The following is a 243,769-nucleotide window of genomic DNA, read 5'->3' as shown; positions in this document are numbered from 1 at the left end:
TGGTCGTTGCAGCCTGCGCATGCGCCGGTGATGCCTGCCTTAAAGCCTGGCCTCCACGGTCCCTCGACCTAAACCCCATTGATTTGTTTCAATGGGAATACTAAAAAGACCTCGGCTACTTGAGAAAATGCCACAATTTGGACGAAATAACCCGGAAATTCATAGTAGCAGAAGAAACCATTAAAAATGATAAAAGGGCATTCAGACATTTAAAAGACAACTTTTTACGGTGATGTCGCACTTGCATTGAGCAACAGCGGGGTTATTTTAAAAATTTCTGGTAATTAAACACCTATTTATTGGTTTTAATGATCATCAAGTTAATTCAATTTTTGCACTTACCACATTTAGGTTTAAATTTTTCGATTGAAGCCTTCTGAATAATTAAATGAAATTTTCAGGGTAGCTATCTGATAGATAGAGCAAGTTTTTAAAAGACAAACGGAAAACTTTTTTTATGTGATTTTATTTTTTTACGGGCCCTTGAAGTGGTGAACATATTGGGTAATTTTATCTTTCTTGCCATTTAATTCTTTTTTTTATTCCATTCAAAGATCTAACGATAGTAAATGTTACCATACTGAATTGGCCTATCTTTCAGCTTAGCACACAAAAAAAATCAAGCATCTTCCGCAATCATTGACGTCAGCATGAGTGAAAATATCATCGTACTCGGCGATAGGTGAAAAATTGAAAAAAACCTCATAACTCCGAAAATACGAAAAATCGCATAACATACATGGGGGTGATTCGGATAGCCCTTTAGGTCCTCTACCTCTCAGCTTCCGTTCATCACTACTTTTTGGTACACCCTGTATAACATCTAATAAGGCTAGCCTTGCGTAAATATGCGTTATTACGTCAGCAATACATAACAATGTATTGTCAATTATCACTTCATATGTATTCTGATATCGTTCATTTGACACGACCGTTGTCTTTGGTCATTAAATGTCATAATTTGAATTTTTGGCGCGATTTTTCAATGACAGTTCCTTGTTGAAACGTCTATTGTCTATGCTAGAATCAATTAACGTGCTGAAAGAAAAAAAATCGTCGATAAAATGTAGGTAAATAAAATGATACACACATCTTTCAAAATGGTTTCCCGTCGGAGCACCAATATCTGACTTTGTATGGTAACAAGAGTTGAAATTATTAAAATAAATATGAATGAAAGTCTATTTTTGTAACGCACAACGTGTAGCAAGGTCATGTTTTCAAATACCCGAGAATGTTTTCATTGTACCGTCGTTTATTTTGAAAACAATATTTTTGAAGTGCAAATACTTGAATACTTATTTTGTTGAAATTTCTTCTGGTTTATTGGAATAAAGTAATCTTCCGTGACTTTCGCATTGATTCAGATTGAATAAAACTAATTTAATTTACCTACTTAAAGTACCTAGCATACTATCTACTTGTAGTCTAATAAAAATAAATTCACCCGTTTCGTAGGTTTATCACTGACAGCATTTGGCTTTATCGTTATTCGGACTTTTAGAATGCGTTACTGTTAGTATAATGAATAATCAATACTTAAATTATTAATACTAATTTTCATATTTGTTAAACTTTAACGCCCAAATCGAACGGATTTTAAACTCGATAAAAAAGTTGTTTTTGAAATTTTGAAGTTAAAATGTGGGTACCACGTCTTTCATGCGATGATTTAAAATATACGCAAACTAGCGACCCGCCCCGGCTTCGCACGGGTGCAATGCTGATACTAAATACACTACAGAAAAACTGTGAACGTTGTATATAAAAACATAGCGTCCCGCTCCGGCTTCGCACGGGTATAAAATAGATAGCCGGGCGGCCGGCCTGTAGCGCTGCAAACGCTACGTCCCGCAATTTTTAAATCTGTAATATCTTCGAAAATATTCACTTAAATCATACGGTGTAAAGGGCCATATAGATCTATATTAAATGAACAATGTATTCAAGGTATTTAATTGGTTAAGGATTAATGCTGTATTGGTTAAAATCGCATCGAAAGTTAGCCATTATTTGTCGTAAAAAGTAAATGACAAAAAAAAGTTATTGTGGGTTATCCATAAGAGATAGACATATACCATCGCGGACTTTTCTGTAGACCTTTTCAATGTGTATAATACTTAGTACATTATTTTGATAAAACTCGTAGGATTCAGCCTGCGTTTGCAATTTAAGCGGAAAAAATGTAATTTTTTACGACATCACATTAGAAACCTCAAAAATAACAGTACTTCTCCACTATTTAATGGATGTTATTATACATATAAACCTTCCTCTTGAATCACTCTATCTGTTAAAAAAAACCGCATCAAAATCCGTTGCGTAGTTTCAAAGATTTAAGCGTACAAAGGGACATAGGGACATAGGGACAGGGAAAGCGACTTTGTTTTATACTATGTAGTGATAAAATCGTTACTTATTTACTTAATGAGACGATGTAGACCTTAATTATATCGTGTGATACATTCTAACATGACTCAACGCTGCATTTAAGTACTTGACTTGTTAATAATCTGTATTCGTCAATAAATATACATTTACAAACAAGCGTGATTAAAAGTGCAAAAATGTACTTTGATGTTTTGCCTGAGAGTACTTTTATTTTAGAACGGAATGTGATTTTTTATCTGTGCAATTTTGGCGCGAAAGCTCGACCGTCAAAAGAGGATGTTACAAATTTTATTGTTCGTCTCGTCCAATAGATTGTATAGATCTTGGAAATACTATGTGTATCTTTCGAAACATCAAACCTTGAAAACCATTGCTAAGATTGCGTATTCCTACTGCACTTAAGCACAAGGTCTCTTACGAAAAACCCACAATTTACAATGGCTTTTTAATCATTTTGGCGGGAAAGGTGACATTTCAGCGTTTTTTAGGGTTCCGTAGCCAAAATGGCAAAAACGGAACCCTTATAGTTTCGTCATGTCCGTCTGTCCGTCTGTCCGTCTGTCCGTCTGTCACAGCCGATTTACTCGGAAACTATAAGTACTACAGTGATGAAATTTGATGGGAATATGTGTTGTATGAACCGCTACAAAAATATGACACTAAATAGTAAAAAAAAGAATTGGGGGTGGGGCCCCCCATACATGTAACTGAGGGATGAAATTTTTTTTTTCGATGTACATACCCGTGTGGGGTATCAATGGAAAGGTCTTTTAAAATGATATAAAGTTTTCTAAAAAACATTTTTCTTAAAGTGAACGGTTTTTGAGATATCAGCTCTCAAAGTCGTAAAAAGTATGTCCCCCCCCCTCTATTTTTATAACTACGGGGTATAAAATTCTAAAAAAAATAGAGGTGATGCATGCTAATTAACTCTTTCAACGATTTTTGGTTTGATCAAAGTATCTCTTATAGTTTTTGAGATAGGTTGATTTAACTGTAATTTATTATATTTGCTGCTACGGAACCCTTTGTGCGCGAGCCCGACTCGCACTTGGCCGGTTTTATTTTTTATAAAGGCAAAGGTTCATATATGTACATCTTAATTGCGACAGTGAAAGAGGTTTTACGGTGATTAATTAACAGATAAAATATGTTCATTATTTTTTTTTGTAAACGTTTTTTTGTATGACGTCAAATAAACGTCAGTTATTATCAGTTTATCTCGAAAGTTACACTTGGAAAGCAAGATTTATAATTGTTTTTATCCTTAATTATTATTTTTATATCTAGCAGGAACGTGTAAAATGACTTGAACATAAAATGACAATATAAAGTTTATGACAAAAGCATTAAGATAATTTAAATTAATGTTGCCAATGCGTGACTTGGTGGTAAAATTTATGGCAATTTATGACGTTAAAAGTTTTCACGGTGAAGGTTATAACCTTTCTAGATATTTAATGTTAAAAACAAATCATAAGTTTCAAAAATCTAAAACTAATTGTATCGTTACCGACCCTTGATGACAAAGTTTGAATTTCAACAAAATTCTGTACATTTAGAAATTAAAGACTTTTTAACGGATTTTAAACGCGATTTATTCATTCTATTATTTTCCCGACGTTTCGAACACTTTACAGCGAGCGTGGTCACGGGGAGACAGAATAGAATGAATAAATCGCGTTTAAAATCCGTTAAAAAGTCTTTAATTTCTAAATGTATAATACTCGCGTAAAATCAAACATCAGAAAATACTAAAATTCTGTACGTTTAAAGTCAAAATCTTAAATCCAAAATTCTACAAAAAGACGGTCTTGAGCCGACGAAGCCCCACGAAGTGGCGCTCCTATTTCTGTGTAGTTTTAAAAAACACGAACCTAACCTAACCCACCCCTTTATCCAAACCAAAAATTTCTGATTACGAATTTTCGGCATATTATAAAATGCCGACCGTTTGTAAACGGCGAGATTATACAATTTGCCTGTGACAGATACATACAAACCTACAGGTGGAGCTATAAAATGCGTCTTTTAAACTTCTACCAGTGTTCAGAAAGCTACATTCTTGTTGATGTTGAAGCTATAAATAATGATCTGACTAAGGATGCGTGAACCGTAAATAACAATTATTTTTGTTTATGGTATTCATTATTTATACGTTTCGTATACCGAAGTAATGAATAAGGAAATTGTTTTTTTATAGGAAATGGGTAGGCTTGAAGTATTTGAGGACAGATTGAAAAGTATTTTTATATGGATGAGATTCGTAAAAAAGGCGGCAAATTTTTTGTAAGTTATTTAAATTACAGATAAGTATGTACCTTAAAAAAGTAATAAATAATAATTATGAAGTGAAATTTCATTCATAATGTTATATTTTAAACTACATGTAATTTTATCTGCCGCCTTTTTTTAAACACACATTTAGGAGGCGCAGAAAAAAAACTATGTACTTATATCTAAAACACCATTCATAATAGGTTCATTGACCTTGACACTTGACATGTGAACCAAACGATTTGACATAAGTTTGACATTGAACTTTTGACATTCTGTAAAATCATAAACGTCAACTGACAAAGGAGGTTTTAAATGTATAATAAAATTAATTTTGTATCTATATGCAGCTGGCCAATATGTTTAAAAAGGTTGCGTATTTTGTTTCTAAATTTAAATTTATTTGTATGTGGTAACCTTAGATTACAAAATAAAATACAGATGGAGCATGACAACCGCCCGTCGCCCTTGTCAAAGAAAATACGAAATCAAAAGCAAATACGTCGCTGCTCCAGTGCTATAGCGCATATAGTGTCATGCAATACGTCAAAAAGGGTTTGCAATTTTAGTAAAAAAATGCTGTCTTGTGATAATAAAACGCTGTAAAATTTGTTCCCGAAAACAAAAAAAAAAGATAAAACATCGTTTCACAGGTTTTCTGTAGATTATTTGGCTGATTTATTTCTTTATACGAATAATAATTTTACAGATATGAAGGAATACAAAACTTCAACGTATGTTGCCAGTATTTTAAAAATGAATTTGCCATTTTTATTGGTAAAACGGTAAAACGGTTAAAAGATCTTCAGGGTAATGCTGTTGGATTTTTCGATCGTGAAAGTGATTATTTGTAAAGTGCACTAAAGGTTCATGATCATTATTAGATTATTTTAATAAGCATAATACATTATTTTGTTACTTTTATAAAGCTTAAAAACGCCATAGTCGTTTTCGCTAGCGATTTAATTTATGTGAACTCTATGATGGTTATAATGAAAATAAAATGTCCCGTATTCTCGACTAAAAACTACCGCTATTTGCATTCATATATTTTGAAAAATAAAAAATAATATAATTATTATAGTTAATATTGAAAATTTTTGAAGTGAAACTTCTTTATCGGGGTTGGAAAAAAATTTAGTGTAACATTTTTTCGTTTCGTTACGTGCCATCTTTTTCTTGTCCCTACCACGCGTGATTCGACCGACGTATTTCTGTAAAGTTGCAAAGGATTTTTTGAAAAATAAGGTCATAAAGAAGTTCACTTCTTACGTGTGTACACTAGTATACGCACACATTTTTTTATGTAATTTATTTAATTAAAAATTGAATACAATTATTTTGTCCATATATAACTTTAGTAGGCAGGTACTTTATATTATAATAAAAGAATTTTTACTATATTATAAAAAAAAATATCAACAAACCCGAAATAATATTAAAATAAAAATTAAAACTTGACTGCTAATTTATAAATAGCCTACGTTACTACCGCCACTAACATAATAATTCAGATGATTGCAATGAAACCTCACAACTCAAAATCGGTCCAACGGTTTATACTGCAGGGCGTAAAAGAAAATATATTATACATACATACATAAACTCGAAAAACATAACCCTCTTTTTTCCGTAGTCGGGGAAAAATTTGGGAAATTTTTCAATATCTGGTAACATTACACGCACACAGAAGCACCGTGTACGTACAGTGCAGCGGCGAAATGACAGCACACATAGCTTTATTGAAAATGACGATAAATCATTCGGTTTAGTTCGGCAACGCTCCATCTGTCTTTTATTTTGTAATCTAAGGTGGTAACATAGATTTCTGTATGAATTATGTACTAGCTGGTTTTTCTGGCTTCACCTGCGTTGACCTGATATAAAAAAATGTTTTATTGAAATTGTAAAAAAGATCCAATAGATTTCATGTTATATTCTTGACATTGTTACCAAAATCAAATGCTCACCAATTAAAGGATTTTTTAGAAAAACTAGCGGTCCGCCCCGGCTTCGCCCGTGGTACATATTTACGTTTTCTCTACACAAAAACCATCCTCGTACTTCAAGGAATATAATAAAAAAAGAATTATCGAAATCGGTTCAGCCGTTCTCGAGTTATGCGCTTACCAACACATTTTGCGATTCATTTTTATATATAAGAAGAAGAAGAAGATAACGATACTTTTAATTCTATGTTAATAACATCACATTCTCGGGTTTTAGACCAAATTAATTAACTTTTTCTTTCCATATTTTTATAGAGCGTAAAGTTAATTTAAATAAATTATACTATTAATAAATATAAAGAAAGCAAATGATTTTTACGCGAATGAAAATTCGCAAATGTTGAATGAAATGAGGTCACAAGTTATTTTAGACTAAGAGCGTATACGCACTATGCGGGTAGCCGCATTGCGGGTAGCCGTCCGGCTGACCGCAAGCACAATTATGTACGTAATATTCATTTCTATGCGCACTGTGCGGTCTGCGGTAGCCGCATCGCAGTGCGCATAGTGCGTATACGCTCCAAGCTGTCAACATATTTTATTGTATAAATTAAAAATGCAAGTTTATGAATAAGTAGTTAATACCGTCTGTTAATTTTGTTTATGTATAAAATGTTTAAAATGTGGAAAGTTGCATTTTTTTAAATAAAATAAGGTGAAATTTATGTAAAAAAAAATGTAGGTAATTATTATGTTTTTTTGTCTTTTCTCTAAAGTTTTTTGAAGTGAAACTTCTTTATCGGGGTTGGAAAAAAATGTAGTGCAACATTTTTTCGTTACGCGTGACATTTTCCCGTTACGCGCCATCATTTTCTTATCCCTATCACGCGTGATTCGACATATTTCTGTAAAGTTGCATAATGCATATAGTAAATTATTTTTTGAAAAATAAGGTCATAAAGAAGTTTCACTTTTTACGTGTGTACACTAGTAAACGCACACATTTTTTTTGTATACCACAGCATGCCTAATTCCCACTTTCTAGATAAAAAACTAGATATTATTTTTACTTGAAGCTAGTTTAATTTTTTTGTATTATGTACAACGAATAAATCTAAGCCCTTTTTATGAATTTTGAAACTAAGATGGGAAAAAATCTGTTAAAGGGAAACTAAAAAATGTATAGCATTTAGAAATGTTTGTTTGAAAATTAGTGTTTTGGGATAATTTTGAAGTAGTTTATGGTTTTTTAATGAATAAGAAGACTTTCTTAAAATTAAAAATATATATACGTAATGTTAACAAGAAAATTTAGTTAAGTTAATTTTTGAAAAATTAATAATATCGAAATTTGCCCTAAACACTAAAAATGTTTTAAAATTTAAACAATGTAGACTGATATGTTTTAGATAAAGCTATTTTAAGATTATATCACAGACTAATAATAATATACTACGTATACAACAGACGGTGCACTCCATACAAAAAAAGTTGCACTATGAATTTACGCAATTAAAGCGCCAGTGGGGAAATAACGTACTACGTGTTCGATTATATCTCTTAGTCTTTTGCTTTTAACACACTAGATGGCACGTTAAACACAGACTTGATGTTCTTTTCCTTCCAGAGCCACTAGATGGCACTAATGTAAATATATGTACACGTACCTTTTATTTTCAAGTCTTTGGCGTCAAGTGTCAACGTCAACTGTCAACATAATATTTTGTACCTACTCGGATTTTTAAATGTAAATACGATTCTCCACAAAAACATTGTAGACACAAGAAAGGGATTTCTACATTTGCTACTAAGAAGGATATGGGATCATGAAGGATTTCATCTGTTTTAATACCAGTAAAATGGAATGAGCGCCGTGGCCGTGACTGTGTTTGGTACATAAAGAATGACAAACATTCAACTTAAAATTATTATGAGTGCATTACGGGCAAGGGCACAATAAGTTGTCCTTTGACTAAGATGTACTTAATTTTAAGGAACACTAAAATGGATGGCTAGAATAGCTGGTATAATCGCATACATAGTATTTATTTCTAGTCTGTTGTATAAATAATCAAAGACTACAAAATATATAGTGAACTATGTCTTTAATATTAATTCTACAGTTTACAGTGTAGTGTGTAATCTATTGTATGTGTGCGTCTAGAATATATAGTCCTGTTGTTCTACAGTTTAAGCAGTTCAATACAAGCTTACAGTCGAGTCAAGTGTTTCATTAACCACCAACCATTGCATGGCAACCCTGCCAGTTTTGTAAATTGTAGTCTACCTAACCTGACTGTTGGTTTTGATTTGTATCACACAAAGAATACTATACCAAATTTCAAGAAATAAGAATTAAATATTTGATTAACTTTTACTAATATACAGGAGCTTATACATCAAACAAGACCAAAGCAGGGCTTTGGAGAAAGTGTGTATGGACAAAGACCACAATACATATGGTGCGGACAACTGCATGAAAAGCATGCAGTAAGGGACATTAAATAAATAAATAAATAAAACACATTTATTGTCAAGATCACAACACGAGATACATTTATAAACGAAGGAAAAACAAAAAGAAATAAAAAGAAAAATAATTAAATAAAAATAATCTTATTCCTAAGAACTGTAATGTGGCAGTGAGTGACCTGACAAATGGAGCCAACTCAGTATATGATGGCAAGGTGATTAATACCTCACCACCACTGATTTTCAGTGACCCCAAGTGACTATTGGAGTTTCAGTCTAGAATTGTATATAATGATAATTTAACATGAGTATATTATGTGAAAGATATATTTCTATTAATATGATAAATACTAATAAATAAATACATCAGTTAAAACATGATATACATATATATACATATATATATTATGTATAGGTAGATATAATATCAGTATGTAATTATGTATATACTTAATGTAAATAAATAAAATGAAATTATGTATATGTTACCGGAAATGTATGAAATCAAGGAATTGTATACAAATCCTAGTGGTCTAAGATCCGAATATAAGTCGAAATGCAACGGCGTGATAATAGAATGAGACCAATTTTATAATAAATTAAGTGTATTAAAAATGGTTTGACTGGAAAAATCCTGGACAGGATATTTTTTATTAATTATTAAAAAAAAAGTATTTTCATTTTTTATTAATTGCAGTTTCGAGATAATAAAACAAACGTTATTTGAAGACTTTTTAACGAATGGGTCTCAAACTAATAGGAAATGTGTACAATGCCGATGCCACTTAGGAAATGTATAAAATATTGTTTAATAAACTATTTAATGCATACATATCCTAGTAAATGTATAATCTTCCTTGGAATTATATATAATTCCAATATCGTATTAGGAAATGTATATAAAGTAAATGATTTCTGTAATAAAACACGTTGTTATTTTTTTTATTATAGCACTTATTGAGACAATCGGGTAACAGTCTTACCGTAAAATAATAATAATATGTTCATATTATCTTACTAATTAACATTTCTTAAATCAACTTATATTCAATCAAATCAAATTTTCATTTAAGTATTTAAGGGTGCTATTACCGATTTTTAACAAAAAACGCTATTTTACGGTACCATTTTAACTCAAAGCAATTACACGTGAGAACAAAGTAATATCTTAATTTAAAGATAATATATTCAGATCTACGATCATCTTATAAAAATTGTACGACGTCATACAAAATTGTCGCTGAAATACGATTTTCCCAGCACAATGATCGCATAAAATGCAAAAAAATGGGGTCTAAAACGGTACAATTTTAAGAAAATTAAAAGCCTAATCTATCTTCTTACCTATAAATTATTGAGGGATATACAATATACATATAGTCCTTTATAGATTCTGATAATTTTTTTGTATCTAAATCAAAATTTTATTTCAATTATTTAGACTAGAGTAGATAATTTTTGAAACAAAAAAAAATCGCAGTCGGATGAAACCCATTAGAAAAGAAGGGGAATATGATAAAAATGTAAGGAAAAATAAATTACGGTCAATCCGAGTTCGGGAAGCGGGAGGGGGGAGCTTTTAAGAGAAAAAAATGGTTTCTCTCAATTTCCGACAAAACTATAAGTCCTATAGAAAAAAGTTCAATGGCAAAAGTGTAGGTAATTAAAAGTTCTACAACTTTTGTATTCACAATTTTTTCACATAACCTAAAAATTTAGGTGAAAAATTCAAAAAACCAAGTTTTTGGTCTTTTATTTCTATCTACTTCAAAATTTATTTTTTTTTGTAAGAAATTTGGTGGAAACTTACTTCATTATGTCCCAAATACACTGTAATTTATTTGATTGAAAATATTTATTTTTTCGCCTTATTTTGAATTAATACCAAAAAAACAACCTAATTTTCAATCGAAAAGTCACCCGTCAAAATATCAGCTTTTTTCAAAAACTTGGGGTGCCTTTTATTCATTGAAATCTCTACTTTCATATGGTGTAAAAAAAATAAACACCACCATAGTAAATGTTCTCAGGAAATGCATACAAACAGTCTGAAAATTAGCTTTTACTAAATCAGGCACACTTCTCGAACTACCTGAAATGTTTTTATCGACATCATTTTGCTTTTGAATATGCTGTAAAATATTAAACTTAGAACAGATAATTATTTTTCTTTTGAAATATTACCGAAAAGCCGATACAAGAGAAGATATAGAGTTCAAGAAGTGTGCCTGATTTAGTAAAAGCTCATTATCACACTGTTTGTATGCATTTCCTGAGAACATTTACTATAGTGGTGTTTATTTTTTTTACACCATATGAAAGTAGAGATTTCAATAAATAAAAGGCACCCCAAGTTTTTGAAAAAAACTAATATTTTGACGGGTGACTTTTCGATTGAAAATTAGGTTGTTTTTTTGGTATTAATTCAAAATAAGGCGAAAAAATAAATATTTTCAATCAAATAAATTACAGTGTATTTGGGACATAATAAAGTAAGTTTCCACCAAATTTTGTAGAAAAAAAATAAATTTTGAAGTAGATAGAAATAAAAGACCAAAAACTTGGTTTTTTGAATTTTTCACCTAAATTTTTAGGTTATGTGAAAAAATTGTGAATCCAAAGTTGTAGAACTTTTAATTACCTACAACTTTGCCATTGAACTTTTTTTTATAGGACTTGTAGTTTTGTCGGAAATCGAGAGAAACTATTTTTTTCTCTTAAAAGCTCCCCCCTCCCGCTTCCCGAACTCGGATTGACCGTAATTTATTTTTCCTTACATTTTTATCATATTCCCCTCCTTTTCTAATGGGTTTCATCCGACTGCGATTTTTTTTATCTTTTCATCATTTTCAAAGGCTTCTACCCCAGTCTAATTAGCTAAATTAAAAATACTTGTCGATTTCTTCATACATTTTGCTCTCGCGGGTCGTCAGACCGCGCTCAGAAGCGCTCTTGGAAGGACGGGTGTATCGCTCCTCGTCCCAAAAATAAAACGAATTAGAAAAAGATTACTGTGCGTGCACTGTCGTTTTCGCGATTTGAAATATTTGATACTTTATAAGAGTAAACTGTTTATCTTTCATATTCCAATTATTTGTAATTTTAAATTATGTTTTAAAAATGACCTTGCCTGAGATGCTCTTTTTTATGGGTTGTTGAATAGATTGGTGGGGTGAAACAATTCAAGATGGCGTCGACGAAAATTTGACTTTTTTTTCGTGATGGGTGTCATTTTCAAAGTTTTTGGGGTAGCTATTAACGAATATGAGGTCAAAACTGAAATCCAAGATGGCGCTGACGAAAATTGTACATCTTTTCGTCATGGGTGTCATGTCATTTTAATGGTTTTTGGGGTAGCTATTAACCAATATGAGGTCAAAACTAAAATCCAAGATGGCGCCGACGAAAATTGTACATCTTTTCGTCATGGGTGTCATTTTCATGGTTTTTGGGGTAGCTATTAACCAACATGAGGTCAAAACTAAAATCCAAGATGGCGCCGACGAAAACTTTTACATATTTTCGTCATGGGTGTCATTTTCATGATTTTTGGGGTAGCTATTAACGAATATGAGGTCAAAACTAAAATCCAAGATGGCGCCGACGAAAATTGTACATCTTTTCGTCATGGGTGTCATTTTCATGGTTTTTGGGGTAGCTATTAACCAACATGAGGTCAAAACTAAAATCCAAGATGGCGCCGACGAAAAATTTACATATTTTCGTCATGGGTGTCATTTTCATGGTTTTTGGGGTAGCTATTAACGAATATGAGGTCAAAACTAAAATCCAAGATGGCGCCGACGAAAATTGTACATCTTTTCGTCATGGGTGTCATTTTCATGGTTTTTGGGGTAGCTATTAACCAACATGAGGTCAAAACTAAAATCCAAGATGGCGCCGACGAAAACTTTTACATATTTTCGTTATGGGTGTCATTTTCATGGTTTTTGGGGTAGCTATTAACCCGTTTGAGGTCAAAACTAAAATCCAAGAAGGCACCGACGAAAAGTTTGACATCTTTTCATCATGGGTGTCATATTTTCATGGTTTTTGGAGAAGCTATTAACGAATATAAGGTCAAAACTATAATCCAAGATGGCGCTGACGAAAATTAGACTTTTTTCGTGACGGGTGTCATTTTCATGGTTTTTGGGGTAGCTATTAACGAATATGAGGCCAAACCTAAAATCCAAGATGGTCATCGAATTTCAAGATCGCATCATGGTAATACTGTCGCGTTATGGAGCAAGGCGGCGATTTTGGTATCTATGAATCTCGCCAAAGAAAATTCACTCCTGCCACTTTTTTCGGCACAGACGTTCTTTTTTATTTTATTCTCTTCGTTTAAATGTTTTAGATAAACTATATTTTAAATATAGTTTAGCGAATATATTTAAAGTTAATAATATCTGTCAGAATATAAACACAGATGATGATTGCCACAGAGTTGCGTTTTATATTACATTTCTAAATTCTAAATATGCATTTCAATGTTCTTTAAATTTGTTTTTTTAAGACTTTCTACAAAACTGTAGTTGTTTACGTTTTTGTTATTTTATTTAAGTTTACTTTAAAGGAGTAAGAAAAATATACCTATTTATCGACGGTTACATTGGGGATTTGATAATACCTACATAGCTACCCCAAAAACCATGAAAATGTCACCCGTGTCTAAAAGATGTAAAATTTTCGTCGGCGCCATCTTGGATTTTAGTTTTGACCTCACATTGGTTAATAGCTACCCCAAAAACCATGAAAATGACACCCGTGTCGAAAAGATGTAAAATTTTCGTCGGCACCATCTTAGATTTTAGTTTTGACCTCATATTGGTTAATAGATACCCTAATAACCGGGAAAATGACACCCATGACGAAAATATGTAACATTTTCGTCCGCGCCATCTTGGATTTTAGTTTTGACCTCATATATTGGTTAATAGCTACCCCAAAAACCATTAAAATGACACCCATGACGAAATGATGTCAAATTTTCGTCGGCGCCATTTTGGATTTTAAATTTGACCTCATATTGATTAATAGATACCCCAATTACCATGAAAATGACACCCATGACGAAAAGATGTAAAATTTTCGTCGGCGCCATCTTAGATTTTAGTTTTGACCTCATATTGGTTAATAGATACCCTAATAACCGTGAAAATGACACCCATGACGAAAATATGTAAAATTTTCGTCCGCGCCATCTTGGATTTTAGTTTTGACCTCACATTCGTTAATAGCTACCCCAAAAACCATGAAAATGACACCCATGACGAAAATATGTAAAATTTTCGTCCGCGCCATCTTGGATTTTAGTTTTGACCTCATATTGGTTAATAGCTACCCCAAAAACCATGAAAATGACACCCGTGTCGAAAAGATGTAAAATTTTCGTCGGCGCCATCTTGGATTTTAGTTTTGACCTCATATTGGTTAATAGATACCCCAATTACCATGAAAATGACACCCATGACGAAAAGATGTAAAATTTTCGTCGGCGCCATCTTAGATTTTAGTTTTGACCTCATATTGGTTAATAGATACCCTAATAACCGTGAAAATGACACCCATGACGAAAAGATGTACAATTTTCGTCAGCGCCATCTTGGATTTCAGTTTTGACCTCATATTCGTTAATAGCTACCCCAAAAACTTTGAAAATGACACCCATGACGAAATGATGTCAAATTTTCGTCGGCGCCATTTTGGATTTTAAATTTGACCTCATATTGTTTAATAGCTACTCCAACTCCTTGAAAATGACACCCATGACGAAAAGATTTCAAATTTTCGTCGGCGCCATCTTGGATTTTAGTTTTGACCTCATATTGGTTAATAGCTACCCCAAAAACCACCCAAATTTGCAAATGTGTTTGCTACTTAGGAAAAGTTCAGATTTAAAGATATAGTTAATGTGACGAATTTAATTTATTGCATTCCGACTGTTTCTCGGAATAACATACATTTACTAAGAATTGCATACAAATACAATGCCGGGTTTAATATATTGCCGGTAACATAATATTATGTATGATAATAATTCTTAAAGTATTTTATAGATACATTTCTTAAAAAGCTTCGATATATGAATAATATGTACACAATATACAATAATACAATTCATATTCAAATTGTTGTAAAATAGTCACACTTTTTTAAGTTGGTTGAATTCACTAAAATACACATAAGGATCGTACCTACTAATAAAAGTAACAAAATGAATTTTTAAAGTTCCCAGTAATCTTCTGGAATCAATTTCAATAAAAATATAAAAAAAATAATATCAAGTATGAATATGGTCTATAAAATGGAATGCGCTATGTTTACGTGAGCGTGATGTCCCGCGAACCACGTTGCGACGTTAAATACCTAAATTTGAGTAGCGCAGATTTGTGACAGCGTCCTTAAAAAAGTATTTTATACATTTCTTAAAAAACTTCGATATTGTATACAATTATACAATTCATATTCAAATTTTTGTAAAATAGTCCCACTTTTTTAAGTTGGTTGAATACACTAAAATACTTATTAGGATCGTACCTACTAATAAAAGTAACAAAATGAATTTTTTAAAGTTCCCAGTAATCTTCTGGAATCAATTTCAATAAAAATATAAAAAAAAAAATATCAAGTATGAAGATGGTCTTTAAAATGGATTGCGCTATGTTTACGTGAGCGTGATGTCCCGCGAACCACGTTGCGACGTTAAATATACCTAAATTTGAGTAATAGTCCGGGATACATCGTCCATTTTTGCAAGTGATTACTATCAAGCTAATTTTTCGTGAGTAGCTTTATTTTGATGAGATGCCCAATAATTTCATGTACGAAACTCTCGATTGTGGTAGCTTACAGAGGTAACAAGGATAAAAATTTTTGATTTGACGGTACCCAAATATTTATTACGCAATTTGTAGGACAATATGTCTGTTGAATTATACAAGTATTAAATAAGTGAAAATAAAAAAATCAGCTGGTTAGTAATCATTTATGATGACTTCGTTATCGATACACATTGGAAAGGGGGACTCTTTGATCAAACCATAGATTTTGTAGGACAAATATTTTTTCGAATAATTTAGATAATAATCTTGAGATTGAACAAAAAAAAACATTCAGTTGGTAATTAATATTTGAGAACCATCAAATCAAAATATTTTATCCTTGTTTCCTCTGGTAGCTACGACAAACGAGAGTTTCGTACATGAAATTATTGGGCATCTCATCAAAATAAAGCTACTCACGAAAAATTAGCTTGATAGTAATCACTTGCAAAAATGGACGATGTATCCCGGACTATAACGCAGATTTGTGACAGCGTCCTTAAGGTAATCAGTCCCCTCGTCCTGCTGTCCCCGTGTACATGTCGCAGTTGGATTGTATAATCCGCCGTATTACAAACGGCCGGCATTTTGTAATATGCCGAAATTCGTCTTTTTCAAACATTCTACAAAAAGACGGTCGCGAGCCGACGGAGCCCCACTTCGTGGGGCTCCTATTTCTGTATAGTTCTAAAAAACACGAACCTAACCTAACCCACCCCCTTATCCAAACCAAAAATTTCTGATTACGAATTTTCGACATATTACAAAATGTCGGCCGTTTGTAATTCGGCGGATTATACAATCCGATTGCGACATACATACCCCTCGTCCCGCGTACCTTCCAATATCTTAGATGTTTTACATTTCCGACTGTTAGTTAGGTAATATATGGATTTCCTAGGAAATGTGTACTATAAAATAATTTATTTCACACATTTCCATGCGATTTTAGGAATTACATACATTTCCTGGGAATTTTATACAATGACGGATTACATACATTTCCGTTAACATATACTTACAATGTTTATAATTATAATGATAAATAGGCAGAAAATAACGGTCTATATAATGTTATGTTATATTATAACCAGTAAATAAAATAAATATTTAATTAAAGTTTATGTGTAAACTGTAATTCGATACAAATGCAGGGTTAGAACAGGATTTTAAAATATGTCTCCGGTATTGGAAACGAAAATTATTAATATTTGTCAAACTGGTTAAATGGTGGTGGAATGTTGTTCCAACACTTATGGCTCTTTCAATTTATGCGTTTCGTATCGGACCGCTAGTCGCTACAGTGCCGAAGCTGTGCGTTTGTCGTACGGCGCACGGCCGGTCGTTTGTTTTCATACAAAATGCACAGTGCGGCAACAGCGCGGCGTCCGTACCGCGAACGCTCGACAGCAGGACGGCAATCTACAGATCACCCATATTTGGCAATCTCGCTTCACCTAATGGCCTTGTCTGTTCAAGCCGAAATGAATTAATTACCTACTGCAAAAATTAAATAATTTAGATTACCTGGAAAAGACAAGGAAAATAAACTTTAAACAAGTGTTCGACCGATTATTACCAAGTAGGTAAATAAATTAATGACAAGACAAGGTAATTAATGCTAATAATTTCCTAAAGAAAACATTTTTTTCAAAATTTTCACATAATAGGTACTAGTACCTAACTAGACTCAAAAGTTTATGATAAGTCAATGAATGATAAATAGAATATGTTTAAGTAAAATGAAGTAGTTTATTTTACAATAAATTAATCTTATAAATTACCAACTTTCATTCTACGGCTTCAACCGTGTGCCTTATTCAATCCCTGTTCCTACACCTTGAATCCTATTTATGCAACAAAATTGAGATGTCCTTTTTCAACGTAGGTATGTACCGTGTATGTATATCGAAATTTCCGTCAAAATCGGTTCAGACGCGTGCGGGAATACCTATTTTCTTGTGGTCCCACTATTTTCTATTTTGTCCTACTATGACGGAGTAACTTTCGTATTTATCTACAAAACAGAAATGATTTGATTGTTTGTTTGTTTGTATTGGATAGGATCCGAAACTACTGGATTGATTTGAAAAATTATTTCACCATTCGAAGCAAAAATTATACCTACCTGATGAACATAGGCTACTTTTTATAACGGGAAAATACTTCATTCTTATGGGAATCGATGTCGAAATATTTCAGTTTAGGCGCATAAAGAAAAAAAACGCAAAGGATCATTCAAAACCTTTTCTACGGTTTAAATCTCAAAACTTTTTGGTTCATACTTCATATAAATTATAAAGGTAATCTGATAGGATTATTTAGAAAATAAAACAAGATGACGTAGGTAGGTATTTAACTTTAGTTTCGATTTATTATCATTATGAATTCTTGATATTCTTAACGACGCGGTTGGCGCAGAGGTAAAGTAACTGCCTACTGAGCTGACGGTCCCGGGTTCGATCCCCGGTCAGGGCAAATATTTGTGTGATGAACTTGATTATTTGTTTTTGGGTCTGGGTGTTATCTATATATGTATTTATAAAATATTAAATTATATTTATCGTCGTCTAGTACCCACAACATAAGCCTTAATTGAGATTACTGTGGGACTAGGTCGATTTGTGTAATATTGTCCTTTAATATTTATTTAATTTGTATACTTATAATTAAATGTGACTAGAAATAATATACTTACTACGGTTTAAGTATAGGTTGTATTATGTATATTATTTTGTAATGAGATCTTGCAATCAAATATTCACACAATCTCGCAAGTTTTCCGACAATTCATTTTTCGTATGAAAACGATCAATACACTAGGTACCTACCAAATATAAGCCGCTACAGGAACGCAGTTAGTAATAATTAATAACGGCTTTAACCCATTTACAATATTTTTTATAGGTACTGCAAAGGCAATGAGGTTATGTATTAAAAACGTAGTATATTATTATTAGTCTGTGGTCTGTGATATTATTATTAGTCTGTGTTAAAAACGTGAAAAGTAACGTAAAAACGTCTGTAGTGCCATCTAGTATTCGTTTAGCATCGCCAAATCGGAGGAGAATAACTTGTTTATAGTAGTTTCATGAGATGGCGTTGTTTTGAATATAAACTTTTCTGTAAAATTAGTTAAAATCGAGTGAAAATTAAATTAAATAGGTAGGTTCCATTTACAAAAGTATGTAAAAAATTATAAAAAGCAATGAAATTGCAATTAAATCTAATTTTATTTTTTGCTGGTTAAAATGATACACTTAGCGGCATCTATTGGTAGACGGATGGCATTAATCGTCTTTTGTATGTAGTGCACCAGACATGATTATATGGTTGTTGTAATTTATTTTATTGTATCCTTGTGTAACGGGTGAGGCAGTCATTAAACTTAAATTATTATAATAAAAATTATTTTAATAATTTGTCTTTTATTTGCATGAAAACCATTTATTTATTACTAGCTGCTCCGCGTGGTTTCACCCCCGTGGCTCCTCTCCTGTTGATGATATTATAGCCTATAGCCTTTCTCGATAAATGAGCTATCTAACACCGAAAGAATTTTTCAAATCGGACCAGTAGTTCCCGAGATTAGCGCGTTCAAACAAACAAACAAACTCTCCATTCCACTCATCCATTCTATAATACCGTAGAACATTTTTTTGTTCTATCTTCAATAGATTCCGCAGCGCACGCGATGACAGAAGTTTTATTGCGGAATTTTTTACACCTTGGGTTACATTATTGCATTTTTGGTAAGGATCTCTATTTTTTTTGAAAATGCAATATAGCCTATGTTGCTCAGTAAAGAATAGTAAAGATGCAGCTTTCTAATGGTGAAAGAATTTTTGAAATCGGTCCAGTAGTTTAAGCGTGAAAACCATACATTCATGCATACAAACCTTTCCTCTTTATAATATTAGTAGATATAGATATTAGATAAAAAGTTAAAAGATAGATAATTTAGTACCTATATAAATCAACTATCGTAATCGCATTTACACCATCTTTTACTCAAGAACGGCTGAACTGGTTTTCGCGATATTTGTTTCATTTATATACCTTGATTAGCATAATAACTAATTAAAACAATTATTAACAATTGAATAATTTAAAATTATTAATCGTGTATATTTAAATAACTTCTGTAATTAACTAATTCAATTGTTTTACTTTTCTATACAGAATACATTAATTAATAGAATATATAAAAAAAATGTGTACGTGTAGTTACTAGTGTAGGTACACACGTAAGAAGTGAAACTTTTTAATGGCCTTATTTTTAAAAAAAAATACTATAATTATGCAATTATTTGAGCAATCAGAATTTCGTAAACGGCTGCAACGATTTTCATGAAATTAAGAATTTGGTTTCAGGGACGCTAAATCAGTCAGTCTTAAAGAGAGCATTAAAATTTAGCTAAAATCATGTTTAGAAAATATCATGAAACAACGACCAATGGCCAATGCTCTTGCAAATTAAAAAAAATATTTGGTAAAGCTACATTTTTTACAATGAATATTAAATTTTCATTGAAATAAATAGGTAGGTAATGGGAAAATAATTATACGTCGTCTTTTCTGTGCAATAAATACTGAACCAGAAGTTAAAATCGTGTTAACAATTATTATTAAATCAATAAATAATAAAGAAAATTATAATTATGTACCTATATATAAGAAAATAATAATTGATAGATGTCGTTCTTACAGCAAATTTAAATAATTTGGAAAATCCAAAAGTGCACGCCTCATAATTTTTTTTTAATAAATAATTATTAATTATTATTTTTGTTTATTTAATAACAATTAAACCACATCGAATCAGACCCTGAAAAATGAAAGGGTTCTATTCCTGAGCATACTCAAGCGTAAGAGAAAAAAAAAAGACTCGATTAGTAAAGTATTTCGGTCGCTATCGTGTTAACAAGAAAAAGGATTCGCACATACAGGACACACGGACGTCCAAGACAGAACTTTTTAAAACTGTTTTTTAACTAGTTTAAATAACAAAAATGACATCAAAAATATCATGAACGTTAAAAATAGTGTTTTTTCTTAATATGTGTGTGTATGTATTATCTTACAAGTGCAATGTATGATACATAAAGACATTTTAAGTTTGAAAAATCAGATGTTTTGCGCGAAGTGACAGTAGTACCCACCTCAACGCTTCGCTTATGAGGCGTGCAATAATACAGAATATTATCTTTCTTAAACTATCTCTTTCTTGGAAAAGGCTTTTTTCATATAAAATTGTGTTAACATTTTAATTGTCATGTAGATTGCATAGATAGATATAGTTAAATGTTTTTTAAACATAAAAATGTACTTAATGTCATTTTTACGTGCGTAAGTGCAAAAAACTTAACTTATGGTAAGTACGGAGTAGGTACATTATGTAATATTACTTGAACTATTATTGAAAATTAATACTATAATATTAAATGTAATTTATACTAATATTATAAACCTGAAGAGTTTGTTTGTTTGTTTGAACGCGCTAATCTCAGGAACTACTGGTCCGATTTGAAAAATTCATTCGGTTAGATAGCCCATTCACCGAGGAATGCGACCAACAGGAACGGAGCAGCGCGGGTGAAACCGCCGAGCGCAGCTAGTTCTTCTATAAAATCCTATTGTCTATGTGCGTAGTGGGTGGCGGCAAATCGATCGTAGCGCAGTAGGGTACGACGTCGCAGAAATTGTCAAATTGCTTTTTTTTCATAACTTCCTTTATAATTTTAAGTAAAAACGTAAAAATTTGCGAGATGGGCACAGAGCAATGTAATATGTATAGGATACTAGCTTTCCACCCGCGGCTTCGCCCGCGTTTTCAAAGAAAAACCCGCATAGTTCCCGTTCCCGTGGGATTTCCGGGATAAAACCTATCCTATGTGTTATTCTGATGTATAAGCTATATTGTGGTAAAGTTTCATTCAAATCCATTCAGTAGTTTTTACGTGAAAGAGTAACAAACATCCATACATCCATACTTACAAACTTTCGCCTTTATAATAGTAGTAGGATGGGTCATAGTACATGCTGTGTCGCAAATTGTAAAAACACTGGGAAAAACATTTCGTGCAAATTTTATTCGTTTCCAACATCAAAGTGGACAATACAGCAAAGACAAAAATGGATAGCTGCTGTGAAGAGAAAAAAGTAAGTAACCTATAGGTAATAATAATATAAGCGTTCCAAAATTACAGTCCTTTTTTATTTGTTTCAGTGCTGATGGGTCCCCATGGCACCCAAAACGACATGATACAATATGCAGTGAACATTTTATTGGAGGCAAAAAGTCAGACGCAGAGGCGAGCCCTAGCTACTAGCTATATTCCAACAATATTCCCGTCAATGTATCGTTGTAAGAAAATTGACCATTCTCAGCTGCTAGATATAATTGTTTTATGACACGAAGATATCCGGATCAACAATTTATTGGAAAATACGAACAGAATCAGTTACCAATCGAAACAGTTACTAAATTAAATGAAAGGGAATTTACTATGGCCGATAAAGGATGCCAAGCAGATATTTATAATCAGTTCAAGTTGAAAGAAACAACATTTATTTGTAATAGGTACATTCAAAATAATAACTGTGATGCTGAGAATCTGAGATCCAAGTAGAAATACCAACTACCAAAATTGTCACCACAAATACTCCAAAAACTAAAGATAGTTTGGAAAATCCAAAAGTGCACGCCTCATAATTTTTTTTTTAATAATTATTTTATTATTTATTAATTATTATTTTTGTTTATTTAATAACAATTAAACACATCGAATCAGACCCTGAAAAATGAAAGGGTTCTATTCCTGAGCATACTCAAGCGTAAGAGAAAAAAAAAGACTCGATTAGTAAAGTATTTCGGTCGCTATCGTGTTAACAAGAAAATCCTCCGCACATACAGACACACGGACGTCCAAGTCAGAACTTTTTTAAACTGTTTTTTAACTAGTTTAAATAACAAAAATGACATCAAAAATATCATGAATGTTAAAAATAGTGTTTTTTCTTAATATGTGTGTGTATGTATTATCTTACAAGTGCAATGTATGATACATAAAGACATTTTAAGTTTGAAAAATCAGATGTTTTGCGCGAAGTGACAGTAGTACCCACCTCAACGCTTCGCTTATGAGGCGTGCAATATAGGTTGTTGCACTAGGTACTAAAGTAACATATAGTACCCAATCAACATCTACAAGTAGTCAAGATTTTGTTGGTATTTCATCATTTTCATCAATTAAGAATGACCAACAACTACCTACTTGATCTCGCTGGTGTGTCATTCAACATTTTTGATATTTTATTAAGAAGAATGACAATTGGGAAATATGCAGTTTCCAAAAAGGACCGGCTTTTAATTTTTTTGATGAAATTCATATCCTATGTGTTAATCCAAGTTACTCTCTATATGCTAAATTTCATTGTAATCGGTTCAGTAGTATTTGCGTGAAAGAGTAACAAATACACACATACACATCCTCACAAACTTTCGCATTTATAATATTATTAAGTACTAGAGGTCCGCCCCGGCTTCGCCCGTGGTACATATTTCGCAATAAAAGGTAGCCTATGTCCTTTCTCGGGTATCAAAATATCTCCATACCAAATTTCATGCAAATTGGTTCAGTAGTTTAGGCGTGATTGAGTAACAGACAGACAGACAGAGTTACTTTCGCATTTATAATATTAGTATGGATTAGTAGGATAGGATAGGATACTAGTAGAATAGTAGGATAAGACTATGACAAAAAATTATTATAACTTCTGGTAGTGGAATTTGGAAAATATTAGAACGTTAAATGTTGCTTCAATTTAGTATTTTGATAGCAAATTTCATAAAAATCGGTGCTATGGTTGTCTTGAAAGAATAACAATAGGTAGGTAACAGATATTTTGATATAAGTAATATTATATTAATTAAAGGCTATATTTTAGGAACTTAATCAGGGTAATATTTTCAGGTTTACAATTATTATTATAATTGACTGAAAGTAAAGTCAGAACTTAAATTTTAATATGCTTGTGGTAACATTAACAGCGCCTCCTCCATCAGTTCTCCGTTGTAGCGCGTACTCTACGTGGAGGTTTCAATAAAATAACAATTTCCCCACCTCTTGGGGCATTTTAATGAATTTATATTTGCAGCATCATTTTAGGTGCAAAAATTTGCCAATAAAGAAGTCCCATGATAGGATCTACGGGACTTCTTTGGTGGCAAATTTTTCAGCAATTGCCAGAATAAAAATATGTATATTGTAAAATCCGCCGCTCGTTTTATTTTTTTTTTGCCTATGTATTTAAATAATAATAAAATATATTTATGAATTTTCAAATCATGTAACTAAAAGATTAGTTGTCTAGTAAATCGATTTAAATTTTAATATGCTTGTGGTTACATTAACAGCGCCTCCTCCATCGGTTCTCCGTTGTGGCGCGTACAGCGTACTCTACGTGGAGGTTTCAATAAAATAACAATTTCCCCAACTGGGGGGGCATTTTAATGAATTTATATTTGCAGCATCATTTTATGTGCAAAAATTTGCCACTAAAGAAGTCCCGTCATAGGGTCTACGGGACTTCTTTGGTGGCAAATTTTTCACTAATTGCCAGAATAAAAAAATATTGTAAAATCCGCCGCTTGTTTTATTTATTGCCTATGTATTTAAACTTTAAATAATGAAAAGATATAGTTATAAATTCTCAAATCATTTATAGGTAAATAAAAGATTAATGACGATTTGATGAGAAATTAAGACGCGTTTCCACTAGGCAGGCATTTCACCGCTCTAGCTAGCGGGAAACGTGACAGCCCAGTCTTAAATATAATGTACTCTGTGGTGACAGCATAGTCAAAACAAATGAACAGACTTCGCGCTAGCTTTTCACATAAAGCCGGGTATCCACTTAGGTTCGCCGTGGTTTGCGAACGCGCCCGCTCCGCAAACCAAACATAATGGATACGTCGTGATCGCGGAGCGCGACTGGAGCACGATCGGAGCGCTCCGGAAGCGGTTTTTTGCGCGAACTCAAAGGGGAGCGCAGTTTGTTCGTGGACGCGAGCGTGTGTTTGTTAAGTTCGCGAACATGGAGTGGTCCGATGAAATGATGAATATATGCATTATTTCTTCTTCCCTTATTCATATTACCTTGCCAAAATTGAGGAGGTTCTTTGTATTCCATCACAATATAATGTATCAAAATATAAGCTGCACTTCCTACTAATTCTGGAGGCGGCATGTTTGCACCGACCGTTTGTCGTGTGTCTACTGGAGACCGGAGCGCGGAATTTAGCGCTCCGACAGGAGCACTGATGTTGCAGCCTAAGTGTGTACACTATACACGTTCACGTTCGCGGAGCACACATTGTTCGCAATCCACGGCGAACCTAAGTGGATACCCGGCTTAATATAATGCAAAATAAATCTGCTTATTGTTGCAATCAAATCGGTTCAGTAAATTTCGAATTCAAGCAGTAACTGCAAACTTGTTTATTTATTTTAACTGCTATCTATAAATGGATTTTAATGAAATTTAGCTCAGATACATAGGTTATATTATAATAATCTTATTAATCTATTATTAATCTATTAATATTAATCTAATTTAATATCAACTAGCAAACCGGGCGAACTCCGTTTCGCCACCAGAGACACCTTTTCTTTGCTATAAACCTCACGGAGCCCGAGACCTTTCCAACGAATGCAAAACCGTGGAAATCGGTTCGTGCATTCTGGAATTATAGAAGGAAAACCGGACTTGAAGTACTGTACAATACTACAATTGAAGCAGCTGCCTAAGCAATAAAAAAAAAAAGATTCATTAACCTTTTGAACGCCAATGACATCTATAGATGTCATGCGCAATCGTGCCCTGTGCGCCAACGACACCTATACATGCCAAGAAACAGATCATAGATAAATACAAAATAAACATATTAAACCTTTACTTTTACGTGTTTTATTTATACAGTTTATGAACTGAATCCCCAGTTATTACATAATTGTACACAGTAAACAAAATTGCCAAGTAGTTATTCAAATATTTGATGACAAAAAATAACTTAATTAATGGCTAAAAAAGCATGTTCTCTCGCGCCAATGACATGTATACGTGCCTACTAGTGATGTAGTGTAATATTCAAGTAACTTCATTAAAATTTCAGCGAAATTACTCTAATTCGCTTAATTTTTGTAATAACTACAAAAAAAATATATAAGCTTAGTCACTGAGAAAAAAGGTAAATACTACATTCTTTGGTATAATACCATATTGTCTATATTGTGGATATTGTTGATTTGAATATTTTCCTTTTCGCCAATCATGCGCATCCCTAGCACAGTATCGATATGCAATCCCTTCTGCGCCATTGACATGAATAGATGTCGGACTGGTGACGTCGTAAGCGCGTGCCGTGTTGTTAAGTGCGGAAAGTAAAAATATTTTATCGAGTAGCGGGCGAGTGAGCGAGCAGTTTTCAAAATTTATTACCTAATAAGTCTAATCAGTGCCTTTATTAGAATATTCTTATGATACAAATTGTCGCTATGTCATATCAAAATATGGTAATTGACCTAAATAGGTACCTACATATAATTAGTATTTGTAATAACTCAAGTATTAAACTAAATGATTGGAAAATAAATATGTAGTTTTAATGCAATTCCCTTTATTTAAAGGTAATAGTTGTTTTGATATTTACAAATAAACACTCCACAATAATACCTATAGTTCATATAAACTTAATAAATAAACTCGATAAGTTATAATAATATATAGCTACACATCCCTAATCAGAAGCGAGAGATTATAAAAAAAAGGATGGTTGCCCGCGCCATTGGCATGTATACATGCCAATGGGGCGTAACTGATAGAGAATAGTGCTGTAACTTGCTGCAATTTTATATGTATTTTTGTATCTCAAAAGGTTGATTTTTTTTGTTGATAGTTGCTATAAATGTGGTCTTAAGTTTTTACAGTAGGAGATGAGGTTAAATAAATATTATTTTTGTGTTATAAGCTGTTTATTCAAATATTCAGACGTGAATTATTATGTTTATCGATAACATTTTGGACTCCCTACTATTTTCAAGGTTATCTCATTGAATTTGTGGCTTGGCGTGGAGGGCACGGCGATGCGTTTTTGCTCTGGCGGTCAAAAGGTTAAACCTTATTATATATTTGTGCAACATTATACGTTTATGTTTATACAACGGAAATAAAAAACACACCAGCCAAAACGTTTTATTATAAAACTTTCTTATAAACTCTAGTGTAATAATCTATGCCATTTTCGGATTGTTTTTCATTATCGACGCCATCTTCTTGTATTTGCTTGAATTGCTTCTTGTCGAAGGCGGGAAAAAACGTGTCGCAGATAAAAGATTTCTGTATTTCTGTCAAATATATCTTGTCACAGTTCGGATGCTCTATGGCGGCCTGAAAAAAATAAGAAATTGTTTATGTTATAAAAATATTTATCTATAATTTTTTGGCAATCTATATTCTACTAGCGGTCCGCCCCGGCTTCGCCCGTGGTACCTACATGTTTAAACTATCCTATCTCTCAAGTTGGATCGAACTGCACATGGTGTGCGAATTTTATTATAATCGGTTAAGTGGTTTAGGAGTCCATTGAGGACAAACATTGTGACACACGATTTATACAGGGTGGAAGGTTAAGATGGGGCATGAAGGGCAGGTACCTTAACCGTTGTAGCTACATGAAAACGTTCTTAGGAGACTATCCTTAAATTCTTGAGAAATTTTAATCTGCATTCACAGAATTTTGAAAAAATGTACGGTCAGCAAGGAAATCGGCAGTTTTCAAAAAAAAATTTTTTGATGCCAATCGATCCAGTTTCTCATGGGGATCAAAACACTCTAAAAGACCAACTGAGGTATGAGTACTAGAAAAGTCAGAAATCGCGAAAAACTATTTCCACACATTCACTAAGAAAATAAGTGATTCAACAAAAGATGCGCTAATAGAAAACTCCAAAGCGATTTTCAGGCTTCAAAATTGTTTGTTTCTGATTATTAAAACACATACTGATAATAAGAAGAAACATTAATTTAATTAAACGGTTGTCAAAGAAAATAAAAATAACAAAAAACAACATTTAAGGGCCGGTGCCCACTGCCGGCACGGCACGGCATGGCACGGCAGAGCATCCCGCGGCGTGCAGTGGCATCCCGCGGCATTCAGTGGCATGCCGTGGCATCCTGCTAAAAGCCCAGCCACTCTGGCATCCATCAGTTTTGCTCCGCGCTAATGCTGAATAAGTTTCAACCTTATTTCAACTAGCTAGTAATCATAATTCCTCGACCCCAAAGTGACGCATACGCCTCGTGGGATACAATGGCGCGCCGCGGCATCCCTTGGATTGAAACAGCAGGACACGTCATGCCGCCGCATCCTGCGGCGTGCCGCGTCATGCTGCAGCATCCTGCGACACGTCGAGGCATCGTGGCATCGAAATAAAGTAACTTGAATTCTAAACTGATTGAAATAAGATTCAAAATAAATTCATTAGTAATAAAAACCTCTGCCCTGCCATGCCATGCCGTGCCGGCAGTGGGTGCCGGCCCTAAAGTGGTGATGGCCGCCCCGTAGCCCCGACTTGACACCTCTAGATTTTTTCATCTGGGGTTATGTAAAGAATGAAATTTATAAAAGATCATACAACAATGCTCAAGAACTAAAAGATTCACTTTCTGCAATACCTACTTTACGGAATTCACCCAAATAAGTTGTCGGCTGCTACGCGCTCAGTAGTAAAACGAACAAACCTATGTTTACGTCAAAACGGTGACCACTTTGAGCATCTCATATCATAAGTTTTATGTAAATTATTTCAGAAATTCTGGAATTATCACCACTTTAAATGTTGTTTTTTGTTATTACATATTTTGTTATTTTTTATTTTCTTTGACAACCGTTTAATTAAATTAATGTTTCTTCTTATTATCAGTATGTGTTTTAATAATCAGAAACAAAAAATTTTGAAGCCTGAAAATCTCTTTGGAGTTTTCTATTAGCGCATCTTTTGTTGAATCACTTATTTTCTTAGTGAATGTGTGGAAATAGTTTTTCACGATTTCTGACTTTTCTAGTACTCATACCTCAGTTGGTCTTTTAGAGTGTTTTGATCCCCATGAGAAACTGGATCGATTGGCATCAAAAAAATTTTTTTTGAAAACTGCCGATTTCCTTGCTGACCGTACATTTTTTCAAAAATCTGTGAATGCAGATTAAAATTTCTCAAGAATTTAAGGATAGTCTCCTAAGAACGTTTTCATGTAGCTACAACGGTTAAGGTACCTGCCCTTCATGCCCCATCTTAACCTTCCACCCTGTATATATAAAGATTAAGATAAGATCAAGATAAACAAGTTAATGAGATGAAATTCAAATTCTCAGAAATTATTAATATTTTTTTTTATAAATTAGCATTGATGTACCAGGTACATCAATGCTAATTTATACATTGTACCTACATAATTAAACAAATTCTATGGAATAAATTATTATCAGATACAGCGCCATCTTGTTTTTGTACCTGATAACTAATAAAAATACAAAAAGCAAATACATTTTATACATAACATTTTATATACAGAAATGAAGCTGTAACATGTTTAAGAATGTACAGAAATTAAAACTAAAAATGTATAAGTGCCTATGTACAAAAATTAAATCTATAATATGTATGTATGACAAAAATATAATATTGTCAATAAATCTTATCTCTCATACATTAGTTTGTAATATTAGCTGTTACGAACTTTATTTGTTTGAAAAAAAGTGGGTTCGATTCCCGCCTAGTGATCGTTTTTAAAACTCTAAAAAAATTCTCATTTATAAAGCATTTGAATACCAAATAATATATTAAATAATGGCTGCGCTCCTTTTGGTCTTAGCGTGATGATATATAGCTTATAGCCTTCCTCGATAAATGGGCTATCTAACACCGAAATAATTTTTCAAATCGGACCAGTATTCCTGAGATTAGCGCGTTCAAACAAACAAACAAACTTCAGCTTTATAATATTAGTATAGATAAGCTGTTTTGTCTATGGTAACGTAACTAGTTTTTGCATGCGGCTTCACTCATATTGGCAAAGTAAATTTTCCTTGGAAATGAGTTGTTTCAACGCGGTAAAAAGTAGCCTATGTCACTCTCTAGCTTGCTAACTATCTCCAGACACAAAATTCATACCATAAAATCACTCCGTTGCGACGTGAAAGACAAACATACACATAATGTTAGTAACATTAAATTGTTGTAAGGCTAGTTATTAAGTTAAAAATTATTGTGTTTTGGTATACTTATATATTAAATGTGATTTAGGTACTTATGCTATATAACTGCCAAGTCATCAAAATCTGTTCAGTAGTTTTCGCGTAAGAAAGTAAACATACATTCATAAATCTTTACAATCTTTCTCACAAATACTCAACTAGAAATACAATCATGCTCAAAAACTGTCCGAAACAAAACTCTGCTTATTGGTGTATTAGGTAGAGTTTAATAATATAAACGGTACAATGGATTTTAAACATTACTTCAATGCAATAATTAACATTTCAATGAAGGAATGGTTTAAAAACATCGCTCATTATATTTGATTTTTCGGTATAAAACCTATCCTTCTTAGATGTCAAACTATCTTTGTACCAAATTGGTTCAGTAGTTTAGGCGTGAAGAAAAGTCAGAGTGACTTTTGTATTTATTAATACATATGTGTTTACTAAAAATGGATTCTATGGACATATTAAAAATGGTTATTAATATACTATTACCTTATATATAGAAGAGCCGCCTATAACCCAGGCTGATTCAATATCTGATCGACTCTCAATAAGTTCGATCGCTTTATCGAGATTTCTTACTACTTCAACACCATCTGGGACCTGGAAGAAGATAGATTTTGGTTTTCAAAGGAAAACCCGCATAGTTCCCGTTCCCGTGGGATTTCCGGGATAAAACCTACCCTATGTGTTAATCCAAGTTACCTTCTATATGTGTGCTAAATTTCATTGTAATCGGTTCAGTAGTTTTTACGTGAAAGAGTAACAAACATCCATACATCCATACAAACTTTCGCCTTTATAATATTAATAGGATTCTAATCTATTCAAACCGCCTCCTTGGTACAGTGGTTGACGCGTGAGTGTAGCATCGAGGGGTCCTGGGTTCGATTCCCGGTGGAGACGAAGAAAAAAAATTGTCTCAGTCTGGTAGGACACAGAAGGCTGATCACCTACTTGTCCCTAAAGAAAATCGATCAGTGAAACAGATGTATAATGCATCTGCCCCTTACCCCACTAAGGGACATGGGACTTCACTATTAAAAGCTTTTTAAAATAATCAAACTGACTTTTTCTTTCCTTTTCCTTAGTTTTAATATGAAAGTGATTATTTTCTTATTAACTAGCTGTGTGTTTATAAAATGTTACGACGATTCAAAAGTGCTTATAAGAAGTCGAATTGAATAAATAAATGTTTAAGTTTGAGTTTGAGACCAACAGGAGCAGAGCCACCGGGTGAAACCGCGGGGCACAGCTAGTATTTCTATAAAGTGAAATCTAGCTTCTAAAAGAGAAAACAAAGTACTAGATATATAATTTGTGCAAAATACAAACATTTATGATTATTCTGAATTCAAAATTACTAGATATTATGTTCTTTACTTAGGTGTCCGTTAAATTTAGGTGATTCAAATGCACAAAAAATTATGTCTGCTTTTAAAATAAAATAATGTACAAAAACAGGGTTCAAGTGGTGATATCACCCATTATGTCTTGCATTCAAAATCTGTCATTGCTTTAATAACATCGATTAAACATATAATTATAATTACAATACAAAAATATTTTGAAGCAAGGGGGCGTTCAAGTATTATGTAGTGCAATTTTGGTTTCGTAAAATGTTACAATGTCTGTGCAACAGAAAAATGCGTTACAAGGGGGGGGAGGGATCATAAATCTTCAAAAATTATGTTATGTGATACTTGAACGCTCCCTAATTACTATCTAAAGGATTAGCTATTAGGATATGAGCACTGTGGATATTCTAAATAGTGTTTTAATTAACTAAATATTCTAAACTAAATAAGAATATTATGTATAGTGTATGAATGTGCATATATAATAACAATATGTTAAATAGTGTATTACATATTGTTATTACTAAATATTCTCAACTAAATTAAAAAAAAACTATACACAAACTTTCCTTTTCAATTTAACAATAAAGCCCTTATGAAGATTGGTAATTTTAAGTCCATTAAAGTCACACAAAATAAACATTACTTGCGTTTTCAATTTATCCACATTGCTTGTAAGCACAATATTGATTCTGCCAACCAGAGGCCTGTATTTCAGAGGTATGCAATCCCATGTCACTCGACCCATGATAACTGCGTTCTTTTTAGAATTGTCTTTAACATTTGAAGTCATGGACGTGAAGTAGGCCATTTCTTTTCTGGAATGAGTAATTTTAGAGTTTTAGTTATGGTATACTAAGTTTCCGCCCGCGGCTTCGCCCGCGTTTTCAAAGAAAAACCTGATAAATTCCCGTTCCTGTGGGATTTCCAAGATAAAACCTATCCTATGTGTTAATCCAAGTAACCTTCTTTATGTGTACTAAATTTAATTTAAATTGGTTTGGTAGTATTTACGTGAAAGCGTAGCAAACACACACACACACACAAACTTTCGAATTTATAATATTACGGTATATTAGTTAGTGTGATTCAAGCAATCTGCCTGGCTTCACCATGAGACATACAGTGGTGGACGTTTAATTAGAAACAGGTAACACGATGAAGTAGTCATCAAGTTTATTTAACATTTGTGTATTAAAGTATTAGAGATTAAGCATTATTTCATATGTAATAGAACACCCGTTTATCTAGTTTTATAATAAATTGCTTAATTTTAATCAAACGTTAGCTTAAATTAATAAAATCAAACAACTTTAGGTGAAGTCTGATTTCCGCGTATTTTCAGTATGGACAACAAATTAGAAACAGCATGTTTCGAGTGTTCTAAAGTCAAAACCTATTAAAATGCCGTCAATATTTTTTTCATCTATAAATATTTGCACCGTTTTTTAAACATTATATCTAAAAGTTTCTGAAAATTAATTTACTTTGCAGCAAAAATGGGTAAAAGTAAGATTCGTGACCCATCAACAAGAAAAATAATTTTAAGTTTACAATTTGACAAAAGCTGGAGTTACAGGAAAATTGCAAATCATTTAGAGTGTTCGATAAAAAGATATTCAATGTTACAGTCTATTTCAATAAGCGTGGTAGTTCTGATCAAGTGTCTAGAAAAGCTGGACCTTGAAAAATCACTGCTCGCGAGGATAGGCAAATGATTCTTTTTGCAAAAATGGATCCATTTAAAAGCTCAAATTCTATTATAAAATTAGTTTTTTCCGAAGATGAACCACGCCATGTGTCGATGAGATCGGTTTTCGGGTGGTAAGTCGAGGCAAAATTGTTTGTGAGAGACGCCAGGAAAGTACAGCTTCTTATTAGGCAGGGAACGACGATTTGCATTTACTAAGAAATATTGTTTGAGAACAGTCCGCCAGTGAAAAAGTTTTATTTTGGGACGAAACAAATTAATTTAATCAATTCTGATGGCAAAAGATACGCGCGTCGTCCAGTTAACCATACCTTAGATAATAAATTAAAAACAGTTAAGCAAGGCGGAGGAAACATTATAGTATGGGGTTGTTTTTAGATTGTTATAATCTTTATAGACAACAACGGCTTTACAACGTCGTGGCTCAGATTGTAAGAGATTTTCACACGTTTGCAAAAACATATTTCCTAATAGAATTGGAACCTTTAAATGGATCTATCTTTGCGAAAAGAATAATTTACCTATCCTCGCGAGCAGTAGTTTTTCATGGTCAAGCTTTTCTAGGCACTTAATCAGAAGTACCATGCTCTTTGAAATAAACTATAGCATTGAATATCTTTTTATCGAACACTCTAAATGATTTGCAATTTTCCTGTAACTCCAGTTTTTGTCAAAATGTAAACTTAAAATTATTTTTCTTGTTGATGGGTCACGAATCTTACTTTTACCCATTTTTGCTGCAAAGTAAATTAATTTTTAGAAACTTTTAGATAGAATGTTTAAAAAACGGTGCAAATATTTATAGATGAAAAAAATATTGACGGCATTTTAATAGGTTTTGACTTTAGAACACTCGAAACATGCTGTTTCTAATTTGTTGTCCAGACTGAAAATACGCGGAAATCAGACTTCACCTAAAGTTGTTTGATTTTATTAATTTAAGCTAACGTTTGATTAAAATTAAGCAATTTATTATAAAACTAGATAAACGGGTGTTCTATTACATATGAAATAATGCTTAATCTCTAATACTTTAATACACAAATGTTAAATAAACTTGATGACTACTTCATCGTGTTACCTGTTTCTAATTAAACGTCCACCACTGTATATAGCCTGCTAAGAGCCCCGGTATGTGCTTCACTAATTTTAAAGTGAAATATTTAAAATACATGTGATAAATGAACTACTCTACCGATTTTGTACAAACTTAATATAATTATAAACTATTTACAAAATATTCCAAACAAAGCCATACATTAACTTTTATCATTCTATTCGAATTCATGAAAAAAATAAAATAAAATATAAATAAAATTAATTAATTAAATAATTTAATTTAAATAAAATTTATTTATTTTTTTGATAAATTCCCGTTCCCGTGGGATTTCCAGGATAAAACCTATCCTATGTGTTATTCTGATGTATAAGCTATATTGTGGTAAAGTTTCATTCAAATCAATTCAGTAGTTTTTACGTGAAAGAGTAACAAACATCCATACTTACAAACTTTCGCCTTTATAATAGTAGTAGGACTAAGCACCCTGTATGCACTTCGCTACTTATAAAGTAAAATATTTAAAAAACATGTGATAAATGAAGTACTCTACCGATTTTGTACAAACTTCACATAAACCATCTACTAAGTATTCCTAACAAAGCATTCTGTTTGGATAGGTGAGCCCCTTCTTGAGTTATAAAATAACAACGGAAAGTGGCATTGATTTTAATTTGAGTACATATAAAGATAACACTCAGGGATCATGTAAATATCGAATGATGAAATAATTTTTGAAATCCTGGATGGATTATTTTATGTCTTAGAATGGTCAAACAAACACTCTATATCTTCATATTATTATATAGTATAGACACATATTCATCGTATTATTAGCTACTACTCGACCAAGCCAACTAGACGCTCGGGTGGAATGCGGCCTCCCCGCCCGCTTACCGCCTCAGGTACCGCGTTTGCCTTAGTACGGTTCGCAGCATCGACGCATTCGTACGTTTCGCATCGCTAGTTATTTCTGTACTTTTTATTATTAATCGTTAAAGCTTGTTGTTGACTGTTAAGTTTTTCGTTGTTATTTGTTTAAGTTTTTACTGTGTTGTTATTCATAGACAGCCCTCGAAATGGGGAAAAATAAGACTATTCATAGCGGAGAGCGAACAGTGATATTATTAATATATTTTTTTTGCTATCTGTACCCGAGACATGGGCGGGTGACGTCACAGTTGAAAAGGGTCTAGTTGGCTTGGTCGAGTAGTACTAATAAGTATTCTGTGACTTAATTATATTAATTAACGATAAATGTACAAAACTTAGGAATTTGTTAAGATTTTTTTATTTTTTTTTAAAGCCTGCAGTTCTTATTTTAAACTTTTCGTTCACGTTGTCCTGAATCCTGATTAGAAAATAGAAACACATTAGAAAGTTGTTCAATTCCAAGTACGCATAATTAGTTTCGCTGGACGGAAAAACGGAAAAAATCCTTAAAAATATTAATAAAGTGTAAAAATTGTTTAATTTTAATATTCATACATGTGGGTACCTACTTTAATCTCCAAGGAAGGGTCCCGTTTACTCCAATCCCCATATTATCGCAGGCGGCAGCAGCTATTAAGTTCAATTTAACCTTTGACATCGTAACAATAAACTTATAAGCAAATAATACTACAAAATATTCCGTTCTTAACTAGTTTACAATGACGTTTAATCACTTTACATTATTTATTAGTTACTATAACTGTAATTAGCGAAAACGCAATGATTATCGCAACTTGAAACTTTCCCGGCAAAACATGCAACTTGATAAAAATTAAAAAAAAAATTGCATTGGTTGCTGTCAATCTGACACTCTGACAATGACAATTTAAAAATGTTGCTAGCACGCTTATTTATACTCATTCGTCGCAAAATGATAACGAATTACACATATTTATTAAATATTACGCTTATCTAGGTATGATAATTATTCTTTAGAATATAATTATTATGTTTATAAATATGTTTATTTGTCGTATGTTCTATTATTGTGTTGTGATGTATGTATTTGCCCATAATATTTTTATGTAGAAAAATTGTATTTTCTGTGTAAATGACTATTTATTACTTTACTTTCGATAAATTTAATTATATTTAACCAGTTGGATGCTATAATATGCCCTTAATATGCCTTATAGGCCTGTGCACAGGGCCTGTGTATATTATTATTATAAATTTTACTTTTATTAGACAGTAAAAAATGACTTACTTGACTATTGAACGCTGTTTCTTTAAAGCATCTACAGACGCTCCGATTTGGTTGGTGCCAACCATATCGGAACCGACAAGGCAACCATTCCAACATTGCTACAGATTGTCCGACGGTTGGCCTTCCAGCTGTCAGTTGACCATAGAGTAATATGTCAGTTGACCATAGTACGAAGAGAATGGGCTAAATTCTACTATAGAAATAGAGAAAATTACAGTCATATGCGGCTCTTACAACTTATTTTTTAAGGTTTTTAATGTAGCCGCACTGTCAATTTTTTTTAATACTTCTAACATAATAAAATACGCTTGATTTCTGGCATCTCTATTTGCGTAATCTTTGTTACTTAAGTCCCACAAACAGGGAAAGTCTTTATATAGTTCCAGCAATTTTATTAATATGTCACGTTCGGTGACCGTAACTCCCTCGGCGTTCATGTTGACGTCCTACACCGGCGGCGTTGCGAATGTGAATGAGCCAATTACCTATATTACTCTATGGAATGAGCCGATTTGGTCGGAACAAAGCTTCCAGACGTTCCAATTTGGTTGGATCGGATAGGAAGTTGGTTTGGTCGGTACCGCCGGCGCATCCGACCACGTCAAACCAATATTAATAATAATTATGTCGGACCGACCGCTCTCTACACTTTCCGATTTGGTCGTGGTCGGATGGTTGGCACCAACCAAATCGGAGCGTCTGTAGATGCATTTAGTCATAGCATATTATATTAGTCCATGGTCATAGCATAGACAAATATATATATTTAATATTTATATTAGTCCATTAGTCCATGGTCATAGTAAGTCATTATTATCTGAACACAATAATCTTTTTTACCGATGCACTGTATAATACAAGAATAACTTTTTATAGGTTTTTTGTTACATGATAAAAAACAAAAGTCCTACACCGCGAAAAACTCAAAAACTACAGCATTGAATTTTATTCTGTCTTCAATAATAAGAGTGTTTACTGCATAATTTATTAAATAAAAAAGCGGGTGAAGCCGCGGACGGGAAGCTTGTTTATATATTATATAGATATAACAGTAGAATAAACTTAAAAGGTCTCAAGGGCTTTGATAAGGTAGGTCAAAGGTCGTTCGTTTGATACGAATAAAATAATCATATTCCACTCAATTTATAAAAATGGGAACTTTAACTGTTAAAAAGATATTTCATATAAAAGCACTCTAATCTAATTGCCATTAGAATTATTTCCATGGGGAGTTTGTGGTATAAAAGAGAAATTTATGTGTTTTATTATTGCCATATTGGTAACATAATAAAAATAACAACTTATAAAATTGTTCACTCTATGAAGATTGGTAAAGGGTTAATGGAGTTAGATTGCGAATGTGTACCCGCATCCCGTCTAAAGCAGCGCACTGGTACACGGTGGGGTTTTAGTCGGTAGGAATCCGACATAACCCACGGCTCCTTCCCCGGGAGCCGTGGGTATCTTAGGCAAGATTTCCCCACTTGAAAAAAAAAAAGGGTTAATGGAGTTACAGTTAATTCCATGGCACGCATATGTATGAATTAACTGTACATACATATGTATAGGTAAAAGATTGGATATAATCTATCCATACTAATATTACACATGCGAAAGTAACTCTGTCTGTCTGTCTGTTACTCAATCACGCTTAAACTACTGAACCAATTTGCATGAAATTTGGTATAGAGATATTTTGATACCCGAGAAAGGACATAGGATAGGTTGTATCCCGGAAATCCTACGGGAACGGGTATTTCTTTGAAAACGCGGGCGAAGCCGCGGGCGGAAAGCTAGTAACCTATAAATACTGTACATACATATGTATAGGTAAAAGATTGGATATAATTTATAACCAAATATAAAATTTGGAGTGTCTGGTTTTAATATTGAAATAACAGACTTTTATGAAATGCATAATATTATGGATGTATGCACTGTACATACAATGTACATATATATACGTACCTACCAAAATAGTAATTTTTACAATTTTTGTCTGTCTGTCTGTTTGTTCTGGCTAATCTCAGGAATGGCTGAACCGATTTTTTGACGGGATTTTAAGTTTATTCTACTGTACTATCTATTTTAGGACCTTGTACTTGACTTGACTAAAACTTAAAAGAGCAAAAAATCTGTATCGAAATATTTTTAATATTGTTACGTCTTACTTTCTAAATAGGTAATAACTAATAAGTTTTATAATAATAATTATTGTCAAGCTATACTAATGTTATAAAGCTGAAGAATTTGATTGTTTGCTTGAACACGCTAATCATAGTAACTACGGGTCCGATTTTAAAAATTAACTATTTCGCTATTAGATAGTCTATTTATCGAGGAAAGCTATAGCCTTTAATCTTTAAAATATCACCACTAAGACCAAAAAGAACAGAATAATGTGGGAAAAAAAACAGAAAAATCACGGGGCATAGCTAATAGATGTACATGCTGTGTGTACAAAAAAAAAGTACCTGAAAATCACCATAAAAGTCTATTAATTAGATTAAATCTCTTACGTAGTATTAAAATAATATCTTTCAAGTGAATAAAAAATCCATTGCATTAATAAAATAAGTGGAAAAATTATTAATTACGTCCTTTCTCTCACAGCAAATAAAAAATTACGCCTATCAAATTTTAATAGCAAAAACGATTAAAAAAGTATAATTGTTTCCTTGTAAGGCGCTCAGCATTGAGAAGTTGTATAAATGCTATTATTCTGAGTTCCCAAGAATTATAATTACAAAAGTTCCTTATCTATCACTTGATCAAATTCATCTGAGTTGTTGAACTGATTATAAAATACGGAGAGTTATTGTTTCTTTAATACTGATAAATTACAATTGTATTGTATCGTAGCTTTGTCTTTGTTGTGTAATTTACGAGAACAACAGAATTTGAATATTCTCTGTGAGAGTTTATAACATTTTGTGTAATAACAAAAAATATCAAATAAATTATTTTTTTACTAACATTCGTTTGAATACGCTTTCTTTAATTTATAATACATGCTTATGATAACAGTAAAATAAATGTACCAATATTAATCTGTTAAAGGGAATGATAAAAAATAAACAGTCATACGAAAAATATAATTATGCTCGACAACAACTATCTATTTAAAAAATCGCATCAAAATCCATTGCGTAGTTGCAAAGATGGTACGTTGGTTTAAAGTTTTTTAAACATATACATACGAAGAGCGGGAAATGACTTTGTTTTATGATATCTAGTGACTAGTAAAACGCATCATTTGTGAAGTCGGTTAAATCAATAATCCACTAGTAAATCTATGTTCAAGTTGATGTCTCCTTCGGGCACAATAAAAGGTTTTATTAACCCCCACCGTATGTAAGATCTCTAATACAATGTTCTCGTAAATTTTGTTAATGACCCACGAAGCTGGTCCCGTCATTAACCCATAAAGTAGCCATATGGTGTACGTGTTTGTATGTCTGTCTGAAAATACTACTAATATTATAAATGCGAAAGTTTATGGAGATGGATGTTACTCTTTCACGCAAATATTTCTGAAATTGAAAGAATGCAATGAAATTTGGTAGCTGAAGACCCAGAATAATTCACAGGCTACTTTTTATCCCGGAAATCGCGCAGGAACAGGAACTATATGCGGGTTTTTCTGTGAAAACTGTTAACAAGCGGGCGAAGCCGCGGGCGGATATTATTATTATTTCTTAGGTGTAGGCTGTGGTGTAGTTATAGATTTTTGCAAGTCATCAATTGTTTCTGTTATGTTTGTTATTGTTTTCTTTTAGTTTTTTCGGGGCTATTACTATAAATGGACTTATTAATATACATAATATAATGTGGTAAGACTACATGTACATTTATTATTTACGATCCTATGCGATTCTACTAAGAATAGGATCGAATCACCACCATTTTGTGATGTCATAGGTGTTAATTCAAACGTATATTAATAATTTAAACGATAATGTTTGCAACCGTTAGTTATTTGCAAAAATAATTTTTATTCAATTTTATTTTTAGGTTTCCGTACCGAAACGGTAAAACGGGACCTTATATTACTGAGACTTCGTTGTCTGTATCTCGAAAACCGTGATAGCTAGAATGCTGAAATTTTCAAATATAATATATTACCGCTGCCGATACAATGACAAATACTATAAATTAACAAATCGTGTTTGGCCGCTTTTTTAAGTATTGCGGTACCTACTGCGTTGTTAGAATTGTGCCAATGTCTCGTATTATATAGTCAAATCGTTTTTTAAATCAAATTTGACGCGATTTGATGTAATTGACGTATGTATTAAATGACACTGACGTCCCTATTCTTAGTTGGATTGCATATTCAACTTATCATCATTCTAATAATCCTACTAATCCTATCCTACTTCCTACTAATATGTATTATAATAATTATGCGAAAGTTTGTGAGAATGGGTGTGTATAATTGTATGTTTGTTAGAGCTAGCGCGCACGAGCAACTTTGTCTCCGCAACTATTTTGTCTCTCCCACCTATGGGCTAGTATGAATGTCATCACGTAGCGACGCAACTCCCCATACAAATTGATGGGAGAGACAAAATAGTTGCGGAGACAAAGTTGCTCGTGCGCGCTAGCTCTTACTCTTTCACGCAAGTACTACTGAACCGATAACAATGAAATTGAGCACACATATAGAGGGTAACTTAGATTAACAAATAGGACGTTTTATCCCAGAAATCCCACGTAAATGAGAACTGTGCGGGTTTTTTTGAAAACGCGGGCGAAGCCGCGGGCGGAAAGCTAGTTAACGTTACCTAAAGTTCATTGACGTTCCTATTCGTAATTGGATTGCATATTCGTAACAGATTATCACTACATAGTATAAAACAAAGTCACTTTTCGCTGTCTGTCTGTCTCTATGTAGGTATGCTTATGATCTTTAAAACAATACAATTAATATTGATGAATTTAAAATAGAATGGCTTCCAAGAAGCTTTTACTACATAGTTTGGACTAGGGATGTAACGATACATGATTTTGCCGATACGATACCGATATTTGTAGTAATGTATCGGCGATACCGATACCGATACCGATATCGATGGCTTGGTAGAAAAATAAATAGTGAATTATGCTATTATGTTAATCGTATTCTTTTAAATAAAAATGCCAAATCAAAATCAACAAAACCATTTATTTTAGTATTATTATTTTACAAAGTCAGTTAAACTTTAAGTAATACACATACAATCAGTACCTAATAAAAGTTTACTATTGGTAGAGTTTTTTCAGAAAACAAAGTGCGCACGCGCGGGCGGCCTCCCGCATCGTTCATTGGGCAATGGGCGCGGTTTTTTGAATTGTTTGATATCGGTATCGGTTGTTTTATTATCGGCGATACCGATATATCGGCTTGCCGATTATATCGGCCGATATATCGGTATCGGTATCGGTATCGTTACATCCCTAGTTTGGACGAAGCGGGCGAAGCCGTAGGCAGAAAGCTAGTAATAGGTACCTAGTAGTAGAATTTACTTTGACACAATCAACAAAGTATCATCTTAACTTGTTGACCTGTTCTTATCACTTATAAATTCCTTAGATTCATAAAGCACAAATTTAGTAGGTAAAATATTTGTGAGATAAGACAAAATGGCTGAGACACATTACATTGTGTACATATTTTTTTAGGAATATAAATGTACGAGTACAATTTCTTTGTTCTTCACCTTATATCAAACAAATAGTTTAAAATAATAGCTTAAATGTTACTTAGTGTAGTTTCGTCTTTAAAATGGTAGAGAATTTTGAAAATCGTTCGAGTAGATTTTGATTTGAATTTGTATCGAATTAAATATGTTTAGGTAAGTAAGTACCTAGTTAGTTACTTATATTTAATTTTTGCTTTTGTTTTAGACAAAAGAAAAATAAAAATCACATTCCACTCACCTTACATTTTCATAGAAAACCAAAAGAAAATGCGACATCAGGCGACATCAAAAGTTTGAAACAATTATTTTATAAAGATCACGCAAACCGCGGGATTTCGCTTGTGTATCATAATAATGTAGCCAATAACGCACTGAATGCCACCTTATCAAAATAAACCGCAATTAAACTGATATTACACAATATTTACGTTTGCACTGACAATATGGCAGTTCCCGCCAAAATTAGCGTCAAAAACAAAACGTCATGCTGAAAAATATGCGTTCCATTTCACTTAATGGCAGCGTAATTTGATATTATTTTTTATTTTTTTTATTTCGTTTGCAAGTGGCCAGGATAACGAATCGAGCGAGACGGGACGCTCCTGCAGGAACATGTGCGAGTGAGACAGCAACACCGTGTACTTTCTCTTATAGATTTGTTGAAACGATAGGGTCCGTTCAGCTTCAGCTTTCAGCTTTCAGTAACATTCCGGCTTCGGGAGGGAGAGCACGTCTCTCGCTCCTCGTCCCCGTAAAATTTCCGTGTATACCCCATGTGATGTTTTTCGCTCGTTAGGTTCGACGGGAGTGACTTATGTGTTGATATCCGCGATGACTCGTTACACCCGAGCCGTTAAAAGGGAAAAACATTGAATAAATCTCATTACTGTGGACGTAAAAATAACAAAATCGTTGTGTTTAAATTGAGATCGTGTTTTCGTAAAATAATTACATGGACTGTTTTGACATTTAAGTAATTAGTGTGCGAAGGAAGGATAGATGTGTGCGTTATTCGAAATTTGATTTTTTTTTAATTCGGTGAGTTACGAATGTTGTTATTTAATATTTCTGTTTGTTTAATTATTATTCATATTTATTATTTGGTGCAAGTATTTAATACTGTAGCGCTTATAATATTAGTTTGAAGGTTAAGCGATAAGAAATAATAAACATACCTAGTTGTTGAAAACCTATTTATTTTATGAGTGTACGCACTTTATTGTTGCAAAAGAATTTATTTTCATCTTCTATTTGTTTTTTCGAGGTATTCTTTATTTGTTTTTATTATTAGAATATATAATTTGGTTACCGTATGTTTGGAAAAATATTGCTTTGTGCTAATTTTAATTTATATTCAGTATTCTTCAACAGGAAAATAATATGGTGTGACACATTTTTTTATTGATGTAAAGAAGCATCAAGCAACTATAGCGAAATTATAGATTAAATTATAATATTGAACAATAAAGGTACTTAAACTGAAATATATTATATAATCTACAATCAAACACTTCAGCTTTATTATAATATTAGCAGGTATGTATTATTGTTGTCTAGTTATTGTCGGTATGTAGGTTATTGCGCATACGCCCTAACCTCTGTGCAAAAACGCTTAGTTGGTAGCTGTATCTCCTTGTACTTGTTGGAAATTACCTTCCTCATTTTGTGCTTCCAAGATACATTTTATTATATTTATCTTTAACCTTGGCTTTAATCTTTGAGGCACCCTTTTAAAATCGTCAACCAATGACAACATAAATTGTCGATCAGAATCTTCTTCATCAATCTTTCGTTGCAACGTAGATTTTAAAACGTTCAAAAGTTCACTACCAATTTTATCTGTTGGGTCACTGTTTTTGGTTTTCTTTGGTTTCGGTGGAATTATTTTACTACATTGTTCCTCTTCAACTGGTTCATTGTTTTCTTGTTTTACCGTACTGTTGTGCGTTTTATTCATTGATACTACTGGTAAGAGAAACAAGAGTTGGTCATAATATTTGTATTTTTTATGCGTAGCAGCTGATCCGCTTTTGGTAGTAGCTAATTCCCGCTGTTCTTTAACAAAAGCATCACGAAGCGTTCTCCACCTTTTTTGAAGTAATATTCCTAAAACAAAATAAAAAAAAGCTCTTCATCTTAATACTATTATAAAGGCGAAAGTTTGTATGGATGTATGGATGTATGGATGTTTGTTACTCTTTCACGTAAAAACTACTGAACCGATTACAATGAAATTTAGCACACATATGTATAGAGGGTAACTTGGATTAACACATAGGATAGGTTTTATCCCGGAAATCCCACGGGAACGGGAACTATGCGGGTTTTCCTTTGAAAAATAGGATTATCAATCATCAGAAAAATCGTGGAAGAAGTTTGCATTTTTGTAATTGCAAGTTTGTTTGCCATTTGGGACTTCATGAGAGCAGAATGTTTTCCTGAGCTCACGATTGATGCGTGGTTAAGCATAGCTGAAGGTTTCCAACAACGGGCAAATTTTCCTCATGTGATTGGCTATTGATGGAAAACATGTCAGAGTTTACAAACCATCCTTAACAGGATCATTGTATTACAATTAAGAAAGAAAGAAAGATCATTTATTTGACTCCACAATAATAACAAACACAATTGACACAGAATACAATAATTAAAATTAAAGCAACACAACATGAAACAAAACAAACAATTACAAACATTTTTTTTCAATATTGTTATTAGCCATTTGTGATTCTAATTATAAATTCATTTTCATCGATGTTGGTGCGTATGGTAAATGTAGCGGTAGTACTGTTTTTCAGAATTCAATGTTTTACAAAAAACTTAGGGAATTTAATCAAAGAATCGAATATTCCGGGCGTTCCCAATGATCTGCCATATTTTTTCATAGGCGATGAAGCTTTTAGCATTTCTGAACACATATTAAGGCCATATCCGAGGACGAACTTGAATTTTACTAAAATAATATTTAACTATCGTTTGAGCCGAGCGCATATAATGTGCATTTGGAATTTTAACTCACAAATGGCGAATATTTCAACGACCATTAGATATTAACGTAAATTTAGCAATAAAAATTATCAAAGCGTGCTGTTTGCTCCACAATTTCGTAAGAGAAAGGTATGGTGTTAATTTCAACGAAATAGTATTCAATGGTGATACAGAGGGTATGTGCGAAATTCCGAGGGCTAGAGTTCTATCATCTGTGTATCAGATACACGAGGAAATGTCGCAAGGAATAATTTAGCTGATTTTTTTGTTAATATTGACCCTTTGCCGTGGCAAAACAAATATGCTTAAACTAGCTGCAGCGTTCATAATTGTAATTTACCTATCATTAACTTGTAGTAAATAAAAAAATTAAAATAAATGAATAAATATTTCGGGACAATTTTCACACACGGCACGATCTGATCCCATACTATAAACTTTCGCTTGTGTTATGGAAACGAGATGGCTGATATAATGTATACATATATATAATATTAAATAAATACTAATATAGATAATTAACACCCAGACACAGAGCAAACATCTATGTTCATCACACAAATATTTGCCCCGGGTGGGGATCGAACCCACGACCTCTGGCTTTGAAGTTTGAAGGCAGGGCCACTACCAACCAAGCCAACCGGCCAGTAAAACAACTTACCGTTCTTTTTTTTTTCTTCAACCGATGCATTATTATCAGTAAACATATTTGTTACTTCCTCCCATTGTTTCACCTTCTGCACTCTGTCACTGTATTCATCACATTTCGTATTCCAGATAGCTGGGTGGTTTTCGATTTCGAATATAAATCGATCGATATCGAGATCCATTTTCAAACACATACGTCACGCGCATTCAAAATCACGCGCGGCACTGCGGGATTCGGTGTGCGGTGTGCCATACCTTGCGTCTCGCCCCGCACCTACGCGCGGGTGTGCATGTTTCTCCGCGTGTATGCGCGTGATCCGCATGAACGCGCGTGGTTGCTTTTTTACACGCTTTATATTAGCTTCACCAATTATATTGACCGACCCGCGAAGGCGCAAAAAAAACCGAAATTTACTTATTAATAATTTATTGTAAAAAAATTACATTATAAATTATTCCTAACTTAAACTACGTCCCTCCCGGTTCAATGTTGGAACCAAGAGTGCTCTTCGTCCACGGCGGAGCAGCTACAGCGTCGCGGTGGCGATGATTGCCGCAACACTCTCTGGAATCGCAGGTGTGCGCGATGTCGCAATTGCTAACAGGTGCAAGTCCTTCTTGGGTGGCCCCATGCATCCTCTAATAGTTAAGGCGTGTTATATGTTGGTACATAACACACCTGTTTGTTTGTTTGTTTGTAACCGACTTGTTTGGGCGCGATTTTGACCCACTTTAAACGGCCAGATTTCGTTCAAACTTTGTAGATTAATTGAGGACCGATGACAATACGTACACTAATTTGATAAAATTTTCTATTTTTTAGTTCGGTTTTCTATAAAAAGCGTGTTTTTCTAGTTTTATTAAACTATTATTATTAGTGTGTTGGACTGTGCGTGTTTTCTATACAAACGGAGATACTTACAAGTAACGTTAAACACGCAGTCACGCAACATGCAGCATGATGCGAGGCAGTGTGAAGATCGCATGTATATTGCACGCCTCATAAGCGAAGCGTTGAGGTGGGTACTACTGTCACTTCACGCAAAACATCTGATTTTTCAAACTTAAAATGTCTTTATGTATCATACATTGCACTTGTAAGATAATACATACACACACATATTAAGAAAAAACACTATTTTTAACGTTCATGATATTTTTGGTGTCATTTTTGTTATTTAAACTAGTTAAAAAACAGTTTAAAAAAGTTCTGTCTTGGACGTCCGTGTGTCTGTATGTGCGGATCCTTTTTCTTGTTAACACGATAGCGACCGAAATACTTTACTAATCGAGTCTTTTTTTTTCTCTTACGCTTGAGTATGCTCAGGAATAGAACCCTTTCATTTTTCAGGGTCTGATTCGATGTGGTTTAATTGTTATTAAATAAACAAAAATAATAATTAATAAATATTTATTAAAAAAAAATTATGAGGCGTGCACTTTTGGATTTTCCAAATTATTTTTAAATGCATTGTGAAAATAATAATAGTTTGTGTCTGTCTTGTGCAAAACGTTGAGACATTTGTTTTTAATTTTATAAGTATTTTACCTAGTTATAATGAATATCTAAATAAGAAAGGCAATTTTATAAATTGAAAACTTGTGTAGTGAAACTGCGAATAAAAGTATCTACTTGATAAAATGATAAAATAGCGTGTGTTCGGCACACGGCCACGGTTTAGAAGTGAAACTTTTTGGCAGGATTCAAAGATACGAAAATCGTCACTTTACTCCATGATGTGACGGTATTGCCATCGGTATTGCAATCGTAAATTTTGAAGTTTCAAAATTAACGATTTTCAACATTATTGTACCAGCAGAACACTGTTTTCCAAATGACATGACGTTATATTTTATTTTTGTTCCGGGCGGAACCGGGGCGTGTACATATAAACGGTATAGCCAATGTACAAAGTAATGACTTAGTTGCAAAGTGGTATATTGCAAAATATTTACTCTGTAAACACACGGGCTATAAATAGGAACGGGGACGATGCGTGAATTTTTTAACCCTATATTTTTAGAATAGAACCTTTTGATTGTAATGTCGTCTTTCCACTGTTTTGCACATTACGATTTCCCGTCAGTACACTGTGATACAATGTATGTATGTATGTACGAGATGTATATGTATAGATTTCTCATAGATTTGATGATGATGCGATGATATTTATTTAGGGTAATCCTGAAAAAATATGTACTTATTATTGATATTAATATGTTATTTGAATATGCGTTGAACAATGCTTTAATAGATTTTCTTTAACCACTGCTTTGCTTATAAAACCGTCAATTATTTCGTCAGTCCACTGCCACTTAACTCATATAAAAATATTTCTTTATGTAATCATAGAACCTAAAACCTTTAGATTTCAATACAATTTATTTAATACTTTTTCAATAAATTGTAAAATATTTCTTCATTCCGCCGGAAAATTCTGAACACAATATCCTGTGCATTGAACCCGGTAAGTCATAATGCACCGTCGTTAATCACTCTAACAAAAGTGGTCAGACATTCCATCAGTCCCCTGCCAAATGATCCGCCAGTCCTCATTAGCATTCACTGCGCGTTATCAATACGTTTGACTTGCTGAATTCAATTACTGGAAACGAAAATATAAATTAGAATATTAACAGTACAGTGTAACGCGTTAGAATCGAGATGTGGCCGTGGGTTCGATTTTTGTGAGAGAATGAGGTTTCGGTTTGATGTTTCATTGATGTTTCAAAAATTGTTGTTTCTGTACGCATGTAGGTATATTGTGTTTTCATATGTTTGTTCCTATATGTCTCCAATCTACGAAACCTATTGGAAATTGATATGTCCATACGGCTAATAAAAGCGAAATTAACTTAATAAATTGAAAATTCATTGTCATTTAGAAAATATGTACATAATCGAAACCGTGGACATTTCCTAAATGTATAAATTTCATGAAGATTTTCATGATCGGACTTCTACTCCTTCCCTTTAATATCACCTATAAAATAAAAGTAATTAGTAAGCTAGTCAAGTTAGTATACCTCTTTATAATAATATCGGTACATAGTTTATCAGTCCCCTGCCCAAATGCGTCACTCTCGAGTCTCGTATACAATTAGATGACACAACACAGTTCATCAAGATGCCCCTGTAATTACTAGATTTATTTGAATGCTGGACCTAGATATTATTTAAGCTAGGCTATCACTACATATTATAAAACAAAGTCGCTGTCTGTCTGTCCCTGAATTTTGAAGCGGTTTTTTAAATAGATAGAGTGATTCAAGAAACAAAACGGACGTAGCAGTTGGAAAGCGGAAAACTCGAGAATGGCTTGACCAATTCGGCTAGATTTTTAACGTTTTTTATTTAGGCAAAAGGAAGGTTCTTATGGAGATAAAAGTTAAACTTAAAGAAGTTTAGTTACGGCATAAATTAAAATTTGGAACCCCTTAAGCAAGTATGTTGATGAATAAATACGGTACAGGTAATAATATACGAATTATGGTATTTTTTACCGCTCTATTTATTTATTTATTCACACAGGCCTGTAGACAGACATTAATTATTATAACATTATGAATATAAGCAGATTTTCTAAACGCTTTTTCCTTGTAGTTACAATAATAGATTTATTTATAACTTAGCATTGACAAAGACACCGTTTGTTGAGCAAGTACGAAAACAACAGGAATGTTATTGTATGTTGTGTATTTGTTACTTCAAAACGGATGAATAGATTTGGATGAATTGGTTAGTTTCAAGTATGGACAGATAATATCATTCTATACTAGTTTCAAGTTATTGAATAATGTAAGCATCTGAATAATTGCTATACTTTCTTTCTTTATTGTAGAGTACTAGCTTTCCGCCCGCGGCTTCGCCCACGTTTTCAAAGAAAAACCCGCATAGTTCCCGTTCCCGTGGGATTTCCGGGATAAAACCTATTCTCTGTGTTAATCCAAGTTACCCTCTATATGTGTGCTTAATTTCATTGTAATCGGTTCAATAGTATTTGCATGAAAGAGTAACAAACACACACACACACATCCTCACAAACTTTCGCATTTATAATTTAAGTATGATTCTTTATGTCAATACAGTCGAACAAAACCAGGTGAAATAGCTTGTTAAACTATAACCCCTCTACTTCCTATAATCTATCACGTCCCTAAAACTGGTTAATAAAAGCTCAGCTATTTATAGTATACGATGTTCAGACAATTTAAAATACATTTGGATATTTTCGTAACTAACATCTGTTTATGAATCAGACGGTCAGTTTTTCTGTTTGTTACATTTTTTTTACACGCTTTATATTAGCTTCACCTGTATGTTTGTATGTTTGTAACCGACTTCTTTGGGCGCGATTTTGACCCACTTTAAACGGTCAGATTTCGTTCAAACTTTGTAGATTTATTGAGGACCGATGACAATACACTAATTTGATAAAATTTTCTATTTTTTAGTTTTTATATGTACATTCTTATACAATTTTCCTATTATAAAATAACACAGTAAACTTCAACAAGCGAAAATAAATCATTCGCAAAGTCATAAAAACATAGGAATTTTTATTCTTTTATTCTTTGAGAAAATTTTATTTCTTTTTAATTACTTAATCAGAGTTACAATTGAGATTGCAATAAAACGGAACAATAAAACTCATTTTAACGAGCAAACTAGCGAATTATTACTAGTCTAAGAAGCAATTCTGTTTATTTACTAGCTAGTACTTGTGCTCTGACAATGCTTGGATTTTTATATTACTAGATTTCCGCCTGCGGCTTCGCCCGCGTTTTCAAAGAAAAATCCGCATAGTTCCCGTTCCCGTTGCATTTCCCGGATAAAACCTATCCTATGTGTTAATCCAAGTTACCCACTATATGTTTGCTAAATTTCATTGTAATCGGTTCAGTAGTATTTGCGTGAAAGAGTAACAAACATACGTCCATACTCACAAACTTTCGCATTTATAATATAGGTAGGTACTAGCTTACCGCCCGCGACTTCGCCCGCTTTGTCTAAAACCTAATAAATTATATACTAAAACCTTCCTCTTGAATCATTCTATCTATTTAATAAAACCGCATCAAAATCCGTTGCGTAGTTTTAAAGTTTTAACTTTTAAGCATACAAAGGGACAGAGAAAGCGACTTTGTTTTATACTATGTAGTGATGATGATAGTGATGATGAAGTAGGACAGGATACCGGATAGGATATCGTAAAATGTTCCAATAGAAAATGGTTTTGAATTCGAACTTGTAAATTGTATGAGTATTTGTCAAAAATATCGGTTTGAAACTTAATTTACTTTGTGGGGACTTATAATTATGTAGGTACATAATATATTAACTAACTATGATAAGAGTATCTTGTTTGATACGAGATTTAAATAAGTACCATCTAAACGGGTTTATTCTTTTGGCAATATTGCGTCGACCAGACACTTAGAAACACATAAATTTAAATTTATAACACACTAGAAGCTTATAAAAGCTTCAAGAGAGACATCTATTGATACAATGTAAAATAAAATTATTAAAAAATATATATTATCATAGGTACAAGTTTACCACATAATACAATATAATGTATAATATAATAGTATACGGAACTCATATTCTAAATACAACTCGCACTTGGCCCATTATCAAAGACAAAAAAAAATAATAACGAATCAAAATAGATATAAAACCTTCTTTGAAATCTGAAAATGAAAAATCATTGACAATATTTTATACTTGTAGACGGCACGCGCACGCCCACTGTCTTCTGATGTTAGGGTTGTCAACTGCTAATTAAATATGAATATTTTTTATGGCACGAAAATAATCTATACCAATCTTGAAGAGTTTTTTTGTTTGAACGCGCTAATCTCAAGGACTTCTGGTGCGATTAGAAAAATTCTTTCGGTGTTGGATAGCCCATTTATCGAGTAAGGCTATAGGCTATATATCATCACGCTTAGACCAACAGAAGCGAAGCCACGCGGGTGAAACCGTGGAGCGCAGGTAGTAATGATGTAAATTGTTTCCTTTTGATTGAACTGCATTTTATAGATTAGATTTTTTAAAGCATACAATTCACTTGTTCACTTTTATTGACTTTTGCTAGACCTGACGTTGATTTAACGAAACCGGTCATAGTTTTTGTAATAAAAATTTAATTCAAAAGTAAATAAAATAAAATTGGTAGAAAACAATTGTGCATTCATTTAAACAATCTAATCAGTAGTTAGTAATGATAATTATAGTCGATTATTCTACAATATATGGAAAGGCTTCGAAATATCGAAGTGAAATATATAGAATCACATCTACGATTTGCCCCGGTAGTATCCTAAACTGTTACTTTAACTATGTGTGCCAATCAAGCAAGTTTTTGAAAATTATTCATCCCATTGTATAAGTACATATTTTTAATAATACCTACGAGTTTTTTTAAATATTAGTAGCAACTGGCAACCCTATAAAGTCTTGCTCTGGCAATATACTTTCTAATAAGCGATTTTTATAAATACGCCTCGTATTTTCTCCGAATACTTTCTTACACGTGTGCTTACAAAGCTTACAAATTACAAAGTACTGGACTATTTCTAAAATGCCTACTTTGTAAACCCTAGCAAAGATTTATTGTTGTTAAGGAAATAGTTTTACATTAAGATCTAGGTTTGCTATAACTCCTTACAAAAACATGTTTATGGTATAGATATGTATCTGTATACTAGGTGAACGCCCCGGTTCCGCTCGGGTTACATTATTGAAGTGAAACTTCTTTATCGGGGTTGGAAAAAAATTGAGTGTAACGTTTTTTCGTTACGCGGGACATTTTTCCGTTACGCGCCATATTTTTCTTATCCTTACCACGCCTGATTCGACGTATTTCTGTAAAGTTGCATATAGTAAATTATTTTTTGAAAAATAAGGTCATAAAGAAGTTTCACTTCTTACGTGTGTACACTAGTACACGCACACATTTTTTTAGGATTTTCGAGTAATGTCATGTATGTCATGTCATGAATATATAAATAAAGAAAATACCTATTAAAGAAAATACCTATTTTTCTAATTCGGTCGAAGAAAAATCCAACAAACGAAAAATTATTAAAATATCGCACGCTGAGAACGAAAGTGACCTAACTCAAAATTTTGCAAAAATGAGTTATACTCATAAAATGACTCAGAATAAGGAATTCTATCATCTAATAAATCAAAAACTATCCTATGTCACCTAGAAACCGAAAAACACGTATGTTGCGTCTCTTTATAATTTGCGTATTTTAAACGTCCCTCCGCTAAAATAGTGACCGTTTTAGTATTATGTCGGCACGGTGATTACATTTCTTAGTTTTAAAGTGATTTAATCCTGATTGCGGCGTTTATTTACCGAAAGGTAAGTAAATATTTTGTCAATGTTCTAATCCTAACAAGACCGTTATTCGTATTAGGTCACTTTTGTACTAAAATGCAGTTTTTGTATTGTGACTTAAATCATATTAAGTCATTTTTGTATTATCAACTATTCTAAAGGTAACGACATATTTCTCGTTATGCCTGTACTTTATTAAATGCTTTCTTTGTTTAAGTGTATTATGTATAAATAGGCCGTTTTAATAATATTTTGATAAGTTAATTTTATGGCGTATTAAAGTTTATGTCGTTGTTTCAATAATAATTTGTTTAAATATTTATGTTTAGGTCATTATATGAAGAGATTAAAGATGATTTTATATTACAAATGGTTCAAGAAAATGAAAAAGAAAACGAAAAATTCATACCCAAAAAGTTATCATGAAATACAAGAGTTTCCTCGCTGAGTGATCATCATCATCTGAGGCTCTACAACTGCTAGTGGGCCTTGGCCTGGTCCAGTATTTTCTTCCAGATCTCTCGGTCCTTTGTCTGAGTTCTCCAGATTTTCACAGCAATCATTAGATGCCATCCAACCATCGGAGCTTCGGCCCATCTGGTTTTCCATAGAGAAGCCGCAGAGGTGCCTTCTTGTCGTCCATACGTGCCTCGTATCCGGCCCAGCGTAAACGGCCTAGTTTTATGGTCTATAAGACTATGAAATGTACGAGGAGCCGAATGCTCCTCGTACATTTCATAAAGCTCATGGTTATACCGCGTTCTCCAATGTCTATTTTCCAGCACAGCACCGAAAATCCGTCTAAGGATTTTTCGCTCGAACACCGCAGGCAATCCTCATTTTTTTGCTCAGGACCCAACTTTCGGACCCGTATGTTAGTACTGGTCTTAGTAGGGTCTTTTATAGCAGTACCTTTATGTTTCGGGATAGCAGTTTCGATCAAAAATATCTTAGAAGGCCGAATCAGCCATAATTCGTTTACATATTTCTGCAGATATTTCGTTCTGGTTTGTTATTAATTATGCCAGGTACACAAAGTCACGTACAGCCACGAACTTGACTTGTAGACCGAGCTTTTGGGCAGTTTTGTCTATAGCAAAATATGCGTTAACAGCAGTAGAGGATCACTGCTGGTAGCGTCCTCCCGATCCAGGTCTATATCATCCGCGTATCTCAGTATTTGTATCTATTCGAAAAATAAAGTGCCCGATGTCTCAATTTCTGGAATCTCGGATGCATTTTTCTAAGGCTATGTTAATCAGAAGGCTGGAGAGCGCATCACCCTGCCTAAGGCCTTCCATTGCCCTAAAAGGTTGCAAGATACTGAATGGATCCGAACGACGTTTTTTTATTTTTTTAACGTCATTGCTGTAAGTGACACCAATTGTGGTGGAATGCCGATCTCAGTCAACGCTTGGTACAGGAAATTTCGGTGAACATTGTCGTATGCAGCCTTAAAATTCACGAAAATAATATGGTGTGTTATGACATTGAACTCAAGTGTTTCAAAATCTGATCAGTAGTCGAACGGTTAGGGCCCCAAGCGTACTGGTAGTCGCCTAGTTTGTCTTCTGTGTATGGAGATATTCTATTGAAAAGGACATAGGCGAAGATTTTATATGCCGTGCTTAAAAGAGATATACCGTGATAATTCTGGCAATCAAATATGTCACCTTTCTTGTGCTGTACACACCGCTGTAATATATACCCTATGTTACTGCGATGTTCCACTCATCGGGCGTATTAGATTATATTAGAAAAACTTAACTATAATTTTTCTTATGTCATTGTTGTGGCAACCCTGTACTTAGTCTGTGGTTCATGTACCTATGCAATGTGTAAGGCAATGTGCTTTTAGAAAGAATAAAGAAAAGTTAACAGGGCGTCGTTTCAGACTTCCACACCTGGACTATCAGCTTATAAAATTTCTCCTTAAAGCTAGTTTCAGCATATTTAAGCAATTCCACAGAGATGTAATCAGTTCCTGGTGGCTTATGATTTTTGAGTTTCCTAATGGCCAATCTAACTTCGTCTATTTGTAGGCAGCGAGATATCTGGGATGTTAGTATAATTTTGTATGGCAGAAGGTGTTTCAGCAGTTTCTGTGCTATTTAGCAGTTCTTGGAAGTACTAATTCCATCTTTTAATAATATCGTTCTTACTATTTAGTAGCTCACCATCTTTACTTTTACAAGCTGAGGTTCTAGGTTTGAAATCTTTCCTACCTCTATTAGTTTGGCTGTAAAAGTTTCTCGAGTCCTTCGTTGAGAAACTTTTAGCAATCTCTTCAAGTTAGTTGACATCAACACATTTCTTCTTCTTTCTCTTGTGTAGTTATTTTTTTTCCTTCGTCGCGCTTTATGCTCTCTCTCGTCTGCAAGTGTAGGTCTGCTGTAACGATAGGTATGCTTCATTCTTTTCGTTAGTAACCTTTTGGCATTCGGCCACTTGTTTCTGCATCGTATCTCATTACCTAGATTTTCACTCGCAGCTGTTAGTAGAATTTTACTTAGTACTTTCCAGGATCTTACTTGCGTTTTGTTCGCTATTTATCTATCTGCTCTGAGCCAAAATTTTTAGATAAACTTTCACTTTAAGAGGTGCGAAATAAATCTATACTACATAGTATAAAACAAAGTCGCTTTTTCTGTTCCTATGTCCCTTTGTATGCTTAAATCTTTAAAACTACGGAACGGATTTTGATGCGGTTTTTTTTAATTCATAGAGTGATTAAATAGGAAGGTTTTAGTGTATAATTTATTAGGTTTGAAACAAAGTAGGCGAAGCCGCGGGCGATAAGCTAGTAATATTATAAAGAGGAAAGGTTTGTATGTATGTATGGTTTTCACGCATAAACTACTGAACCGATTTTGATGAAATTTGGCACAGATAATCTTTATACATTGAAAAAGAACATAGACTACCTTTTATTGCGAAATATGTACCACGGGCGGAGCCGGGGCGGACCGCTAGTTCCTAACTAAAACTGCACTTTTGTATTACTTTTTTTAATTAATTATACTGAAGTATAATTTTTTGTTGATTAATAATACCAATATTAGAGTTGATTGCCCATAGGTATTAAGTAAATAGTAAAAATGAGTCTTGAAACAAACAATAAATATAATTTCTTAGTTAACATTTGGTTTCATTAGACTACTTCCCATTAATATTTTAATACTAAGTTGACATAATTCAGGTTACGTCCAAATGCATGCATAGAACAAAAATACTAAAGTGACTCATTCCCAAACTAGTCAAAGATGATTTACAAGCTTTCAGTACTAAAGTGACGCAATATCTAATGGTAATTTTTAAAAAAAGATAAAAAATATTTAAATTTAATTTAATTTTTTTTTTATGGATTGTATGGGTGGACAATATCCTCGTAAATGATATCAGACTTTAATATCTTATATAACTTTGCATGCGAACAAATTATGACATGATTTGTAAATAGTTCTGTAAATTACGAACACTTTTTTGATGATTACCAAAAAACACGAATTTCGTATTAGGTCACTTTCGTTCTCAGCGTGCGATATGTTCAGCTGTTCTTGTGTCAAATAAGTATGTTTTCAGGGACATTATCAGCTAGGTAAAGTTTAAAATTGACATTAAATACAATAAATCTAGTTGGCTGTGATATATTGTGCTTATATGTATATTTATTTGCCAATGTGTGCGTTCGTTTGCGTATGTTAATGTGAATCATCCTACTAATATTATCAATGCAAAAGTTTGTACGTCTGTTTGTTATTCCTTCATGCAAAAACTGCTGAACCGATTTTAATGAAATTTGACAAACACATGGAGGGTAACTTAAATTAATACATAGGATAGTTTTATCCCGAAAATCCCACGGGAACGGGAACTATGTGTGTTTTCCTTTGAAATTTAATTTCATTCATGAATAATTTTTGTTCAATTAACATCTGTTTTCTTAATAAATTTATCTAATTTGTGAATATTTCTAAAGCAAATGTAGGTACTCAACGTTCGCCTTTTTGTGGTTGTATACTACCCTCCTTATATTACAAAATAATAGCTGCATATTTCCAACTACCCTCAAAAATCGTTAAATAGCATAACTATTAAATCCAAAGCAATTGAATATACAATTATCAGTTCAACTGTTTCGCCCACGTCAATCTCAGGTATTTTGACAACCTTAATCTCTGATTAATACCACACATTAAACTTTGATGTGTGTGTTGGCGCATATCCAAGTGTGAGATAGTAAATAGTATTTGATTATTCTTATTCTTATAGTTATAAATCACTAGCAGCCGTACAAATAAAAACTTGCTTATTCAAACCTTATGCAATGCATAGATATGATAAGAATAAATAAAGAATAAGGATGTCATAATTTCTTACAAATAAATTTGGAATAACGTCGATGTATCTATGCTCACGCTATGCAATAGGCGCGAAGCGGCAACGTCGCAATTCATTCATAAAATTATGAAAAACATTGAAATTGTCTACGGTTAAGCCTTGGTGCTGTCATTTTGACTTCGTCGAATTTGTTGTGAAGTTTCATCATACGATGTTCCGTTTATTTATTTTTTAAATATTTATTGGAAATAATTTAAATATATCATTAAATATGCAAGCAAATGATAGATAACGCTATCAAATATCTGGAGAACAGAAGATAAACCCACCTTGAGATAGAGAGTTGCCAAATAACTGGTACTCAAAACATACAACTCCAGGCTTAGAAGATTTATATTTTCAACGAAAGTGTAGTTATATTATTGTGATAAGTTTAGAAATAAGTTTTATGTATGTATGGTTTGGCGCATGTTGTAAATAAATAAATCATTATAAATATCAAAAGGGTTTTTCATAATTTCTTATATTTTGACATTTCATACAAAATTTTCCATTTCAATAGGTACGTAATGGAATTATTAATTTGCTCAACTTTTTCTACTTCTCGTATTACTCTCATTGCTATTATCTCAAATTTAGATTGAAAATTGCTTCTAAAACTTGTAAAACACAGCATAATGTACTAAAAGATATGTTATAACTCGGTTATGTCAGACTTATACTAGGGTGGTAGCCGTAATAAGGACGGAATAGCATTAGTATGAATACTTATTACGAAGTTATACTAGGTTACATTTATTTCGTGTTTATTTGTATGATTTTTCCTTATTCTTAGTTTATTCTTTGCATAAAATGTTATAACTCGTTTATTTGTACGGCTGTAGATATTTAGCACATCTTTAGGCTGTTTCACTTTGGTTGGGGTTTGCAATAAATAAATAATTTGGAAAATCCAAAAGTGCACGCCTCATAATTTTTTTTAATAAATATTTATTAATTATTATTTTTGTTTATTTAATAACAATTAAACCACATCGAATCAGACCCTGAAAAATGAAAGGGTTCTATTCCTGAGCATACTCAAGCGTAAGAGAAAAAAAAAGACTCGATTAGTAAAGTATTTCGGTCGCTATCGTGTTAACAAGAAAAAGGATCCGCACATACAGACACACGGACGTCCAAGACAGAACTTTTTTAAACTGTTTTTTAAGGTGATGAATTAATTTTTCTAACATTTACGGCCCTTTTCAAACCTTCGTAATTTTTATATTATTAAAGTTGTCGTGATGAAAATTCTTGACAAGAAAGTTCAATAGTAACACAATACGTCTACCGTTTTAGAAACATGATTCCATGATATTTTCTCGATAGAAAAAAAATACAAAGTTATCATTGTTATTTTTTTTAATCTCTGGCATCTTCAAAATAACAAACGTAAAGTTACGACTTTTTGGATATTAACTATAAAATATACAACCTATACGTCTACCGTGTTAGAATTTTGAAATATGCGATGGTTTTGAAATAAACAAGAAATACTTTTAATTAGCGCGCGACCAGCCAATATATCGAGAGCCGCCCTGTACCTTCCTACCCCGATCGCTGCACGAGTCATTCCCGCTACGGCCGTCACACGGGGAACTTGTGTCGCTCGCGCAATCGTAAAAAAGGGTGACAACACGATAAGACAAAATGAGACAAATGGGGACAATAAAGAAAATAAGAAGAAGAAACATAAAGGTTGGAGGGAAAAGAATGCTTACAATTGGAACAAATTAATGAAGTAAGTTGGTTTTATTTTAAATTTGATGATAATTGTATTTTAGACGATGTTTGATATGTACCCGTGTTTTAAGTACATAACGAATGTGTAAGATTTTTTCATTTATAGCATAAATAATCTGTTCAGAAATCCGGAATCCAGAAGGAAAAAAAACCCACTGATTGTTCACAATGTGAATCCACTCCTTCGTAAGTACCTTTATTCAGTCAAAAATGTATGTTATCAAAGCTCTACTGGTTTTATCGCATGATTCCATTTTTAGCAAAAAGCAACAAAGTGCAAAGAAGTAAAAAATCATGGTGAACTTAGTGGAAGTATGGCGGACATAATATGGAACAGGAGCTCATTGGAGTAGTATTATATTTAAAAAAAATACGAAATAATTTCAAGAATTACATTTCTTAGAAGGTGGTAGATAAGTATGTTGTATAAAGAATTTGATGTTGATATTTAACTATTTCATTTATACTTACTACACCTGTGCGGGAAATTGCTTAGTAATAAAACAGGTTTATATTCATATTTACATAGTAATGTGAGTTTTCATTTCAAAAAATTTTGTGTAAGTATATTAAATTGAGTTCCTGGGTGATCTGGAAACACAATTGGGCCCGGAAGATGGCGCTGCAGTCACTCCTCCTAATCACATGAACCGATTTGGATGAATATCTGTGTGCACATTTCATTTTTGTGGGATGATTGGTTGATTCGCTTTCACATTAGCTATAGGTAAACCAGAATCTGATGGCAATTAGGGAAATCAAAATTTTGAGTGTGCAACCCTAGGGAAAATGGACTGAACGATCTTGATACTGCTTATTTTTTAGTTTGTTTGAGAACAAACTAAAAAATAAGCAGTATCATTAGTCACATTACATAAGTGGACAATACTGTACTTAATAATGAGATATCCACTTAATATTATGTAGGTACATACTTACATGTATAATATACATATTACTTTTATACAGGTAATACATATTATTATTTACACATACCTATATTTGTATGTTCATTATCATTATGCCATGTGAAAATATCGATGTTATATCGATAGAAAACTAGACTGCTTATAATTTTTTATAAAATAAAATAAAAATAAAATGAAACTATGTTTATTTTCGTAAGTATTAACAGATACACACATTATAAAATTGACTTGGACAGCTTGGACTTGACGAATAGCCGTATTGGAAACTCCTGTAATAAGTTTTCATAAAATTATATTCCAATCAGCAAACAATATTATAGTTACCTACATATAATATTTTTAGTATCAAAGTATCAAAGTATCAAAGCGGGTAAGTCCAATTTACCAATAAAATCTTCTAAATTGAAAATTGTGATGTGTTTGACCCTTCTTCATCAAATATTTTTCTATACACATTATAAACAACACCTCTTGCTTGTGATCACAGCGGCTTTTTCGACATTTTCGAAGATTTTTTAGACAAAATCCTAAAAATTATTTATCAACTGCAAAAAAGACAAATAATTTGACAACCAATTTGATAGTTGTCAAATAAGTTGCCACATGAAAATCTTTTATTTCTTAAATATAAATATGCCATCAGATTCTGGTAGACCTATAATATTATGTATTTTTGTTGTTAGAAAGTAAACTTAATTTAATGTTTATAATACATTATTATTGGTATATAAATAAGCCAGTGTTCGTCTCACATTGCTGTACCTGCCTACCTACCCTACCAGGGCCTAACTTTGTTCTGGCTATTTTATTTTGATTATTTGTAATGAATAATTACAATTATAATAGAGTGCAAAAAATAAATACATGCGTCAATATATTTTGTGTTTTTTTTAAACAATTTTTTTATTTAAAAAAATATCATTCCGACCGCGGCTTTGCCCGCGTGGAATTAGATTATATCGTGAATCCTGTCTTATCCCACAGAAGTGTTCAGTTCGGATAAAAAGTATCCTATGTGTAAATCCAGGCAATTAGCTATATTTTATCAAAATTGGTAATGTAGTCTTGACGTGATTAAGTAACAACTAACAAAAAAATATACAAATTAACATCCAAAGTTTCGCATCAGTTTTACTGTATTAGTGACTAGATTTCCGCCCGCGGCTTCGCCCGCGTTTGCAAAGGAAAACCCGCATAGTTCCCGTTCCCGTGGGATTTCCGGGATAAAAACTATCCTATGTGTTAATCCAAGTTACCCTCTATATGTGTGCTAAATTTCATTGTAATCGGTTCAGTAGTTTTTACGTGAAAGAGTAACAAACATCCATACATCCATACATCCTTACAAACTTTCGCCTTTATAATATATTAGATTAGATTAGATTAGATATCTTCCACTCTTGACTTAATAATGTCTAAGTAGTTGTTAAAAAGAAGATTATTTGTTTATAAGCAAGAAAATAAAACCAATAAATCAACAATTAAATATATGTATAAGAATATTATAACTGTATGACGACTCCATACATGTTTGTCCCGAGTCGGCCAGCGCCAGCGCGGCGAGTTTGCAAGAATGACTTCGCGCACACCCGCGTTCGCGATAGCGAGCTATTAGACTCCGCCCGCCAAGCAGTAGATTTTTTTTGTGTATCGTCTTAACTAGTTTTAATAACAAAAATGACATCAAAAATATCATGAACGTTAAAAATAGTGTTTTTTCTTAATATGTGTGTGTATGTATTATCTTACAAGTGCAATGTATGATACATAAAGACATTTTAAGTTTGAAAAATCAGATGTTTTGCGCGAAGTGACAGTAGTACCCACCTCAACGCTTCGCTTATGAGGCGTGCAAAATTTAAACAGAAAAGAATGGAAGGTTTTTTTTAACAAAAAACTAAACCGCCTTCAATTTTGTTTATATCTTTTTAACGAGCTTAATCACAATACGTTAAACTGTAATTATTGTAATTATATTTATATGTATAAATATGGATGTTGTGTCTGAAATAAAGATCTATTTATTTACTAGCTGGCTCCGCTTTTGTTGGTCTTAGCGTGATGATATTATATAGCCTATAACCTTCCTCGATAAATGGGCTATCTTCACCGAAAGAATTTTTCAAATCGGACCAGTAGTTCCCGAGATAAGCGCGTTCAAACTCTTCAGCTAATATTTGTAGGTATAGATTATTATTTAAACTATGTTTTATTATATACCTAAGCTACTAGCTTTCCGCACACGGATTCACCCACTTTAAAACCTAATTATAGGTAAATTATATACTAAAAACCTATCTCTTGAATCACTCTATAAATAAATAAAAAAACGCATCAAAATCCGTTGCGTAGTTCCGATGTTTTATACTACACTAGCTGCTCCGCGCGGTTTCACCCCCGTGGCTCCACTCCTGTTGCCCGTAGCGTGATGAAATATAGCCTATAACCTTCCTCGATAAATGGGCTATCTAACACCGAAAGAATTTTTCAAATCGGACCAGTAGTTCCCGAGATTAGTGCTTTCAAACAAACAAACAAACAAACTCTTCAGCTTTATAATATTAGTATACAGGGTGTCACACTTTCGGTATACTAAGCGCGAAGGGACTTGTAGTTTTGCATACACTGATCACGTAAAAAATACTCAAATAACAAAATTACGTGAAAAATTTTTTGCAAAATTTTTCCTTAAAATCCATGTATTCTTCTCTAGCTTCGCGCAGCCGGCATATATCGCTTTGCTAATGTGAGCATTTTGTCTATGAAAACATAATCTTAAACGATAGCTCACGTGCGGGTGGCCAAATTGGGCGGGTTGCTTTTTAGGGGTGTACACATGGAATTTTAAGAACTCCTCTATTTGAAAAAAAAATGCGTCTGGAATTTTATAAGTATTTTTTACGTACTCAGCGTATGCAAAACTACAAGTCCCTTTGCGCTTAGTATACCGAAAGTGGGACACCCTGTAGATATTGAAGCTATGTAGGAGTGACATGGCTATTTATTATCTCGACGAAGCCGGGGCAAGCGGCTAATGTGACGGGAAACATGATTTCATAATGAAATCGTAGTGTGGTCCATGTTGAAAAGGACAGCTAATTTGCAGCATTTTGAGAAACTGTATGCTATATTCCATGAATAGGAAATAACCTGTAAAAGTTTTTGAAAATGTGATCAAAATGTTGATAGATAAATTTACTTTTACCGTAGATAATAAAAATTAATAATTATCCGCCTTTGCTAATCGTATTTTACACACGCAACCAGATGTAAGTACAATGTGTAAGTGACTTACATCTAACTTAACTTAACCAAGTTAATTACTAATTTTACTTGCCTATAGGCACACATACAACAGGACAGTTAATTAGAGAGTATTTAATCAAGTCTGTCCAATTTTAGTTTTTAGTTAATTTTCCTTGTATTTGTCGCAATTTTACGAACATACTTACCACAGTACTTACCTTGTATACGATCACGCCAAAACATTACACAACACGCGTGTTTGTTGTACGTCATTCCCTACTGACACCTGTCAATTTTCGCGCCCTTTTCGACGTTCGGATACACGCACTTGAATGTATTTTCGTAAACACATTTTAACTTTCATGATGGTCCCAAGATACCGGATAAAAGATTCATAAGTGTAAACGTTTATCCCTTTTGGGTACGTCATGATACTTTTAGGGGTTCTCAAGTACAAAAGAAACTATAGATAGTTTCTTTGCATACATTATTTGTATTTTGCACATCTTTACTTTGAAGTGAAGTGAATTACAATTGTCTAGCTGTGCTGTTTGGTTTTACCCGCATTGCTCCGCTCCTATTGGTCTTAGCGTGATGATATAATATAGCCTCTAGCCTTCCTCGATACATGCACTTTCTAACAGTGTACCTAATATTATTAGGCTAATAGTAATAATCATAGATTATTTAATGTATTAATAGATACCTAATAATTATAGATTATGTATTTAATAATTTTTCAAATCAGACCAGTGGTTCCTAATATTAGCGCGTTCAAGCAAGCAAACAAACAAATAAACTCCAGATTTATAATATTACTATACTTATAATATAACAGGCCCTAAAAAGTTAATTAAATGCATTTAATTAAATGTGTAAGTAATAAACAGAGTTGACAAAGACAATAGTAATTCTAAATGGCACAAAATGAGGGTAGAATATTTTAATCCATACTAATATTATAAATGCGAAAGTAACTCTGTCTGTCTGTCCGTTACTCAATCACGCCTAAACTACTCAAACAATTTGCATGAAATTTGGTATGGAGATATTTTGATACCCGAGAAAGGACATAGGCTACCTTTTATTGCGAAATATGTACCACGGGCGAAGCCGGGGCGGACCTCTAGTCACATATAAAAGGAAATACGTCAAGAATTTTTCCATTGCAGCATGTGCAATGCAATAACCTTACAAAGAGTATGTCTTGAACTTTAACGTGAAATGAAACGTGGTTTTCAGATTTTCATTTTATACGATTTAAAAGTTGTTGGGAAATCTTGTGATGTTGCAATTTTTCAGAAAAATGAGATAACTATCATATTATTGTATACTAATGTGAATTTTTAACCAACTTCATAAAAGGTGGAGGTTCTCAATTTTGGCCTGAAAGCTGGGAACTGTTTGAGCTGAAAAAATATTTTTGTGATGAAATGCTATTGAGGAAGGAAATGCTATATTATAACACACTACGACCTATAGGAGCAAAATAACAATGAATTCAAAATTTTTATAAAGTACTAGCGGTCCGCCCCGGCTTCGCTCGTGGTGCATATTTCGCAATAAAAGGTAGCCTATGTTCTTTCTCAGGGTCTAAAGAGTGTCTGTGCCAAATTTCATCAAAATCGGTTGAGAGGTTTAAGCGGGAAAGCGTAACAGACAGAGTTACTTTCGCATTTATAATATTAGTAGGGAAGTAGGGATTTCTTTAAAAAGCAGACAAAGTAGCATCGATCAGCGAGTGTCATCTTTCGAATTACTTGCTTTGTCTATCTTTTAGTTCCTCAGATGTAAGGCATGAACTATTTAATTAAATTTTTATATCATTGTATATTTGGAAAATGTATAAGGTTTGAAAAAGGTACGTGCTTACGTCGCAAAAACAAAGTCGATATCTCTATACAGGATGTTCCACTATCGGTATACTAAGCGCGAAGGGACTTGTAGTTTTGCATACACTGATCACGTAAAAAATACTTAAACAAAAAAATTACGCCAACATTTTTTTTGCTAAATTTTTCCTTAATATTCATGTTTTCTTCACTAGCTTCGCGCAGCCGGCATATTATAACGCTTCGCTAATGTTAAGCATTTTGTCTATGAAAACATAATCTTAAACGATAGCTCACGTGCGGCTGGCAAAGTTGGACGGGTTGCTTGTTAGGGGTTAAAGAGTTAAATGCATCTGGAATTTTATAAGTATTTTTTACGTACTCAGCGTATGTTAAACTATAACTTCCATTGAGCCTAGAATACTGACGGTGGGACACCCTGTATAGAGGAAGATTGAGAGGACATGGTTCGAAGAATCTAGATTTCGAGCTAGCTTCAGGCTATATCATGTTACTATTTTCAAACCACTCTTGAGGATAAAATTTCATACTTGTATCTATTATCTAGAAGATATTTACTTGTTATAGTAACAAGCATATGGATTACTATTTTTAACACGATTTTATAAGCTTCACCTGTATTTTTGTATGTAACCGACACCTAGGTCCTAGACTAGATTTTGACTTTAAACGGACAGATTTAATTCAAACTTTGTACACTTATCATGGTTCGGTTTCAATACAGTCAAGTCAAAAAATAATTAAAAAAAAGACGTGTGGCACTCGGGGACTGCCGCGGTAAAGCTATTGCATGCTATGCCTTCAAGCCACACCTCCGCGCCCGTCGGAGTGGGGAGCGTGAGGTTTTTTCGTTACGGAATTTCTGGATTCGGTCCCCGAGCTCAAGGCCCGCGATAGAAGCTATGCAATAGCTTAAAAAAAAAGAATGTGTGAGACGAGCACGCGTGTCAGAAGTGAAACTTCTTTGGCAAGATACAAAGATACCAAAATCATCGCCTTACTCCATGACATGACGGTATTGCTATGACGCGACCTTGAAATTTTACTCTCAACGCGCCTAAAGAATTCAAATCATATATTTGTTAGAATTGTGATACAGAAGTTTCTCTTACAAAATAAGCGTGTATTTTGTAGCTCTATTTTAACTACATTTATATCTCAGACACTTTACTAAAAAAAGCATGTGAAATTTGAATTTTCTAATCCCAGTAGACTGACTGCGTTGATATATCAATCACTCAGTGAAGATAAAAGAAAGCTGTACAATTAGGCAACCACGCGATAAAAACAATAGTGATTGATCATGTTATAAATCGGATTAGCTTCTTCAATGAGTTATTTTTGTCGTCCCATTCATGTTTTTACCCTACAACACAAAACACATACCTACATTGCTGTTCCACACCTCTCTCTAATACAAACTACAGTACACACCGATCAATGTATTGCACACATCGATACTACTATTGCATGTAGGTACATCCGTTGTTATAAACAGAAATTTACGAGCAATCAAACCACTGTGCAAACATAGGTATATAACATCAAACGATAGTTACGTCAACCGTCAGCCAGCGAACAAAGATTGTTTTGTTCTACGATTGATTTACGTGTCGTTCTGGAAGGACAGACAGATAGAGTAACTATTGTTTTGTAAGAAGGCGTTTTCGCTAAGGATCGACCAAGATTTAGGAATACCTAAGTCCTATAAACAATCCTACTAATATTATAAATGCGAAAGTTTATAAGGATGGATGGATGTATGTTATTCTTTCACGTAAAAACTATTGAACCGATTACAATGAATTTTGGTATGTGCCAGCTGAAGACCATACATGTAGGTACGGAATCAAGTGTTAATACGCGAGAGTGACGCGAGCATTAGCCCCCCCCAAAAAAATATTCATGCAATCTCTGCCAGGCAGCCTGGTGTTATGTAAAAAGACAACAAACGATACCAAAGTACAAAAAGGTATATAAGGGAGTAGTTACCAAGATAGTTTTTACGATAGACCACAATAAAGTTTTGTTGGCAGTAAATAAGAATGCGACATAAACTGTTGTCCTTTATCCTTTGCTATATAAAAGGAAGGGATAAATCTAAACCCTGATATAGAGCTTTAAATCTAAATAATAATAAATAATAGTTAAAAAAAAACTAAAAAACACGCTTTTAGTTCGGTTTTCTATAAAAAGCGTGTTTTTAATATTTTTTTAAACTATTATTTATTTTATCAAATTAGTGTATTGTCATCGGTCCTCAATAAATCTACAAAGTTTGAACGAAAACTCGCCGTTTAAAGTGGGTCAAAATTGCGCCCAAAAAAGTCGGTTACAAACATACAGGTGAAGCTAATAAAAAGCGTGTAAAAAAGCGCGTGTGTGCTGAGCACACTTTTCAGCAGTGACACTTCTTTGGCAAGATTCAAAGATACCAAAATCATCGCCTTACTTCATGCCGTACAAAAATTATGGAGACAAGGGGAAAAAATCTCTATTTGTACTTTCGAATTCATCTGCACTCAGGTGGACAGCTTACAAGTGACGGCATAGTGCTGAATCTTATTATTTTATGCTCTTATATCGTTCTAAATAGGTCACCTGGTGGTTCAAATCACTTTTTTAACATGGGCCTGTAGTCTATTAAGATGACATCAAAACAGCCGCCAAGAATTATTCAAGGAGTTAATTTATACCTTGGATTTGAAAACAATTCATGTTTCGAATGAATATTAAACCTCACAAAGGTTCGAATCTTACTTCCCTTGTAATGACAAGCATTATCAACCCTTTGAATCCCTTAATCCCTAATCGCGGTATAGCTATTGCATAGCATCGCATCGCTGTGCCGGTTGGAGTGGGGGGTGTTAGGTTTTTTCGTTACGGAATTTTACATTCGGTCGCCGCGTTCAAAGTCTGAGATAAAAGCTATGCAATAGCTTAATAAAATCTTTCCTATTTGTAGATTGACATTTCTATTCAGAAACTTTGCCCTTTTTAATAGAAAAGCGGAACTCGATCAAAAATCGGTCACAAAAACAAGGAAGTCATAGAGATGATGTTGTTTTCCTTTCGTTATTTATTGCGTAAGTTTTATTCGTGTGATGAGATCCAGTTGAAAGTTTTTCGTTATGGTAATTTGCTTATTGGCTTTATTTATAAGCTGGTTTGTACTTTGTTTGATTGACTGCGCTAATCTCAGGAACTACTGGTCGGATTTGAATAATTCTTTCGGTGTTAGATAGCCCATTTATCGAGAAAGGCTATAGGCTATATATCATCATGCTAAGACCAACAGGAGCGAAGCAATGTGGGTAAGACCGCGAGGCACAGAAATAAAAATGAAATATATGTTTATCTATTCAATTCGTGTACGTTGTCCTAAGTTGTTACTAAACATTTTTTTAAACTTTTCTTAAATTAAAAATTCTGTCAAAATCGGTGTAACAATTTCAAAGATTAGCCGAAATAGATAGGTACATTGTTTCTTTGTTTTTTATTTAGGTAGATGTTAATTAATCAGAATTCCAATTATTTTTGATCAAATAATATTTCTGCCCTTGTTATTCTTATCATTATGATACCATCAAATCAATTTTATTTCTGTTTCTGAAAACATTCGTCCACTAAATAATGAGCTTGAATTGAATGTTACGGAACTCTAAAAATAAAATACATGTCAAAGGAATAATTTCTTTGATCAATAAAATAAATGGGCTGTGAAAAATACAATGGAAACGTGTAAAAATTATCCAGTGAAAAATATGACAGAATCATTAAATAGAATTTAATTATGTTTTTATAATATTTTTTTGAAGTGAAACTTCTTTAAAATTTCAAGGTCGCGACATGGCAATACCGTCACGTCATGGAGTAAGGCGACGATTTTGGTATCTTTGAATCTTGTTATGGAAGTTTCATTTCTGACACGTGTGCTCGGCACAGATTTTAATGAAATTTGGTACCTACTTTATGAGATACAGCCTAAAGACAGACAGAAAGCGGAAGCGTAGTAATAGGGTCCCGTTTTACCCATTGGGTTCGGATTAAAAATATCAATGTATAGATATGAACTTCCTACGATTTTATTATATGTAGGTAAGTATATAGATTACAAGCTTTCTGCCCGCGGCTTCACCCACGTTTTCAAAGAAAAACCCACATAGTTTCCGTTCCCGTGAGATTTCCGGGATAAAACCTAACATATGTGTTAATAATCCAAGTTACCCTCTATATGTGTGCTAAATTGCATTGTAATCGGTTCAGTAGTATTTGCGCGAAAGAGTAACAAACATACATACACACATCCATCCTCACAGACTTTCGCATTTATAATATTAGTAGGATAGGCTAGGATATATTATTCATATGTTATGCTTAAATATTGGCGTGGGATCATTGGCCGGACAAAAATAGCAGACCCAAATATACAATAGGGCAGGTGTTTATCGGGCGGGAGTAAAAATGGAGCTTCTGTACGGAATTCGATTACTTGGCGTTACTCAAACTCAACATATAAATAACTGACCGGTTGGCTTGGTTGGTAGTGGCCCTGCCTTCCAAGCCAGAGGTCGTGGGTTCGATTCCCACCCGGGGCATATATTTATGTGATGATCATAGATCTTTGTCTGGGTGTGAATTATCTATATAAGTATTATTTTATTTAAAAATTATATATGTATGTTTATCAGGCATCTGGTTTCCATATCACAAGCGAAAGTTTAGTATGGGATCAGATCGTGTCGTGTGTGAAAATTGTCGCGAAATATTTATTTACATATTTATTTTATGCTTTAAAAAGTTTTATATTGTAAGTTAATTTAAAGTAATCTTATCGTTTCCAAGCTTAAACTAATAATGTTAAGATTAAATACGGAAACCCACGCGGAGTATCCTGAATCTATCCGAGCAATTTTCTTTTATGGTCTCTTAGCGGAGATATGAAATTCCTTTAGATTTGGTCCAAGTTATAAGATATATATAACATAATATAGACTGCAAAAGGAACAGAGGAAGACAACTTACAAGGTGGGAAGATGGTATTCGGAAAATAGCAGGTCCAATGTGGACTCGAAAGGCTAGGGACAGAACAGAATGACGATCTTTAGAGGAGGCCTTTGTCGGAAGACAAGTTGAGGAGTAACTACCGTTTGCCGAACTAAAATCACTTAAATATAAATTAATTTGTTGAGTTTATAAAGTATAATTAGTTAAATGTTAAATGTTAGTAGTAATTAGTTCTGAGGCATACTTAGAAAAGTTTTGTAATTTAAATTAAGATCAACAATAAAGGCTTTTATTTATTTATTTATTTTATTTATTTTATAAGATATATGAACGTTTAGAAAAAGGTAAGGATCTAGACTAATATTATAAAGCTGAAGAGTTTGTTTGAACGCGCTAAACAGGAACTGCTGGTCCGATTTGAAAAATTCTTTCGGTGTTAGATAGCCCATTTATCGAGGAAGGCTATAGGCTATGCATCATCACGCTAAGACCAACAGGAGCGGAGCAATGCGGGTAAAACCGCGAAGCACAGCTAGTAGTTCAAAATACGGCTCCAGTCAATATACAGTACCTAGTTATTTTTTTACGGAGAAAATCGCTATCCGCTCATACTTTAAACAATATTATTAGAGACGACGTCAACTGTGCTTATACATAAACCATTGCTTATTGCTTGTAATTCACTTTCGCTATTTTTAGATGGAATATTATTGCTTTATGGATTTGTTCGATGATTTATTTCCTTTTTCTTGTTGCTAATAAAAAAGAAACATATAAGGACAATGTAATACGTTGTAACTATTTAGTTATTTGTGATGTAAGGTAATCACCCGATTTTGATAAAACTTTAATGTATTCCCTATCAGTAAAAACTTATAGACCCTTCAGATTTTGACTTCTACACTTTTTAACGTGTTAAGTATATTTTATTCAGTAACTAGCTGTGCTCCGCGGTTTTACCTGCATTACTCTGCTCCTGTTGGCCTTAGCGTGATGATAAAAAGTGCGCGTTTAAAGTGGGTCTATAGCCTTCCTCGATAAATGGGCTATCTAACACCGTAAGAATTTTTCAAATCGGACCAGTACCTAGTTCCTGAGATTAGCGCGTTCAAACAAAAAAACTCTTCAGCTTAATAATATAATACGAGTATGTACCTAAGTATAGATAATGTTCTGTCTGTAAAACTTCTTCACAGATTTTCATTCGATTTTCACCAATGGATAGCTATTTATCATAAAAAAAACATCAACACCGCGATCTATAATAACAAAAGCTACCAAAGCTCATAATCCAAAGATTCACTGGATATCCGATATTTTCCTCTCACTACATCAGTGTCAAGGAAGGCTATCTATCTTTGTTGACAATATCGAGCGTTTTTAAGTTATATTACTCGCCGTGTTAGTAAACCACTTGAATTTTATTTATTACTAGCGGTCCGCCCCGGCTTCGCCCGTGGTACATATTTACGTTTTCTCTACATAAAAACCATCCTCGTACTTCAAGGAATATAATAAAAAAAGAATTATAGAAATCGGTTCAGCCGTTCTCGAGTTATGCGCTTACCAACACATTTTGCGATTCATTTTTATATATAAGAATAAGAATATTTTATGATTAACTAGCTTTCGCAAACCCGCATAGTTCCCGTTCCCGTGGGTTTTCCGGGATAAAACCTAACATATGTGTTAATCCAAGTTACCCTATGTCTGTGTGCTAAATTACATTGTAATCGGTTAAGTAGTATTTGCGTGAAAGAGTAACAAACATACACATACACATTCATCCTCACAAACTTTCGCATTTATTTTATTATATTAGTAGGATATTAACTTCAATCTTTGACTTTTATGAGGAAGGAAACCCGGGAAATAATATACTTATTCCTAATATTATATATTGAAATATTATATATTATGTACCATGATTTTTCCTTATTATTGTAGGTAATGGTTCAAGTATTTGTTTACCATGTTTTGAACAATAACTTTTTGCTTTGAAAGCGATATTTTAGTAAATAAAGAAAGTCGTGTTATTAATATACATAATAAACATGTACAGTATAAAACTAAACAAGAACTAAATTGATTTGAAATAATTTTTACTATAGTTACGTTGCACTATTAAATATTCTGTGCTATAGTCTCCACTTGTATATATTACCATAAGCAGCGAGCAACTAGTCTTGATATTAGTCTTAATTATTAGATTTACATAAAAAAATATTTTTTTTTGAAAAAATCACAAAAAATCTTCCCACCAATAGTCGCAGCGACAAACTAGTCAATATCATAAGTGCTTTGGTTACAGGTCATGCCGAACGAAGCAGACAGCGTGTTCCAATGGGATAAGTTGTCGCCAGCCGAGTTCCAGCAACTGCAAGAACTTACTTCTTGTAAGTATTACCTATAACATTAATATTTTTTATACTTATTTAGTTTTTTGAAGTGAAAACTTCTTTAGCAGCGTTGAGCACTTTTTTTGTAATGGGTATAAAATCTTAAACTCGCGTCAGGACACGTGACCTGATCGAAAAAGCGTAAGACGGATACCATTCCAAAATATCAAACCTGCCGGCACTCCCCCAGTGCAACCCGTCTTTTTTTTTAAAGTGAATCTTCTTTGGGTGCGTTGAGAGTAAAATTTCATGGTCGCGTTATAGCAATACCATCACGTCATCGAGAAAGGCGACGATTTTGGTGTCTTTGAATATTGCCAAAGAAGTTTCACTTCTGTCACGCTCTTTTGTTATTTCTCAAACTATATTTATTTAGTTACTAAATTGATTTGTTAAAATATCATGATAAGTGAAAAGCTAGTTAATTAAAAAATCAATTAACAACTAAAATAAACAAATAAAAAGACGTGTGGCACTCGGGGACTGCCGCGGTAAAGCTATTGCATAGCAAGCCTTCAAGCCACACCTCCGTGTCCGTCGGAGTGGGGAGCGTGAGGTTTTTTCGTTACGGAATTTCTCGATTCGGTCCCCGCGCTCAAGGCCCGCGATAGAAGCTATGCAATAGCTTAAAAATAATCAAATTAATACAATTAGTATTGGATAAAAACAACATGTGCGGAATTAAGGACAATAAAAAGCAATTAGGGATATTGGGAACTTGATTGTATTGGTTCTGGAAATAGATTGCGTAAAGGTTATATAGTAGTTTGATACCCTGGTTTTGTTCGGGTTAAAATTAAACAAATTATAAAATATACAGGAGTAATGTAACTTTCTGTGTTGAAAGAATTCTGTTTGACTTAGAGATTGATTATTTTAAATAAATAAATAAATATTTCAGGACAATTTTCACACAAGGCAAGATCTGATCCCATACTAAGCTTTCGCTTGTGTTATGGAAACCAGATGGCTGATAAACATACATATATAATTTTAAATAAATACTTATATATAGATAATTAACACCCAGACACAGAGCAATCTTCTACGTTCATCACACAAATATTTGCCCCGAGTGGGAATCGAACCCACGACCTCTGGCTTGGAAGGCAGGGCCACTACCAACCAATCCAACCGGTCAGTCAATAATAATATTTTAAAATAATTATTTAAATCAAAAAATGTTTAAATGTTTGTAATAATAGCAATGAAGAAATAATGATGTCATGGCTATGCTTGGAACTCAACTTATTTTTTACTAGCTTACCGCCCGCGGCTTCGCCCGCTTTGTCTAAAACCTAATAAATTATATACTAAAACCTTCCTCTTGAATCACTCTATCTATTAAAAAAAAACCGCATCAAAATCCGTTGCGTAGTTTGAAAGATGCATACAAAGGAACATTGGGACAGAGAAAGCGACTTTGTTTTATACTATGTAGTGATTTAAACAATGAATAGATTAATTATTTTGTTACAGATTCAAACAGAAAGCTTCAAGATGTACTCAACGAGCTATGCGATGTTAGAAAACAGAATCCTGATGGGGTAAGTTGTTTTAATTATATTTTTCTCGCTTCGCTCGCGTGTATACCTATCGCTATCCCACGCGAGAGAATCAAACAAATTATATATGTATATAGCCTATTCCTTTAATTAATATTGTAATTAAAATTACTGATAATAATTCTTATGATTAGGTAAAATAAATACATGACTTAAAAAATAGATACGAAATAAATCATGTATTTCTATAACCCATGTGTTATTCTGATGTACATAACCTTCCTGTAAAGTTTCATCCTCGCCTATTTTACCTATTTTGGCTTACCTGTTTACACCTGCTTGTCAGGTAGTTAAACACTGAAATGAGTAAGCATACCTAGGCATATTCTGTGTATCAAAAACTATCAGTCAAATAAACATTTGGTTATCAAAAGTATGAAGGGGATGAAAAAAAAATCGATAAAAGTTAATTTAATTAAAAATTGCCATGACCACTTTTCGATAGGCAAGCAATTATAGGCATATAATTTGTTTATAAAAAATATTTAATAAAAAATACGTCTCATCTGGTTATCAGATCGGTGAAGGACGATCTCCCACGGGCTCACCATATAGCCGCGGGCGTTAGCTAATTTTATATACCACATATTTACATCGATTTTCATTTAAAAGTACTTAATTAAAATAATTTCACATGTAAAAGGGTTTATTGAAAATTAATTAACTTTTCAATTATGCTGGCGTACTAATTTTCAAGTTTTTTTATTCTCCAATTAAAAAGTTTAAAGGGTAGAGAGGACAATTTCGGAAACTTTGGTAAATTGAATTCCAACCTTATTTATTACTAGCTGTGCTCCGCGGTTTTACCCGTAGTGCTGCGCTCCTGTTGGTCTTAGCGTGATGATATATAGCCCATAGCCTTCATGCTAAATGGACTATCTAACAGTGAAATAATTTTTCAAATCGGACCCTTGGCTTCTGAGATAAGCCATTCTGAGATAAGATATTCAAAAAAACAAATTCTTCGCTTTAGAATATTACTTATTAGTATAGATTAGGTACATATAGAAGACACGCCCTGGCTTTTACCGTTAATATATCCTTACTATCCTTGCTTTTTATATTATAAATGCGAAAGTGTTTGTCTGTCTTCCTTTCGCGTCACAACGGAGCGATTATATGTTATGATTTTTATGTCTATAGATAGTTAAGCTAGAGAATAACATAGACTACTTTTTACCGCATTTTCCATTCCCACGAGAATTTTCTTTGCAAACGTGGGCGAAGCCGCGGGCGGAAAGCTAGTTAGTCTATTTATGAGCTTATACGATTAGATTTTCTATTCTAACGGTATAAAATATTGATTAATTGCCCCATACCCCACTGGGGACGGAAAGTGGGACGAATAGAGATTAAACTAGCTTCGTATTGCAAATTATTTGTTTGAAATATGACGTCATTGTGTGGTGTGTCCCTGGGGTATGGGGTACGTATTTTGTAAAAATGTAGTTCTAAAGTATATATTTTAATCTATACTAATATTATAAAGCTGAAGAGTTTGTTTGTTTGAACGCGCTAATCTCGGGAACTACTGGTCCGATTTGAAAAAATTTTTCGGTGTTGGATAGCCCATCCGATTGAGATATCCAAGATTTAATATATATGTTCTATCGTTCTGTTGGATTTCTTTAGTTTAAAAAAAAATGTTTGATTCCTTTTTATAAATACCATTTATCCAATTATTAGCAGAAAGTTTCAATATTCCGAATTTTGCAATATATTCTACACTAGACGAAGCTGGGGTGAATAGCTAGTTTTATAGAACTTATAACAAACGCTTTATTTCCAAGTATAAGTGTTAAGTTACAATATCCCGGAAATCTGCTGATATATAGGAAACCTGTAAGTTCTGGGTAAGTTATCTCTTCCTTTCAACTTAGCTTAAGTAATCAAATAATCTAGTAGGAATATTGCGTTAATATCGAAATACTTTTCCATATTATATAGCTGAAGAGTTTGTTTGTTTGAACGCGCTAATCTCAGAAACTACTGATCCGATTTGAAAAATTCTTTAGTTGTTATCTAACACTTATTAAGGAAGGCTATGTAGGCAATACATATATTATCATCACTAAGACCAATAGGAGCGGAGTAGTAATGAATAAATCGCGTTTAAAATTCGTTAAAGTTTTTAATTTCTAAACATAGGCTACCTATAATCTTCATTATATCCGTATAATCACTAGCCCTAGAACTAAAAATGTTTTAACAATAATTAATGAAGTCAAATCCATTCTTCAGCTTTTAAAAACATCCATAAAAATACGAAAAAATATATAAATTCAAACATTTTCGTCCCGAACCGGCCATAATATTTCAACCATATTACTATTATAGGGTGACGAGGGTTAAATATTTGGGATGTATCTGTAAAGTTCATGGGACAAAGGTTTATTGAATTTTCGTTATATGTCCTGTGTTATGAGAAAGTTTTCTTTTAAATGTACGAGAAAGTTTATTTGACGCCATACGTTTTAAAATACTACATGAAATTGAAAAAAAGACGGGTTGCACTGGGGGAGTGCCGGCAGAAGTGAAAACTTGATTATTAACGTTCAGCATGTTTGATATTTTGGAATGGTATCCGAGAACGCATGGAATATAAGGGCTAAAAAGAATATCCGTTTACGCTTTTTCGATCAGGCCACGTGTCCTGACGCGAGTTTAAGATTTTATATCCAACGCCGCTAAAGAAGTTTTTACTTCAAAACATTGCATAGCATGCCTTCAAGCCACACCTCCGCGCTCCGTGCCCGTCGGAGTGGGGAGCGTGAGGTTTTTTCGTTACGGAATTTCTCGATTCGATCCCCGCGCTCCCCGCGATAGAAGCTATGCAATAGCTTAATATTTAATCTAGATAATTCAATTCAATTTATCTCATAGATATTCACGATTAGTTCGGAAAAAGTATCTAAAGATAGAAGAAAAGCAATATAGTTGCTCTTTTCAGATCTTGCTAATTTTACATTTTTTCATACACATAAAATTTATGTTTAATACATTTTGATAAATGTAACGGTAACGGTACCTACTTACTATAAAATTTCAAAAAATATCTCTATTATAACCCATACACATAATTACACTAAACATTAATGACAAATAACAATAATTTTGAATTACCCGCAAACATTTTCACATCAACTCGTTATTTGCTTAGAGATAATATTAGATAGTGCATTATCTTCCCATTTATGCCATTAAGGGCTTATCAGTACAAACACTAATACGTCATAAGCCCTCCCTGACACAAATATATGTGACGTCACTAGCCACGCGAAATTAAACCTTATCCCAACAGTAGAAAATCGAAAATCAAACCATGCATTCAGGTCAGCAAATGACGTCATAGCTTGTGACACGGAATTTTATACCCTATAGCTATGTGTGTAAAGTCGATTATGGATTACAGGTCAAGCTATGACGTCAATAGAAAGAGACGGGAGATGTGACGTCATTGATTGCATAGGGTTGGGATTTATATTTAGTCTAGTGTTACATCTCATGTTATTTTGTGTAATATTACGCGATATTTAAAAACTTTATAAAATACTAGTGGTCCGCCCCGGCTTCGCCCGTGGTACCTACATGTTTAAACTATCCTATCTCTCAAGTTGGATCGAACTGCACATGGTGTGCGAATTTTATTATAATCGGTAAAGTGGTTTAGGAGTCCATTGAGGACAAACATTGTGACACGAGATTTATATATAAGTATATATGTATTAAGATATTGATTATTATATTTATGTAGGTTGCTATTATTTACCGTCACGTCATGGAGTAAGGCGGCGATTTTGGTATTTACATAATATTATTCCATTTTTGTTTTCACTGATAGTTAACGACTTTTCCGCCCCCGGCATCGCCCACGTAGTGAAATGAAATTTCAGAAATTACTTATTTATACTGTTTTGGTTTTATATTCTCGTACTATGATGATTATATGTACAGGGTGTCCCACAATGGGTATACTAAGCACGAAGGGACTTGTAGTTTTGCGTACACTGATCACGTAAAAAATACGTAACAACAAAATTACATCAAAAAATTTTTGCTAAATTGTTCCTGAAAATCCATGTTTTCTTCTCTAGCTTCGCGTAGCAGGCATATTATACCGCTTCGCTAATGTGATCATTTTGTCTATGAAAACATAATCTTAAACGATAGCTCACGTGCGAGTGGAAAAGTTGGGCGGGTTGCTTGTTATGGGTGTACACATAGAGTTTTAAGAATTCTTCTATTTGAAAAAAAAAATGCATCTGGAATTTTTTAAGTATTTTTTACGTGTACTTAGCGTATGCAAAACTATAAACTCCTTTGAGCTTAGTATACCAACGGTGGGACACCCTGTATAGCAGTATTATTTCCAGAGTGGAAAAATGACAGAGTGAATGAAAGAGATAGAGAGACTATAGCGATTGTCTGCCGCCATTACTTTTCTACACTGCTATAAGACATTACGAAAACTGAAAGTAAACTATACTTGTTTGTTTCTTTGAACGCGATAATCTCAGGAACTACTGGTCCAATTTGAAAAATAATTTGGAAAATCCAAAAGTGCACGCCTCATATTTTTTTTTAATAAATATTTATTAATTATTATTTTTGTTTATTTCATAACAATTAAACCACATCGAATCAGACCCTGAAAAATGAAAGGGTTCTATTCCTGAGCATACTCAAGCGTAAGAGAAAAAAAAGACTCGATTAGTAAAGTATTTCGGTCGCTATCGTGTTAACAAGAAAAAGGATCCGCACATACAGACACACGGACGTCCAAGACAGAACTTTTTTAAACTGTTTTTTAACTAGTTTAAATAACAAAAATGACATCAAAAATATCATGAACGTTAAAAATAGTGTTTTTTCTTAATATGTGTGTGTATGTATTATCTTACAAGTGCAATGTATGATACATAAAGACATTTTAAGTTTGAAAAATCAGATGTTTTGCGCGAAGTGATAGTAGTACCCACCTCAACGCTTCGCTTATGAGGCGTGCAATTATTTCGGTGTTAGATAGCCCATTTATTGAGGAAGGCTATAGGCTATATATCATCATTCATCACGCTAAGACCAACAGGATAGGAGCAATGCGGGTAAAACCGCGGGGTACAGCTAGTACTAAAATAAATTATACAATTTCTGTAAATTTTAAGTTGTTTTTTTACCCTCAAAATAAGGAACTTAACACAACAAGTAATGAAATAAAATTCAATAGTCTAAGTAATTGAGCAAGGTTTATTTTATGGCGAAATAGTTAAGACATAAAATCCAATAGCTGGTAACAAATGGTGGCCATTATTGCTGTGGGGAACCGGGACAACGGTCCGACATTTTGGTGTAGGGTGACCATGTTTCATAAAAAGAAAGGATTAGTTGTTTTCTACTTGTTTAGAAGATACAAAGAGATTTCTGAAATATAAAAAAAATATCTGGGCTATAGATGTAGCACTATATCATAAAGCTGGGTAAAAACCTTTTCTGAATACAGCACTTTCAGAAAATATTTACAAAATATAAATATTTGTTTTAATTATATCGTGTTTAAACTTGTCTGTAATTATTTTTTTTATATTGTGAACTTTTTCCTGTTTAATGAAAGTTGGATTTATCTATCTATTTAATTGATGAGTCACAGTCATATTTAATAGGATATGAGATAAACATAATTAAGACGTCTGGGGGTTCGAGACCAGGCGAGCGCGCAGGAAATAAATTGATTTTTCAATTTATCTGCGCATGTTGTAACATCACCACTGCTCGAACGGTGAAGGAAAACATCGTGAGGAAACCGACATGTCGAAGAATCAAAAGTTCGACGACATGTGTCATCCGCCAACCCGCACTTGGCCAGCGTGGTGGATTATGGCCTGTACCCTCATAGGAGGCCCGTGTCCCAGCAGTGGGGACGTATATGGGCTGATGATGATGATGATGAAGACGTCTGGTCTCTTACTTGCTTTATTACTTGTAATCAAACGTCCTGGAATACCACAGTTAATGTCTTTACTTGTATCTTATCTTAGTACTTAATGGTATGGATAAAAAATTAACTCGACAGAGCGAATTGATTTGAAAAATTATTTAATAACATATAGTTAAATACTACATTATTACTGATTAACATTACCTTTATTTTATTTGAGGGGTTGGTAAATTTTTAATTCAAAAATACTTCACTCTTTACCTGTACAGAAATTATTATATACGGATTTTAATTTATTTTGTTTGTATGAATCGCATTGGATAAACTGTAATGATAGAAACGGTTCTGTTGAATAAATAAATAATGTATTTGGGAATTGTCCCAAACTCTATATAAATTATACACACCCTACAAATCACAAGTTACAAGAAGCCCTTATCGTTATCGTAAAGCGGAAGGCCAAAGGAGTCAGATAAGGGCGGACCCGCTCTAGTGATTTCCTAAGTTTTGGTAAAGAAAATGTACGAAAAAGGAGCGTGTGTGCCGAGCACACGTGTCAGAAGTGAAACTTCTTTGGCAAGATTCAAGGATACTCAATGACGTGACGGTTTGGCCATGACGTGACCTTGAAATTTAACTCTCAACGCGCCGATGTTTCACTTCAATAAATATAGGCCATTATTTAGATTTCTTAGCTACAACTTTTATTGTTTTACAAGTATATTGCACGCCTCATAAGCGAAGCGTTGAGGTGGGTACTACTGTCACTTCGCGCAAAACATCTGATTTTTCAAACTTAAAATGTCTTTATGTATCATACATTGCACTTGTAAGATAATACATACACACACATATTAAGAAAAAACACTATTTTTAACATTCATGATATTTTTGATGTCATTTTTGTTATTTAAACTAGTTAAAAAACAGTTTAAAAAAGTTCTGTCTTGGACGTCCGTGTGTCTGTATGTGCGGATCCTTTTTCTTGTTAACACGATAGCGACCGAAATACTTTACTAATCGAGTCTTTTGCACGCCTCATAAGCGAAGCGTTGAGGTGGGTACTACTGTCACTTCGCGCAAAACATCTGATTTTTCAAACTTAAAATGTCTTTATGTATCATACATTGCACTTGTAAGATAATACATACACACACATATTAAGAAAAAACACTATTTTTAACGTTCATGATATTTTTGATGTCATTTTTGTTATTTAAACTAGTTAAAAAACAGTTTAAAAAAGTTCTGTCTTGGACGTCCGTGTGTCTGTATGTGCGGATCCTTTTTCTTGTTAACACGATAGCGACCGAAATACTTTACTAATCGAGTCTTTTTTTTTCTCTTACGCTTGAGTATGCTCAGGAATAGAACCCTTTCATTTTTCAGGGTCTGATTCGATGTGGTTTAATTGTTATTAAATAAACAAAAATAATAATTAATAAATATTTATTAAAAAAAATTATGAGGCGTGCACTTTTGGATTTTCCAAATTATTTTTTTTCTCTTACGCTTGAGTATGCTCAGGAATAGAACCCTTTCATTTTTCAGGGTCTGATTCGATGTGGTTTAATTGTTATTAAATAAACAAAAATAATAATTAATAAATAATTATTAAAAAAAATTATGAGGCGTGCACTTTTGGATTTTCCAAATTATTTTCTCTTACGCTTGAGTATGCTCAGGAATAGAACCCTTTCATTTTTCAGGGTCTGATTCGATGTGGTTTAATTGTTATTAAATAAACAAAAATAATAATTAATAAATAATTATTAAAAAATAAAAAATAAATTATGAGGCGTGCACTTTTGGATTTTCCAAATTATTTTTTTATCTATGTCTCTGTGATTTCCAATAATGAAAAATAAAATAAATATTTTCCAAAATCCTGCCACTTATAACAAAGAGAGATCTTTGAATCACTAACGTAACTAAAGTCCACAAAAACCTTCCCATTTAAGAAAATCCTACCAAAATCTCACAATCCCTTTGTTGTTGTTTATTCTACAGATAAAAGAAAATACGTTAAGAAAATTGCCTTTATTCTTATTCCATAGATACACAAACTCATAACACCCCTCGATTCTGAAGTTTATAGCAAACTAGCGGTCCGCCCCGGCTTCGCCCGTGGTACATATGAAAAATAGATGTTGGCCGATTCTCAGACTTACCCGATATGCACAGAAAATTTCATGAGAATCGGTCCACCCGTTTCGGAGGAGTATGCAGACTAACATTGTGACACGAGAATTTTATATATAAGATTAGCTTTCGGCAAACGGTTTCGTCCTTTTTTTCAAAAAAAAACACGCATAGTTCCCTTTCCTGTTAGATTTCCGGGATAAAAGTATTTATTATGAATCCAAGTTAGCCTCTATGTGTAAGCCAAATTTCATTGTAATCGGTTCTGTAGTATTTGCGTGATAGGGTAACGAACAAACAGAAACAGAGTGTACCTAACCAACATCCATACACACTCACAAAATTTTCGTGATTATAATAAAAGTATGATGAATATGAATGATGAATTAAAAAATCTAAAATACAAGCATGAACTCATGCAAAATCTGTTCGTTTTAAGTCGGTCAAAATCGAGTCTAAAAGAGTCGCTTACATACTAACATACAAGCATACAGGTGAAGCTAATAAAAGCGTGTTAAAAATATCCTTTATTTGTTGACGGTACAGTTTATTCATTCGTCTGTAAAGTCATCAATGTATTTTGTATCATCTTTTTCCGCCCCATTAAAGGCTACTCATTGTGTGTGCGTACATAATATGTACCATCAACAAAAAAACTATATTATTTTAGAAAAAACTCGCTTTAATAAGATATACTCATGAAATTGTAGTGTCAGCGATCGTTGGTTTATTTTGACACTAGATTTCCACGCTTTCAAAGAAAACCCCGCATAGTTCCCGTTCTTGTAGAATTTCCGGGATAAGAATTAGCCTACGTCTTAGTCTGGGTCTTCAGCTACCTACATACCAAATTTCATTGCAATCGGTTCAGAAGTTTTTACGTAAAATAATAACAAACATCCATCCTCACAAACTTTCGCATTTACGATTATAAGTCAAAAACAACTATAAAGCACGTTTTAAACATAAAATTGCACCGATCCTTGATAATTTGTGTTTTGAATTAAATCAGACAAAATCGAGTGTTAACGGAGTCGTTGCATACAAACATACAGATGAAGCTTATAAAAGCGTGTAAAAATGGCATACAATTAATTTCCATATTAAATTGTAAGTTGTGACAGTAAAGATGGCATTTAAAATCACCTTAATAATAACTACAGTAATAAGTTTTTAATTACATTCTATTTATAAGTTGCCTCGTCAAGGCTTTGCCCGGGTTTTCCGGGATGAAAAGTAATATTATATCTCTGTCAGTTAGGAATCGAATTTTTCTTTAATAAATTATATATACAGGCGACATTTTGTAAAGAAATTGTTTTAAGTTTTACAAAACATTCTTCAAGGTTCTTGCTAACTCAAAAATAACGAAAATTACATTCATTATTAATGAGAAAGACGGTTGAATCATCTGCCTAGTCAGATAATATTATAATAACAAAAAAAGAGCGTGTATGCCGAGCACACGCGTCAGAAGTGAAACTTCTTTGGCAAGATTCAAAGAAACCAAAATCGTCGCCTCTCCACGTGACGGTATTGCCATGACGCGACCTTGTTTCTCAATTCACTTAAAATACAGCATTAAATTCAAATGACGTAGGTATCTAAACACAAATAAAAAAATATTTGACTTTCAGTACCGCTTTCAAATACTCATTTAAACTCATTCGTTGCAGACCGTACTATCAATGCAATTTGAACCTTAGTACTAGGAGATAAAGTTGATTTTCTAACAGTTTTGTGCTGACCTAGTGATATTTACATGGCCTGCAAAATAATTATTTAATGAAGCCTCCGTTGGAAGGATCGATCGAAGTTTATTATTTGCGATGAATGTATGGATATTGCTTACTAATAACATGCAAATGAATGCTTTTTTTAAATGGGTAAATGGTGTTTAGAGCTCTTATCAAAATTTGTTTAGTAATTTAAAAGCTATAATAGATTATAACATACCTACTTTACACAAATAGGTATCTATAAAGATATCAAGTCTTTTTATTAGACCTAGCTAGCTACTGGTTATTATTCTGTGCCTTCACTGGGGTTCGAACCCAGTACCACCTCTAAATGTACAAACCACTGTACCAAAGAATAAATTAATTAGACCTAGCTAGCTACTGGTTATTATTCTGTGCCTTCACTGGGGTTCGAACCCAGTACCACCTCTAAATGTACAAACCACTGTACCAAAGAATAAATTAATACAAAACCGAAACCGATACATCAACACAAAAACATAATCCTCCTTTGTAAAGTCGGGTAAATTTATATTCCTCCCTAACAGCTAATACATAAACATATTCCATGAATACAAATTAGGTTTTACCAAGATCAATATCGGTGTTTTTGATGTTTTTTTGAACACACATACATTGGCGAAGCGTTTGTAGCAAATTGCTATGGATTAGATAAATTATTTCGTTTTTTGTGAGAAAGTACGAGTTTTTTGGTATTTTTAGGTGTTCTGAGAAATTTTCGTTCAAGTACAAAGGACTTTTTGTACTTACTTAAAAAAAACTTTATTAATGGACGTCTAAAATTTTAGTGTTATGTGGCATTCGTATTACAAGTTCATCTCAGATAACTTGAAGTTAATCAAAATCCTATTATAAATGCTACATTCGTTTTGTTAGGACACGAAAAAAAATTGTCATGTCAATCATGATGGAATCGCATTTGAAATTCGTAAATCTTTAATTTTTAAAACAATACTAGTTATTATTCTGTGATAATGTACCAAATCAGCAAATTTAGAAACAACTTACATGTTAGTGAACTTAGCAGATCATTTTTAGCAGATCAAACAAAAAATGTGAGTTCTTATCGCGTGCAGTTGAGTTCTACAGTTCCTGATACTTTTTAGAAATACTCGCGTAAAATGAAACACTAGAAAATTTATTTATGTCATATTTCATCACGCCGTAGCACCATGCCGTAGCATCACGCCGTAGCATCACGCCGTAGTATCATGCCGTAGTATCATGCCGTAGCATCATGCTGTAGCTTCATGCCGTAGCATTATGCCGTAGCATCATGCCGTAGCATCATGCCGTAGCATCATGCCGTAGCATCATTCCGTAGCATCATGCCGTAGCATCGCGCCGTAGCATCACGCCGTAGCATCACTCCGTAGCATCACGCCGTAGCATCACGCCGTAGCATCATGCCGTAGCATCATGCCGTAGCATCACGCCGTAGCATCATGCCGTAGCATCACGCCGTAGCATCACGCCGTAGCATCACGCCGTAACACATGCCGTAGCATTACGCCGTAGCATCACGCCGTAGCATCACAGCGTAGCATCACGTCTTAGCATCACGTCGTAGCATCACGTCGTAGCATTACGTCTTAGCATCACGTTAAGCCGGGTCCAGGTCGGGTTTTTTCAAATGTCGTTTGTTAAGGTAAAAACGCCAGAACTATTTCTAAAAAGTATCAGGAACTGTAGAACTCAACTGCACGCGATAAGAACTCACATTTTTTTTTGATCTGCTAAAAATGATCTGCTACGGGAAGTTGGCAGATCATTTTTTCAAATGTCGTTTTTTAAGGTAAAAACGCCAGAACTATTTCTAAAAAGTATCAGGAACTGTAGAACTCAACTGCACGCGATAAGAACTCACATTTTTTTTTGATCTGCTAAATATGATCTGCTAAGTTCACTAACATACAACTTACAGCAACTTACTAAGTATTTAATTATAATATCACCTACTTACATATTGTAAGCAAAGAAAATCGATTAATTATACACATATGATAATTCATCGTCTCCACACCCCACTAGCGGGAATCTCGCTTATGACTTATAATTTAAATTCAAATTCAAATTATTATATTTATTTGCAAGAATGTAGTTACAAATTATAGATGTTTTAATTACAATATTATGTGGCTGTTACATTCTACCCATCGATTGGGTGTGCAAACATTGAAAAAGAAAGTTTATTAGTCTAATTATGAGTGATTTCCCCTTTTAATGGCATCATGCTTCACAGACTACACACTTCAATGTGTATTTTTAAGTATTGTAGTAGTATTGTAGCATATAAGTATTGTATAAATTGTTTTTCATTATGTACGTGTGAGGCTATGTGTCATTAAATAAACGTTTTTTCTTTCTTTCTTTCTTTCTTTCCAATTATTTAAATGTATGGTTCAAATGCTGTTTATAATCTACTAGCTTTCCACCCGCGGCTTCGCCCGCGCAGTCCCGTGGGATTTCCGGGATAAAACCTATCCTATGTCCCGGGGTAAAAAGTAGCCTATATCCTTTATCGTCCTTTATCAAAATATCTCTATACCTACCAAATTGATTCAGTAGTTTAGGCGTGATTGAGTAACAGACAGACAGACAGAGTTACTTTCGCATTTATAATATTACTAGCGGTCCGCCCCGGCTTCGCCCGTGGTACATATTTCGCAATAAAAAGTGGCCTATGTCCTTTCTCGGGTATCAAAATATCTCTATACCAAATTTCATGCAAATTGGTTCAGTAGTTAAGGCGTGATTGAGTAACAGACAGACAGACAGAGTTACTTTCGCATTTATAATATTAGTATGGATGTGCTATTGCACGCCTCATAAGCGAAGCGTTGAGGTGGGTACTACTGTCACTTCGCGCAAAACATCTGATTTTTCAAACTTAAAATGTCTTTATGTATCATACATTGCACTTGTAAGATAATACATACACACACATATTAAGAAAAAACACGATTTTTAACGTTCATGATATTTTTGATGTCATTTTTGTTATTTAAACTAGTTAAAAAACAGTTTAAAAAAGTTCTGTCTTGGACGTCCGTGTGTCTGTATGTGCGGATCCTTTTTCTTGTTAACACGATAGCGACCGAAATACTTTACTAATCGAGTCTTTTTTTTTCTCTTACGCTTGAGTATGCTCAGGAATAGAACCCTTTCATTTTTCAGGGTCTGATTCGATGTGGTTTAATTGTTATTAAATAAACAAAAATAATAATTAATAAATATTTATTAAAAAAAAATTATGAGGCGTGCACTTTTGGATTTTCCAAATTATTTATTAAATAGGTTTGAAGTTGGTGCCGAACATTAAGCACTTAGTATTAAGCCCGTGCACCGACATCAAACCTTTTTAATAAATAGCACATATAAATTATAATTATGTAGTAAATAATAATGTCAAATCTTTTTTATTTCTTACTTTTCCGTATTTGAAGTCGGTTGTTTCTAACGCACTCTTTATAAGTGAATATTAAGCTTTCCGTGCGATTAGAGCTTTTTATGAAAATTAAGCTCTCCATGTGATTAGAGCTTCTTGTGAAAATTAAGCTCTCCGTGCGATAAGAGCCTTTAATGAAAATTAAGCTCTGCGTGCGATTACAGCTTTTTTGAAAATTAAGCCTCCGTGCGATAAGAGCTTTTTGTGAAAATTAAGCTCTCCATGCGATAAGAGCTTTTTGTGAAAATTAAGCTCTCCATGCGATTAGAGCTTTTTGTGAAAATTAAGCTCTCCATGCGATTAGAGCTTTTTGTGAAAATTAAGCTCTCCGTGCGATTAGAGCTTTTGTGAAAATTAAACTCTCCGTGCGATTAGAGCTTTTTGTGAAAATTAAGCACTCCGTGCGATTAAGAGCTTTTTTGTGAAAATTTAGCTTTCCGTGCGAATAGAGCTTTTTGTGAAAATTAAGCTCTCCGTGCGATTAGAGATTTTTGTGAAAATTAAGTTCTCCGTGCGATAACAGCTTTTTGTGAAAATTAAGTTTTCCGTGCGATTAGAGCTTTTTATGAAAATTAAGCTCTCCGTGTGATTAGAGCTTCTTGTGAAAATTAAGCTCTCTGTGTGATTAGAGCTTCTTGTGAAAATTAAGCTTTCCGTGCGATTATAGCTTTTTTGAAAATTAAGCCTCCGTGCGATAAGAGCTTTTTGTGAAAATGAAGCTCTCCATGCGATTAGAGCTTTTTGTGAAAATTAAGCTCTCAATGGGATTAGAGCTCTTTGTGAAAATAAAGCTCTCCGTGTGATTAGAGCTTTTTATGAAAATTAAGCTTTCCGTGCGATATGAGCTTTTGGTGAAAACTAAGCTCTCCATGCGATTAGAGCTTTTTGTGAAAATTAAGCTCTCCGTGCGATTAGAGCTTTTTGTGAAAATTAAGCTCTCCGTGCGATTAGAGCTTTTTGTGAAAATTAAGCTCTCCATGCGATTAGAGCTTTTTGTGAAAATTAAGCTCTCCGTGCGAATAGAGCTTTTTGTGAAAATTAAGCTCTCAATGGGATTAGAGCTCTTTGTGAAAATAAAGCTCTCCGTGTGATTAGAGCTTTTTATGAAAATTAAGCTTTCCGTGCGATATGAGCTTTTGGTGAAAACTAAGCTCTCCATGCGATTAGAGCTTTTTGTGAAAATTAAGCTCTCCGTGCGATTAGAGCTTTTTGTGAAAATTAAGCTTTCCGTGCGATTAGAGCTTTTTGCGAAAATTAAGCTCTCCGTGCGATTAGAGCTTTTTGTGAAAATTAAGCTTTTCGTGCGATTAAAGCTTTTTGTGAAAATTAAGCTTTTCGTGCGATTAAAGCTTTTTGTGAAAATTAAGCTCTCCGTGCGATGAGAGTTTTTTGTGAAAATTAAGCTCTCCGTGCGATTAGAGCTTTTTTGTGAAAATTTAGCTTTCCGTGCGATTAGAGCCTTTAATGAAAATTAAGCTCTCCATGCGATTTTATGCGGTTATCAATTCGGCCGGTATATTTTTTTTTTATGTATGTACACCGATTACTCCGAGGTTTCTGAACCGATTTACGTGATTCTTTTTTTGTTCGATGCGGGATGGTGTCGAATTGGTAAATTTTTTTTCGGATAGGGAATATTCGGATAGGGAAACTACTGGGAGTTTTTATTTTATGAGCATTTTTGTCTGTACTCGATGACTAAGTTGATATGTAGCAAGTAACTTTGATTCACTTCCCGGTAACCGATTGAGCTGAAATTTTGTATACGTATGTAAATTTGATAGCGATGAAACATTATCATGACATGAAGCTGATTTGATGATGGAATCGGAAGGTGGCCATAGGAACTCAGTAATATATTGACTCAACTTTATCGAGTTTGGGCTCGTTTGATTCGTGTTAAAAAGTACACTAAAAAGTATTAAATAAAAATAACTGCGATAAAAACAACCGACTTCAAAAACGGAAAAGTAAGAAATAAAAAAGATTTGATATTATTAACTACTACATAATATTATTGTAAATATTTCGCAATAAAAAGTGGCCTATGTCCTTTCTCGGGTATCAAAATATCTCTATACCAAATTTCATGCAAATTGGTTCAGTAGTTAAGGCGTGATTGAGTAACAGACAGACAGAGTTACTTTCGCATTTATAATATTAGTATGGAAATATCATATTGAAAAGTCTACGCCCGGGTTGATCCGGTAAAAACACGCATCTATACCTACTAATATTATAAAACTGAAGAGATTGTTTGTTTGAACGCTCTAATCTTAGGAACTACTGGTTCCAACGCGGGTAAAACCGCGGGGCACAGCTAGTAATAAGATAAATTCATAAAAGTATGTTTTGTCAACGATCCTTGATATGTGTATAAAGTTCGAATTAAATATGTTTTTATTAAATATTAAATATCTATACTAATATTATAAAGAGGAAAGGTTTGTATGTATGTATGTATGGTTTTCACGTATAAACTACTGGACCGATTTTGATGAAATTTGGCATAGATAATCTTTAGACCCTGAGAAAGAACATAGGCTACCTTTTATTGCCAAATATGTACCACGGGCGAAGCCGGGGCGGACCGCTAGTTATATATAAATTAAATATGTTGAAGCTTATTAAAAACGAATCTAAATGAGTCGGTCTATATATCCCTGTAAAGATAGCTTTCTAATAGAAAAAAAAATAAGTAGTTACTTAAATCATGTCAAACAAAAGTGACTGAAACTTTTCTCCTGTGTGACATATTGTGTTAACATGTATTGTAGGCGAAAAATCTCACAATATTCAGATTATTGAAGTGAAACTTCTTTATTATTTGGAAAAAAATTTCGTGTAACATTTTTCCGTTACGCGCCATCTTTTTCTTATCCCTACCACGCGTGATTCGACGTATTTATGTAAAGTTGCATATAGTAAATTATTTTTGAAAAATAAGGTCATAAAGAAGTTTCACTTCTTACGTGTGTACAGTGTACACTAGTACACGCACACATTTTTTTTAACAAAAACATCAATACAACGTGTCTACATAAATTCCCTAGAATTTAGCGTGTTTTTACCCAAGCCTCCAAATTACTAAAAAAAGATCGCGAATTACGGCCGTCGTTAGGCGGCGGTTGCTAGGCAACCGGGGATCGTTGCTATGGGTTGCCATAAGCGTTCCCTCCCACGCTTAGAGCAAAATATTTTTACTCGACCTTCTGTGTAAGTAGGTTGAGGTCCTTTGGAGGCTTTGTATTTTATGCTTTTGTTTGTTGATTCGATGTTTATTTTATCTGTTAATTGTTAAATGGTTTAAATCATCTTTGAATAATCTAATTGAGCAGCTTTGTACTTTTGTAGCAATTTATTAGTTATCAAAAAGAAGATTACAATCCCTACTAATATTATAAATGCGAAAGTAACTCTGTCTGTCTGCCTGTTACGCTTTCCCGCTTAAACCTCTCAACCGATTTTGATTACATTTGGCACAGAAAATCTTTAGATCCTGAGAAAGAACACAGGCTACCTTTTATCAAAACACCACGCGGGCGAAGTCGCGGGCGGAAGCTAGTAAAATATTAAAAAATTAAGTTAAAAAGTGTTACTTTAACGTATTTTTCTAATAATTATGTTTATAATAGATACTGACATCATAATACTGCAAAATTAATAAAAGTTGTTTGTTTGTTACAGGACATCGACTATGAGGGATTCAAGTGGTTTTTGGACACGTTTCTCGAAGTTTCCACGCCTGATGAACTGTCAAGGTGGGTTTTATTGACGTGACAACGTCTTATAATTCGATAGAGCCGGCTGCACGAACGAAAAAACATGACTCATGCGGCGTTACCTAGCTCTGAGGCGTTCCATGGGCTTGAAGTGCAAGCGAGAGCGCGGAACGAGCGACAAAGAAGCACAATCGGACGTTGTCACGTTCAACTATCGTCAGTAAACCAACTTTACAGACAACAATTTTTTTTTAAATAGAGTTTTTTGTATGAAAATCTTTGATTTATTTCTATACACTTAAATAGCTACTTTAAAATAAGGTGATTTACCAAATACAATGTTAATAATAAATCATGGTATTACGGCAAGGTAACAATTCTAAGTACAGTCAGCAAAGAAGGCAAAGAAATTTCATCGCAAAGAATTCTCAAGTCGCGTTTGGGCCGTACTTTTTCCCACTTTTAAAACATTGTCTACATTTACAAATAAATCATTTATTGCACGTTTTTGGGCAATAAATGATTTATTTATTTAGTAGTTATCTGTTACTACTACTAACTACTAAGTAGTAAACATTTGAGCCAATTCAATGTTCTAAAATAAATCAACGAAATATCAATGTTTGCGCAATGAAATATGGCAGTGCAAAGCAAATAAAATCAAATTGTTTATTTGCATGAAGTCTATTTAAATATTGTTTTGAAACTATTCATTCAGAACAGAGTCAAATGTATTGTTTTATTTTAATTTGCAAATATTGTTATTTTGTTAATATGGTTTTTAAATATGAATGATCATTGGGCATTTCGAACTTTTACCATCACACACTCGGTTAATCTTAAGAATTACCATAAAGGTATTAGGTAAGATGTGAAAAGAAAAAAAGGGCTTTGAAACAGAAAAGCTTTCAATGTGTTACCATCGGGTATGCTACTTTTAAAGAAAACTAGCTTTCCACCCGCGGCTTCGCCCGCTTTGTCTAAAACATAATAAATTATATACTTAAACCTTCCTCTTGAATCACTCTATCTATTAAAAAAACCGCATCAAAATCCGTTGCGTAGTTTTAAATATTTAAGCATACATAGGGACATAGGGACAGAGAAAGCGACTTTGTTTACTATGTAGTGAAGATACGTATCTAATGAAGACTATGTAAGAAGCTTGTGATATTGACAGTAAGCACATTATTGATACCAACATTACCTGCCCCCGATAATCCATACTAATATTATAAATGCGAAAGTACTCTATCTGTCTGTCTGTTACTCAATCACGCCTAAACTACTAAACCAATTTTCATGAAATTTGGTATGGAGATATTTTGATACCCGAGAAAGGACTTAGGCTACTTTTTATGCGGGTTTTTCTATGACTGCGCGGGCGAAGCCGCGGGCGGAAACCTAGTGACAAATAAGATACCAATAATAATGGAGATGGTGATGATATTAATTATTGTAATGATTTATAATTGGTAATAATCGAGAAACTGATGGTAATATCAATTCTCATAGTAATTGCCTTAATAATACTAGATAAATGATTAATGAAATATGCAGTAATAAATATTTAAAGACTCTATAAGAACCAAAAGATAAACACAGAAGACCCCAAAGCTACATCATCAGAACATGTTTTTCTCTTTATTTAAAACAAAATGTTTTTTCCAGGCATTTATTCCTGTCATTCGTTCGGCGGGACAAAAGGCCGGCGTTACGAGAAATGGCGGCCGCTAGTTCGACTGCCGCCTGCGCAGCTGTCACCGCGCATGGTGATCATTCGGTATATAATGTTTTTTATTTTATACTAGCTGTGCCCTGCGGTTTCACCCGCGTGGCTTTGCTCCTTTTGGTCTTAGCGTGATGATATAAAGCCTATAGCCTTCCTCGATAAATGGGCTATCTAACACTGAAAGAATTTTCATGAACGAGAACGCGCTAATCTCAGGAATTACTGGTCCGATTTGAAAAATTCTTTCGGTGTTAGATAGCCTATTTATCGAGGAAGGCTATAGGCTACATATCATCATGCTAAGACCAACAGAAGCGGAGCAATGCGGGTGAAACTGCGGGGCACAGCTAGTATTATAGATAAAGAATGCCAAAAAACTACTAAGAGACAAAGACGATTGAGTCATCGAAAATCATATCGAGTGTATGAAGGAAAGCAGTTTATGACCATTATCAAAATACGATATTCATTCAGCTAAGGGAAATCTTCCTCAAATGTAGCAAAGAACATTGCACATTTAGTGCAAAGTGCAAACTAGATTTCAGCCTTCGCCCGCGTTTTCAAAGGAAACCCCGCATAGTTCCCATTCCCGTGGGATTCCGGGATAAAACCTATCCTATGTGTATATGCAAGGTAACCTCTATATGTGTGCTAAATTTCATTGTAATCGGTTCAGTTGTTTATTCGTAAAAACCGTACATACATACATACATACATACCTACATACAAACCTTTCCTCTTAATAATATTAGTATAGAAGTATAGATAACATCTGTTATCGCGTAAATGTTTATCCACACACAAATTTTCATCTTATCGTATCTTACGACCTTTGCAAGGCTGCATCTCTGTACAAAATATTAACAATTTCGGTAAAATGGTTTGGTCATAAAAGCATATTTAAATAATGAAAATATCTACAGAATTACGTTATGTTCGATTGTTACAGGGTAAACTAAGTCTGGCCTCAAAGATCCACGGTCTGGCGGAACGTCTGCAACAGCTGGGTAAAAGTTCTGGAGATTCCCTCGATGGAGACAAAGGTTCAAGAAGCAGGACTGGTGAGATTTTAACTTATCTATTCTTCAGCTATATATTCGTCTGCTCTCATAATGAATATTCTTTCCTTCATTTTTGTAACTCTTATTATTGATGATTTCTATGTTTCCTGGTCGTTTTTTCAATACGAACCAAAAGTTTTAGATTAATTCATTCAAATAAACGAACATACTCCGTAAAATTGATGAGAATTGTTTTGCTTAAATATTTACGTATTTTATCACAGTGCAGTGCCTTCCACATCACTACATAACTACATAGTATAAAACAAAGTAGCTTTCTCTGCAACATTTAAAACTACGCATCGGATTTTGATGCGGTTTTTTAATAGATAGAGTGATTGTCGACGAAGGTTTTAATATGTAATTTATTAGGTTTTGGACAAAGCGGGCGAAGTCGCAGGCGGAAAGCTAGTAATAAATAAATATAGATTTAATAATGTATCTGTCGTGGTCATATCGTAGATTTGATCATTTCATGATATGAGTGGCCATTTCACGAAATGGTCGCATATCGTGAAATGGCCAACATAGTTTGATCAGATCGTTAAATCGTCAACGTTTCACGATTTGGTCATCCACATTTGGCCAGATCGTATAAAATATAAAGAGTCCATAAAATATTAAAAAAATTCAGAATAACTATATTCTAAAAACTTGTTTAATGTCATTAAAGTTAGTGCCGCGGCAGCGGCCGGCGAATACCAGAAGCGAATCGTTTTTGCAATAGAAAACAGTTAGGTTAGGTTAGACTTTGATAAACAACGCACGAGCCGAGCGAGCAAAGCGAGCGTGCCGCGGCAGCGGCCGGCGAGTGCCAGAAGCGGATCGCTTTTTAAAAAACAAACAATTATAATAATATAGTAGTAGTTTCTTAAATTATTTTATTTAAGTCGCATTTTTTCTTAAATACATATAAGATATCCACATTTTCCATAGTACTCGTACCTCTTCGTCGTAAATTCTTTGCTATGACTTTCTTCATAATATTGTTATTAAACGAATTATGAAGTTTTTAACTGCGAATAATTTAATTTTCGCCAGCGGCCGCCATCTTATCACATAAACACAGAGCTTGCAGCGCCTCTACCAACGATTAATGTAACTATTTTACGATATGATCAAATAATTTTGATCATTTCATGAAAAAACCGTGCGTTAATTGGCCATATCGTGAAACGATTTCTTATCATTGATCTGCCCAAACCACATCATGATGTGGCCAAACTAAATTGGCCATTTCACGATATGCGACCATTTCGTGAAATGGCCACTCATATCATGAAATGATCAAATCTACGATATGACCACGACATATCTATCACGTCTACGGAATAATTATAAATAATAGGTAAACATATTTTTCCAGGGAGCGTCCACCCCATGTTCTCAGTGACAACTCACCCATCTTATTCCTCCCATGAGCTTGGAGTTGGAAGGAATGAAACCAGCCCCTCACATAGCCAGATGTCCAGGAATTCCAGTAGGAAAAGTAGCAACTCGCTGCGAGTGAACCAGTCTACTAAAATTGAGGGTTAGTAACTAAAATTACATTTTTCTACCATTGTATAGTAGGAACTAGGAGCTGTAATTCTGTGTCTGAAAAATTATGAATGTTAGACTTATAGGTCTATTTAGATAGGTTTCTAGCTAAAGTTGGACATTATTTAGGTAATATTCAAGTTTAGGTTCATCTAGTAAGAGTATTTTTCGCTTAATGTGCAATAAAACCAGCAAATCTTATAGCCAGATGTCCAGGAATTCCAGTAGGAAAAGTAGCAACTAATTGCGGGTTAACCAGTCTACTAAGATTGATTTGTAGCTACAATTATAATTTTTTACCTTAAAATCAGGTTTTCTTTATTTATACGTACGAGTTGTAGTAAAGTTACTACTGCTCAGTAACTTTAGTAGCAAAAATAATACAGTTGTAGGACTTTAAGGATTTCAAGGAAATCAGCCAACTTTTATAGTGTTTATATTTTATTTAGACAAAATAATATTCAATTTATAATGTGGTGGTATAATGGGGTACTTAGTTATTTATTTGAAAAAATATAAAAATCAGGGAAAAGTGATGACAAAGCAGAATTTGAACCATCTTTCTACTTGGTTTGTATATGTAAGTGTGTATGATATCTTTCAAATCTATTGGACATAGATTTCATCATGATATTCTTCTCCAATTAGTAAATTTATCACAAGATCAATAATTGGAACCCAAACTTAATTTTTAACTAGATATCTCAGATAGGTATTAATAATTATCTAAATTAATAAAATCTTCCAATTACCCATAGTTACTAAATTAACCAAATTCCCAAAAATTTTCAGATTACAAGCACCTAATGCGTCGTTCATCAACTCTAGAGGTTCACACAGCTAGAGTATCCCTGAAAGACATAGTCTGCTACCTGTCTTTGCTTGAAGCTGGCCGGCCGGAGGATAAACTTGAGTGTAAGTATCATCATTATGAAAATTAATTTGTATAATAAAAAAATTGCCATCGCTCGTGAAATTCGTGAAAATTTATAGCTTGTAGGATTCCTTCGTATTTCTTCTCATCTTGACGAATAATCTATTATAGGCTGTACCAATTTATTTATTTTATTTATAATACTTTTTTGTACAAAACAATGTAAGGAAATCTAGTAGTTACAATCTAATAAGGTACACCGTACAAATATATTGTACAATAGGCGGCCTTATTGCTACACAGCAATCTCTGCCAGGCAATCTGGTAGGAAAGGAAATGTAAGAAGAATAAACCTATTTATTATGTCAAAGAATTTTTTAATATTTTATTATCATTCTCTAAATTTTCTTTTCTTTTTAATGAAAGTATCTATACTTAATATTATAAAGCTGAAGAGTTTGTTTATTTGAACGCGCTAAGCTCAAGTACTACTGGTCCGATTTGAAAAATTCTTTCGGTGTTAGATAGCCCATTTATCGAGGAAGGCTATAGGCTATATATGATCACGCTAAGACCAACAAGAGGGGAGCACTGCGGGTAAAACCGCGGGGCATAGCTAGTGTATTATAAAAGTGTTAAATAATATAAAAGACGTGTGGCACTCGGGGACTGCCGCGGTAAAGCTATTGCATGCTATGCCTTCAAGCCACACCTCCGTGTCCGTCGGAGTGGGGAGCTTGAGGTTTTTTCGTTACGGAATTTCTGGATTCGGTCCCCGCGCTCAAGGCCCGCGATAGATACTATGCAATAGCTTAATAAATTGTTAAACTATTGATTTAAAATGTTATTTTCCAGTCATGTTCCGTCTCTACGACACGGACGGTAATGGCGTGTTGGACACCAATGAAATGGACTGCATTGTGAATCAAATGATGACAGTCGCGGAGTATCTTGGCTGGGAGACTTCTGAGTTGAGACCTGTAAGTATTTTTGGTTTTGTGTGTATTTTATGTTATTTCCTGCCTTCCAATCCAGAGGTCGTGGGTTCGATTCCCACCCGTATATATTTGTGTGATGAACATACATGTTTGCTCTGTGTCTGGGTGATAATTATCTATATAAATATTTATTTAAAATTATATAATATGTATGTTTATCAGCCATCTGGTTTCCATAACACAAGCGAAAGCTTAGTATGGGATCATCGTGCCGTGTGTGAAATTATCCTGATATATTTATTTAGTCTGATTACCTTTGTTAATAAATTGTGTGTTATTATTATTGTTATTGTTAATACGTTTATTTCTCACAGATTCTTCAAGACATGATGGTAGAAATTGACTATGACGCGGATGGAACTGTGTCCTTAGATGAATGGAAAAGAGGAGGGTAAGTTAAAAAATTATATTAGTACTAGCGGTCCGCCCCGGTTTCGCCCGTGGTACACATTTACGTTTTCTCTACATAAGAACCATCCTCGTACTTCAAGGAATATAATAAAAAAAGAATTATCGAAATCGGTCCACCCGTTCACACGTGATGCCGTGACAACGCGAGACGCGTTTCATCTTTTATATAAAAATGAATCGCAAAATGTGTTGGTAAGCGCATAACTCGAGAACGGCTGAACCGATTTCGATAATTCTTTTTTTATTATATTCCTTGAAGTACGAGGATGGTTTTTATGTAGAGAAAACGTAAACATGTACCACGGGCGAAGCCGGGGCGGACCGCTAGTTTATATATATATATAGATGTACGAATGTTACAAAAATATGTAAATCGATAAAAAATAAAAGCAAAAAATACGTAAAAAGGTTATTAGCGCTCTGCAAGCGAAGTCAAGATGTGGCAAATTAGCCACATTTTACTTGAGTTGTCTCTTTTTCGCTTACATAGTTGAATCATGCCATCAAAACATTAGATCGATAGAGAATCATGCCGTTATATTTCAAATTGCAGTCATTTTGTTTTATACAAATGATAATTATAGTATTTTCTTCTGTTATTAAGAATTTAAAACCCCGTGTCAACCATAACAAAAGACTAGGAGACGCGATAAGCCAATACTGCCAACATCATATTATATCATGAAATAAATGAAGGTAGTTAGCAATTGTTGAATGACCGTCAAAACGTATCCACGCTCGAGTCCCTCGATAATAATAATATAATAAATAAATCGCGTTTAAAATCCGTTATTTAAAATCTTTAATTTCTAAATGATAAAATTATTATAGTATTTTCGAGTGTTTGATTTTACGCGAGAATTAAACATTTAGAAAAAGAAGATTTTTAACGGATTTTAAACGCGATTCATTCAATTATTTTCCCGACGTTTCGAACACTTTACAGCGAGCGTGAAATTGTTCCAAACGTCGGGAGAGTAAAATAATGAATAAATCGCGTTTAAAATCCGTTAAAAAGTCTTTTAATTTCTAAAATTATTATATTCCAGTATGACAACAATACCTCTGCTCGTACTACTGGGTTTGGACACAAACGTGAAAGAAGATGGCGAACACGCGTGGCGTTTGAAGCATTTCAACCGACCGGCGTATTGCAATCTGTGTTTGAACTTGCTGGTCGGTTTGGGGAAAAAAGGACTTTGTTGTATATGTAAGTAGGTTTATATTTGCTTGCAGTTTCGATGTGAGTTATGACGTTTTTCGTGTGACGTATGACAATTATGAGTGCTTATTGCTAGGCAAAAAAGAACTTTGTTGTATATGTAAATAGGTTTAAAATTGGTTTTAATTTTCATGTGACTAATGTAAACGATGATTAGTGCTCATTTCTATGGGAAAATGAGCTTTGTTTTATATGTAAGTAGGTTTATATTTGCTTACACTTTTAAAGGGACTTAAGACGATTTATTAGTGCTCATTGATATAGAATAATGAGCTTTGTTTTGTGTGAAAGTACGTTTATATTTGCTTGCACTTTTAAAGGGACTTAAGACGATTTTGTGCTTGTGCTAGTGCTCATTGATATGGAAAAATGATCTTTGTAGGTGTATGCTTGCGGTTTAAAAGGACGTATCTCACATATCATTTTTAACCAAATTTCCTCAACTTTAAACACAACCAATTCCTCTTTGGAAACCAAAGTTTATTTTTCATAAATTTTCACCTTATTTTTCATACATTTCTACCTCATATAAGTGTTTGAAATGAAATGAAATGAATTTATTCGCAAGAAAAGTGGTAATACATTGGTGTTATGAGAGAACATGTTCTACACAATTCGCCAGTCTCAGCTGGCATGCGAATGGTAACATTAACTAAATTTTACAGTGCATGTTTAATTTTAAATTTTAATATAAAAAAAGACGTGTGGCACTCGGGGACTGCCGCGGAAAAGCTATTGCATGCTATGCCTTCAAGCCACACCTCCGTGTCCGTTGGAGTGGGGAGCGTGAGGTTTTTTCGTTACTAAATTTCTGGATTCGGTCCCCGCGCTCAAGGCCCGCGATAGAAGCTATGCAATAGCTTAAATAAAATAAATAAAAATTAACAATGATTATTTTTTATTTCCAGTCTGCAAGTTCACAGTCCACGAGCGTTGTGTACAGCGCGCGCCGGCGTCCTGCATCGCGACATACTGCAAGTCGAGACGTGCTCCAACCACGCTGTCGCATCATTGGGTTGAAGGTAATCACTACATAGTATAAAAAATTGGTTGTTTGTAAAGTAGGTTTACGATCGAGATGTTTACGTGATAACATAATGCAGTGGCAGCGCTCGAGATGAGACGGGAGATCGGTCCGTCTCTCTCGTTATACCTGCGATCGCGCTCGTGAGGTTTTGGTGTGACACAAGTTTCTGAACATGTCACCCGACTAAAACGATTTTAAAAACGTTATCACGTTAACAAGGGCTTTTTCTCTGTCCCTATATCCCTATGTCCCTATGTATGATTAGCTCTTTAAAACTACGCAAATATGGCTTCATATGGAAACCGGAGCCCCACAATATGGCGACCGAGCACTTACCGATGGGCTGGATTTAAATAAATAAAGTAAATAAAAATAAATATATAAAATATTTATTGATAACAAACGAAAAAAAATATAAGCCACACAGAATCAAAAACTAAAGATTACTAGCTATACGACGTACGTAGAAAATTTCATTTCTGACATGTTTCTGACACATGCGCTTGGCACACATGTTCATCATCATCATCATCATCATGTGGTACAGGCTACACCTACCACGCTGGCCAAGTAGAGGATCGGCACATGTAATAAAATATTTTTAATAATTAACATTTAATTTCAGGAAATTGCCACGGTAAATGCGCTCGGTGTCGGAAGAAGATTAAAGGCTATAACGGAATCACTGGATTGCACTGCCGATGGTGTCATATTACAGTAAGTTGTTATTTCATTGATAATTGTTAATTTATGTGTGTATTTATAGTTTATATGTAACTAAATGTAACAAAATACACTGATTTTCAGTGGTTGCCTTAGGATGGCAATTGACAGTGGATGTATTTTTTGCTCAAACTGCAGTATAAGGTTAATAAAAAAAAGAAAATATAATATTTAAAAATATTAAAATATATACATACTTGATAATAATTATACTTACTTAGTAAATAAATAATATTACACATTACTTAACTATATGCACAGTTTATAAATTTATTATTAATTCACTGAAAAGTGTTTCATTTTGGTTGAGATGGTTGTTAATCATCTCAATAGATGGCGCGCGGTGTGTCCCTTAGACACATAAAACTGAAAGAATAGAATAAATTCGATCGCTCTGGCGGGTCACGAGTGGCTGAATTGGTCAAGCATCCGCAACGGATTGGCGCGGAAGGATGCGGGTTCGAGTCCCGCCTCGTGATCGATTTTTTTCTATTCTTTATAAATTTATATTTATAAAGCATTTGAATGCCATTAAACCAAAAAATATTAATTTGAATATATCTGCAGTTGCACAACCGTTGCGTGGGCAGCGCGGGCGGGGCGTGCTCCCTCGGGCGGCACGCGGCGCACATCGTGCCGCCGCCCGCCATCCGCCCGCTCGTGCTCGACCGACAGCGCTCGCTGCCGCACAGGCAGCAGCAGGAACAGGTATATACACGTGCTCGCTCGGGCGGCACGCGGCGCACATCGTGCCGCCGCCCGCCATCCGCCCGCTCGTGCTCGACCGACAGCGCTCGCTGCCGCACAGGCAGCAGCAGGAACAGGTATATACACGTGCTCGCTCGGGCGGCACGCGGCGCACATCGTGCCGCCGCCCGCCATCCGCCCGCTCGTGCTCGACCGACAGCGCTCGCTGCCGCACAGGCAGCAGCAGGAACAGGTATATACACGTGCTCGCTCGGGCGGCACGCGGCGCACATCGTGCCGCCGCCCGCCATCCGCCCGCTCGTGCTCGACCGACAGCGCTCGCTGCCGCACAGGCAGCAGCAGGAACAGGTATATACACGTGCTCGCTCGGGCGGCACGCGGCGCACATCGTGCCGCCGCCCGCCATCCGCCCGCTCGTGCTCGACCGACAGCGCTCGCTGCCGCACAGGCAGCAGCAGGAACAGGTATATACACGTGCTCGCTCGGGCGGCACGCGGCGCACATCGTGCCGCCGCCCGCCATCCGCCCGCTCGTGCTCGACCGACAGCGCTCGCTGCCGCACAGGCAGCAGCAGGAACAGGTATATACACGTGCTCGCTCGGGCGGCACGCGGCGCACATCGTGCCGCCGCCCGCCATCCGCCCGCTCGTGCTCGACCGACAGCGCTCGCTGCCGCACAGGCAGCAGCAGGAACAGGTATATACACGTGCTCGCTCGGGCGGCACGCGGCGCACATCGTGCCGCCGCCCGCCATCCGCCCGCTCGTGCTCGACCGACAGCGCTCGCTGCCGCACAGGCAGCAGCAGGAACAGGTATACAGACACACATACACACTGACTCACTGCCACACTAACTGTGATACATATATACACTCACTCACTGCCACACTAACTGTGATACATATATATATACACTCACTCACTGCCACACTAACTGTGATACATATATATATACACTCACTCACTGCCACACTAACTGTGATACATATATACACTCACTCACTGCCACACTAACTGTGATACATATATATATACACTCACTCACTGCCACACTAACTGTGATACATATATATATACACTCACTCACTGCCACACTAACTGTGATACATATATACACGTAGCCACTTATTCACAAAATCGCATTCAAATTTACTAAGTCACACACTGACTTACTCATACACTAACTTAGTCTCACACACGAGAACTCACATAACACGCAACACGAACAGCCTGCTTCATTTGTCACGCTAACTCACTCATACACTAACTCACTGACCACTCACACACTAACTCACTCAAATACTAACTTACTGATCCACTCACACAAGTTCGCAAGCGACGGACAGGTTAGTAGGCGGTACAACGTTTGAATTTCACTTGTCTGATGAATTTTCGAAAAAACCATCGTCCATGCGTTGTTTTGTTAATTATATCACAATTTTTCCACAGTTTACAATATCACAAAAAACGCTTATTCAGTAATAGTTACATATCTACTTATTATTAAAAAATCAATTGCGTTTGTCTCGCTAAAACTAGAGAATGACTGAACTGATTTTATCTAATACCAGCGGTCCGCCGCGGCTTCGCCCGTGGTACATATTTCGTAATAAAAGGTAGCCTACATAGGCTACCTTTTAGAAAGAACATTCTTTCTCAGGGTCTAAAGATTATCTGTGCCAAATTTCACACATACATACATACAAACCTTTATAGTATTATATTAGTATAGATCGATCTTGAAATATTGGCTTAACTTCAAACAGTCAGAAACATACAATATTTTTCACAAAAACATATAACAATTAAATAAAACAAAATTATCATTTCAGCAACTCCTCCCCGTCTCAATATCCCTTCCCACTTCCATAGCTGCGGAAGACAAGAAGAAAGAACACCGCGCCCCCCCCATATCCTTTCAAATCACCCCCCCTCCCGGTTCGTGTCCGTTACTCGTGTTCATCAACCCCAAGAGTGGGGGGAGGCAAGGGGCGAGGGTGTTAAGGAAACTACAGTATATACTGAATCCGAGACAAGTACATGATATTACCAAGGGTGGGCCTATGCAGGGTGAGATTTTAAAATTTTTAACACACTATTATTAGCTTCACCTGTATGTTTGTATGATTTAATTTTTTTTTTGCCGTGGAGCAATAACGTAACATAATATTAACAATAACTGTTCTCAGATGCATTTTTCAAAATTATAATCGAAAGCTTTTGCTTTCGAAACAACCAAAATGCACAAACGCATTTCTCAAGTTTGTTTATCAAAATTGTAGTCGAAAGCAACAACTTATAACTATTTTATAAAGCAGCTTGAAATTGATATTGTTGGTTTTATGGCATTCAAATGCTTTATAAATATAAATTTATAAAGAGTAGAAAAAATTCGATCACTCAGCGGGACTCGAACCCGCATCCTTTCGCGCCATTCCGGGGCGGATGCCTGACCAACTCAGCCACTCGTGACCCGCCAGAGCAATCGAATTTAGATGATTAACAACCATCTCAACCATGAAACACTTTTCAGTGAATATATTGTAACGATGGAACACGACCTTCATTTGTTATTAATTATAGAGGTATCTTTACCAAATTAGATTTATATTTTTATCAAATTATTGATTTTTGCAGGTCTCCAAATGTTCAAAGACGTAAAGAGCTACCGTGTGATTTGCTGCGGTGGTGATGGTACTGTAGGCTGGGTACTTGAAACTATGGGTAAGTGCCTGTTATTCCTGTTACTGTCTCCCAAATCTTACCTATTTTTAGTCCAATTTTAACTTAAACCTGTTATTTTGTTTCTATGAATTGCTCTTCTATAACTACTCCTGTCCTTTTAATTTTGGATATGATAAAATGAATAATGCCAAAACAGTTTTCTGACCTTCATTCGCTTTTTAGTTTTTTGTTGTTCTTCGAAAAATTGCGTACATACCTTTACCTAATTCTTGTCCAAATGATCGTTATCTATTTTCGTTGCCTATGGTGAAGCTATAAAGTTACAAATTCAAGCCTTTACATTTTAAAGTACTCGATTTTTAAACAACATAGGTACTTCTAAATTCACAGTTGCATATGAATGTCTTTGTAAAGCCGGCTACTCACACCTGCAGCAGGCGCAATATTTGAATTGCGCCTTTAATTGGCTCCTTGTAATGTGTATAGTCAAGCAGAAGGAGCAATTTAGAGAATAGCTGAAATTGCTCCGACGCCGATCCGTGATTGTTATTTGTCCAATATTGCTCCTACGGCATGTACGTGAGTAGCCGGCTGTACTATACAAACCTCGTCGTTTTATTAATTTCTCCATACATTTTCAGACTTACTTAAATGTAAAAATGTTGACTTTACTTTTTACTGAATATTACAGTACCAGTCTTCTTACATCATTAATTCTTATAATACTTTCAGATAAAATCCAAATGGAAACGCAGCCAGCGGTTGGTGTTATACCGCTTGGCACTGGGAATGATCTGGCCAGGTGTTTGAGATGGGGTGGAGGGTGAGATATATTTATAAATAAATAAATATTTCAGGACAATTTTCACACACGGCACGATCTGATCCCATACTAAGCTTTCGCTTGTGTTATGGAAACCAGATGGCTGATAAACATACATATATAATTTTAAATACTTACTTACATAGATAATCAACCCCCAGACACAGAGCAAACATCTATGTTCATCACACAAATATTTCCACCGGATGGGAATCAAACCCACGACCAGTGGCTTGGAAGGCAGGGTCACTACCAACCAAGCCAACCGGTCAGTCAAAGTTATTTATTTATACATTAGCAAGATCATGTAGTTAAAAAAAATGTTTGTCGGTAAAGTCGGTTTACTGACAATAGTTGAACGTGACAACGTCCGATTGTGCTTCTTTGTCGCTCGTTCCGCGCTCTCGCTCGCTCTTCAAGCCTTACATGGAACGCCTCAGAGCGATGTAACGCCGCATGAGTCATGTTTTTTCGTGCGTTCAATCGAATTATAAGACGTTGTCACGTCAATAAATTGTTAAATTGTTCTAATTCTAGATACGAAGGCGAGTCGATACACAAAATATTGGACAAAATAGCCAAAGCCAGTACTGTTATGATGGACAGATGGCAGATCGACATTGAGAATATCACTCATGATGTATGTATTACTAACTTTAGCTTATAACCGCGGCTTTACCTGTGTTTACATGCAAAAATAAATAATTTATTATGTAGGTAGTTAAAGAAATTGCGTATGTGCCGTACACACGTGTCAGAAGTGAAACTGTTTTGGCAAGATACCAAAATCATCACGATAATTTTATACTAAAGGATACTATAGACTTTTTTATAGTTTTTTGCAGTAAAACGTTGAGATTGAAATTTCAAGGTCATGAAAATACCGTCACGTCATATAATAAGGTGATGATTAGTATCTTGAATCTTGCTAAAAAAGTTTCACTTCTAACAAATGTGCTCGGCACACAAGCTTTTTTTTATATGCCGATAATTATGATATAACTGTCCTATTTTAATATGTACATACTAGCAAACTCCGTTTCGCCACCAGAGACACCTTTTCTTTGCTATAAACCTCACTGAGCCCGAGACCTTTCCAACGAATGCAAAACCGTGGAAATCGGTTCGTGCGTTCTGGAGTTATAGCGTCAGGAAGGAAAACCCGACTTATTATTCAAACTCAAACTCAAACTCAAACATTTATTTATTCAATTAGACTTCTTCCAGAAGCACTTTTGAATCGTCATTACATTCTTTAAATTTACCACCGATTCGGAAAGCAGTATCTATGGAGAAGAACCGGCAAGAAACTCCATAGTTGCTCTTTTAAAGTCATGTCCATATACAATATAATTTTACATTACATGTTACTTACGTCTAAGTAACTACATAATATTATCACAGACTAATAATAATATACTGATATTATATATTATCATAATATGCCAAAGAACTGTCCTGTTATTCTTACGCGACAACCCTCCATGGATTTTCATCTTCCATATATTCCTTAATGCTGTAGTAGGCTCTCTGAACTAATACATTTTTTAAATAAGTTTTAAATTTAACACTACTAAACTCTTTAATACTATGAGGAATTCTATTGTAAAAACGTATACCTTGGCCCATAAATGAATTTTTAACTTTAGCTAACCTATAAAATGGCATTTCAATTTTATTTCTATTCCTTGTGCCATAACAGTGTCTATCTCCTACTTTTGTGTGTAAGTCCGCGTTTTTGTGTACATGTAAAACATTATTAAATATATACTGTGATGGTACAGTGAGGATACCAATATTCTTAAAGAGATCTCTTAGTGAGTCCCGAGCACGTAAATTATATATAGAGCGTATGGCTCTTTTCTGTAATATAAATATAGTTTCTATATCTGCAGCCCTGCCCCATAGTAGAATTCCATAGGACATAATGCTATGAAAGTAACTAAAATAAACCAATCTAGCCGTATCTTCATCGGTGAGATGCCTTATTCTTCGAACTGCATATGCAGCTGAGCTGAGCTTAGCAGCGGTGGTGGCAACATGGGTCCCCCATTGTAGCTTCTCATCTAGTGTCAAACCAAGAAAAACAGTAGACTCGACAGGGTATAATACCTCCCCGTTTAAAATGATATCCCTTTTGACCTTTTTTACATTTGGAAGGATAAACTCTACACAATTTGTTTTTTTTGCATTCAATAATAAATTATTAGCATTAAACCAATTAGATATGCGTAAAAGAGCAGAGTTTACTTCGTCAACATTTGTGTCATATCTATCCACATTAAATATTAATGAGGTATCATCTGCAAACAGTACTATTTCACACATATCCTGCAAATAATAAGGTAGGTCATTAATATACACTAAGAACAAAAACGGTCCTAAGATAGATCCCTGCGGAACACCAATGTTAATCGGCGCACCGCAAGATTTCTCTCCATTAACAACAACGGTCTGTACCCTGTTCTGAAGATATGAAGCTATGAGGTCCTGAGATAAACCTTTGATACCATAAAAATTTAGTTTCCGTAATAGAGTGGAATGTTCTACACAGTCGAAAGCCTTAGAAAGGTCGCAGAATATCCCCAAAGCATTCTTTGAATTTTCCCATGCTTTATATATATGTGACAAAAGAGCTATTCCAGCATCAGTGGTAGAGCGCCCCCTTGTAAAACCAAACTGTTTGGCGTGCAGTAAACCATTTGAAACAAAATGACTACATAATTGGTTTAAAATCAATTTCTCGAAGACTTTGCTCAAAGTTGGTAAAATAGAAATAGGCCTATAGTTATTACAGTCTTCTTGGTCACCGCTTTTGAATAAAGGAATAACTTTACTAAACTTTAATAAATCAGGGAATATACCACAGTCACAACATTGATTAAATATAAACGCTAAATGGTTGGCAATGTTTTCTATAATATTATTTACTAAATTCACAGACATTCCCCAGAGATCACATGTTTTTTTTAAGTTTAATGTTTTAAAAGTTTTAACAATTTCATCTGCAGTCACATGTCGTAATTCAAATAATACATTACACTCCGCAACATGGTCCCTCAAATAGGACTCCGCAAGCACTGATGATGAATTTAATTTTTTAGTAATACTAACAGGGACACTACTAAAGAAATCTTCAAAAGCAAGCGCAACATCAGCACTTTTGTCAATTACCCTGCCAGCATTTACAAGTTTTATGGTACTATTTGTCCGGCTTTTGCCCATTTCACCATTAATAATTGTCCAAACAGTTTTAACTTTGTTATCAGAGTTGCGTATTTTATCTCTGACATATAGACACTTGGCAGTGAAACAAACTTTTTTAAAAGTTTTTGAATAATTTCTAACATAATTATGGAATGACAAGTCTTTGTTATATTGCTTCATGCCATATAACTCATATAGAATGTTCCTGCATCTGTGTATACTAGGTGTTGCCCATTGACTAAATGGTAAATCCTTGGTGATACTTAAAGATTTAACTTTAAATATTTTTTTAAACTCATTATGAACTAAATTAAAAAGATTTGTAAACATTTCACAAGGATTATTATAAAAGGATTGATCATTCAGGTTAGGCAGTTTATTATTAATATTATCTCTAAATTTATCAATGCCTTTTTTAGTTATAGGCCTAACATTAATTCTTTTAAACTTAGGTATGCAATCCCATTCCAAAACTACTTTCTGGCCACAGTGATCTGAAGTCAGTATATTGAGGATATTTTTTTCTAGACAGTTGCAATCACAGTATATATTATCAATACAAGTTGCAGAAGTAGGTGTAATTCGTGTGGGTTCATCAAAAACTTTATACAGATTAAATGAGTGAAACAAATTAACTATTCTTGTTGCCGTCTGTGTGTGTGAAAGTAAATCAATATTAAAATCACCACATACTATTACCTTCTTTTTACTCCTGCCTAAACGCTTTAATGTTTCTTCCATGACTGTCTCAAACATATTATAGTCACTGGAAGGAGGTCTGTATACGCAAACAATAATATAACGCTCAAGCTCAACACAGGACAGTTCAATGGTGCGTTCTACAGAAAGACTTACAATGTCAGTTCGTTCTTTGCATTTAACACTATTGTGAACAAAAATAAGAGAACCTCCATGAATAGCATGTGCCCTATAGTATATACTTTTTAATTTATAATTATCAATATTTAATAACAACTGACATTGTTTAAGCCAATGTTCTGTTACACAAAATATTTTTATACTATTATGATTTAAAAATAATTCTATTTCTAATAATTTGCTAGCCTATTTTTATATTAATACATATTATTTATATTCTATTTCAGTGTGAACTAGTACAGATGCCCGACTCCGCTCCACATCCTACATCTGTACCATATAATATCATCAATAATTATTTTTCTATTGGTGTGGTAAGTATTGAACGAAATGTTTATTGAAAAAATTTTTAGTTTTAAAGTTAACAGTATTCCAACATTTATCTATTTAGAAAATTTTGGAATTTTAATTTAAGGTCATTTAAATTCATTGTTGTTTGTCGACCGATTTACTTAATACATTTTGTAAACACTTCACTGTATCTTTGATCTAGGAAGATGTTTGACAGATCTAAAATTGGCATATAGCATAACGTTGCATAATTTCCTTAAAAAATATTAAAAAAAACACACATACAGACTTTAAAACTAACAAAAAGTTTGTTAAAAATATCAGAATAAAGGTTACCCTCAAAAAAACAAGATTCTTAATTAACAATTAAAAATATTCCAGGACGCAGCAATATGCGTAAAATTCCATACAGAACGTGAAAGAAATCCTGATAAATTCAGTTCGCGAATGAAGAACAAGTTGTGGTACTTCGAGTTCGCGACGTCGGAACAGTTCGCTGCCAGCTGCAAGAATTTACACGAAAATATTGATATTGTGGTGAGATTTTAGGGAAAAAGAAGCTTTTAGTAGAAAAAAAAATGTTTGAAAAAAAAATGGAATAATTTATTTCGTGACGTCAGAGCAGTTCGCTTTATATATTTTGTTAAATTAAATATTACCAAATTATAAAAAATACAATATACCATCTCTTTTAACTCATATCATATACTAGCTTTTCACCCGCAGCTTCGCCCGCGCAGTCAAAGAAAAACCCGCATAGTTCCCGTTCCCGTGGGATTTCCGGGATAAAAAGTAGCCTATGTCCTTTCTCGGGTATCAAAATATCTCTATACCAAATTTCATGCAAATTGGTTCAGTAGTTAAGGCGTGATTGAGTAACAGACAGACAGACAGAGTTACTTTCGCATTTATAATATTAGTATGGATTTTCTATATCTCATGCAAGTCGAACCAATGTCGAAATAATATTATTATGTTTGTGTGAGTGAGCTGTTTCGAATGTTTTATAACGAGTAATGCTATTTGTTAGTACTTCGTATCTATTTATCATTTATTAATTTTTAAATTTATTATTTCTGTGTTTCTGTATAGTGAAATAAATAATTATTTCAACAGTGTGACGGTACAGCCCTACCACTACGTCGTGGTGGTGCGTTACAGGGTGTAGCACTTCTGAACATACCGTATGCACATGGTGGTTCTAATTTGTGGGGAGCTGGGCCTAGACCGCATTTACCGGATAAACAACAGGGTAATATAGTACATTTAAATTTAAATATAAATACATAGACACTATACACATAATACACTCACACTATTATGGTACTACACACACTTAACTTGCACTAAAAGCAACATAGTAACGCACTATTCCTATTATACACTCACACTATACTGTAGTGTTTGAGTTTAATGTCACTATAGTGACACTAAACTCACACTACACCTGATGGTATATCAATACATACCGTATACTCATGGTGGTTCTAATTTGTGGGGAGCCAGGCCTAGACCGCATTTACCGGATAAACAGCAGGGTAATGTATTAATTGTAATTAATTTTAATGTACATTTAAATATAAACAAACATATACACACAACACTCACTTTAATGGCACTAAAGGCAACTGGATAAGGCACTATTCCTACTATACAATCACACTATACTGGCAGCACACCCCGGACACTCCATACAAAATTATCGTTTTGACAGTCACACTGTAGAGACTGCAAATGTGTGTGTTAACGCTTTATGGTTGGCACATTTGTGACTAGCGTAAAAAAAAATTCGCGTTTTTCTGATGAAATACATCCGTAAACAGCACAATATCTAACCATTTTTTACGAAAAACGATAATCACAAATCCAAAATAATATAATTACTTTAAGTCAATTTGATTAATGTTGTCAATCTTCGTTGCGTATCGTCCCTGTAGATAAATATGGACCATTTTTAGTCTGATCGTGCGGGGGAGGTAAGTGTTTAATTTAAGCGGAAGGCGGAGAGTGTCCGTTCTGTAGCGTTTAGCTACTATGTATTATGTATTCTGTGCTGGCAGTATACTCACACTACGACATTGCGGAATACACTGGTAACATTAACATTACACTTGCACTATATTTGTACTTCACTCACACTATATACGCTACATACAGTTATTGACAAAACTACTATGTACATTTAAGCAAGTCAACATTTTTTTAACATCTTGTTAAAAAATTATCTTCAAACAACACTTTGACTAACTCTAACTCTCTGTAATGCCACTAAGTTCAAATTTAAATATTTTAAGATAAAAGCATAATCTATTTCATTATTTTTCAGATATCGGTGATAAATTAATAGAAGTTATTGGTCTGGAGAACTGTTTACACATGGGACAAGTAAGAACTGGTAAGTATTTACACGCCTCTTATGTATATAAATACTAGCGGTCCGCCCCGGCTTCGCCCGTGGTACATATGAAAAATAGATGTTGGCCGATTCTTAGACTTACCTGATATGCACAGAAAATTTCATGAGAATCGGTCCACCCGTTTCGGAGGAGTATGCAGACTAACATTGTGACACGAGAATTTTATATATAAGATAATATTTAGGAATACTAGCTATCCCAAAAAACGTTATTCTGCCTGCTTATTACTAATGCGGGCTACTCACGTACCTGCCTCAGGGGCAATATTGGAACAAGCTCGGTTGCACGGCGGTCGGAGCAATTTCAGCTACTCACCTACCTGCCGCAATATTGAAATTGCTTCCTTAATTGTGATGTGTATAGGCAAGCAGAGGCAATTTAGAGAACAACTGAAATTGCTCCGACCGCCGTGCAATCGATATTGTCCCTGCGGCAGGTTCGTGAGTAGCCACCCTTAGGGGGGTGAAAAATGTTGACCAATTCACAGAGCTACCTGATAGGCACACAAAATATCATGAGAATCGGCCAAGCCATTTCGTAGAAGTACGCGAATGAACATTGTGACACGAGAATTTTATAAATTAGAATAAGTAAGTGAAGTCCCATGTCCCCTAATGGGGTAAGGGGCAGATGCATTGTACTATGTACATCTGTTTCACTGATCGATTTTCTTTAGGGACAAGTAGGTGATCAGCCTTCTGTGTCTTGCCAGACCGAGACATTTTCTTTTAAGTCTCCACCGGGAATCGAACCCAGAACCCTTCGGTTCTACTCTCACGCGTCAACCACTGTACCAAGGAGGCGTATATTAGATGGAGATAAATTTATTTTATGACCTATTTCCAATTTTAGGTCTCCGAGCATCAGGGCGTCGTCTAGCGCAATGCAGTTCAGTGACAATAACAACGAAGCGAACATTCCCCATGCAGATAGATGGCGAACCGTGGATGCAGACACCTTGCAAGGTATTACAGTTACTTTTTATTTATTGACTAGCTGCGCTCTGCGGTTTCACCCGCGTTGCTCCGCTTCTGTTTGTCGTAGCATGATGATATATATAGCCTGTCTTGATAAATGGGCTATCTAACACCGAAATAATTTTTCAAATCGGACGAGTAGTTCCCGAGATTAGCGCGTTCAAACAAACAATTAGCTTTATAATATTATCATAGATTTGATTCACAGATAATGTCAATTGTACATTTTTTAACCTTAACTAAAAACTTGACTCCTTCATTTGTTTGCAACGAACCTATCGGAAAATACCCGATAATTTTGAAGCTCTTGTGGTATTATAAGTGAATATTCTTACTTACATATTTTTATCCATATATGCAAAGTTTTTTAGGTGTACGAAATATTATTTAAATTTTAAATCAATTCCCACACATAAAAACATAATATTAAATCTTATATGCAAAGATTATTTTTTTCAGATTTTCATATATTTATTCGTTTATTCCAGATAACGATCACACACAAAAACCAAGTTCCTATGCTAATGGGGCCAGCGCCCGAAAAAGGCCGAGGATTTTTCAAGCTGTTCACACAATGCTAGCCGTCCCGCTCACTCATTCCGTAATTAATGATATTAGAAGTAAAAATCTAAAAAAGCCGGCCAAGTGCGAGTCGGACTCGCGCACGAAGGGTTCCGTACTATGGGGGGGTCCTTAATATTTTACTTTTTTTTATTTTTAGTATTTGTTGTTATAGCGGCAATGGAAATACATCATTTGTGAACTTGCTTTCTAGCTATCTCGGTTTATGAGATAGACAGACATACAGACAGACAACGAAGTCTCAGTAATAGGGTCCCGTTTTACCCTTCGGTAGGGAACCCTAAAAATACGCTTAAACTCATGAAATTATTGTATTGTCACCGATCCTTGATAAGTGTACAAAGTTTGAAAATCTGTCCGTTTAAAGTCAAAATCGAGTGTAGAGGAGTCGGTTACTTACAAACATACAGGTGAAGCTAATATAAGATACAGACCATATATAGGCTAATGATGATAAGCGAAAGAGACAACAATGTGGCTAATTAGCCACATTTCAACGTTACCGTAGTGCGCTAATAAGCTATCTACACCTTTTTACTTATAATATCGTTACGTGTAAAAAAGAGACGCATATATGTCTCAATGTTGTTTATGTCCAAATGTTTAGAATTTATTTTTATTTATTTATTTATTCAAATTAAATACACACAACAGGCTACGATCTTGCCGGGTCCATAGGCGCCACATCAATTTTACGAGCAGATCGCAACCCAACAAAATGTGTACAATTACAATACTACAATGGGATACAGCTTAAAGTTATCTAAAGCGTATTACAATAAATTCATATTTAAAAATTCGATAATTCAATATTACATATAAAAGAAAGACAATAAAAATAATGGTTACATTATACAATACATTAACAACAAAACTAGGACATCATTTCAAGATTCGACAGACATGTTCTTTGAATATGTTTATTCGATGATCAAATATATCAAAATCGGGGAATCTTGTGGATAAATCATTGTACAAACGGCAGAAACGAGATATGGGGTTATAAAAGGAGGTATTATTCCTGGTTAAAGAATAAATGTTATAAGCCTAAGGGATATATAGATATTTCTTTTAATTAAAAACTGCTGATCCACAACTGATTAGACTTTTCTAACGTAATTTTAACGTACACTGCTTCTCGCATTTATATTTGAAAGTTGTTTTCAAACATTTTTCGCTTTTTGTGAGGGTAGTTGTAATATTGGAAAAATTTTAGTGAAATATCAAACTACCGTCATTAAATTATTATATTATATGATATTAAGCTTATACTCTTGCTTGAAGAATTGTACCAAAATATGTAGACGTCCATTTTGCTAAATATTAAAGAATTGTTTTTTGTAGTTATACTTAACCTTATAATCCCATATTATGGTTCCCATATTAAAGTTTTTCATAAAATACGATATTTTTTTATATTTTTTGTAACATTTTTTTATAAAAAAAATATACTTATTGTTGAGCTACTATACATAGCTAAATTTACATTTTTGTGGTTTATTTCGTAAATTATATTTTTTTATAACTTTAAAAAAAAACTACTTACGTAAGATCTAAAAAACATACCTATTTCATTTTAATCGTATCGTATTTTATGAAAAACTTGTATAAGTGAAATTGTTACTTATATACAGGGTGTCCCAAGAAGTATCTTCTACCTGAAGCCAGGAGGTAGAGGATCTAGAGATGAAGTTGTGAATTTACTGGGTGATTTTATCTTTCTTGGCATTTAATTCTTTTTTTTTATTCCATTCAAAGATCTTAAGATAGTAAATGTTACCATACTGAATTGGCCTTATCTTTCAGCTTAGCACACAACAAATATCAAGCATCTACCGCAATAATTGACGTCACCATAAATAAAAATCTCTTCGTACTCGGCGATAAGTGAAAAATTGAAAAAAAGTCATAACTCCATACATGGGGGTGATTCGGATAGCCATCTAGGTCCTCTACCTCCTGGCTTCGGTTCATCCATACTTCTTGGGACAACCTGTATATAACTTAGTTATTTTCAAGCTTTTTGTATATAATGTGCCAATTATATAAACGTCCCTGTAGAGTTTTGAAATATTTATATAGTGTATCCGAATTAATAAAATTTTTCAAAATACCGGCCAATCTCGGTAGTAGCCAACTCAGAATAGTGTACATATTTACGTTGTTTTTTTTTATTTTTTTTTGTGTTTTTTCTCGGTGCAGTGATTTTTTGTTGTATTATTGAGGTTGTCACAAAAAATAATAATAATTGAACTAGTTTATGTGACGTAATTGAAAAGTACCCTCATTTCATAAGATGTTTTTCAAAAAAAATTACATAATTAATAGTTTTATAAAATGAGAAAAGATTGTTCAAACTAAAATCTTTTGTTTATTTATTTATATGTTGAGAATAGGGATTTTTTTTATTCTTGCTTGAAAAATCACTGCATCGAGAAAAGTTAATGTTTTATAAAATATTTAGCTAAGTTTGTTGTTATTTACGTTAATATGTGGATAGGTTATACAATTTAGTGTTCAGATAAATATTACAAAAAATAATATTGCCATAGACAAGTATATAATATGTAATTACTAAGTACTTTTTATTATATTTCTTGTATATTTTTCTTATGTAAATTCATTAAAATAAAATATTTCTAACTTATCTTGTAGGTACACTATAAATGAATTTTAAATACATTTTTTTAAGGAATTATATATTTTTTGTTCTATTTATCTGAACAATAATTTTATTTATTAATTATTATATTTTTAATAACATAAACGGGTTTACTGTTAAGTTTTGTATTTAATATAATAATTTTAATATTATTAAATTAATTGATATTCTACGTTGCTTGTTATCTAGTTTCCAATTCGCTGTGACACGTCTGCACTCGACGAGAGGTGATCAAGTAATGGCGTTTTTTGTGTCATTAATTACTGAAAATATTTTAATGTATTATGGTATAACAATAATAGACTTTACCTGAATTGAATTGGGATATAAGTTACCATTTATTCATGTTTTTTTAATATAAAAATTATTGTTTGTTTTATTTCTTTAATTTATAAGTTTGTTAACAGTTAAAATAAATTGTTTAAATAATGTGTTTTTTCCTGCTAAATAAAATATTGTGTTGTATGTGCCAAAATTGCCAAATTCACCAAAAAACGTTAAATTTTTGTGTAAATTTCTAATTTTTATTTATTTTAAGCTATTGCATAGCTTCTATCGTTGGACTTGAGCGCGGGGACCCAGAAATCCAGAAATTTCGTAACGAAAAAACCTCACGCTCCCCACTCCGACGGGCACGGAGGTGTGGCTTGAAGGCATAGCATGCAATAGCTTTACCGCGGCAGTCCTCGAGTGCCAACGTCTTTTTTTTATTTAGTAACTATCAAAAAACGCCATTTTTATACAAATGATCGTGCACAGCTTGTAAATGATATTTTAATGTTTACAAAACATCGAAAAATGTTTTCGAATCACAAACGCGTTGTTTAATAAATGTTTAAAATATATAAGTGTTCTGTGTGGTTGTTATTTATGTGTATTCTAGATTCGGTTTGTTGGTTAAAGCGCTAAGCTGGAAATGATGAGATTTTTGAGTTTATTTTATGCAAATGAAATCTGATAGTTCGATTACCAACAAAGAATTCTTCTCCGCACATAGATACATAAACTTTTTAGAAACTTAACATTTTTGGTAACAAAACCCGAACCAAAAAATACCCAACCAAAGGGTTTTTTTGTAAATTTATAAAAATTTTAAAGAGACATTAGGTTTATAGCTTACTGTATCCGAATTATCGGATTCCTATCATAACTTTTTCTATAAATTAAAAATTTATTACATTAATATACGCTATCAGAGTTTCAACCAACAAACCAAAAGCCGGCTACTCACGTACCTACCGTAGGGGCAATATTGAAATTATCTCGATTCCACGGTGGTGGGAGCAATTTCAGCTGTTCTCTAAATTGCCTGCTTAACTCAAACTCAAATATTTATTCAATAAGACTTCTTGTAGAAGCACTTTCGAAGCGTCATTACATATTTTTAACATTTACCACCGATTCGGAAAGCAGTATCTATGGAGAAGAACCGGCAAGAAACTCCACTCTTTTAAAATCATGTCAATATTACAATTTAATTTTACATAATATGTTACTTTTATCTAACTACATGATATATATCATAATATGCCAAAGAACTGTCCTGTGGTTCTTACGCGACAACCCTCCATGGATTTTCATCTTCCATGTATTTACTTATTTTATTTATTTATAATCTTTATTGCATACAACACAAATACAAATTTCACACACACAGACAGGACATTTGATGCAAAGGGCGGCTTTATTGCTTCAAGCAATTTCTTCCAAGCAACCCGAGCAGCCAATGTATTGGAAAAAAAAAGAAAATTAAGGTAGATTATGTACACAATAGAAATAAAAAAGGACATCACTCATGTACTAAGCACATCACAATTAAGCCTATTTCCAATATTACCCCTGCTGCGGGTACATGAGTAGCCGGCTTTAACATAGATTCGATGTAAAATACTTGAATAGAAGAATTTAGTGTCATGCGGTGAAACCCAACAAAATCTGCGCCAGCTTTAATAGTTTTAAGTATATTATTATATAAATTATTATAATTGTAACAAATATATGTGCACTGAGAATTTTTGGTTGTTTTATTTTTCTTAAACCTTCTAGTTACTTATTTCTATGGGACAAATGTATATATTATACAAATACAATTACAAAACAGCCCCCCTAGTCAAGTGGCTTTCTGTTAGCGTAGCGTTCTATAGAATAGACTACGAATGTATGAGATTGACGAAGGCTGTAGATACGTTTATCTACAGCTTACGTCAATCTCATACATTCGTAGTCTATTCTATTGAACGCTACGCTAACAGAAAGCCACTTGACTAGGGGGGCTGGCTTGCATTGTGGCTGCAAAAAGGCCCTAGCTCCGCATAATGTTGCAGAGGCAAACTCCACAACGCTGAAAATTCTGCCAGATACCCACATGACTAGTTTGCGCCTTTAAGATGAAAGGATTCATTATTTGAAATCATTTGATATTTGAAATCATTTTAAACCCCCGACGAAAAAGAGCGTGTGTCTGTTTGTGTGTGTGTATATGTCTGTGACACTGTAGCTCGCAAACGCGTTATCCGAATTTAATGCGTGTTTTTTTGTTAGGCAGTAAAGTTTTAACGCGCTAATCTGGGGAACTACTGGTCCGATTTGAAAAATTCTTTCAGTGTTAGATATCCTATTTATCGAGGAAGGCTATAGGCTATATATCATCACGCGAAGACCAACAGGAGTGGAGCAATGCGGGTAAAACCGCGGGGTACAGCCAGTTATAATATGATAAAGCTGAATCTAGAATCACATCTCATCTATACTAATATTATAAAGCTGAAGAGTTTGTTTGTTTGTTTGTTTGTTTGAACGCGCTAATCTCGGGAACTACTGGTTCGATTTGAAAAATTGCGGTGTTAGATAGCCCATTTATCGAGGAAGGCTATATATATATCATCACGCTACGACCAACAGGGGTGGAGCCACGGGGGTGAAACCGCGCGGAGCAGCTAGTTAGAAATAAATACTTCACAGTTAATTACTAAAGGCAATTACAGAGAAATTGCGCATTCCATAATAAACGATATGGATATTACTAAAATCGTTATAATGAACTATATTAAACTTGGCTTATAACTAGTTGGTTCACTCAACTTCGTCTGCTTTTAACAGCAATATTTTGTTACTTTTTTACAATTTTTTTTCATTGTTTCTTTCCTTCTTTTGGTGCGTGATGTTCTATAGCCTATAGCCCAATCTATACTAGATAATATTATAAAGCTGAAGAGTTTGTTTGTTTAATCGCGCTAATCACAGGAACTACTGTTCCGATTTTAAAAATTATTTTGGTGTTAGATAGCTCATTAATGGACGAAGGCTAGGCCGTATATAATATCATCACACTAAGACCAACAAGAGCGGAGCAATGCTGGTAAAACCACGGGGCACAGCTAGTAACCAAATAATCTCAACTCTGTCATTAAAAATTATACTAAAATCGTACCATCCACAAGGACTATGCCCATATGGAGCATACATCCATCATCCATCCATCCGCATAAACTTTCGTAGAATAGCATAGGATAGGAAGTTTGTACTTTAACTAGGTGATCCCACGGCGTCGTCTGTCTAATCTGAACTTCTCTCATAGGATAAGTGATAGAAGAATTTATAAAATCCATACTAATATTATAAATGCGAAAGTAACTCTGTCTGTCTGTCTGGTACTCAATCACGCCTAAAATACTGAACCAATTTTCATGAAATTTGGTATGCAGATATTTTGATACCCGAGAAAGGACATAGGATAGGTTTTATCCCGGAAATCCCACGGGAACGGAAACTATGCGGGTTTTTCTTTGACTGCGCGGGCGATGCCGCGGGTGGAAACCTATATATTTCATATCTTTAACAACGCAAATATATTGACGTGATTCTAAATCTATTCTAATAATACCACCAATCGTTTATTTTTAAATGCACGTGCAAAATTCTCGTTGAAAAATTAAAAATACTTTATCAACAGTGATTTGCACGGTTTACGGCCAATTACGTTACAATATGGCTCATTTGTTGTGGAAATACTCATTTAGGGTACACTACTATTCCTTTAATTAATGATTTTTATTCGTAACTAGCGGACCGCCCCGGCTTCGCCCATGGTACATATTTACGTTTTCTCTCCATAAGAACCATCCTCGTATTTCAAGAAATATTATAAAAAAATAATTAACGAAATCGGTTCAGTTTAATAATTAACGAAATCGGTTCATTTTTTTTATTATAAACTAGCTATGCACCTCGACTTTGCTTGTAGTACACGAATATTTGGTCGTACTAACTCAAATGCTTAGTTTACGATTTTATAAAGAACATACAGAACATTTATCTATCATACTAATATTATAAATGCGAAAGTTTGTGAGGATGTGTGTGTGTGTGTTTGTTACTCTTTCACGTAAATACTACCTACTGAACCGATTACAATGAAATTAAGCACACATATAGAGGGTAACTTGGATTAACACATAGGATAAGTTTTATGCCGGAAATCCGACGGGAACGGGAACTTTAGGGGTTTTTCTTTGAAAACGCGGGCGAAGCCGCGGGCGGAATGCTGCAGTCTTCCATACATACAAAAACCGAGTGGACCGATTTCGATAATTCTTTTTTTATTATATTCCTTGAAGTACGAAGTACGAGGATGGTTCTTATGTAGAGAAAACGTAAATATGTACCACGGGCGATGCCGGGGCGGACCGCTAGTACTTTATTAATATAGAAAATAGTTACTTGAACATATAAAAATAATCGGTATGAAGCCTATCTAAACTAAATTATGCTCTACCTTAGCATTGATTCATTTTTTATGACATTGATTTTCATGTATAAATATTATGATATTTTATATCTTCTTATATATAAAATTCTCGTGTCACAATGTTAGTCTGCATACTCCTCCGAAACGGGTGGACCGATTCTCATGAAATTTTCTGTGCATATCGGGTAAGTCTGAGAATCGGCCAATATCTATTTTTCATATGTACCACGGGCGAAGCCGGGGCGGACCGCTAGTTATATATAATAAAATAAATAAATAAATAATTCAGGACAATTTTCACACACGGCACGATCTGATCCCATACTAAGCTTTCGCTTGTATTATGGTAACCAGATGGCTGATAAACATACATATATTATAATCTATACTAATATTATAAAGCTGAAGAGTTTGTTTGTTTGAACGCGCTAATCTCAGGAAGTCAGGAACTACTGGTCCGATTGAAAAATTATTTCAGTGTTAGATAGCCCATTTATCGAGGAATGCTATAGGCTATATAATATCATCACGCTAAGACCAACAGAAGCGGAGCAATGCGGGTGAAACCGCGCGAAGCTACAGACTAATCGTATTACAAATCAAATTACATATTATAATTATTTTATCCGAGTTGAAAATAGCAAATTTTAATCTTCGAGAACCAATTTTTCTAAGTTTCATTGCACTAAAAATAAGTATATGCATAAATAAATTAATATCTAATTAAGTCATTACAATAACAAGACTTGGAAAATCGGATGAAAAATAAAATTAACATCGACACTTATTATTGGCATTCATTTATTTTTATTGCTTGTTAATTCTACGCTTGATTCAATACGGTTTATAATAATTATAGTATATAAGACGTTTGGATCAAAATAAAATTATATTTCTCTTTAAACGAAGAAAAATAAACAACAATGAAAAACATTTTTGTGGTGAGTCGACGTTATTTTTACATAAGTAGGAGATTTTCTTTTTTAGTAGTAACTACTTATTTTGAGTTATTTATTTATTTATGTTTATTTTCTCATTTATATTTTACCAAAATGCGAAAAAAGAAATCCATACTAATATTATAAATGCGAAAGTAGGTAACTGTCTGTCTGTCTGTTACTCAATCACGCCTAAACTACTGAACCAATTTGCATGAAATTTGGTATGGAGATATTTTGACAAACGAGAAAGGACATAGGCTACCTTTTATTGCGAAATATGTACCACGGGCGAAGCCGGGGCGGACCACTAGTTCGTAATAAAAACACATTGATGTAAACGTCACTGTAAAAGTTACTGTTACTGGTATTGTTAAATTTGACAATAACGTAAATATGGCGCAAGCAAGCCCAAGAATTCCTACATCAAATTATTATATTTTTTAGTAGATCCCAAATAAATTTATAAAATACTAGCGGTCCGCCCCGGCTTCGCCCGTGGTACAAATTACTACATAAGAACCATCCTCGTACTTGAAGGAATATAATAAAAAAAGAATTATCGAAATCGGTTCAGCCGTTCTCGAGTTATGCGCTTACCGACACATTTTGCGATCCATTTTTATATATAAGAAGATAACCATACCTTGACTCGAAAAATAACAATCTTCTCTAGTCTCTACATACATTTAAAAATAACGTGTAAACGACAATATTGATAATATATGAAACTGTATCTTTAGTGCCAAATAAAGTTTGTAAGTAGTTTTAGCCAATTTTGTAAGAATGAGGACTTTGAGGTGGTTTTAATGTTTTCTAGATAGGTACTTCAGATTTTTTTTGCACGCCTCATAAGCGAAGCGTTGAGGTGGGTACTACTGTCACTTCGCGCAAAACATCTGATTTTTCAAACTTAAAATGTCTTTATGTATCATACATTGCACTTGTAAGATAATACATACACACACATATTAAGAAAAAACACTATTTTTAACATTCATGATATTTTTGATGCCATTTTTGTTATTTAAACTAGTTAAAAAACAGTTTAAAAAAGTTCTGTTATGGACGTCCGTGTGTCTGTATGTGCGGAGGATTTTCTTGTTAACACGATAGCGACCGAAATACTTTACTAATCGAGTCTTTTTTTTTCTCTTACGCTTGAGTATGCTCAGGAATAGAACCCTTTCATTTTTCAGGGTCTGATTCGATGTGGTTTAATTGTTATTAAATAAACAAAAATAATAATTAATAAATAATTATTTAAAAAAAATTATGAGGCGTGCACTTTTGGATTTTCCAAACTTTTTTTTTATATTTCAGGTAGCCATGGTAGTCATCATGACGGTAGTCGCGGTTGCTATGGGCCAATGCCCCAACTGCCATCCGCGTGAAGAAGTCCCATCACCTTGAGTTCATACGTTTTCGTGATATGTAACAGTTTAACATTTGAATAAACTGAAATTGAATAATTATTGTTGTTTTTTTTGGTCCTGTTTTAGTTTTTCAAGTAACAGATACCTATGGTTAAATTTCTGAGTCGATATTTATTAACATTTCACTAATAACTTTCCGCCCGCGGCTTCGCCCGCTTTGTCTAAAACCAAATAAATGTACTAAAACCTTCCTCTCGAATATCTATGTCTATTAAAAAAACTGTATCAAAATCCGTTGCGTAGTTTTTAAGATTTAAGCATACATAGAGACAGAGAAAACGACTTTGTTTTATACTATGTAGTGATATACAAGTATACATAGGTACAAACAATGCATATAATATAATATATGGCAAATTTTTAAGTTGGCCATTTGTTAAATTTAAACTATATATTTTTGTCTGCATGTGAACTTTTAAAGAAGCTTACCTAAATAGTATTTTTTCTACCACTGCTATTGATAAAAGCAAGTCTTCACATATTACATACAAAAGAATTCAAAACAAAAAAATCCCATCAAACATTAAACCTTAAACTTTAATTACAATATATACAAGACAAGTGACATTACAATCTGTCCGTGTGTCACTCATTAGAATACAATTAACATTGCTTAGCATACGCTTATACTAAGTTATTTGTTTTACAGGCCCGTATTGCATTCAAAATACAAAAAGCTGAAAATTAGACTACCTACATATATCTATCTTACCCCAAAAAACTTTAGGCAGGGTTTAACTTTAAGCGCGGGTTCTCTTTAATCTGGTTTTGTCATATTTCACATAGACAACTATTAAAGTGACAGATCCCTTGTTTAAACTTAGACTGTGTTTAAATTGTTTTGTGGTAAGACCATAAGTTTTATTAGAACGAAATTCCTTATCGCGCGCTGCGAAAAGGTGCTTGACGGAAAAATTAAGACGAATAGTTGTAACGACACTTTTTGCTATAGTTGTAAGATTTATTTATTTGTTTATTTATTTATAACACTTCATTGTACAAGCAATATAGGAAATGTGGTAGATACAAATTAATGAGGTACAAAAATTTTGCACAATAGGCGGCCTTATTGCTACACAGAAATCTCTGCCAGGCAACCTGGTGCGGTGTGCGCATGTTTCTCTGTCTCAATTTTTTTTTGTTTACTTATTTCTACGCGTTTTTAAAAACATGAAAATAACTTTTAGAGCGAGCGTAGTTCTTGTTCTAATATAACCATATCATCTAATCATAAACAGTAAAATAATCTCTACGCTACGTCAACATATTTTATTTAGATGTATTGCAAAAAAATAGTTAATCTACGTAGGAATATGTAATAAATAATAGGCTAAATTGGGGATTAAATATCAACATCAATAAACTAAAGGTAAGGTACGAATTAAGTAGGTATCTATTTGGAAAACAAGTGTTCTTTTAATAGGGAAATCGTGCATAAGCTTGCTTTTTGTGCAGTTGGGCAACAACACTATTTTTTGACATCCTACACTTTTGCACTAAAACAACTTGAGCTAATTTGAAATCGCATTCAAGCTACACAATTACTGATTGCGATTAGCTACATTTTTGTATTTATCTCGAGTCAACGTAGGTAGAGCCGAAACGAGAGGATAGGCAGTTTATAAAAATAATCGTTCAATTCCGACCCTGTACATTCTTTCTCTTCAATAATAATTGCTTCCGACAGTTGCGTTGCTTTATAATTTTAGATTTTTGATAACATTCTTATGTTTATTTTGTTGAAAATTAGTTTTTCTTGTAAGCGGTTATAATCGAATTATTATTATTAGGCATCATATTATTCAGGAAAGCAGCAGCAATGGACATCGAAAGGCTGATGATGATGATGATGATGATCATATTATTCTAATTATTATTTTAATAAATTATAAAGTAAATAAAGACCCGAGACCGACCGTATACCGTCTTAGTATAATATTTTTGCTATTTTGAATATCAATTAGTGAATTTTAGAGATATGATAAAGTCATATTATTATTTCAAAGTTATTATTATTAAATATGTATTATGTATCACTACATAGTATAAAACAAAGTCGCTTTCTCTGACCCTATTCCCTATGTCCCTATGTATGCTTAAATCTTTAAAACTACGCAACGGATTTTGATGCGGTTTTTTTTAATTGATAGAGTGATTCAAGAGGAAGGTTTTAGTATATAATTTATGCCGTTTTTTATAAAGCGGGCGGAGCCGCGGGCGGAAAGCTAGTTCTAAATAAAAAGCAATCTCAAATTCCGAAATACTATAAGATAACTATAGATTGAAACTAACTAAAATCGTATACATAGCAGCTACATTAAATTTTATAAAACTATTCATTGCAATAATATGTAACAATAAAAGAAAAAATGACACAACATTTATAAATATAAATCATCCAAATTCATACGCGAAAACATCGTAAATCCATCTACATCCGATATACAAAGAAAATTCATGATATTTTATGACTTATTTCAAAACAGATTCATAGGATGCGTTTAATTAAGTATAACATGCCTGCATTTCGTCAATAATAATTGGATGATAACAAACACTTGCAAAATTGATTGCGTGACAATCAAATGCGGCGTTTTCACTCGTTGTTGCTAAAATTGTGTAGGTATATCCTTGAGTTAATAGTGTATGTGGGGGCTGGCGTACCCCAAGGATCTGCTCTAGGTCCAGAATACTTGTAGAAATTAATTTGTTACCAAGATGTATAAGTTAGCGAATATAATATACATACATATAACTCTTTTATGATGACACTAGCTTTCCACCCGCGGCTTCGCCCGCGCAGTCAAAAAAAAACCCGCATAATTCCCGTTCCCGTTGGATTTCCGGGATAAACCCTATCCCATGTCCCGAGGTAAAAAGTAGCCTATGTCCTTTCGCGGGTATCAATATATCAGTCTGTAAACCAAATTTCATGCGAATTGGTTCAGTAGTTAAGGCGTGATTGAGTAACAGACAGACAGACAGAGTTACTTTCGCATTTATAATATTAAGTATAGATTGTTATTACTGCCAAACCATACGTCTATGTAGAACAGTTAGCACAAGTTACTAAAATCGAGGAAATTAATTCAATGGATAAATATTAAAAAAGCTAGCATAATTTAAAGTTTCAACAAGCATATTTATACAATAAGACGTAGTGATAAAAGCAAAAATACATTTTCATCTCAATGCTATTAAAGTATAAATAACTCGTTTAATCTAGTGCACACGAAATAAAAACAGAATAAATAAATCAAGATGCAGGCGGCAGAAGTTTTTGTTTCTTCAAGACTTCCTCGTTGTAGTCAATAACGAGAGATTGTCCTTTTAAGGGTTCCGTACCAAAAGGGTAAAACGGGACCCTATTACTGAGACTTCGTTGTCTGTCTGTCTGTCTCCAGGTTGTATCTGTGATAGCTAGAAAGCTGAAATTTTCACAAATTATGTATTACCATTGCTTGCTTGCTTGCATGCTATAACAACAAATACTAAAAATAAAAAAAAATATTAAGGGTCCGGGTACGGAACCCTTCGTGCGCGAGTCTAATTCGCACTTGGCCCGTTTTTTACTTGAATTATTTACACAAATAATTTATATGTGATATTGCGACATATATTACAGTTTTTATCTTATTTATCTGCACATTGGCACCAAAGAGAACATCGTAAGGAATTGGTCAATGGTCGAATCAGCTTTTTTCTTTAATTTTAATGCAGTATAGCAAACGAGCTGTGGTCGCCTGGTGGAAAATGATTAACACAACCTATGCACATTTGTAAAGGCATGGAATGATTATATTATGATATACAGGGTGTAATCGTTAAGTGTGCACAGGCGATTATTCCGTTGCTTTTGCAGATATCAAAAAACTTTAAACTGATATCGAAAGTACTTAACCTAATCAGTAAAATCTTCTTCTTCTTTGTCGATTCACTCTTGGCAGAGTGGTCGTGGTCACGTTGAGTCGTCCACATCGGTGGTAGAGGCGGACACGGCTTTCCGCACGATCTCCCGCCATCTCTTCCTGTTACTAGACTGTCTGGCGCAGTCTGATACGCGAATTCCTACAGCAGATTTCACTTGGTCGGTCCAGCGCATTGGTGACCTGCCGCGCGATCTGATTCCTTCCACCTTTCCTTGTACTACTAGCTGCTCAATGGAGTTGTCTCGCCTAGACACGTGTCCAAAGTATTGCAGTATGCGCGACTGTACTACGGTCGATAAACGCTGTTTGATGCCGAGCTCTTGGAGTATGGACTCGTTGGTATCAGTAAAATAGCCATAACAAATTTTTAAAAATAAAACGAGGAATATCCAAAAATTTTACATTAAACGCTCCCATACATTTTATTTCCCATACATTTTGTATCCATAGCGGATTTTCGAAGTGACGTCCTCATTGTTCAATACAATGAGGAGCTCTATTTACAGTGAACTTTCCTTCGCGAAGCAATTGAAGCAAAAAACCAAACAAAGTAAGAAAAAGCTATAATCTTTCATATTAAATGTAGTACATGTTAATTTTTTAGATAATTCTCGTTTTATTTTTAAAAATTTACTATGGCCATTTTACTCATTAGGTTAAGTACTTTCGATATCAGTTTAAAGTTTTTTGATATCTACCCCCCTAGTCAAGTGGCTTTCTGTTAGCGTAGCGTTCAATAGAATAGACTACGAATGTATGAGATTGACGTAACCTGTAGATACGTTTATCTACAGCCTACGTCAATCTCATACATCTCTCATAGTTACATGGTGGCAAATAAAATGCTTTCTATTCTATTTCTATTTCTATTTCATACATTCGTAGTCTATTCTATTGAACGCTACGCTAACAGAAAGCCACTTGACTAAGGGGGCTGCAATAGTTACGGAATAATCGCCTGTGCACACTTAACGATTACACCCTGTATATGTATCTACATAAGTTACATGTTATGTAAAATTAAATTGTATATTGAAATGATTTTAAAGGAGCAACTATGGAGATTCTTGCCGGTTCTTCTCCATAGATACTGCTTTCCGAATCGGTGGTAAATGTTAAAAATATGTAATGACGATTCAAAAGTGCTTCTAGAAGAAGTCTAAATTAATAAATAAATGTTTTAGTTTGAGTTTGGAATATTCAATAAATGGTCATTAACTTCACGTAATCATATGTACCATATGTAACAGGATGCCGGAAAATTCATGAATAATACAAATAATCTTAATATATTATATATAAATCTCGTGTCACAATGTTTGTCCTCAATGGACTCCTAAACCACTTAACCGATTATAGTAAAATTCGCACACCCTGTGCAGTTCGATCCAACTTGAGAGATAGGATAGTTTAAACATGTAGGTACCACGGGCGAAGCCGGGGCGGAACACTAGTCTTATCTATAATATAAAAATGAATCCCAAAATGTGTTGGTAAGCGCATAACTTGTGAACGGCTGAACCGATTTCGTTAATTCTTTTTTTATTATATTCCTTGAAGTACGAGGATGGTTCTTACGTAGAGAAAACTTAAATATGTACCACGGGCGAAGCCGGGGCGGACCGCTAGTATAAGATAGATTCAACATCAACCAATCTATTTTCCAACCCGGTTGGCAGATGTGACATATCATAGAACTTTTAAACTTTATCAAATTTAATTGACTTAAGTTTCATAAAAATCACTCATATTACAAAACGAGCGAACTATTCATAGTACAAAACGAGCTGCGCTTCGCGGTTTCACCCGCGTGGCTCCACTTCTGTTGGTCTAAGCGTAATGATGTATAGTCTATAGCCTTCCTCGATAAATGGGCTATCTTAGACTACAAGCCCGCATAGGACAAAAATATGGGTCAAATGAACCACCAGGGGACATATCTAGAACGATAGCAGAGCAAAAAATAATAAGATTCATCACTATGCCGTCACTTGTAAGCTGTCCAACTGAGTGCAGATGAGAATTGAAAAGTACAGGTAGACTCGGTAAATTTTGGTCATATATTTTTGTACGGCATTCTTAACCATCGATAGATCCATTAAAAATAATAAGAAACCGCTCAGTGCCGTACAAAAATGGTGGTCCACCAAGTCGGAATTTTTATTTAATTTCCGAGAGTTACCGGGGGTAAATTTGGTCATTTGACCATGTACGGCATCTGTGTCATACTATTGCTATACTGCTTTTAATCCATTATTCCGCAACGCCGTACAAAAATCATGGGGACAAGGGGAAAAAATCGAGAGTTGTAATCCCCTCTCTTTCCCCACTCCAGGGGGTCATTTGACACAACACGAAATAAATTTATTTTTAAAGTATTTTATGCATAGATAATATTTTTTCATGTGCCGTACATTTTCGTTGGTTCAAAGGGGAAAAATCTGAAAAAGAAAAAAATCCATATAACGAAATGTTTGCTTTATATTTTTATGATAAAATATAAATATACATTAATATTAAGAAGCTCGAGGTGGTTAATTATCACCTTGGAAAGTCGGAGTCAGGTGGAATGGACTCCGTTAAATTGATGAACTAATAAAAAAGCTATGAACGAAAAGATGTGAATTATATGCAATCAGTCCATGAATACAGGTAAAGTCACAAGCAAATGCTAGTAATATATATATATATTCAAAATGTACAAGTAAAGCGCTTTCAAATGATACCAAACACTGCATATTTATCTTAACTTTATTTTTTTACTCTGTATGTTTTGCCCGCTAGAGGGCGCCACATTAGATTTTGTGAAACCCCATATAGCCTTTAGCTAGCTGGTCGTTGGTTATCCAGTGAACAATTCAGACGCCTCTAATGATATGTCATTTGTCGAATTCTGATAAGTAGTTTAGAAGTTACGAGGGAATAGATGAACATACATACATGACCTGTAAACAACCATAACCCTCCTTTTGCTTTGCCGTAGTTGGGTAAAAATATGTTAATGCCGTACTGTATCAAATGGCCATAAAGCACTCTTAAAATTGTAGCTTTCGTCGCTTTCATCAGCCTAAAAGAAGTGGTCTGCACAAAAATGTACGGCATCGTTTTTTCCTAATTTATCTATGTTAATACTATTTAAAACAACGGATAAAGCGTAGAAAACTATTATATTTCATTAATCTACGATGTTTAAACTTTAACAAAATTTCTGGTTTTGCATTTCTCTATAACTTTTTTTAGAACGGTTTCTTTTGAACGGCAATACTATACAACAATTGAATTTTACAATATCATGTTAAAAAAAAAGTTCCCGTACAGGGTCAAATGACCTTACAGCTCTTTATATCAAGAATTCGATGAAATTAAGATGATTATTGGTATACATTTAAAAGAACAATTATTTTTTGACGGCATTGCTTTTAATAGTACTTTTGAGTGCTAGATGATGTTTTGGAACCGAAGCCGTACTTAGTCAAATGACCCCCTGGAGTGGGGAAAGAGAGGGGATTGCATCTCTCGATTTTTTCCCCTTGTCCCCATGATTTTTGTACGGCGTTGCGGAATAATGGATTAAAAGCAGTATAGCAATAGTATGACACAGATGCCGTACATGGTCAAATGACCAAATTTACCCCCGGTAACTCTCGGAAATTAAATAAAAATTCCGACTTGGTGGACCACCATTTTTGTACGGCACTGAGCGGTTTCTTATTATTTTTAATGGATCTATCGATGGTTAAGAATGCCGTACAAAAATATATGCCCAAAATTTACCGAGTCTACCTGTACTTTTCAATTCTCATCTGCACTCAGTTGGACAGCTTACAAGTGACGGCATAGTGATGAATCTTATTATTTTTTGCTCTGCTATCGTTCTAGATATGTCCCGTGGTGGTTCATTTGACCCATATTTTTGTCCTATGCGGGCTTGTAGTCTATCTAACATCGAAATAACTTTTCAAATCGGACCAGTAGTTCCTGAGATTAGCGCGTTCAAACATAGAAACCAAAAAACAAACTCTTCAGCTTTACGAACAAACTGACATCCATCATATTAATAAATAGTCTTAAATAAATCGGTTGCATGACGTTCAGTGATCGTTCAGGAATGCACAAAAACATGTCGGTAATTTGGTTTCGTTAATATGGGGAGGGTGACTATGGTTTTGGGTAAATTGGGACTTAATTAATGTAATTTTTCCTATAATAAATAAAGTGTTAAGTGGATTAAGGATAATTATAATAACTAGAATATCAGCTATAAATGTTCTAAAATCAAAATTTTAATTGAAAAATATTAAATGGATAAAATCTTAATACTATTATAAAGTCGAAAGTTTGTATGGATGTTTGTTACTCTTTCACGTAAAAACTACTGAACCGATTACAATGAAATTTAGCACACATATAGATTGGATTAACACATAGGATAGGTTTTATCCCGGAAATCCCACGGGAACGGGAACTATGTGGGTTTTCCTTTGAAAACGCGGGCGAAGCCGCGGGCGGAAATCTTGTAACTTATAATATAACCGAATTTAAAATAAAATAAAGAGCGTGAGGGCCGAGGACAGGTGTCAGAAGTGAAACTTCTTTGGCAAGATTTAAAGATACCAAAATTGTCGCCGTTCTCCATTACGTGAAGTTTCAATACAACTGCACTTAGCACTTAAGTAAACACATTATTTTAATATTTAATATCCATTAAAATAGTTATTTAAAACAGTACAAATAAATCCATAATTAACTAAATTCATGTGCACTGAACAAAAACAGCCACCAACCACTTTTTAATGTCATACAAATAAGTCCGACGAAATCAGAAATCATATTCACCACTAAAGTATAAGCACAATTGGTATAAGTGCAAACAGCCTTGCTCCACCTTGACATTAAATGCACATTGCGGTAAGTACAACTGGTTTGACCACACGTTATGTGAAAGGGAGACAATATAAATAATTATTATAGATTAATTTATTTTGATTGAAGATTTGATAGTTTATACCTATTATGACTGTATGATATGGCCTACCAGGTAATAAATCACTACGTAGCAAAAAACAAAGTCGCTTTTTCTGTACCTATGTCCCTTTGTATGCTTAAACCTTTAAAACTACGCAACGGATTTTGATGCGCTTTTTTTAATAGATAGAGTGAATCAAGAGAAAGGTTTTAATATATAATTTATTAGGTATTAGACAAAGCGGGCGAAGCCGCGGGTGGTAAGCTAGTATATTATATCATGTAACAAACGATCTTTACTAAATGGAAATCCATGAGATGTTACTGTTTGCTGATGATTTGTGATGCCGAGTGACCAAATGATTCCTTTTGTTTCCTTCTCCTACGGTTTTTTTAATCCCGTCATTATGAAAATGAATAATATGCATTTAATATTTTTATGTTTTTAACGATAGAAATAAATTATTTGACGTGTCATTATTACTTTCTTTTATTCCTTTTTAAAAATACATCAATCCATTGAAGGCTTTGGAAACCTACAATTCTATATTATTTTTCTATTTAATGGTTTATCACGGAAGTTATAAAAGAAAACAAAAATACATGCAGATTCGTACCCACCTTATTTAAGAAAACAATCATTTTTCAATTAATATAATACTAGCGGTCCGCCCCGGCTTCGCCCGTGGTACATAATATTTACGATTTATCTACATAAGAACCATCTTCGTACATCAAGGAATATAATAAAAAAAGAATTATCGAAATCGGTTCAGCCGTTCTCGAGTTATGCGCTTACCAACACATTTTGCGATTCATTTTTATATTTATACTAGCGACCCGCCCCGGCTTCGCACGGGTGCAATGCTGATACTAAATACACTACAGAAAAATTGTGAACGTTGTATAGGTATAAAAATATAGCGGCCCGCTCCGGCCTCCGGCATCGCACGGGTATAAAATACATAGCCGGGCGGCCGCAAACGCTACGTCCTGCAATTTTTAAATCTGTAATATCTTCGAAAATATTCACTTAAATCATACGGTGTAAAGGGCCATATAGATCTATATTAAATGAACAATGTATCCATGGTATTTAATTGGTTAAGGATTAATGCTGTATTGGTTAAAATCGCTTCGAAAATTAGCCATTATTTGTCGTAAAAAGTAAATGACAAAAAAAAGTTATTGTGGGTTATCCATAAGAGATAGACATATACCATCGCGGACTTTTCTGTAGACCTTTTCAATGTGTATAATACTTAGTACATTATTTTGATAAAACTCGTAGGGTTCAGCCTGCGTTTGCAATGTAAGCGGAGAAAATGTAATTTTTTTTACGACATCACATTAGAAACCTCAAAAATAACAGTACTTCTCCACTACTTAATGGATCTTATTATACATATAAACCTTCCTCTTGAATCACTCTATCTATTAAAAAAAACCGCATCAAAATCCGTTGCATAGTTTCAAAGATTTAAGCGTACAAAGGGACATAGGGACATAGGGACAGGGAAAGCGACTTTGTTTTATACTATGTAGTGTTTAATTGGTTAAGGATTAATGCTGTATTGGTTAAAATCGCTTCGAAAATTAGCCATTATTTGTCGTAAAAAGTAAATGACAAAAAAAAGTTATTGTGGGTTATCCATAAGAGATAGACATATACCATCGCGGACTTTTCTGTAGACCTTTTCAATGTGTATAATACTTAGTACATTATTTTGATAAAACTCGTAGGGTTCAGCCTGCGTTTGCAATGTAAGCGGAGAAAATGTAATTTTTTTTACGACATCACATTAGAAACCTCAAAAATAACAGTACTTCTCCACTACTTAATGGATCTTATTATACATATAAACCTTCCTCTTGAATCACTCTATCTATTAAAAAAAACCGCATCAAAATCCGTTGCATAGTTTCAAAGATTTAAGCGTACAAAGGGACATAGGGACATAGGGACAGGGAAAGCGACTTTGTTTTATACTATGTAGTGAAGATTACCAAAGAAAGAAAAAGTTAAATCCACTATTGCATAAACACGACCAATTAATTATACTATCGGCTCTACGCCTTTATAGTCCAGGAGTTGACCAATAAAATTAAAATTGTAATACGATTTATTAAAAAATACGCATTTATGCAAATATCTGGATAAACATTTCATTTTCCTTATTAATTTAGTGATTTGTATTAAATTTACGAGTCTAGAATACAAACAATATTGTGTATGTATTGATTATTTATTAAAATGGCGGCGTCAAGGATTTAACGGTTAAATAAATTAAATATGAGTACAACTTTATACGGGTTATTGTTTTTTTATGTGGTAATAATTTGTTTTTATAATTTTAAATCGTCTGCGTGGGCTTTTTATTAAATATTTAGTGTTTAAAAATGGCTACCTTTTCCTTATATTGCTAAGGGTAATAAAATAATGTAAGAATTCTATTTTTACTCGATTACGGGGAAGATAATGAGGATGTGATTGAAATCAGCATTTATGTTTATTTGTTCCTGCAGAATAACGTTTACAAAATGCTTAATAATAATGTATATTTCAATTTGCAGAACCTATACTTATAATATCATAAAGCTGAAGAGTTTTTTTGTTTGAACGCGCTTATCTCAAGAACTGCTGTCCGATTTGAAAAATTCTTTCGGTGCTGGATAGCCCATTTATTGGGGAAGGCTATAGGTAGGCTATATATCATCACGCTAAGATCAACAGAAGCGGAGCCACGCGGGTGAAACTGCGGGGCGCACCGCGCAGATAGTATGTATTTGTTATACTTTAAACAACACACAACTTATGACCTAAGTAGCTATCACATCTCTAGCCAAAATACATCAAAGTATTACAGTAGGCTACAAAACCAAGAACGTACATATTTCTTAAAAACTTAAACATAAATAAATATTCTTAAAACATAACCCGCTTTGACGCGGTCGGATAGTTACAATAAATATGCTTTATGATAATTATTTACATACTAGCTTTCCGCCTGCGGCTTCGCCCGCGTTTTCAAAAAAAACCCGCATAGTTCCCGTTCCCGTGGGATTTCCGGGATAAAACCTAGCCTATGTCACTCAGAAATGATGTAGCTTTCCAACAGTGAAAGAATTTTTCAAATCTGCCAAGTAGTTTCGGAGCCTATTCAATTCATACAAACAAACAAACAAACAAAAAATCAAACCTTTCCTCTTTATAATATTTGTATAGAAAAATTACCACCAACTCTTAGTCGATGTGAAACATCGTTAGTGAACAACCGACATTTTCCATATACAGTAGCACCTCTATAAGTCGAATATCAAGGGAGACGCCAAAAAATTCGAGTTATAGAGTTTTCAACTTATGGAGGATTTCGACTTAGGCGGATTTTGATTCGACATAAAGAGTTTGAGGTTTATTCTTATAAATTTTGAGTTACAGAGGTAAAATAAATAAAAATTCAACTTGCAGAGGTCACAAACATGTTTTTATTTATTAGAAATCAACATTATTTCAAATCATTTTAAAATAAAAAATATGGCATTAAAAAAGTCAGTATTTTTTTTGCTTTAGATAATTTGGTTGTTCTCTAGCATTATCTATAAAGAGCAGAAAATTCTTCTTTTTCAAAGATACTGGTTTGCTTTATAAAATTTCGTAAGTATTCAATGCGGTTCTTGCCTCTTTGATGGAAACCCATGGAGCGCATGTACTATTCACGTCTTCTATGTCATCTTAATCATTAGTATCGGTTTTCTGAGCTACTGAATCGATAATTTCGTCATCAGATACCTACTTAATGCAAACACGTGTTTACGTGAGTCATAAATTTATTATCGCATACTCCTAAGATGTTTTCTAAGAAACAATTATAGTGTACTGCACTGTCGGCAAGTTGTTAAATTCCAAATGATCAAGTTATAAAGATTGTAAAATAAAATGTTGCCATGTTCGAGATACAGAGGTCAAATCTAATTTTTCGAGTTATAGAGTGAAAATATGTACCAAAATGGCTTGGAGGGACTCGGTGATTATTTCGACTAACAGAGGGCCAAGATTTCAAGTTACGGAGGTTTTCGGGTTTGAAGGGAAGGGAACAAGACATTTTTTCGAGATTTGGAGGTTTTTGACTTATCGAGGTTCGACTTAACGAGGTGCTACTGTACCTCATTAAATCTCTTTAAATATAGTTACTATTTTTTCTAGAACATTTTAACGAAGTTGTAAGAATACCCGAAAGATCTAAGTATAAAACATTGTTTGTTTGTTTATTACGGGAACAATAGCTAAAAACAAGTTTTTATTAATTTTCTTTTTTTTATGTACTTAAAAAATAAACTGGTTTAACGTTTTTGCATGCTGTGTTTGCCAGTAAGTGTTTGTTACATTAACCATGTTTGTTTATTTTGTGTATCTAAACTTTTGTAAAAATGTAAAAATGTAAACAAACGTTGGTAAACCAATAAATAAATAAATAAATAAATAAATAAATAAATAAATAAAACAAGTTGACCAATTTTTATATTCTTTTATGTATTAGAAAGCCCACTACATCAAATATTTTCAGTTGAAAACAGAGTACCTACGGATTTATTTAGATCCATAAAATTTATGCTCTATATTCTTGTAGAGTCCAACTTATGTTAACAGTTGCGAAAATATGTTTGCGTGTCACACATGTGTGTATATTTATTATTTATCGTTCTTTCAACAGCAAATTCTTTTGATATTATATTTATATCTGCCCCCCTATTCGAGTGGCTTTCTGTTAGCGTAGCGTTCAATAGAATAGACTACGAATGTATGAGATTGACGTAAGCTTTAGATACGTTTATCTTCAGCTTACGTCAATCTCATACATTCGTAGTCTATTCTATTGAACGCTACGCTAACAGAAAGCCACTTGACTAGGGGGGCTGGATATATATAGTAAGGAGGCTAGAAAGTTATGTGGACCAATTTTTAACACAGTTAAACATCTCAGTCATATAGGAATTTTCTTCGATCACGCGGGCGAATCTTCGAGCAGCAAGCTAGTTATTACAAACTAGCTGTGCTCCGCGGTTTTACCCGCTGTGCTCCTGTTGGTCTTAGCGTGATGATATAAAGCCTATAGCCTTCTTTGATTAATGGACTATCTATCACCGAGAGAATTTTAAAATCAGACCTGTAGTTCCTGTGATTAGCGCGTTCAAACAAACTCTTCAGCTTTATAATATTAGTATTATGTTTACCTACTCATACATGCACCAGAAAACATAACCCTCTTTCGTACAGTCGGTTAAAGAACTACAAAGTGGCATTTTAAGAAATGTCAAAAGAATACACATTATAATAGGAATGTAATATAAGTGCTTGCTAAGTGAACTAATAAGTTATTAAGCAGAAGAATGTAGGCGTAACTTATTTACATACATAAACATTAATGCTAAAATATCTCAGTTATTTATATGGAGTGCAAAAATGCGTTTAGTATGTTGGTATGCGTATTTTAATTTATATGTGCAAGTTCAAATATTTAGGATATTGTGCATTTTATTTAAAAACAGGAGACTACCTCATGACTCATGAGACATCATCAAAGGCATGATTTTTATTCTTTTTCGTCATCACTACATAGTATAAAACAAAGTCGCTTTCTCTGTCCCTATGTCTCTATGTATGCTTAAATCTTTAAAACTACGCAACGGATTGGGATGCGGTTTTTTTAATAGATAGAGTGATTCAAGAGGAACGTTTGAGTATATAATTTATTAGGTTTTAGACAAAGCGGGAGAAGCCGCGGGCGGTAAGCTAGTACTATTATAATGAGTAATTTGTAGACCCAATTTTAGACTGACAGATTTAATTTCAACCTTGCAAGTTTAATAATTGATGATACAATGATTTCATGAGCTCTTTGAAAGGCTGTGTTTTTAGTTATTTTTAAAATACTTTTATTATTTTACTAGCGGTCCGCCCCGGCTTCGCCCGTGGTACATGTTTACGTTTTCTCTCCATAAGAACCATCCTCGTACTTCAAGGAATATAATAAAAAAAGAATTATCGAAATCGGTTCAGCCGTTCTCGAGTTATGCGCTTACCAACACATTTTGCGATTCATTTTTATATATAAGAAGAAGATTATTAAATTTAGGTATAACGAAATTGTTCATAGACGTTGTCACTTTTCTTGTTTTTGTGAACAGAAAAAAAACAATCTTTGAGTTGTAAGTATATCAGATTTTTACAAAAACATGTAATGAAGTAACGCCCTAAAGATAGTAATGTTAATTTACATGTAATTAATAAGTAGGATATCCACAGATAACATATACGGTGAAACCAGAAATGTAAATAATATACTAATTTAGTTAAAAAGACTTACTACAATATCAACGCCCCGGGAATGCGGAAGGAGCATGTTCATTTGTACGAAAAGTGGATGTGTTATTTATATTCATTATTTAATTAATTAGCTTGATTTGTTCATTACATCGTAATAAAATGCCATGTCACCTATCTGTACTAGGTACTTATATTATAAGTGAATTAGTTTGATTGGATATTAGGATGAATGGATGTTTATACACACATTTGATGTAAGATAGAGAAAAAGATTGTAGAAGAATAAAATATATACTATCTGATTCACACAACTTCTTCTGCTCTCAATGTTTTTTCTGAAAAATTGCACCATCGTTCCCTTTCCCCGAAGCATAATTTCATACAACTTATATCCTGTTCGATACTAGACTATCCAACACTAAGATTGAATATTTCTTGAAATTAGCGAGTGCAACCAAACTTATCCATAAAAGTATGTTAAGGACTAGCTTAAAGAAAAAGCCGTATAGTTCCCGATAACGTGGGATTTCCGAGATAAAACCTATCCTATGTGTTAATCCAAATAACCCTCTATATGTGTGCTTAATTTCATTGTAATCGGTTCAGTAGTATTTGGGTGAAAGAGTAACAGACACACACATACACACCCTCACAAACTTTCACATTTATAATATTATATAGTAGGATTATCTCTTATATTAAACAAATGAATAAGATTATATTTTTCATACAATTACAGATAGCACATCCAACTATTTCTCACAACAATGTACTCATTAAAACTTTCAATAGCAACTCTGATGCGCTAAAAACATGGGGATTAAACTTATTTGTACTAAATGTCAACTTGATCTCATATCTGGTACAGCCCAATTAAATTTAAACATCTACAAAATAAAATAAACTTCATTATTTGTAGTATAGTTATTTTTATATCTTCGTTTGTTTATATCGAGTATCGACAAAGCTCATTTTGGAAGTGAAACTTCTTTAGGCGCGAGTAAAATTTCAAGGTAGCGTCATGGCAATTCGTCGCGTCATGGCGTAGTAAGGCGACGATTTTTCATGAAAAAAGGGAAACTTCTTTAGCTTGTATCTTGTATCTTACAAAGATATCTTAATCAGAGCGCTTGCAGCTAGTATTTGGAACAACACACAGTATGAATTAAAAACTTTTCAAAATTAGCTTTCAATTTGTTAAAAAAATTTTCAAATTCTAATCCATAACTTTGACAAGCATAAATTGATGAGTATCTTTTCCTTAGAAACTTAAACCGAAAATAATCTGCTCTTTACTCTGTACAAACATAGGCAATATTACAATTAACAATTTATGCACCTACTAACAAACTCCTTAATCTAAAAACACACAGCAAACAGCATTTTACAATAAAAGGATAGGTTTTCATTGCTGAACTGATTTCCTGCGACACCCTATACAGGATGTCCCACTATTGATATACTAAGCGCGATGGGTCTTGTAGTCATGGTTACATAAACAATACTTAAACAACAAAATTACACCAAAAAATTGTTGCTAATTTTTTCCTTAAAATTCAGCCCCCCTAGTCAAGTGGCTTTCTGTTAGCGTAGCGTTCAATAGAATAGACTATATGAGATTGACGTAAGCTGATAGATCATACGTTTATCTACAGCTTACGTCAATCTCATACATTCGTAGTCTATTCTATTGAACGCTTCGCTAACAGAAAACCACTTGACTAGGGCTGGTTTTCTTCTCTAGCTTCGCGCAGCCGGCATATAACGCTTCGTTAATTACATTTTGTCTATGAAAACATAATCGATAGCTCACGTGCGGGTGGCAAAGTTGGGCGGGATGCTTGTTAGGGGTGTACACAAAGAGTTTTAAGAAAAAAAATGCATCTGGAATTTTTTAAGTATTTTTTACGTACTCAGCGTATGCAAAACTATAACCTTCATTGAGCTTAGAATACCAACGGTGGGGCACCCTGTATACATAGCAAAAACTATTAATCAGCGCTTCAGTTTTCAATCAGACTCTTAGTAACCAAGTTTTACCTAAACCCATATTGATCTGGTTTATTAATATTTAATAGATATATGTAATTGTGTAATTATAAGACCTTGGAAATGAATCACGGTGGAACTATTCGATATATATACTTGTTACAGATAATGTGTTAAGAATTGGCAATTTGCAATTTGACTAGTTTAGATTATACTAAAAACGTAACGCTTACTCTCACTTGCACATTGAACTAGCCTTTCGCAGCAAGTAGCTTGAACTAAAACAATTAAAAATTATTAAATTATAATAATTATAGTCGTGACTCGTGATAAATGATAGTATAACATACGTAGTATATTATTATTAGTCTGTGGTATAACTCTTAATTATCTCATTTTATGGTTATAGGTTCTATAAATTTAAAGAAGGCACACAGTGTGACATGTATGTTTATTATAAAAACTAAAAAGCATCAAAATATGTTTGCATTTTTCACTTGTTATTACTATGGCTTAATCCAAAATTCTATTCAAGAGGAATAAAAAACTTCATGGAGATTAACATGATGACATGACAAACCATTTATTATATACACTGGCCTACCTAAATTCCTACAAGAATGCAGATTTTTTTTATTAAAATTGAGAAGGTTATGGACTTTGGATGGACTTTTACGTATCTGTATATCCTGGACATTTATATTTCGGTTTATCTATACTAATAACTAGCTGTGCCCTGCAGTTTTACCCGCATAGCTCCGTTCGTATAAGTGTTAGCGTGATGATATATAGCCTTCCTAAATAAATAGGCTCGTTCCTGATAAAAGCGCGTTCAAGCTGGTCATCTTTATAAGACATTTGTTAAAATGTCGGCACTGCCACTTGAACTACAACATGTTTTTGTGTGTGCGGTGACACTCAATAGGTTCGTTATAGTATAATTAACAAGAGGCACAGGTAATTAATATACATCGGCATAATTTGTGTTATGTATATGTAATATTATTAATAAAACATTTACGTCTGTACATAACAACATTGTTACAAATAAACAAGATCATTAATTCTGTATGTTTGTATTCTGTAATGTGCATAAACTACTTATCGATTTTGAATATTTTCACAATTAGAAAGCTCCATTATTTATCCTACTGCTATAATATCTATATATATCATATATAGAGTAGGTACTAGAGGTCCGCCCCGGCTTCGCCCGTGGTACATATTTCTCAATAAAAGGTAGCCTATGTCCTTTCTCGGGTATCAAAATATCTCCCTACCAAATTTCATGCAAATTGGTTCAGTAGTTTAGGCGTGATTGAGTAACAGACAGACAGACAGAGTTACTTTCGCATTTATAATATTAGTATGGATAGCATATACATATATTAATATCTGTGATATAGATAAAAAAAAGAAAAAAGAAAAATCTTTAAACCAACCCAAAAAATAAGTACATGGAAGAAAAAACTTAAATCTTTCCAACACATAAGTAAAACATTAATTCATTGTATTCCTGGAAACAATAAAAACCCATATACAATTTGCAGATACACCGATTACCTTTATATTTAATTAAGATGTCTTTAAGAACCGTAAGTATGTATTTTTAATTACGTATATACAGGGTTACTTGTAAAACACCAGCAACCTCGCAGGACAAGGTAGCTAACATCATAAGTAATAACATTTGTTCTACGACTATTGGCATAACGCTATAAATTATTTTTAAATGATTTTTTAAGCTTTTATTGTACTCTCCTAACATTTATAAGTCTATGTTCTATTCATTATCGAAAGGACGACGCGACGCCCCCTCCCCCCTCTCGTTCGCTTCTTTTTTACGTAATTTTTGGGATGCGCGTAGAGTTTATAATATTTAAACGGAAAATTAAATGAATATGAAAATAAAATCGAACAAATTATCAAAACTATCTTGTCCTGCGAGGTTGCTGGTGTTTTACAAGTAACCCTGTAGGTATATTTTCTTTAATTTCACTACCTTGAACTTCAAGTCGATTAAATATTTCATTCAAGCCACGTAATTATTAATAACAAAGATTAAGCGAAACACATACGGTAATCATTAATAAAAAGGTATCCTTTTGTACCTAACTAGCTTTCCGCCCGCGGCTTCACTCGCGTAGTCTAAGAAAAACCCGCATTGTTCCCGTTTCTGCGAGATTTCCGGGATAAAACCTATCCTATGTCTCCTTCCCACGCTTCCTCAGGTCTCAAGCTTAGCCCGGACATACTTACAGACAAACACACGAAAATTCTAAAGACTATGTTTTTGGCTTCGCTTCGGTATAAAAAAATATTCAATGTACAGTTTTGACTATCCTACGATTTTATTATATGTATAAATTATACATAATTATCAAGAAAATATGTAGCGATATTTTTCACATTTTAAAAAATGTAGCGAGTGCCCTCAACCTCTTTTAAAGAGATTTATACGAAAATATCAAGGAATTCCAACTTAAGAGATAATTTTAATGCATCCATACAATGGACGTGTTATTATAAAATATTATCAACGCATCCGTCAATGTGAAATTACGATGATGTTCTCGTCGGAAGTGCAAGGACGACTATCCGAACGCGCTTGTTTGCGCGCGAAAGTAGTGACATATTAGTATGCGAGTAATTATGTAAAAATTATTTAATTTTTAAAAAATAATTAATGCAGTATTTTGTCATTGTAATTTGAATTAAAAGTATATTCTGATACTATTTTTTTTTAATTCATGTTACGTTTATTAATTTGTCATTGAAATAAATTGAAAGCGATCAAAGATGAGTTGGAATAAAAATTGAATTAAAATAGATACTTATAAAAATACAATGTAAAAATATAATAGAAATAATATCAGAACATACTTAAACATTGTAACTATCTATTTCAGTATATTTTCTACAGATAAAGTTGGAAAGGTGCATATTTTGTGTATCATTTTACGTGACCTATAGAGTTACAAGCCTCTCACCCCGGTTCTACCCGGGTTTACGGGTGTCACATGAACATTCTAGATTGACTGTGAACTATGTAACGTAATATATTTTTTAGCAAAATGAGCGTTTGTTAGTAACACCACATATGACATAATATAGGTACCTACTAACTACACTACACCAAAAGGCAAAACTCGGGAATACAAGGCTGAACGGATTTTAATTGTTTTTGTTTTGTTAGATTTCTCACCTTAAGGATTAAGATAATAATTGTTTAAAAATTTGTAAAATTGCTACCTCATTAATTTTAGCTAGTTTAATATTATACGTATTCGAATTGAGATAATAACTTATTACTTATTATAAAAATACAAAGACAACAAACATTATTTATTAAAGTCCCTGATTTAAGTATTCAAGCCAGAAAACTTATCACTACATAGTATAAAACAAAGTCGCTTTCTCTGTCCCTATTTCCCTATGTCCCTTTGTATGCTTAAATCTTTAAAACTACGCAACGGATTTTGATGCGGTTTTTTTAATAGATAGAGTGATTCAAGAGGAAGGTTTTAGTATATAATTTATTATTAGGTTTTAGACAAAGCGGGCGAAGCCGCGGGTGGCAAGCTGGTATTTGCATAAATTTAAATTCAACCGTAGAGTTTAAATTCGTTAAAAGTATTTAATTACTTGCTTGCGTAAATGAGGAAGTTACTACTGATTGTTTTTAATCACATATCAATCATTTTTTATGAATATAAATAAAATACTAAGTAATAATATGTCAACGCACAGCATAAATTACCAGAATTAGAAACTCGAAATTTTTCACCATGCTTCCTTGTCACTACATAGTAAACAAAGTCACTATCGCTGTCTGTCTGACTCTATGTATGCTTAAATCTTTAAAACATCACAACCGATTTTGATGAGGTTTTTTCAAAAGATAAAGCGGTTCTCGAGGACTTTTTAACACTCATCTTAGATACTAATATTATAAAGCTGAAGAGTTTGTTTGTTTGTTTGAACGCGCTAATCTCAGGAACTACTGGTGCGATATGCATTCGATGCGTTAGATAGCCCATTTATCTCTCTCTGTCTCTCCTTTTTCATCTTTTTGTCTATCATGGTACTTCCCGGTTCCAAAACAGACAGAATCTGCTAAAATATAATTACTGACCTACACTGCGAAGAATTTATCAAAAACATCTAATAAACTTCCCAATTGCACATAGGTATAATATAACTGTTCAAAAATATTGTTTTCACGTTATTAATTGACTGCAAAGGTAAACACTAAATAGTTTTATTAATTTATTGAAAAATATGACTTACTGAACTCAACATATAGCTAAATTTACCACATAGTCCATAATAAAATACCAAGTTAAGAAAAAAAAACCATCCGTTTAGAAACTTGGATAGAATAGGCTCATCAAACAATCGTAAGATGAAATCGACACCGTATACTTAACATTCCAATGTACATTTAAAATCATACCAAAGATTCTTTATCTATAAAAGTAATTAAATTAAAACATTCAACCTATAATTATTCCGATCCATTTACGCGTATATATCTATAGAAAAATTCAAAAAATATTAACATTGAAGAGATTTACCCCTAAATGTAGAAACAGGCTACGTTCAAAAATCGACGCACACGCATAGTATAAAATAGCTGACAACACAGACCAATGCATCAGTCTCACTTGATAGTTGAGAGGATACACATCTACATTCAACATGTACGCTAAACTGGTGAGATATTTATTTATTTTCATTAATAATTAATTAATACTAGATTTTGTTAAGAGCTAGAGCTTAAATTTTAGTAGAGCTGCCTTGTTAAAAATTCATTTTGTACTTATAAAACATTTCTTATGCTCAAGATTGTCTATCGATATATAAAATAAATTAATTTACAACAAAAATAGTATATTAGGTTTATATATTTTATATTTCACTTATAAATTTATAAATTTTTAAATAATGTCTCAAACCTATTTTTCGCTTCTATGATATTAAGTGCACGCATGTAGGAGAAAACCTAACTTATTTATTTACTTATGTATTTACAAAAGGAAATAAATACTTATATGACTGTAGTACTAAAATGGAAAATACGTTACTTAATTCTATACGATCCAAAAAAATCATTAATTAGTCTAACATTGGTTCATTTGCATCCACATCAACGTGTAAAAAAAACATGTCCTATGTGAAGAATTTAATACAAAACAAACCATAATAATATTTCAAAAGTATTTATCCACAAAATATTATACAAACAATTTTTTATTTAATTTTCAACAAATTTTCTTCCGCACTTAAAGTATTCCGCGCGCCGCGCCTTTATGTCTGTTCGCGATCACCTCTAAAACTGCATCACCATTTTTCCTTCCATTTTCTGTAATGGATAGCGAGGAAAGTAATTCGTATTTAATTTACTTTATTTATATATGTATCTATATTTTGTAGGCATTAAACTGCAAAGCTTGTAAAATGTGTTATACATAATGTAACTTCATAATATTAATTTCTCTCATAAAAAATAAGAATACCAAAATTAATTTCGCAGTAACAACTTAAAAATAACAATAGTATGTATTAAAAACCAAAATTAATTAGAGTACTTAGACAACTTAAGGGCTTGGTCTAGTAGTGCAAACAAATGCATCCTGTCATCCTATATGTAAATAATACAAATGTACTAAGGGAAAGTTGCTCCACTTAATTTTTAAAAATTAAATCATTCGTATAATTTAATATTCGTAATAAGTACAAAAAATGACAATTTGAAACAATTTTCGTGAAAATTACACCGGGTGTATTTTTTTTATCAGTACACAAAATTTGCGAATACTTTCTATTGATATCTTCAACTTCATGTTTATATAACTGATCAACTTTTACAAAGAAATTTGGACGAAATATAAAAAAAAATAAGCTTTCCATACAAAATGCATAACTCTATACATTTTTTTCGACCTAAGTTTCTTAGTGAAAGTTGTTCAGTTTAACTAATAAAACGGATAAACAAATTTTGTATATAATAAAAAAAATGTAATGTTTGTGTTAAAAAATTATAAAATAGAAAAATACGCAAATGAAAACAAAAGATATTTATTTCTGACTAGATTCCGCCCGCGACTCCGTCCGCGCGGATGTCAGTCTTCGCGTCTTCTACAGATTTATTATATTATGTATAATATATAGATTTATATTTATAAACTTAATAAATCTTTTGCTAGCATTCTGATGCTTTATCGGTTGCACTGGATTTATCTCTTTTTTTTCAATCGCTTGAATGATATAGGATGGGTCCTTGATGGGCATCGAATGCTGAAGTCTCGAATCAATCAATTCTGACAGTAGGCAATTTATGTAAAATCTTGATAATGGTCCATCATTTTATTTTGCCTAAACGTTACATACTTTTTTATATATTCTATTTTTAACGAATGATTCACTCCAGTCCAAACAGCAAATAAGCAGACTTCTGCTTCTGCAACGTTTAGTTGTCCCTGAATTTGGAAAAAATAGTCATGATTCTTATCTATGACAAAAGTGTTATTTTTTGCATTGTATTTCAAATATTAATTTTTTTTTAACCGCATCTTCCGCATTCATGTCTTTTGCCGGAATTAGACATTTAACTTCTACTAGTCCCATTTTCCCTTTTTGATATGGGAGTGTATAAAGTAAATTTTTTAGATATTTCTCGTTATACTTTTAAAAAGTTATTATTGTCATTTTGCTCATTAGGTAAAGTAATTTCGATATCAGTTTTAAGTTTTTTGATACCTGCAATAATAACGTCATAATCGCCTGCACATACTTATCGATTACACCCTGTATACAATCCACCATCCACATTCATAATGTTTTCCTGTCCTCCTCTCCTTTACGCTGTTCACCGATACATTTTAAATGAGTAAATCTGCTACCACTGAAGGATGTTTCATTGTGATCAGCAAATTTTCACCACTGTTGTTGATTATTTGTTTTTCATTTTTAATCAGCAATTGGGAATCATCAGTTTTGTTTTTTGCAGATTGGTGATGTACCCTAACAATACGTCGAAAAGGGAAAGCATCAACGAATTATCGTTTTCGTCCTCTTTTTTTATTCTTCGCGTCTCTGTTACTTCTGTTTGTTTAGTTCTCAACACCCACTGAATTTTCTATGTTATTGTGATCTTCCATTACATCTGAGTTTTGATGATGTGATGATAATCCATTCGTTTTAATATTGGTACTTAGAGTTGGTAGACTAAACTAGAAATGGCGGACTAAATTTGTCAGCGCGTCTGTAAGATCAGAATATAAAACCAACATTCTGTATTTAAGTTACAAAATTAATAATCAAACAACATGCCGCTACGTTGAAAATGACTAGAAGAAAAAATTAAAACACCTCGGATCAATTTTGGAGTAAACAAATCATTTTCCCCGTATGGGGATTTCCCCGGATGAACTTGGGAAGTTCAAGTTCTCAATACAAGTTTATATTATATTTCGTATTTCTCAAACGAAAAATAAACATTTTTGGAACTTCAAAAAAATTATATTATAAGAAAATTTATGAGCTTACTTTAGTTTTAAAGAAATGTACATCCCTTTACTGACACCGATGGTTCGAAGATAATTTTTTTTCTAGTAGTTACACGCGTATTTTTTTCGTTTATTTTCCATATCGAAATCAAATGTTTAAAAATACGAATATTTGCACAAAACTAAGATAAAAATAATCAATTAACAAAAATATTAAATTTAATGAAGTAGAGCAACTTTCACTTCGGTATGAAGGAAAATCGAGCGTAGAGCACACGTCAGAACGCTCCGGCCCAAGGAGCGCGACTAAAGAAATTCGCTAGGATTTTTCTTAATTATTTTAAATATTTTTTTAATATTTAAAGAATTATCAAAATTCAAAAAAAAATTTTTTTAAAGGATTAATACTCATTGGTCTTCAACCAACTCGAATAAATTAATGAAAAAAATAACTTTTAGCAGTATTTATCAATAGATTTTGTAAGGCAAAAAATGGGAAATTTAATGAATTTATAACGTTCTAATTAAGAAAATCATAAGTTTTTCGGCAATTGTATTCAGCAGTTTTTAATAACGACTATATAAGGATAATAATGCGCTGAGCAGATTGTGTAAATTGTAATCGGTTGCAACGTAGTGAGTGCACAAACTTAGCTCGAAATGTCTTTGGGGGAAAGAGACTTATCTTGAAGGCCTGATTAAGGTAAAATAAAGTAACTTTATAAATGTGAAAAAATTCACGAGCATTGCGTATATAACACTAATTGATAAACAAGAAAAAAAAATTCACTTTATCATTTCATTAGCCGGGAAAAAATTGTCAAATAACTTGTTGAAAACGCAATTTTGCTAGACTGCAGCCTTAATAACAATAATAGACGCCACATTAATTCAGAAAAAGATAAAATCAAATTACTGTCAACATGTCAAATATAATCTATGGTACGTAATGAAAAAAAAACAAAATAATGTCACTACTGTAACCACAATAATTATCGAATTGTGGGCGCAAGGTTGCACAGGTGTGAGAAGAATTTTTAATTAATAATGTATCACAATTACCATGCCATTTGTCATAACTCGATTGATTAGGAATTCCATGAATAAATTTGAGGTTACATTCTTTTCATGTGTATTTGACAGATGATTTCGCGCCATTACCTTAACCATAGAAGAATTAGAATTTGATGCATGCAATGATGTTCTTCTTTCTTATAAAACACTAATTGAAACGCAATCCATCTCAATTACTTGAAATAAGTTCAAGCATAGACTTTTCCGGGTTTTCCTTTTTCACAACAATATTCAGACTTATAAACATTTAAATTTTAAAAGATTCTAAATGTTTTTTTTTTATCTGTTTATAGAGCCTTACTCTTTATACAGATAAAAAAAATGTCTTACTTTAGTAAGCGTTTACGCTAATCCAATTAAAATTAATTAATAAACATGTTCAGTGCCGCCTAAAAGCAAGCAATTAAAACTATTATCTGTCAATGTCAATTTGTATCCAAATTGCGAACACTATCGTGCAACACTGAAATAAATGTTGAAATCTTGTTGAAATGCTTTCAAAATTAATTGTTACACTGTAAGTACTGTAACAGTTTGTTTCCGCCCCATTTAGTCTGCATACAATAGATTTATTATCATAAAATATTACAATTTTGGAGCTGGTATGTCAAGACAGCATTCCTATCGCAATTACGAGAAACTATGCCCCGTGGTTTTGCCCGCATTGCTGCGCTCGTATTGGTCTTAGCGTGATGATATAATATAGCCTATAGCCTTCCTCGATAAATGGGCTATCTAACACTGAAATAATGTTTCAAATCGGACAAGTAGTTCCTGAAAATATAATACAAATCTATACGTAATTCTAATACATATATAACTAGCTTACCGCCCGCGGCTTCGACCGCTTTGTCTAAAACCCAATAAATTATATACTAAAACCTTCCTCTTGAATCACTCTATCTATTTAAAAAAACCGCATCCAAATCCGTTGCATAGTTTTAAAGATTTATGCATACAAAGGCACATAGGGACAGAGAAAGCGACTTTGTTTTATACTATGTAGTGATTTTACAATTTAGTACCTATTGTCTGATACTAAAAATAGATATATTATAATATTCATTATTGAATCAATTCCCATACTATCAATTATTAAGATAACATATTTCAACGTATTATACAGTCAAATTAACTGCATTCTTCGATACGTGTAGGCGTCGATATTTGAACATTTGATTGTTACAAGTCAATGAATAATTAATAATTATAACTAGCTTATGTCGCCGACTTTGTCCATATTTATTTCCTTAATAATATAAATGACTGCTCGTAGGACCTCTTTCTATCTTATTACAACACGGACTTACTAATAACCGGGTTTAAAATATATTAAAACCTCGGTTTAAAAGTCTTATTATAAAAATTGTTTAACATTGAACCATATTATAATAGGCACAGAATAATAACTAGTAGCTAGCTACCATAGGCAAGAACAAGGGCAATAGAAGTTTAAACCTTACTAAAGTTAAACCATGACTTTAATCTGGGTTTAAACGAGGACTATTTAAGTTTTTGTTTATCTTTAAAATTGTAAGAAATATTTGTGTAAAAAGAATTTAAAAGGGAATCCCATTAAAATCAGTTCAGCCATAACCGATGTTACCCGGAAGAAAATATTCGATTCTAGAAAATTAATAATTAATAATTGCAAATTACTCGTTTAAATCTATAAATAATCAAAATGAAACATGAACCAATTAAAATATTTTTGTTCAGACATTATGTAGAGACAGACAAAAAAGTCGATTCTACTTTTTTAGGCGCGATAGTACGGAAGGCATGATTCATGAATGAACTATTTAAAACTAGTTAGTCAAGTTGTATTTATAATATTTACGAGTAGTATTATTGCTAAAAAATAGTAGAGTCAAGTGGCTAGGTTTATTTCGCTTCCATAATGTTTTTTCTTTTTTTATGTCACTTTGACAGAATCAATTACCTACCCGCCAGTTTTGTAACTAGAACATTAATTATTGTTTTCTTTTGACTTAATGCTATAAGCTTAAAAGTTTGTTTGTATGATCGCGCTAATCTCAGGAACAGCGGGACCGATTTGAAAAATTATTTCATTGTTAGATAGCCCATTTATCGAGGAACACCACTATATATCATCACGCTAAGACCAATAGGAGCGAAGCAATGCGATTGAAACGCGAGGCACAACTAGTCTTATACTAAATAATAATTCTTGTTAAATTTTTCTCTTGTTTTAAATCAACAAAATATATTTTTCCAAGGTGGCAAATAAACAGTATTTCTATTCTTCAACTACGGCAAATAAACAGTATTTCTCTTTCTTCTACAGTTCATTGTTTCCGTCCTGGCTGTGGTAGCGCTGGCCCGCGAGTACCCCGCAGGAGTCCACCCCGCAATCTGCCCCAACTACCCCTTCTGTGAGCAGGGCATCCTCGCCCGGTTCACCCCAGACGGCCAGCCGATACCCGAGTGGGTGTACAACCCATCCATCCTGCCTGTCGCCCCAGCTGAGTAAGTATTTTCTATATTATGTTAAAAAATGCAAAAGGTAGGCATTAAAAAGAAGGCTCGTCACCCAGAAGGCTCGCCACACAGACTCAACTACAGGGTTTAAAAACTTTAGTTTGTTTGAACGCGCTAATCTCAGAAACTACTGGTCCGATTTGCAAAATTATTTCGGTGTTAGATAGCCCATTTATCGAGAAAGGCTATATATAGGCTATATAGGCTATCATCACGCTAACAAATAGGTAGGAGCGGAGCAATGCAGGTAAAACCGCGGGGCTCAGATCGTGTTTAAATGGAAAAGTATTAAAAAGTTTGTGCAAGGATTTTTTTAAATAGGCTTTATAATATGAAGATTAAGAGCTAGCGCGCACGAGCAACTTTGTCTCCGCAACTATTTTGTCTCTCCCATCAATTTGTATGGGGAGTTGCGTCGCTACGTGCGCGCACTTTTATACTAGCCCATAGGTGGGAGAGACAAAGTAGTTGCGGAGACAAAATAGTTGCGGAGACAAAGTTGCTCGTGCGCGCTCGCTCTAAAGCCATAATCCACCTGACAACTGAGTGCAGATTTAGAATATTATCACTAGGAGATCTAGATATGTCAATTTCATCATGATGTTACTTAAGCTTGAAATACTGAATACATGTTACATTTACTTGATATTTTGATTAACATAAGCCTTTAAGTATTCTTCCACCAAGTAATCAGCATAAAGAGTCCCTTAATAATAAAGTATCAAAAAGATTTGCCATATTAAACGATTATTTCTTTTCAGCCCTCACGCCGCCGCCCGTGAATACCCTGCTGGAGTGAACCCCGCGTCTTGCCCCAACTACCCTTACTGCTATTGAACAGTTGACATTTGGCCCCCCCTCATCCCAGATTGTTAATACCAGATTTTCAAACGAAACGTCACTTATTTTTTTTATCGGCACATGACATACGTCCATACAGCCACGTCAAATGTCACCTTGACAATGTCACTTTGACAGCTCCGAACTCAAGTCACTTTTCCACTTGAAAAAAGAAGAAGAAGTCACTTTTCGTTGAAAATCTCCGTCTATTGACAATGCCACTGCCATAATAATTCTAAATTGTAAATACGCGTCTACGCAAATAAGTCTGTAAATGCTACGCATTTGGTTTTTTTTTATAAAATTTGTAAAAAGTGTAAATAAACACATTTACTTTTACTTCGTTGTTTTGTTACCAACCTACTCTGCAGCCTATATCGATTAATAATTATTAATCTTATGAAAGAGAATTGTTCATATTTAGAAACAATCTACCTACTTTACCTATAGAAATAAATATTTTATTAGAATAACAATAAACAGCTGAAGCTAATCTTTAGAATTATCGAATCAAATTCAGAGTTCAGATAACTTGAATAACTAGGTATTTGACTCAATAGCCTAATATTATATTAGCAGAAGAATATTATTAGCACATTTCACATACATTTAATATTTGACTATCTTTAAACCTACATTAAGTAACACAATTTCTAAATTTTATCCATAAAGTTGAGTAAAAAAACATTTAAAGGAAGATGCTTTTTTGCTTATAGCATATATTGTATGGCTAGGTAATTTGGACAACTATCAAACTGTCTATTGTTTTGGTGTGTGACAAAATAATTTATTTCTCCGTATTTATTAAATACTAGATTTCCGCCTGCGGCATCGCCCGCGTTTTCAAAGGAAAACCCGCATAGTTCAAGTTACCCTCTATATGTGTGCTAAATTTCATTGTAATCGGTTCAGTAGTTTATGCGTGGAAACCATACATATGTACATACATAATTACAAACCTTTCCTCTCTAAAATATGTATTAGTAGGTATAGACAAGCATTTAGCTTCGCTCACATGCTCTCTATATATAAACATCCTTAACTCTAGAATTTTCATACTTATTTGCATGTAAAATGTAATACTCTTGCTGTAAAAACACGTCTAGTTAACTAATTGTTTAAAAAGTAAAATATTAAAAAAAAATACGAAGTTTTAAGGTTTGAATCCACTGTTCTTTAAAATATTATGAGCAAATCAATCAGTAAGTGAGTAACTCTATAATTTATCGAAATAATAGAAAATTGCGTACAAATGAGATGTAGAAAAAGAAAACAGAAGTTGTGTGCAAACCTTATTAATTTGATACTTCAAAATTACGATACTTTGTACACCTTCGGAGAAAATCAAAGAGAACTTTAAAAACATTAATTACGCAGATGTATATAAAATAATTGGTTCCTCATAACCTCTCAGCTGTTATAGCTTTATCGTTAAGACAATATCAAGTACTTTGTACATTCATCACGGCTTTAAATGGTCCGTGCGTGTCATTATACAATTATTATAGTCGCATCCATCATTGTGAAATTGCTATCATATTTGGAAGTGCAAGGGCGAGTATCCGAACGCATGTAGTTGCTTAATTATGGCGGCAAAATTAATATTGATTGTTTTTTGACATTGATGTTACTTTTATGATAAGGAAACCGGTCAGAGGTGTATCTTATTGAGCATTGAGGATTTTTATTTTTAAATTTATGGTGTAGGTATTTCATTATAATTTATAAGTTACCTATCTACTAAAAAAAATGCTTAGACGGTAAATTTCTATCAACTAATTTGTTGAGTGTTGAGAGAATTTACGTTATGATGGTTACATTAATAGCATTATTTTTAAAACAAAAATGAATTAAAGAGTCATTTTTTTACCAAACAATATAAGTATCCTATTTCCTTTTTTAATTATTTGCAAAATGAAATCGAAAAATTAAAGACGAGTATCCATCGATGTATTATCGAGAAATTATTTCAATCCGTATCGCAAAATGCATTCAAATAGGTATGCGCGCAAAGGATTGAAATAATTTCTCGATAATAAAAAATATGTGTGCGTGTACTAGTGTACACACGTAAGAAGTGAATCTTCTTTATGACCTTATTATTCAAAAAATAATTTACTTTAAGCAACTTCACAGAAATACGTCAATCACGCGTGGTAGGGATAAAAACAAAATGACGCGTAACGGAAAAATGTCACGCGTAACGAAAAAATGTTACACTAAATTTTTTTCCAACCCCGATAAAGGATTTTCACTTCAATTATATCGATGGTTAATCGTCAGTTGCATATAACTATGGCGGGAAAATAACTAATTAGACATTGACATTGATTTTACTTAGAAGATTATGGAAACCTGCCAAGAATATATCTTACCATCTTATATATAAAATTCTCGTGTCACAATGTTAGTCTGCATGCTCCTCCGAAACGGGTGGACCGATTCTCATGAAATTTTCTGTGCATATCGGGTAAGTCTGAGAATCGGCCAACATCTATTTTTCATATGTACCACGGGCGAAGCCGGGGCGGACCGCTAGTCTTACCATATTATTATGTAATGATAGATATGTAGCAACTAATTGAGCCTATTATAGATCTTAACTACTAATTAATATTATAAATCGTTAATATCTTTAATTTCTAATATTATCAATACGAAAGAAACTTTTTATTTCTGTATGTCTCCTTCTTTACGCCTCAACCTCTGTACCGATTTGGATAAAATTGGACACAGAGATAGCTTGAGACCTGAGAAAGGCCATAGGTACTATGTGGAGTTTTCTTTGACTACGCGGGCGAAGTCACGAGAAGGAAGCTAGTATTAATATAAAACAGGAAAGACTGTAGTCGCAAGAATGTAAGAAACCTGAAATTTTTCTTGAGGAACTATTAACTATCACATAATGTTTTAAAGTCTTAGGGACACAATCTATGCTACGAGCAATGATATTTTAAGTAATAAGCACTCCGGGAGTTGCAGTAATGTGGCTAATTAGCAACATTTACTTCAGTTATCTCCTTTCGTTCCGGATAATTGAATCATGCCCACTCACTTTAACGTCGAATCGTTATGCCGTTTGAATTCGAATATTCGAATATTTCATTAGTAACCTAACTACACCTTTTTACCTATTAGGTACTCCAACCACAGATCAAACAAATGCACTTGTGACCCAAATATAGTTAAACCGAATATCGTAATCAATATTGAAACACTAAGCTAGCCACCGTAACGTGTAACCCAATCATTATGTGTTGCAACCACACGCCACACGCGCTTGTTAATTATAATCTGACATGTCATGTCATTGTCAAGTTTTTTTTTTAATGGACGAGAGAGATGTGGCTAAGGGTCGATGTATCTTGGCCTCTACCTATACAAATGGCAGAAAGCTAAAGAATAGTATCCGCTATCCGCTAAATACCTTAGGCTTATAAATTATAATGTTTAGCTAATCGTTCGGTCACACTACTAATGACGACAACGACCACGACTATTATCTCTATTTAAATAGTTATATTATCTCAATATAATTTTTTATATCTAAAAACAAATGAACGTATGGAGTACATTTTATAAATACATATTGAATTAATAACACAAATAAATGCAAATACTTATACCGATTATACATTAATAAAAGCAATACTAGCTCTTCTCTTCTCAAGACTCGCTTTTTTCTTCTTTCCGACTAAATTCAAAAGAAGAATAGTCTGTTGTTCTTCTAGAAGCTTCTCGAACAATTTTATGACGTCACTCACGGTCGTTTTGGCGCCATCTGTCAGTGTGTCAAGTTTGACAGCTATGGCGGCGCAACTCTCTGGAGGTAGCTTAAAAATAAATAAAAAGGAATTAAAAAAAGTAAATTATTCACACTCAACCCAAAATGAATTTAATCCAATGCATTTTAAAAGAAATTTAAATTAAAATTATTACACGCTCAGTTCTTATTTTTAATGTAAAATAAGTTTATAAATAATCTGATCCACATTTTTCATTGATGCTTTTCAGTTATTGGTCATAAAACAAAGCAAGCCTAAGTACGTCGAAAAACTGACCATACAAAACATTTATTTATCATAGTATATTCCGAAATAGTAGTTTATATTTCACGCATTCAACAACACTACAATAATTATTATAATATTACAAAGTATAAAAACAAATTTCTCACTTTGTAAACAACATTTTCATATTTATCAAACTCGGTGCCTTCACTCATACTCAAATGTCTTGATCTCAACCAAGCGTAATTGGAACTCATTCCCTCTACCTCAATTTGTGCCTTCTTAATTAAGGATCTCACCTAGAACAAGCAACCTAACATTAATACCACCTTTCTTCGATTTCGCTCGAAAAAAAGCCTATACTCGGGAACTATAGCTTTCTGGAATTTTACCACCAGAAAATGTTCTGCTAGGTCGTTCATTTAGCTATTTAATTGGTGTGTAACACCGTGTTATTGTTACCTAGTTAACTATTATTTGCTTTATTCCACTTGTTTCATATAATAATTAAAAATACCTATATTATTATTGGTCAAAATGATATTCGACACCCGCATTGTGCGGGAACACGGTATCACACGGTATAATATGTAGCCACAATATAGAGATACAACCAGTAGGGAAACTTCATATAACACGTTCGAAATGGTTCATGCACACAAGCAAGCGTGTTTACGAGAATCAAGGATATTGGAATACCCCTAGGATTAGTAGGTATCTGTATATTGTAATTTAGCCGTGAAATACGGGGACACCATACTCTAATATTCATACGAGAATAACATTGCTTAATTTTAAATCAATCATCATTATCATTCCATATTTCTTCTCACTGCAAGAGCATAGGCCTTCTGTGAAATGAACTATGTAATATATTATTATGTACAAATACTACTATTAAATATACAGGGTGTCCCACTATTGGTATACTAAGCTCAAAGGAGGTTATAGTTTTGCATATGCTGAGTACGAAAAATACTTATATGACTTAAATTACAGACGAATTTTTTTTCAAATAGATGAATTCTTAAAACTTTATGTGTTATACAAGCAACCCGCCCAACTTTGCCACCAGCACGTGAGCTATCGTTTAAGATTATGTTTTCATATACAAAATGCTCACATTAGAGAAGCGGTATATGCCGTAATTTTGTTATTTAAGTATTTTTTTCCCCTATGCATAACTACTTAAACTACTTAAAAGTCACACACACAGACACCATGTATACAAGCCTGTATAAGTTTTCTCCTAAGTCGTTCAGTTCGTCTTTTACCAATTAAGCAGAAATAACGAACCATTTAATTGCTTTTATAGATTTAATTTAGAAATAAGAAAGGTAGCGGAAGGCCTTTATTTTATGTAAATGGAGCAGTGTGCGTAAGTCGTTATTTTATATGTGTGGTTCCGTATTTATGGGGAATGGGGCAAATATCATATCTGTTTCAGTGATCAATTTTATTTACGGAATTGTAGTTATTGCGGCCTAATACTTCTTTGATAGTGATTGAACCTTGGACTTTTGGTTTGAAATACGAATCTAGCCACTACTCTATTAGACTGGGGTAGAAGCCTTTAAAAATAATGAAAAGTTAAAAAAAATCGCAGTCGGATGAAACCCATTAGAAAAGGAGGGGAACACGATGAAAATAAAAGGAAAAATAAATTACGGTCAATCCGAGTTCGGGAAGTGGGAGGGGGGAGCTTTTAAGAGAAAAAAATGGTTTCTCTCGATTTCCGACAAAACTACAAGTCCTACAGAAAAAAGTTCAATAGCAAAGTTGTAGGTAATTAAAAGTTCTACAACTTTTGTATTCACAATTTTTTCACATAACCTCAAAATTTAGGTGAAAAATTCAAAAAACCAAGTTTTTGGTCTTTTCTTTTTATCTACTTCAAAATTTATTGTTTTTCTACGAAATTTGGTAGAAACTTACTTTATTATGTCCCAAATACACTGTAATTTATTTGATTGAAAATATTTATTTTTTCGCCTTATTTTGAATTAATACCAAAAAAACAACCTAATTTTCAATCGAAAAGTCACCCGTCAAAATATCAGCTTTTTTCAAAAACTGGGAGTGCCTTTTATTCATTGAAATCTCTACTTTCATATGACTTACTTGACTTATGTTCCTGTGTCCCCTAGCTGGGGCAGAGGGCATCCACAGTGCTCCGCCAGGCGTTTCTATCGAGAGCTTCCCTTTTGATTTCGCTCCAGGTTTTCCCGATTTTCTTGGCTTCGTCTATGATTGTCCGCCGCCAGGTTTGTTTGTATGCATTTCCTGAGAACATTTACTATGGTGGTGTTTATTTTTTTTTACACCATATGAAAGTAGAGATTTCAATGATTAAAAGGCACCCCAAGTTTTTGAAAAAAGCTGATATTTTGACGGGTGACTTTTCGATTGAAAATTAGGTTGTTTTTTGGTATTAATTCAAAATAAGGCGAAAAAATAAATATTTTCAATCAAATAAATTACAGTGTATTTGGGACATAATAAAGTAAGTTTCCACCAAATTTCGTAGAAAAACAATAAATTTTGAAGTAGACAAAAAGAAAAGACCAAAAACTTGGTTTTTTGAATTTTTCACCTAAATTTTGAGGTTATGTGAAAAAATTGTGAATACAAAAGTTGTAGAACTTTTAATTACCTACAACTTTGCCATTGAACTTTTTTCCGTAGGACTTGTAGTTTTGTCGGAAATCGAGAGAGACCATTTTTTTCTCTTAAAAGCTCCCCCCTCCCACTTCCCGAATTCGGATTGACCGTAATTTATTTTTCCTTACATTTTTATCATATTCCCCTCCTTTTCTAATGGGTTTCATCCGACTGCGATTTTTTTTTGTTTCAAAAATTATCTACTCTAGTCTAGTATATTATAACAAGCGGATTAATTTTATAGAATATACAAACAAAAATATAGTGTTAAGTACTTTAATTCCTTGAACATTTCAACTGCGTATAATATATTTGAAACATGGTGCTTTTCCATCAGAGACGTGTGTGGATGCGTATTGCGTAGCGAGGGATGTTTTTGTAATGAACCAATAGTATCGTTTCAAACGCTAAATGAAGCGATATGCATGTCGTGGTCATATCGTAGATTTGATCATTTCATGATATGAGTGGCCATTTCACGAAATGGTCGCATATCGTGAAATGGCCAATTTAGTTTGGCCACATCATGATGTGGTTTGGGCAGATCAATGATAAGAAATCGTTTCACGATATGGCCAATTAACGCACGGTTTTTTCATGAAATGAACAAAATTATTTGATCATATCGTAAAATAGTTACATTAATCGTTGGTAGAGGCGCTGCAAGCTCTGTGTTTATGTGATAAGATGGCGGCCGCTGGCGAAAATTAAATTATTCGCAGTTAAAAACTTCATAATTCGTTTAATAACAATATTATGAAGAAAGTCATAGCAAAGAATTTACGACGAAGAGGTACGAGTACTATGGAAAATGTGGATATCTTATGTATGTATTTAAGAAAAAATGCGACTTAAATAAAATAATTTAAGAAACTACTACTATATTATTATAATTGTTTGTTTTTTAAAAAGCGATCCGCTTCTGGCACTCGCCGGCCGCTGCCGCGGCACGCTCGCTTTGCTCGCTCGGCTCGTGCGTTGTTTATCAAAGTCTAACCTAACCTAACCTAACTGTTTTCTATTGCAAAAACGATTCGCTTCTGGCATTCGCCGGCCGCTGCCGCGGCACTAACTTTAATGACATTAAACAAGTTTTTAGAATATAGTTATTCTGATTTTTTTTAATATTTTATGGACTCTTTATATTTTATACGATCTGGCCAAATGTGGATGACCAAATCGTGAAACGTTGACGATTTAACGATCTGATCAAACTATGTTGGCCATTTCACGATATGCGACCATTTCGTGAAATGGCCACTCATATCATGAAATGATCAAATCTACGATATGACCACGACATGCACATGTGGAAACGTACCTTATGAATGCGAAATTCGTTTTTTTAAAACGTACATTTTTTATACAATTGAGATATTAAATCGAACGATAGCACACACAAAGCCTGTTAAAAGTTATAGCTCTGTTTATATTGACACTATAAAAACACACAAACTCCTATTAGGTACATACCTACATATTATACACATACACACAAGTATTACATTTTAAGTTTAACAAAACTTAGTCACATTAAAATATTTTTAAAAAGTTTTGCGGAACCCCAATAGCATGCAACTTGTCTAATATATTAAAAAAATGATAAAATCTGCTCTATAAAGCTTAAGGTTAGGTCCGCATTAGGTCTAGTATTTGCATATGAGACCTAAAACGTAAATAATCTATACATGTCTGAATTAATTGAATACGTAATAAATATACCTACATGAAAGATTGTAAGAAGAATGACTCATCAATTACCAGATTTTATTATTAAATACTAGCGGTCCGCCCCGGCTTCGCCCGTGGTACATATGAAAAATAGATGTTGGCCGATTCTCAGACTTACCCGATATGCACAGAAAATTTCATGAGAATCGGTCCACCCGTTTCGGAGGAGTATGCAGACTAACATTGTGACACGAGAATTTTATATACCTATATAAGATTTCGGGACAATTTTCACACACGACACGATCTGATCCCTGCCCATACTAAGCTTTCGCTTGTGTTATGGAAACCAGATAGCTGATAAACATACATATTATATAATTAATTTAAATTAATACTTAGGTAAAGCTTAGGTATATAGATAATAATTAACACCCAGGCACAGAGGAAACATCTGCGTTCATCAAATAAATATTTGCCATGGGTGCAGGGAATCGAACCCAATTTATAGATAAACTAAAATTATTGCTACTATCAAGGAAATAAGTAACTGTGATAAATCTGGTAATCATAATTCTGCTCTTTTAAATTCATGTGATCCCCAAAAAAGCGCCAATGACGTTAACCAATATTTTTCTCGCGTAGGCGAAAATTTAGCAAAACAAATTATCGACTTAAATCATAATGCGTTTCCACAGCAGCCACCTAACCACCTTCCTGTTTTGTCCCCACCTGTAAATTCCTTCGTTTTACTTCCTACAGACAATGACGAAATCTCTCATGTTATAAATGGTTTAAAGAGCGACTCTGTAGCTGGTAGTGACCTAATTTCAGGAAGAATTTTAAAGAAGTACAGTAAACTTTTGACACAACCTATCCTACATATCTGTAATCTTGCCATGGATTCGGGCACATTTCCGAGAGCATTTAAATCAGCCCTTATTACTCCCATTCACAAAGGAGGCGATAGAGACTGTGTCAGCAACTACCGACCTATATCCATTTTGCCAACTCTTTCCAAAATTTTAGAGCGACTAATCAATAAAAGACTAATTAATTTTCTAGAAGTAAACCACCTACTATCATCCAACCAGTTCGGTTTCAGGCGCTGCAAAGCTACTGGCGATGCTGTGCATGAATTAGTTGACTCAATTATCACAAATTTAGACTCTAAAAAGAAATGTTTAACAGTATTCCTAGATCTAGCTAAAGCATTTGACACGGTCTCTATCTCTCACTTGTTGTATAAATTGGAACGATTGGGTATAAGAGATAACTCCCTAAAACTATTGACTGACTACCTATCTGATAGACGACAACGCGTGAAGCTCAATCATGACGTGGTTAGTGGGGAATTGTCGGTAAATTATGGCGTTCCTCAGGGCAGTGTCATCGGCCCCACCCTTTTCTTGGCGTACATAAATGATTTGTGTAACCTACCTCTTTTTAATGGGAAGATCGTATCATTTGCCGACGATACCGCGCTATTTTTTGTTGGTGATACTTGGGACAATGTGTTTAAATATGCTCAGGATGGATTTAATAAGGTCGGGCATTGGCTACGCCAAAATATCCTAACGCTAAACATTTCCAAAACTAAATATATGGTCTTCGCTCATAAGGTCAATCTACTACCACCTCCTACACTCGTCATCTCAGCTCATACTTGTCCCCCAAATCACGTGAACTGTAACTGTCCTGTACTAGAGAGGACTGAAATACCTCGGTACCACTATCGACCAACTTTTATCTTTTAAACCCCATGTAGACACTCTAGTCTCCAGACTGCGAAAATTGATTTATGTTTTCAAAAGTCTTACACATGTTGCTGACAGAGAGGTGATAAAAATAGTATATTTTGCACTTTGTAATTCACTGATAGATTATTGTGTTACATCTTGGGGCGGTTGTGCAAAGTCACACCTTATTGAAGTTGAAAGAGCTCAACGTGCTATCCTTAAAGTGAGTGCTGGACTTCCATATCGTTACCCCACGTTAGAGCTCTATAGAATGTGGGGTGTGCTTTCGGTCAGACAAACATTCATACTTCACACCATTATGAAGCAACATTCAAAGCTGGTATTTGACCCCACTTTACTCAAAAATAAGCGCCGTAATAACACAATTTGTTCATCTGCCACCTATTCATCAACTCATTCACATCATTTCTTTTGCTTTTTGGGACCCTTTCTTTATAATAAAATAAATAAGAAATTAAACATTTATCCCTTGAACAATTACAACTGCAAAAAGACAGTTTCTACTTTTTTAAAATCACTGGATTACCAACAAACCGAAGACCTTCTTAAACAACTCATTTAAAATTGCTGTGGGCTTATCTTTCTACTGCAAATTAATAACGCTTTATGTAAACTGATATAAACATATAATCACACCTACACATACGATTAATCACACAAACACATACACTTGCGCACACACTTACTTACACACACACACACACACATGCGCTCACACACACTAGCATACTAGCACTAACACACTCACATTCATACCTTTTAGATTTGGTAGGATTAAAATTAAATATATATATACATATATATATATATATTATTTTTTTTTTCTCTTTACTTTTTTGTATTAGTGTTTTTAAGGTAAAGTTGTCTTCTTATAAAATTTGTAAAACTCTATGCATTTTGTAGGTACGTAAACTTGTGTATTCTCGTATGATATCCGCGAGAGGGGCTGGTGACCTGTACCTCAGACTTCTATGTAGTCTATTTCAGGCACCAGTTTCTCACAACGTTATCTTCTACAGTACATTGTGTAGTATTAATAAGTTTTTGTAACCTTTCTAATGTTGTGAGAAACAAATAAAGATCATTTTATTATTACAAATAAAGATCATTTTATTATTATTATGTTTCTCTGTTCCATAATACTCGGGTACCACCAGAAGGACGGTACCCGGATCTTTGGAAGGCTTACGTGGGGACACGGATCCAACACGCAGAGGCCCTTTCGAGAATTTTAATGTGTTGTGGGACACCAGCCGCAGCCTGCCCATGACTGCACTATAGAGATACAGCCCTGGGCAGTCCGCGGCCGATGTAGGACTATTGCAAGATAAGGGAATAAAATAAACTGGGCTATGGAATGGGATGTTAATGGACCGGAATTAAGGACTATGGAAGACTATGGCACCTGCCTTTCTACTAAGATATAGCAAAAAATTGTTGGCAGGTGGTGACTCGCCCTCTCACTGTATGGGCCCCCGAAATAAGTCGCTGCAATAGTGCGACAAGGGGGCAACATATTGTGAGCAGCTAAGGGTGGAGAGGCGTCCCTGGACTTTAAACTACGATCACGCGCTCCCTGAGGGTCCAGCATCACGTGCCCACTCGCCACTTACGCTTCGCATCCACCCTTCGAGCTAAAAGCTCTCGCGACTCCACTCTGGCCGGCCGGTTAAGGCAAGCCAGAGGTGGGGGTCCTGTCCTCGTCAGGCTTCACTCCGACCGGCCGGTGAAGGCGAGCCGGAGATGAAGACAGGGGCCTCCCCCGGGAGCACTCGGTTCCCGCGGGGTCGCTACTCCCCGACACCCCGCCACAAGGTGTCCTGCGGGTTGACTGATTGCACGGGTGGAATATCTATTGTCACGTAGACAATAGATATTCCAACCGTGGGCGATGGGGTCGTCACATCCCTACGCCCTTATTATTATTATTCTCATTTCCATAATACTCGGGTACCACCAGAAGGACAGTACCCGGATCTTTGGAAGGCTTACGTGGGGACACGGATCCAACACGCAGAGGCCCTTTCGAGAATTTTAATGTGTTGTGGGACACCAGCCGCAGCCTGCCCATGACTGCACTATAGAGATACAGCCCTGGGCAGTCCGCGGCCGATGTAGGACTATTGCAAGATAAGGGAATAAAATAAACTGGGCTATGGAATGGGATGTTAATGGACCGGAATTAAGGACTATGGAAGACTATGGCACCTGCCTTTCTACTAAGATATAGCAAAAAATTGTTGGCAGGTGGTGACTCGCCCTCTCACTGTATGGGCCCCCGAAATAAGTCGCTGCAATAGTGCGACAAGGGGGCAACATATTGTGAGCAGCTAAGGGTGGAGAGGCGTCCCTGGACTTTAAACTACGATCACGCGCTCCCTGAGGGTCCAGCATCACGTGCCCACTCGCCACTTACGCTTCGCATCCACCCTTCGAGCTAAAAGCTCTCGCGACTCCACTCTGGCCGGCCGGTTAAGGCAAGCCAGAGGTGGGGGTCCTGTCCTCGTCAGGCTTCACTCCGACCGGCCGGTGAAGGCGAGCCGGAGATGAAGACAGGGTCCTCCCCCGGGAGCACTCGGTTCCCGCGGGGTCGCTACTCCCCGACACCCCGCCACAAGGTGTCCTGCGGGTTGACTGATTGCACGGGTGGAATATCTGTTGTCACGTAGACAATAGATATTCCAACCGCGGGCGATGGGGTCGTCACATCCCTACGCCCTTATTATTATTATTATTGGTTTCATTATTTCAAACCTACGGATTAGTTCAACTGTTTTTGCTTATAAGAATAAGGGTATCTAACAAACATCCCTCCATTCTCACAAACTTTCTCATCTTCTTTATATATAAATATGAATCGCAAAATGTGTTGGTAAGCGCATAACTCGAGAACGGCTGAACTGATCGGGGCGGACCGCTAGTTTATAATATTAGTAGATAGGTTTATATAATACTAGCGGTCCGCCCCGGCTTCGCCCGTGGTACATGTTTACGTTTTCCCTATATAAAAACCACCCTCGTACTTCAAGGAATATAATAAAAAAAGAATTATCGAAATCGGTTCAGCCGTTCTCGAGTTATGCGCTTACCAACACATTTTGCGATTCATTTTTATATATAAGAAGAAGAAGATATAAAACATACCAATATATGCTAGTATTTAATAAAAATAATTACTTACCTACATGATTTAATAAGTCTTCAGGTGTAAAACGTATGCCTTTATTTTTCTCTCCGACGAACATTTTGGATAAAAGATGGAAAAATAATAATTTATATGAGTTTTGGCAATGATACAGTTAGATACCTATTGATATAATAGAATCAATATACAGGGTGTCCCACTGTTGGTATACTAAGCTCAAAGGAGGTTATAGTTTTGCATACGCTGAGTACGTAAAAAATAATTTAAAAAATCCAGACGCATTTTTTTTTCAAATAGATGAATTTTAAAAACTCTATGTGTACACTCATAACAAGCAACCTGCCCAACTTTGCCACCAGCACGTGAGCTATCGTTTAAGATTATGTTTTCATAGACAAAATGCTCATATTAGAGAAGCAGTATATGCCGGCTGCGCGAAGCTAGAGAAGAAAACATGGATTTTCATGAAAAATTTAGCAAAAAATTTTGGACCCAATTTTTTTTTAAAGTATTTTTTACGTGATCAGTGTATGCAAAACTACAAGTTCCTTCGCGCTTAGTATACCAATAGTGGGACACCCTGTATATATATATATATTATAGACTACCGCTATCTATAATATATATATCTGCCCCGGCTTCGCCCGTGGTACATATGAAAAATAGATGTTGGCCGATTCTCAGACTTACCCGATATGCACAGAAAATTTCATGAGAATCGGTCCACCCGTTTCGGAGGAGTAACTATGCAGACTAACATTGTGACACGAGAATTTTATATATAAGATATACTTTGTTTTTTTTATCTGTCTGTGTATTGATAGTTAGAAATGAAATTTTTACAGACCGCAGTTTCTGGCTTTTCTTTATAGACGGAGTTCGAAAGAATAATATGCAATATTATGGCGGTTCAAAACACAGAACTATATCGAGTTCAAAAGCATAAAAAAACTCGATCCGAAGAATTTGGAAATCCCTTTAGTAGACTTTGATGAGTTGTTAACATTTTTATTTAGTAGCTACATAAATAACTAACTATTGAATTTTTAACTTTTTGGAAATATTTCAAATAAAAAAAATATACGAAGTCGGGTGTACTGCTTGTGTTGAATCGAAATAAAACAGATAAGATATATTGAGTGCCACTCAATCTATCGCAAATTAATTAAAACTTATTGAATTTCATTACCCATTGCTACTGTAAGTGTAGTGCTTGAACATTACGTTGCTTGATAGCAAAAACATTGGAACTTCGTTAAAAAAATGGGTGCAAAACAAAAATTGCTCTGTAAATTTTGTTTAAAAACAGATTGGAATTTCGTTAAGCAATTTTTAGGTTAAATCTAATCATAACCACAGACTAATAATAATATACTACGTCGTAACAAAAATCTTACCCTCTTTATAATATCGTACGCTCGTGAAATTGGACTCATTCTAAGGCCGTATTCAGAAAGCTTGAAACTTATAAGCGCTTGCCGGCGCTTGACAGCGCTGGTTCGTTCTACACAAAGGAAGCAGGTTGAAGCTTATCGGCGCGTGTTCATATATTTGAAGTGAAACTTCTTTATCGGGGTTGGACAAAAATTTTGTGTAACATTTTTGCGTTACGCCGTACGCGTGACATTTTTGCGTTACGCCCAAGGTTACGCCTTACGCGTGAAATTTTTGCGTTACGCCATACTCGTGACATATTTAAGGTTATAAAGAAGTTTCACTTCTTACGTGTGTACTCTAGTACACGTATACATTTTTTTTCTGCGCGGGTCAGCTCTGACAAGCGCCGGTAAGCGCTTATAAGTTTCCAGCTTTCTTTCTGCATACGCCCTAAGGTTTGTTTGAAAGTTCGAATCTTTTAAAAAAGGGATGAAAAAAAAGGTTTTTTTATTTTGAAATAAACTTTATTAATATCATCATTTTATGTGCGGAACTGTAAACATCACAATTGTATAAATAAAAAATATTGTTTATTAACATAAAATATAATAAAGCTATTACACTGGTATCACAAAACTGAGAATGTACGCAAACCCGTATTAAAATCATATATTTTATATAATTAGTAATTACATATTTGTAACAAAAAACTAATGGTTTACCACAAAACAATTTAAACACAGTCTAACTTTAAACCAGGGATCTGTCACTTTAATTGTTGTCTGTGAAATACGACAAAACCATATTAAAGAGAACCCGCGCTTAAAGTTATACCCTGTCTAAAGTTTTTTGTGGTAAGACAGTAAATATTTGGTAAAATAAATACTTGTAGGTGCCGAGGTATAATTGTAAAATAAAAAATAAAGTAACAACAATACATATCAAAAATAATTCGTGTTATCCCATATAGATAACCAGTTACGGCCCTGCCTTCATACGAAACTGCTGAATACATTCGCACGGGAATAGAATGTTAGTCCGATTTCCCTGAGTTAGCATCCAAGCTTACGTCTTTATAATTATTAAAATGTATAAATTCATTCTTTAACTCCGGTCTGCATCGTGCAGACATGGGTGTAAAAGTCTCATTTTAGCTATTAAATGTAGTTTTTAAGTATATCTGAGTTTCTTTTGGGGCCTCCGGCTGTGGGAAATGTAATTAACCCATAAACAATATAAAAAAACATAGAGACAAGCTTTATAAAAGAGACAAATATTATAAATTTTAGTAACTACTCAAACTGGTAAATTGACTCAAAACTGAACTAGCAGTTCTTTCGATACACAAAAAAACAGACAAACATACTAACATTAGTGTTTTTCCTAAAATTTTTAGTAGGCACACGTCCAAATAATTATTAAAACATATACATTTCATCTATTTAACTATTTTTTTATCATATGCTATCTCTTTCCAACCCATTGTCAAAGCTTTCCCAAAGAAAATCTGTCCCTTTCACACAAATGTCAAATCAAAATTAAATCTATTATAATTGCACTAATATATTTCCCAATTATACTATTAACACGCTTTTAGCTTCACCTGTATGTTTGTTTGTAACCGACTCCTTTAGACTCGATTTTGACTTTAAACGGACAGATCAAACTTTGTACACTTATCAAGGATCGGTGACAATACAATAATTTCTCGAATTTATGATATTAAAGCGTGTTTTTTTGAAGTGAAACTTCTTTATCGAGGTTGGAAAAAAATTTATTGTAACATTTTTTCGTTACGCGCCATCTTTTTCTTATCCCTACCACGCGTGATTCGACGTATTTCTATAAAGTTGCATATAGTAAATTATTTTTTGAAAAACAAGGTCATAAAGAAGTTTCACTTCTTATGTGTGTACAATAGTACACGCACACTTTTTTTTTTCTATTTTTATTATTTTCTAGATAGTTACCACATTTAAAATGTGCCACGCTTTTATAGATTTTGCTTTGAAAAGAAAATCTTTTTGTCATGTTCCAAGTAATCCTAATTTAAAAAAATAACAAATTCAAACTAAAACCTTGATTATCTAGACTACCCTACTACGATTTTTTCCTAAGTTGAGAAGAGCACACGTGTCAGAAGTGAAACTTCTTTGGCAAGAATTAATAATACCAAAATCGTCGCCTTACTCCGTGACGTGACGGTATTGCCATGACGCGACCAAGAAATTTCACTCTCAACGCGCATAAGAAGTTTCACTTCATAATTATTTATTGTCTAGCTAAATTTATATCTATCGAGTTGTTAAAATTGTTTTTTTTTTATCATACAAAAAATTAAAACGCGAAGCGAAGGCGTGGCGAAGCGAATTTTGAACTATTTATTATCTCTAAACGGCCACAAGGACAATTCCGGTACTAAACGGAGGTAAAACAGCGGTTTAACTGCGTTTAAAACGAAGTTTAGTGCGTAGAACTTAAACACGGAATCTCTTGGTATTTCTCCTTCTAAATAATGTAGTGAATACGTTATAACGATTGTTGTAAATGCGGCTATTATAAAAGATCTCTTGTAGGTGTCATGGCGGAATCTGTAAAATATAAAGAACAATATTTAATAAAACTATATTTAAAATAATTATCTACTGCTAGTTATCGGCTTCGCTCGCCTTTTCAAAGAAAAACCCGCATAGTTCCCGTTCCCGTGGGATTTCCGGGATTAAACCTATCCTATGTGTTAATCCAAGTTTCCCTCTATATGTGTGCTAAATTTCATTGTAATCGGTTCAGTAGTATTTGCGTGAAAGAGTAACAAACATACATACATACACATACATACATCCATGCAAAAACCTTTCGCATTTATAATATTAGTAAGATATGATATCCTGTAATATATAAAAATATACAAAATCCTGTGTCCCCTATATAAAGCCTAGCCTAGATATGGGCTATCTAACACCGAAAGAATTTTTCAAATCGGACCAGTAGTTCCTGAGATTAGCGCGGTCAAACAAACGACAACCGACAAACTCTTCAGCTTTATAATATTAGTACAGATTATAAGATAATAATGTAAGTTTCTACTGATGAAAGAAAATTAAAAATCGGTTTAAATATATTTAAAATAGTGACTTTTTTTTTAAATTGAGTAGAAGTTTTATATGAAATACAATAATTAGTAAGTTTATCTAATTACATTATTTAAATATGAGTTTATCTTATTACAATGATGTTTTTAATTTAATTTAATTGAAAAAAATATTTAAGTACATTCGTATTTATATAAAAAAGGAGAATGGGCAAATTGGGCCTGAAACATGGGCTAGGACCAATACACACGAAATATTGTTTTTGTGATAGATCACGAACATCACACATACCTTACGAAATAAATAAAATAAAAAAATAAATCAACCGGGTTCTTGTACAGTCAAGGCAAAAAGTTTTATTTATTTGGCTATTATTTTGCGCACAATAACGGTGTCTTTAATTCGAGTGAAGTAAATATGAATCAAAATGTCACTCGAGTGACTGAGTTTAACCACAAAAAACGTCTAACTACATTGAATTATAATAAACACGGTATAGCTGCCTGTTACAAAACATAATATAAGTGTATTTCGTTTATTAGAAGGCATAAGATTAGTACGTATTTGTAAGTGAAAGTGAATTGGAATAACATAAAGATATTGTCATTGTCTTATAACAGTTATTTATTTCAAGAAATATTATACACAAAGAAATAAAACTTGATGTGACTGTACAAAAACCCGGTTGATTATTTTTTTTATATATATTTTCCCGTTATGTATGTGTTATGATCTATTATAAAAACAATATCTCATGTGTATTGGTCCAACTCAAGGGTTCAGGCCCAACTTCCATAGTAAAATGCCCATTCTCCTTTGTTTAAAATTATATATGTATTATTTTTTAGCAAATTGACATAAGCATAACTTAAATGTAATGTTGTATTTTGGAAAAACATAAATAAATAATTATTTAATAATCACCTGGCAACACTAGGCGTAACAAATAAGGCCCAGCCGAGCAATGTCCCCGTACATTGCACTAACGCAAACATTGGTGTCGTCGATACATGAATGTAATCTGGGTTTTCACACCATTTGAATGCCTGAAAATATATTTAATTATTTATATGGCTTGTTGCTGGCCATGGAATAAGTAAAATTGAATTCAGTGTTAATTCATCGATTATAACAAAATACACAGCATAATTTATAAAGAATTGTATCTACCAATCTATCTGTACGTAACGCGTGCCACTTTATGGCACGTCGCATTTTTTACATATAATATGGATCTGACACGTATAAACTACACTCGGTGGAAATTTTCTATAGGCCATTGAGATAGCTTAGGCCTAGGTTATGTTTTCAATTTTATCGATTCCCTGTCGGGCAAAGTGAATTTTTGAAAATACTCAAATGCTCTTCTATTTTTATTTAAAAATAACAAAATTTGTTATCTATAGTATTTCAAGTATTTTCCCTATTGAAAACTTAATATAAAAACTCACCAATTTAACTGTAAAATGTGGATCGACATTACACAGCACGAGGCTATAATACGTGACGACACTAATCGCTATGGCAACCAGCGATCCAAAAACGTGCCACTTTATGGCACGTTCCGTCGTGTAATTCACGTACGGGCCGTACTGCCAGATGTAAGGGTCTGACACGTATATACATAGTGCTGGCGCTATAAATGCCCCTGGATGGGAGTAAAATATAACATTAATATTGTATCATTTATGGATTGTCTTCGAAAACTTAATAAATTTATTAAATCGCATTTAATACGAAATTTATAAATTTAACTCATTTAGTAAGTAGATCATGTTGTTCACATTTAAGGAAAACTATAACAAGTAACTTTAGCGTATCGAAACAATTGTCAAACACTATATTACAGATAACACAACAACAAATCTCACTACAACGATTTGATATTTAAAACATGTTTGTCACCAAAATTAAATGGCATCAAGTATAATTTTATATAAATAACTCCCTTTACTTGAATAATTTTTACCGTTCCATTTCCAATCTATGTAATTTTAATAACACCATACCATTGCAATATCAACTCTATACATCACTCAACTAACAATTCAAAATTCTAAAATCAAATTAAAAACTACCCGCATTCCCTTAAAACTTAGCAAAAATGTTTATTCGCTCACCGACCGCTGCGCCGAGCAGACATGCGTGATGTGCGTCGCTATGTACATGCGTGATGTCTCATATTATAACTATATACGAAAGTTTGTCTGTCTTTACGGCTACACAACTAAATTGATTTAGATGAAATTTTGTATAGAGATAGTTAGACACCTGACAAAAAGATATAGGATAGTTTTTATCCCAAAAATGCACGTGAACTACTACTAACGGAAAATAATATTTAACAGAAACAGCACCATACCATTTTAATACAAACACTATAGTTACTTGAACAACTAAACTACTATACTATACTATAATAATAATGCAAAGTAATTTTCCACAAACCATCCCACTAATTACCCGCTCTCGCTTAAAACGTGTCAACGACAATGTCAAAAACTGTGCGGGTAGTTATGTAAAACTTAAAACTCGCTACAAAATGCTCATTCGCTCACCGACCGCCGCGCCGAGCAGACACTGGTGCGGGAAATGCGTCGCTATGTACATACGGGATAGCATCACACTGAACAATTGACTCGCAAACACTGGGTATATTGTCCATTTCCAGAGGGAGGTGTTCCATTTTCTGGCGGGAAATTTAAAAAAATGCAATTAATTCCGTCACAGACATTAATTTAAAAAAAATGTGACGGTATATTAAATAAATCGCGTTTAGAATCCGTTCAAAAGTCATCTGATAAAATAAATAAATAATTTACGTTCAAACCCGTTTAAGCCTGTAATTTTAAAATCTAATTACTATATTTCATCTGAACATCAACATCAACATCGATACACATTGCGAGTTTAATAAAGCATGTAAAATTGGTGTATGTTCGAAAAATAACAACAAGATTTCTATAGAAGCAAACAATGAAATTGTTTTCAGATTAGGTAAAGGTGGCAATTTTATAGTGGACGTCATAATTTTAACACTAACTATAACCGCTCGTGTTTCACCGGTTAAAGCTATCGTTAACGTTAAATAACAGTCAGAAGCGTCAAATACATAATGAAATGTCATTTGACTTGCGACTCTGAAAACTTTAACTAACTATACATATAAATTTATAAAGAACTAGCGGTCCGCCCCGGCTTCGCCCGTGGTACATAATATTTACGTTTTCTCTACATAAGAACCATCCTCGTACTTCAAGGAATATAATAAAAAAAGAATTATCGAAATCGGTTCAGCCGTTCTCGAGTTATGCGCTTACCAACACATTTTGCGATTCATTTTTATATATAAGAAGAAGAAGATAGAAAAAATACGATCACGAGGCGGGACTCGAACCCGCGGTGTGTCCCTTAGGGCTCTTTCAATTTATGCGTTTCGTATCGGACCGCTACAGTGCCGAAGCGGTGCGTTTGTCGTACGGCGCACGGCCGGTCGTTTGTTTTCATACAAAATGCACGGTGCGGCAACAGTGCGGCGTCCGTACCGCGAACGCTCGACAGCAGGACGGCAACGTCGCAAGTCCCATAGGGATGTCGGAAATGCAATAAAGTATCGATATATATCGTATCGATGTTTTTTGAAAATATATCAATATCGATATTGATATTTTTATTACAAAATATCGATATATTGGTATGATTTGTCATTTGACAGAGAATATTCGTGCTCTAAAAATTAATTTTTTGGTCTCATCTAATTCAATCATCTTACATTTCTACGGGTACTCAAGTACAGAAATACGCGCGTTTTGAGGTTATAATGTATAAGTCAGTCGTGACTCGTGGTAATTATACGGACGGGCAGTTGAAATTGAAATTGACTAACAGAGTTGCCAACTTAAAAACCAAACTATAAATTTAAAACAGCACTAGCATACAAACGCACGGCAGTCAGATACGCTTTCAATTTAAGCGTTTGGTAACGGACTGCTACCGTACTGCAACGGCACGGCAGCGGGTTATAACTAGCGGCACGGAAAACGTGCGGCAGCGGTCCGATACGAAACGCATAAATTGAAAGAGCCCTAAATTCGATTGCTCTGGCGGGTCACGAGTGGCTGAGTTGGTCAGGCATCCGCCCCGGATTGGCGCGAAAGGATGCGGGTTTGAGTCCCGTCTCGTGATCGAATTTTTTCTATTCTTTATAAATTTTAGTATAATATAATTTATTAGGTTTTAAACAAAGCGGGCGAAGCCGCGGGCGGTAAGCTAGTTAATACTATTTTAGAAATTTTACTCTCAATGCGCTTAAATAAGTTACTTTATTATTATCACATCAATAATTTAAAAAATACTAGCTTACCGCCCGCGGCTTCGCCCGCTTTAGCTAAACCTAATAAATTATAATATACTAAAACCTCCCTGTTGAATCACTCTATGTAATAAAAAAACCGCATCAAAATCCGTTGCGTTTCAAAGATTTAAGCATACAAAGGGACATAGGGACATAGGGAAATAGGGACAGAGAAAGCGACTTTGTTTTATACTATGTAGTGATATCTCAGGAACAACTGGTCCGATTTGAAAAATTCTTTCGGTGTTAGATAGCCCATTTATCGAGGAAGGTTATAGGCTATATATCATCACGCTAAGACCAACAGGAGCGGAGCAATGCGGGTTTGAAACCGCGCGGCACAGCTAGTTACAAATAAATAACATTGTTAACACTTAAAATACCACTTAAATCCCCCTAAAAATAAAATAAAAGACATTTTAAACTCACCTATCATTAAAAACATGCGACATCCACATAACACCCAACACAAGCACAGACGCAGCCATAGACGTATGCCCCGATGGACTCCCCGGCCCAGTTTCACATGTTTGTATTGTTTGTGTCAATTTTGGTCGGATTGTTCCATTGTAATAGTCCGTTTCTCTAACCCACCAGTAGGGACGGTCTTCGAGGAGCCACCTGAAAATTTATAATAGTTATGTTAAATTTTTAAAAAGGGAGTATTTATACATCTGTCGGAAGTGAAACTTATTTAGCAAGTTTACGAAAGATACCAAAATCGCCTTACTCCATGAAAAGGCGGTATTGCTATGACGAGAACTTGAAATTTTACCCTCAACACGACTAAAGAAGTTTCTCATCAATAATCTGCTCCTGAGTACTCGAGTACTCACAGGAAAATCGCATAAATGAATGTATACGAGGGTAAAAAGTACTAATAAGAACATTTATATGAAGAAACAGCAATATTTCAAAAATAACATAAAATATTGAAATTTGATATAAAAAAATACATACTTTTTTTTATAAATTACTAATATCCAAAACCGTTTTCATAATTGGGGCAATCCTTATAAGACAATAATTAATTCCTTACTAGAAAATAACACTACTTTTTTTAAACAGTCAAAACACATGCAATTAGAATTTTAACAGATTTAAAATACAATGGAATTTATTTTCATACCTACCAATTTTTTTTATACCCTTACGTGGTAATTTATTTTGTAGAAATATATAGGTATTTATAATGATAAATATTTGTTTAGAACATTTCAAACACGAATTTCATCTTTTCTATTTAGACTTTACATTATTTATCATCCATTTTATACATTACTAGCTTTCCGCCTGCGGCTTCGCAAGCGTTTTCAAAGAAAAACCCGCATAGTTCCCGTTCCCGTGGGATTTCCGGGATAAAACCTAGCCTATGTTACTCGTGGATAATGTAGCTTTCGAATGGTGAAAGAATTTTTAAAATCGGTCCAGTAGTTTATGAGCCTATTCATTACAATCAAACAAACAAACAAAGTTTTCCTCTTTATAATATTAGTGTAGATAGTGTAGACTACTAACCAAAGTCTAACAGTTAATATGTTCTTTGCACACCTAAATAGTGGGTAGAATGCATTGAGATATACATATGGAGACGACACCGCCTACATCACTTATGTTCCGCTCAACATACGCCATATGGCGTAACTGCACGCTCATTTTTTATTTGTTTTAAAGTGAAACGCATCAAATATGCCTTCGTGTGTGTTACGATATTGCACAAATAATACGGAAAAGTGCAAAGGAATAACTTTCATCGGTAAGTACCAAACTAGATAATAATTTTTAAAACTTAGTTAGAGCAAAAAAATGGCACACAGATTTTGTTTGTGGTGTCTCCTCCATACGTATAGTAATATTATCTCAATGGTAGAATGTAATAGTACTTTAACATTGTAATAATATCACCTATTTTTGTAATTACATTCTTACAAATAAATGTAATTTAAATTTGTACTAATTTTATTTACATAAAACAAATTTAACTCACCATTTCATAACACAGTTCAACCAGCCACCAAAACTCGTCACCAATAGCAGTTGAGATGCGAACACAGAGTCAATAAATGATACAACAGGAAACAGTATGTCCAGAACATTATTGGGATTGTAAAAGTTGTTCACTTGTTCAAAGAACGGAGCCCAGTCTGTGCACCTGGAATATTTAGGAAAGATGTGTTAATTAAAATATAAATAAAATAAAATAAATATTTCAGGACAATTTTCACACACAGCACGATCTGATCCCATACTAATCTTTCGATTGTGCTATGGAAACCAGATGGCTGATGAACATACATATATAATTTTAAATAAATACTTATATAGATAATTAACACACAGACACAGAGCAAACATCTATGTTCATCACACAAATATTTGCCCCGGGTGGGGATCGAACCCACGACCTCTGGCTTGGAAGGCAGGGCCACTACCCACCCAGCCAACCGGCCAGTCCAATTGGTAAGTTAATACATATATACTTAATATTATAAAGCTGAAGAGTTGGTTTGTTTGAAAGTGCTAATCTCGGGAACTACTGGTCCGATATGAAAAATTCATTTGGTGTTAGATAGCCCTTTCATTGAGGAGTTTTAGTAAAGTTTTCTGTAATCAAAATCTAAATAAAAGTGGAACTAGTGAATTGTTTCTTTAAAAAAATATATTGTAAAATGCAGTTCCATCAACGGTAACAATACAAAGTATAAATTATATAAAATTTATAGTATTAACTATTAATATATGCATTATAAATTGATGATTCCTTCCTATTATGTAACTTTAAACATCTAAAACAACTTCTTGTAACCAGGATGATAACCCAATAGATAAAATAAAATAATTTTAAACTATGATAAAACAACCTTGAAAGTCAATAAATGGGTTTCTAATACATGTAACAGTTAAAAACGCTCATGTTTGAGTCATTTTAATAACAATACAAATAACAATGATCAATAATATTACCAATACTGAATTAGTTCTATACAAGACACCCCAAGCGCGTATAGATGTTCCCTCATTGTTGTTGTTTGTGTCACAACATTGCACAATAATTTATAGTGTTATTAATTTTGGAAAACGCAAAAATTGCGATTTTCCTGCTTTCAAATTCCGGAAAGTGAAACCAAAACAAAGGTTCGTTTTTTTAATTAAATTGTCATATGTCAGATTTTAACGGTTGTCATTTTACGCATCTAAGGTTTAAATATTATGAGATATTATGAATAAATTACTCTTGTAAAAGATTTAAAGAAATTAATAAATATTGCGAGGAAATTTTTAATTATATTTATACGCGAATTTAACTCAAAATTGTATGTTTCCTATTAATAAGTCGCCATCTATTATCAAGTAGGTGAACTTGTAATTATTTCGTGTTTCGATAACTTTTCAACACTAGATGGCGCTAGAAGTACAATCACAAATCTTCAAATGTATTTTTTATAATCTGGTTCTAATTAAGTAATTCTAATTATCTAAGTTCTAATTATCTTTTATTAAATTTCGCCACTGAAAATCAGTGTTGCAACAGCTGCGTTGCAATTTATGCTGAGTGGCTACCATTTTGGCTCCACTTCTTAATTTTATATCTTTTAATTTAGTTATATATATTTTAATTTTACTGTGTTTGAATTGTATTGTCTTAATCTAATTGTATTGTGTGCGTGTTATTTTTTTTGTGGAGTCAAATAAATGATCTTTCTTTCTTTCTAAATCTATTAAATAGCCCGCATCAAAATCCTTTGCGTAGTTATAAAAATGGCATACAGCATACAGTAGGCGGTGAATTTGAATATGATACTTAGTGATATTTAGTGGTAGACTATGAAGTTCATTAAAAAATTCTGGGTTAGGACAATCTAAATACGTGCTAGAAGCGAAAATGTTTATCTAATTGAAACAAATTTGCCCAAAAAATAATATTATCATATCCTAATAATTATTATGCATTAGGTAACAGAGTAGTTACACGTTAATACTTAATTTTATTTAAATAACAAAAGTATATTTCCCTGCCTGTTTGTTACGTCTTTACGACTACATATATTCCACAGAATTTGGATGAAATTTTTGAAGTGAAACTTCTTATCAGGGTTGGAAAAAAATTTAGTGTAACATTTTTTCGTTACGCGTGACATTTTTCCGTTACGCGCCATCTTTTTCTTATCCCTACCATTTCTGTAAAGTTACATATAATAAATTATTTTTTGAAAAATAATTTTCACTTCTTACGTGTGTACCTACACTAGTACACGCACACATTTTTTTATGAAGTATTTTAGTTTATGACTTATATACCTAGTTAAGGCTATTTTGTTTTTCAAACATCAGCTCCTAATAACTTCACGGCTGAAATCGTAAAGCAGTAATTAAATAAGAACAATAATAATAAAAGATCATGAAGCAATTTAATTCAGAAATAACAGTAGCAAAAGTTGCCAAGTAGGTAAACTGTAAGCCGGGTCTTGATAGAATTTTCCCCGCCGTTTTGATGATCAAAATGAAAAGACACGCAAATTTTACTATAACTACATACCTACATGGATTTTGTATTTACCTTATTAACTTCTTGTAGGTAAATCATACATGAACATAATAGAATTATTTACTAAGTAAAAAATAACCTTCGAATTATCATATTATTTTTACTCATTTTACTTTAAATCATCCCTAACTACTTAGCTACAAGTAACAAGGTGCTACAATTGTAAACAAAAACTACATAACTATAAATAAAGCAAAACATAGTAAACAACAAAATTACAACGCGATAATTTCGCAAAATAGCTGGTTACTCTCATCACTAGATGGCGCTGATCCCGCGGGGCGAGTAAAGCGGATTATTGCTTTAATAATTGAGTATTATACTATGGTTAGTGTACGGTGGGCTATATAGGTACTGATTTTATATAATTAAAAAGTTTTCCTCAATTTTAATGCTAGTATGTATAGAAATTAAAGTATAAAAGAGGTTTTGAAGGTATAGGATTAGAGCTCGAGCCGCCACAGTTAGCAAATATACAATTTTGAAAGTTATGATTTTATTATTTTCATAAAATAATTTATCAAAACGTTTAAGTATAACTGAATTCCAGCTCTTTTAAGTATGTGACGTATTCAAAGTATTATTTTTATATTATGACGCCAAATTATTTATTTGAACTTGTTTGAAAAAAAAAAGATCATTTAAACATTCAAATTTATTAAACACGTTTATTCTTTTAGATGCTGTTTTATATTATAATTCATGGACACATTTAAACATCCACAGTATTATATGATAGGTATTATATATTTGTAATCATCATAATTATTATAATAATAAGGTTGATACTTTATTTTGCATCTATAAAAATCTGTAGGTACAACAAATTAAAATTAAACTTCTTAAAAAATACTTAAGTAATTTAATCGTAAAAAATTAATTTTCTTTAGCCATATTTTTATTTGGTTTAGCCATATAATTTTAATTCATATAATTAGTATTAAAAACACTACTTGTGTGGCGGGTTGTACGCGAGGCGTGAACGAAGCCGCTTTCAGCAAATTTAATCTTTGAACTCCACTGAAATATTGTAAACGAGATGATGGTAAGTGAATATATCTGAAGATATTTGTTATTATTTTTTTTAGTATCTATCGCTTATGGTTTTTTTTTTACTAAAACAAGGTAATAATTATGGAATAAACATATTATTATCTACATAAACATGCCTAGGTACAAGAACATAATAATATTTAGAAAGAAAGAAAGAACCAATATAAAATGAAATGCTGTATATTGTATACTAGCTGTTGCCCGCAGCTTCGCCTGCGTGGAAAAGAAAAATTTTCATGGTAATAATTTTCATCCCCTATTTTATCCCCTTGGGGGTAGAATTGATCAAAATCCTTTCTTAGGACGCCTACGTTATGACATCTACCTGCATGCCAAATTTCAGCCCGATACGTCCAGTGGTTTGGGCTGTGCGTTGATAGATCACTATATATCAGTCACCTTTGAGTTTTATATACTTATTATATAGATTGCATGTTGCTCTTTCACGGAATACATTAGCAAATTCCTGAAAAATATAGAACTAACACTTTTATGGTGGGCGAAAGGAACTGGGTGAAAGGAAAAAAGTAATACCTACTTGAATATAAAACTATTAATGTTTTGCTTCTAAAAAACTATGTAGGCCTAATATGGTTCACATGTAACTCTTTTATCCTGATGACTTTTAATAATTGTTATAATATTATACTCGCAGTGCTCCGTTCCTGTTGGTTTTAGCGTAATGATATAAATTATAATAGCCTTTAGCCTTCCTCGACAAATGGGCTGGCTATCTAACACCGAGAATTTTTCAAATCGAACCAGTAATTCCGGATATTAGCGTGTTCAAACAAACAAACAAATAAACACTTCAGATAATATTATGATAGCCAAGCGATAAAGGCGTACTATGATGTATAAGGCCTATTTATATCATATTATGATCAACCCATACTAAAACGCGAATACTCGACCGGTCTCCGATATCTTGAGACATATTTCACTAATATTTATTCACTTTCACCTGCCTGAAATCTCATAAACGCCGTATGATCACGTAGAAGTATAGTATTAAAATATAATCTTCCCTCTTTCAGAGGGGGGAGCTAGCTGTCTCTTTCGCACATATAGCCATCTCGCTCTGGTTTGGTGAAATTGCTTAGTTCAACAAAACTGATTTTTAAATAATAATTTAAAAATCAGTCGACGACGCGGTTGGCGCAGTGGTAGAGTAACTGCCTACTGAGCCGACGCGACGGTCCCGGGTTCGATCCCCGGTCAGGGCAAATATTTGTGTGATGAACTCAATTATTTGTTCTTGGGTCTGGGTGTTATTATCTATAATATATGTATTTATTAAATATTATATTTATCGTCGCCTAGTACCCACAACACAAGCCTTAATTGAGCTTACTGTGGGACTAGGTCGATTTGTGTAATAATGTCCTATAATATTTATTTATTTATTTATTTATTTATTTATTTATTTGCGCTATTTTGTTATTATCCTGTAGTTACCATAATTTATTATAGATCGATGATTTCAAATTTAAGAAATACCTGTTAATAGATATTAGGGAGCATGCATGCTCCCTGCATGTGTATAATTCTCTTAAAAACAATAATAATCGTAGGCTGTCTACTATATTAATTAAATATAACAGACTAGGTTTCTTCCCGCGGCTTCGCCCGCGTTTTCAAAGGAAAACCAGCATAATTCCCGTTCCCGTGGGATTTCCGGGATTGCGTCATTTTCCCGGGATAAAAAGTAGCCTATGTCCTTTCTCGGGTATCAAAATATCTCCATACCAAATTTCATGAAAATTGTTTCAGTAGTTTAGGCGTGATTGAGTAACAGACAGACAGACAGAGTTACTTTCGCATTTATAATTAGTATGGATTAAGTTTTCATCTTGGCCTTGGCTCTAGATGCCAAGCATTAGTACCTAGATTATCGATAAAATTGTTGGCAAATGTTAATTATCATCACTACATAGTATAAAACAAAGTCGCTTTCTCTGGTCCTATGTCCCTATGCCCCTAATCCCTATGTAGGTATGCTTAAATCTTTAAAACTACGCAACGGATTTTGCTGCGGTTTTTTTTAATAGTTGTTTTTTTTTCAAGAGGAAGGTTTTGGTATATAATTTATGTATTAGGTTTTAGACAAAGCGGGCGAAGCCGCGGGCGGAAAGCTAGTTGTAGTATAATTAGGAACTGGTCTCGGCTTCGGTATATAAACATTAACAATATTATTGATGTCTATAATAAAAGCCTTATTTAATGTGACTCACGGATAATGTAGAAGTTTAAGGGCGGAAAAAATAATTACTTAACTAGTTATTTAATTTTATAGTTACAAACATAAAAAAATCAAATCTCATACATTTTTATTTAGATTATGGTAATTAAATAACTCTACCTACATCACCCATAAACTAAAATTTCCCTCCCTTACAACTCGATTACAATAAAAACATTTGAGAATAATTCCCAAACCAATGCGGTAAAACATTAACCACAGATCAAACAAAAATACTCATAAAAATTAGCCAAATTCAAGGACAGGAGACAATACAATATTTCTTTTCCTTACAATTACCGTGACAAATCGGGGTTCGAAAATGTCGCCGACTTAGAGAAATTATTTTATTATCGTATTCATTTTCACTTTACAGTAGTGAATTATTGTTATATTGTGACGGTAAGGTAGTTTAGATATTACCGCAATTGGCGGCAATAAAAATTTGTTTTGTCTGTGCCCCCTTTGTTTTGGCGGCGTAGAGTGAGAATGAACCATAGAGGAGGCACTAAAATGACAAGTAATGCGTGAGAGAAATACACTTATGACTATAAAGCTAAGAGCAAGCGAGACAGAAACATTGTTTTTTGTTTCTCTCATGTTATGCGATTTCTTTTGTTGGGGACAAAGGCAGTTTGTCCCAAACAAGCGGCTACAGTCCATTGTTTTGCTAGTTTTCTGTTTTTTCTCGCTGTTAAGTGACTTCAAAGTTTAATAAACGTTGACAGTGATCTGTTTTAATCCGACTTTAAGTGAAAATATGGTGCGTTGTAGTGTGATTGGTTGTAAAAATCGGCCGGAACGAAGATTACCAAATATTACCTTTCACACGTAAGTAAACTTATTTGAAGTATATTGTTTTATAGAACTGGATATAGTTGATACATTTTCATTAACTCTAATGTGAAATTATCTACAAATATATAATATTTTCATCGAAATAGACGTAAACATTTTTTTGTGTTATCCGACTAAATTACGAAGTGTTCTTGTTGTTCAGGACGCCATTTGTTTTTACGTAGTTTCAAATTTATGGTATAATCATGTGATTAACATTAGGGATACCAGTACAGGGTAAAATTTTCCCCAAAATCGTGAAATGTTTTTTTAATATTAAATATGTTTTTTAGGTTTCCAAAAGAAACAAGTACATTAAACAGATGGATTCGAGCTACCGGAAGGAAGAACTGGTTACCAGGAAAAAGTCACAGAATATGTTCTATACATTTTGAGTCGCGTTATTTTCGAAAAACGAAAAAAAAAACCTATTTGATGCCCAATGCAATTCCAACACTTTTTACAACAGTGAGTAATTTTTGTGATGCATTTAGTTTGGATTTAAATGTTGTAGTTTAAATATTCATAGACCGATTTTGTTGCTACGTCTACATAATAAACAAAACAAGTTATTAATTTATTTTTATAGGGGTATATTTTCTATTTATACTAAATCAAATTTTATTTTTTTAGGATATTATTGTTGAGCGACTGAGTACTGCCCAACAATCAAAAGTCCATGGACCAGGTCTTAAGGTAAATTAATAATTCCATTGCACTTTCCCACGAGCAACAACACTGCACTATTTTAGAACTGCACGACATACCGTGGAGAGGAAGTTTATGAGGTGTTGTTGTGTATGTACACGGCTCATATGAATGTGTGAAGCCTGGATTAGTCACCGGTTTTTTTACACCTTTTATTTTGTACATGGATGTTCTTAGTATTATCTGATTCAACTAACTTAATCTTTTCAGGATGTTGTTGAGCTACCTAATACAAGAGAACAGGCGAAAACCCCTGAACCAAGTCTTGAGGTAAATTGATTATATTATAAAATTATGGTGAAATATATATCTATACTAATATTATAAAGCTGAAGAGTTTGTTTGTTTGTTTCAACGCACTAATCTCAGGAACTACTGGTCCAATTTGAGAATTTCTTTCGGTGTTAGATAGCCCATTTATCGAGGAAGGCTTTAGGCTATATATTATCTCAACAGACCAACAGGAGCGGAGCAATGCGGGTGAAACCGCGGGACATAGCTAGTTAGTAATAATTTCATTTGGGTACATTTTGTACATTTATGTTATTTGAATTTTCTGGTTTACCGAAGTTAAACTTTATCTTTACAGGATATTATTGAGCTACCTAGTACTAGCAAACAGTCGAAAGCCCCTGAACCAAGTTTTGAGGTATATCATTATTTCATATACAACAATAAATTAATGAATGAATACATTTATTTCTGAAACAATGAAGTAGAGTATAGTAATAATTTCATCACGCCGGTGCCAGCGCATGGTGACAGCGCTTGTGGCCGATCACGGGGCCAGGAGCAGGAGCCGCCGTTGTGAAACTATATAGTGCTCGCGCAATAACTAAAACCGTAGCAAATGTTAAAGAACAGCCGAAGTGATATCTTTAATGGCGTATAGGAAATGTTGCCACAGCGTGGTTTTATAGCGTGACCAAAAAATATATTTTGAAGAGTTACCGTGGGAGCACTGTAACTGTTTAGAGTTATTTGTATAAGTAGTATATTTTGTCTTATTTAGGTACATCTGTGTGGTCTTATATTTTTTAAAATTGTAAAATTATTTAAGTTGGAAAAGGAATCAAATCTACTATAATTGTGAGGGGAATCTAAAGCCTGTAACATAGTTTTGAAGTTTGAACTAATACATGCTTTAATTTCCCCAAATATATAAACTGTATTATTTTAATACTTTTTAATTAAAGATTTTTTTTCTATTATATATTTCTGTTTCAAGTTTGCAAAAAATAACTTAATATTTTTTTTTCCAGGTGGAAACACCGAGAAAAATCAAATTAAGAAAAAAATTAATAAATAAAGAACGTGTAGCCGAGCAAAGAAAAAAGAAAATTGCAGTATTGAGGACAAGGGCGTGGCGGTTAAAGAAAAAGAATGCAGAACTGTGCAGCATATTAGAAGATTTAAAAGCCCGATGTTTAATAAATCAAGAATCTGCTGATGTTTTGTCATCTATAGAAACGGCAAATAAGGACTTTTTAAAAAGATATATTTGTAAAGAATCCGCACCTAGGAAGTATTCTGTAGAGTTAAGAAAATTTGCATTAACTCTCCACTTTATAAGTCCAAGAGCCTACGATCATGCCGCTATGTTTTTATATACAACGTTCATAATTTTTCTGTAGTGTATTTAGTATCAGCATTGCACCCGTGCGAAGCCGGGGCGGGTCGCTAGTTAAGTTAATAAATAACAAAATCTTTTCAAATCTGTCTTTTTCTTCATAAACCTATCTTACAAAAAAATACCCAAACATTTATAGATATTTTGCCAGTTTTTCGGATAAAAAGTTTTTGTAATAGTTGGCAACATTGACGTAAGGATTCGCCATCTCGTTCGGGTATACGCCGATGTGATCTCTAGTACATTCTCCCTCTACGTTTGGCGGCAACTTTGACGTTTGAAATGTCATATTTTATTGACGAAATTTTTAAAACCACGTTCGGTAATGGTGATGTTTGTGAAATTATTGCTTTTGGTTTGACGTCGTTATTTTGTTATTGCCTAGTATATAAAATGTGGCAAAAAGTTATAGGTTTTTTTGTTAATTACTTTATAACTCAGAGTACCGTTGGGCGATTGGTGTAAGCTTAAGCTCAATTTATTGTTGTTAGTGCCCTAATTAAACTTCTTATTGTACATTGATAACAGTAAGTAGTATATACCTTATTTGTATTTGTTTCTTATGTAAGTACATTATCTTCCATAAATTATTGTATAACAAATAAGGATACCTAACATATTTTTGCGATGATTTTTTTTGTTTTACATTTTTTATAAAAATAAAAGCAATAGTTTTCTCGATTGACCGAGTGTATGATACGTACCTACCTACGCAGTAATTTCTCGTACTACATATTTTTATCAGTTGCTTTTTTTAATTGACAAAAACATTACCTATGACTTATTATGATCGTAGTTCGATTCACAATTTTCTTACAATAAAATTTCGCTAATTAGTAAGTCTAGAGACCAACGATTTAAAAAAAACCGTTTCATTAATACAATAAATTTAAATTATCTAAACATTTACAACGTATTTTTACTTTGAAATAACCTAAACTAACAACAATAATGAAAACATTACTATAATTACCAAACCAACAATAACCAAAATCAAAAGCAAATCAAAATGTCCGCTGACGCGCTAAACTGCTTTTATCCGGTTAAATCCAGCATAATCCAGTTTAATCCGGCCAAGAGAATTGATAGTCTGTCAAGCAAGGGGGATCATACCGCACCTGAGAGCTCCACAGAGTATATAATGGCATAATCGTTGCGTCGTTTATTATTTTTAATCTGTTTTGATTGTTGCGCAAGTGTTGCCAGATGATGATTGAATTAATGGCTTATTGTTAGAGTTGTTGGGAGTTGAATATTTTTGTGTTTATGAACTCAGTAGTTGTTTATACATAACTATAGGTTACCGCCCGCGGCTTCGCCCGCGCAGTCAAAGAAAAACCCGCTTAGTTCCCGTTCCCGTGGGATTTCCAGGATCGCATCATTTTCCCGGGATAAAAAGTAGCCTATGTCCTTTCTCGGGTATCAAAATATCTCCATACCAAATTTCATGTAAAGTGGTTCAGTAGTTTAGGCGTGATTGAGTAACAGACAGACAGACAGAGTTACTTTCGCATTTATAATATTAGTATGGATATAATTCATTAAATTAAACAACAAGCATTGTACATTTTAATTGGCTGTTTTTAATGACCTAGGTAGCTTTCTACCCGTGTTGTAGTAAACTTAATCAAAAATACTAAAAAACATTCCTCGTGAACCGAGCTCCCTATAAAGTGAAAACATTATGAAAATCGGTGCAGTAGTTTCTCGGTGCGGCGTTTATCGCAATCAAACAGACAAACGCGGCGGCGGACTTTGTATAATTATACTTTGTATAATATTATGTCAGTAGTGATAAATCTTACCTATATTGCTTGAATTTGTGAATTTAAACCAAAATTCGTGTGTGTTAAGAATAATAATAACAACAATAAACTGAACAATAAAAGCGAAATGCCATATTATTTAAAATCGTAAAAATATAATCACTGCAACATAGATCAATAAAGTGCGTTGAGTGCATTCACTAAAAACTCACTTCCGGATGTTAAAATACCCGCCATTTTGTGACGTCACAATGTGTTTTAGTACCCAGTCGTATAACGCGCTAAGCTACAAAGCTGTTAAATATTATGATGCTAGATACAATCAGTCTACGAATTTTAGATTGATATCATTTACTCATTATTACGTGGGTGTTTATTACGCATAGTAAAGTAAACCTACAATATTATAGTAATTTACGTATTTTTATTTGTTAATTACTACTTCTGGGATACATTACAAGGAGGAAGATTTTCTATGAAAGAATTTCCGAAACAAATAAACGATGGCATCGAATCCAATCAAAATTCTTCAACCAGCTACAATCTTGATTGATTAGGCTATATTTAACCCACTATAAATGTTCAATAACAGTAAGTATTCAAATATCATTTAATTAGCGGTTAGCTACCGCCCGCGGCTTCGCCCGCTTTGTCTAAAACCTAATAAATTATATACTAAACCCTTCCTCTTGAATCAATCTATCTATTAAAAAAAACCGCATCAAAATCCGTTGCGTAAGTTTAAAGATTTAAGCATACAAAGGGACATAGGGACAAAGAAAGCGACTTTGTTTTATACTATGTAGTGATTTTATAGCTTACAAAACTTGCTTTTATAGCATACAAATGCTTTGTTACACGCTTTATATTAGCTTCACCTGTATGTTTGTAACCGACTTCTTTGGGCGCGATTTTGACCCACTTTAAACGGCCAGATTTCGTTCAAACTTTGTAGATTTATTTAGGACCGATGACAATACACTAATTTGATAAAATAAATAATAGTTAAAAAAAAAATAAAAAAACACGCGTTTTATAGAAAACCGAACTAAAAGCGTGTTTTTTAGTTTTTTTAAACTATTATAATTATATATTAAACGAAAAGTGTCTTAGAAACAAATAATCGACCAACCCCAATTTTTTCTATCCTCATAAACTTTTTCAGTCTTATTTATAGCATAGCATAGCACATTCTTAGCACACTATCTAACCGCAGATTGAAATCTATTTACATCGCTCCCAATATGTCACAACTACATCAATAAAGCTACAATTAGCCGTGTTTTGGGGGACGATAATGCGATACTCCTGTTTGTTTGAAGATTAATTAAGTGTTTTATGAGTGCTTTTTAAAGCTTGAGAGACTAGTTACAGCCCGCGACTTCGTACGAGTATTTATGGAAAAATGGTTATATTTTGTAAACGTAATTAGATAATGTAGATTTTAGATTTAATTATCTGCGAAAAAATATGATAGAATGGCGTTCTAATAATTATAAACGAGGAAAATAAAAATATTAAATAACTAAGGTACATAATACATAAGGTAAGTATAGACTACTAACTAATCACTTTAACCCTTTTAATTTTTGATCAAACAGATATAAAAGGTAACTATTTAATTCAACTGCATAACTGTTACTTAGTTATACTTATAAATTGTACTATGTAATGTAATTCTCTTAATTTTAACCAATTATTATAATATAAAATAAAATATCCCGCCCAAACATACCTTATATAAAATTTAGCACTGGCAAACCCGGCCGTCAACGCGTTCGCCATCCGTCGTAATAAAAAAAGAAAAAAAGGATTGTCGTTTGGCGCCAATTTTGAATTCAATCTACGCGGGTCGGGCCATGATTTTATTTTCATAGCCGCCGAGGGACCGAGGTACTAGTTTTCTCGAGGATTATTAATAATAAATTAGATTCTATTATTGTTTGAAGGGAGAATTGATGACTGATTTGATTAAGGTGGATAGTTTTGCAAGCTTGTCTGTTTTATGAATATTATACTAGATAATATTTTTAGTATTCATTTAACAACATTTCTGAGCACTTAAAATTTTATCTTTTTAAAGATAGATAGAGATAGATAGAGAGATATTAGAATTTAAATTTAAGCTGGACTGATCGTATGACGTATTTTAATTTTTTGCCCTTTCACACAGAACTATATAGTATATAGGTACCTTACTGATGTTTCTACAATTCGAGAAGTAAATAGTACATAGATAGTTTATAAAAAAAAAATGATTTTCAACTCATTCGTTAAAAAAAAACAATCTGTCAAAAATAGTATTGTCACATTCCAAAAACGAATCTTCAATAATTATAACCATTTATCCAGTCTGTTCTGACCTTTACCCGGTTACTTTTTAATCCGGGTGGGTCGTAAACACCCGGACCCGAATCAAGGATATACCCGGGCAATCATCCGAGCATCTACACTATTTTTTCTCGTGAAAATGTTGCCAGACCCAAGGGCGTATCTTTTATTAAATGAGGGTGAATTCGGGTAGGTAGGGAAAATAAAATTTTGGATAGGTGTAGGTATGTAATAATATGGAATCAAAAAAATATATTACAAATATTATTACTTACGAAACGTGTGTTATCAAAAAAATAAGTAAGTATCCCACCCAATTTCTTTCAAATATAATATGTACCTAACTATAATATATTTATGGCTATAAACTTAGACAAATCAACAGAAAACAATATAAATATAACCCAATAAAATAAATATAGAACAACAATAAAATATTAGCATATTTAATACAGTAGTGCCCACAAAGCGATCATTGTATTCATCGAAAACTATTATCCCAACCGATGACAGCACATTTTTACAACCAATTTTACAACTTAACCAGAATGAAATTGTAACAATTTTATCCGTTGCAAATCATTTACCGACGAAAGCATACCCTGCGCATAACAAAGCGCACTGAAAAAAAAACAATATTTGGAGGGAAACATTTTGACGTTTCGTGACAAAGTGACATTTATGGTTGCGTTCGGGAATAGCCTTCAATTGTTCAAAAGAGGTCCTAAATTCAATAATGGATGTACCCCGCTGTGTGTATGCTGTTAATGTAGCTACCAGTAGCAAATGATTAGTTTCGGTGAGCATTTTAAGTGTAAATAATCTTGTTGTCTATTGTTTCGTGTTTATGGTGTAGGTGAACGATGACTAAACGTTTTAAATGGAGAAATCTATTGTGGAAGAACGCAATGGGCGATGTGAAAAAAGTTCTTTTGATTTGCTGATAATTTTTAAATAACACATTTCGTGTTCGATTATATGCAGTTATACAAAAAAAAATATTCATTAACTTGACCTTATTATGTTTTAGCTAAGCTAACAAATCGAAATTATTTTATATGGTTTCTAAAAGGTAAGTAATATTGCTTGAAATCGGTACAGTACTTACTGAGGTTAGCTGGTTCAAACAAACAAACTTTTCAGCTTTATACTATCAGTATAGTGTCTACTTATTGTATATATACGAATGTTACTTTGTAAGAGAAGTATTGGTTGAAAATTTACATTATTAGATACTTACAAACGTTGCCAATTTTAAATAAACAGAGAACCATACCCTACTTCATTTCATTCCTTATAACTTTAATGATATAAATATGTTTGCTTATAAAGTTTAGGTAATCTTAAAAATAGTAAAAACACGTTTTAAAACTTTGATTTGATTGAATAGCTTCAACTCACAATTTCCTTATTAAAATAATTACTTTTAAAAATTACGTGAATTATTGTAGATACAAATATTCATATTATACTTCCTTCATTCCATTTTTGTTTTATGTACTTGTATTATAAAATTTTAATTCTTAGATATAACTATATGTAGGTACATAGATGCATGTGTTATTATTCCATGCTAAAAAACTTATAGCACATGCATATATCGAACATAACTATGTAACAAAACACACAACTCCGTTAAAACAATAATCGCAATCAGAATATCCAATCAAACAATTCACAGCGCAATTAATTGACAGCAATAAGCCCGCCATTTTGGAAAACGGTCGCACCGTTTCCCGCCTAAATTAACGTCATTTAGAATCGTTCCCGCGCTCCCGTATAAACGGGTATTATTATTCTGTACATGGCTGCTGTATTTCCACAGCTTTAATTTAGATTGTGTGTGGATTTGATTTTTGTTTTAATTCAGTTTTTTGTTGCAGATGATTCTTCAATTGTTTTGAATATACACATTCAAGGAAGAAGAAATTAAGAAGAACGTTTGTTGTAGTATAAAATGTGTATAAAATATAATAACTAGTAGAACAGAATTTGCTTTGAGTTTAGAATTTACCTACATGAAATTATAATATTAATAATAGGCCCCAAATATACTTAATAGTAGCTAACATAGGTAACATTTGGCATCTGTGCCAAAGCTTTTATAGGTGCCATCGTTCATAAAGTTTTTTGTATCTGTGTTTTTATTGTTCCAAATAAAGAATTTTGAATTTATTGAATTTTGAATAGGTATCATTCAATGTACGTCGTACGGCTCTTACAAGCAAATATAAAATATCGTTCATCTTTTCTTTGAAATTTATAGTGTAAAAATTTATAATTTCAAAATGTTTTCAAAGATACCTGTTTATCCAATGGATATCAAAACGTAAATGTTGTCATTAAACTATGTAAAATTATCTTATATATAAAATTCCCGTGTCACAATGTTAGTCTGCATACTCCTCCGAAACGGGTGGACCGATTCTCATGAAATTTTCTGTGCATATCGGGTAAGCCTGAGAATCGGCCAACATCTATTTTTCATATGTACCACGGGCGAAGCCGGGGCGGACCGCTAGTATTATATAAAACTGTGATATTATTTACGTTATTAAAAATGAAACATATTTCGGAAAAATCAAGAATACAAGACCATTACTCACAAGTCACAATCCTCATTCATCGGTCATCGTCGATTATTTTTATAGTAATAACAATCTAGTACATCGTATGTTTAACCATTTTACATACTAATGTTATGCCTCTGAATAAATGCCGGAAAATTGCTTTTAACCCTACCAAATTGAAAAGGTCGTAAGTGCCAGGTAATTGCGTCTCGCTCGCGCTTGTGGAGTGGTGTATTACTCTCTCTGTCGCACTCGTGTGTTTGTGGAAGCGGGCAAAGCTGTTTTGTTTGTCGGTTTCGTTCGTTCGCATTTCATGATAGCTGATTATACAATTTCATGTGGTCGGGAAAGCTAGGGTTGGTAAGTTAGGGAAATTGTATTTTTTTATAATTTAAAATTATGACGATGAAGATCTTGTAAAAAGTATCAAGTATATTTATTTGCTTGAGGTCAACTCAAGAATTATAATTTGTTTTTGAAGTGAAACTTCTTTATCGGGGTTGGAAAAAATTTAGTGTAACCATTTTTTCGTTACGCGTGACATTTTTCCGTTACGCGGACAGTTACGCGCCATCTTTTTCATATCCCTACCACGCGTGTTTCGACGTATTTCTGTAAAGTTGCATATAGCAAATTATTTTTTGAAAATTAAGGTCATAAAGAAGTTTCACTTCTTACGTGTGTACACTAGTACACGCACACATTTTTAAAGTGAAACTTTTATTACATCGTCTCAAACTTTTTGGTCTGTGTAGCGCATGTCGCGTGTATCGCGGCTGCCGAGTAGGTATACCTACTCGGCAGCCGACCGTCACGCGACATGCGCTACACAAAGCAGTGTTCGGAACCGTTCGAACAGTTTCACTTTTACCGTGGTTTCATAAAACCACACAACATTTTTTTGTTGAACGCGCTAATCTCAGGAACAGCGTTGAATTGATTTATTTTATTTTGTAGGTACCTACTATCTTTTTATTGACGAAGACAGGCCATATAAACTTCGATGAATAGGAGCGGAACAGTTATGAACAAGTGATAACTGCGTTAAAAACAACCGACTTCAAACTTGCACGTTTGCAACATTTACAAATACAGACAAAAATGCTCATAAAATAAAAACTACTGGGCCTATCCGAATAAATTTTTTATGGGACCAATTCGACACCATCCCGCATCGAACAAAAAAAGAATCACGTAAATCGGTTCAGAAACCTCGGAGTAATCGGTGTACATACATAAAAAAAAAAAAACATACCGGCCGAATTGATAACCTCCTCCTTTTTTTAAAGTCGGTTAAAAATGTAGCACATACTGCCAATGTGTATCTTGGTAAAACCTTCCACATTGACTAGACTGTATCTTATATGCTGACACAAAAATAGTACGACACAATAATGCATTATTTTATAGCAAAGACATCCTAACAATCCTAATTAATATTATAAATGCAAAAGTTTCTGAGGATGTGTTTGTTACTCTTTCACGCAAATACTACTGTACCGATTACAATGACATTTAGCAAACATATAGAGGGTAACTTGGATTAACACATAGGATAAGTTTTATCCCGAAAATCCCAAAGGAACGGGGACTATGCGGGGTTTTCTTTTAATACGCGGGCGAAGCCGCGGGCGGAAAGCTAGTCTTTATATTAGGTATAATTATCTTTTCACAGTTAGATTTGACCCTAATAGGAGACTTATCCATGTAATTAAAGAAGACAGCAATTCACAAACGGCACTTATGTACCTTCTGTGAAACAAAATAAACAGTTTTAATTGATAACAGCTTATTGGCAGCCCTATAACAAAGCGCTAGCGAGTTTCGTTATATTAAAACGCTTAGGGTTTGCGGCGTAGTCTATTATTTAGTTCGCTATTGGACGTTTCGAAAAAGGAAACGTACGCGATTGGCCCGTTTTGATAAGATTAATCTAGTATTATAAAGCTGAGTTTGTTTGTTTGCACGCGCTAAGCTCAGGAAGTACAAAAAAATTGTTTCAATGTTCAATGTTCGATAGTCGTTCGATAGATTTATCGAGAAAAGGTATAATATTACTATCACGATTCGTAAAATTCGATTAATGTGTTTATAGGCTTAGGAATTACTGTATCGATTTTGATAGAATTTCGCTTGACTATAGTTGAAAATGGGAAAAAAGGCGCGTTGAGAGAAACATTTCAAGCCGCTTCATGGAAATACCGTCACGTCATGGAGTAAGGCGACGATTTTGTTATCTTTGAATCTTTCCAAAGAAGTTTCACTTCTGACACATGTGCTCGGCACACACGCTCTTTTATTCTGTAGATATCAGTTAAAATTCGAACACACGATATCTAGGTTTGGCTATACCACTTGTACCAAGGCATTATACACAAAACGAATAGATCCATATTCATGTCGTTTTGTCAGAACGGTAGCTAGCAATTCGTTACGGTCATTGGTCTATTATATTAATCGTCATTTATGGTTTATGGGAATTCGTGAAAGGACCATTATGTACGTGTTTATTTGTTTTCTCTTACTTTTGTTTAACTGTCGATTGTTTATTCTTTTTTGGTGACATTTGACAAATATTTTAGGCGGTGGGTTTTATGGTTAGATGACATTTACATAGCTGTTTGGTTAAGGGCTGATTTTTCAATCTTTGGTTAAACCTAGGTTTAAACTTAAATTGAATAACGTATTAAACTGCCATTTCCAAAATGTATTCCAATTACCTGCATTTGACAGTCTAAAAGTGACATTAATATTATCGTGTAACTTTATTGGACGGATAAGTTTTAACCAAGGATTGAAAAATTGTCCCTAATGCGTGTAATCGTAATACATCCTACACTAATATTATAAATGCGAAAGTTTGTGAGGATGTGTGTGTGTGTAGGTGTGTATGTTTGTTACTCTTAAACGCAAATACTTCTGAACCGATTACAATGAAATTTAGCACACATACCTATAAGGCTATAGAGAATACCTAACTTGGATTAACACATAGGATAGGTCTTATTCCGGAAATCCCACGGGTTTTTTTTGAAAACGCGGGCGAAAAGCTAGTAATACCTACTTATAATATTATGTACACATAATCACTACATAGTAAAAAACAAAGTCGCTTCCTCTGTCCCTACTCCCTATGTCCCTATGTATGCTTAAATCTTTAAAACTACGCAACGGATTTTGATGCGGTTTTTTTTTAATAGATAGCACTCTATCTGTATAAATTTGAATCACTATTCAAGAGGAAGGTTTATATAATTTATTATGTTTTAGACAAAGCGGGCGAAGCTGCGGGCGGAAAGCTAGTATTAATATGAATTATAATATTATAATATTTTTTACTTTATAAGAGATAAACATGCAAGATAGGTGTAATTTTAATACACATGGTGTAATTACAAAACATGTAAGTACAGAAAATTATACATCTTTTTTTCAACTGTCATTTAGTAGTAAGTACCTACCTAGTGCTTAGAAGTAGTAGTAAGTAGTAATCTATACTTAACGATATCGATACTTAATCTTCTTATATATAAAATTCTCGTGTCACAATGTTAGTCTGCATACTCCTCCGAAACGGGTGGACCGATTCTCATGAAATTTTCTGTGCATATCGGGTAAGTCTGAGAATCGGCCAACATCTATTTTTCATATGTACCACGGTCGAAGCCGGGGCGGACCGCTAGTAATATCTAATAATAACGCAGTGTTTAATAAATAGATGATTTACCATATATCCTGTTACATTAAAAAAAACATTATCCAGGCAACCTGAGTACATAAGAAAGTGTGAAAAAAAATGTAGAAAAATATATTTCAGAACAATTTCAGGACAATTTTCACTCACGGCACGATCTGATCCCATAAAGCTTTCGCTTGTGTTATGGAAACCAGATGGCTGATAAACATACATATATAATTTTAAATAAATACTTATACATATAGATTATTAACACCCAGACACAGAACAAACATCTATGTTCATCACACAAATATTTGCCCCGGTTGGAAATCAAACCCACGGCCTCTGGCTTGGAAGGCAGGGCCACTACCAACCTAGCCAACCGGTCAGTCGATAAAAAAATAGTTGTCCTAAAATAACTATCAACATGGTCACCCTACACATTTTATCATTTATTACTCTATCTAAGCTCCATACATCACAACGTTATAGCCGTTCCACACATCCAAGCAATTTGGACAAACAAACTGACATTCTGCTGATCTCTCCCATTATTTTATGACTGGTCACTAATTATATTGTATATTATAATAAGCTTTTCACCCGACAGTGCTTGGAAAAGGTCTTAGGTTCTATTTCTGGTAAAAAAAAAGAAATCTATTTAAAATAAAAAATATTATCACATTCTTCGTACGAGTGAATGGGTTCAGTTCGATTCAAACTTCATGGCGATTCGTTTACGTTCTGGTAATATCAAAAATTGTTTTTTTGCGCATCAGATCGTTTGATGTTCCGAGCCGCCATTAAGTTTGAATCGTACTGTTTCTACTAGGGAAGTGCGTACCATCGACCACATCTTAGCTTTCCACCAGGCGAGATTGTGGTCAAGCGCTTTCCATTACATGGAAGCTACTATTCTATTCTATTATGTAATGACCCACAAAATTTCGGGTCATTTGTAACAGGATGGCGGTTCTACAGGGGTCTTAGTACGCAATGACAAAAAGAAAAATGATGGTCAGAACGCTGATACCGGATACCTTAAGATACTGTAATATAAAATATATCAGTATCTTAAGATAAAATATTATAGTACCTATCTTCACCGTGTGTGACGCGCTTTAGTAGCTTAACCCGATTATATACTTTAATCTATACTAATATTATTAAGCTGAAGAGTTTGTTTGTTTGAACGCGCTAATCTCAGGAACTACTGGTCTGATTTGAAATATTATTTCGGTGTTAGATAGCCCATTTGTCGAGGAAGGCTATAGGCTCTATACCATCACGCTAAGACCTACAGAAACGGAGCAATGTGGGTAAAACCGCAGGGCACACCTAGTTATTCATAATAGAGTTATTTCAAGTAAAATATTTCAACAATTTATTTACAAGAAGGTTTTAAGTACGTACTAGGTATTTTTTTTATATATTATAAATTTTTAAAGAATAGCTTTGAGGCATATTACCCGGATTCGAATCCCGCCTCGTGATCGAATTTTTTCTATTCTTTAAAAATTTATATCTATACTAATATTATCTATACTATGTAGGTAATATTTTAAAGAGGAAAGGTTTGTATGTATGGTTTTCACGCATAAACTTCTGGACCGATTTTGATGAAATTTGGCACAGATTATTAGACCCTGAGAAAGAACATAGGCTACCTTTTATTGTGAAATATGTACCACGGGCGAAGCCGGGGCGGACCGCTAGTATTTTATAAAGCATTTGAATGCTGTAAAACGAAAACATCTACTTTTATTTTTTAGTCTCTTAGTCGTAACTATTGCATATATTTAGGTACCTACATAATTAATTTAAATATAGGTTTTAATTTACCTAAAGAATTACAAGTAATTGAATCAAGAACCGATAGTCGTAACACTATCGCAAACAATCTCAATAAAATTAAAATAAAATGTTTCTCTCTTTATGATCGGACCCATTAACCCAATCATATTTATGACACAATTAAAAAATATATCGAAAAAAACTTATCCCAAGGTTTTCCAACGTGTGTACACCCTAACACCCTAAAATTCCTTCCCCTACGCTTATCATTTATTATTCCTCCATCCCAGCTGATATAAATGCTGTCTATTTGTTATAACTGTATTATTCCAGATCAATATTAAGATAAACTTTAGATAATATAAGTTTTTTACGGACGCCATTCTAGGAATAATGGTGTATATGATTTTCATTTTTGGCGGATAAAAATTGAAGGTATGTTTTTGGAATGTTTCGTATTGTTAAATACATGAAATTTTTAATAAATTGAAATAAGTTTACAACAAAATTGTGTAGTTTTATTTATTATCCTACCTTTTGCTATTATCTCTACATAGTATAAAACAAAGTCGCTTCTCTGTCCTTATGTCCTTGTGTATGCTTAAATCTTTGAAACTCCGCAACGGACTTTGATGCGGTTTCTTTTAATAGATAGAGTGATTCAAGAGGAAGGTTTTTTATTAGGTTTCAGACAAAGCGGGCGAAGCCGCGGGCGGAAAGCTAGTAATATTATAAGGCTACTAGTGGTCCTCCCCGGCTTCGCCCGTGGTACCTACATGTTTAAACTATCCTATCTCTCAAGTTGGATCGAACTGCACATGGTGTGCGAATTTTATTATAATCGGTTAAGGGCCGATTTTTCAATGCTTGGATAAAACTTATCCGTCCAAGAAAGTATTACACGATAATAAGTATTAAAATGTCACGTAAACTGTCCAAGGGGCAATTAGAATACGTTTTTAAAATGGTAGTTTTATACATTATAGACTACAGGCCCATGTTGAAAAAATTATGGGTCATTTGACCCAGCACCTGAACTATCTAGAATGATATAAGAGCATAAAATAATAAGATTCAGCACTATGACGACACTCGTAAGCTGTCCACCTGAGTGCAGATGAGAATTCGAAAGTTCAGGTAGAGATTTTCTCCCCTTGTCTCCATGATTTTTGTACGGCGTTACGGAATAATGGCTTAAAAGCAGTATAGAAATAGTATGACACAGATGCCGTACAAAAATGGTGGTCCACAAAGTCGGAATTTATTTTTATTTTTCGACAGTTGCCGGGGTAAATTTGGTCATTTGATTTTGTACGGCATCTGTGTCATACTATTTCTATACTGCTTTTAATCAATTATCCCGCAACGCCGTACAAAAATCATGGAGACAAGGGGAGAAAATCTCTACCTGAACCTTCGAATTCTCATCTGCACTCAGGTGGACAGCTTACAAGTGACGTCATAGTGCTGAATCTTATTATTTTATGCTCTTATATCGTTCTAGATAGGTCACCTGGTGGGTCAAATGACCCATAATTTTTTCAACACGGGCCTGTAGTCTATTATTCGATGAATAAGTTTTATCTATGTTTTATCCGAGAATTGAAAAATCAGCCCTAAGTGGTTTAGGAGTCCATTGAGGACAAACATTGTGACACGAGATTTATATATATCTATTATGAAGATAGGCTATAATATCATCAGGCTAAGACCAAAAGGAGCAAAGCAATGCGGGTAAAACCGTGGGGCACAGCTAGTACATAATATATACGTGTAAATGTATGGGTGCACGTTCATTACACAGGACGGGCGACGTTAATTAAGGTGTTTGTACATTAGGGACGTTGACGAATTGCTACCCTAATATATTAGTTGCTAAGCCTTTACCGACTTGATGAAATGGGAGGTTGTGTGTTATTTACTAGTGGTAGAGTTTTTATATGGTTATATTTTATAGAAGATAGATTTCCTAATAATCAATTTTATTAGGTACTTATACAAGTACTACAACTAACTAAAAACTTCCAAAACGGCTTCACCGATATTTATTAAATTATTATGTTTGTATAGGACAGTTAATTAGGTCGTAAAAAAATTTTAAACTTTAGAGATATTAGGGTCCCTTCCTCTCCTTTTTTTAATTAGCGTATAATAAATTCGAAGTCTATATAGAATCGTAATAAATTATCAAAATTCTAAGATTTGTATTTTTTATTCTGTAGGTTTGTTACTATATAATATCTAGAAAAGGCTAGTTAATACTCTTGTAGGCATCCAATTCTATTATACCTAAGTAAAAGGACAAATGACCGCCTCCTCGGTACAGTGGTTGACGCGTGAGCGTTGAACCGAGGGGTCCTGGGTTCGATTCCCGGTGGAGACGAAAAAAAAAATGTCTCGGTCTGGCAGGACACAGAAGGCTGATCACCTACTTGTCCCTAAAGAAAAATCGATCAGTGAAACAGATGTATGAATAATGCATCTGCCCCCTACCCCACTACGGGGACACGGGACTTCACTTAAAAGGACCAAGTTGTAGATACTAGAAAGGTAACCAAGCACAACATTCAAACACAGCACACTATATTTTAGGTTTTAGCGAATCTAATAATTTCAATCCTATTTTCATTCATATCGATCTAGTAGCTAACACTCTAGCAGACAGACTGACTGACTTTCATAATAAACTAGCGTTCCGCCCCAGCTTCGCCCGTGGTACATATTTCGCAATAAAAGGTAGCCTATGTTCTTTCTCAGGGTCTAAAGATTGTCTGTGCCAAATTTCATCAAAATCGGTTGAGAGGTTTAAGCGGAAAGCGTAACAGACAGACAGACAGAGTTACTTTCGCATTTATAATATTAGTAGGGATTTATCGGTGCATTTACGACATAGAGCATAGACATCTAACGAACATAGAGCTCTAGAGCTAGAGCAAGAGCATTCTTTCGTGATCTTTTATTGTACACGAAAACTCGTATTCAGTGTTGTTCAGTATTAGAACATTGCATAGAATCTTTTCGAACGCACTGAACAACAGAAGAATTCTCTACGACGGTTTACACTAAAAGAATTCGACATATTATAAATGTACCTATGTATGTTATATTATAATTGTTAAATGTATTTTCTTTCTTTCTTTCTTTCTTTCATATTATGCTCGTGTGATGAAAATGCACCGTAAGATACTACTTTCCACCCGCTTTTTTTATAACTAAAATTATTTTTAAAACCTTCTTAAAGAGACTTTATCTTTAAAAAAACGCATCAAAATCAGTGGCGTAGTTTTAAAGATTTAAGCATAGATACTTAGGGACTGACGGACAGCGACAGCGACTTTGTTTAATACAATACTAGAGGTCGCTCCGGCTTCGCCCGTGGTACATATTTCGCAATAAAAGGTAGCCTATGTCCTTTCTCGGGTATCAAAATATCTCCATACCAAATTTCATGCAAATTGGTTCAGTAGTTTAGGCGTGATTGAGTAACAGACAGACAGACAGACAGAGTTACTTTCGCATTTATAATATTAGTATGGATAGTGATGTATGATTTAGGAAGAATTAAGTAATTATTGCCTGCGGATGTGGTTCTACCAAATACCCGCGGCTCCGTCAATACAGCGGCACGGCGCGGCGCGGCGGAACACAGTAGAGTTTAGTCGGTAGGTCCCATTGAGATAATATTAATATGGAGACGACACCGCCTACATCACTTATGTTCAGCGGTTTTTTTAATGGTTTTAAAGTGAAACGCATCAAATATGCCTTCGTGTGTGTTACGATATTGCACAAATAATACAAATAATACGGAAAAGTGCAAAGGAATAACTTTCATCGGTAAGTACCTAACTAGATAATAATTTTTAAAACTTAGTTAGAGCAAAAAAATGGCGCACAGATTTTGTTCGTGGTGTCTCCTCCATACGTAGTAATATTATCTCAATGGTAGGTCCCTGCACTCTGCAGGGTGAGTCCGACATAACCCAGGGCCCTTTCCCCGAGCGCTCTAGGTATGCCTAAATGCATTCTCCACTATAAAAAAAGGCGGAAATGTAATTGAAATAAAACAAGAAAATTTATATATAACTTCTTATAATTGTCTTTCATAATTATTTATACATCTTATTCTAAAGGATAATAAGCTATGAACACTTAATAAAAATTTAAATGTACATATATTTTTACAGTTATAGATTAAATTACATTTAAAAAACTTGCATTTTTAAAACATATGTAACAAATTAATTTAGGCATTATTATATCAATTGAAAAAATCTAATATAATTTACTCGATAAATTATCAGAAAAATACATTAAAACGGAAAAAAATGTGAAACCAGATGACTATTTAAAATGAATACAGATACTCAAGTCATTTTTTTAGCAATATTGATTTTACAGTGAAAATGCAAGTTTTTATTTAATTAAACAATGTACATCTAAATAATATTAATTTTATTGAGATATGAGTTAAAGTTATTTTTAATCTATCCATTACCATACCACAGATAATTATACCTAATAAGACTACAGATAAAAAATATATTGCACTTATCGAATAATAACGCTTTGGTATTTATACAAGAAAACTGTTTTTTACATAGCTATGAATTAAAAAACCTACTCTTAAAACTTTTGTACAAACTGGAATGAATAACTTGTCTTTTAAAATTAAATATTAGAGATTACACTGGGATATAATTATATCAATAAATTACGTAACTATTTATATTTACATACATACAATCCGATATTATCTTAATAATATCATGCATTACAATAACATTCATATCGTCTTAAATACCTACTCTTAAGTAGTTTTTTATAATAATAATATGAGCGATCGGCTTAATCTTAAAAAATTCAAGTAGAGAAATCTTGTTCTCACCATAAGTATTAAAACGTCAAAAAATTAATTGACAGTATCGAAAAAAAGACATTTTAAATTATAGAATCCTTTGACCGCGAACAGCGTCAAAATTAAAAAGTTATTTGACACTGACACTGGCCATAAACAAAAAAAAGTTTATTTGTCAACATTCAAATTGAAATTCGGATACGCGGGCCGTATTGTTTCGGGGTTCACGGGCGACGGCGGTGTAGGCGGAATGTACGGATATCTCGGATACGGGTACGGGTAAGGATATCCTGTGGGTAGGAGTTGAGGGTTGTGGAAAGGAGGTAGCATGGGGGAGGGATAGCTATAGGGTAGGCCAACAGAAGAAGCCGCTGCTTGAAGAATAGACGCTGCGAACGCTGGGTCACTGTATACAGCTGCGTACGGCCAAGCTACAGCTATGCGTTGGCGTTTATCTTTCATTCTTCGATTTTGGAACCATACCTGTAAAGAAATTAACTATTAGTCTCGATATTTAAGTACATATTACTGTAGCACATAGCGTAGTTAGTTTATAATCATATAACTGTACATCCTACTAATATTATAAATGCGAAAGTTTGTGAGGATGGATGTATGTATGTTTGTTACTCTTTCACGCAAATACGCAACCGATTCAATTAAACAAACAGAGGATAGCGTAAATTAACACATAGGATAGGTTTTATCCCGGAAGTCCCATGGGAATGGGAACTATGATAGTACATATACTAAAACGCGGGTGAAGCCGCGGTCGAGAAGCTTGTACTTATTATTTTTAAATAATGTTACTAAAAACGACGGAGCTTCTCAATACGTATTTTTTCTAATTTTAATTAAATAGTCTAATGCCGTCATAAATACCAATCAAAAACGTTAAACCAATAAAACTGAATACCGGTTCGTATTCATTATATAGGAACGTTAATAAATATGTAATACATAATTACTTCGTCTTAATTACATCATACTAAATTAAACTCTTCACATATATTCGCTAATTAATTTCACACAGTTTCAAACCGTTATTTGCAGAAAATTATTATTCGATCAGTCATTTTGGAAACGCGCAAAAATATTTATATTTATTGAATTGACTATTATTTAAATCAAGTAAACTAATGATATTATAGTCATATAGAGGTACAGCTATCTTGTAGAAGTTAAGTTATGTGAGTAATTCATAGTTAAAAAATAAGTCATCTTATATTAAGGTAAATTTAGTTAAAACGCAAAGTTACAACTTTGTTGCAAAATTAAGAACGTATTTTGTGAGAGTATCTTAAAATTACATCATTAAGTCTTAAACCGTAATAAAATGTACAAACAAAACCCTTTAAGATGTTAAGGTTTGAAAGCTAAATGCGTCAATTAGCAGCCATCTTGCAGTTTGCGCGCGCAAAATGGCGCGCTTTTTGCATCATAGACAAGATTATTGCTTTCTACGGGAGGCGAAGGTAATAAAATATTCAGCCAAGTATTTCTCTGAACAAATTTTGTTTTACATTAATATTCTCTCTTGCGTTGAAACAAAGAATTTGCAGACGCAATTAAAATGTTAAATAACATTGAATTATAAACATGTATATCTATATTACGACGCAAGAATTTAATTAACGTTCCATATTGATACAAAAAAGCACAAAGAAGCTTTCAAACACCGTGTTGATAGTTTGATAATCGTACATTTTGTGGTCATTAAAAACAAAAATTTGTTTAGCCCGACCTTAGTTTATAGACCGCCATAAAGGTCCATCACAATAAACAAATACTTTACACATCAAATAGTAGCCGCTGTTTATAAGTTTTTAATTTTTTAATTGGCGCAATAGTCATAAAGCCGGCCATAATATTTGAAATGTGTTCATAATGATTTGACTTTATACCAGTTTCTTTCAAATTAATGTTTATTAACATTGTATAGCTACTGAATAATTCGGTCGGTTTTTTAACAAATTAGCGGGAGTGTAAAATTCGAATGGAGTTATAAAAACACGTGTATTTTATTTCGGTTTTCTTTTGGACGTGATAATTATGATTATGACTGCGTCATTTGCGAGAACACTTCGAATGAAATTTAAATGAGCGTACAGCTTTAGTTATTTGAATATGGAACTGTGTTTAAATTTGGAATGACCGTTATTCTTGTCTATGGTTTCGAATAACAGTTGTTTCGAATTGAAATAATTTGTAAATCGTGTAATCGTGTGTAATCGTGTGTTACTATGTAACACAATGGCTATTAGGCTCAAATAATGGGCACATGATGAAAACGTTTTAAAGTATGATACGTCAATTAGAGCTACAATAATTTTCCATCAAGAACACTTTATGAACGGACGCTAATTCGCAGAAATCACGTTACAAATGTGTGAATTCGAAACGAAACTCAATTTACATTGCGATGTTTAAACGGGTACCTACTTATTGTTTTAAAATAGTATTCCTTTGTTGTACACTTTCGCTTTTACTGTATCTCTTTATGTTTCAGTAGGTACTGTATATTTTAGTGTTTTAGTTACTGTAATAGCTCAAATGTGTTAATAGAATTCCGCCTACATTAAACTATCCCAATTTTTATTAATTATCTGTGACATGTTATGTTATGTCACTGTTACGAAAAGTCACTAGAACGTTATAATTGAAGTGAGGTCGGTTATATTCAGGTCACAATGTGGGCGATGTTTCAAAAGTCATTAAGTTGGAAATTGTGACTGATTATCACATTACATGTCGGTTATTGCAAATTTCATGACTCAGTGTATGAAATACACACTGCAAGATCATTCAATATACTGGCAATAAATTTAATACGTTCTGAGTTAAATAATTATTTTTAAACGAAAACTTATACGTCTTCAAATTGTCAGAAATAGACCAAATTTCAATGGGATATGCTCATCATAGAATCATCGAAATCGTTTCACCCATTAAGTCAACAAAACTACAGATAACAATCGCTGAAAAAATAACTGTTGAATTGAGAACCTCCCTTTTTGAATTTGCTCAAAAAGTTGACCATAGACAAATTTTCTTTTTTTTTTACAACAATGATAATTAAATTATCAATTTACCTTAATAGTAGATTCTGGCAGTTGCAATTGTGCAGCCAATTCGCATCTCCTAGGCCTTGAAACGTAGTTCTCTTTCATGAATTCTTTCTCCAGTCTTGCTAGCTGCTCTCTTGTGAATGCTGTACGGTATCTCCTGTTGACAAAAGCATAAAAAATCATTAATATGTTATTTTTATATGAGAATTGTTATATATAATAACTGCATAAAAGGAATTAAAATATTTTCAACAAGCTCAGAAGAAGAAATAATTTTTATTCAGGCGAAAATTATCCAAAACAATTGGTTAAATAAAATGTATGTAAATAACTTATAGATGTTTAGTAAGTTAGTTGTAATTTGTAAATGTCCTTAAATTAGTAGATAACAATTACCTGATATTTGGATCTGGTGCAGATGAAGAGTTTGTGATTTGTTCTGATTGAGGGCTCAGTGATTCTGTAACAAAGAGAATACACATTAATAATACAATCAATTTACAGTAAAACGAGAGAAGTACCTTATATTTTAAAAGCTTTGTCTTTAATTTCGTGCGTTAAAATAAACAAGTGAAATCTGAAAATTTAAACACCAGAAGCGCTAAAAGTAAACAGCATCTCCAAAGAAAAATAATTTAACATAGATGCTTGTAGAGATAAGTCGGCATAGACAAAACCCTCTACAAAAACTCGTACTTGTACCTATTCAAAAACAGTTTAATCACATCTAAAAATATAACAGCAATTAATAATAATAATGCGTAAAGAACACTCAAAAGGGTTATAAGTAGTACTTAAGTCGGCGCTTTTAATACAGCTTGTGTATTATCTAAATTACTGTTGTCTAGACATTAGGCTTCTGCGTTAAATGGAGCGTATCTGTATTAGCGGCTGATTTAATTTACGCGGATGTGTATTGAATAGTTTGTTATCTATGGTTGAAAGTAATTAGTTTCTTTGGTAGTATAAAACAAAGTCGCTTCCCGCTCTCTCTATGTATGCTTAGATCTTTACTACGCAATATAAAATAATGTATTTTATACGGTTTTTTAATGGACGGTGATAGATGGTTCTCGAGCAAGGTTTTAGTATAATAATTTGTAAGTAATTGACAAATCGAAACGCAGACGGAAAGTTAACATATTACAGATGAATCAATAAAGTTTATGTTTTAATTATGTTTGATAGTGCTTTATGTGTGTTAATTAATAAAGTAACGGTGACAATTTGTTAATCTTCATACCATAAACAAAGCCAGGTGTATAGCACACATCAATACAAACGAATAACCGAATTCACAATTGACTTATCATAAAACGTGGCTTTCAACAGTAGCCGGTAGGTGTTAATTGCACGCCAGCCTTTCAAAAGGAATACATTAACACAAAACAAACACAAATAAGCTATTGTCTAATTAAATATTTTCCCATGGACACAAAGAGCGCCGATTCGGCCAAAAGCGATCGACTTTACAAATCTGATTAGTTGAAGTGGTTCTAAATTTGAAAAGGGCGCGCTATTGACACAGCGCTAAAATGTAATGCTTTCAACTCTATTGTCTATGCTCGTGATGGCCGCGTGATTGAGACGTTTTACCGCCAGTTATTGAAAGCGATTTTTAATTTTCGAAAATGTAACAGCATAAAAAAGCTTAATAAGATTCCTAAAATTTTGTATTGTCACAGATCCTTGATAAGTGTACAAAGCTTGAATTTAATCTGTCAGCTTAAAATGGGTCAAAATTGAGTCTGAAGAAGTCGATTACATACAAACATACAGGTGAATCTAATAAAAGTGTGTGAAAAACTGACTTTATACTAGGTATCATTTGCAGCTTGTAGGCATGATTATCATAATAAAAATAGCATTGAAAACCGCAAATAAATGGATGTGATTATGAAATATTTATTGCATGTCAAGTGTTTGCAACTGAGTGTTATTTTTTTAAACGCCGACACTCGAGTCGTTCCCATGCTGGGTGGCGACAGCACTCAAAAGTCAATTTGCAACAGTCTAGCCGGGCTTCCTTTCAAATACTTTTTCTACAACTTCCTCGCTCCAGCTGTCATGGCGTGTGTCTATGGATCGAGCTTCCGTATTCGATTTTCAAATGTGACATTCGAAATTGGTTTTTAAATAGACGTCGCGACGGTTTTTAAGCTGCACTAATGCACCACTTATATCGGGATGTTTTGAGTGTATCATTGACTAATTTAGCTGTAGTTTTTTCGTTCAAATTAAAACGTTCACATATTTTCTCTTCCGATTGCTTTTTAACTGTTGCTATAATGAATACTGAAATAAATGTTCTTTCTTTCTGTCGGTGTATTTTTACTAAATGGTGCACTGATGCACTTAAGTTTAATCAAGTGACTTCAACGTCGGTACATTGTTTCAAAACTCGATAATTGTCAAACAAACTGAGTGAGGCATAAATATAAATGACACACAGTTTCGTAACGCACGAAACGGTAATTCTTAGTTCTTGTGTGTGTGTATGTCTGCCAAATACGAAAAAGTTTATATAATTTACAGCTTTGTCGAAATCATGCGAAACAAAACAAATTGATTAACAGCAATATTATCACCTGTGACGTTTCCCGCTAATGAATCAATAATTTAAAAAGAATAGTGTTCTAAAAATATTTTATTGTACAACACTGTATATATAAGGCAATGGAACACTTATGGAGTGCTAATAAATACGTAATAAAGACCATACTTATAAAAAGTACCATATTTTGTCTATGCATATTATATCCATGATGTGTGAAATAACTTTTTTTTATTTTTTTTATTGGGAATAGGGACGCGCTTGACCACAATCTCGCCTGATGTACTACAACAATTGTTTAGAAAAGAAATTGTTATATATCTTAAAGATTTCGATTCAAATTAAAACATCATTGAATATTATTTAGTAACTATTAATTCTCAACCATACCTATTACTATTATTTACGTACCTATTACCACGATATTACTGAAAACAATTCAGAATATCCGGTAAAGAAAATCGTTAACACCCGTTACAATCTAGATACTATAACTATTAATCTATACTATACCTAATCTTAATTAACTACAAACCAAGCCATTAAACAGAACAATCAGTTTATCGCAATCCCATAACAAAACCGAATCAATCATTCGTAAACACATTATCTTAAACGTTCAATTAATAACCGATTCGCAACGTAATAGCCCTTGTAATAGTAAACCGATATCGATGCATCAATTACAATCGGTATTCGGTACCCTCGCCACGTGCCGCTAATTGTGTTGCCATTTCATGTTTATTGTCTATGATACGCTTTTGAATTTGGAACGTATGAATTCGAATTTGGAATTCGTTTCTTTTTCCTTTGCAGTTTGGAATTTAGAATAACAAATTTGGATTGAGAATGTTGGAATGTAGTTTGTATAAGGAATTCTTGAATGGTATAGCTCTATTTTAGCTATTGTTTGAAATATAACTTAGACAAAATAGAGATCTAGGTTTGATAATGATAAGGAAACTACTGTAAATCTAATCATTATAAAAATAACATTGCTAAATCTACTTAGAACATAAGCTCTCCAACTCAACTGCATTATTTATTCAAAGAAAGTTAATTTAAAAAATCAACCCCCGGCGGAATTAAAACAATTTAGACGCACGATAGCTCGAACAATTATCCAATACACAGCCAATTATACGGTGTCATCCCCCGGCACGCTCCCCTAAGCCAATTTTCATAATAAAATCCGTATCTAGTAGTCAGCAACAATGTAATGAAGATAAATATCTCCGTAGGGAGCGGGCCCATAAAAACGGAATCAGTTTAAGCCCAATTGACAAGACCATAGACAACTGACGTGTAATTAAAAATAAAATAGCGCGCTGTCAAATGTTGGTGGCAAGCTTGACCAGAGACAATAGTTTATGGTCGATTTGATTTTGGAACAGCTGCGTGTTTAACATTTTATTGGACGATTTACGCATTAATTGTCGGACGTGTGTAATTTACAGAAACAGGGATTAATGGAATTTTTTCATTATGCTACAATAGTTTACTCTCTAATTGACACGAAATTAGCAATGATTGATGTAACCAATCTGTCGCTTTCTTTCAAAGTTTAAAACAATGCTGTTTATGTGATTTTATCCTAAACTAGCTGTGCCGCGCGGTTTCACCCGCGTGGCTTCGCTCCTGTTGGCCTTAGTGTGATGATAATTATATAATAGCCTTCCTCGATAAATAGGCTATCTAACACCGGAAGAATTTTGCAAATCGGACCAGTAGTTCCCGAGATTAGCGCGTTCAAACAAACAAACTCTTCAGCTATACATATATTAGTAGTTAGGTACAGATATGGTTTCAAAGAAAATTCGAAAATTTCGGTCCCTTTAAAAAGGTTACCGCCATAATCTCATAAACATTAACGATCCTAACGGTAAGCAATAAAACAATTGGGCACAGATAATGCAAATATTTGACAAAAAGGCGGCAAATGTCAAACGTCACCTCATAATTATCATATTGACATCGATTTTAAGATGCACCGTATTGTAAAGCAATAAGGTTTAAAATCGCCCAGATATTTTCAATAGTTTTACCTGACATGTCGGCTTCTTTTCAAAATAACTGTTTTAAAATAATCATTATGGTTTGTAATTAGTGCTGTTAAGCAATTTAGATAACGCAGCTTTGTCAAAGTGTTTTGGGTGAAAATGTCATGTAATAAAAGCAATACCGTTATTTGAATGAAATGGATGCCGACATATTTAAAAGAAGTATCCTTGACATAACTTCTCTTTAACTACTACTTAATGAAGATAATCGTTAAAATTTTAAAATACAGTTTGCACAAACTTCAATACTTATTTGGTTAGTAATTAACCCCTAATAATTAATAAGAGTTATTAGAAGTTATGTGTAGATAAACATATTGTAATGAGTAGATAATGTAAAAACAATAACAAGATTGAAATCTATAACTTATCAATCATGAAATGCAATGAAATAATTCAATTCATCTGGAAAAGATCATTAAAAACAAATAATAGGTATATGAATCGACTTTGAGATGGTAATTAAACAGTAATCATATTGATAATTGAAAGCTGAATTTAAAGTACCTAAATCCATATGATTATAGTTAGCTACATACATAGTAACAAACTTGTTACCAACAAATAAATAAAACATACCTTTACTCTTAGGTGACGACGGCGGCGTATTCTGTATGTCACTATACATTTGCGTTTTCGACATAATATCAACGGACAATTCCCTCATTTTATGTTCAACCGCGTAATTCCTGAACGATTCCATTAAAAAAAAAACTAAAAGCGCGCTAACTGTCAATGTCAAAACGTAATTAACACATACGTTTAAACTTTTTAAACCAGAGACAAAGCGAGGCGCGCGCGGAAAAAGTGAACTGTCAATGTCAACGTTTTATCGATATTTGAATGTGGAACGCCTCGTACTAAAAATCCATAATGCGCCAACCAATAAGGTTGAGCGTTTTTCTCCCCACCAATCAGGGCGGGGCGCTGTTTTGTCTCTTTCCCGCAAGCTTCTAAAGCTTATTTAACTGGTAACTGCTTTGTTAGGGTTGTGATACAATGAGCTTTTTGTTTTATATTCTTTTATTATGCGTAATAATTGTATGGAATGATAGTTATAAAATACGGTTGTTTAAAGTGAATAATATGCTATAAATGACTTACCAAGCACCTAAATCGTTAAGTTAGATTGATTGGTTTTCTTTCTATAAAAAAATAAACCTAGATATTAAGTTGCATAAATAGATAAGATTTTAGTTAATTTCTCGTAAGCTATAATCATTTGTTAACTGTGCTGCTTATTAGAAATATAAATTACCTCTTATGGTATTGTTTATGGTTTTCCCAACAGATTTATAGAGGGCATCAAAAATGACCCGTTTTAGCGTAAAACCGATCTATCGAAAAAAAATTAACGTTACACGTCAACATAGTCATGAGAAAAATTAAGGTTAAGTATAAGTAAAATGTATCCAGTGTACCCAAAACCTAACAATTTAATCACACCCGCGTTCAGCATCATGGAGCCTTATTGCCTGGTAACTTTATTAATACGATAACACCTTTACTGATAAAACCCTGAATACGGTGTAATTACAGTTACAGTATACAGTTTACGGCACAAAAGTCTAAAATTAATTTATGGAGTAGGTAGACTTTACTAGAATCTATATTTTTTTATTTTGTAAGTTTCCGTAAGTAATTTTTTTTTGGTAGAGTTGTCAGTAGTGTTGTACTGGTAAATAACAGTTTACTACAGAAGCTGGCGTAATAAAGTCCAAAATTAATTTATAAAGTAGGTAGCTACTACCTTGATTGGTATAAGTACCTAAATCTTAATGTCTTTATTTTTTAAGTTTCCACAAATAAGTTTTTTAAGTTTCCGTAAGTAAGTTTTTTTGATAGAGTTGCAGTTTTTGCATGCAGTACCTATAGGTAATCCAGAATCTGATGGCAATTAGGGAAATCAAAAAGTCAACATAATAATATTTAAGGTTACCTACATATTTTTATCGTGCGCATTATTCGGTTAAATATTGTTATCTATAGATATATGTAGGTACCTACATGTTTGTTTGAACGTGCTAACACAGTGCTAATCTCAGGAACGACTGGTTCGATTTGAAAAATTCTTTCGGTGTTAGATAGCCCATTCTTCGAAGTAGGCTATATGTTTTTTTTATATATTTTATGTATATATTATCATCTCGCTAAGACCAACAGGAGCAGAGCCACGCGGGTGAAACCGCGGAGCACAGCTAGTGATAGATAATATTGCGTTCTAGTTGCAAGATTATCTATCAGTTATCATACTGTAAAAATAACTTTGGAACGGAATGATTTCAATTTTAATCTAATAACACCAAGTAAAATGTCAAGAAATACCTAATTATGATTGATGTTTGTTGTTATTAAATACCTATACTATAATCCAATAATTTATTTTTGATCTCTTGTACCTACCCATATTCATGAATAAAAATATTTGAATTTGAATTTGAACTTTTCTTTCTTTTCTTACAGATGGCGTGAGTTGAGTTATTATATTAGTGTAATAAGATATCTTACATTACTTATAAATACCTACTTCAACATCTACCATATTCTCTTACTACAGAAAATCACTAAAATTCTAGACACAAAGAGTCAAAAATGAAGCGTAAAACAATAAACAATTCCCCGTACCTATCCACAACATGGAAGCAATAAAACCAAAATATTTACCAAAAACTAAACGGTTATAAAAGAGAAATTTCCACCACAATGCACCAGTCTATAATTGAGCAAACAATTGTTGAACGTTAAAAGAAAACTATTGTCTATGCCCCATTGTTTTGGCGGCAAAATTGACAAATGTCACGCTGCGACAAAATGGCGGGTTTCCAAACTTTGTATTATGATAAAACAATAGATTTGAAAAGGATAGCTACCGTTCGCGGTAGGTTTTCGGGATAATTTGTCAAAATTATAGCGTGAAGTATTTAGAAGTTGGTTTTTACGCGAACAATCTTTTATTATGACGATTCACTTTAAATTCAAGAACTTATACCGGTTTTTTAATATTATGGCTTCCTTATACGCAAATTAGCCTTATTAAAATATATTATATCCAAGGCAAAGCTAACTATATTATTATGTAATTTACGTATATTTTATTGAAAAACAAATTTACGGGTAACTATACACGGTGTCCCACTATCGGTATACTAAGCGCGAAACTAAAGAAGTGCTTAGAATACCGACGGTGGGACACTCTGTATAGTGTCAACAATTTTCCTATGTAGGTACCTACTTATTTGAAAGCTGTATAACTAAAAAGAACTATACATAGATCATTTTGGTACCTATAAGAAGGTATGATTAGTACCTAGTATAATAGCTGAAACAACAAGTTTACGCCTATTCCAAAAACAACTGTATCACTACATCACTACATAGTATAAAACAAAGTCGCTTTCTCTGTCCCTATGTTATACATATTTAAATATCAGATTTAAATGCGGTTTTTTAAATAGATAGACTCATTCAAGAGGAAGGTTTTGGTATATAATTTATGAGGCTTTAGACAAAGCGGGCGAAGCCGCGGGCAGAAAGCTAGTACCTAGGTACCTATAGAATAATTCTAAAGAAAAGTAACATCTCTATCTCAATTAAAGTTTACCATTCACACTTGTCAAAACATTGAATACTAAAACGTATTGACTTTGAATAAAATAAAACCATATCAAGGGTGTCACCCCAATAATACAATTATGACACAAATATTTTGCAAACATAAACACATTAATAGACAACAGGGTCGCACCCTTTTTATTGTGCATTCTGTTATCAACCTGTTAATCTGTATTGAATTGATGCGTGAATGGGAAGCTTTTTGTCATTTTTTTTTATGTGTCGATTTTATCGTGACCATTTTATTTTATCTTTGTGCTATGTTTTTAATTTGATTGTGATGCAGAGAAAAAGCATGGATATGGTTTTTGATGTATCTCCTTGTTAACTGATTTTTTTTAGATTATTGTCATAGATGTGTAGATATTCATATTGTATAGGTAGGATTCAGGTATCATAATAATTTGTACTTTGTAAATTTAAAATTAAATAAATACCTAATTCTTAATAACATCAATTAATGTTATAAACGAATACGAATCATAAAGGTATGTAGTAACCAATTCTTTGTAGGTACTTAACTGTATTTCTTTTTCGTTTTTTTCATTTCAATCGACTCCTAGTACAATTATATAAATATCAAAATTAATACAATGGCGAAAGAAATTAGTTACTCGTCGTAAAAACAAATATTTTTGTTTGTTTGTGCGCGGCCGTCGCGTCGCTACAAAGGTGCCGACGGTACCGCTAAGTTCTAAACAAATAAACAGTCTTTAGGATTTTATTGCACATTATTATATTTTAGGGCACTAAAATTAAATTGGAGTCCGTTAGGATATTTTATTTTTATTTCTAGCCCCTTTTATTATTTGCTCAACTCCAATTTTCGAAAAATTACTCATTAAGATAATTTTATGCGATTTTTTGTTCTTTTTCCACTATTTTGGTTCTTATATTATATTATATCTTTTTCATCTCTATTATTACTTGCTAAACATTGATAAGTGCAATAATTTTTCAACTCATGTAAAATATACCTAATTAATATTTATTTGGCATACCTAGTTTGGTAACAAACATCATCATTCCTTTTCCACATAAGAAAAAAAAAGACGTGTGTCACTCGGGGACTGCCGCGGTAAAGCTATTGCATGCTATGCCTTCAAGCCACACCTCGGCGCCCGTCGGAGTGGAGAGCGTGAGGTTTTTTCGTTACGGAATTTCTCGATTCGGTCCCCGCGCTCAAGGCCCGCGATAGAAGCTTTGCAATAGCTTAAAAACATTTTTTTTTCACAAAAAGGTATTCCAAAAAGATCTTACCATGGGGTCTATCTTCAGCACCGTCGCTATCCACCTCGCTCCTCACACTGCCCGGGCTAGACCTCTTCAGATCCTCCCCTTGATAATCATTCCTTTTTTCATACATAAAAAACGGAAAATTCGGCACACGATTTTGAAAATAGTACCCCACTTTCTTCACGTCATCGTCTTCATTATAATCCTGTATCGTATTCTCAATATCGATTTCCGGCGACCGCCTATCGATACCAACAATCGATTCTATGGAGAAATTCTTTGAGGGAATTTTCGTTTGTTTCGATTCCGATTCCATTATCGATTCACACACGCACTGGCCACTCACGATTTTGAATTTCGAACGTCGGAAGCTGACTGAACGCTCCTGGGCTTTGCGAGATGAGGTGACCACGCCTTGTATGTGTGGGGGAGGCTTTATTTAATATCTCCTAGGGAATTTGACTTCTATTGTGTTTATATAAGGTTGAAATTTGCTTGTATGTACATTCCTTTATGTAATATAAACAGGCGATTTTGAACTCTATTTTCTTTCTCATAGAGATGAAAGTTAAAAAATTTGTTTGTTGAAAAGAATATTGAGCTTTATTCCAATGAGATAAGAGCTTGTACTTAAATGTAAGGAAAGGCTGCATCGAAATTATTGTTTAGGAAATATAGACTTTATTATAATACAAATAAGTTGATTTTTTATTGCTTTGAACAGTCATAATCTGTTGTGGTATACAAAAAATGTTTTTTTGTAATAGTTTTATTACCTTCGAACCGAGGTTATAAAATTGTTATTTATTTATTGCAAGCTATTAGGCAGAAAAATGTCAACTTACCACGAAGGGAAAAAGGATTTTTTGTTATTTTTTTCTTTTGCCTCATTTTAATAGTTTTACACTCATTTTAATAGTATTAAACTCAAATGAAGGGAAACATTAGAAATGTGTAAGAAAGTATTCAGTATTTAAAACCTGAACTTACCTATTTGTGAAGAAAAATTGATTGTAGGTCATTTATTCTTACCCTGCTCAATTTAAACGACATAGGTAGGTACCTATAGATACCATCTTTACCTTTTTAGGGTTCCGTAGCCAAAATGGCAAAAACGGAACCCTTATAGTTTCGTCATGTCCGTCTGTCCGTCTGTCCGTCTGTCCGTCTGTCACAGCCGATTTACTCGGAAACTATAAGTACTACAGTGATGAAATTTGATGGGAATATGTGTTGTATGAACCGCTACAAAAATATGACACTAAATAGTAAAAAAAAGAATTGGGGGTGGGGCCCCCCATACATGTAACTGAGGGATGAAATTTTTTTTTTCGATGTACATACCCGTGTGGGGTATCAATGGAAAGGTCTTTTAAAATGATATAAAGTTTTCTAAAAAACATTTTTCTTAAAGTGAACGGTTTTTGAGATATCAGCTCTCAAAGTCGTAAAAAGTATGTCCCCCCCCCTCTATTTTTATAACTACGGGGTATAAAATTCTAAAAAAAATAGAGGTGATGCATGCTAATTAACTCTTTCAACGATTTTTGGTTTGATCAAAGTATCTCTTATAGTTTTTGAGATAGGTTGATTTAACTGTAATTTATTATATTTGCTGCTACGGAACCCTTTGTGCGCGAGCCCGACTCGCACTTGGCCGGTTTTTAACTTATACCATCAATCTGTACTAGTAGGAAGCTGAGGAGTTTGTTTGTTTGAACGCGCTAATCTCAGGAACTGGTCCGATTTGAAAAATTATATCGGTGTTAGATAGCCCATTTATCGAGGAAGGCTATAGGCTATATATCATCACGCTAAGACCAATAGGAGCGGAGCAATGCGGGTAAAACCGCGGGAAACAGCTAGTCTATATATATAGCGATTTTAATTACCTAATAACTATTATTTTTTGTGTTATTTTTTTAATTTCTCACATTAATATGCGTTTAAACTTAAAAGTTACCTACTTTATTATTACTTAGGTACTAGTGGTCCGCCCCGGCTTCGCCCGTGGTACATATTTCGCAATAAAAGGTAGCCTATGTCCTTTCTCGGGTATCAAAATATCTCCATACCAAATTTCATGCAAATTGGTTTAGTAGTTCAGGCGTGATTGAGTAACAGACAGATAGACAGAGTTACTTTCGCATTTATAGGTAATATTAGTAGGTACCTATGGATTAAAAAAGGTTAAGGATAAACCAAAAAAATAATTAATTTACTATATTCTAGCGGCCGGCGCCGGCTTCGCCCGTGGTACATAATATTTACGTTTTCTCTACATAAGAACCATCCTCGTACTTAAAGGAATATAATAAAAAAAGAATTATCGAAATCGTTTCAGCCGTTCTCAAGTTATGCGCTTACCTTTTGCGATTCATTTCTTTATTAGGTATATTAGATAGTGAATAAATCGTTTTAAAAACTGTTAAAAAGACTTTTTATTTGAAGTTTGTTAATTTACAGACACGTTTTCTGTGGACTGTGACTCGGTCGGTATATTGACTAAAAATTATTATCGATTACTAGATAGGTAACCCGCAGCTTCGTCCGCGTTTTCAAAGAAAAACCCGAATAGTTCCCATTCCCGTGAGATTTCCGGGTTAAAAAGTAGCCTATGTGATATGTCTTATTCTGGGTCTTCAGCTACCTACACGCTAAATTTCATTGAAATTGGTTCTGTAGTATTTGCGTGAAAAAGTAACAAACATCCATCCATCCTCAATTTCGCATTTTTATTATTAGCAGGATAACCATAGTGATAATTATCACTATAGGTATTAATGTTTACATATTTATGTACCTACCTATTAAAAATTTCGAATATTCAAAAATTTCATATTAAAAATTCCATATAAAATGGACTGAAAAAACTAAAATTTGTTAAAAATTACAATTATAATCAACTTCCGATTCACTAACATTTGAATTGCAGTAATTAATCACGTGTTTTTTTAAATCTTCCACACAGCATACCTACCTACTGTTAATTTATTTTAGGATAGGTTAATTTGTTTTTTTTCTATGACGTAGTTAACTAAATTTTTGCCTAGCAACTTCAAAAACGGTTCCTTTCGATTCAGAAATATTCTTTTCTATATTTTGGATAATCTTTAAATTTTCTTTGAATGAAGTTGAAGAATTCTCGAGCACCATTATCTGCCAGAATTTTTAGAAAACTCATAGCGCTGATAAAAATATGGATACATTTATTCATATTTTGTGAAATATGGATTTACATTTAAAATATGGAAAATAAAACCTGAATTTTCACGATCTAAATAACATATTTACTGTGGACACCATGATTAATTACGAAAACAATGTCAAATAAATATACATTTAATATGTATAAATACATACCCATTAATCCGGGCCCTATAGTGATAATATTATTACTTCAACGGGAGCCGAATAAAAATCAGATCGATAGTCCAATTTGTATTGCGTATTAAAATGATGTTTCAAAATTTAAATAATTATAAGAATCCGTAAATTAAGTATTAACTCGCGTCTCGTCTACTATACTCACGCTAGAAATTAATATAATGGCCGAAATATTTAAGATGTTTTTTTATACAGAGCAAGCAAATACAAAGAAATAGGTATAATAACAAAATAATGAAGAGTGAAAATTATAACTGCTAGCTACTAGATATTATTCTGTGGTAACTGCATAATAATTAATTTATACTGTAATTAATTTTGGTATTTTAAGTTACGAAAATATACACCATTAGTGTCCTCTAGCGGTGAATAGCCATTTATTTATAAAAGCGCCATCTGTTGTGGAGTAGTATAAATCACGTTAACTGTCAAAAGTTTAATTTTATCTGTGACATAACTCGTTGTACAATGAATGCGCTAGATGGCGTGTTTATCATAAATTAATAAATTTTGCTTTGTTTCCTTTTTGAAGGGAAACTTCTTTATCGGGGTTGGAAAAAAATTTAGTGTAACATTTTTTCGTTACGCGTGACATTTCTCGTTACGTGCCATCTTTTTTTTATCCCTGCCACGCGTGTGATTCGACGTATTTCTGTAAAAATAAGATCATAAAGAAGTTTCACTTCTTACGTGTGTACAGTAGTTAGTACACGAACACATTTTTTCTTTTACAAGATTATTGAAATAAACAATTTTGAAGGTGGAATTCAATACAATAAATAGAAAGGAAGTCTGCAAAACAACTTTTGCCGAAATAGATCCTAGTTGGCATTTGAAACACACTTTCATTTCTACAGTGTTGAGATATTTTATTCTCGTATGTAACATTTTCCGAATTGAAAATTACAAAACGGATTTGTCGAATTTTATTAAAAAATAAACAGGTCCACCATGATTTATCAAAAGCAAGAAGGCAGTCATGCGATTTATAAAGTGTATTAAGGAAAAACTAAAAAACACACCAAGTAGGACTTATCAAAATTCAAATTCTTTATTTACTGCATTATAATAAATATAGGTAATGTAGGTAATAAAAAACAAAGTAGTACGATCGTATCGAAACATAGTATTTTACCAAAAGTAGGTACGACAACGGGGACCAAAAATCTTTATTTTTTGTCCCTGCTAACTTCGCAAAAAATATATCCTCATCAATCTATCTTACACTTACGTGTGTCGAATGTATAAAGCCTATTCGAGTAATTGTTTTAAGAACAGAATATGTAATTAGACTATTGTCTAAGTTAAGTAGATATATATATATAACAATATGTATGTAAATGTATGTATTTCCTTAATTGTTGAAAAACAATGAACCAATATGATTTATTTAATATCTGACTGCCACAAAAGGGCTACGAAGTTAAGTATTTAAATTTAAATCTTTCTTATTGGAAATACAAAAACAATGAATATTATTTCTGTAAGAAATATTTACCTAGGTAAGTATATACTGTTAAAATTAAATTTTTAAATCCATGTTACATGTAGGTACACGTACACTGTACACAAATATATAATCAGTACATAGGAAAGGAAAAGGGCAAACATTAATAGAAAGTAAAGAAAGAAACACATAAAAATGTATACCTAGGTACTCATTAAATCTTAATCTTAATCTTAATCTTAATATATAATATATAATACTATTATAAAGGCGAAAGTTTGTATAGATGTATGGATGTATGGATGACTGGATGTATGGATGTATGGATGTTTGTTACTCTTTCACGTAAAAACTACTGAACCGATTACAATGAAATTTAGCACACATATAGAGGGTAACTTGGATTAACACATAGGATAGGTTTTATCCCGGAAATCCCACGGGAACGGGAACTATGCGGGTTTTCCTTTGAAAATGCGGGCGAAGCCGCGGGCGGAAATCTAGTATCAAATAATGAAAAAAAGCGATCTTAGTGCTACTAGATAAATTAATTCATCCTTTTTTTCGAGTCTTTTGTCTTCACACAGTGGTCGTTGTCATTATGTAGTATTGGATAACCCGCTTCTTATGTGTCACCATCTTTCCCTGAAAATAAGATGAATTAATATTTTTGAATATAATCCAAATTAAATAACATCATTTGTCACCATTTTGTCACCCATTATTTGAAGGTAAATCGCCATTATCATTTCAATTTCGGAATAGTTAGTTTAATGCGGGCTTAAGGATGGCTTAAGGTTTTTTATTTTTAATTGTTTTTAAACAAATTTAAAATAGATTAAAATTTAAAGAATTTTTTAAAGAACTTGGTCGTGCTTAAACTTGTAAATAAATGGTTATTATTTTATCAAGCAAACTATAAAATAAATGTAAATCAGGGGATTTTAAGCAATTTTAGGGATCAGTAACTATAGCCTGTATAATTTAATCAAAGGAATAACTAATTAACTAGGTAGTTCACATCATTTTTCCTATCTTTTGAATATATAATCCTACTATTAATTTAAACGCGAGATTTTGTGACCACTTATGGATTTTTCTTACTCCTGCAAAAACTGGGATTCGATTTGAATGTAGTTTTAACACAGAGATAGATTAGTCAGAGCTGGCTGAATCTACTAAAAATATAACTCAAAATAAAATATGCTTTGAAATTTTATATAATCGCTATCGCTTACGCTACGCTATGCCTGTGTTTAAAGCCTTATGCTAATTTAGATTTAATACTATTAACTTCGGATGCGGTTTCATTTAAAATAAAGATTTCGCTCACAACGGACGTGAATAATAAAAAAATCAAATTTGCCAAAAAAATATATTTTATGAATTAAGTTTTTAAGTCCAGTGATTTTATCAATTTACAAATACAATTAAATATAAATTAAATATAATGTATAACAATTAATCATCATTTTATAAAACCTCTTTGAACGATAAAGTAAGCATGTCACGTCGATATTAAAAAAAATTGAACACAGAAAAAAAAACTTCAAAAATGGAGGGAAACTATACATTCGAGCCGCGGATTGGCTTACGGTCTCCTAACTTAACAAACACAACTGTTAATTTGCAAGAAAGCTTTGAAATAGATTTGGAAGATACAAATTGGATTTTGACATCATCATTCATCATATTTACTATGCAGACTGGTGAGTAAATACACGAAAAACATTTTTGAAGTGAAACTTCTTTATCGGGGTTGGACAAAAATTTAGTGTAACATTTTTGCGTTACGCCGTACGCGTGACATTTTTGCGTTACGCCGTACGCGTGACATTTTTGCGTTACGCCATACTCGTGACATTTTTAAGGTCATAAAGAAGTTTCACTTCTTACGTGTGTATTCTAGTACACGCATACATTTTTTATTAGATCCTCAATTTAAAGCAGGTTTTTTTGAAGTGAAACTTCTTTATCGGGGTTGGAAAAAATTTAGTGTAACGTTTTTTCGTTACGCGTGACCATAGAAATCTAAATAACAAGACACTAGAAGTCGTAAGCGTGCGTGACCTTGTCGCCACTCAGGTGATTTGCACATCACCAGTGCATTCGTCACTGTTCAGTTGCTCTGGAGACGTATGAGTGTATACATGGTGTGTTTCAGCAATTCCCATTGCGGAAATTCTTCCACAAGTTGTAATTATACTTATAAAGGAATAATATTTCATCGGAAAATATATTTTTTTAGAAATAATGCCGTTTTTCTTTAAAATTATAGAATATTTACAAGTATTACGAGTGTCACCATAGTAATCGAAATAACAATGAATGACACGGTCGACCATTCTTATTATCACGTTTGTTCGTATTGGAGCAAAAAGTCTCATATACTTAGGGATGTTATTCTAAAATAAACCGTAAATTCGTGCGTTAGGATACATATTCAAAAGCTTAATTTAATAGATAAGTTAGTTTTCACTAAAATCAAGCTGTCCAATAAAAGGCATAGTTTACTTGTGTGTACTGTTTAGCTTTCGGTTTGAATGTGTTGATTTTGGCGACAGCGGTTTTCATACGAATTATGACATTAGAGCACTTCTATGTGTCTTGTTATTTAGATTTCTATGCGCGTGACATTTTTCCGTTACGCGCCATCTTTTTCTTATCCCTACCACGCGTGATCGAAGTATTTCTGTAAAGTTGCATATAGTAAATTATTTTTTGAAGTGAAACTTCTTTATCGGGGTTGGAAAAAATTTTGTGTTATATTTTTTCGTTACGCGTGACATTTTTCCGTTACGCGCCATCTTTTTCTTATCCCTACCACGCGTGATTCGACGTATTTCTGTAAAGTTGCATATAGTAAATTATTTTTTGAAAAATAAGGTCATAAAGAAGTTACTTCTTACGTGTGTATACTAGTACACGCTCACATTTTTTTTTACTAAATTATCTTTCGAATATTAATAATAATGTATTATGGAATGAGAAACATATTATTTAGTAGGTATTAGTAGAAGGTAAAGTATTTTTCTCGGTATGATTGCGCGGACGTTGAACGATTTGCGATGAAAAACACTTTTAGGACAAAAATTATACAAAACAAATATAGATTCAAACCACAGTTAAAAACGAAATGTTATAAAAAATCTTTTAAAGATAATTATTAGTAAATTGATGCCTGCAAATCTTCATTACATACTTAAAAATATTACATAATATTTGAATACTTAAAAACAACAATGCGGGCTCTTTACAGTAACTGAAATTACAAAACAATGTATCGTTAATGTGTTTCCTTTATTGTTCGATGTCACGTTTTAAATCACTAAATAGTATAATAACAACTATAAAACAAAGTCGCTTTCTCTGTCCCTATATCCCTATGTATGCTTAAATCATTAAAGCTCCGCAACGGATTTTGATGCGGTTTTTTTTAATTGATAGAGTGGTTCTCGAGGATGGATTTAGAATATAATTTATTAGGTTTTAGACTAAGCGGGCGAAACCGCGGGCAAACATCTAGTATTACGTAAATAAGAATTTTTTGATTTAACTTTATGTTTAGTATCGTGTGAGGAAGCTTTTTAATGATAAAATAATAATTTTTACTATCAGTTGATTAGGTTTTATTTATATCTTCTACGATTTAAATCAAAGAAATAAAAAAATTTGTATTATAAGGCCTATTTATTTAGGTCTCAAAATAATAAATGCATGCAAAATAATAAAGTAAGAATTATCTTTATGTTTGTACTGTATATGCTCAAAAACTAAGCCGATTTTGATAATACTTTCACCCCTAATTATCTACTAATTAAATTATGCTTTATATTTTATTTTTAGTTTCTATGCTAATTATCTGAGATTCAGGGTAATAGGTAAAATAATTGGCATACATTGTTATTTGTTTTTAATTGCCTTATAGATTTAACCGCTATTTTTATTAAAATATAGGTGAAGGTTTTTTGCTCTGCTAAAATATTGATTATTTAATGTGGAATTTATTATGTTTATTATTATTTCCTAATGAGACTACAAAAAGTACCTAATGTATTAAATAATTTAAGAGATGGTTATTAGAAACAAAATATTCTTAGCTAAACAGGGTGTCCCACCGACGGTATTCTAAGCTGAATGTAGGTTATAGTTTTGTATACGATGAGTACGTAAAACATACTTATAAAATTCCAGATACATTTTTTTTTCAAAATAGATGAATTCTTAAAACTCTTTGTGTACCCCCCTAACAAGCAACCCGCCCAACTTTGCCACCAGCACGTGAGCTTAGAGCTTTATGTTTTCATAGACAAAATGCTCACATTAACGAAGCGTTAAATGCCGGCTGCGCGAAGCTAGAGAAGAAAATATAAATTTTGAGGAAAAATTATTTAGCAAAAATTTTTGGCGTAATTTTGCTGTTTAAGTATTTTTACGTGATCAGTGTATACAAAACTACAAGTGTCTTCGCGCTTAGTATACCGATAGTGGGACACCCTGTATATAAAAAAAAATATAGGCAGGTAGATAAGTATATCGTGAAAAATTATCTGATTATTGACTGTATTAATATTTAATTCCAAAATGTATGTCATATTGTTCGTCTTTTACCTCGAAACAAATGATCCCACTTAAGAGAAGGCCACTATTTCTAAAGAACGCATTTGTTTCTGACCCAAAAATTTAATTTATTTTTTTTTCTGTTTTTATTTCTGCTTGTATAAAGGTAGTCACGAAAAAATATAACAAGTGCTATTTCATATCTATACTAATAGTATAAGGCTGGAGAGTTTGTTTGTTTGTTTGAACGCGCTTATCTCAGGAACTACTGGTCCGAATTGAAAAACTCTTTCGGCGTTAGATAGCCCATTTATCGAGGAAGGCTATAGGCTATAATATATTATCATCACGCTAAGACCAACAGGAGCGGAGGAATGCGGGTGAAACCGCGGAGCACAGCTAGTATTCTATAAAACGCCAGGGTTTGAGAAGGGGTGGATGAAAAAAAATATTAATTCAAACACGACTAGTTTACAAATATGTACAAACATTTAAAATCATGTTTATTTCATAACTTACTACATATAAAATTCAGTACAAAATAATTTGTATCTTGCAAGTTGCAACAATAAAAGTAATAAAGATGAGGTAATTTTGCAAGGACTTTCCTTAAGTAAATTTTAAATCCTGTCACTTCAAGGCAAGCTATAACTTCATCCTACAAGAAGCATTTTAAATAAAATTACCAATTTATCCTGTATACAACGTAGGCTTATTATCATTTTAACAAAAAAGGATAGGTACTGAAGGTTTCAGTAAAGACTAGCTAGAGATCGCGGCTTCACTCTCGTGGTATTGGAGTAAAAAATTGCCTATGTCTTAACTCCACTTAAATATGCCATAATTACTATACTGCAACTTATGTGGTGCTATGTGACAATAAATAATATGTAATCCTTCTCATCTTTTTTATTTATTTTTTTTACATTTTACTCCTTTTTTTACTCTACTGATTAGTAAAATTAACACTTTTATTGCTTTGGTGTTAGATACATTATTACTTATTATTTGGAATAAGCAAAATCAAGTATTAAAATAAACAAATCCTTTATCCTACTAATATTATAAATGCGAAAGTTTATATGAATATGTATGTATGGATGTTTGTTACTCTTTCTCATAAAAACTGCCAAACTGATTTTCATGAAATTTGGCACACACGTAGAGGGTAACTTAGATTCACACAAGGGATAGTTTGTGTCCCGAAAATACCAGGGGCACGGAAATTATGCGGATTTATCTTTGAAAACGCAGGCGAAGACGCGCGCGTGTGCTAGTAGTATTATAAAAACAAAATGTAATAAAATTCTTATAGGTTTTGGCATGCTGGAGTCAGGATGTGTATCAATTAAAAATGAAGCAAACATTATGATGAAGAATCTTGCTGATATTTCTCTTGGCGGTAAGTTAATAGTGAACAACACTACTAGTATTATTCATGTTAGTTTTTGTAGGAATAATGTACTTTACTTTGTAAACTATTGTAAGTGTAACAATGTACCTAAAGTTTTACTTTTGCAAATAAAGATGATATTATTATAATAGTAATAGATGAAGGAGTAATAATAATTACTCCTTGATTATTTAAACAACTAGACTCACAATCACGCTCAAAAATTATCCGAAACAAAAGTCTGCCTAGTGAGTGCCCTAGTCTCGCCCTAGGCAGAGTTTAATTCAAGTCATTTATACGTAGTAGGCAACTAAATATTTAGTCAACAGCTAAGGCAGTTGAGCGATACAACTTTAAATATTACTCCCACGAAATAAGGTATTAATTTAAATGAATAATTATAAATCGACTTTTTTACGATTGTAAGTCTAGATGTTTATAGAATGTTATTAGTTCGTATAAAATCAATATGGCGTTAAAATTGTATTTTATTTTTTACTTGCTAGTATATCCATGGACCGCCTCCTTGGTACAGTGGTTGACGCGTGAGCGTAGCACCGAGGGGTCCTGGGTTCGATTCCCGGTGGTGACAAAGAAAAAAAAATGTCTCGGTCTGGCAGGACACAGAAGGCTGATCACCTACTTGTCCCTAAAGAAAATCGATCAGTGAAACAGATGTAATGCATCTGCCCCTTACCCCACTAGGGGATATGGGACTTCACTAAGGCAGTTGAGCGATACAACTTTAAATATTACTCCCACGAAATAAGATGTTAATTTGAATGAATAATTATAAATCGACTTTTTTACGATTGAAAAACTAGTCGTTTATAGAATATTATTAGGTTATAAATCAATATGTTTAAATTTTATTTTATTTTTTACTAACTAGTAACTTATATCCATGTAATTCCTAGGTCTGACCTACTGGATCTTCGGTTACGGCATGTCTTTCGGACAAGGGCCATTATCAAATCCCTTTATCGGGGTGGGGGACTTTTTAGTCGACCCTCCGGTTGGTGACGCTCTTATGGGACCAGTGTTTGCATCTTTTCTGTTCCAACTATCATTTGCTACTACAGCCACTACTATTGTAAGTGGGGCTATGGCTGAAAGGTGGGTAATCGATAAAAATATCGATAAAATATTTGTTATCTATACTAATATTATAAAGCTGAAGAGTTTGTTTGTTTGTTTGAACGCGCTAATCTCAACTACTGGTCCGATTTGAAAAATTATTTCAGTGTTAGATAGCCCATTTATCGAGGAAGGCTATGTTATATCATCACGCTAAGACCAACAGGAGCTGAGCTACGCGGGTGAAACCGCGGAGCGCAGCTAGTATTAGATAAATGCCTTAAAATAGATGCTTCGTGACACTTTCATTGAACATAATATTACAATCTATAATATTTTCCTAGTTATATTCAATAGCGAAATAAAATAAATCATAGTCATATAGACGATATTATAATATAGAGCACAATATCGTCTATAGACTTATAGAGTCGTAACTCATAATAATTTATACTTTTGAAAGCAATAATTTATTTATTTAACGCTGCAATACACTTACAAATTAATTGTTAGCGTCACATAAATTGATTTAAATTATTAAGTGTGAAGACAGGTTCTTTACCTTATACTAAGACCTTATAGGACATTGGATAATTAATAATAGTGAAATTTTATTATCATTTGCTATGACGTATTTACTAAGCGTATTTACGACAAAAACGATGATTCGATTTTAATCAAATTTAGCTTGCTCAGGTAGTTAAAATTGGTGGAGGTCAAATCAGCGACTTTCGAAGAAATCGTGGTGATGATTCTTATGTTGTTGATAATAATCGCGATCATTATGATGATGTTGGTTATGCTAATGATGGTTATGGTGATGAGGATGGTTCTGGTGGTGGTGGTGGTGATGATGATCTATACTTATAAAGCTGAAGAGATTGTTTGTTTGAAGTTTTGAACGCGCTAATCTCAGGAACTGGTGGTCCGATTTGAAAAATTCTTTCGGTATTAGATAGCCCATTTATCGAGGAAGGCTATAGGCTCTATCATCTCGCTAAGACCAACAGGAGCGGAGCCACGCGGGTGAAACCGTGGGGCACAGCTAGTAATAAATAATGATGAAGATAATGGACTTTTATATTTTTTTTCAACTAGATGTAACTTCAAAGCGTACTGCCTGTTTTCGTTCTTAAACACGATAGTGTATTGTGTCCCCGCGGGCTGGGTGTGGGGGGAGCATGGGTTTCTGAACCGAATGGGCGCTGTGGATATAGCTGGCTCGGGGCCTGTGCATTTGATTGGTAAGTTTTTGTTTGAAAAGAAACATTGACTCGTAACGAACAAACACACAGACATACACTAAAGTGAAGAGGCTCTTTTGATTTGTTTTGTTATAATAAACGTTTCATTAGTTGTGTTTATTATTTTTTTCTTTGTAACTACGTAGTTTTTGATTCTGTGTTTATATATATTTTTTATTTATCTGTCTTTTATTTGTGTAATCAAAACAATCATGTTTAGATTTTCTAAATTGAGATGCTCAAAATAATTAAGAAAGTATTTTCTTTGTTTTAATGCAAAATAAGTCAATTATATTTCGTTATTATTTATGGGTATTTTTTTTTATTTTCAAATAGTAGAGTATGCTTTATTTATTACATGTAATATATGTTGGTCTTTTTGGTTGGTAATTTATTCATTTTTTATTCAATGTGTACACAATTCGATCCCCAGGTGGGTCATCAGCCTTCGCCTCTGCCCTAATGCTCGGTCCCCGTTTGGGGCGTTACGCAAAAGGCTATGCCCCTTTGCCCCTGGGAAACCCGGTTAATGCAGTTATGGGGACCTTTGTTCTATGGTGGGGCTGGTTAGCGTTCAACAGTGGTAGCACTTATGGGGTAAGTATTGTGTCCCGTGTGGGGCTTAGGGCAGATTCGTTAAAAAATTGTTTTGAAAATGCTAAATTTTCATGAACATAATCTTAATCTTAATATCTTAATACTATTATAAAGGCGAAAGTTTGTATGGATGTATGGATGTATGGATGTATGGATGTTTGTTACTCTTTCACGTAAAAACTACTGAACCGATTGCAATGAAATTTGGCACACATATAGAGGGTAACTTGGATTAACACATAGGATAGGTTTTATCCCGGAAATCCCACGGGAACGGGAACTATGCGGGTTTTCCTTTGAAAACGCGGGCGAAGCCGCGGGCGGAAATCTAGTATAAAATATATTCCAGTATGGGGCAGATTAAATTTGTTTCGTAAAAGCTCTTTTGACGAGGTTAATAATAGTTTTTCGTTTTTGTTTTCATACGGGACAGCCAATTTCATTAAAAAATTGTTTCGTAAACAGTATTTTCATGGTTGTAAATGCAATACAATTTTAAAAGACGTTAACAAAAAGGTCATCAGGCTATGTTGATTTTTTTATTAAAATTTTAACACGTGTAGGTATTAAAAAAATATGCTAACTAAATAAATTATATTTTTCTCACGTTCCCTGATTTATTGCAATTTAATTTAATTCGTGTCATCAGAGTAATCACACAGAATTTTAACAAAGTAATTGTTACCATACACAAAATATTCAGCACGTGACGTTTAAAATTAGAGTATAAAACTGTGATAAAAAAATGTACATAACTAAACGAGTATTGAATTTTAAATTTCAAACACGTTTATTTAAATTTGACAACTGGCAACAAAATAAACGTCCATCCAAGCGTCCATCAAATGTTAAAATTTACGCCAATTTGAATTTGTTGCATGCGTTTGTATTCTGTGATAAATTACATTTTTCGAAACTTAAAAATATGTAATGTAGATTCAAGTTTGTTTTTTATGATTTTTATTAATAGGTATATCATATTATCTCACCTCATGTAAAATACTTAGTTGTAACTTGTACGTAACTGTATTCACAAAAGAACGTACACAATTATTATGTAGGAACAATGTTAATACATAAACTCAAGTAATAAATTATAATTATGAATAGCCATAGTTAATATTCCTTTCCATATAAGTACAAGAATGGATTATAATATTATGGCAAGTCTCATTCTTTTTTGCTGCCAAGCCTTTCCTGCCTTCCAAGCCAGAGGTAGTGGGTTCGATTCCCAACCGGGGAAAATATTTGTGTGATGAACATAGATGTTTGCTCTGTGTCTGGGTGTTGATTATCTATATAAGTATTTATTTAAAATTATATAATAATGTATGTTTATCAGCCATCTGGTTTCCATAACACAAGCGAAAGCTTAGTATGGGATCAGATCGTGCCGTGTGTGAAAATTGTCCTGAAATATGTTTTTTGTATTGCCAATAACTAGATTTTTGCCTGAAATAAAGAAATACATAAAATAAAACCGCTTCAAAAGACCACAGATTATGTTAGCGTGTGACAAATCACCGTACCATTGGAGTCATTCAATTTTAAAATGGACGCATTTACGTGAACGCAGAAATGGTCCTCATTGTTTCTAATTGGTGAACAAATTACACATTTAAATGGTTGGCCTTCGGTTTAACGTTAGTTCCTTGGATGATAAATAATGCAGTGATTTTTTTTACTGGTAATACTAGAACTTAGGGTTGCCAGAGCCATTAAATATTAATTATGGTTTAAAAATTCTATCGATTTGGACGCAAATCGATGATAGAAACTAATTCTACATTATTATACTTAGTTAATACCATATTTCGTTATTTAGGTACTGACTTCGTAGAAATAAACGCCTATAAAGTGAATTAATAGAAAATCTCTAAAAATATACATAAACATCAACATATGTATTTGTTACTTGTTACCCAAAAACTGAGGTGTTTGGGCCAAACACCTCAGTTAAAAATAATAAATATCTCAAAAAAATGTACAATCCTAATTATTTTATCCTTCGATATTCACTGCTAGGAAATATGCAGAGATTCGTCAATAATTATATATTTTCACCCAACTTATAACACATCTCCCAAAAAATATCATTACTTTATTGGAATTCGTGTTTGTTTATAAATTAGGACTATGGACTTAGGATTATTATGATTTTAACCGTATGATCAATAGATATACATGATGGGAGCCACAGCTTATAAATTTTCGTTTTACAAAACTGATCAATTATTATTATAATGCAATAATATTTAAAAATAAAAGTAGGTACACTTCATTTCTAACTAGGACACAAGGAAAATGTATTTAATTTTACAAAATTAATAGTTTATTAGCAAAAAATCTATAGGTACATATAATAAATCTGTAGAAGGGTCAATTCTGTACATTGAAAATATTGAAAAAATAAATAGCAGGGGGTGTTACTGGATCGATACCAAACCCAAATATGTGATTAAAAAAATTTTTGTCTGTCTGTCTGTCTGTCTGTCTGTCTGTCTGTCTGTCTGTATGTTCAGGCATCACGTAAAAACTAACGGTTCGATTTCGATGAAACTTGGTATAATTATACCTTATTATCCTGGGCGTAAAATAGGATACTTTTCATCCTGGAAAAATACGTAAAAAAAAATTAATCTTAATTTTTCAGTTTTATCCATAGACGTTGTTCTGTAGAACCGCGAACACACGTTGCGTATTATTATAGGCCTAGCCGTATTTGGGTCCAATAGATATTTATAAGATGTCATTGTCAGAGTTACTCAAAATGGAGAAATAAACCATCCACGCGAAGACCGACATCCGCGCGGACGGAGTCGCGGGCGGAAGCTAGTATCTAATAATAACAAAGGATCCTTGTATAATTAAATACATACAATTTCCTTGTTTTACAATTAAAAAGGAATGACTTTATTACAAAAAATCATTCATTTTCATACATTTTTTTCCATAGAAAATTTGTAGTAATTAAAATAATTATTCGTATACACATACGTTTCTATTTTACACTTAGATCATTAAGTAATGATCTAAGATTTTACACATACCTACGTTTCTATTTTATGTTAGTATATATTCATTTAAGATATTTTATTAATCGTTATTACAGATTTATTATATGTAATATTACTTAATAATATTGGTAGCCTACTTACTCAAACTCAAACTCAAATTCAAGGTAAGTGGTGCGAAATGGCAGTACGCCGCACGCGCAGCTGTCATGACGATGATGGGTTCTTTCGGCGGCGGAGCTTTTGGACTAATGTAAGTAAATAGAATCGTAGAAAGAATTAATATATATAGTGATAATTCACAATTCCAGTAGAATGAACTTTAAAAAGTAAAAGCTGCAATGTTTCTTATTTCTTACATTACTTAAACAAAAAATGTTGTATGTAAGATACTATGTGACAACTTAGTAATGTTATTTCATGGATTTCTCTCAAAATAATTGTAAAATAAAAAAAAATACTAAGCTATGATTGGAATATATGAGACTAAACTAAGCTATGATAATATGCCCATGATGAAACACAATAAGATGCCCTCTATGAAGCTAAAGTTTAACTACGTACCTATGTAATTTATCAAAGTAATTCAAATACAAGTCCGTGCATTATCAATCATTAACTCTTTTCAGATTTACTCTCGTGAAGAATAAAGGTCGAGCTGATGTCCTCGATCTAATAAATAGTGTTCTAGGATCCCTCGTGTCTATTACAGGTAAAACACATACATATCAAATATTTCTAGAATATCATAGTAAATAGATACTGTTATTATTATTACCATTGCTACAACTATTACCAATAAATACAATTACTATTACCACTATATTGCTATTACCGTCACACAGCGGATTGTTTCTTATACCGCGCGTGGGAGGCGCTATTGGGGCACTCATAGCGTCGTTGTTCGATGCCACTATCTCTATGACTATTACCACAGACTAATAATAATATACTGCTATTACTATTACCACTATATTACGGACTGACCGGTTGGCTTGGTTGGTAGTGGCCCTGCCTTCCAAGCCAGAGGTCGTGGGTTCGATTCCACCCGGGGCAAATACTTGTGTGATGAACATGTTTGCTCTGTATCTGGGTGTTAATTATCTATATAAGTATTTATTTAAAATTATATACCTATATGTTTATCAGCCAGGGTTCTATAACACAAGCGAAAGCTTAGTATGGTATCAGATCGTGCCATGTGTGAAAATTGTTCTGAAATATTTATTTATTTATTACCGTCCCACAGCGGGTTGTTTCCTCTACCGCGCGTGGGAGTCGTTGCTTATAGGCGCTATTGGGGCACTCATAGCGTCGCTAAGTGCGGCCTTGTTCGATAGACTACATGTTGATGACCCTGTTGGGGCTTCCGCGGTTCATGGGGCTTGTGGGTTTTGGGGTGAGTTCTTTAATGTCTTTTTTTGGTGTTTGAAGTTATATCGAGAAATTGTTTGTAAAACTAATGAAAGAAATCTCTGATTAAATGTTATTTATGTTGTGCTCATTACATATTGCAATTTACTAAAGTATGAGCTCCGCAATTTAAAAAGTAAATATGTATTTATTTGTCCTTTTTAATATTACAGGAGTAGTAGCAGTTGGCTTGTTTGCTGATAATCCGATACCTATGGAAACAACGAATGGTAGATCGGGATTATTTAAAGGTAAATAGTTAGATTAAAGTTTATTATTTGACAAAATAACTAGTATTTCAGTGTCATAGTATTCATTAATATAATGAGAATTTTACATTCACATATCTATACATCTATACAAATATTATAAAGAGGAAAGGTTTGATTTTTTGTTTGTTTGTTTGTATGAATTGAATAGGCTCCGAAACTACTTGGCAGATTTGATTGAATTCTTTCACTGTTGGAAAGCTACATCATTTCTGAGTGACATAGGCTAGGTTTTATCCCGGAAATCCCACGGGAACGGGAACTATGCGGGTTTTTTTTGAAAACGCGGGCGAAGCCGCAGGCAGAAAGCTAGTTTTATATAATTTTCTAAAATCGTGAACATGTGCCTTACCAGCATAAAATCGCTTCCAACAAAAGAATAAAATTATTTTGCGTTAACTAATAACTCTTACTATTTTCTACATATCTGGTTGTCAGCAAGAAATCGTAATATAGCGATACAACCGCTATTTGATTTAATTTATAATTAGATTAAGTTTCATAATTAATTTATATAGTAATTATGTATATATAAACACCTTACCAGGGGGTGGCTGGTACCTCCTCGGAGTACAGACTCTCACAGCACTATGCCTCATGCTATGGGGAGCTCTAGTCACTATGGCACTACTGTGGCTTATCGACCGTGTTCTGCCAATCCGTATGGACCCCTACGATGAATTACTGGGCGCTGATCTTACGGAGCACAGGGTGCGACATGGCCAGGTGGGATAGCATACACCCCATATATTCCATGCATCCCATACATCCCACGTATCCCATATATTCTGTAGTGTATGTCCTTCCCTATTATCGGCTCTTAGACGCACACGTCCTCTCACTCCGACCGCCTGCAGTCAACTGAGCTGTGTAGTGTAGTGTGTGAGCGGTGTCACCGTTGCACGTGCGCAAGAGATGACATAATACTTCCCTCTCTTTCACTCACATACACTACATATTCCATGCATCCCATACATCCCACGTATCCCACTATTGAATAGGACTGTCTCATAATAGTGACCATAGTGACTAGATAGGGATATCTAGTCACTATGGCAATACTGTGGCTCATCGACCGTGTTCTGACAATCCGCATGTGTGCAGATAGCAAATCCCATTCATCCCATATTCCACACATATTACACATCCTACGGCTACCATACATCTCAGATATCCTATACATTCCATACATTCTAGATATTTTTTTTTTATCTATTCATCTTCATCTTCATAGGTACTTAGACATACACTTGAAGCAAGTCAACATTAAACAAATTACAATCAAATCATAGATACATGAAAATTTAATTTTACATCATAGTAATTAGAGTTTTGTAAATCCTATTCTCATTATTTTAGTAGCATTGTATTCAAAAATTACATTTTAGACTTAACATTCCATACATCATTATCATTTAAATAATCACAAACTGAATAATAACATCTCACAATCTATACTAATATATAGCCTTCCTCGATAAATGAGCTATGTAACACCGAAATAATTTTTCAAGTCTGTTCATTAGTTCCCGAGATTAGCGCGTTCAAACAAATTAACTCTTCAGCTTTATAATATTACGTATAGATGACGTGCTTTTATCTTTTTTTATTTTTTTAGTAAATAATAACACTTTCTTTAATAAATACATAAAATGTTACAGGTCGGTGTATCTAGAGCAGTATCAGCACTACGTCCATTTCATCGCTCCAACAGTATTGAAGATGTTGGAAACATTGGAGTTAATACTGGTCATAATATGGTTATAGATAAACTGAGTGAGGTATGTTTTTAATGGCTTTTGGAAAAATTGTATTTTAGTAAGCTTTAAGTTTTTAAATAATTATACGGAAGACAGAAAAGGCGAAAAGTTGAATGTTTCTTTATCACAATAGGATAATAAATATAGTAGTTCATATAAATTCTATAAGCAATTTTTGATTAGCTGATAACTTACTAGTTTAAGATTTCTTCATATTTTACCAGGATCAAACTAACAATTTAAATTCTTATTTCTCCTAGTCCATCATATCCTAATATTAGCTACCCTTATGAGTGTATGATTTACAGTCAAAACTATAATAAAATTAATATATCTACTAATCCCACAGCTAAAGAAAAAGCGAAGCAAAAGCGGCAACCTAAAAATATTCACGAACCAAGCGTTCGTCGAGGAACCGACAAACGATCAATCGTTCAAAAACACGGGATTTCTGAACAAACGACCTGGCAACCCTGAGAACGATTTACACCGCGTTATTGACTCCATGGAAAACGAATTAAATGGCGCCTGTCACGATGACACTGTCAAAAATGGCGGGAAATCAACTGTCAAAAGTTTGGAACATTTCAAGGGAAAAAAGTTTAAAGAATTATCAGCCAGTGAATTGGAGGAATTGGGAGAAATTCAAGCGAATGAAGATAGATTTAGACATAAAATTGTGGAAGATGATTATAAGAATGATGTGGATAGGAGTGGTTTGACGACGCCGAGTTTTAGGTGGATTGAATGAATATTAAAATAGTGATAGGATAATGTTAGTAAAATTAAGTATGTGTTATATTTTATTTTAAATAAATTATATAATATGTAAAGACCTGTCGTTTTATTACTATACCTACCCAATTGATTCAGCATTTTACTTAGAGCGTGATTTAGGGCAACACATACCTACGACACATTTCTTTCAAATCTATCGTAGTGATTTACTTTTTAACATTAAATTCGGTCTTATTAATCTTATCCCACCTTACTCATTTTATAGTTAACAAGATAAAAAGTAAAACAACTAAAACCCAACTACGACAAAAAACGACGCTGAAAAAGTATAAAACAAAAGTTAAATTGATGAACTAATAAAGAAGCTATGAACGAAAAGATGTGAATTATATGCAATCAGCCCATGAATACAGGTAAAGTCACAAGCAAATGCTAGTAATATATATATATTCAAAATGTGCAAGTAAAAAGCTTTCAAATGATACCAAACACGGCATATTTATCTTAACTTTATTTTTTTACTCTGTATGTTTTGTCCGCTAGAGGGCGCCACATTAGATTTTGTGAAACCCCATATAGCCTATAACCAGCGGACAATTAAGACGCTTCTAATGATATGTCATTTGTCGAATTCTGATAAGTAGTTTAGAAGTTACGAGGGAACAGATGAACATACATACATACATACATACATACATATATATATACATACATACATACATACATACATACATACATACATACATACATACATAGCCTGTCAAAATCATAACCCTCCTTTTGCTTTGCCGTAGTCGGGTAAAAACAGATGTTTTGCGCGAAGTGACAGTAGTACCCACCTCAACGCTTCGCTTATGAGGCGTGCAAAACTGAATACCTATCATATTATAACTTAATTTCATGTTTGATACACAATTTAAAAAATATGATCTTGCAAGTATGCACTTAAATTTTACTAGAAATGGAATATTGTAGTACAAAATTATTGTCCATAGTATATAATATTATGTAATATTATTATATTACTATGGACAATATTTACTCTTACAAACACCAACGGCTACACGAATTGTTAATTTATTTCAGTCATTTAATCTATATAAACTTTTTAACGAACCCACACGAATTACACCTACTTCTGCAACCTGTATTGATAATATATACTGTGACTGCATCTGTTTAGAGAAAAATATTCTCAATACATTGACTTCGGATCACTGTGGCCAGAAAGTAGTTTTTGAATGGGATTGCATACCTACATTTAAAAGGATTAATGTTAGGCCTATAACTAAAAAAGGCATTAATAAATTTAGGAATAATATTAATAAAAACCTGCCCGTACTAAATGATCAATCCTTTCCTAATAGTCCTTGTGAAATGTTTAATAATCTTTTTAATTTAGTACATAATGAATTTGAAAAAATATTTAAAGTTAAATCTTTAAATATTACCAAGGATTTACCATTTAGTAAATGGGCGACAGCTAGTATACATAGGTGCAGGAACATTCTTTATGAATTATATGGTATGAAGCAATATAATAAAGACCCATCTTTTCTTAGTTATGTTAGAAATTACTCAAAAATTTTTAAAAAAGTTTGTTTTACTGCAAAGCGTTTATATATCAAAGAAAAAATACGCGACTCTGATAATAAAGTTAAAACAGTTTGGTCAATTATTAATGGTGAAATGGGTAAAAGCAAATCAAGTAATACCATAAAACTTGTAAATAATGACAGGGTTATTGACAAAAGTGCTGATGTTGCTCTTGCTTTTGAAGAATTCTTCAGTAGTGTCCCTGCTACTATTACTAATAGTTTAAATTCGTCTTCAGCACTTGCAGAAACCTTTTTGAGGGACCATGTTGCGGGGTGTAGTACATTATTTGAATTACGACACGTAACTGCTAGTGATATTGTTACTGCCTTTAAGACGCTTAATCTAAAAAATACTTGTGATCTTTGGGGAATGTCCGTAAATCTAGTTAATAATATAATAGAAAATATTGCGAAAAATTTAGCTTTCATATTTAATAAGTGTTGTGACTATGGTACATTTCCTAATTTACTAAAGCTTAGTAAAGTTGTACCTCTATTTAAGAAGGGCGATCAAGAAGACTGTAACAATTATAGACCTATCTCTATTTTACCAACATTAAGTAAGGTATTCGAGAAGTTAATTTTAAACCAATTGAGTAGTCATTTTGCATCTAATAGTTTACTGCACACCAAACAGTTTGGTTTCACAAAGGGGCGCTCAACCACAGATGCTGGAGTTGCACTTCTAACACATATATATAAAGCATGGGAAAACTCAAAAAATGCTCTGGGGATATTTTGTGACCTCTCCAAGGCATTTGACTGCGTTGAACATTGTACTTTGTTACGTAAACTTAATCACTATGGAATTAAAGGAAAAGCCCAGAACCTCATAGCGTCATACCTGCATGATAGGATACAGACTGTAGTTGTTAATGGAGAACGTTCTAGAGGTGCGTCAATTAACATTGGTGTTCCACAGGGGTCAATTTTAGGTCCCTTCTTGTTCTTGGTATATATCAATGATCTTCCCTTTTATTTGCAGGATAGGTGTGAAATAGTTCTGTTTGCAGATGATACCTCATTAATTTTTAATGTGGATAGGCATGACCCAAATGTTGACGAAGTGAACAGTGCTCTTTTACACATATCTAAATGGTTTACTGCCAATAATTTATTATTAAATGCCAAAAAAACCACTTGTGTTGAATTTTTACTTCCTAATGTAAAAAAGTTGAACAGAGATATTACCTTGAACGGGGAGGTATTGCATCCTACTGAGTCTACTGTATTTCTAGGGTTAACATTGGACGAGAAACTACAGTGGGGAGCCCATGTCAACACCGCTGCAGGTAAGCTCAGTTCAGCTGCATATGCAGTCCGAAAAATAAGGCATCTCACCGATGAAGATACAGCTAGATTGGTTTATTTCAGCTACTTTCATAGCATTATGTCCTATGGAATTCTACTGTGGGGCAAGGCTGCAGATATAGAAACTATATTTATCTTACAGAAAAGAGCCATTCGCTCTATATATAATTTACGTGCTCGGGACTCACTAAGAGATCATTTTAAGAATACTGGTATCCTTACTGTACCATCACAGTATATATTTAATAATATTTTGCATGTACACAAAAGCTCCGACTTGCACACAAGAGTAGGAGATAGACACGATTATGGCACAAGGAACAGGAATAGAATTGAAATGCCATTTTTCCGATTAGCTAAAGTTAAAAATTCATTTATGGGTCAAGGTATACGCTTATATAATAGAATTCCTCACAATATTAAAGAGTTTAGTACTTCTAAATTTAAAACTTATATAAAAAATGTACTAGTTCAGAGAGCATACTACAGTATTCAGGAATATATAGACGATAAAGACCCATGGAGGGTTATCGCGTAAAAACCACAGGACAGTTCTTTGGCATATTATGATATATTATTATGTAGTTAGATATAAGTTACATATTATGTAATATTGACATGATTTAAAAGAGCAACTATGGAGTTTCTTGCCGATTCTTCTCCATAGATACTGCTTTCCGAATCGGTGGTAAATGTTAAAAATACTTATGTAATGACGATTCGAAAGTGCTACTAAATAGTAGTCTAATTGAATAAATGAATGTTTGAGTTTGAGTTTGAAATAATTTTGTATGGGCGGAAAGCGAGTTCTTTATCATTTAAAACACAGTTTTAACACAAAAACTTTATTAAACAACAGAATTATTGACCCAATGATTTATTTCAGTGGGTAAGGCCTTAAACCCTTTCACAGCCTCCTTAATATCTTCAATAGGCACAGCCAAAGTATATAATTTATATTCTTTTTGTACTCTACTAGTTGTTGTATCTGTGTTTATCGAATCTGTAGATCGAATTGGCATTATTATTTCTAATGATTGCAAATGTTCGAATGCTTTTAGAATCACTGGGCGAGGTACGGTTTGAGCTGACGAGTTTTCGTTCGCGAATTTTGTGTATCTGAAAATATTTGAGTTTTTAGAATATAATTACGATTAATTAGTAGCTTGTGAAGACAATTTATCTATACCAATAATAAAATAGAAATGTCTGTTTGTAATATTGAAATAAACGATTTTAAAAAATGCAATGTATGCACTGTTAACTGTAGATAATATACCATATAGAAATTTTTACAATTTTTGTCTGTCTGTCTGTTCCGGCTAATCTCAGGAACGGCAGGACGCAGCTAGTAATATTATAGATGACTAGCTGCGCTCCGCGGTTTCACCCGCGTGGTCCCGCTCCTGTTGGTCTTAGCGTGATGATATATAGCCTATAACCTTCCTCGATGATTGGGCTATCTAACACAGAAAGAATTTTTCAAATCGGACCAGTAGTTCCTGAGATTAGCGCGTTCAAACAAACAAACTCTTCAGCTTTATAATATTAGTATAGATTATAATTATAAAGTAAATTACTTACCTATGTAAAACCATTTCAAAATTCATCGGTTGACCGTCAAATATCTCCAAACCGTGCATCATGGCTATGACCAGAGACAATTCGAGTATAGACAACGATTGTAGAAGCTTGACTCTATGCTCTGGTGCCACTGTGTTGTCTATGGTCGATGTTATGTCTATGGGGTCTATGTAGGGCTTTTTAGGTGATAATTTGGATATTATTTGGTACTGAAAAATTTAATTTAAGCATTTAGTCATAAAATGTTCGTTGGTTAGAATCTGGTGATACTGCCATGGTCGGTATATGAAAAAATATTATTGTTAAATTATAATATACTAGCTTTCCATCCGCGGCTTCGCTTGATTTAAAATTTAACAAAATTTTATACTAATTAAAATTAATACTCTTTGAGAACCAATCTATCTATTTAAAAAATAACCCATCAAAATCTGTTGCGCAATTTTAAAGATCCAAGCATGCAGACCCACAGACGACGGAAAGCGACTTTTTTATACTATGTAGTGATTATTAAAGAGACTATACTTTACTACTTACTAAGAAATCCTACTAATATTATAAATGCGAAAGTTTGTGAGGATGTGTGTGTGTTTGATACTCTTTCACGCAATGACTACTGAACCGATTACAATGAAATTTAGCACACGTATAGAGAGTAACTTGGATTAACACATAGGATAGGTTTTGTCCCGGAAATCCCACGGGAACGGGAACTATGCGGGTTTTCCTTTGAAAAATCGAAGGGGAAGCCGTGGGCGGAAAGCTAGTATACTTATATATTTTGTTATTTTAACTAACTCATTTTTCTTTAAAACCATATCAAAAGAAACTTCTCAACAAATGTATAAGTTTTCTTATAAGTTGTTTAAAAACTATTCATGTTATTTAGGATTTTTTAATATGAATGAAGCGAAGAGGGCCCAAATACTTGTTAATATTTTACTTATATTTTTTACTAAAATAAAAATTCTACTTACCAGTACATTCCTAAAAATCTGCTCATTAACGGTATAATAACAAAACTTTTCCAATGCATCTATTATTCTTTCATCTTCCACCAGACTCTGGATATGATCATTCCAGTTTTCCAAAAAGCTGGAATCCAATTCCTGGAATTCTTTGGAATCCATTCCACATTTCTGGAATACTACTTCCGATAAAAGTTGGATTTGTGAATCTACCTCCATTTCTTCTGAACTTGCTGGAAATAAAATAATCTACAGGGTGTCCCACTGTTGGTATACTAAGCTCAAAGGAGGTTAAAGTTTTGCATACGCTGAGTACGTAAAAAATACTTAAAAAATTCCAGACGCATTTTTTTTTCAAATAGATGAAATCTTAAAACTCTGTGTGTACACCCATAGCAAGCAACCCGCCCATTTTTGCCACTAGCACGTGAGCTATCGTTTAAGATAATGTTTTCATAGACAAAATGCTCACATTAGAGAAGGGGTATATGACGGCTGCGCGAAGCTAGAGAAGAAAACATGGATTTTCAGGAAAAAAATATCAAAAAAATTGTAACGTAATTTTGTTGTTTGTGTATTTTTTACGTGATCAGTGTATGCAAAACTACAACTTCCTTCGCGCTTAGTATACCAATAGCGGGACACCCTGTATAGGTACTAATATTATAAAGCTGAATGTTTTGTTTGTTTGTTTGAACGAGCTTATCTCAGGAACTGGTCCGCTTTGAAAAATTCTTTCGGTGTTAGATAGCCCATTCATCGAGGAAGGCTATTGGCTATATATCATATGTTAGTGAACTTAGCAGATCATTTTTAGCAGATCAAAAAAAAAATGTGAGTTCTTATCGCGTGCAGTTGAGTTCTACAGTTCCTGATACTTTTTAGAAATACTCGCGTAAAATGAAACACTAGAAAAATTATTTATGTCATATTTCATCACGCCGTAGCACCATCCGTAGCATCATGCCGTAGCATCATGCCGTAGCATCACGCCGTAGCATCACGCCATAGTATCATGCCGTAGCATCATGCCGTAGCTTCATGCCGTAGCATCACGCCGTAGCATCATGCCGTAGCATCACGCCGTAGCATTACGCCGTAGCATCATGCCGTAGCATCATGCCGTAGCATCACGCCGTAGCATCATGCCGTAGCATCATGTCGTAGCATCACACCGTAGCATCACGCCGTAGCATCACACTGTAGCATCACGCCGTAACATATGCCGTAGTATTACGCCGTAGCATCACGCCGTAGCATCACACCGTAGCATCACGCCGTAGCATCACAGCGTAGCATCACGCCGTAACATATGCCGTAGCATCACGCCGTAGCATCACAGCGTAGCATCACGCCGTAGCATCACGTCGTAGCATCACGTCGTAGCATCACGTCGTAGCATTACGTCTTAGCATCACGTTAAGCCGGGTCCAGGTCGGGTTTTTTTCAAATGTCGTTTGTTAAGGTAAAAACGCCAGAACTATTTCTAAAAAGTATCAGGAACTGTAGAACTCAACTGCACGCGATAAGAACTTACATTTTTTTTTTTTGATCTGCTAAAAATAGGTGCAAAATGCAAATATGTATTAGTATTGAATTAACAGAAAACTTAACTTTAATATAATATGACCTATTGTATTGCAATATCTGTATAAGATTGCTAATATGTATGTATAAATGTATTGGTATGCAATAAATGATTTGAATTTGAATTTGAATTTGAAATGATCTGCTAATAACATATATATCATTACGCTAAGACCAACAGGAGCGGAGCAATGCGGGTGAAACCGCGAATCGAAACTAGTAAAGAATATTTGGAAAAAAACTTAAGAAAAATACTTCTTTGCTGATTTGAAAGAAAGTTTTTAAGTATGTATTATATTCAATGTTCACAGAAATGGATGAACGAATATTGACGAATTTAACTAATCATGTATAAATAGGTGAACCAATTTTGATAAGACACACTTCTATGTTATATAATATTTAATGTTCTTAATAATATGTTTATGATCATCCAATAAGAATAAACATACATACACTTATATTTATTCCTATATCAAAATTAAATATTTTAAATTATATGTATGTACTGGAAAAAAGCATATTTTTTAAATTATTTAAAATAACTTACCAGTCGATTTCCTTCCCTTCCTTTTCTTAGGTTTATCCCTTAAAATATGAACACTGAGACACTCTACAAATATTTGTTTAATATTATCCAACGGTTGTTTAGATTCGTTCGGAAAAATAAATATGTGACGGTGGGAAAATCTCGATTTTACACGCTTTTCCAGCATTTCCATTACGTCTAGACGATTTGTTATACCTGGAAAATGATCAT

General features: G+C 33.6%; 10 protein-coding genes and 1 long non-coding RNA gene across 11 annotated transcripts in view; 4 read left to right on the top strand and 7 right to left on the bottom strand.

Annotated features, from left to right (window-relative positions):
• Window positions 1–7,487: 7,487 nt before the first annotated feature.
• On the bottom strand, window positions 7,488–216,736 carry LOC149896654 (uncharacterized). Its single transcript, XR_016458323.1, has 2 exons — window positions 216,145–216,736; window positions 7,488–7,738 (listed from the first exon to the last, which is right to left on the bottom strand). It is a non-coding gene; the product is annotated as an uncharacterized LOC149896654 (long non-coding RNA).
• Window positions 26,931–36,140, bottom strand: Dhfr (dihydrofolate reductase). The gene is made up of 4 exons (XM_090117515.1): window positions 35,871–36,140; window positions 32,247–32,418; window positions 30,735–30,845; window positions 26,931–27,367 (listed from the first exon to the last, which is right to left on the bottom strand). Exons 1-4 carry the CDS (start codon window positions 35,957–35,959, stop codon window positions 27,176–27,178), a joined length of 564 nt encoding a protein of 187 aa, XP_089973641.1. The 5' UTR covers window positions 35,960–36,140; the 3' UTR covers window positions 26,931–27,175.
• Dgk (diacyl glycerol kinase 1) lies at window positions 42,968–113,569 on the top strand. The gene is made up of 24 exons (XM_090117685.1): window positions 42,968–43,290; window positions 72,719–72,803; window positions 74,286–74,353; window positions 91,341–91,414; window positions 93,047–93,158; window positions 94,057–94,168; window positions 95,535–95,699; window positions 96,500–96,622; window positions 97,437–97,561; window positions 97,894–97,970; window positions 99,040–99,200; window positions 100,121–100,234; window positions 100,865–100,956; window positions 101,530–101,670; window positions 103,502–103,739; window positions 104,307–104,393; window positions 105,087–105,177; window positions 105,715–105,817; window positions 109,491–109,577; window positions 109,936–110,091; window positions 110,671–110,806; window positions 111,881–111,949; window positions 112,824–112,936; window positions 113,437–113,569. The coding sequence occupies exons 2-24, from the start codon at window positions 72,722–72,724 to the stop codon at window positions 113,527–113,529; spliced, it is 2,619 nt and encodes an 872-aa protein (XP_089973811.1). The 5' UTR covers window positions 42,968–43,290; window positions 72,719–72,721; the 3' UTR covers window positions 113,530–113,569.
• Window positions 43,464–46,109, bottom strand: LOC149896661 (uncharacterized). Its single transcript, XM_090117737.1, has 2 exons — window positions 45,902–46,109; window positions 43,464–44,358 (listed from the first exon to the last, which is right to left on the bottom strand). The coding sequence occupies exons 1-2, from the start codon at window positions 46,080–46,082 to the stop codon at window positions 43,865–43,867; spliced, it is 675 nt and encodes a 224-aa protein (XP_089973863.1). The 5' UTR covers window positions 46,083–46,109; the 3' UTR covers window positions 43,464–43,864.
• On the top strand, window positions 145,139–152,787 carry LOC149896659 (uncharacterized). Its single transcript, XM_090117638.1, has 3 exons — window positions 145,139–145,237; window positions 151,415–151,596; window positions 152,370–152,787. The coding sequence occupies exons 1-3, from the start codon at window positions 145,223–145,225 to the stop codon at window positions 152,443–152,445; spliced, it is 273 nt and encodes a 90-aa protein (XP_089973764.1). The 5' UTR covers window positions 145,139–145,222; the 3' UTR covers window positions 152,446–152,787.
• On the bottom strand, window positions 156,078–165,795 carry LOC149896658 (uncharacterized). Its single transcript, XM_090117408.1, has 3 exons — window positions 165,736–165,795; window positions 156,626–156,757; window positions 156,078–156,281 (listed from the first exon to the last, which is right to left on the bottom strand). Exons 1-3 carry the CDS (start codon window positions 165,793–165,795, stop codon window positions 156,078–156,080), a joined length of 396 nt encoding a protein of 131 aa, XP_089973534.1.
• G6P (Glucose-6-Phosphatase) lies at window positions 168,584–177,659 on the bottom strand. The gene is made up of 7 exons (XM_090117615.1): window positions 177,483–177,659; window positions 176,506–176,670; window positions 174,948–175,139; window positions 172,723–172,853; window positions 171,616–171,812; window positions 171,089–171,210; window positions 168,584–169,663 (listed from the first exon to the last, which is right to left on the bottom strand). Exons 1-7 carry the CDS (start codon window positions 177,536–177,538, stop codon window positions 169,450–169,452), a joined length of 1,077 nt encoding a protein of 358 aa, XP_089973741.1. The 5' UTR covers window positions 177,539–177,659; the 3' UTR covers window positions 168,584–169,449.
• Window positions 182,842–185,538, top strand: LOC149896656 (uncharacterized). Its single transcript, XM_090117407.1, has 6 exons — window positions 182,842–183,190; window positions 183,490–183,664; window positions 183,830–183,892; window positions 184,115–184,174; window positions 184,494–184,553; window positions 185,167–185,538. Exons 1-6 carry the CDS (start codon window positions 183,120–183,122, stop codon window positions 185,536–185,538), a joined length of 801 nt encoding a protein of 266 aa, XP_089973533.1. The 5' UTR covers window positions 182,842–183,119.
• On the bottom strand, window positions 202,236–215,419 carry LOC149896655 (uncharacterized). Its single transcript, XM_090117723.1, has 4 exons — window positions 215,087–215,419; window positions 205,997–206,060; window positions 205,625–205,757; window positions 202,236–203,015 (listed from the first exon to the last, which is right to left on the bottom strand). The coding sequence occupies exons 1-4, from the start codon at window positions 215,376–215,378 to the stop codon at window positions 202,701–202,703; spliced, it is 804 nt and encodes a 267-aa protein (XP_089973849.1). The 5' UTR covers window positions 215,379–215,419; the 3' UTR covers window positions 202,236–202,700.
• A 4,625-nt stretch (window positions 216,737–221,361) lies between the features above and the next one.
• On the top strand, window positions 221,362–236,013 carry Amt (Ammonium transporter). Its single transcript, XM_090117578.1, has 12 exons — window positions 221,362–221,605; window positions 225,772–225,858; window positions 226,767–226,965; window positions 228,025–228,170; window positions 228,604–228,767; window positions 231,949–232,034; window positions 232,411–232,493; window positions 233,031–233,180; window positions 233,368–233,445; window positions 234,011–234,189; window positions 235,125–235,244; window positions 235,573–236,013. The coding sequence occupies exons 1-12, from the start codon at window positions 221,452–221,454 to the stop codon at window positions 235,972–235,974; spliced, it is 1,848 nt and encodes a 615-aa protein (XP_089973704.1). The 5' UTR covers window positions 221,362–221,451; the 3' UTR covers window positions 235,975–236,013.
• A 3,686-nt stretch (window positions 236,014–239,699) lies between these two features.
• Orc4 (origin recognition complex subunit 4) overlaps window positions 239,700–243,769 on the bottom strand; it is a 13,169-nt gene continuing 9,099 nt past the window's right edge. The window contains exons 4-7 of the mRNA XM_090117583.1: window positions 243,560–243,754; window positions 241,432–241,655; window positions 240,455–240,663; window positions 239,700–239,989 (exon numbers count right to left, since the gene is read on the bottom strand). Coding sequence (XP_089973709.1) covers window positions 239,719–239,989; window positions 240,455–240,663; window positions 241,432–241,655; window positions 243,560–243,754 — 899 coding nt within the window. The 3' untranslated portion in view covers window positions 239,700–239,718. The remainder of the gene's footprint in view (window positions 239,990–240,454; window positions 240,664–241,431; window positions 241,656–243,559; window positions 243,755–243,769) is intronic.

Source organism: Colias eurytheme, chromosome 28, assembly GCF_061535395.1.
Source record: "Colias eurytheme isolate Ceu_HAF_F1 chromosome 28, ilColEury1 Martin Lab GWU primary, whole genome shotgun sequence".
Classification (NCBI taxonomy): domain Eukaryota; kingdom Metazoa; phylum Arthropoda; class Insecta; order Lepidoptera; family Pieridae; genus Colias; species Colias eurytheme.
The sequence above is the reverse complement of the archived record's forward strand: the minus strand, read 5'-3'. Positions and strand labels throughout refer to the sequence as shown.

Bases quoted from the DNA above. Each gene is read 5' to 3' on its own strand.
- Dhfr (XM_090117515.1), bottom strand. From the start codon at position 35,959: ATGTCAAAGGTTAAATTGAACTTAATAGCTGCTGCCGCCTGCGATAAT. The intron at 30,846-32,246 runs GTAATGTTTATT...ATCTTCTTCCAG, and splicing joins TGGATAAATTGAAAACGCAA to GTCCCAGATGGTGTTGAAGT. The intron at 27,368-30,734 runs GTAATAGTATAT...TATTTTTTTCAG, and splicing joins GCGGCTCTTCTATATATAAG to GCCGCCATAGAGCATCCGAA.
- LOC149896661 (XM_090117737.1), bottom strand. From the start codon at position 46,082: ATGTGTTTGAAAATGGATCTCGATATCGATCGATTTATATTCGAAATC. The intron at 44,359-45,901 runs GTAAGTTGTTTT...ATTTTGTTTTAG, and splicing joins TGAAGAAAAAAAAAAGAACG to GAATATTACTTCAAAAAAGG.
- Dgk (XM_090117685.1), top strand. From the start codon at position 72,722: ATGCCGAACGAAGCAGACAGCGTGTTCCAATGGGATAAGTTGTCGCCA. The intron at 97,562-97,893 runs GTAAGTATTTTT...TATTTCTCACAG, and splicing joins AGACTTCTGAGTTGAGACCT to ATTCTTCAAGACATGATGGT. The intron at 99,201-100,120 runs GTAAGTAGGTTT...TTTTATTTCCAG, and splicing joins AAAAGGACTTTGTTGTATAT to TCTGCAAGTTCACAGTCCAC.
- LOC149896659 (XM_090117638.1), top strand. The intron at 151,597-152,369 runs GTAAGTATTTTC...ATTTCTTTTCAG, and splicing joins CTGCCTGTCGCCCCAGCTGA to CCCTCACGCCGCCGCCCGTG.
- LOC149896658 (XM_090117408.1), bottom strand. From the start codon at position 165,795: ATGTTCGTCGGAGAGAAAAATAAAGGCATACGTTTTACACCTGAAGAC. The intron at 156,758-165,735 runs GTAGGTAAGTAA...TGCTTGTTCTAG, and splicing joins CTGAAGACTTATTAAATCAT to GTGAGATCCTTAATTAAGAA. The intron at 156,282-156,625 runs GTGAGAAATTTG...TTTATTTTTAAG, and splicing joins ATGAAAATGTTGTTTACAAA to CTACCTCCAGAGAGTTGCGC.
- G6P (XM_090117615.1), bottom strand. From the start codon at position 177,538: ATGAGGGAACATCTATACGCGCTTGGGGTGTCTTGTATAGAACTAATT. The intron at 171,211-171,615 runs GTGAGTTTTTAT...ATATATTTTCAG, and splicing joins CACATTTTACAGTTAAATTG to GCATTCAAATGGTGTGAAAA. The intron at 169,664-171,088 runs GTGATTATTAAA...TATATTTTACAG, and splicing joins GTTACGCCTAGTGTTGCCAG to ATTCCGCCATGACACCTACA.
- LOC149896656 (XM_090117407.1), top strand. From the start codon at position 183,120: ATGGTGCGTTGTAGTGTGATTGGTTGTAAAAATCGGCCGGAACGAAGA. The intron at 183,665-183,829 runs GTGAGTAATTTT...TTATTTTTTTAG, and splicing joins TTCCAACACTTTTTACAACA to GATATTATTGTTGAGCGACT. The intron at 184,175-184,493 runs GTAAATTGATTA...TTATCTTTACAG, and splicing joins CCCCTGAACCAAGTCTTGAG to GATATTATTGAGCTACCTAG.
- LOC149896655 (XM_090117723.1), bottom strand. From the start codon at position 215,378: ATGGAATCGGAATCGAAACAAACGAAAATTCCCTCAAAGAATTTCTCC. The intron at 205,758-205,996 runs GTAATTGTTATC...TTTTGTCAACAG, and splicing joins GCACCAGATCCAAATATCAG to GAGATACCGTACAGCATTCA. The intron at 203,016-205,624 runs GTAAATTGATAA...ATTTCTTTACAG, and splicing joins TGCCAGAATCTACTATTAAG to GTATGGTTCCAAAATCGAAG.
- Amt (XM_090117578.1), top strand. From the start codon at position 221,452: ATGGAGGGAAACTATACATTCGAGCCGCGGATTGGCTTACGGTCTCCT. The intron at 225,859-226,766 runs GTAAGTTAATAG...TGTAATTCCTAG, and splicing joins TGCTGATATTTCTCTTGGCG to GTCTGACCTACTGGATCTTC. The intron at 226,966-228,024 runs GTGGGTAATCGA...TTTTTCAACTAG, and splicing joins AGTGGGGCTATGGCTGAAAG to ATGTAACTTCAAAGCGTACT.